The 288,358-nt window shown below is 45.5% G+C and overlaps 1 protein-coding gene across 1 annotated transcript; it reads right to left on the reverse strand.

Annotated features, from left to right (window-relative positions):
* Positions 1 to 4,301: 4,301 nt before the first annotated feature.
* ADCY1 (adenylate cyclase 1) lies at positions 4,302 to 231,657 on the reverse strand. Its single transcript, XM_056857493.1, has 20 exons — positions 230,956 to 231,657; positions 152,423 to 152,572; positions 122,525 to 122,643; positions 107,027 to 107,138; positions 75,396 to 75,523; positions 64,967 to 65,125; positions 62,085 to 62,226; positions 45,503 to 45,658; positions 40,528 to 40,722; positions 35,235 to 35,332; positions 31,087 to 31,171; positions 28,773 to 28,862; positions 27,202 to 27,458; positions 25,942 to 26,068; positions 20,514 to 20,630; positions 18,774 to 18,920; positions 17,801 to 17,899; positions 8,817 to 8,931; positions 7,113 to 7,237; positions 4,302 to 4,640 (listed from the first exon to the last, which is right to left on the reverse strand). Exons 1-20 carry the CDS (start codon positions 231,655 to 231,657, stop codon positions 4,302 to 4,304), a joined length of 3,462 nt encoding a protein of 1,153 aa, XP_056713471.1.
* Positions 231,658 to 288,358: the final 56,701 nt, after the last annotated feature.

The raw sequence follows: 288,358 nt of genomic DNA on the forward strand, positions 1-288,358 counted from the left end.
ACAGACATATGCTAGTCTGTGGCAGCAGAAATGAAAAGGAGTGTTGTGGCACCTTAAAGAATAACAGGTGTCTTGTGGTGTAAGTTCTCATGATAAAACAAATGCCCAGTGGCACTTCAAAGGATAGCAACACCTATTTCCACAAGAGCTTTCATCAGTCAGAGTTCACTTTTTCAGGGAAGCTGTCATGGATGAGAATCTGTTTCCTTAAGAAACAGTGTGGTGTAGTGGTTAAGAGCGGTGGTTTGGAACAGTGGACTCTGGTCTGGGGAACTGGGTTTGATTCCCCACTCCTCCACATCAGAGGCGGACTCTAATCTGGTGAATTGGGTTGGTTTCCCCACTCCTCCACATGAAGCCAGCTGGGTGACCTTGGGCTGGTCACACTCTCTCAGCCCCACCTACCTCACAGGGTAGCGGAGTTGAAGGGAAGGCAATTGTGAGCCAGTTTGATTCTTCCTTAAGAGATAAAGTCGGCATATAAAAACCAACTCTTCTTCTGAAGATGACTGGCGTGCTAGTCCAAGGCAACTGACTGCAGGCTGAGACCAGCCTCAGTTTCTCCACACCTTTTTTGTGCTTGAGTTCTACTCTGGCACACCTTCTCAAATGCCGACGACATCGAACCCCATGACCTGGAGGCAGGACAGGCACGCCCGATGGATGGAAGAGGAGGCATAAGCGATTTCATTCCCTCACCTCGCATAGGGTCTGCATGGAGCTTGATCCAAAGTGGCCCCTACGATACGCTTAGAAGCAAGCGATAAAATGACTGACAGCAAAGCTGGGCTAGATTCTTGCTCAGTTCCTTAGGGTCAGTTCACACATTCATCTGGCCAAGGATCTTCTTTGTGCAGTGGTGGAGCAGGCGCACAGAAGTCCCCGTTTTCCACATGCCGGCATTATGCAGATATATAGTTGGGTTTTATGTAACTTCCATTTTTCTGTGTTTTATAAATGGTGGTTCTGGAAAATATGATAGACTTGCTGACATTTAATTTTTATGGCAGACTAAATTTGGTTACGCAGGATGTTTCTGTCTGAGCACAGGTATATGCTAGCTGTTTGCAGCATAGTGGCTCCTGGCTCAATAACAGTAAAGACTGGTATGTGGTGGTAGAAAGTGCCATCAAATTGCAACCAATTGACAGTGACCCCTCAAGGGGTTTTCAAAGCAAGAGACATTCAGAGGTGGTGTGCTATTGCCTGCCTCTGCATAGCAACCTTGGACTTCGTTGGCGGTCTCCCATCCAAGTATTAACCAGGGCCAAGCCCTGCAGAGTTTCCGAGATCTGACAAGATTGGGGTACCTGGGCCATCCAGGCAGGGCATGGGCATTCTATAGCTAGGTACTATTGGTGCAGTTATTCCCCTGCTCAGGGTGAAGGAGAAAGATCGTACAGAATGATTAGTCATGTGGATGGGTCTGATGGCCAGCTGGCATGCCGTAGTTATTTGGTTTGTACCCAAAGTGGGAGAGATGTGAATGCCTGCTCTTCTACCACATGGAGAAGATGTTTGGCTGGAAGAATGTGTGAACTGGTCTCAAGAGCACTGAATGGCACAGAGCATACACTGGTTTTGCAGGACATTATTCACAGAATCACAGAGTTGGAGTGAACCACCAGGGCCGTCTAGTCCAACCCCCTGCACAATGCAGGAAACCCACAACTACCCCCCCACACCCCCAGTGACCACTACTCCATGCCCAGAAGATGGGGGGGGGGAACCCTTCAGGATCCCTGGCCAATCTGGCCTGGAGGAAAATTGCTTCCTGACCCCGAAGTGGTGATCGGCATTACTCTGGACATGTAAGAAAGGGCCACAAGAGCCGAACACTAATGCAACCCTTCCTGCCCTCCCTCTCATGATCTGCCTAAGTTCCTGTACGTCTTCTTTGCCTCATCACTACAATAAAGGCAGAATTGGACCAAAATCTGCTGTAACTACGTATTGCCACAACTCAAGTGTAATGAAGATTTATTCCAATATGATGCTTAGCAGATTTTGGCACTCAGTGGATCTCAAACCTGAACCCCTCGATTGCCCAGCATTTTAAAGAACGCTTGTGCAAATCTGAAAATGGTTGAAATTAGTTAACTAATAATTCAACTGAACTCTATTCATGATCACAAAAATAAATAATAATAATAAAAAAATGCAAAGCAATTTTCAAAACAAAAAGGTACTGAAGTAACATTATGCCATTAGTCCCCCCAGAGTCCTCTGATATCTTGTCTGCTCCAGCGGAAAGTGAAGGACTTTTAATTATTACTGTTACCTTATTAAGAGAAAATTGTGCAAACTTCATGTGAAATATTGTGCTTGCTATTGACAGACCCCCCCTAACAACATCCTGCCAAATTGACAGGACTCCTCTGCGATTTGCATTTAACAACTGCAGCTTACGCAAGATCCCATATTAAAGGAAGCTGGCTGATCTTTCTTAAGGGAAATGGGAATCCCATACTTATTAGTAGGAGAGGACTGGGTCCTCTCTGGCGCTATAGCAAGTTCACCCTTACTGCTTGACTTTGGGAAAACATCCATGCAAAATAATTGTTTAGGAATGAGCTGAAAGAGGGGGAGGGGAGCTATTTATGTATTATTTTCATGTACCTCCCAACACACCACTTTTCATAACAGTCTTAGCTCTTGCTGTTTTTAGGAAACAGCTGACAATTCCCCCAACAGACTAAATTTGCAGTATTTTTTTTAAAAAATACTGCTTCCATTTGAGATGCTGAAATGGCCGTTGTGCAAAAAGATGCATCAATACCTTATTAATTTGCCCTACCAAAAATCGTGAGAAGCTTAAACTGCTGAAAATTAACAAGAAAATTAAATGTGGCTCTATTGATCAGCTAGCCAAGGAGAATCTCCAAATGGAAGCCGAGCACGAATCTGCCACAGAAATCACGATCTGTGAAAGACTGGCATCAGACAATGACGTCTTGGCAAGTGCTGATAATAAAAGCCCGGATAGACGGTCAGCCAGTTGACCTGTTGAACAAGGCATAACTCTCAACACCTTACAGGTCCCCTTTTGGCATGTGCACACTTGCTACTCTTGTGTGGCATCTTCCCAGAGGCAAACTGGATTTACCTCAGATTACTAGCAGGAGGCCCATTTACACACGTCCCCTCTAGCTGCATAGGAATTGCTTCTCTATGATGTCAACCCCATGCCAATGCAGGACAGACCTCAAAGCTGGAGCTGCACATCCATTCCCAGCCGGACGCAGGAATCCTTCCCAACCGATTATCATCACTGCCCCTCCGTCTCAGGCAGGGGACAATCAGATGTTGGAATCATTCACGCAGTTTGTCCCACCAATAGGATTTTGGTACTCATGCAGCGATCTGGGATACAACTCTAACATAGCTAGAGGCCTGTGTGAACGGGACCACTCATGATAGATTCCAACTTATCTTGAGTGAACTACCTGCAGCCCAACCTTATGACGTTGATGTGAAAAGATAACAATTTGTTTTTTAAAAAAGCGACATCCTACATTAAAATAAGTGCCGACTATTTCTTGGTTTCTTTTTTAAAAACGTGCTGTGGGAAAGGACTCCACCATTCTTTCTACAGCCTTAGCTGTGTCTCATTTTGCCTGTACTTCTCACCTAATCAGCAGTTAAATTTTTTTTTAGATCAACCCTTGCTGGATATGATAGGAGAATTCTCTCCCTTTGCCACTGCAGGATGTAATTAAATAAATGTACTATACATATAAATTTCTGTCATTTCTATATATGGAATACAGAAATATGTATATATGTGCATATATATATATATATATAAAGACAAATAGATTGGCACTGTGAATGTAAGAAATTGAAGATTTCCAACATTCATTGAAAAAGAAACACAATATTGACAAACACCAATGCAAAGGTTGTTAAAATTCACTGGTGAGTGTCAACCATTTCCCACATACACACACACACACACACACACACACACACACACACACACACACACGTACATATATATATATGCACATATTTAATCTCACTTGCATGACTTTCCCACATCCCATTTACCCTTTATAATTGCCAAGAAAATATTCCTTATCTTCAGAAAATCAGCAGTAGACTTTTCTAACAGAATTGCTAGCCCTTTTTTTGATCCATTCCAAGAGTTCGTACATGTGGTTCCCAAGTTCTCTTTGGTTGGGTTGTAGACATCCTTGGTTGGTACCAAATCCTGTCGCCTTATGCTTCTTGATGAGAATTCAGGTGACCTCTGCTCTCCATGTTCAGTGCCAACGGCACAACCATCATTTCCGTTGCTCTCATGCCTCTTTTATGGCTGGCACAGAGGGAAGGTAATGGAGCGTCAGATTTGTGTGGGTTGACGGTGGTTGGAGCGTTGCAGTCCCAGCAATTGCTGGAAGGTTGGGGGAAGAGGACATCGACGGGCAACTCGTGCCCAGTTTAGTCTGAATGTTGGCTCGTCCGTAGGGGTACATTTTACGTTCTAAGTTCAAAGACCGCGTTTGTGAGTTACTCCCATTAGACTTCCCTTCGAGAAAGTAAGTCAACATTTCGCCTTTCCCTTTGACGCTGACTTTGCCCCGACACACAAACTCATAATTGCACCTTTTCAGTATTCGCTGCACTTCTTCTGTAACCTGTGAGAAAAAACAAATCCAAATTACTGTTTGATTTATTAGACACCTTAGGACCTATGGACAGTTTATCTATTAATAAGCTTTCCAACCTCCAGGTACTAGCTGGAGATCTCCTGCTATTACAACTGATCTCCAGCCAGTAGAGATCAGTTCACCTGGAGAAATGGCCACCTTGGCAATTGGACTCTTTGGCATTGAAGTCCCTCCCCTTCCCAAACCCCACCCTCCTCAGGCTCTGCCCCCAAAACCTCCTGCCGGTGGAAAAGAGGGACCAGGCAACCCACTCTATTAAGGCCAGTTGCCAGCACAGGCTTTGGTCCTAAACACATCTTCCACAGGAGGAAAGCATTCCAACCCTGGAAAAGGGGAGGTCAGTGTTTGGCAATTTGTCGCCAACCTGCAGGTGGTAGCTGGAGATCTCCCGCTATTACAACTGATCTCCAGGCGATAGAAATCAGTTCCCCTGGAGAATATGGTCGCTTTGGCAGTTGGACTCGATGGTATTGAAGTCCCTCCCCTCTCCGTACTCCTCAGACTCCACCCCCAAAATCTCCAGGTATTTCCCAACCCGGAGCTGGCAACCCTACTCCCAAAGCAGAACCTCACATCATTCCATCTTCCAAACTTTTTCCAGGAGTCCTAAAGGACTCTTGGGTGCAGGATTTAGGAGCATGGTAGGCTATGGAGGCATTGGGGAGAGGAGGAGGAGAAGGAGAAGGAGAAGAGTTGGTTCTTATTTGCTGACTTTCTTTACCAGTTAAGGCAGAATCAAACCGGCTTACAATCACCTTCCCTTCCCCTCCCGCAACAGACACCCTGTGAGGTAGGTGGGGATGAGAGAGCTCATAATAGAACGGTGACTAGCCCAAAGTCATCCAGCAGGCTTCATGTATAGGAGTGGGGAAATCAACCCGGTTCAACAGATTAGAGTCCGCCACTCATGTGGAGGAGTGGGGAATCGAACCCGGTTCTCCAGATCAGAGTCCATCGCTCCAAACCACTGCTCCTAACCACTACACCACGCTGGCTTAGAAGCTCTCTATTATAAGAATGCTTATAACAGCATTCAAGCCAAAGTTACCGATTAATGTGTCCAGATAAAGAACTCTGCATGGGGCCACGCACAGCGTAATAGCTTTAATGTTCAATCGGAAAAGCAAAAGTGCTGTATTTGGGATTTGAATTTGGGGGCAAAGTTACCCTTTCCCAATGGTGACTGGTATCACAGTTCCTGTAAGAGTACTTTCAGAGGGCAGCCGTGGTGGTCTGCAGTAGAACAGCTAGATTTGAGTTTAGTAGCTCCTGAAAGACCAACACGATTTCTAGGGTATAAGCTTCTGAGTCAAAGGGGAGCACTGACTCTCGAAAGCTTATGCCCCAAAAATCATGTTGGTCTCTAAGGTGTTATGGAACTCGAATCGACCTGTAAGAAAATGTTTGGCACACTGGGGAAGACATCCCCCTTTCTTAAGAAGGAAAACAGTGAGCAAAGCAGATGTTCAGAAGTCACCTGAAAAGCAAGCCACACATTGGCTCCTTGAAAACAAACTGCCATGATTATGGGCTTTAACAGCTTGGATATATATGCACGATGCTGCTCTAGAAAGGCAAGTCACATCAGTAGGGTTGCCAGATCCGGTTTGGGAAAAACCTAGAGGTTTTTGGAGTGGAGTCTGAGGAGGGCGGGGTTTGGAGAGGGGAGGGACTTCAATGTCGTAGAGTCCAATTGCCAAAGCAGCTATTTTCTCCAGGTAAACTGATCTCTATCGGCTGGAGATCAGTTGTAATAGCGGGAGGTCTCCAGCTAGTACCTGGAGGCTGGCAACCCTACATATCAGCAACCAAATTTTCCTCCTGGTACAAACTAATTAAACTGGGCCATTCTAGGGCACATTACTTGTCCAAGATCTCCTTCTTTAAACTACGTTCAGCTTTTACATCCAGCTGCTTTAAAACAATGCAAACTGCCATGCTTGAAGGACGTTACACCCAAATACCATTTGCTCAGCGCCTCTGTACATGTGGAGGTTTAGAACCAGAAAACCTGTGTCATTATTTGTTGGTTTGCCCAATTTATTCAGTTCCAAGGTAAAAAAAAAAAAATTAGGCACAATCTTGGCCAGTTCGGGCCTAAGCACCATGGTGGAGAAAGTCTTATTTCTCTTTGGCAGACATGGAACCAGAGGTTTCTCACAAAGTTGCCTTTTGCCTCTAGCTGCAAAGAAAATCTGGCCATGCTAGTGCCTGCACAGGTCAGTTAAAGATGCAATTTCTATTAGACATCTGATAGACATATATGGGACCCCCTTTCTCTTTAATGCAATGAGTTTTAAACTGTTTTTTTTTTAATGTAACTTTTAACAGTGCCTTAATCCAGTTTTATAGTATTTTACTTTTTATTGTCGATTCTTTGTAATGGCCTTTAGCCTCATGCAATAAAATTGGACTGAGATGAACTATGAAAACACTCACCTGAATTTTACCTTGCACTCCCGTACTATCCATCCTGCTAGCGACATTTACAGTGTTACCCCAGATGTCATATTGGGGTCTTCTGGCACCAATAACGCCAGCCACTACAGGGCCCACGTTAATACCTAGAACAAAAAGTGTGGCCCATAATTTTTTTGGTTTTTGCTACAGTATCTGTTTCATGTTATGAAAATGAAAGCAGATCCTTGAAAAGTTAGCAAGTTAAGATTGATAGAATGTGTACAAAACACTTTCGCTGATTTATTTTTGTGTCTTTCCCCGAATGTTACAGAATTGTGACAGGTTAACGTATTTCTTTATTTAATCTTCACAGTTTACTTTGGGGACATTCTGGTGCCATCTTTCTGGTAAAAGGTGACCCACCACATCTTTTGAAAAGTGAACTTCACTACGCTTCATGGGACATATTAATTAGATCTAAACTTTGTCAAATTGGAATTGATTTAGATAACCTTACTCTAGCCAATGAATCTTATATTTTTAAAAGAATTAAACAATGTCTCCTGGATGTAGAACTGCAGAATCTTAACCCAGTTCTACCTTCCGTCTGTTCTCCTGCGGCTTTAGGCCTTCATAACGACGTGGGTAAAATGGCTAGGTATTTGGATAATCTAGAGGTACCTTCTCAACGCCACATTTTTTTATTAGCTAGGGTTAACACATTCCCATCTAGGATGCTCTCAGGCCGATATCTTCAGATCCCCAGGCATGAACGATTATGCCCATGTGGCTTAAATTTGCTTGATACAATTGATCACATCCTCTTAGCTTGCCCTCTTTATGTGACTCTGCGGGATAAACTGTTATTTACTTTGCTCCAGCCCATGAGATACAGGAGCAATGAAGTGAAATGTAAATTTTTATTGAGTGATCAGGATCCTAAAATTATGGCTACTGTGGCTGAATTTCTTACAAGAGTTCTTAAAGAACAAGAAAAGTTTTATTAACCCAAACTGTGAATTATATGTATTGTCCTTTGGAGGTATATTGTTTTATTTTTGTTCTCTGGCATGCCAATAACGGTTAATGATGATGATGAGGTGACCCACTAGTACCCAGTAAGACATCTGCAGATTGGCAAATTGGTTAACAACTGTTAACTTAAAAAGCCTGCCCTGACCTGGATGGCCCAGGTTTGCTGGATCTCGTCAGATCTTGGAGCTCAGCAGGGTTGGGCCCTAGTTAGCACTTGGATGGGAGACCACCAAGGAAGTCACTACACAGAGGCAGGAAGTGGCAAACCACCTTTGACTGGTTCTTGCTTTGAAAATCCGATGGGGTCGCCACAAATCACCTGTGACTTGATGGCATTTCCCACAACTAACATAAAAAAACAAGCCCCCAAAGAACTGGATGGGGGAACTTCTGGTGTATGTCCTCTTTTTCCTGCTTGTGGGCATCTCCCCATCTGTGAATCTGTCCAAGCACATGGGGAAGTATGGTATACCCATTCCTCAAACAATGATTTTGTACTTATCTGTCTTCCCTTCTTTGATTGCACATATTTTCTTTGTATTTAAATTAGCAGTAGTTGTCTAGACATGTAGAAGAAAATCATTTAGACTGTCCTCCCAATTGTTGGATGTTATTTATATTTTGGTTAGACGAGGAAACACCTTTATGAGGAATTATGGTAGAAACCCAGACAACTATACAGAACTAAGTCTTGAAAATGTGACTTACCAACTCGGAGAACAAAGTCATTATAAGACTGATAGTTGATTTCATCAAGAACATCAAACATTTCTATTGCAAAATCAGCAAGTGTACTGAGGTGGGCATAAATTGATTTCTTTGCCTAGATTAAAAAAAGGGGGTTACATTATTTATTCATTCATTTGTCCCACCTGTCCTTCCTTGAACTAAAATCAAGGTGGCTTCAAGAATATTAAAAAAAAAAAAGCACATCTTAAACAATGCAATTATAGGGATGCCAGCCTCCAGATGCGACCTTGGGATCCCCTGAAATTACAGCTCATCTCCAGACTACAGAGATCAGTTCCCCTAGAGAAAACGGCTGCTTTGGAGGGTGGACTCTATGGCATTGTACCCCGCTGAGGTCCCTGTCCTCCCCAGGCTCCACCTCCAAATCTCCAGGAGTTTCCCAACCTGCAGCTGGCAACCCTAGTTTAACTTTAAAATAACAATGCCGTTCAGATTTTTAAAATGATCCACAAGGCCTGCCATGAAATTTATAGTAAAGAAATAACAGTACGATGAGGCCACCAAGTATATAGAAGATCCTAAATAACAATTTTATAATGCAATCCCAAAATATCAGTGCACAACTCTATACAAATTCTACTAAGGTTAACATTACAGATGCCATTCAAAACCACATAGATTACTCCATGAATTCTTCATGTATATAATCTGTCTCATTCTAGTCCAATGTACATGAAAAGACACTGGTTGAAACGATCTGGATTGAAAATGGGAGATAGAATTGAAGATGAAGGTCACAAGCTGAAGATGACGCCCTGGTATTCAGTCGTTTCACATAGCTTCCTTGTTTCTGACTGTATCCACTAGAAATGAGATGTGTCTGCACCTCTAAAGCTGTTAATTTGTGCTGTGAATTCCAGGGAAGGTGTTTTATGCCTACACATCTCCTTTCTAGTGGATACAGTTGGAACCAAGGAAGCTATGTGAAATCGTTTCAACCAGTGTCTTTTCATGCACATTGGACTTGAATTAGACTGATTATATACATGAAGAATTCATGGAGTATTCTATGTGGTTTTGAATGGCATCTGTAATGTTAGCCTTGGAAGAATTTTTATAGAGCTGTGCACTGATATTTTGGGATTGTATTATAAAATTGTTATTTAGGGTCTTCTATATACCTGGTGGCCTCGTGGTGCTGTTATTTCTTTACCACAAGGCCTGCCTACAGACATTTTGAAAACCTGCCTCTAGGAACACTGGTGCACTTCTATAAAGGGAAAGTCCTAAAAGATCAAGGCTTCTGCAACTGTTATTCGGTATATGGGGGTGGGGGAGGAGAGACAGGTCTCCCTTTGGAGACCAAAGAGGATGAGCAAGTTTGCTCAAAGAGGGGAATTTCCTGAGCTATGCTAGATGTCCAGGGCTTTACAGATTTACAGGCACCGTAAAATGGTCCTGATAGTAACTGGGTTGCCAGTGTAGGTCACATATTTTTATAGCACCAAGGGACTAAATAAAACAGTATCTATGACAACAGTACCTATGACAACAAGAATGGTATAAAAAAACAAAAATGGTGCAGAGTCGTCCCCCCACCCTCCGAACCTTTATACCCTTTTTGGAAAAGAACATGTTATTTCAGTTAACCTGGAAGTGACTGAGAACCAAACAGGCTGGTTTAAAGCAGCTCTACTGGAAAGCAGGGCAAAAAAAACCTGCCTCCCTGAGAACAGATGGGCAAGCTGCCTTGAACTGAATTAGACCACTAAGTATTGTTGACTCTGACAGGCAGCAGCTCTCCATAGTCTCACACCAAGGTCTTTCACATCACCAAATACTTTAACAAAACAAGTTTATCATCACTTTTGAAGTAGGGTAAAAGCTTAAAGGGTTGTCAATTATAACTTAAATGTGTCTTTGCTAAGTTGGATGGCGTTTTCTTTTACAGTGTTACCATGTCACAATACACACTTCCAGACATTTGGGTCGCCAACCTCCAGGTAGCACCTGGAGATCTCCCGTTATTACAATCCATCTCCTGACCAAGATCAGTTCCCCAGGAGAAAATGGCTCCTTTGGAGGGGAGCCTCTAAGGCATTGTACCCCTCTAAGGCATTGTACTGAGGTCCCTGTCCTCCCCAAACCCCGCTCTCCCCCGGCCCCACCCCCAACATCTCCAGGTATTTTCCAACCTAGAGCTGGCAACCCTACCAGACACACACCCAAATGACAGGCCACTTTACCCTCATGTGAGAAGATTTCGCTTTTAAGGCCCAATAAGATTTGTTCCATTTACTGCTGCCTGCAACCCAAAAGATGAATGCCAGAAGTGCGGAGTTTCTCTCTTCAGTCCCCACACTTCCCCAGTCCAACTGTCCTTAGGACTCAGCCAGGTTAGCTTACTTCTGGTCCTACCCTGATCCAGTACCCAAAGCTTAATCTCTTATGTCCCTGCGATGGGGCCCTAACAAAACCAGTCAAAAGATAGAAAAACGAGAGAAAGCACGGAGTCGTGCATCTGAGCAAAGGTGAATAGCCGAACCTGAAAAAGCTGAATATCTATTTGGCTTTTTCAGGAATCGCCTATTCAGCTTCAGGCAGATTCCCAGCTTTTGGTATTTGGTCTAATTTTGGGTTTATTTTTGGTTCGGGTATATCGATATGCACAACCCCTGGTTGGGACCTAAAAGTGAGGCGCAAAGCCTCTGAAAATGGTTTGGGGGCCAGCCCCCCCCAGTGGCTGCCCCCTGCTCTTTCCGTTGCTCTCTCTTGTAGTTTGGAAACCAAGATCTGACCCTGGAAACAGTATCTTCTATGTCATGCAGTAGTTATTATTTTATTCTTCACTGTATATACATGTTGATCAAGTAAAATGTGTTCTGATGGTTACCACAGCGAGTTTCTTAGAATTTCATGGGGGCATTATAGGGAGTAATGGAGAAGGAGACGGTGGTCAAACGCTGGGGCGTAACCCCCATATGCAATTTTCCTCCAGGTCAGATTGGCCACGGATCCTGGAGGGTTTTTTTGGCCATATTCTGGGGGTGGACTAGGGGTCTGGATGATTCTGTGTTGGAATGCCATTTGCTTGAGGTTCATGGGGGGCAGCTTTGCCCTTTTGTTTGTTGTTTTATCAAAAAATATTTGATTAGCCACTGCAGAAAATAGAATGCCAAACTTTATGGGTGCCAAAGGCATAGATTGCCTAGGGCTCCAAAGACCCTTTGGCCTGCCCTGGATGAGCCCCAATACCAAGTAAACTTGGACTTGCGGGTCACCATACTGAAAAGGTTGGGCTCTCTCTTAGGGTTACCACCACCTCTTATTTCCTTTCAACCTTTCTCATAAGTTGTGTGATTGGGTCCTGAGTTGCGTTGTCTGATGCTAGAGAGTGTTTGAAATCAGAACTTCATTTAAAGGTGATACAAATTTAGAAATCAGTGAAAGAAGAAGAAGAGTTGGTTTTGATATGCTGACTTTCTCTACCACTTAAGGGACACTCAAACCGGCTTACAATCGCCTTCCCTTCCCCTCCCCACCACAGACACTCTGTGAGGTAGGTGGGGATGAGAGAGCTCTAAGAGAGCTGTGACTAGCCCAAGGTCACCCAGCTGGCTTCATGTGCAGGGGTGGGGAAACAAATTCGGTTCACCAGATTAGCGTCCGCCGCTCATGTGGAGGAGTGGGGAATCAAACCCGGTTCTCCAGATCAGACTCCACTGATCCAAACCACCGCTCTTAACCACTACACCATGCTGGCTCTCTTCACGCTGAAAAGCTGTGACGGTTTGGCAAAGGGATGCCTGCCCAGCAGTATTTTCAACAGCAGGCACTGCCAGTATGGAGTTAAATGTGGACTGCCCCTGCTTTGTAGCAAATATAAAATATGCTTGACAAAACATATTTAGCACCGAATCATTATTTGCCCTGAGTTACCCAATAACAAGTTGTTTTCAGAATTGTAGTTCAAAGAGCATTTATCCCAGACATAGCTGAACACCTCCGCCCCTCTAATTGGCTTGCTGCCTGAGAACATACCGATATAAAGCGTAAAGCATTCATTCAGCACAGGACTTAGTTGAAGGTTGTATCATCAAGGAAATTAAATATAAATACACATTTCTGTAAACGTCCACGAGGAACACAGAAAAGCTACACAAGGAAGGGCACAAGGGTATCAGTTAAATGACATTTTTGCAATCATAAGATTAAGTGGGATGTGTTCCAAGTGGTTATGGATAGCTAATTTTGCTGTCACATTACAGGAGGGATATGGATTGTTTTTTGTTTTTTTTTTGTGCTTCATTTAATGAGGTTAATAGCCTTATAGGGTTCATGGACAGTAATTCTGGCTTGCTGGCTTTTGCCCCCAGAGTCAATGTACACTTAACAGTAATACAATACAATTCTTTATTACGGTCAATGACCAGCACAGGTAAAACAGGTAAGATACCGATTTACATACGTCTAAAATATACATTTGAATAAAACATGCTGGTTCATTTGCTAAAATAGATAAACCACTTGACGAGAAAGGGGAGCACATATAATTAAACTGTATCCCTTTGTTTTCAAGACCGCTGAGTAGCACAGACCCTCCTCCGTCGTAAATCAATTGCAGCGGCACAGAATCTAGCAACTGAATACGTTGTATCAGAGTTTACATCTTGTAGTAGAGATGGAATATGTAATTGTCCCATATGGCTGGAAAATTTATGAATTAATGGTAGGATGAACCTTTCTCTGATAGCTGTATAATATTGGCAGTGGAGAAGAACACGTTCAAAGGTTTCTATGTATCCAGAAAGAACCACAGGGGCATTTTCTCTCCTCATACGGCATCTTCCTGTAGCGCCATCCTGGATGGCTTTGCATCTGGCCAAGGTGAAAGCTCTTCGATGGTTTGGAATTTCAAGTTTGGTTAGATAATCCATGGGAGTAGTAAGGTACCTGCAGGATTCGCTAATAATGAAATCTGATGTTTTGGCTAGATCTGTTTGATGCTCTGTGTCAATGATACGTTGTTTAATTGTTGCCTTAGCCGGATCATAGCCCATGTGAGTTAGTACCTGCGGTGTAAAGCCTAATGTTGACATTTTGTCCGTCACCGCTCGTTTCCGTGATGACTGAAAGTCATCCTTTACAATAAAGGGAGCAAGGCCTCGTGGTTGGCAGGATAGGTTAAGCCAGTGTAATTCGCCTAACACAAGGAGTATGAACAGTAATTAAGACCTGTGTGTGTGTGTGTGGGGGGGGGAATTCACATGTGAAAGGGGAGGAGAAATTGGCCTCAGGGAACTGTGCACCCTTCTTTCTGCTGAGAAGAGCTTTTTAAAAAGAGTCCTTATGGGGGAAACTGGGCTTAGAGGAAGAATGAGAGCAATTTCTCCTTCCCAGTAATCCTCTAAGAAACAGGTGTTAAACATAAGGCCCAAGGGGAGGATCCAGTCCCTTAAGAGCTCTTATCCGATCCATAAGCCAGCCGAGGCAGCCATCCCTCCACTCTCGATCTAGGCTGGCGAGGCATGGCCCAGGCTGACCAAGTGACATTTATGTCATATCCAGCCCTTGTAACAATTGACTTCCTGTCACCCCCGCACACAGCAGGAAAAGAGGAAGACCCAACAAGAGATGGATTGACTCAATAAAGGAAGCCACAGCCTTCAGTTTGCAAGATCTGAGCAAGGCTGTCAAAGATAGGACATTTTGGAGGACTTTCATTCATAGGGTCACCATGAGTCGGAAGCGACTTGACGGCACTTAACACCCCCCCCCCCCGCACACACACACCTTGGAACCCCAGGCTTGTTTCCCCTTGTCTTCATTGCCAGCAGCCCTGGAAACAGTATCTTCTATGTCATGCATTAGTTATTATTTTATTCTTCACTGCATATACATGTTGATCACGTAAAATATGTCCTGATTGAGAGCTTGATGGGCAAGTTGTGAGCTCATTCTGACCCCACATTTTTCTGCAAGCACAGGGGTCTTTATCCTGCCTCCTACTTTCCCTCCGCTCCCCAGCACGTCCACACATCCAGCACAATTTACTAAGAATTAGCATGCTATCTAATTTTGGACAATGGCCTCACAGCGTGAATCAAAAAATCTACACCGTGTGGCCGTGTACAGATGGGGGTATTTTTCTACAAGCCTGGGGGAAGCCCCAGATTTGCAGAAACAAAATGAACTATTACAGAAATACACTGCAGGCCTAAAAAAGACACTGAAGTAATAGAAGCAATCTCCGGTTTTTAAAGAAATGAACAGCACTGAGCACTTGTGAGAGACACTATGACATCTCAGTGGCCATTTTGGGGGTTGATAGGCAACTCCTAGCCACCATTGTGGAGGATTCCAGGCCTCTGTTAGAGTCAGTGCAGAAGAAGGGGAGGAGAGACAGACTAAAGAAGATGAAGCTAGGAGGGAGAGAAGGTGTAGCTGGAGAGGGTGGAGCATAAAAGATGATAACAAAAAGCTGACGATGGGTGAGGGGAACAGAAAAAAGATGGGTAGATAGGCGGAGAGAAGGAAAAAGGATAGGTTGCAGGCATTGCTGGGAGAAGGCAAAGAGGAAAAGCAAGAGGGAGAGAAGGAAATGGGAAACTCAGATCCTGCCCGAGTCCCTTCTCGTTATTTGTATCTGCATGGGAATAAGACTCAAAATCCATGGAAAATGGCAGTTGGGCTGTGAAGCCAGTGAGTGAAAGCAGAGCAGTTATCAGGCTTTTAAAAATAGATTATCCTAAACTGACAGGGAAAGGTTAAAGAAATCGCACAAATTCATAGTTATGTTTATGGAGAAGCTAGCCAATGACTGATACTTCACTGTTTCTGTTCAGTAACTGATGTTTTTTTTAACTGGCATTAAAAGGTGGCAAAAAAATTGGGGCTGAAAAAAGCGGACTTGAATAATGCCAAATAAATTTGGGTTGCTTTGCCCCTGCCACCATTTCCCACCCATTCCCTCCCCCATTACTTATCTGTGGAGCCCTGAGCTGGCAATCAGCTGAGATAGGAGGAAGGCAGGTGCGTTCCTTTTGCCGCCCCCTGCCCGCTCCGAGTGAAGCATGCAGGAGGCAGTGAAAGAACACCCCTGCCTTCCTATCCAAGCCAATTTTTTTCCGGCATTTTCCAGGTTCAGGTTTATTAACCCATTTTTTTTTTTAAAAAAAATCATGTATTCAGGATTTTTTGAAAAATTTCAAGTTTAATAAACCCAAACCCCCAAAATACAATACAAAACAAAACAAAAAAACCTCGGTGCACACTCCTAGTTCCTGATGTTGTTTGCAAAATGGAAGCAACTCTAGAAGGGGATATCCAGTTCAGGCCTTAAGGCCTCTTCACAGGCTAGTGTGTTATACATATGTCTAAGAGTTCGTTAAAGCATAATGTAAAGTACAGGTGGGACAACTAAGTGTTTGAAAATGCAAATCACAGAGGTTCATTATCAAGAAGCTGGGAGGGGCTGTGGCTCAGTGGTAGAGTGTCTCCTTTGCATGCATAAGGTCCTGGGTTCAATTCCTGGCATCTCCAATTCAAAGGACCTGTTATTAGGTGATGTGAAAGACTTCTACCTGAGACCCTGGAGAGCTGCTGCCAGTCTGAGTAGACAATATTGATTGAACTTGATGGACCAATGGTCTAGTTCAGTATAAGGCAGCTTCATGTATTCATGTATACCTACTAAGCAAACACAGTGCAATTCTTAGAATTATACCCCTTGTCTACTGAAACTTAGAAGAGTGTAACTGTACTTAGGATGCCACTGTTAGTAACTTATCCAGACTTAGGCCAACCTAGTATCTGCACTTGTGTCCTTTACCAATGGCAGAGCTTCAGGGTTGGGGTCATGCCTTGTCATCAGCCAGGAAGAAACTGACAAGTTATGAGTCTTAGGGTTCTTGCCTACTTGAACTAATGGCTTGCTCACTGTTCTACCTAAATCTAGGACAATACACTTGTAAAAAGTGGTCTGAATCAATATCAGACCCTCAAAAGGGGGGAAAACATGTTCATGTGGACAGGGATCACAAAGATCAATCCGCTGGTGTAATTTTTGACAATATGGGTAAACTGCCTAGTTCACCGTACTCCATCACTTTTAACACTGCAATATGCAACTAACCTATCAGACCTCCTTTATAATGAAAATGGTGTGTTAAGTGGTTTTCTAGAAACTCATGCAGGTTCTCTAGTGCACATGTCATGCAAAATAGCAAGGCTTTTTCACAAGTGACACTATGAATGCCTTTTCGAGTATAAAGCACCACTTCTGAATGTGCTGTACAGAGGCAGTCCACCTCTAAAGACCAAACACTGGGTACAAATAACAAGTGAAGGTTTTTTTGTTCTTCTGCTTTTGTGAAATTCCGGACTAGATGTAACCCTGGTCCAATCCAACAAGACTCTTCTTATGTCATGATTTACTGGTGTGATAGAAAGTGAATGACAGTCATTGTAATGCTGAATGGATGGTCTTATCAAGGGGCTTTCCCACATTCTCCTTTTTCTTGCTTGTAAGTTTCAGTTTCTTCCAGGGTTTTTTCCAGTCCCACAAGTGTTTTGCTCCCTCTAGTGGTCAATTTGATATCTCACAGGTTTACATCTAGAGTTATCTCTTCAGATTTAAACTATAGTTTTTTATGCTAGACTTAAACCTAAGAATATACGGAAAAGCCCTGCAGGATCAGACCAAGGCCCATCAAGTCCAGCAGTCTGTTCACACAGTGGCCAACCAGGTGTCTGTGTTATATTGAATCTGTGTTATATCAAAACCTGTGTTATATCGAATCGACCACTAGAGGGAGCAAAACACATGTGGACCCCCCCTTTCCTGAAGAAACAGGAACTTAGAAGAAAAGAAAATGAGAATGCAGAAAAGCCCAAGGTGGTGTTTATCTTTGATTTACAAGCACGGAGATTCGAACAGCATTCTTAGCATCTTTTGTCAAAATGCCCTGGGAAGAGACATTCCAAACAGAAGGCAATCATACCTTGGTGCCAGTAGTTGGCACAAGCCCCACTGCTGCCATGTATGTGCTGCCAATAGTCTTGATTTTTTCAATATCTTTATAACATTCTTTGTCCATAAGCTTTGTTTAAAACATAAAACTGTTAAACATTACATAATATTTTAGACAAGAAAGAAATCCATGCTTATTATATTTATTCCCCCTCCCAAATGACAGTCCTTTTTGGTTTTGCCAATATGCATCTTCACTGCGCCTAGAAGAAGGTATTTCTTTGGTGGGACATCATCCGCAAAAGCCAAGTTCAGCGTGGCAGAACTAAACTGGAAAAGCTGATCACTGCACTATTATTCTTGCCTCCCTCTGCCTCGTTTGTTTGGTACAAGCAATACCATGGAAATAATTTAACAAACTGAAAAGCAGAATCTCTGTCCTCTTATCCTATACAAAGCTTTCTTCGTTCATTACCGCAGTGCCGCAAGAGATGATGCTCCATCATATGAAGCGGTGTGGACAGTGGGGGAGATTATGTATGGAGTATGAAGTTGTAGTTGAAGCGCTGGAATCCAAAAAGTTGGAGGACTACAGCACATAGAGTGACATGGTATGATGAGGCCAAATAGTGAGTCAGTGGGTAGGCTTAATTGGTGGAAATAAAACTCTTCAGCTTGCCTGTTCAATCATAAAATGGGACTGTAAAGCTAATTCTCACAGAGTGGCCAATAACCAACCCAATTTTGGTGCAACGCAGAAAAATTAAATCTTCCCAGAACCAATGTAATCTCAACTTGCTGCCACGGATCATTTAATGGTATCAATTCAGTTGGAATGAATTGGGGGCAGGGATCATAAAGTCAGAACACTCTTAAGACCAAAGACGGCTGCATTATCAATATTACAATGACTTTACCAAGATTCTCGTGAAATGGCATGCTTAATAACAGAAACCTTCTGCTTAATAACCTTCTGCCTTAATAATAGAAACTTGTGCTCTTACCTCGTCGAAATCTGCAATGATTTCATTTAACAGGCGCAAACACTCCACTCCCATGTTGTTTCCATCCAGCTCAATGTAAAAATCGTTGAAATTTGGAATGGAAGCAAACATCACTCCCACTTGTGAGTACGACTGGTAATACAGGTCCTGAAATTGTTGGATTGCATTTGATGTTAAGCTTAAAAAGAAAAAAAATCAGCGCAAGAGAGCAAGCGAACAAACAAAATCCCTGTAAAATTATCAGGGAAACATTCCATGTTTAATCCACTCTTTATAATAGTGCTGGGAAAGCCATGAAATGTACAAAGAAAGCTGTCGCAGTGCTTTCCTGGGGCTGTTTCCCCATCTTCTTACCTCAGTTGTCTCAGGTATGGGATTCAGGGGGCCTACCAAGTTTTTAAAGGATGGACCTAGTTATTATTTTAGGATCTCATTTATCCCCCCCCCCTCACAAGTTCAACCATATTCAACCATTAAGGCTGCAATCCTGAAGGAGCCGGCATGACCCCACGCTGGTGTAAGTGACCCTTTAACCCGGGAAAAGGGGAACTTGGAATCATGGAGTTGGGACCACCAGGGTCATCTAGTCCAACCCCCTGCACAATGCAGGACAATTCACAACTACCTCCCTCCACACCCCAGTGACCCATACTCCATGCCCAGAAGATGGCCAAGATACCCTCCCTCTCTTGTTCTGCCTAAGGTTATAGAATCAGCATTGATGATAGATGGCCATCTAGCCTCTGCATAAAAAGCTCCAGGGAAGGAGAGCTTACCACCACTTACGCCATCCCGGAGGCAAACACGCCAAAGCCTGGGAGTTGCGGAGGCCCCCACCACTATCACAGCCACGCTGGCAGGGAATTCCCAGAAGGGAAAGCCCACACCAGCGTGGGGGGTGTTCCCAATGCATCCCCGGGGATGGAGCTGCCTTTAGGCAGCATCCAAAGCCTTTCGCCCCAGGTACGCCCCCTCGTGCTGTGGCGTTGCTACACCAACTATTTTGCTGGAGTAGCCTCGCTTAAGGCAATGGGGGCATTATACCTAGTTTATTTTGTATATGACTTTTATTTTCTTTGCGTTGGCTGGGAAGTCTCTGTGGAGGGGGCGCGGCTGCTCCACTCCCGGCCACTGTTTAACTGCCCCCTCTTCAGGAATGGGCTGCCCTTGTGTTAGAGTAACGAAAAACAACAGAAACATTTAGAAAATTATATTTTGGTTTATTGTTCTAATTTTGATGAAAACCTCTCTCTCACACACACATTTAACAATTATCGACTCTGCATGTTTCTACTTCTTGTTTTGAGCAGGTGGCTCTTTGTGCTAGTCTTGATTATAGTAGATCGTTAATGGTGACCTCACATGATCTGTGGGGGCCAACTTTCCTTTTCCGTTAGATTTCTACCCTGGTCTGTATTTTCTACTGATCTGTAAACTGTTGCTATTATTTTATTGGTATTGATCATGTCTGTGGCCTGTTCTTCCCCCAGTGGACTCAGGTCAGTGTACCCACGTTTCCGTCAACAATCTCGCAAGGTGATTTGCCCAAGGCTAATGGGTAAGCACTGTGGCTGAAGGGCGATCCCTACTCGATTCTCCCTATTCTAAATCCAACCCTTGACCCTGCCTTTCTTACCATCAAGTTCTGAGTGCCAAAGCAATGTATAAGTAATCATATTGAACATTCATGGACTCACTCCTAAAAATATGTCTTATCTATGTGCTGAGTTATCTTCTCACCATGTTCCTCGGGTTAGACATGAGAAAATGTTGTGCAACATGAGCTGGCAACAGATTGAAGAGAATTCTCTTGTTGTCCAGCTTCACTCTCTCCATATCATCTCTTTCTTCTTCTGCCTATGAAAAGAAATAGGTTTTTTTAAACAATAAAACAATATCAGACATTTTATCAAATGTCCATATCATTGTACCTTATAAGGCCTGGACTAAGAATTGAAATTTCATGTAACTCCTAAAAAAGATCCACATGGTATGACAAAATCCTGATATCCTAATTAAGCAGAAGTTTCCAGACCAGTTTCTGAGTGTATAGCCTATGCCAAGCTGTTCAAACATGAAATGGCTCAGTTTGAGAGAAAGGGGCTTTGGAATGTATTCGATCAGCAGCTCAGTGGATAATTTTGGGTAACTCTGGTAAAAGAAAAGTGACTTAATTCCCCAGAATTTGTCATGTTCAGACACTAGTCCACTTGAAATTTGACCCACCTGTCATTTTTCTAACATTAAGAGTGGAGACACATAATTTATTAAGAACACTTTTTAAAATAAGTGAAAATTTCACAGTTACATACCATCTGACTACCAGGTTGAGTGGTGACCAGCAGATTTTATCAATACGTGAACATAATATAAATTTGTGCTGAAGTTATGCCTTACGGAGGAATATGCCCATGTATAAAGGAATCCTATGTCACGACTACCAGTGTGGTGTTGTGATTAAGAGTGGTGGTTTGGAGCTCTAATCTGGAAAACTGGGTTTGATTCCCCACTCCTCCACATGAACAGTGGACGCTAATCTGGTGAACCGGGTTGGTTTCCCCACCCCTATGCATGAAGCCAGCTGGGTGACCTTGGGCTAGTCACAGCTCTCTTAGAGCTCTCTCAGCCTCACCTACCTCACAGGGTGTCTGTTGTGGGGAGGGGAAGGGAAGGTGATTGTAAGCCGGTTTGATTCTCCCTTAAGTGGTAGAGAAAGTCAGCATATAAAAACCAACTCTTTTTCTTCATCATCTCCTTCTTCAACAAAACAGGACATTCAATAACCAATGCATGAGGATTAGAAGTCTGGAACCACCAGAAAGAACTGAAGCATAGCCTAAGTATTCACATGACACATTAAGTGGCACAGAGATTACATAATAGGATCCTACTATAATAAACTATACACAGCCGTATAGACCATGGTCCCAATCATTTATCCAGGTAAGTTTGTGAATCATTTTGTACAGTGTGTGTGTGTTAAGTGCTGTCAAGTCGCTTCCGACTCATGGCGAACCTATGAATGAAAGTCCTCCAAAATGTCCTATCTTTGACAGCCTTGCTCAGATCTTGCAAACTGAAGGCTGTGGCTTCCTTTATTGAGTCAATCCATCTCTTGTTGGGTCTTCCTCTTTTCCTGCTGCCCTCAACTTTTCCTAACATGACGGTCTTTTCCAGTGACTCTTGTCGTCTTATGCCGTGACCAAAAAACGATAGCCTCAGTTTAGTCATTTTAGCTTCTAGGGTCAGTTCAGGCCTGATTTGATCTATAACCCACTGATTTGTCTTTTTGGCAGTCCACGGAATCTTTAACACTCTCCTCCAACAACACATTTCAAAGGAATCTATTTTCTTCCTATCAGCTTTCTTCACTGTCCAGCTTTCACACCCATACATAGTAATAGGGAATATGATGGCATGAATTAATCTAGTCTTGGTGGCCAGAGTCACATCCTTACACTTCAAAATCTTTTCTAGCTCCTTCATGGCTGCCCTTCCCAGTCTCAATCTCCTTCTAATTTCTTGGCTGCAGTCTCCCTTTTGGTTGATGGTGGAGCCAAGGAATAGAAAGTACAGTGTACAGTGCAACGCTAATATCTGCATAGAAAAGCCCTCTTGAATAGTTCAGTTTTGCATCGTTTGCAGAAAGTAAGGTTGCCAGGTCCCTCTTTGCCACCAGCGGGAGGTTTTTGGGGTGGAGTCTGAGGAGGACGGGGTTCGGGGAGGGACTTCAATGCCATAGAGTTCAATTGCCAAAGTGGCAATTTTCTCCAGGTGAACTGATCTCTATCGGCTGGAGATCATTGTAATAGCAGGAGATCTCCACCTAGTACCTGGAGGTTGGCAGCCCTAGCAGAAAGCTAGGAGAGTGGGAACCTTCCTGACCTCAGGCAGGCCGTTCCATAAGGCGGGAGCCACAACAGAGAAGCACGTGTATGTGCAATTGTTGATTTAGCCCATTTGCAGGTTGGCACCTGCAGAAGACCCCACTAACATGAATGAAGTTGTCATGGCAGAGCATAGGGAGAGAGGAGGTCCCACAAATAACGAGGGGCCAAGGCCATGAAAGAGGTTGGTATGTGACAGCCAGTTCCTTAAACTCAGCCCAGTAACAGATGGGCAGCCAATGGAGCATCTGCAGAATGGAAGTAATATACATGCTCCTTCTAACTCCCATTGATAGTCAAGCCATGACACTGTGGACCAGCTGGAGTTCCCAAGTTGATTTTGAAGGGAGGCCAATGTACAGTGCATTGTGTGTTAAGTACGGTCAAGTCGCTTCTGACTCATGGCGACCCTATGAATCAATGTCTTCCCAAACGTCCTATCTTTAACAGCCTTGCTTGGGTCTTGCAAAGTGAGGGCTGTGGCTTCCTTTATAGAATCAACCCATCTCTTGTTGGGTCTTCCTCTTTTCCTGCTGCCCTCAACTTTTCCTAGCATTATTGTGATTGTCTTTTCCAGCGACTCTTGTCTTCTCGTCCAAAGTACGACAGCCTCAGTTTAGTCATTTTAGCTTCTAGGGTCAGTGCATTATGGTAGTCTAATCTCAATGTCACTGTGGTGTGGATCCAGGTGTCCAAGTCAGGCATGTGAAAGGCACAGGGGGCTATCTTACAGGGCAGGCTGAGTCGGTAGAAAAACTTTTTTTTGCAGCTGCATTAACTTGCTTCTCCAATAATAAAGCTGGATCCAGGATGACCCCAAAGCTTTTAAAGGAGTCAGTGAATGCCATCAAAAGTGGGGAGCACGTGGTCCTTCAAGACCTCTGCCTTCCCAGAAATAAAATATTAGGAAGTGTCATAATAGTGATGGTTATAATTAGCAATTAATAACTAAGTAGCCTTGTATTAACCACATGTATACTCTGGTTTTTCTTCAGACTGTATAAGTCTTTCATCTTTTACATGTATCAACTATATATTTTTAGGAAATAAGATATTTGTTATAAGGATAAATCTTTTTATTGATTTTTTTTCTTAATATGCTGATATAATATGACTGTAAAATAATCTTAGATGTATGTGAACTGTTCCCATGTTAATTGATTAGTAGTAAGTATCTCCAGATGTAATAGCATAATTATTATGAGAACTATATGTGTAAAGGATATAAAACTAGTATGCTTACTTGATAACTGTTTATATAACCTGATTTTGTATAGTTATTTTTTGGTTCCAGAATAATTGAAGCCTGATCGACTGTAGTCTCACTTCACTTCGAAAGTAATGTCTTGTCTAAGAAATGGAGCTTTAAGTTTTTATGTTATGTTATGTATATTTTTGTGTGTTTTGTATTGTGTTGAAATAGAGAATAAATTTTTTAAAATATTTTTTAAAAGACCTCCGCCTTCCCAACCAGCATTACCTCTGTCTTTTCAGGGTTCAGTTTCCATTTGTTTGCTTTTAGCCAGTTAACCACCGAGGCCAGGAAGCGATTCAGAACCTCTACCACATCACCAGGAGGTTTGGGTCAACAGCTGGGTAATGTGAACCTTTAATGAACGTTAAAGAAAACAGGCAACCTTTCTCTGTGTGTAAGGAATCCTGGAGGTGCGTCGCAATGCCCAGATCTATTTTGTTCATCTGTCTAGAGCAGTGGTTCCCAACCTTTTTTTGACCAGGGACCACTAGGACTTTTTTGTTCGGTGCAGGGACCCCAAGGTTCAAAATAAAAATTCCGAGAATTTGAAAATAAACTTTAATCATAACTGTTAGTTAAACATTAAACTTAGAATAATATTTGAATATATATATTTTTATAATAGAGAACTTTTAATTGAAAATATTAATTTATTATGGGTTTATAACTTTGTTTCGCGGACCTTAATTTAGTTCTCGCGGACCCCTGGGGGTCCACGGACCCCTGGTTGGGAACCAGTGGTCTAGAGATATGTCTAAAATTGTAAACCTGGTGTGGCCATACCTAAAACCTCAAGAGGGCGCTAAAACCACAACGATGAAAGGAAAGCAAACCAGGCTGTCTCAGACAAATCTCTAATCAGGAGATGTGGAGTAAAGTGTTATCTGTTTGTCAATGACACCCAGCGCTCTCTCCCTCTCTCCCTCTAACCCTACTGGGCCGCCACAAGTCAGCTGCAATTTGACAGCACTTTCCACCACTACCACTCTTAGACATCTGCAAGCTTAGCAACCAAAGACCTTGCACCGTAAGGAAGTAGAGACAAAAATCTATTACTTTTTTTAGGCCTGGAAGCAGAGTGGTAAGAATAAATGTGGTCATAACAAGGGGCACATAGCTATTGTCTGGGAACACCACAGTGACAGTGCAGGATGTAAGGAAGAAGAAAAGTTGGTTTTTATATGCTGACTTTCTCTACCACTTAAGGGAGAATCAAACTGGCTTATCACCTTCCCTTCCTCTCCCCACAACAGACACCCTGTGAGGTAGGTGGGGCTGAGAGTGACTAGCCCAAGGTCACCCAGCTGGCTTCATGTGTAGGGGTGGGGAAATAAATCCAGTTCACCAGATTAGCCTCCGCCGTTCATGTGGAGGAGTGGGGAATCAAACCTGGTTCTCCAGATCAGAGTCCACAGCTCCAAACCACCGCTCTTAACCACTACACCACGCTGGCTGGGATATCTTATCTGGGGTTTGGGACAAACTAGAACCACCACCCCCTGCCCCCACTCGCTCTGCAAGGACTCGCTCATCTCCATGCCAAGTTTCCATCCATGGTCCAACCATCTTGCCAGAATAGCCACAGGGACAGGATACAGGTGAATCGGATTGAAGGGAAGAGGGGGTGGCAGCTGGAGGGGAGGAGTGTGGGTGAGGCAGCAGAGAGTGGTGAGGATAGCAAAGAAATGGAGAGAGAGAGAGAGAGAGAGAGAGAGAGAGAGAGAGAGAGAGAGAGAGAGAGAGAGAGAGAGAGAGAGAGAGAGAGAGAGAGGGAAAGCCCAAGGGGAAGAGGCAGGACAAAGCTACCAAGGAGAGGAAGCTGGGACCGGCACTCAACCACCCACTCAACTCAATGGCCATGGGCCAACACAAATTCCTGTCACCTAGTGGTCATCACATTAGTTTAAAGATCCCCTCAGCCTTGTATATAATGAGAGTCAACAGAAAAGGGAAACCCAATGGGGGGGGGGGAAGAGAGAGAGAGAGAGAGAGAGAGAGAGAGAGAGAGAGAGAAATTGTGTCTTGCCTGTGCAGCCCAGAGGTAGTCCAGACGTAGTTTCAAATCCACCTGCCTAGAATGAAGTGCTAAAGCACAGGAAAACAGCAAAATGGCTAATACGGGTTCACTGCCACGTATATAAAAGGAGCCACCCCTTCAAAAAAAAGAAAGAAAAGGGAAATTGTAAACATGCGTTATTTTATCCAACGTGGTCCACAAAAGGTATATGCAAATCAACCTCAGTTCTGGCCCTCTGAAATCACTGGGATTCAAGACTTGCATCGGGGATGACCAACAGGGCAGAATGCCCTGGAAGAATGGCATGTACAATGGACAAGACAGGAAGAAAAGGAGGCCAAGAGAGAATGTAACAACGGGGCTTTCCGGGGATGAGAGAGCTGCCTTCCCCTCTCTCGATGTCTCCTGTCTCTCCACTGTCATCCTTTTTCTTTCTGCTAGGACAAGCGAAAGAAATGATGCAAGAAAATGGGGAAAATCTCCGGCAGTGGTTGCAGCCTTGGTAACGGTTGAAGACCAGGCATACAAGGACATTGTGTTATGATTATATACACCACCGGGAGGGAAATTGGCATGGTACAGCCCAACTTCTTCAGATCTTGGAAGTTAAGGAGGGTCAGCACTCGGATGGGAGACCACTAAGGGCGACTCTGCAGAGGAACGTAATGGCAAACCACCTCTGAAGTTTCTTAATGTGAAGCCCATTGCTGGGGTCACCATAGATCAGTTGTGATTTGACAGCACTTATGTATGTATATACAGCATCGTCAGCATAACAATAATTCACATAATTCATGCAAAGAACAAACAGAACCTTGTTTTGGAAAGTGAGTAGGAAAGACCAAGCAGGGGAGAAGAGGATGGGAGAGGCAAAGGTAATGAAGGATGAATGCGTGCTAATGTATCGTCACAGGCTTAGGGCATTTTTGCATATGCTGGATAATGCACTTTCAATGCACTTTCAGTGCACTTTAATGATAGTTTGCAAGTCAATTTTGCCGTTTCACACAGTAAAATCCAGCTGCAAAGTGCATTGAAACCGGATTGAAAGTACATTATTCATCATGCGTGAAAGCACCCTAGACTTTGTTTTGCTTTGGAGGAGGGCTAAGGGACTATCTTCCAGTGAAACACAATAATGAACAGCATTGGTTCTGTACCCAAGAATCCCTCCCCAAGACTAGAATCCATACTCCACCCTCTCAAAAGAGAAAGGATAAGATATGGAAACCATTGCTAAACTCTTCTTTTAATACATACGACACTTACCCCTCTGCTTTTCGGTATCCGCTGAGTTCCAAAATGACTATGTACAAAATTGTCACACAAAGCAGGAGGATCATTTTTGGCAAGGAAGATACGCGTAAAAATATTGCCAGGGTCAGAGTCCCCACAATGCAAGAGAGGAACGCATAATGGGCCGAATCGCATGGAAGTTCGCTCATTGTCTCGTTCGTCCCACCGGGAGAAATGATAACTATTGAACTGCTGGAATTAGAACTCCAGACCCAAGGCATACAACCCACCTGGAAGAAAATGGGAAGTAGAGAGCTGAGTGTAAAAAAATAATCTATGGTTACTAGCAAAATAAGTCCGATAGGCTGAGTTTACACATCATGCCCATCATTTGAAGAATGCGGCATGCATGTGTCAACGAACGTTTCACAGATCAACACCAGAGAGAAAAACTTCATATAATCTCATAATTGCTCAAACACAGTGGTTTTGAATGGTGTCAGATCACAGGAGGCCTTTCCAGGGAGCCTACCAACCACGAGGAGATCCTCTAGATATGCATGGTTGCCATGTTGTGGGAAAGGGCAACCTGCATGTTTACCATGCATGATCAGCTCCAGTACGTGCAAACTGACCACTAGATTTTTTTCAATGTTCAGGCTCATGAATATATACTATAAACATGAGTGTTGTCCCTGGTTCACTCACACAACATGGAGGTCTGCCCATATCAAGGGGATTATAGGTAGCATAGGCATCGGCTATGCAGTTTGCAGGCTTGCAGTAGGCATTATTGTAAAGTCTTAAGAGGGTTAATTTTGGCTAGAAATTACAAATTGTTGCACCATCAGTCACTGAATTGTGTGAATTGTAGAACTACTGCATGTATAGACTGGTTCCCTGCAGCAGTGCAGTCAGAAGTGAAATGAAGAACAATTTGACTCTTTGGCCCTTTTAAGTTCCACAAATCAACATATACTCTAATCAACCATTTTTACATTCAAATTGTTATATATGATGTGGTTTAATCAGAGTTCACAAACAGGTTTACTGAACAAGAACATCTCTCCAATGTTTTATGTTTAGATATTCATTTGTTTAGATAGTTATACCCCACTTTTCCTCAATGAGGAGGCAAAGCACCTTACAACAGTGCCGTCTGTTCTTCCACTATTCCCACAGCAACGTCCTTGTGAAGTAAGTTAGGCTAAGGAAGCATGACTGGCCCAAAGTCAGCTCACAGGCTTCCATGACAGACGGGGGGTTTGAACCCGAGTCTCCCTGATCCTAGTCCAACAAAGTCTAACCACTGTACCACACTCTCTCAATGCATCTATCCACTTTTAGTCTATTCTTGCTCCAAGGCACTCGGGGCGGCAGGCAGGGTTCTCTTCTACTTGTGGTGTCCTTGCAATAACCCGGCAAGGTCAGTTGGGCTAAGAGAGTGTGTGGCTGGCCCAAGGTAACTCAGTGGCTATGTGGAGATTAGGACCCTCTCTGGCACTCTAACCACTGCACCACCCCACCCGTCTAGAGCACAACTGAAGCAAATGACACTGTACACGTCTCTACGAATGACGCAGCAACCGGTTTGCTGTACTCACCACACAGCTTTGTGCCACTGAGTAAATTAAGATCACAATAAAAACACACAAAACGGTTCGAATTTGTATTGTCAGGCACCCTGGAAAACACTGAAAGAGAGAGAGAGAGAGAAAATTATTTGAAATAAAGTGGTGCTAAAAGCCATTTTGAAAAAAATCCCCTAAGGTGGGCGTAACAGTCCTTCCAAGAAAGTCTACACAAATGGGAGGCGGACAGGTGAATTCCACCTCTGCTGTAATGCACGAAGTCAAGGGGAAGGCCATCACTGACAATTTAGAATAGTGATTAATGTTTCAGCAGATTCCTCTTTGTGATAAATTCAGCAAGCTAAACATCAGCAAGCCATTTCAGTCATGACCGACAGAGTCCTTTTCTCCCACTTGATGTGCAAAAAATTGCTACCAGACCAACAGCTTGACGTCTCTTCTAGGTTTTCACTGGAAGAGAAGTCACATTGTTGCCAATGGTGCCCCCCATGTCTAGGGTTGCCAGCTCTAGGTTGAGAATTACTGGGAGATTTTGGGGGTGGAACCTGAAGGGGGGGTTTGAAGAGGGGAGGGACTCCAATACCATAGAGTCCACTTGCCAAAGCGGCCATTTTCCCCAGGAGAACTGAGCTCTGTCACCTGGAGATCAGTTGTAATAGCAGGAGAACTCCAGCCACCACCTGGAGGCTGGCAACCCTACCCATGTCCCCAGGACTCCTGCTAGTTGCATGGCCTGGCAATCCTAGAAGGAAGGGAACTCAGCAGAGGTATAATTCCACCCTCTGAAGGTGCTATTTCCCCCACGGGAACTGAGCACTGCCATCTGGAGATCAGTTGTAATTCTGGGACAACTCCGGGACCCACCTAGAGACTGGCAAGCCTACAAAAAAACTCACATCCTTTATGTCAGACTCAGAGATTTGTCCTCAGTGTCCCTTCAAGCAAAACTAGCTCAAGCAAGACTCTGAAACAGGTTAGGCTTTATTAGGGGTCAAGATTAGACAAAGTCAGTAGTTGACGGCCAGCTTAGCGGAAGAAGGCGACTAATGGAGAATAGGATTACAATACAAGGTTAAAATACATTGCATGGTGTCACACAGTCCAGTAGAAACCATGATAAGCATTCTCAGGGTAGAAAGTCATAACAATGTATAACAAGGCGTAACAAGAGTGCAGCTGTGAGCTGTGGTAAACAGGATGGGCACATACCACACCAGTAGGCAGAGAGATAAACTGTACAGAGCATGAGAACCAAAGGACACATGACTGGGACCTTGTCAGACAGGCCTTGTCAGACAGGCCTGACATAAAGTCAGGCCAAGATGAAGACAGGCCTGACACTTTAGGGGGCTTTTGGGGCACCAGTTATTAGGTACCATACTGGGTTGCTCCAGCAGGCCAAAGTATCACCCAAAGTCCCATTTCCCCCCATGATATGACATACAGATATTTCAGATACCGTTGGGAGGATGGTTCCCCCCTTTTTTTCAAACGGGTTTGCAGAACCCATTTGCAGAACCCCCGGGGTTTGCAGAAACATATACCTTATCCCTGGATAGAACTGCACATCCTTTTTAAAATCTGTACAGGCATGCGGCATACATGGGTATTAGACACATACATTATATTGGCACTATCAACACACAGAAAAGGAGACTTGGCTACACGGATCCTGCATTAATTCATTAGGATGATTCAGTACAACAGCTTAATTAGCCTTCTGTAAGACATCAAAGAGGTGCAAATATTACCGTGGAGATGATACTATGAAACACAGAGTCCATAAACCGAGAGATCCTAGGACACAAGGGCCTGGATCTACCAAAAAGTCACAATTAGTTCCTCATGGCCAATGAAGCTTTGGGCTTTTGTGTCTCTGTGTGTGTTTTCTGATCAGGTTCACTTAAGATTGCCAGGTGGTGGCTGGAGATCTCCCACTATTACAACTGATCTCCAGGTGACAATCTGTTCCTCTGGAGAAAACGGATGCTTTGGCAAATGGACTCTATGGCATTGAAGTCCCTCCCCCTCCAAACCCTGCCCTCCTCAGGCTCCACCCCAAAAATCTCCAGGTATTTCCCAACCCGGAGCTGGCTACCCGACTGCAAGGAGCGGCGATCGCACGCATGTGTGGCCATGGACGCATGAGATGCAGTTGCATCACTTCTTGGTTTACCCCCAGAAGTGACATAATCATGTCCGTGTGGGATTGCCGCCCCAGACCCACCCCAAAAACCTCCCACCGGTGGAGCGGAGGGACCTGGCAACCCTAAGCTACCAAGGTCTCTATAAAGAAGAAGAGGTCACAGCATTTCAACTTACTTACTTGTACTCGAGTGACATGTAGGTACATGATACACGCCACCAGGAAGCATATGCAGAAGACCAGGAGGACAAGGACGACGGTACTCCTAGAAGGAACACACAGCAACTGAGTCATGGAGTCAAAGGCACTGGCTTTTCATTAGAGCTTGCTAAAGCGTATCAAGGATTGTTCCTTTATTCCCAGGTGTGTTTTTGTAGGGTTTCCCCACCCCCACCCCAAAATTGATCTCCAGGTACAGGACTGATTTTTTCTTTACCAACTTCTGTTGACTTCTAGCTATTTCTGATTTTATATATATGCTGGTTTATTGCCTTTATTATTACATTTTTATATCATTCTGCTCCCCATAGTTTTTTTTCCTTATTGTGTTATGATCATCTTATGTTAATGTACTGCTACCTGTACTGTTGCCCTGACCTGGATGGCCCAGGCTAGCCTGATCTCGTCAGATCTCAGAAGCTAAGCTGGGTCAGCCCTGGTTAGTATTTGGATGGGAGACCACCAAGGAATACCAGGGTTGCTGTGCAGAGGAAGGCACTGGCAAACCACCTCTGTTAGTTTCTTGCCATGAAAACCCCAAAAGGGGTCGCCATAAGTCAGCTGCGACTTGACAGCACTTTACACACACACACACCTGTACTGTTGAATTCATTACATTTATGCTTTTAAGCCATATTTTGTATGCTGGCTTGAGTTGGTAGCAAAATGAGATGAACATTTTCCAGATCAATCAATAAATAAAATCTTTTTGAAAAAAGGATTGTTCCTTGTACAATCCATGGACATGGTACATTTTTCAAAACTGCATTTCGAATTTCCCATTCTTTTGTGCATCGTTTACTGAATCATCCTTTACAACAATGCAATACTCATTCTTGTACTTAGTTAATGGATCTCATTGTTGCTCACTTGCATTCTCTCTCACTGTTTACCATAGGGTTGCCAAGTCCCTCTTCGCCACTGGCGGGAGGTTTTTGGGGCGGAGAAGGGCAGGGTTTGGGGAGGTGAGGGACTTTAATGCCATAGAGTTCAATTGCCAAAGCGGCCATTTTCTCCAGGTGAACTGATTTCTATCGGCTAGAGATCAGTTGTAATAGCAGGAGATCTCCAGCTAGTACCTGGAGGTTGGCAGCCCTAGTTTACCACTATTTCTTAATTGTAAGAGGGTATTTATTTGTAGACTTCATTTATACCCTGACTTACTCTCCAATGGAGGCCCAAATCTGGATACATCATTATCCTCTCCTCCAATTTTATCCTCACAACAACACTGTGAGGAAGGTTAATCTGAGAGCATGTGACTGGCCCAAGGTCACCCAGCAACCTTTCATGGCAAAGTGGCAGGATGGGGATTCGAATGTGGGTCTCCCAGTTCCTAGTCCAACACTCTAACCACTACACCACACCAGGAATGTGGTATATTCCGTTGGATGGGGAGATTTTAAAAAGTTTCACAGGCCGGCACTGGGTGTGATATAAATAACTACTAGAATTACAAGGTTTTGATAGGCAGCGTCAGACATGGGAGAAGTCACCCCACAATCAAGGATGGGAGAGGGACGTGGCCCTATTGCCACAGGATGGAGGAATGTGGCCCTACTTCCACAGAATGCCTTGCAGAAGATGTCCATCATGGAGGAGAGCCGAGAAAATGGGGTGGGTATCAGCTGGGGAATGGGAGGGGACTGGAAAGCAGGGGTTAGCAGCCAAGCTTGGAAGGGTTCCCTCAGAGCTTGGCTGGATGCCCAGAAGCTGAGCTGGGGAGAAGGAAAGCCAGGTCCCATTTAATACCCTGTCCTCAGTCTGAGACCTGAGCCTAGGGCCCAAAAGCTTGTGTTTCCAGCTGACTCCTGCCACAGCTCCATCAAAACACATACATAACTGGGCTATCAAAATTTCCTCTTTAGTGTTCCCCCCCCCCAAAGCTCTCTGTTTCCCATTTAGTCACTTAAAATGGATTTGACCTGATCCTGAGATTTTCAGATTATCTTCCAAAGAAAAATGATAAGATAAATGATATTTAGCCCCTAACATTGCCTTCTGCATCCAGAAAAAAATTCTGCTATCATTTCTATGCTCTAGAACAATGGTTCCCAACCTTTTTTTGACCAGGGACCACTAGGACTTTTTTGTTTGGTGCAGGGACCCCAAGGTTCAAAATAAAAATTCCGGGAATTTGAAAATAAACTTTAATCATAACTGTTAGTTAAACATTAAACTTAGAATTATATTTGAATATATATATTTTATAATAGAGAACTTTCAATTGAAAATATTAATTTATTATGGGTTTATAACTGTTTCGCGGACCTTAATTTAGTTCTCGAGGACCCCTGGGGGTCCATGGACCCCTGGTTGGGAACCAGTGCTCTAGAACAAGGGTCCCCAAGGTGGTGCTCGTGGGCACCATCGGGCCTGCCAACATCTTTCCTGCTACCTGCCAAATATTTTTATAGAAAATGGACAGGGCTAGGAGGAGCTTATGCCAAGCAGTGCTTCTGATTGGGAGGGCAGATTAAAAGGCATCCTGTTAAACAGAGCATCTGCCTTAAATGTTGGAGAGTTACTATGAAAGTCATGGGCTGTTAATGCATGGCGAGGTTTTCATTTTTTGTCCGTGTTTTGTCGCACACCTTTCAATCATGCATTAAAAAAATTGAACGCACGGGGCGACAAGGCGCGCTGGTAAAAGTCGCCGCCGCTCTGCCTCTGACGGGTGGAAGCGGGTGGAGACAAGTGGAAATGACAGTGACTGGGCTGCCAAGTGGACCGGGGGGGGGGGGGAGGCGCACGAGGGCGCAGGAGGAGGGAGGGGGGGAGAGAGAGATGCAGGATCCGGCACTCTGCCTCTGACGGGTGAAGGTGGCGGAGACTGGACGTGAACGATTTTGGTGCATGTGCGCTCTTGCTGGGCTGTCGAACGGAGAGGGGAGAGACAGAGGGCAAGGGAGCAGGGGGAGAGAGAGGCGCAGGGTCTGATGTTTTTCATGGCATGGAGGTAAAAACCCTGAATGCAAAATGACCCTCTTAAAAACATTATACAGGAAAAAAAATATTACTGGACGTAACTGAATGTAAATGTGAGATGACTAGGATTGCCAGGTCCCCCCGGCAACCAGCAGTGGTTGGGAGGAACATACCGGCAGCAAATGTAGGCCTAGTTATCTGATGTCAGCAATGCGGCAACATCACTTCTGGCATGCAGAAGAAGTGACATCATCGCATCGCCAATGACTGGGGGGACGCTCTGTTATGTGGGAAAAACTCTATGATAGAAGCTGTTTTTACCCCAGAGTTTTGCCCGAATACCAGAGCATCTCCGTGGTCATTGGCGATGTGAAGATGTCACTTCCAGTGCATGCCAGAAGTTACATCGCCATGTTGCTGAGAACAGAGAACTTGGCCTAGGTTTATTGCCGGTAAATTCCCCTGCCAGCTGGCTGAATGGCATCAGGGGGAGGGGCATCAAAGTGGGGGATCCCCTGATCTCAGCGGGCATCTGGGAACTCAAAAGGTGACCTCCCTCCTTTGATAGCACACCTGAAAAAAAATCCTAGTCTTCCATTTGAGTAAAGGTGGTAATATCACTGGGTAAACAACATAGGGATGCCAACCTCCAGGTAGTAGCTGGAGATCTCCAGCTATTACAACTGAACTCCACCCAATAGAGATCAGTTCACCTGGAGAAAATGGCTGCTTTGGCAATTGGACTCTATGGCAGTGAAGTCCCTCCCCTCCCCAAACCCCACCCTCCTCAAGCTCCGCCCCAAAAACATCCCTCTGGTGGCAAAGAGGGACCTGGCAACCCTAAAACAACATCATAGTAAACATTAAAGGGACAGAACATTCTTTCTCCAGGCAGTTGGCAACCCTACCTATTCCCAGATAATTGCACTAATTATATTCCCAGATTTTGAGATAAATGGATTTTCTTTGTAAACAGCCATTTGCAGTGGCCTAACTTTATTTCCAGTGACATTAGATGCAATCAATGGTATATATGCTTTCAAATAATTCTAGACTTGAATGTATTGTCATAGACGCTTTCGAATAACAAATTAAAAACTCTGTGCATCCCAAGCATAACAAAGGCACTCCTACCTGACTAAAAATACACATCACATTTACTCACAAGCAGAGAGACTTACTGTGGGATTATCAAAAGGTAGACAAGGCCGAATAAGGCAGCTAGAATTAGTGACAAGACTACAGCACTGGTGAAATATTCGTCCTGAAGCTGGTGATACTGGGAGGAGGGAGAACAGAAAAAAGACACAGTTATTTAGCAATGTGTACTACCCTTCCCGGTTCTAAAGAATCTTAAAAACTATGCTTGAAAATTTGGTCTGTGGTCCACAATGGTGCTAACCACTGGCAAGCCCATCTTCTGGCTGGCACCTTTTATTGCAAGGCTGTTTCCCTCATGGTCACCTCCCTGACTCCTTTGGGGCTTTGCTTTGATTATACTCTGTCGGCGTCTTGACTATATGTTTATATTTCCACACACTCCCGGTATTACAGATTTGTGAATGAACATGGTTTTAATCCATACACAAAATAACGTGGGGTTTTTTTTTTTGCTTGGGAAGAGGCAGCAACCGATGTACTGCATGCCACATTAAAAAAAGTAAATAAAACTACTTCTGTTTTTACTAATTCATAGCTTCCTCAAATTTCAGCCACGTTGGGTTTCTGCTAAGCAGTGAATTCTTTTGGAATTTTTTTGCTAAACAAGAGTTCCTACATTTTTTTACTCAGGCTGGAAGGAAAAAAACAACACATTCATTCAAAGCAGCTGAAAAGGAAGCCGAGCAGAAACACAAGAATCATTCTCATGAAGAAATATGAATAACTCATATGGGATTCACCAGAGCGCATACTTTAATGAAACGCTGTGCTCTGCAGGCAAAACCAGACAGGTCTGGAGAGCTGTAACCAGATTGTTCAAGATGATGGAATTTGCAGTAGCTCCATCCAAAACCAGGGGTATCCATCTCTTGGGGTGGGTGGGGGGACACTGGATTGCCCTTGTAAGAGATCATTGCAACAGACCTAAGTTAATACGTAGCCATGCTGAAGAAATTGTAATCATAAATGAATATATGCCAAGAATCTCTCTTCTTCAATCATAAGAATCATATTTTTTTTCTTTTAAAAAACTTGCATTGGTTCATAGTACATGAACCTAAGTACCATAAAAGCAGTTTCTGCTTGAGAAAACTGTCTTTCTATTTTACCCATTATTGGGTAAAATAATTTTAAACAAATAAATAAATAAATAAAATCACCAATCCAGTCAGAAGAAGGAAAAACACATCAGGTTGGATCCAACCAGCTTTCCTGACCAAATCTTCCACAATTCCCCTGCCTATTGCAACCTCTGTCCTATGTAGCTTTTATACATGCAGGTTCCCATAATCCTCAGAACAGGCATACCTCGGAGATATTGTGGATTCGGTTCCAGACTACTAGAATAAAGTGAGTCACACAAATGTTTTGGTTTCCCAGTGTACATAAAAGTTATGTTTACACTATATTGTAGTCCATTAAGAAGAAGAGGAGTTGGTTTTTAAATGCTGACTTTCTCTACCACTTAAGGGAGAATCAAACCAGCTTACAATCACCTTCCCTTCCTCACCCCACAACAGATACCCTGTGAGTAGGTGGGGCTGAGACATTGTGACTAGCCCAAGGTCATCCAACTGACATCATGTGTAGGAGTAGGGAAACCAACCCGGTTCACCAGATTAGCCTCCTCTGCTCATGTGGAGGAGTGGGGAATCAAATCTGGTTCTCCAGATTAGAATCCACCACTCCAAACCACTGCTCTTAACCATTTCACCAGTGTGAAATAGCATTATGTTTAAAAAATGTACTGTAATAATAATTGACAAGTTTGAAATATTGCGAGAATTGCCAAAAGGTGACACAGAGACATGAAGGGAGCACATGCTGTTGGGAAAATGGTGCCAATAGACTTGCTTAAAAACGCAATATCTGCAAAGTGCACTAAAGCGAGGCACAATAAAATGAGGTATGCCTTATAGCCTTTTTTGATGGTCAAAGAGGTCCTCTCCTTCCTTTTTCACCAGCAGAAAATCCATTTCCATCCAACCCATCAGCCATATTTTAAGATGCTGTAAGGCGAGCTTCTCTTGGCTAGGAGTTCCAAAGCGTTTGTGCAGGAAACCCTGCTCTGAGTTCCTTCCATTCCTTTACACCTTTCCTCTACTCAACACTACTGTCGTTCAGACGCGCAGTTACAAAACAACCTTGATGGAACTGTGGTGGTAGTGGAAAGTACTGCCAAGACATAACTCATGTATGGTGATTTTCAAGACAAGATATGTTCAGAGGTCGTTTGCCATTGTCTGCCTCTGCGTCATGACCCTGGACATCCTTGGTGGTTTCCCATCCAAGTACTAACCAGGGTCGACCTTCCTTAGCTTCTGAGATCAAACGCTGGATCTGTACATACGATGTATCAAGATTCTTTCTTCATAATGTTTTATCAATGCTCAGGAGTACATGCAGTAAAAAACACACACACACTCCCCTCACACAAATTGTACTTATTGCTTACACTTTATCTTCATACACCACTTTTCCATTGCAATGGTAAAGTGCTTCACAATCACTGAAATTGGTTGGTTAAGTGGATGCAATCATATGAATGATTCCTTCTTTGCAGTATCAGTCTGCATGTGCTCAGTGGTGTGTGAGTGCGTGTGCAAAGGAGATGAAAAGTAACTGGAAGCTGTAGCAAATGCTACACGTTCTAGTTTCAGAAGTGATTTCCAGTCAAATCAGAATTAAGGAAGAAGGGACCCAGGCCTTTTATGCATGGCTGTTTCCCTTGCGGTCACCCCCCCTCTGACTACTTCGGGGCATTGTTTTGATTATGCATGTATTTTCTGATTGTCAGAGGTCACCTTGCTCTCCCCGTGCATTTCCATACATTTTTTTCTGTGTTTTCTGGATGCTGGCTAAACAGCATTCAAAAATATCCGGGGGGAAACGCACAGGGATAGTGAGGCGATCTCTGATGGTTGGAAAACGCATGCATAATCAAAACAAAGCCCTGAAGTAGTTGGGGGGGGGGGTCAACACGAGGGAAACAGCCACGCATAAAAGGCCCCAAAGTGGAGTGAACTTCAAGAATGGCAAGGAACAGGATGGAGGAAATCTGCTCATGCCTGCCTGCAACGAGGGAAACTTTTCTTGGAATCTTGTACTTGTGTCCTACCATCTGTTTATGATCACACAAGGACACTTCTGTCGGAGGACTGGGGTAATTGCAGCTGATTCTGCAGCCCCCCCCCCCATATTTCCATCAGTATTCATGAGGGTCCACTAAGCCCTAGGATCAAGATTGAGGGGGGGGGCTCAGTGAGCTGCGATAGTAGGGGAGACAGAGTAAGTCCAAGCTCCGCTCTGCTTGTGGATCTGCGCAGGAAGCTCCTGAGAATTTGTTCTCCACTGCTCTTCTCTATTGCCCCAAACCCCTCCTACCTAGGAATTTCCCAAAGGTCTTTCTGATTATTACTTAGGAGGCACAAAATTATCTGGGAATGATACAAGTTTGGCACTTATTTGACTTGGGAAGAATGCATTAGGAAGATTTGTCCTTTCTTCCCCACTGAGGCACCATGGAAAGGGAATTGACTTTCTGCCCTAACACCTTAAGGGGACAGATTTCCTCCTAAGCCATTCCACTGTCACCAAAAGCTTGAAAAAAGCCAAGGCTTTTTTCTTTTAAAATGGGGCTTTTTGCCCTGTTGAGAATAGCGAGGCTGCACCTGATAACAAGCAGGCACAGCCTTGCTATTCTCCCCACTGGCGTACCAGGGGCAAAAGGGGACAGGAGGCTGCCTATGCCCCCGGAACGCTGGAACAGGCCTTTACGCCAGTGAGACGCCAGTGGAAGGCCCCATCGACATCCTGGGGTGGCCGTAGCAGCACCAGGAATCCGGCATCTGGGTCTCCCCCGCCAGTGGCGATGTAAGTCCCGGACGCCGGCGTGAGGGGCCCCAAAGCTGGCGCAGCCCCTTCCTGGCCTCCTGAGGACTTTTGTCCTCAGAAGTCAGGAACGTGCTGTTAGTTAGTCACCTTGCTGGCCCTTGTGAGGGCAGAAAAGCAGGATATACATTTTATAAAATAAAAATAAACCAGTTTTCCTCCATATTACAGTCCCCATCCATCCCATCCTGCCTTTGCACATGGAGGGTCCCGTGATTCCCACCACAGCCTTTTTTGAGCAATCAAAAGGGAACCCCTCCAAGGCTTTCCATCAGCAGAAAAGCTGGCTGGATCGAACACTGTGTCTTGATGAAGACCTTGTGCAGACTGGAACCTTCATTTAGAGTTAGGGTTGCCAACCTCCAGGTGGTTATACAATTCAAAAATCGTCCCTCGTGCTATAATAACAGAGTTGAAGGAAAATAACAAGCACTGATGGCTACTGGAAACACCAATAAGACTTTTTATAATTCAGTCATAAAAATCAAACCTTATACAGTGAAACAGAAGCAAACAAAGTCCCGTAGTGAAAATAAATTCCGCCGGGTGAGGTCTCCCGATCCGTTCACTGGGGCGGCACTAGCGGCATGCCAAGCCGCGGATGAAACAGGTACCGCAGGCAAAGGTGGTTGCAGATCGATGTTGGCTATATGTAGCCGAAGAATTTCAAGCCAAAACGTGGTTTAAAGTATATTATAACAAAAATTAGAGCTGAATTGCCCTTTTCTTTGAGGAGAATTTCCTTTGAATATTTTAAAATATTCAAAGGCTTAAAATATTCAAAGGAAATTCTCCTCAAAGAAAAGGGCAATTCAGCTCTAATTTTTGTTATAATATACTTTAAACCACGTTTTGGCTTGAAATTCTTCGGCTACATATAGCCAACATCGATCTGCAACCACCTTTGCCTGCGGTACCTGTTTCATCCGTGGCTCGGCATGCCGCTAGTGCCGCCCCAGTGAACGGATCGGGAGACCTCACCTGGCGGACTTTATTTTCACTACGGGACTTTGTTTGCTTTTGTTTCACTGTATAAGGTTTGATTTTTATGACTGAATTATAAAAAGTCTTATTGATGTTTCCAGTAGCCATCAGTGCTTGTTATTTTCCTTAACCTCCAGGTGGTGGCTGGAGATTTCCCACTATTACAACTGATCTCCAGGTGACAGAGATCAGTTCCCCTGGAGAAACTGGCCGCTTCGGCCATTGGACTCTATGGCATTGAACTCCCTCCCCTCTCCAAACCCCACCCTCCTCAGGCTCCGCCCCAAAAACCTCCAGGCATTTTCCAACCCAGACGTGGCAACCCAATTTAGAGTACAGAGAAAGTAATTCAAACTTCAGGTGGGGGGGGGGGACCTGAAAAGGATGCAGTTTCTCTTTTTCTATAACTGATGAGGTTAGTTTAAAAAAAAAATTTACCTTTTGCTCACGCTCAATCTGTTTATACTTCAGGGTAAAAAAATGTAGGTCTGCCATCTCCGACTCCGTTTGCCGGGCTTCGATTAAACGGCCAATGTATCGGTTCACTCGAGATCCGGGAGTGCTGTAGACCACGTTTGTAGAAAAAGAAGAACGATTCCTGAGCTTTTCAGAGGCCGTCCTTAATGCCCTCCTCTGTGGCAGAAACAAACAAATGCACAGGAGAATTAGTTCCTTCTGTCTTGACCGCCATAGCCATTAACCATCATAAGCATGGCATTGGGAAAGGTGGGTGCGACGGACAGGAGGCTGTGCTGCCCCTGAAGGGGAAAATCAGCTGCTCAGATGAGCCCATAGGAGTTCTGCTCCAGCATCTAATCACCTCGGAGGAGGAGGAGGAAAGTTGGTTTTTATATGCCGACTTTCTTTACCACTTAAGGAAAAATCAAACCGGCTTACAATCACCTTCCCTTCCCTTCCCCACAAAAGTCACCCTGTGAAGTAGGTGAGGCTGAGAGAGTGTGACTAGCCCAAGGTCACCCAGCTGGTGGAAGAGTGGGGAAACAAATCCAGTTCATCAGATTGGCGTCCGCCGTTCACGTAGAGGAGAAGGGGGATGAGATGTTGGTGGCAGCACAGGAGAAGAGGGAGTTCTGCCTCAGGGAGAGAGCAGGGACATCTAAGGCCTGGCTCAGGAAAAAGAGCAGGCAGAATCATAGAATCACAGAGCTGGAAGGGACCCTACAGGCCATCTAGTCCAACCCCCTGCTCAATTCAGCATCAGCCTAGAGCATCCCTGACAAGTGCTTGTCCAGCCTCTGCTTAAAGACTGCCAGTGAGGGGGAGCTCACCACCTCCACAAGTAGCTGATTCCACTGTCAAACAACTCTTACTGTAAAAAAAAAAAAATCCCCCTAATATCCATCCGCAATTTAAACCCATTATTGCCAGTCCTATCCTCTGCTGCTGACAGGACCAGCTCCCTGCCCTCCTCTAAGTGACAGCCCTTCGAATACTTCAAGAGAGCAATCATGTTCCCCCTAAACCTCCTGGTTGGGAGCCAGCTGGTTGGGAGCCAGCATGGCATAGCGGTTAAGAGTGGTGGTTTGGAGTGGTGGACTCTGATCTGGACAACCGGGTTTGAGTCCTCACTTCTCCACATGAGCAGCGGACGCTAATCTGGTGAACTGGATTTGTTTCCCCACTCCTACACAGGAAGCCAACTGGGTGACTTTGGGCTAGTCCCACTCTCTCAGCCCCACCTACCTCACAGGGTGTCTCTGTTGTGGGGAGGGGAAGGGAAGGTGACTGTAAGCCGGTTTGATTCTTCCTTAAGTGGTAGAGAAAGCCAGCATAGAAAAGCCAACTCTTCCTCTTCTCTTCACCAGACTAAGCATTCCCAACTCCCTCAGCCTTTCCTCATAGGGCTTGGTCTTCAGGCCTTGATCATCCTTGTTGCTCTCCTCTGCACCTGCTCCATTCTGTCCACATCCTTTTTGAAGTGAGGCCTCCAGAAGTGCACACAATACTCCAGGTGCAGCCTGACCTGAAAATAAGGAATGAAGGGTAGTTCTGCCTGGTAGTGTGGCAGAGCGGTTTAGCTCTATCTTTGGGAAAGAATAGAGTCCCCAGTCATTAGGCCTGTCTCTGGGGATGAGCAGATCTGGTACCATTGAGTCTGACTCTTAGGAAAGGGCAGGCTGGTGTAAGAGGAATCCTGTGTATGAGAGGATCCAACCTAGTGGCTAGTCAGCAAAAGCCTGTTTCCGCCTGAAAGAATTAAAGAAAATTCTAACTATCCTCTGAAGCTGTAACGTATGCGTCTCAGCCAAGTTTCTCCTTTGCCTGCCATGGAGACCTGTGCTGCTAATCTGTTCCTTGCAGCCAACCTGCAAATAAACAAATCTTCTTAGTTGTTCATATATTTAATCCAGCCTCAGCTATCTCCATAATCTCCTTGCGCACCACAAAACCTACCTCACAGCAGCGAACCCAAAGCTTGCTACCCCCACAACGCCTGGAAACTGAGGGGAAGGTTTCTAGTTGAAAATGAACCTGGATCCCAAAAATCTTAGGAGGCTGCGTGCATCCCCCTCAGTAGGGGGGAAAAAAACACACCAGGCTTGTCACAGCGGGCATGTAAACGTTATCCTGCCACCAAACAAGACAAAGCTCTGACGGCTTGAAAGCTACCTGAAAAGCATACTGGCTTGCCAAAAAGGAAAAAAAAGGATCTCAGAAGGGAGCCCTTTGCACTGATAAGCCTCAGGCCATTCTTCCCACATTCCTGTCGCGTGCCATCATCTCTGACAGCAAATGACTAAACGGGGAAAGACAGTGGCTGCCTTTCAGACTGAATTTCAGTAGCTATCTGGAACATTCTCAGCAATGGCTTTTGTGTGAAACACCTAGAAACATAGAGTTGGAAGGGACCACCAGAGTCATCTAGTCCAACCCCCTGCACAACGCAGGAAATTCACAACGACCTCCCCCACACACACCCCCAGTGACCCAGAAGACGGCCGAGAGGTGCCCTACCTCTCGTGATCGGCCTGAGTATGTGAAAGAGAGTGCTGGAGTGACAGTCCTCCAGCCAAGGAGGCTGTTATGACAGGCAGTGGTGGCAGGAATACCGAGGAAGTAGGGGGAGTACGGGTGATGCAGGACAGCCACAGAGCTTTTGAACTCCCAGTGGACAAAAACAGGGAGTTGTGAGGACTGTCGCTCCACAGCATGTATCCCTGGATGTACTTGCTTGCCCATTTTGGGAACTGCTGCCATTCTGGCTCTCAGGACAGCCAGCGAAAGCACAAATGTGCCCCCTCTGCAAGCATTGCTATGGGTTCATTTCTGAGGTAGCTCCACCTTCGATCTGACCATAATACACGCTTGGGCGGATCTTTTTTTCTCTTCACAGGCAATACATCGGCAAACCGCAGCCTTACAACCTGATTTAAATTTGGTCCTGCTCATTTGCAGGCAAGCATTGGTCCTCTCTCTTGCCCCACTCCTTGTGTTGAGAAGCACGGGGGGGGGGGGGAGAGGGAGGCGCCAGGTGTGCCGTTGCCCTGGCACCAAGCTGGGTTATTCCTTAATGTGCGCAGCCGACGTGAATCGCTCTGTTCTTCACCTGGGCCACTTTTTGTTTGTGATCTGTGGGCTGAAGGGTGGGGCTACAAGGTAGAGCAACTGGGCCCCTGGAAAGATAACTTCGACGACCACAACATACCTGGAGGCTTGAGCCGACATGATCAGCAGTGCAAAGAATGGAAATCAGGACAACGTGAGGTTGTCACAGATAATGTACTGATCTTGCTCAGCAAGGGACATGGCTGTGCATATCAGATTTACTGACCCAAAAACAAACCCGAAAAAAGGCATTTCAGCTTTTTCCATGTTTATTTGGGGCTGAATTTTAAATAGAGAATAAAGCCTAAGCCTGGTAGCCTATTGCCAAATCAGCCTAATAGGTATAGCCGGATTTCCCAAGGATTTTCTCTATAGGAATTTTTTTAAGGAGCTCTGGGGGCATTTTTAGAGGTAACCAAATTTTCAGGGTGGCTGCAAGGGACTCTCCTTGCATGAACCCTGAAGTTTGGTTAAGTTTGGGACAGGGCGTTCAGTTTTATGAGCCCCCGAAGGGGTCACCCCCTTCTCCATAGAAAAGCATTCACAATTAGACCTCCTGGGAGATGAAACGGGATGGCTGTTTCCAGTTTAAGCAGTTCCCGTCAGGCCTACCTCACACACTCCCTGTCAACAAAAGAAAGAGACAAAATTGCAACTTTATAAAAAAACTATGTATGCTAAGGAATGTTGTAGTTTTTCTTTTGTGGAACAGCTGAAAAACTAAGGAGCAAAGCCATGTAACATCACCACCTAGTGGCAAAAAAAATATCACACTTTTCTTAGGGTTCATGTTTAGTTTCATTTCACGGCCTGATTAATGGTGCTTATGGGTCTTTGGGGAGAACTATGTCAAAAAACTAATAAAGAGACTCTGCCCCCTTGAATCACCAAATGCCATCTCAGACTACTTTACGGACCATTCAAAATTTGCTTTTGGATTTCGACTTTCGCACCAGCTTCTTGGCTCCATCTAATCGGCACAAAGAAATGCTACAGCAGGTGCAAAAGGCACATATTCTGTCCACAGGCATTTTTCTGCTGGACTTCATGCCGGACTTTGTGGGGATGACATGTACAAACAGGCAACGGTGGGTATCTTTCAGCTCTGGATTCCTTTATACCACACCCTGGAAAGAAACTGCTTGAGTGTTTTACAACCTTGCCACGCCAAGACCAAAGACTCTGTGTGGTTGTTATGGAACAAGAGAACAAGACTGTCACCTTTACTTTGTGGCAGGTGACATTTAGCAGAGGCAGGAAATCTTCTTTACCATTTGCATTCTTCCAAAAATCTGTTATCTTAGAGGAAGGAACCAAATTCCATTGAGAGGGGGAAACTATAGAAGTCTTTCCCAGCACTTTAGTGGCACAGAAATGCAGAGTATGGGTTAGGACTGAGAAGGAAAGCGCACATCAATTGATGGCAGGCCCTGAAGCATGCTTTCCTTCTGGGCTGTGCCATGTGCCTCTCCAGCAGATTAATGTTTCTACTGTTTTCCTGAAATAAGAGCCTCTGTGCATATTTTGCTTCAGTCCCTGAGGCAGGTGACTCCAGTACTGTCATGTGCTGCAAGGACACTCTCCCACTTTCTACCCCTCCCAGCACCCTGCATGCTATTTCTCCCTGTTGGTCAGAGGCCTTCACTGGCCACACTCCTAATGGTGGAACAGACTAGTCAGTCCCCAGTTTTGTCCCTCCAACATGCAACGAGCACCGAAGCAGATCCTTCTCTTTTCAGATATGACCACTGAAGGCTTAGTTTGTGCCTCGACACTCTTTGCCCTGAGGTCGGCGGTGAAGGAAGCGAGAGCTTAGTATTCAAGTGCCAAATTAAAGATACGCTACCTTGTCGTCATCTTCGCAGGTCATGACGTTGGAGAAAGGTATCTCGGCTTTAAACATTTTACGGCAATGCATGAGTTGGACCAGCAGGTAACAGACAGTCTTGAACTTCATTCTTTTGGCAGGCTTTATGTCAGAGAGAATAAGCCCTGGAAATATCTGTAAGGATATATAAGAGATAGAACCATATTTTTATTATTATAGATACACATCGCTGTACATGATACATTACTGTCAGAATAAACCTGGGGCAGGATTAATGTATAAAAAAAGCAAATGATGGGTACACCACCAAATATTTCAGAAGTATAATGCTTCCATAAGTATGTGTGCAATAGGGGTACAGTCCATGAGGAAGTTCCTTTTCTGTAAACCCCTTTTGACTATTGCATTTTCATCCTTTCCTTCCTCCCAACAGCTTCTGATGGCATAGATGGGGGTTAGCCATTTTATCCACACAATGACCTAGTGATGGAGGTTCAGCTGAGAGACGGTGTTTGGCTCAAGGGTACCAGAAACCAAAGCTGATCCTAGAATCTCTCCCCAATTTTTAGACCACCCACGAGTATTCATCAGCGGCCTCTACTTTGTTTATTATGAGGTACTGGTGATGGAAAGTGCTGTCAAGTCACAACTGACTTATGGTGACCCTGTAGAGTTTTCAAGGCAGGAGATGAACAGTCCATTGCCTGCCTCTGCATATCAACCCTGGACTTCCTCGCTGGTCTCCAATCCCACTACTAACCAAGGCTGACCATGCTTAGCTTCCAAGACTAGTGAAATCAAGCCAGCCTGGGCCATTCAGATCAGGGTACTAGGAGATGTAAACCCCCTTATATACTCTTAGAGTGTTTTTTGCAATTTAAGATTGTATGGGAATATTGTGTGTGTGTGTGCATGAGAGAGATAAAGGTGTTTTTTTTGTCCGAGGCCATAACAACAACAACAACAAAGGCATAGCTTATGAAAATCTGTCAATATGACTATATGTCTGTTAGATCACGATGGGTAGCCATGTTAGTCTGTTTGTAGCAGTAGAAAAGAGCAAGAGTCCAGAAGCACCTGAAAGACTAACAAAACTTCTGGCAGGGTATGAACTTTCGTGAGTCACAGCTTACTCTTTCAGATACCCTGATACTCCAGATGTACTGGGTTTACTGCATACACTTTGACACATATGTCTGTTATGACTCATATATTAGCAAGGGACACAGTCAACAAAGTACTTAGTTGCCCTTACAGCAGTCAACCAACCATGCATTTCGAATCGGTCCTGGAAGCTTCCTGCAACCTGTTAGGTTCAATCTTGAAATGGCTTCCACCAGGGGTGCCAACAGACCAGAGCAACCCGCGAGCTACCTGCCTGGCTCAGCAACATTTCCACTATGCCAAAACACACATGAAAACAGGTGGAACTCATAGAAAGCAAGACAGAAAGCAGCTGTTTCCTGTTTGCAGAGAGTGAAGCACAGCACAGGAAAGGGACTCATTCAAAGAGACATTTGGCAAACTTGAGTTTGCATATTTGTACTGGGTATACTGAATAGACTTTGACACATACATTTATTGTGGCTCACCTAACCAGGACTTGAAAAGCAGCTCGAGAGACTGAGCCAGGGGTCTGCAGAGGAGCCTGGTGACAATGGAGTACACGGAGCACCAGAGAGTTGTGTGCTCTGCTTCCTCCCCTGGGCTCTGCTAGCTTCCCTGGGTGTTTCCCCAAATCAGGAAAGGGGATATCCTACTACAAAAAATGCTGGAAGGAGTGGAACCCCAACTCTCTGGGGCTCTTTTGAGACCCCCTGGCACCAGCATGGTGTAGTGGTTAAGAGCGCTGGTTTGGAGCGGTGGACTCAAATCTGGAGAACCGGGTGTGATTCCCCACTCCTCCACATGAGAGGCAGACAGTAATCTGGTGAACCGGGTTGGTTTCCCCACTCCTACACATGAAGCCTGCTGGGTGACCTTTGGCTAGTCACAGTTCTCTTCGAGCTCTCTCAGCCCCACCTACCTCACAGGGTGTCTGTTGTGGGGAGGGGAATTGTAAGCGATTGTAAGCCCGTTTGATTCTCCCTTAAGTGGTAGAGAAAGTCGGCATATAAAAAAGAAGAGCTGGTGTTTATATGCCAACTTTCTTTACCACTTAAGGAAGAATCAAACCGGCTTACAATCACCTTCCCTTCCCCTCCCCACAACAGACACCCTGTGAGGTAGGTGGGGCTGAGAGAGATAGGAGAGAACTGTGATCAGCCCATCTGGCTTCATGTGTCTTCTTCATAGTGGCTGAAAGGTATGCATGAGAATCATGCCCTGTCCCCTCTAGGCTTGTCGCTTCAATGGGGTGTGGCTGGGTGTGGCTGAGTATGCGGGGAAGGGAACTGTGTCCAGCCCTTAGTCCCTCATATACATTCTCACAGTAATTTAAAAAATAAGCCTCTGGTCCTGATTTGTTTCCACCCCATGAAAAGTTTCTCCACTGACTACTGTTTGTCTTTCTAACTTAGGGATGTCAAACATACGGCCCACGGGCCAGATCCGGCCCCTTAAGAGCTCTTACCCAGCCCGCGAGCCAGCCAAGCCAGCCACTTCCCCCAATCCCATACTGGGCTGGCAAGGCTTGGTTCGGCCCAACCAAGTGACATTTATGCCATATCTCATAACAAATTAGTTCAACCCCTGTGCTAACTTTTATCGTTTGCCAATAAAAGATGTGCTAACACTTTGGAAAAGTGGTCCTTATCAGAAGGTAAGTATCCCTCTCTTAATGATTTAAATTGCTCAAGAGACCCCACAGTTGATGTCTCTTCATCCTCCCACCCACCCACTAGTTAATACATTCAGATCTAGGCCAGTTCACATCAGTCCTAAGGTAGAGGTTGGGTGAGGAGGACCGGGCAATGGAGGTTGGGTGAGGAGGACCGGGCAGTGGAGGATGGTGACCCTCTCTTGTAGAGGATGTCTCATGTGAACTGGGCATTGATTCATATTTACAATCACCCCCCCACACACACCAAAGGGTTGTTTCCCCAATTATCCTGAAGAAATGTAGACATTTTTTTCTTATTTCCTCCCTTCCAGTAGAAAAAAACATCTCTCTCAAGAAATGCATCCTAAATGGGAATTTCGGCTTCTCAGTTCTAGCGCAATAGCCATAGAGCTACTAACACTAGACTCGTTCACACAATCCAAGGGCCTGTCCTTCAGAGCCAAAGGTAATGATTTTAACACTTTTTTAATAATGTACACGTTACAAAATCTGTTTAACTTTCCAGCCGTTTGGGTAATGACCAGAATGCAAATGGCAGGTGTTGAAAGCCACATCTGTTTATGTCAGATGACACAACAGGGTGACAGTGATGAGAGAGAGGCCACAGCCTCCAATGCAGCTGCTGCCAAGGAATTCTGAACAAATCCCCTATCAATTAAGGCTGGCCTTTTTGATCAAAAGCTGACATCAACTGCTCGCCATTTGTACTTACAATCACGTTTACCCGTTGTTCTCAAATCTTGCCTAGGTGTGGGCTTCCAAATGTCCCCTAAACATTTCTTAGCCAGATTTTTTTTATCACAGTTTAGCATGATTAGGGTTGCCAAGCCTAGACTCTGGTCTTTTGTGCATGGCTGTTTTACTCGTGGTCACCCCTCCAATGACTTCTGGTCTTTGTGTTGATTATGCATGCCGTTTCCAACCATCAGAGGTCACCTTGCTCTCCCCCTGCACTTCCCCACATTTTGCTTGCATTTCCAGGGACCTGTTTTATCTCAAATTTGAAAATGCAGGCAAAATGCAGGGAAAAGCGAGGGGACTTCTGCGGTCAGAAACGACATGCATAATCAAAACAAAGACCCGAAGTCGTGGGAGGGATTGCAGTGAGGGAAACAGCCTTTGTAAAAGGCCTTTGGAGGAAAAAAAATCCCTATATTCCCTCTCATTAAACTCCAGAGCTAATTCTAACACCTGGAACTACAGCATTATTCTGATACTTTAAAACCAACCTCTGAAAACCCTTTTACATTTATGGATGGCACATAAAGTCAACATTTTACTCGATGTCTTCTCTCCCTCCTATGCAGATGCAAGAAGCTGTACCCCAAAGAATTTCCCCATCTATATGACAAATCAAAGAGGTAAGCTGAGCAGATTCATTAAGAGTCATCCCAATTAGGATTTGTTCCATCTATAGCCCAGGAGCTTCACTTCAATGCTCTTCTGTCAAACGTGACAGAACAGAAGTGAAGAATTCAAAACAGGATTCTCCTTGCCATTTTCCCTGGTGATTCACGCATAGGAATTTTACCTGAGGTCTGTTGCTCGCTGGACCCACACTTTCCTGTTGGGAGTCTATGCACCAGAAGTCTCCAAACTAAAATCAAGTCCCCGCCCCTTTAAATGCTGCTTCATAATTGGCTGTAGTGAGAGAAAAGTTCCCTCCCCCCCCAGACCCAATAGCCGCATACGAAAGCATTTTAAGAACAAAAAACAAAAAATGGAGCAATCTAAAAAGAAGGGGGGGGGGAGAAATCAAAGCCTTGGTTTTAAAAAGCTTTTCTTCTGTTCAGAAAGAGCTCTGAGGAAGCAGGAAGTATTTGAATCCCCGCCTCTGGACACGCTGCTTTGCAATTGGCTGTAAGCTAAACTAAGCTTGCATGTCCCATGCTTTGCCTTATGCATGGAGATTTCACCCAGGCCAAGGGAAGAATTGGGTTAACAGAGGAACGGGAAGGTCCAGGATCTGTGAGTGCTGGCAGCGAGGTCATCTATAATGGAGGGAAAACTCATGCATAACGCCAAGGAACAACTGAGACAGATGGGGGCTGAACGTGAGTGAAAGTACCCATGCATAAATGACTCCTGAGTCCATGGACGCCACGAACAAAGAGGGAAATTGTTTGTCCTATGGATGCCCATTTCCATGACCCCAAGAACCGGTGATCCATAACAAAGTGAACTGACAACTTGCAATTTAGAACCTCCTCCCTAAAGCCCATTCAAACCTAGTTCGTCTGCCAGATCATTTATAAACTAAAAACAAAAGACTATTGGCTTGTGAAGGGCTAATTTTGAAGGGGTTTCTATTTTTTGTTGTTTAAGAGCCCAACTGTGCACTTCTGCAAGGATAATAATGATGCCCTGCCTTTTGTGCCTCTTCAATAAAAGATTTTAAGAAGTGTGAATATTTTAAAATCTGTCCTCGCCGAAAAGTGTAAATGGTACACGAAAAAGCTTTCCTACATTATTACTTTCTCTCCCAACTTAATGAGACTGTAGCAATGATGGAGCAGGCTGTCAGACCAGGTTTTGCGAAAGTGGAGTCTGTGCATAATCCTCCTTTAAATCCAGAACGGGACTGTTTTACCTTGGAAATGGAGCACATCCCTGACCATTTGTTGCCTCTCATTATTGATTTTGATTCTTGACGTCTTGCTCAAGCCACTTCATATTAATGTCAAAAAGAACAATACAGAGATAATACAAACTTGGAGCCCATGTTTTAGCTTTTTGAGATGGGGGAGGGGCACAGTATAATATTTAACCAGCAAGCAACCCCAGCGTTCAAATAAAGGCTCTTGCATGGTGGTCAAGACTATGGAAAAACAATTCATTTGCTTCTGCCCCATTCCGGTGCCATGAGAGTCTTCTGATTGGGGTGCGGTCTTTCCCTTTTGAGAGCCAACGTGGTATAGTGGTTAAGAGCAGCGGACTCTAATCTGGAGAACCGGGTTTGATCCCCCACTCCTCCACATGAGCAGCAGACGCTCATCTGGAGAATCAGGTTCGAACTCTCACTCCTCCACATGAGCGGCAGACTCTAATCCGGAGAACCAGGTTCAAACCCCCACTCTTCCACATGAGTGGCAGACTCTAATTTGGAGAACCAGGTTCCATCCCCCACCCCTCCATATGAAGGTGCTTGTTGTGGGGATAGGAAAGGATTGTGATTGTAAACTGCTTTGAGACTCCTTAAAGGTAGAGAAAAGCAAGGTGTAAAAGCCAAGTCTTCTTTTTCTTATGTTCTGTGCCCAAGAGCAAAGGAATCATCAAAACCAGGGCTGGCGTCAGCATACAGTGAAGTGGGGCAGCTGCCAGGGCCCAGGTTTTCTGCCGGGGCCCACTGCTGCTGATCCACCATGCCTCTCTCCTGTCACCGGTCCATGTGCCCTTCCCTGCCGGTTTGCTTGCAAGCGCTCCAGGGCCCATGCTTCCAGTTTCCAAGCATGGAGGGGGAATAGGGTTGCCAGGTTCCTCTTTGCCAGCAGAAGGTGGTTTCGGGGGTGGAGCCTCAGGAAGGCGGGGTTTGTGGAGGAAAGGGACTTCAATGCCATGGAGTCCAATTGCCAAAGAGGCCATTTTCTCCACGGGAACTGATCCCTATTGGCTGGAGATCAGTGTAATAGCAGGAGATCTCCAGCTAATATCTGGAGGTTGAGCAAACCCAAACCAGCAACGTGTTGCAAAGACAATGAATAATTCAAAATTAAATACTTGTAATAGTGTTATTCAAACTATCATATACACTATATACAATGAACTTGGTTTACAAACTGAACTGTATATACCAAAGAACACAAAATTAAACTACAGAACATAGGTACAATGTCCATTTTTTGCAGTCCTTTTAGCTGTATAGAACGTCTTGTCATTCAAGAGGTAAGAAGGTCAGTTCTTCATTTAAACAGAAGCCCGGTTGTCTTTCTGTTTCGGCTTAACAAAAAAGCCTTCCTCAGCGGCCACTACAAAAATACAGCAATATACACAATGCAAAATGGTCTATAAATAACAGGAATCAAAAGTAAGCATTATAGGAATAAACAAACAATTGATACTTACACGCGAGCTGTTACTAACTGGCTTTCGCGTTGGCAAAGTAGCCCTGAGTACGGAGAGCATTTAAAGAGTCTAGTCACCTGATACAAGGAGACCATGTGAGCAGAATGTTTTAAAGTGACAGAACCATATAGTGTAAGTGATGTACTTGCTCATAGGTAACATGCTAGATCTAGCGATGTGTTTAGTCCTTTAGGATGTAAGGAATCGAACATATGTATGTACTTAGATTCTTGACGTCTAAGTATCAATTCAATGTCAGTTTTCTCATATTTCTTAGTGTTAGTATAACGCCATAATACAAAGAAAGAAAGTTCCTCATCAGAGTGGTTTTTCTCCAGGAAATGTGAGGTAAGGGGAGCCTCCAGAACGTGATTTCTTACTCTGGACCTGTGCTCACTGATCCGGTATTTTATAGGTCTCTGGGTTTGTCCAATATACCAGAGAGGACATGCACATCTGATCACATAAATAAGGTGCCGTGAGTCACAATTATTAAAACTATCAATTTTGAATATGCGACCCGTTACTGGGTTCGTGATTTCACGAACTGTCAGCATGTATTTGCAGCTCTGACAAGAGCCACATTTGAAATTACCTGCAGGCAAATTGGATGAGGACATAGGGCGTGATATTGGATTTATTAGTATGTCTCTAAAAGACCTGGTGCGTTTGTATGCAATCCGTGGAGGTACTTGGCAACCGGGTAGATGTTGCACCAGGTGCCAGTGTTTACGGAGAATTTAAGTACATACATATGTTCGATTCCTTACATCCTAAAGGACTAAACACATCGCTAGATCTAGCATGTTACCTATGAGCAAGTACATCACTTACACTATATGGTTCTGTCACTTTAAAACATTCTGCTCACATGGTCTCCTTGTATCAGGTGACTAGACTCTTTAAATGCTCTCCGTACTCAGGGCTACTTTGCCAACGCGAAAGCCAGTTAGTAACAGCTCGCGTGTAAGTATCAATTGTTTGTTTATTCCTATAATGCTTACTTTTGATTCCTGTTATTTATAGACCATTTTGCATTGTGTATATTGCTGTATTTTTGTAGTGGCCGCTGAGGAAGGCTTTTTTGTTAAGCCGAAACAGAAAGACAACCGGGCTTCTGTTTAAATGAAGAACTGACCTTCTTACCTCTTGAATGACAAGACGTTCTATACAGCTAAAAGGACTGCAAAAAATGGACATTGTACCTATGTTCTGTAGTTTAATTTTGTGTTCTTTGGTATATACAGTTCAGTTTGTAAACCAAGTTCATTGTATATAGTGTATATGATAGTTTGAATAACACTATTACAAGTATTTAATTTTGAATTATTCATTGTCTTTGCAACACGTTGCTGGTTTGGGTTTGCTCAAGTAACTATACAGCACGCTAACGTTTGTTTGCTACAATATCTGGAGGTTGGCAACCCTAAGGGGGAAGTGCATGCGGGCAATGCACAGCCATGGCACTCTTGAGAGCCTCAGCAGGCTCACAGCAAGTGTGCTGTTGGGGGAAAGGCATGAAGGTGGTACAGGTAGTAGGAAGGTGGGGGGGGAGGAATGCACAGCCAGATCAGGGGCCTGTGGGTGAGTGGGAGACCTGAGGAGGACCTGGTGGGGGCACAAGGGGTAGGGTTGCCAGCTCTGGGTTGGAGATTTTGGGGGTGGAGCCTGGGGAGGGTGGGGTTTGGGGAGGGGAGGAGCCTCAGCAGGGTATAATACCATACAGTCCACCCTCCAAAGAAGCCATTTTCTCCAGGTAGGGTTGCCAGATATGAGTTGGGAAATACCTGGAGATTTTGGGGTGGAGCCTGAAGAGGGCAGGGTTTGGAGAGGGGAGGGTCTTCAGTGCCATAGAGTCCAATTGCCAAAGCAGCCATTTTCTCCAGGAGAACTGATTTCTGTCACCTGGAGATCAGTTGTAACAGCGGGAGATCTCCAGCCACCACCTGGAGGCTGGTAACCCTATCTCCAGATGGACTGCTCTTGCTTGTCTGGAGGTCAACTGTAATAGCGAGAGATCTCCAGGTTTCAGGATTTAGAGAGGAGGGACTTCAGTGCCATAGAGTCCAATTGCCAAAGCAGCCATTTTCTCCAGGGGAACTGATTTCTATCACCTGGAGATCAGTTGAAACAGAGGGAGATCCCCAGCTACCACCTGGAGGTTGGTAACCCTATCTCCAGGTGGACTGCTCTTGCTTGTCTGGAGGTCAACTGTAATAGCGAGAGATCTCCAGGTTCCACCTGGAGGTTGGCGACCCTAATAAACCTGGAACTGGCTTTGATCAAAACAAAGCGTTAAGGAAACGTGTGACCATCTGGCAATCAGTATGCAAGTGCACAGTGGCCCTGAAAAGCCTCACTATGCTGGAATGAGCCAGTAAGTGACACAATGACTGATCTGCAGGCCCAGCGGAAAAGCCAGTCGATATACCGGTAGAATTCGTGAAGCGTTTTCCCCTGCCAGCTTTGCGGACACTCGATTGATGCATACCAGAGATCTAATGCTGTTAGCCAAGTTGTACAGGAGCATCTGTCACTTCCATAAATCAATCACTGACACAAGGATGGAGAAGCGGCTGTTTGTTTTTACGCCGCACGGCGACAGGCGGTTGCAGTGGTTCCCCTCTGCGTGGGGCAGGCGTTTCTTGTAAATCCAAAGTTGCAATGGACTCACCCTCAGCCCGTGGCGGACCTACATTTTTGGGACCCTGAAGCTTGAACTGTTATGGGGCCCCCTTTGCAACCAGCAACAATAGGGAAACATCCAACAAGGTCTGAAGGGCCTTGCTGCCCTTGCAAGGACCTTGAGGCCCAAATGGCCAACAGGGTGGTGGGCAGAGTCCTTGAAAATGGGCTATACAATGAGCCCCTTCCCACCAGTAACGAGGTCTGGCAAACCACTGTTATCTTCTTCAGTGGGGTTGTTCTATGGCAGATGTATTGGTTAGAAGGTCATTAGAGGGGGCTCGTAGGATAAAGAGGTGAAAGTCTGATTTTTGGTGTTAAAATTTACAAGTGAGTCGAGTGCAGCCTGAATTGAGAATTCAGATGTCTTTTTATGGTTCTGATTGGCTCTAGCCTAAGGGCTGAGCTACAGAACTATTAAGCCGTGCACAGAGGAAGGATTTGAGGATCCAGCTGCCCAAATGTAGGCTATGAATAGATTCTGGCGAAATCAGCGAGCCCATACAGCTGGGGGCTTGGGCGCTGCAAGCCCCCAAGAAAATATTGAAATTTGACCAGTTACAGGGAAATTTTGAATCCATATTAAATGGGTATTAGAGCATATTCTAAGGTCAATATTAAGTACTTCAACCCATTGGCTTATGATTCTATCACTAAAATAGCCTTATTTTAATAAATTCTTAAACTCCATTGATTTTGTTGAAAATTTCACTCATTAAAAAAAAAGTTGCTTCAAGGCTCCTCTGGGATTAGGGGTATTTGGCCCACATCCTAAACTTCAGTGTTTAGGATGGAATGGGCTTCCATCTTACAATTTACTTAAAAAAATAAATAAGCTAGTGTCTTTACGGTCCACCGGTGTGTGTTAAAGTGATAAAGCAAAAGCAAATCTTCAGGCTTTCTTAAGGCATAAGTAATTAGTGATAACCGACCTTGCTTTAAGGACATGGGAGCATCTTGTGGGATAAAACTGAAGTCACACACATGAACATATGAAGCTGCCTTATACCGAATCAGATCCTTGGTCCATCAAAGTCAGTATTGTCTACTCAAACCAGCAGCGGCTCTCTGGGGTCTCAGGCAGAGGTCTTTCACATCACCTACTTGCCTAGTCCCTTTAACTGGAGATGCTGGGGATTGATCCTGGGACCTTCTGTATGCCAAGCGGATGCTCTACCTCTGAGCCACAACCCCTCCCCACTTATCCCAGCATTCTGAGCAATAATCCCAGGTATCAACAGGTGCCAGCCGGTCCACCAGAAACTACTGCTGGCCATGATCAACCCCCTCTCCCCATTAGACCTTAGATTATACCAATGGGCTATGTATGAGGAAACAGGAGGTGGTAGTTCTCAGCCAGTCGGCCGCAATTTGACAGCACTTACACACATACACACAAGGCACTTCTGGTCTCAGAAAAAAGGGCTTGCTTAGAATCATAGAATCATAGTGTTGGAAGGGATCATCTTGTCCAACCCCCTGAACAATGCAGGAATTTTACAACTACCTCCCCCCCACACCCCCAGTGACCCCTACTCCATGCCCTACTCCTTAATCACAACCATGCCTCTTTCTGCCTGTTTGAATCCTCAAATCACATTTTGCAATTGTTCACGTTTTATGGCTCTGCTTATTAATAAGTCATCAAGGTATGCTGCTGTACCTGATGAAGGGAGCTTTGACTCTCGAAGAAAGCTTGTACCCCCAAAATCTTGTTGATCTCTAAGGTGCTACTGGACTCAAATCTAGCTGTTCCACGGCACAAAGAATTTTTTGAACAAATCTCTCCATGCTCCTTTGAAAGAGAGAGGATGCAGGGGGCTCTCCAAAATAGTATTTACATAGTTTTTTTGTGTGTGTTGATCATAAGACACTGCTTAGAATCTTCATCTAATATGAGCAGCTGTTGATAAGCATTACTCATGCCTAATTCTGTCAATGCCACAAATGCCACATACTCTTGCAATAACATTACTGTAGCAAACATGGGATTGGAATACATGACTGCTAATGAAATGTAGTCCTCAGACATGTCCAGGACTGGGAGTTTGTCTACCCTAACTGGTGACTGCTCTGGAGGAAGGGGGAGATATTGTTGCCTGATTTGGTGACCAAACTGGTAGCACCTTCCTTTGTGACCCTACAGAATCAGGTGGACAGCACCAATCAGGAGGCAGAGGCAAGATGGCAAATGTGGCACTGCTGCTGCCCTACCCAGGATGACTCCTGATTAGGGCTGTGCAAAAACAAAAACAAAACAAAAAAACCACCCGGTATTTTCCGGGTTTGGGTTTATCAAACCTGAAAAATTTCAAAAAATCCAAAAAACCCGGATTTCCCAGAAATTTTCAAGTTTGATAAACCCCAACCCGAAAAATACTGAAAAAACACCCTGAATCTGTCATAGAAGCCTGGCGGGGTGGATCTCACTGCAATCCAGCCCCCACCACTTCTCCAGAGTCCAAAGAAATAGCGCAGGCTGGATTACAGTCAGATCCACCCCACCGATCTGATAGCTTCCATGGAGGCGGATCTCATAGATCACCAGATCGCAGCAAGGAGAGGAAAGCAGGAGCCTTCTGATTCTCACTGCAAGTGGCCTCCATCGACTCCACATGGCAGCAGGTAAGTAAGTGGGAAGACAGAAGAGAGGAGGGGGAGAAATGGCGGCGAGGCCAAAGCGGCCTGAAAAATACTGAAAAAAATCTGCATTATTTGGGAGCCACTTATTTGGCTACCTTTATTGCTGCCTGTTTTAATGATGCTATAAAAATACCCCCATATGCTGAAAAGGTATTTTTCGTAGGGTTTTTTTTTTAATTTTACCATATCGATATGCACATCCTACTTCTGATGTCTTGCAAGAGGCTGGGCGAAGGGAGGGGCATGTGTGGCTTGCCACATATCAGTCATTGTGGAGGTGTGACAAATCTGACTTCAACATGCAGCAACGAGCAGCAGTTTTATGTGGGGCCAAGAGTGGGGGAGGGTATCTTTGTGTATGTGTATCCTGACTCTTTTCTTCAAAATAGGATTTTTATTAAAAAGAATATTAGAAACAGTTACCTCAAATCCCAGCAAATATCTAAAATGAACAATACACAATAATTAGCCCTGGAAGTAAAGCAGCATCCGTACAGCTAGGAAGCATTTCCGGAATAACTGCTACTTAAAGAATCACCTTGCATTTCTTACAGGGGCATAAGAGGGAGGTGCATCAGTCACCTTCTCAGAGATCTTGTTGTATCTATCCGCAGGGCAACTGCTGTAAAAGCTCTATTTCAAGCTGTCCGCTCATTAACCATTACCCCTTGCAATATTTCCACTGTCCCAATCCCAGATGTGTGGGGCTCTACCCCTTCCCCGTGCTGGTCCGTCCGCAACTTGGTCAGCCAGCCTAGGAGATGCTTGTCTTGACATTCTATAACACTCACTCTTCAAGCAGAATGAACTGACACGTTGTGCATTACGAGGCAGACTTTTACCTCCCGCCTGTTAACCTGACCTAGATAGCTAAGCCTGCTTGCTGCTGCTCACGTGGTCACTTCTCCCAGACTACGGCAGTTCAATCATTAATGAGACCATTGCGCTTTATTGCTGGAGGCGACAAATCATCCTCGGTGCTATTTTTCTCCCTTGTTTACGTTCCCTGTTCTTAAAAATAGGCATTGTTATCAGAACGGGCTGCAAGAAACGAGAGAGATAATGCCTACATGCCGAAATTTACAAATACACTTTTGCATTTTTTACCATGTAGAGGGAATGTTTATAGGCACACCCTTGCCAGGAAGAGAGAATCCATGAGGCTGTCTTACACTGAGACAGACCATTGGTGTACCCAGGACAGAATCGCCTGTTCTGACAGGCAGCAGTTCTCCAGGGTCTCAGGTGGAGGTCTATCAAGTCCCCCGTTACCTGATCTTTTTAACTGGAGATACCGGGGGACTGAAACCGGGACCTTCTGCATACAAAACAGGTGCTCTGCCACTGAACTATAGCCTCTTGTCTGCACAAGGCACATTAAAATAAACAGGAATAGAGCAAAAGCAAGCATTAGAAGAAGAGTTGGTTTTTATATGCTGACTTTCTCTACCACTTAAGGGAGAATCAAACCAGCTTACAATCACCTTCTCTTCCTCTCCCCAAAACAGGCACCTGTGAGGTAGGTGGGACTGAGAGAGCTTTAAGAGAGCTGTGACTAGCCCAAGATCACCCAGCTGGCTTCATGTGGAGGAGTGGGGAAACCAACCCGGTTCACCAGATTAGTGTCCGCCACTCATGTGGAGGAGTGGGGAATCAAACCCGGTTCTTCAGATTAGAGTCCACTGCTCCAAATCATCGTTCTTAACCACTACACTATGCTGACTACAATTGCTTCCATTAATTTCCATAAAGCTTTCACAGAAGAACTTCTCAAAGCTGGTGCCCTACAATGCTTGTAGGAAAAAAGATGAATGAACGCTAGACTCCGGTGCCATATTTGCAACATTCTTTATTGGGAGGAAAAAAGCCCCATAAAACTTTAATATTCAAATGTTCCCATTCTCTAGCAGATCACAAGGAAAAGAAAGAGACTATCTGTACTTGAATGTGGTCTTGCAGTGCAAGCAGAGTTTTCCCACTCGATTCAGGTCATATCATTTAGGAACATACAATAGCTTAAAAATGCACATGACCTGCTTTGTTGTTTTAGAGTGTTATCTGAGATGGGCAAGCAAGTGCTAGTTATTCCACATAATTAATTGAAGCGTAGTTTTTTTTCAATTTTCCTTAGAGTACCGAGAAAGCCTCGGATCTTCCACTGAATCAGAAGGCATTAGGCAGTACCATTCTCTGGTAAAGGGTTGTCGCTCCAGGTTGGGAAATAACTGGAGATTTTGGGGGTGAAGTCTGGGGAGGGCAGGGTTTCAGGAGGGGAAGGACTTCAATGAGGTATTATTATTATAATTATTAGTTTGGTTTATTGCTCATTAACAATGTCATAAGCAAATACATATAAACATATAAAATACCTAAAATACATAAAATACATTAAAACATACTATAAAATTATACAAGTTCAGCAATATCTCTTGGAGCCGAATACCTGTATCATTTAGCGGGACAGTTTTAGAGCTATTACTTGAGTTAAATATTTTGCCACCTGATAAATTTTCTCAGTGTCTACCACTAGGTTTGATAAGAGAAAAAGTACGATCCAGCATTCCAAAGGAAGATTCTACTTTGTTAGAATGGGTGTGATCCACTTAGTTCTCTCCTTATTCCAGTTTTTGCAAAAAAGGAATAGGTGCCCTAGGGTTTCAATTTCACCAGCTCCGCAGTCACATAGGCGGTCACTGAAAGGGATTTTTAAAAAGCTGTGTAGGGAATGCATTTTGTCTTGCTAAGGTGAAAGCACGAGGTATAATGCCATGCAGTCCATTGTCCAAAGTGGCCGTTTTCTCTAGGTGAACTGATCTCTGGAGATCTGTTGTGACAGCGGGAGATCTCCAGTCACCGCCTGGAGGTTGGCAATCCTACTCATGAACCCAAGCTGTAACGGACACTTGTGAGCATGCAGTGAAGCATAGACGCCTCAAGGATGAGGCCTACAACTCTCTGCTGTTGCCTGTCAATGCTCCCCATACGAAGAAGACTGCTTAGGATGGAACCTCCAAATTCAAAGGCAGTAATCTAGTGCTAAGTGGCTACATCGGGGAAGGTCTTGGTCTCTTTGCTCTGGTTGTTGGCCATCCAGGGCTGCTGGTTGGCCATTGTGAGAAACAGAATGCTACTCAGATGGACCACTGGTAGGGGTGCCAGCTCTGGGTTGGGAAATACCTGGCGTTTTTTGGGGCGGAGCCTGAGGACGGTGGGGTTTGGGGAGGGGCTCCAAGGACATAGAGTCCAATTGCCAAAGCAGCCATTTTCTCCAGATGACCTGATCTCTATTGGTTGGAGATCAGTTGTAATAGCAAGAGATCTCCAGCTACTACCTGGAGGTTGGCAACCCTAACCACTGGTCTGATCCAGCAGGGCTATTCTTATATTATTATACTGAACATCAGTGAAAACTATTTGCTGTATCTGATGGAGTGAGCTGTGGCTCCCGAAAGCTCATACCCTGCCAGAAATTTTGTTCGTCTTTAAGGTGCTACTGGACTCTTGGGGCGATTTCACACATGTTGAATAATGCACTTTCATTCCACTTTCAATGCACTTTAACAATAGTTTGCAAGTGGATTTGGCCGTTTCACACAGTAAAATCCATCTGCAAAGTGCATTGAAAGTGGATTGAAAGTGCATTATTCAGCATGTGTGAAACCATCCTTGCTCTTTTCGACAGCTCTTGACAGACTAACACGGCTACCCATCATGCTCCAAACATCTTTTGAATTGTGGGCTGAGTCCATAAATGCAGGGGAGGGACACACTCACCAATTAACAAGCCCTTTCCCTGACTATCCATCCATTTTCATATTGCCCTTTCTCTGTTAGGGTCATATGAAGGCTTCTTCCCTCCTCCATTTTATCTTTACAAGAATCCTGTGATTGGAGCAAGGTCAACCATTGAGGTTCATGGCCAATTGGGTGTCTGAATCCAGGTCTCCCAAATTCCAAGTCCCACTTTCTAACAACTTCACCACAAATGGCTCCCCTATTGTGGACTTCTCCCCATTCTGAACCATCTCCATCACTATATGTCAAGTCCCCAACCTTTTATGGGCCTTTAGAGTTTTGAGAAGGATTGGTGAAGCCACATGGAATACCCCTCTCCTCACACCTCCTGGGAAGAAGGAAAGCCCGAAGGGGGAATGGAACCACACACTGACTAAGGGAAGCCCAACTGCTTACGAGTCCTCCCGATCCTCCAGCAGAAAACTCTTTCATTGGAATGAGGGTGGCCAATATCAAGCCCTACCTTACAATGGCCCCGCCTACTTTCTGAAAAACTCAGCAAGTGTCAAGGGCAGTATTGTCATCTGGCACCCACAGGCACCACACTGAGGATCCCCTGTGTTAAGTATTCAGTCAGTAAGCTCTAATGTGATTCCAGACCAAAAAAAAAACAAAAATGAAACAAAAACCTACCTTCCTCCGATGAGATGGCACAATGAAAAAGGTTTCAATGTTATGCTTCTTCAAGAAACTGTTCCTTTCATAGCCATACCCTGGTTCTACCTCATAGTCACCATTTAGGCACTCTAAGGTGGTCTTTGTTATATGCACCTTCCTGAGGAGGCAGGAGGAATAAACAGAAACAGGAAAGGTTTTTAATGCCATGGTACATTACAAGCTACGAAGATGTGGAAAGCGTAAAGAAGAATCCATCTCCCCAGAACTTATAACTGTGGGTGGCTGTTTCCCTCGCGGTCACCCCTCTGATGACTTTGGGTCTTTGCTTTGATTATGCATGCCGTTTCCGACTGTCAGGGGTTGCCTCACTCTCCCCCTGTGATTCCCCCGCGTTTTCCCCACGTTTTAAGGGACCTGTTTTATCTCAAATTTGAAAACGAGGCAAAAAACAGGGAAATGTAGGGGGAGAGCGAGGTGACTTCTGATGGTCGGAGATGGCATGCATAATCAGAACAAAGACCTGAAGTCGTTGGAGGGGTGACCGCGAGGAAACAGCCATGCATAAAAGGCCTGTGCAAAAAAACAACACCCTATATTCCCTCTCATTAAACTCCAGTGCTAATTCTAACACCTGGACCTACAACAGTATTCTGAATACTTTAAAACCAACCCTTTTCAATCTGGCTCCATGTGCTAGGATAGAGACAGCTGTGATTGTTTTGGTGGACAAATTCCATTTGAAGACTGACAGAATGCCTTTAGTGTTGCTTAATCTCTTGGTTGCCTTTAACATAGTTGACCATGTCCTACTGTTGAAGTGCCTGGAGAACAAGGGAATGGAGCTGATCCTCCCTCCTGTGTATGTGTTTTAACTGTATGGCCTTTTATGCAGGAACGTTTCCCTGCAGTCACCCCTGTGATTGCTTCGGGGTTTCCTTTTGATTATGCATGGCTTTTCCACCCGTCAGAGGTCACTTGAAGAAGAAGAGTTGGTTTTTATATGCCAACTTTCTCTACCACTTAAGGAAGAATCAAACTGGCTTACAAGCACCTTCCTTTTCCCTCCCCACAACAGATACCCTGTGAGGTAGGTGGGGCTGAGAGAGGTGTGACTAGCCCAAGCTCACCCAGCTGGCTTCATGTGTAGGAGTGGGGAAACAAATCCAGTTCACCAGATTAGCCTCCGCCACTCATGTGGAGGAGTGGGGAATCAAACCTGGTTCTCCAGATCAGAGTCCACCGCTCCAAACCACCGCTCTTAACCACTACACCATGCTGGCTCTCAAAGGCCTATGTGTTAAGAACATAAGAAAGGCCCTGCTGGAAGGCCCATCAAGTCCAGCAGTCTGTTCAATTGCTGTTTTTAATTGTTTTTATACTATGAGTCTCAAAAGCTAGTTTTAATGTTTGCCGCCTTGGGGACCCTAAACGAGGAGAAAAGGTAGCCTACAGATTTTTCAATGCAATAAATAAAATGGGAGTTAAGTGGTTGCAATCCCTGTTACTTATCCAAAGTCAGAGGGTTATCACTGTGGACTCAAAACCTGCTGCGTGAGCTTTGACCTGTGCAACTGTCTCAAGTTAGACTATCTCCCTCACTTTTTAATATGTACCAAAGGCCGCTGAATGAGATTTATCGGGCTGAAGCTTTGGAGAGTTGAATGGCATCGATATGTTTCTTTAAATAAGCCCCCAGAAATGGGGGGTCAAAAGGCTGAGGGAAAACCAGCTGAAACTGAAGCCTGAGTTGTCTCCCCTCTTGGACTCTATGGGCTCAGCCGCACTGATTCATGTTACAGTAACCTTGAGGCTAGACTACCTTAACATACTCTGTGTGGGGATGTGCATGAAGAAAACCTTGAAACTTCAACTGGTTCCAAAGACAGAATCTTGTTTACTTTGTGAGGCTAGCCACTGAAGAAGAAGAAGAAGAAGAAGAAGAAGAAGAAGAAGAAGAAGAAGAAAAAAAAAAGAAGAAGAAGAAGGAGGAGGAGGAGGAGGAAGAGGAGAAGGAGGAGGAGGTTTTTACATGCCGACTTTCTCTACCTTTTAAGGAGAATCAAACTGCCTTCCCTTCCTCTCCCCACAACAGGCACCTTGTGAAGTGGGTGGGGCTGGGAGAGTTCAGAGAGAACTGTGACTAGCCCAAGGTCACCCAGCTGGCTTCATGTGGAGAAGTTGGGGAATCAAACCCAGTTCTCCAGATTAGAGTCCACTGCTCTTAACCACTACAACACACTGGCTCACCTCTTTGGTTGTCTTTGACACTGGTTGCCTCGTTGTTTTCAAGCATCCTTTAAGGAGCTGGCGTTACCTTTAAAACATTTCATGATCTGAAACCCTCCCCACAACTGAAGGATTGTGTCCTCCAAGTTATGGCAATGTGGCAGCTCTCCTCAACCCAGGAGGGTCTTGAATCAGATTGTAGCTGCAGATAGGAAAGATCTGCCACTACCTGATCCCCCTTTTGTTTCGCTAGCAGCCCTCATGCCATGGAATGGCCTTCCAGCTGCGTTCATTTTTATTGCTTTTAGGAAAAGGTACAAGGCTGAATGATTTAAGAGGGTACTTGAACGGTTTCTGAGGTTGCTCTGTTTCTTTTTTTTCTTGTTTTGAGTGTTTCTAGTTTTGATATTTCATTAACTGGAGTTTTATTTACATCATTAGTCACTTTGGGTCCTTTATTAAGGAGACAAGTGTGATAAAAACTTTTAAAATGTGCTATTAAAAATAAATAAAATTTGGAAGAATATAGAAACAGGTTGAAAATGAATATAAGTCTATAATGTAGCGATGGCCTGTCTGACTGTCAAAGTCACTCAGTGCTTCAGAATGAGTTTAGTCCATCAAATGTGACAGAGAAAAGACACAGGGAGCCTGTTGCTCCTCAAACTTACCCAGGCAACCCCCCAGCCTCCATTACATTAGCAAGAGTCACATCGTTTGACCAAACATCGTATTGCCATTTGCGAAGACCCAAGACGCCGCAGAGCACCCTCCCGGTGTGCAGGCCGACTCTCATATTGAGATCTACTTCAGTGGCTTCAGCTACCGATCTAGAATATAGAGAAAATAATACTGACTGTTAGAAGGCAAGATACCGTATGATATTTCTACGTCTTTCCTCCAAAACTAAAAGTGTATATGTATGATTAGGGTCATAAATGTGAGGGTTCCCAACCTCCCTGTGCAAACTCCATAAAATCACTTGCTCAGACGATCATGCAGAAACAAGGAACTTTATTGGAAGCTTCAGGTTAGTATAGGCCCTACAATGGCAAAGTTGCAAGTGCTAGCAATTTCTCAAAGACAGAATTATAACCCCTACAGGGAAGCAGATGTCAAATACATGTTATGGGAATCTACGAGATAATTGTGCATGGTACAGGAACATCAAAGATCTCAGGAAGCTCGTTATTGCTATCTACACACCAAGGCCATAGCTGGTGGGAGGGAGTCGGAGAGAGCAAGGGAGGTGGATGGTGCGAAGAGACATTCCAACCTGGGGCCTGCTGGATGCAGCGCCTGAACCAAGGAAAGGCAAAAGGCCTGGACTGCTTTTATGAGCCCGGGGGGGGGGGGGGAGCACACAAAGCAAAAGCTTACAGACCCTTACAATAATATCTTCGCTTGTTCAATTACCTAATAATAAGGTTAACGTTATTGTGCCGATCACCCCCCCCCCAGCACCACCACAACTCAGCTCCCGCCGGTAGCGAGGAGGGACCTGGAGAGACGAAATCGATGCTCCTCCTACAGCCACTCTGCAGTTCCCTTGTTGAACTGTAGAAAAACAGGTTTCCATGATTGATGTATGTGCTAGAGCATCCCTGTCACTTCCAGGGTAAACCCGGAAGTGATGTTATTGTGCTGATCACCCCAGTTTCTCCAGTTGAAAAGGAGAAGCCCCAGGAACACTATAATTCATGCTTGGAATAAGCAAGCCACCATGTTAGGCTTCCTGTTTACATACTCCCAGCCCCAATTTCACGCCCCAAGGAACTGAGTAGCAGGAGAAAAAAATGCCCTCCACATAGTGATGTGTAAGGAATTTCCCCTAGACTTTATGGTAAAGACCACAGAAACTAGAAGAGGCAGCCTAGAGAGTCGCCTGAAAGTAACATCACGTCATCCTCAAACTCTGCCCTCCCCAGACACTGCTCCTCAAATCTTCCACAGTTTCATGAGGCATGGTTGGCAACCCTACACTGTGTCGGTGTTCCTCTTAAATCCAGGGGCATTCTGCATTGCATGCGGGGAATAAATTCCCATTTGGAAGAACCCTTACATAGCATGTTTACCTTGTAAGCTAAGATTAGCTCAGTCCAGCAGTTACGAGATAAACTAAAGAGGGAAGGCAAAACCATCAAGAGGGAGATCTGACAATCTACAGAGATCATCAGATTAAAGGATACTAATTTATTTTATGGTATTTTTAAGAGGACTTCCAGGCAGTGATCCCACAGAACTGACTGAAGGACAGGTCTACAGCTGACGCTTTTAGCTCTATAAGTTGCCCGGGGCCTTAAAAATAAGCTTTGCATAGTGCTGTCTGAGCTATGATTAGCGTCCAGGACGTGGACCAAAAGTAGGGAAATATTTTTCATGGTGATGACATTTCCCTGGCTGTGCAATGAAAGGCTCCAACCAAATGCTGACAGAAAGGAAATTGAGAATCATGACAGTTCTGCTCAGCTCTAAAGACAATGTCCATAACTTCAGTTTATCCAGGACTGCATTACAGCAGACATTTGTTATATTTGTTACACCACATTCTGCAGTCCCTGACTCTGATTTCCTCTGCTTAGAGATGAAAAGACTCGCCGGGGGGGTGGGGGGAGAGACCCAAAAAATGGCGGGGGGGGAGCTTAATTCCTCCCCCCCAAATGGAAAAATTAGAAATTTCAGGGAGTTCTGAAAATAACTCACTTGAAACATTTTCTCTTTTAGAATGAATGAAATGCTTTTAAAGACAAAGTGGGCATGCTGTAGACATTTACAGATGCATTAAAACCAAGATGCATTACTGCACCTTAGAAGGATACCTAATCTTCATGAGCAGAGCACGTGGGGCTATCATTATTCTTCAACTGTTACATAAGAACATAAAAAAGCCCTGTTGGATCAGACCAAGGTCCATCAAGTCCAGCAGTCTGTTCACACAGTGGCCAACCAGGTGCCTCTAGGAAGCCCACAGACAAGATGACAGCAACAGCATTATCCTGCCTGTGTTCCACAGCACCTAATATAATAGGCCTGCTCCTCTGATCCTGGAGGGAACAGGTATGCATCATGACTAGTATTCATTTTGACTAGTAGCCATGAATACCCCTCCCCTCCAATAACATGTCCACTCCCCTCTTAAAGCCTTCCCAGTTGGCAGCCATCACCACCTCCTGGGGCAGGAAGTTCCACAATTTAACTGTTGTGTATAAGGTGGCCAATCTCCAGGTAGTAGCTGGAGATCTCCTGCTATTACAACTGATCTCCCGCCGATAGAGATCAGTTCACCTGGAGAAAATGGCTACTTTGGCAATTGGACTCTATGGCATTGAAATCCCTCCCCTCTCCAAACCCTGCCCTCCTCAAGCTCTGTCCCCAAATCCTCCCACTGGTGGCGAAGAGGGACCTGACAACCCTCGTTGTATACCTTCTGTTGGTCTTTTGTACTGATTTCCCTTGTGGTTGATCTTTGTGACACATATATCCACAGTCTGAGTAACAAGTAGTTTATTGCCCTATCTTGCTGGAGGGGAAAAAAGATCAGAAGGAGGTGGGGCAAAACCTGCATCTAATCCTCAGGGGAAAACTCTCATTGAGAACTTCTCTCTCTCTACCAATAGTCCCAAGGGAATAAGTAAAATCCATAAATCAGAAAACGACAGCTGTTGGTACTGTGATAGAAAACAAGCAGATTTTATACACATGTGGTGGAAATGTGAGAGAGCTATATCATTTTCGTCTGAAATAGTGAAATGTCTAACTGTTGGAATAGAGGTGGATATTCCATGTAAACCCGAGATATTCTTGTCCAATCTGGTACCTCATCTAGCTAAAGATCAACTTTGTATGGTGTTACTTATGATAACTGCGGCTAGAACGACCTTTGCCAGTCACTGGAAACAAAAATCAACTCCAAAGATAGAGGAATGGCTGGTTAAAGTTAAAGAAATATATGTTCTAATTAAGCTAACAGCATTTCAGAGAAATAGAGATACAATAAGTTTGGATACGGTATGGTCACATACAATAAGTAAAATAGAGAATATCATAAATAAGGGCGGGAAAGAGGAATGCAGTGCGCTCAGTCAGGACAAAATGATGAATATGAAGACTTAGGAATAAGCTATAACATGGGAGACTTTATTTTATTTTATTATGTGTGTATGTGTGTGTGTGTGTGTGTGTATATATATATATATATATATATATATATATATATATATACACACACACACACACACACACAAAATATATATATATACACACACATAAAATATATATACACACACATAATAAAATAAAGTCTCCCATGTTATAGCTTATTCCTAAGTCTTCATATTCATCAAATTTTAAATTATGAAGACTGTCAGTAATTCTGCTTTTTTTAGTTGCTATTATTGTCATTGTTTCCCCCCAATAAAATTTAAAAAAAAATAGTCCCAAGGGAAGAAGACTGCAACTATATGGAACTACATCTAGCTGTGCAGATACTATTAGCGAAAGCTAAGAGTTTCCATTTATCATAAATTCAATATACAACTGTGCTCAGTTTACTCCCTGTAGTTTAATAAGATATTTTACATTATTTACCAGAAGGCTTGTGTTTTCTGTTTTAACTCCTATTTTTAGATAACAAAAATTAAACTACATGTGCCAAAGTAGCATAGAATGCACCAGCTTGCAGTTTTCTCTCACCTATTGGGTATATTTGCGGTTTTGCTTGTAGAAAACTAAGGCATTTATAACTTTTTAATTCCATAAATAAATCAAATATTGCTATTTTATATGCTAAGTTATAAATGATGCACTTTATGTTGTTAAAGCAGTAAAATTAGTTTAGGTGTGATGGGACATACATCGCAATTTTCCCCCCAAATTTCTATTTCCCCCCCCAGAATAAACAAACAAATGTTTTCTTTTATGTGGCTTCAACATTTCTGGAAATTTTATAGAAAGTGGTGTTGTTGATGTAAAGATTTTTTATCTCTCTATAAGTAAACTTTGAGTTAAGCTTCAGGACGGAATTAACCCATGCTCTTGCAAACCAGTACAACCACGATGAGCAATTTTAGATATAAAATTTCTGGCTGGGCCAGAAATTCAGCCAATCTGTGTTGGGAGAAGAAGAGAAAGTCGGAGCATTCCCTCATAACCTCAGCCTGGGCCCAGCACATGAGACACTGATGTGAGTTCGAGTTGGGAGCCACTTTAGAAAGTGCTCCATTGCTTGTTGTGGCTTGGAAGCACAACAAGGGAGTGGGGGAAGAGGGGTTTCTTCCTTCCTCCTCCACCATTTTATGTAGTAGAAGTGGCTGTGGGGTGGGGTGGGGAGGCTACTTGCCCTGCTGTCAGTCTCTTCATGTCCTTATTAATCACATGATTCCAGGACACGTGGAGCCAGAGAAAGGGGCAAAAAGACCTCCCCTGGTAGCCAGTTCCACTAGTGAAAATGGCACGGGATGGAAGGCAGAAGCCTCTCCTTCACCCTCACATAGGGTTGCCAACCTCCAGGTGGTTAGCAAAAAGACTCAAACCCACTGTTAATACAATATTGTAGAAACCAAACAGGGCAGGCTCACAAATACAAGAATATCAAAACGTGTATTAAATTTCACAACAAATGCAAAACATCAATCAGCAATACAGTGTGATAAAAATGTATAAAGTGCTATACAATATGTACAAATTCTTTAACAAATAAACACACTGGCTATTTCTTAAGACAGACGTGAAGCAGAGTCCACTTCATCAGGTGAGTAAACAACAAGGAAACGCTTTTCCGGATATTTTGGCGTTTTCACCATTAAAGCTTCATCAGCCTGAAATAACTGAAAATAAAACAATTGCAAACTCGAAAAAACATTGTAAAAATTCATAACTTGCATTGCAAAATCTCACCTCGACCTTAGAAAAGAAGGCGACTCCCCGTGGAACACATCCAAAATTCTGGGGAAGATTGCATGTTCGTTCTAGGTGGTTAACTAGCCAACCTAGTTTCCAAATACTATTTGCTATTTTTGCTATTTTTATATAGGTTTTTTTAGTGTATGCTCCCCTTTGCAACGGGGCTGATGAAGCTTTAATGGTGAAAACGCCAAAATATCCGGAAAAGCGTTTCCTTGTTGTTTTGTTGCTTTCTGGCCGCGTCAGCGGCAACATTCTTCACTTGAAAGTGACTTTACTCACCTGATGAAGTGGACTCTGCTTCACGTCTGTCTTAAGAAATAGCCAGTGTGTTTATTTGTTAAAGAATTTGTACATATCGTATAGCACTGTATATATTTTTATCACACTGTATTGCTGATTGATGTTTTGCATTTGTTGTGAAATTTAATACACGTTTTGATATTCTTGTATTTGTGAGCCTGCCCTGTTTGGTTTCTACAACCTCCAGGTGGTGGCTGGAGATCTCTCGCTATTACAACTGATCTCCAGCTGATAGATATCAGTTCACCTGGAGAAAATGGCTGCTTGGATTCTATGCCATTGAAGCTCCTCCCCTCCCTAAACCCCCTTCTCCTCAGTCTCCACCCCCAAAATCTCCAAGTATTTCCCAGCTGGACCTGGCAACCCTACCCTCACACCCTCCCGTGCCACACCAAGAGATGGAGCGGTGGTAGGGTTCCCAATTGCCCGCTTATGGCGGGCAATCTCCTGCCCGTTGCTCCTGTTGCCTGCCGACTCCCAGGAAGTAGGTAGGGGAAGGGAGGGGGAGCCATCTGGCATGATGAGGTCATTAGTCCAACTGGGGCACCAGAGGAAAAAAAACAGCCCCAGACGACCACCAGAATGGGGGACGCAATGAAGGCAAAACAGGATGCAAGCAGTGCCCCGTCCTCCTGCCTCGCACCAAACAGCTGATTGGGAAAACAGCTAATTAGCGGTGAGGCTCTGGGAGGCACGGGGAAGGTAGTTGGAGGGGGGAAATAAGGCTGTTTTGCCTTTGTTGCTTCCCTCGTTCTAGTTGAGGCCACCCTGACAAACCAGAGGGGACGTCATCACCTAGATGATGCTGATCTCCGCCCCCATCCCCGCCTCCCTAAACCTCTCGCTGGTTGCAAGGAGGGACCTGGCAACCCTAAGTGGGGTTGAGTCCTCTGACTGTACACAGACTGCAAGTCGGGCTAAGGATCTCCGACCTGACTCGCATCACATTGCTCATGAACATTCCTCCAGTTTTCTCTCGCTGACAATCATACGGCGAAATTCAAGAACGATTATTCATGTAGAATGATTCCGAACTGCACTGAACGGCTTGAGCAGCCTTGGTTCAGATCTTGCTAGATTGCCCGTCTTCTCAAAGACCGCATCCAGTTTACATCCAACCAACACATCGGCAAGCAGTCAAACTGTATCACTTGCTCGTTTATCTTCTGGCTGACACCGATTTGCTTGTATTTTCTCCTCCTATAAATCTCCCGGTTTGCTTAATGCGTATTTACCTTAGGCAGCAACGACATCTGACAGCAAACTGAGTGCTGGTATCAAAAGGCAAAATTGATGAAACCATCCCATTGGGTTTAATTTTAACCTGTCATGCAACCAAGCAAACATGTCTCAACAGTGCAATGTTGCAAAAGGTGATTTCTTGAATAAATATTTAAAAATGTAAATGGACACTGCTTTTAGAATGGCCTTAATTTCAGAGGATTCCTATTCATATCAATTCGCTCTCCTCTCTGCTGCAAAAATAAACAAATAACACTATTGTTTACAAGTGGAATTAGTCTTATTTGACAGTTCCTACAGAGCTCTTTACAGCACATTTAACTCTTAAGAAGATGGCAAACTCAAGTTAACACGAGTCCTCTTCTGCTATTTGTTTGTTCAAGTTTACGCTATCATTGTTTTTTAAAAAGGTAAAGGTCCCCTGTGCAAGCACCGGGTCATTCCTGACCCATGGGGTGACGTCACATCCCCAAGTTTTCTGGGCGGACTTTGTTTACGGGGTGGTTTGCCAGTGCCTTCCCCAGTCATCTTCCCTTTACCCCCAGCAAGCTGGGTACTCATTTGACCGACCTCGGAAGGATGGAAGGCTGAGTCAACCTTGAGCCGGCTACCTGAAACCAACTTCCGTCAGGATCGAACTCAGGTCGTGAACAGAGCTTGGACTGCAGTACTGCAGCTTACCACTCTGTGCCATAGGGCTCTTCTATTTTAAGAATAGATATACCTCTTTATCTCAACCTTTTTTGGGGGAGGGGCTTTTTTCATCCTGACCACTACTCCATGCTGTATAGCTAGATTTGAGTCCACTAGTGCCTTGGAGATCAACAAGATTTTCAGAGTATAAACATTTGAGAGTCAAAGCTCCCTTCATCTGATATCTGGTATATGATGACGAAGAAGAAGAGTTGGTTTTTATATGCCAATTTTTTCTACTTCCTTTTTAATGAGAATCAAATCTTATTACAATCTCCTTCCCTTCCTCTCTGCACAACAGACACCCTGTGAGGTAGGTGGGGCTGAGAGAGCTCTAAGAGAACTGTGACCAGCCCAAGGTCACCAAGCAGGCTTCATGTGGAGGAGTGGGAAAACCAACCCGATTTTAACCTCTACACCATGCTGAAGGGAGATTTGACTCTCAGAAGATTACACTCTGAAAATTTTGTTGGTCTCTAAGGTGCCACTGGACTTTAATCTAGCTGTTCTACTGTAGACCAACAGGGCTACCCTCTGGCCATGCTGCAGCCTTGCTTCTAGACTGCCAATAGCATTATTCACCATGGTTCACATTGGTGGGCGATCTGACAGCATTTTAACCGTGGAACAAACAGAGAAGCACTCTCTTCTCCCTCGCTCAACGTCCATCGCTATGGCAAATAATAATGCAGGTTTGCATAACTTTAAGACCCTTTAAAGACAGAGACAGCCCACTGGCCAAGCCTCGTGCGCTGCCAGATATTATTTCCCAGCCTAATGTTGTAGTCTGAGGCAGGCAGCAAAATCAGGAGGTTTTACTGAGAATGTTGGGTGATGGCTGCCAACTTGGAAGGCTTTAAGAGGGCAGTGAACATGTTCATGGAGGAGGAGGATATCCATGGCTACTGGTCAAAATGGATACAAGTCATGATGCATGCCCATTCCCTCCAGTGTCAGAGGAGCATGCCTATTATATTAGCTGCTGTGGAACACATGCAGGATAATGCTGCTGCAGGCATCTTGTTTGTGGGCTTCCTGGAGGCACCTGGTTGGCCACTGCGTGAACAGACCACTGAATTTGATGGACCTTGGTCTGATCCAGCATGGCCTTTTCTTATGTTCTTATGTTGTGGAGAATCTTTCATGGCATTTGAGCTGCATTTAGATTGTCAAGTCACAAAATGGGCAGGCTGATGAATACGGAGGGAGCCCAAAAAGTTCTCTCCTGCTTGCTGTCATTCACTGCCTTGTCAAAGAAAGATCACTGAATGGAAAAGGTCTGCCCAAAATCCACTGTGGGAGGGGGAAAAAATAATGTCTCACTAGCATAAACAAAGTAAGAGAAAAAGCTGAAATGAGAACAATGCCATAGACACTGGAGAATGTTACCACTGCAAAACAAGGGTTGATGCTGACTGAAACCAGAGTCCAGCAGCACCTCAAAGACCAGCAATTCATTCCAACATAAGCTTTCATAAATCAACCAAGTCAATTTATACAGACAGTGGAAAGGTGTGTGGATGTGGGAGGGAATGTTACCCAGAGAGGTTAGTTTGAAACAAAGATCCAATCTATATGCATTTACACATCTTTACTGGTTACAATGCTTAGATACAGATAACAGACAGTGTGTGTGTGTGTGCTAAGTGCCGTCAAGTCGCTTCTGACTCATGGCGACCCTATAAATGAAAGTCCTCCAAAATGTCCTCTTTGACAGCCTTGCTCAGATCTTGCAAATTGAAGGCTGTGGCTTCCTTTATTGAGTCAACCCGTCTCTTGTTGGGTCTTCCTCTTTTCCTGCTGCCCTCCACTTTTCCTAGCATGACGGTCTTTTCCAGTGACTCTTGTTGTCTCATGACGTGACCAAAATACGATAGCCTCAGTTTAGTCATTTTAGCTTCTAGGGTCAGTTCAGGCTTGATTTGATCTATAACCCACTGATTTGTTTTTTTGGCAATCCATGAAATCCGTAACTCCTCCAACACCACATTTCAAAGGAATCTACTTTCTTCCTATCAGCTTTCTTCACTGTCCAGCTTTCACACCCATACATAGTAATAGGGAATACGATGGCATGAATTAATCTAGTCGGTGGCCAATGACACATCCTTACACTTCAAAATATTTTCTAGCTCCTTCATGGCTGCCCTTCCCAGTCTCAATTTCCTTCCAATTTCTTGGCTGCAGTCTCCCTTTTGGTTGATGGTGGAGCCAAGGAATAGAAAGTCTTGAACAATTTCAATTTCCTCATTTTCAACCTTAAAGTTGTGTAATTCTCCTGTAGTCATTACTTTTGTTTTCTTGACAGTAGGTTGGTTATAAAGAATTATTTGGTTTTAATGGCAGCATAGAAACGCTGTTTGTTGGGCTCAGTAAGGGGTATCAATGTTTTCATACAATATAATTTGAAATAAGATAAATAATATAGATCACATATAGGTTAAAGAATAAATGTTTATATTTTTGTCTAACTATAGAATTAGATAGATCACGATGGGTAGCCATGTTAGTCTGTTACTAGCAGTAGAAAAGAGAAAGAGTCCGAGTAGCACCTTAAAGACTAACACAATTTCATGCAGGGTATGAGCTTTCATGAGCCACAGCTCACTTCTCCAGATCTGAAGAAGGTGCTACTGGACTCTTGCTCTTTTATAGAATTAGATCTTTGTGTAGACCACCCAGACTACACAGAATGTATTAGTTCCGTTCTCCTGGATTATGGTGAGGATCTTGTTGTTGACATGCATTATGAGGAGTGTATGAAGTATGTGAGCTGTATGTGCTTTATTAAAAATAATAAAAAGTTAATTAAAAAAAGGGAATTGGTTCAGTCGGAAGGGATATGAGATGCTCCCAACTGTTGTTAGCTAGGAAAATGCAGGATGAAATGAGAACAAGCAGATATTATGCGAGGCATCGCATCTGTTTCCTATGAAGCATGCGAGCAGCTGAAGAACTTACGTGATGGTGTCAATCATATCCAATCCCATTTCGACACAGCAGTGGGCATGATCCGTTTTGGGCTGTGTCAGTCCTGATACACAGTAGTAACAGTCACCTAGGATTTTTATCCTTCTGCAGTGGTTTTCCTTTAATGAAAAAAAGAGGATACATATAAAACAAAAATATGTTTTACTGTGGGCAACGTATGTGTCTATACTTGTGCATAGCATCTGATCGATATCTGTGTTCACAGTTGTACAAAAATCAACCTCTCTTGTGAAGCTTTTGGCTTAATGATTCCAAACTCTACATCTCCTATAGGAATGAACAACCGAAACTTAAATATATCACAATGGGTAGCCGTGTTAATCTGTCTGTAGCAGTAGAAAAGAGCAAGAGTCCAGTAGCACTTTAAAGACTAGCACAATTTCTGGCAGGGAACGAGCTTTCGTGAGTCATATGACATTTATGCATGGTCAATTTTGATGCTTGTTCAAAGCCTTCTTTAAAAATGCGACTTTAAAAATGCCTATTCACGGTCCTGACGCAAAAGGAGAAATTCAACCCCCCCCCCCACTCGCCTACTCCTTCGTTCGTTTGCATAGCCATTAGCATGTGTATAGCTAACACACCGCTGTTGTTTTGCATGGTTCCCTCTGGTTATTCTTTGCAGCAGCGGAGCTAACGCAAAAGGTCGCGTTAAGTGGGCTCTTTTCTAATGCGAAGCAGGTCTGCGCCAGCTTCGCAGTCACTTCCGGAATGATAGTTCACCATGCAAAATTCAAAAAAAATCTGCGGGGCAATTCAGCCTGGAATGCGCTGCTAATTACCATGCAAAAATGGCCATAGCTCACTCCTTCTACAGATGCCTGAAGAGGTATCTGATGAACTGAAGAAGTTATGACTTACAAAAGAAGTGAAGAAGTGAGCTGTAACTTACAAAAGCTCATACTCTGCCAGAATTTTTGTTAGTCTTTAAGGTGCTACTGGACTCTTGCTCTTTTCTACATTCTTAAATATGTTCACTCAAAAGCAGAAAGACACAGTATTGCAGTATAAAGCATTTTGCACCTATTCATTCCCTGCTATCTTTGCTTCCCTGTTGTTTCCTTGTTTTAGTCATGTCAAATGTAAGCTCCGTGGGCTAGAGACCTGTCTTCTTGACTTGGGATACTTAGTAAAGCCTACTTATGCATTACCATGATGCATTACTTCTTTGTGTGCGAGACAAACAAGTTGGGACCTATGAAAATGTCTTGGACAGGTGATGCTCGAAAACAAATGGAAAATAATTTATTCACGTTATTTAAAATCCAGTCTCTGCTTCTTCAATGCCACATTCTCAAGTAGGCAATCAAAAGGATAAAAACCAAGACTAGACCAGTAGCTTCAAAATAGGTTGCAGCAGCAGTAAAACCAATTTAGACAGGCAATTAATGGACAAAAATATTAAAACCCGAAAGCAGCAGAACTCCACTTAGAAGCCAGCAATAAACTCTAAAAATGAAAGAAACAGATTTTTTTTTAAAAAAACCTCTTCAAGACAGCTGAGGCAGGGGTTGGGGAAGAGCAGATTCATGCCAAAGCTTGGGTGAATAAAAGTGTTTTGACCTGGTGCAAAACAAGGAATATTTTAAGCATTGAAACATGGAGCTGTTGTCTATTTTGTGCAACTGCACAAAACTTCCTCTGCTAAAAAATTAGGTGAATTCAGAAGTCGCATATGTGCATGTGTGCCTGTTTTAGGAATTTTTTACCAATGAATTGGTTCAGTTCAAGCCGGTAAATCTTTTATTCAGTGCTTCTGGGAATAAAAAGAGAGGGGTTCAGTACACGGTCAACAAGGCTCTCCAGATTTCTGTTGCTGTTCCCTTGGAGAGGGTCAGATTGGCGAGCTTTCTTTGTGAATTTACATCCTTTTGAGGGAGGCTGTTTCGCAAGACCCTCCCATGCAACTGCTGAGTATCAGAGAGTCTGAAAGCTTGTGGATGGCCCTTTAAGGAGGAAGTTGTATGACAAACCTTGGGTCAGTCATCGTCTAATCCTATACTGAGGGGCCGTGGCTCAGTGGTAGAGCATCTGCTTGGCATGCAGAAGGTCCCAGATTCAATCCCCGGCATCTCCAGTTAAAGGGACTATGCAAGTAGGTGCTGTGAATAGACCTCTGCCTGAGATCCTGGAGAGCCGCTGCCGGTCTGAGTAGACAATACTGACTTTGATGGACCAAGGATCTGATTCGGGTATAAGGCAGCTTCATGTGTGTTCACCCTGCCCACTGATTTAGAACAGCCTAACGCGACTGCCCGTCTCACAGCCTGTCTTTGGCTTTTTTGCCAACTCAAAGCCTGGCATTCTGAAGTGAGCCATGAGGTCAGCACAGTCTCTGGGTAACAAATGAAGAGAACTCAGCACATCTGAGCAGCTTCAGTTGCTTTCTCCTAGGTTGGTGTAAGACGCTGTATGGATGATGGAAATTAGGAAGACATCCGAGCATTCTCAGTCAATTGAAAGGAACAGAACTTCCGCAGGAGCCTGGAGAGGTAAGAGTTCCTAACAATACTATGCTATTATTCATTATACCTTGCCTTTCTCCCCCAGTGGGGAACCAAAGCAGGCTATGTTGTTTTCCTCTCCTCCATTTTCCTATCACGACCCTGTCAGTTAGTTTAGACTGAGAGATCGAAGAAGAAGAGTTGGTTTTTATATGCCGACTTTCTCTACCTTTTAAGGAGAATCAATCCCTTCCTCTCCCCACAGCAAACACCTTGTGAGGTGAGGTGGGGCTGAGAGAGTTCTGAGCGAACTGTGACTAGCCCAAGGTCACCCAGCAGGCTTCATATGTAGGAGTGGAGAAACCAACCCAGTTCACCAGATTAGAGTCTGCCGCTCATGTGGAGGGGTGGGGAATCAAATCCAGTTCTCCAGATTAGAGTCCACTGCTCTTAACCATGTTGACTCTTATGTAGGAGTGGAGAAACCAACCCAACTCAACAGATTAGAGTCTGACACTCATGTGGAGGGGTGGGGAATCGAACCCGGTTCTCCAGATTAGAGTCCACCACTCATGTGGAGGAGTGGGGAATCAAACCCAGTTCAACAGATTAGAGTCTGGCGCTCAAGTGGAGGGGTGGGGAATCAAATCCAGTTCTCCAGATTAGAATCCACTGCTCTTAACCATGTTGACTCTTATGTAGGAGTGGAGAAACCAACCCAGCTCAACAGATTAGAGTCTGACACTCATGTGGAGGGGTGGGGAATCGAACCCGGTTCTCCAGATTAGAGTCCACCACTCATGTGGAGGAGTGGGGAATCAAACCCAGTTCACCAGATTAGAGTCTGGCGCTCAAGTGGAGGGGTGGGGAATCAAATCCAGTTCTCCAGATTAGAGTCCACTGCTCTTAACCATGTTGACTCTTACCAAGGTCATCCAGAAAGCTTGCATGGCAGAGGGGGAATTCAGTCCTGGGTATCCCAGATCCTAGCCCGACATTCTAACCAGTACATCATTTTGGGTCTACATCTATTTATACTGAAGTCTTAGTGTACAAAATACTACCCACACATGGTTTTACTGTATTCTTTAAAACCACCCTATGTGGTAGGCCAGCACTCTCATTCCCATATTGCAGATAGGTGGAACAGAATGTTTTCACACATGCTAAATAATACACATTCAATCTACTTTCAATGCATTTCGCAAATAGATTTTACTCCATGAAACAGCAAAATCTACTAAATCACTAATCTACTAAATCAACAATCACTAAAGTGCATTGAATGTGATTGAAACTACAGTATTCATAGAGTTGCCAACCTCCAGGTACTAGCTGGTGATCTCCAGCTATTACAACTGATCTCCAGCCGACAGAGATCAGTTCACCTGGAGAAAATGGCCACTTTGGCAATTGGACTCTGTGGCATTGAAGTCCCTCCCCTCCCAAAAACCCGCCATCCTCAGGCTCCACCCCCACAACCTCCCACCAGTGCAGAAGAGGGACCTGGCAACCCTAAGTATTCACCCTCTAGCAAATACATACTAGCAGGTTACTATATGGCAAGGAAGAAAATATATCTATTAACTCAATGGAAAATGGCCAGGAAGTGACTCCACTATGCTGCAAAAGGTGTCAAGTCTTTTGATCCAAAGTTTTTAGTAGAAAGGATATAAAAGATTACTAAAGATGCCATGGCTCTTAATGGTCCCTCTCAATAGTTCCCAATTTTTTTAAAAACCTTGTTTTGTTCCTACAGGCTGCACTACAAATTACAAGCATCATTAAAGATCTCTCCCTTCTCTGTTAGTCTCACAAAAGGCAAGGTCCAGAAAAGGCCCCCGCCCCCAATGCCTGGCTTACTGAATATGGAATCCTCATGGGAAGAAATGTCATCTGAGATATATATCCTGGATGGCACAAGGTGGTAGCAACACACAGTGGATTACTCCTTTCACTAATCAAGCTTCTACTGATCAATGAGATCTGTGCACCTTTCCATCTCCACACTGAGGCAGAGATTACATTCACAGATAGGGTTGCCAACCTCCAGGTAGAAGCTGGGGATCTCCTGCTATTACAACTGATCTCCAGCTGATAGAGATCAGTTCACCTGGAGAAAATGGCTGCTTTGGCAATTGGACTCTATGGCATTGAAGTCCCTCCCCTCCCCAAACCCCATTCTCCTCAGGCTCCGCCCCAATACCCGCCCATCGATGGTGAAGAAGGACCTGGCAACCCTATTCACAGAGGTCTAATCTTACCGACTGGAACATATCCTCCTCCTAGTGTTGCCAATCTCCTGGTGGTAGCTGGAGATCTCCCGCTTTTACAACTGATCTCTAGGCAACAGAAATCAGTTCCCCTGGAGAAAATGGCCACTTTGGAGGGTGGCCTCTATGGCATTATACCCCACTGAAGTCTCTTCCCTCCCAAAACCCTGCCCTCCTCAGGCTCCACCCCCAAAATCTCCAGGTATTTCCCAACTCGCAACCCTACCTCTTCCCCTTCCATGAATTTCCACAGATGGGGCAAAGGAGCTGGTTCCACCAAGTATGTCCTTCATTTAGGGCACCTTCACACATGCCGAATAATCCATTCAATCCACTTTGAATGCACTTTGCAGCTGGTTTTTACTGTGTGAAATGGCAAAATTCACTTGCAAACTATTGTTAAAGTGCATTGAAAGTGGAATGGAAGTGCATTATTCGGCACATGTGAAAGTGCCCATAGAGAAGACTGCGTTTTGAAAATATATAAAATAGGTTCTCTGCCCCCTGTGAGCTCTGGTGTGGGTTACTGAATAAGTCAGATTTCATCGCAACACAAGAATGCAACATGGCTAATGATGTGTGAAACCTGTCTCTTTATTTTCCTGGGTATTTCTGCTCTCCTGATGTTGCATGTTCAGGATACTTATCTGCAAAAGCTGATGTATTGTGAGGCATGGCATGTGCATTATTAGCTGCATGGCGCTTCAACAAAAAGAACAAGCCTATTTCCAGAGAGTATAATTCTGAGATGAATCACTGAATGTTGTGCATGATACTGAAAATTAAATAGCATCCTATGCATCTAGTTGATGTTTTTTTCCCTTGCAGATCTGATGGTAATATTGCAATTTCTGCTGCTTGTTTGGGACGCTTATCCACAAAAACAAAAGTAGTTTGTGTGGAAAATCAATATTTATCGAGTTTCTGAACATAACACTTCACAATATTTTTTGCCGCTGCTGTCAATTTCAGATGTATTTTGCAAACGATCTCCTGACGGGTGCCTGTTCTAAACCTTCTCAAGACAATATGAAATTAGCCTTTGATTTCAGTAGATTTCACCCTACATGACTCAATAGGGAAATCTCCACTTTCCATAGTCAGCTATTTTCTTCATCCATAGCTATTTATAGCAGCTGATGCGTTAACATTTTGTTTGATTGTGTTCTTGTTTCTTTTCCTCTGTGCGGCTGATTATCAGTCCTGAGCTGACTAACAATAAAATCTTTGTAAGGAGGGGGAAAAATTCTTATTTGTTATGCAAATTAACAATTTGTTTTCTGAATGGTTCTTACTTATAATGCCCAGAAAACATATGAATAAACAAAAAAAATCACCCAAACAATGGCAGTAGTAAATTCAAATCACACTTGATGAGAACAGCTCCTTTTGGGAAAAGAAATGTTTATTATCTCATCATAGAATGTCGCGCCCCTGCCCGCCTGCCGGCGCCCCGGGGCCGCCACACTCGTGTCAGGGGGCCCCTGGGCACTTCCTTGGCCTCAAGAGCGCAGAGTAGAGGAGGATTTGCTCTCCCTCTGCTCCTGGGATGTCTGAGCCTAGAGTGGTGGCTGCAGGCAATCCCCAATCCTCCTCCCTGGCCTCCGCCCTCCCAAGGGTTTAAATCCCCTTTCTTCACTTCCTACCCCACCCCCTCATCCCAGGCTCCGCCTCTTGTCCCTCCCCCCGAGTCCTCAAATGCTTCCCCGCTGGGGTTGGGGCTCTTCCTCTGGCCCCGCCCATTCCAGCCGCTCCACATCTGTTACCTGGGCAGCACCAGCCAGTTCCGCGCCTGCGCAGCCCTCTCGCGCTCCTCCTGGCCCGCCTGCCAGCTGGGCTGCGGGGACGTGCCACCTGTGCTTTCCTCCTCCCCGCCCGTCTCCGGTCGATCCGCGGCGGCCTCAGGCGGATGCAGGATCCCTGGAGAGCCGGTGCCTGCCTTCTCCTTGGGGCTCCATCAGAAGGGAGGCTCCCCGTCTCCTCTGCCCAGGAGCCTGGCCACGGGGCCTCCCGCAGCCGTGACTTGGTCGCGGCTGCACTTCCCAGCTTCCCATGAGTGGGGCCGACCGCGTTTGAGGTAAGTGGGGCTGTTTGGGGAAGTCCTCGAGCCGGGGTCAGCCCGGGCTCGGGACATAGAAATTGTGCAGGTATATTAAAAGGGAACATGGCTTTCTAAGCACCATATTCACAGACTCTCAGGAAAGAAGGTTCATCATCTGATATAGATCGTGAAGTAACAGTAACAAAATAAATCACAAAGGTTTGGGGCCTGTGGATCCATTTCGCTTAGGGTTGCTAGGTTCCCCTTTGCCTCCAGTGGGAGCTTCGTTGTGGGGGGGCTGGGGGGGGAGTTGATCCACATGCATGCAGTGTGCGTGCTGTAATATCATCACTTCCAGGTTTACCCCGGAAGTGAGAGACGCTCTAGAATGTTTCACAAAAAACTCTATGAAAACCATAGAGTATTTTTGAGGACTGTGCTAGAGCGTCCTGTAGTTTCTGGGGTAAACCCAGAAGTGACGGAAACGCTCTAGCACATTCCTCCAAAGACTCTATAGTTTCCATAGAGTTTTTTTGGAAAATGTGCTAGAGCGTCCCCATTGCTTTCGGGGTAAACCCGGACTTGATGCTATCGTGACGCTTGCCCCATACACATGCGGGGATTGCCCCCCTTCAGCTTGCCTGCTTTGACCCATCGGCCAGCCGAGGGGTGGCCGGCAGGACCATTAATTGGCGGGAAGAACATCTGGGAACCCTAATTTTGCTAGCAGAGGCAATTCCTTCTGGCAGAAGAAGCCATCCCCTAATGGCAGACTCTCAGATCCAACCCTAAGGCTTCTGGCAAAAAAGTAGTATCAAGCATCTCCATGGTTGGGTGTTTTCTTTGGGGGGGGGCACCTTGGCACTGAGACCAGCTTTTTTAAAAATTAGGTCTTATGGTTGCCAGGTCCCTCCTGGCAACTGGTGGGCAGGATTTACTGGTGATGGGGGGAGGCCTAGGCTGGCAACACAGTGATATCACCAGTGACATCACTTCCGCTGCACACCAGATGTACGTCAGCCTGTCACCAAACACTCTGTTATTGCTCAAATAACAGAGCATTCAGTGCATGCCAACAACACTGACCTCACTTTTAGTGAGTGCCAGAAGTGAATCCCTGCATTGTGGATGACACTCCTGCATAGGGTTGCCAACCTCCAGGTAGTACCTGGAGATCCCCTGCTATTACAGCAGATCTCCAGCTGATAAAGATCAGTTCCCCTGGAGAAAATGGCTGCTTTGGCAATTGGAATCTATAGCATTGAAGTCCCTCCTCCCCAAAACCTGCCCTCCTCAGGCTGTGCCCCAAAAACCTCCCGCCAGTGGCGAGGAGGGTTAGGGTTTGAGGAGGGGAGGGACCTCAGGAAACCAACAGACAGGGGAGCATTATTGCATTTTCAATCTTGCAATTTTCAATTTTCAATCCTGAACATCTTAAGAGGAACCTCCCGTTTGGTCACTTTCTCCGTTTAAAATGTAATTCTACGTGTATGGAGGATTAACACTGAGAAGCGGGCATTCTGAGAAACACTTTGAGGACCAGAGGGTTTCCTGATCATGTAATCCACAAATCTAAAAGAAGGGCTGTTGAAACACAGAGAGCTGATTTATTAGTAGAACAAAGGATGAGTAGAACCATGAATGGTTTGACAGCTGCGCTCCAATTTTCGCCTCTCACTAAAGAAATACAAAAAATCATAACAAAACACTCGCATTTAGTACGTGACATACCGGGCTGCTCACAACCACTGAACTTTGGACTCAGAAGGACCGGGTCCCTTAAGGATCGTTTAGTCCATTCAGATACCTTATTGCCACAGTATAGAGATCAGCTGGTCAGACACTTCCACTGTGGTGACTGTGTTGCTTGTGCGCAGGCGCTACCGGTGAAGGAATTCAGGGACACACACACAGGCTTTAACTTTAAACTAAAATACTTCAGCAATTGCAATAGCAAATATGTTATTTACGTGATACGATGCCCCTGTGGATTGCTTTACGTGGGCAACACCAAATGCCAGGTAAAACTTAGAATAGGAGAGCACAGGTCACGTGTGAAGAATAATGTTATAGAGGCGCTACAAGCAGATGAAACACCAAGACCATGAGATGCAACTCTTTGTGGTATGGCAATATTTGGGCAGACCATTTCAGATCCAAAATATTGATCGCATTCTGAGTCAACAAGAGGCTAGATTTACATTTCTTTTTGACGCTTTATCTCTGAATTGATTAAACACTAATTATGATTTATCTAGTTTTTTATAAACATGTTGGAAAATATGTTGGATTATATTACTGATAGGTATTGTAAATAGCTGAGGTTCTTGTAAGTAGAAACACCTGGTAGGAATGGGAAAAGGGTTATTTTAAATTAAGGGTGGGTACATACAGACAGCAGATGACGCATACAGCCATTCGCTTTCAGAGAGAGGGTATACGCCTAACTTCGGGTATAATTTATCACATATTCTGTAAATTCTTGTAATTTTCTGGAGCTTTTAATGTATTGTTAAGGAAATGTATAGTGTATTTTGGTGTGTATGAGACATTGAATGCATGTATTTTTCAGAACATATGTTCCGTGGAGTGCTTTTTCATTCCGGGATTGCCATTATTGATGAAGCCTGAGCAAAATGGGACTTTTTTACTGGAAACTCATCCTTGTTATTGGCATCCATGGACTTTGAAATAATTATATTGTGAACTGATTGTGAACTTTTTGTACCATCAACTAGCTGTTGCTAGAGTGTCTGTAATTTTGTAAAGAGAACTTTATTAGCAATTTTGTAAGTATAACTCTTATATGGTTAGCCATAAGTGCTGTTTGTTTGGATATACCTTATTGTTGGCACGAGTTTTTTTCATTTTGGTTGAAACTCCTGGAGGTGGCTGGAGATCTCCCACTATTACAACTGATCTCCAGGCAATAGAGATCATAGAATCATAGAGTTGGAAGGGACCACCAGGGTCATCAAGTCCAACTCCCTGCACAATGCAGGAAATTCACAACTACCTCTCCCAGTTCACCTGGAGAAAATGGCCGCTTTGGCAATTGGACTCTATGGCATTGAAGTCCGTCCCCTCCCCAAAACCCACCCTCCTCAGGCTCTACCCCAAAAACCTCCCGCAGATGGAGAAGAGGGACCTGGCAACCCTAAGAAAATGGCTGCTTTGAAAGGTGGACTCTATGGCATTACACCTCACTGAAGCCCTTCCCCTCTCCAAACCATGCCCTCCTCAAGCTCCACCTCCAAAATCTCCAGATATTTCCCAACCTGGAGCTGGCAACCCTACCACAGAGTCCACCCTCTGAAGCAGCCATTTTCTCCAGGAGGAACCAGTCATTGTTGTCTGGAAATCAGTTGCAATTCCAGAAGAGCTCCAGGCCCCACCTGTAGGGTTGCAAAGTGCCAGGTGGTGGCAGGCAAACCCCCACCAATCCACCTGGCTGCCCCCTGACCAGCTGAGGGTCGGCGGGCAACACGTGCATGCACGCCTGCCTGCTGCACCACGTCACGAACCCATTGCGATGCACCACTTCTGGGTGTAAACACATCACAAGGGGCCTTTTGCCACTCAAACTCCCAGTTTGAGTGGAAATGGCCCCTTGCAATGTGTTTATACCCAGAAGTGCCGCATCACAAGAGGCCTTTTACCACTCAAACTGGGAGTCTGAGTGGTAAAAGGCCCCTTGCGATGCGGCACTTCCAGGTGTAAATCAGAAGTAATGTGATCGCATCGGCGTGGCTGCGTGTGTGATCTCTCCCTCACCTCCACCCTAAGAAACTCCCGCCGGAGGAGAGGGGGGACCTGGCAACCCTACCCACCTGGAGGTTGGCAACTCTATGAGTGTACCTCTGAGGTTTTGGAGGTCAAATGTTCACTGTATAAACCTTAGGTTATGCGTGCCACAGGAATCTGCCCTGCCACCCAAGAATGTACCATTTACAGGAACATTTTTTTCTTTGTTTTTAAATAATGTAAGACTAGTTTTCTTTTGTGTTATATTTTCCATACATATAAAAAGCTTCCGGCTGAACTCCCTGCAAAAACCCACCAAGTTCAATTTAGCTGTGTAATGGAGGCACGATTGTTGCCATATTCTAGAGTATAGGCTTCAAGAGAGGAAGAAGCTCTTACGGAAATGAAAAGAGTAATTGAAAAAGAATGCCAATTTCATTGCAGTATAAAATATTCCACTGCCAAAGGTCAAGAATCCAACAGTTCTGCTGCCTACAAAGGTACCTAGCCAAGGATATGAAAATATGCCTGGACAGATTAGGAAGTCAAATCCTTTATAAGAACTGTAACAGAATTAGTTTAGCTAAATTCAAGTCCAGTAGCACCTTAGAGACTAACAAGATTTTCGAGATATGAGCTTTCGAGAGTATGACGAAGAGAACTTTGACTCTCAAAAAGCTTATACCCTAAAATTCTTGTTGGTCTCTATGGTTCTATGGGACTCAAATGTAACTGCAGACCAACATAGCTATGCCCGGCCTAAAATTACCTTAGAGAATTAAAAAAATCTGACTATTTTCTTGCAATATTATGCCAAGCAAATACAAAAGCTGTCCTGAAGCCTAATATATTTCAGAATTTACCTGTGCAGGCATAATATACATACATTCATGTGATTTAAAGAGCAGACCTTTTGAAGTATAACAGTCAAAGTATAATCAGTGGAAAATATTATGCATATAATCCATGGGCTCAAGGATTTCAAGAATAGATTCTCTGCCCTCCCAAAAGCCCTTCAATTCTCTCCAAGGGTACTTGAGATAATAAAATAAAACCTCTTGCCTGGTGGAATATCCCTATCTTGGTACTTGTGAAAAGAAAAGCAGATTGTGGGCAATTGTGATGAGTTTGTGAAACATTTGACTGCAGTACTGCAGCTTACCACTCTGCGCCAGGGGGCTCCTTACCCCCTGAACCTTTACAGATCTCATTTTTATCTCTGCAAACGTCCTTGATTCTGTTTGCTCAGTAAATTTTCTCTCTCCCTCCGCCCCATGGCTTTGCAGTGGATTTGCAAAGACCATCCTGCAAGGGGTGGGGGGAGAGGAATCAAACAACTGAGAAGTTTGCATGAAATACTGCAATTTAGCATGGGAAGCGTTCCTACTTTGGGATTGTGCTCTGGCTTTATCTCACAGCGCAGCTTTCCCCTGGAGTGTTTTTAAACAGCCAAGTGAACTACTTACCACCTTCCCCTCGTGGCTCAGGCAGGCAGCAGGGAATCTGACCCAGAAAATGCTGCCTGCAACCCAGAGGGAAAGAGACCACTGCAAGGTCAGAGATCTGCAGCTTGCGCTGGAGGTCAGAAGTCAACCCCGCTGCTTTCTGCTGACAGCTAGGGCAAGCGACAGAGGCTATGGATCAATCATGGCTACCTCTTCACTGCACCCAAAGATGGGGAGCAAGCCATTTTCAGGACAAAGATTCCCCCCCACACACACACACACACACATTGTGTTTTTTGGCTGACAGGGAAAGAAAAACGGGAAACCTCTGAGCTGTGCAGAGGGAGAAAAGGTGTGTGCGTGTACTCATCTGGCCCGTCTCCTGAGAGTAGGAGTAGGTTTGCCAACTTCCAGGTATTGTGTGATGTAACAACTACTCACAGTACTAGGAGCAAAAAGCTGAAGAAGAAAGAACTAGCACAACTCAATTATAAATCAACAATTCATTAACAAGTGCTACAATACGTTCAATCTGTTTGAACGAATTGAAATGAAAAAATAGAAGCAAAGGTTCCAGACTCACCTGGAGCCAGCTTTGGTGTCCGGGGCGGGGGCAGAGAGCGGCAGAGTTGCTTCGCTCTCCCGGTATCGCCCCTTCCCTCCCTTCACGGGGGCGCATCTGATTGGGCCAGGGAGCCGATTGCTCCCGACCAATCGGGCGGGGCCGGGAGGCTGTTGCGAGGCAGGGGAGGCTTGGCTCGGCCCCCTCCCCCACTGCGCATGTCCGGCAGTTACCGACCGTTGCTTCAGTCTGTCTCCGGCTTTGGAGACAGATAAGCGGGCCGAGGGCGGCGGAGGTGCGGCGGCGCAGCGAGCTGGCCTAACAGTGAGGCGGCGGTGAAGAGCTGGTGGCGACGGGCAGGGGGCGGCGGCACAATTCATCTGGTGGCCCCGAGGAGGGGAGGCAGCCGGCCGAGACCAGCGTTTTGCCGCAGAGCCGCCCGCGCGTCACAGGAGGGAGCTGCGCCACCGGGCCCGTGCGTGAGGAGACCGTTGCCGCCGCTTTTAGGCAGTTGTGCCTCCAGGCGTTTGGGCTGTGCCGTTGTGAGCGGCCAACAGCCCCTAATTAAAAAAAAAAAAAAAACCAGCAAGCAAGCAAGCAAAAAAAAAAAATTAAATTAACTTCACATCTGGGCATTGCTGGTCAGTAGGGAAAAAAGATGCCGCCCAAGCCCAAGCCGGCAGCAAAATCGTCGCACCCTTCCCCCCCAAGCACGAGGGGCCAGGCAGGAGCGGAGAGGAGATCTTGGGCCCCTTCTACTGCCAGGGCTGTGAGGAGGGGCAATGGCTCGGGCGCACGAGGCACATTCCAGCAGGCAACCAGCCAGGCCTCTGCAACTTGCAGGCCTAGGCAGGCCCCAACACCAGTGGTCTCCAGGGGGCAGCCCCCTTCACCTGTTGCCTCTAGGGGGCGAGCTACCACTAGGGGGCGAGCTATCACTGGACGATCTAACACTAGTTGTATGTACCCTCCAACTGTAGCCTCTAGGGGGCGTTCTAATTCTAGGAGGCTGTCCTTTGGGGCAGGAGCTCAGTCCCCTCAAGACTGTACGAGTGGGCAGGCGACTCTTGAGGGGCTGTCAGTGGTGATACAGTGGCTGTCAGATGAAGTTGGGCAGCTTCACTCCAACCAGGCCATAGCTAGCGAAGAGCGGATGGACACCTTCGCTGAGGAGCCCAGCACCAGCGGCACACAATCTACAACTAGGCGGCGCCACCGGGGGGAATCCTCAACTTCTGATTCTTCTGATTCAAGTAGGCATTCATCACACCACAGACAGAGGCCATCCGGGAGAGGTCGCAAAGGGAAGAAGTACAGACGGCGGCCAGATACATCTGAAAGCACCAGCTCATCGGGTGAGAATTCTTCAGGGTCCGAGTCCGTGAGACAGCTGCCAATGTACCAGGCTTGCCCTCCTGGGCGTTGCGTAGAAGAAGGAGGTCCAGGGAGGTTGGGATCAGGTCATCCAGAAAGCATGTGTGGGAGGGGGACAGGGGTGAGGAGTTCCTCACATTGCCACCCACCTTCAATGATGAGGAGGACGCTCCAGGTATCCACCTCCCTCGGAGAATCAGGGAGGATGCTTTGGATGGTTATTACATCGACGTCTTCTCCCTTGCTAAACCTGAGGTCGATGAGAGCCACAGGTCCAAATCTTCCAGGAGGGAGAAGCGGAAAGAAAAAGGGGCAGGCAATGACAAGTCCTTTGACAAATGGTTGGTTGGCTATAGTATTTACATGGGGGTCATTGCATCAGCTTACCCAGAAAGAGGGTGGCATTTGGGTAATCATTTGGGGAATGTTTTAAAAGCCCGCTCTCTTGCCGGGGACCAGGCAGCGATTGAGTACGATGAGGCCTTCCGTAAGCGTGCATCGCAGAGTGAGCGCGCAAGATGGGACCTCATCAACGATAAACTGTGGTTGGTGACAGTGGCTTCCCACGTTAAGGTTAAGCAAGATGGGGGGCGCCTAGGTCAAAGTAAACCTATCCGGAGGGATAGCTCTAGACGCATCCGCTGGGATTACGGGCAAGGTCGATGCCAACAGCAAAAATGCAGGTATGAGCATTGCTGTGATTCGTGCTATGGCCCTCATCCAAGATCTAATTGCCCACGAGCCGGTACCAGCTCCCAGCCCTTTCGAGGGAGCCGCCCCTCGACAAAAAAGGAGGGGGGATCAACCAATATCAATGCAGGGGGAAAGTGAAGGGGTCAGTGGGCTAGGCCTGGCTTCAACGCCCATAATTTTGGAGCCTTTGGCCAGGCTTCTTGCCCTGTATCCTGCCAGGAATGAAGCCTTGTACCTATGGGAAGGTTTTGCTCATGGCTTTCACATCCCATTTAATGGTCCTCGGGTCCCCATGCACTCAGGCAACCTTAAGTCAGCACAAGACATGCCTGAGATAGTGGCTGATAAAATAGCAAAAGAATGTGTGGCTGGACGTGTCGCTGGCCCATTCAATGCCCCTCCATTTCCGAATTTACGAGTATCTCCCCTTGGGGTGGTACCCAAGAAGGCACCAGGTCAATATCGCCTTATCCACCACCTGTCGCACCCAAAAGGAGCATCAGTGAATGAAGCAATTCCAGCTGAGTTATGCTCAGTTAGGTACGCTTCTTTTGATGACGCCGTAAAAATTGTAAGATCTTGCGGCAGAGGTGCGCTTATGGCTAAGTGTGATATTCAATCGGCCTTCCGGCTTCTCCCAGTCCACCCGCAGGATTTCTGTTTACTAGGGTTTTATTTTAACGGCTGCTGGTATGTCGATAAAGCAATGCCTATGGGCTGCTCCATTGCCTGTGCAGCGTTTGAAATGCTTAGCACGTTTTTAGAATGGGCGGTGGTTCAGCGTTCTGGACTGGCAAGCGTAACACACTATTTGGATGATTTTTTGTTTGTGGGGCCAGCTTCTACTAACTCCTGCATCCAGCTCTTGGCAGCATTCACTTCCTTGGCTGCTGAGCTGGGTGTCCCACTTGCAAAAGAAAAAACTGAGGGCCCAGAAGTAAAATTAGTTTACCTGGGGATAGAAATAGACTCCACTGCGGGCACTTCCAGGCTTCCTGGTGTGAAGTTGACAGCATTAAGGGAACTCTTGACAGCGTTGTTGGCCAAGAAAAAATGCACCCTGCGGGAGATGCAGTCGGTAGTTGGGCATTTAAATTTCGCCTGTAGGGTCATTTCACCTGGACGGGCTTTCTGTGCTCGGCTGTCGCGAGCCACAGCCGGAGTCAGGGCCCCTCACCACAAAATTCGGCTTACCCGGGGGATAAAAGACGACATCACCACTTGGCTTAGCTTTCTCTCCAACTTCAATGGTGTAGCCATTTGGCAAGACCCGCTTGAAATCAGGGCCGACTTGCAGGTTCAGTCCGATGCGTCGGGCAGCATCGGTTTCAGGGTAGTCTTTGCAGGCAAGTGGTGCGCACAACCTTGGCCTAGCCATTGGTCGGCATCCAACTTAGTCAGGGATCTGACTTTCTTGGAGTTTTTTCCACTGGTGGTGGCTGTAACGATTTGGGCTGACCAGTTCCAAAATAAAAAAGTTATATTTTGGTGTGATAACCAGGCAGTGGTGAGAATAGTGAATAGACAAACGTCCAAATCGCCAAGAGTCATGCGGCTTGTCAGGCAATTCGTACTGACTTGCCTTTATAATAACATTGGGTTCACGGCCAGACATGTCCCGGGAGTGGACAATTCAGTGGCTGATGCGTTGTCTCGATCACAGTGGGACAGATTCCGGAGTTTGGCCCCGGGGGCAGACATCCTCCCCCAGAAGTTTCCTCAGGAGCTATGGGCCCTTGGCAGCGTGTGATACTGCAAGCAGTTTTCGATTCCATCTCGCAATCTACGTTCCAGTCCTACTCGGCGGCAGTCAAAAAATTTCTGGCTTTCACTGCAGCGGTAGGAGGCTCAAGTGGCTGGCCTGTCTCTGAAGTCATGGCCCTTCGCTACTTAGCCCACATGAAGGAGGGTGGTTTTGCGGCAAGGACCATTGGGGTCCATATGGCTGCCATAACTTTTTCAGCCGGGCCTATAGGTTTGCTGACCCATATGGGTCATTCGTGGTTCGCCGGGCAGCCGCCGGATGGCGGAGGGCAGTACCCAGTAAACCTGACCGGCGCAGGCCAGTTACCATAGGCATTTTAAAACGGCTGTTTAGGGCCACCGAGTCAGTATGCCGGTCCAGTTTTGAGGCGGTGTTATTTAAAGCCGTTTTTGCTATTGCATTTTTCGGAGCTCTTAGGGCCAGTGAGTTGGTCGCAGCATCATCGCATGATAGAAGCGATAGGGCTTTGGGAATTCAGGATGTTACCACCTCTGGGAGCAAATTGAGCTTAAGGGTCAGACGGTCAAAAACGGACCAGAGAGCAAAAGGGGAGATTATACGCTTGTATAAGGGGTTTGGGCATGGGCCATGCCCGGTCAGGGCACTAAAGCACTTCCTTCATGTTCGCCCTCCCAGGCCTGGTTGGCTATTCATGCATACGGATGGTTCACCTGTGACAAGGTTCCAGTTTGTGCGTGTGTTCAAGTTATGTTTGTGTTCCTCTGGTTTACCGGCGGACGAATTTGGTTCACATTCATTTAGGATCGGGGTCGCCACAACGGTAGCCGGCTTGGGGTTGCCTGTCACGCACATCCAGGTGCTTGGCAGGTGGAAATAAGCTTCTTATAGGGCTTATATTCGCCCACACCTCGAACTGAACTAATACAAGCTTTGTTTCTTCCATTCTTTGAGTTCCAGCGTGCCGATCAACAAAAGTTTGGATTTTGGGACACAGCATGGTATACTGGGCCGGACGGTATGCTGAGACATCCGGATGGGGGCGCCACCTGGGGATTGGACAGATATCGATCCAGTGGCTGGGCCAACGCGGAATGAGATGGTCTTCTTTCCTTCCTGCAATACAGCGCTATTCCCAAAGGCTTGGAATCCCGGATGTTTTAATTATTCAGCTTGGGGAGAATGACCTGGGTTTCCCAAAGGGAAGAATCTGTCAGAAACAGCACAACTAAACCTACGAGCGCTGGCCAAGCACTGGCCCAAGACGACCATTGGGTGAGCCCGGCCTTTGGATGTTGCCAGGCGTAAGGTCACAAACACGGTGGGGAAGACTGTGGTTTCCCTCGGGGGATTTATAATACGGCATTGGGATATCTCCCACCGGATGGCGGCATTATTCAGACCAGATGGGGTCCACTTACCAGAGTGGGGGTCTGATATATGGCTACATGGCATTCGAGATGCCCTAAAAAAACTGGCTGCAGTGCTAAGGCGCGTTGGCGGTAGCTGGGCGGGGTAATGCCCAGCTAGTTGGCGGTTTATGAATGGGGCTGGATGGGTTTTGATGGGGGGAAGCGGCCTGTGTGCCCCTTCCTCCAACTGGGGGACCCCAATAAGGGGTTTTGGGGGAGGCCAAGGAGTTGAGTTGCCGCATAGGGGGCGGCAGGTTTGGCCTCTACCTGAGTGACGGGGGAACACCAAGTGGCGCAACCCCATGTGTATCCCACATACCGTCATCCTCTACTACTCCCAGCGGGACCGCTGGGAGTTCAGGCCTGCATCAGTTCGCAACGGGACGGCTGATGCCCCCATCCAGCCTTCCCATGCTTCGCCAATGCGTCAATAACACTGTTGCCATTAATTTTAGTTGTGGCCATAATTTTTCCAATATTAAAATGTTTCCAATAAAAATACTGTTCTTTGTTAATAAAATTGTTTTATGTTTATTAAAGATGAGTAGTAGTATGTTATATAGTCAGTTCTCAGCCCAATAGCCCTTGGACAGCAATGGATTATATATCTCCCTATTGGTATGCTTCTAACACACTGAGAGGTAAGCTATTGTTGTCCAACCTTTTAATGAATTTTTGTAATGTGTTATAAATTTATAATGGAGGCTATACGATATTATAATATTGTATAAAAAATCTTTATAGGCTGATAAAGCTTGTGCTTTGGTGAAAGCACTAAAAAATATCCGGAATAGCGTTTCCTCCTTCTTTGGAATTGTTTGGACTTCGTGCCAACTATATTGAAACTACTGATCAACTTTGGGTCAGAAGAATTGCCCCGGATAAGACTTTTGGACTTTTCTATCCAGCTCTTTGTACCTTTATTGTACTTCCATTGTAAATAATTGTATATATTGTACACCCAGTGGTGGTTTTGTTTCATTTGTAGCACTTGTTAATGAATTGTTGATTTATAATTGAGTTGTGCTAGTTCTTTCTTCTTCAACTTCCAGGTATCAGCTGGAGATCTCCTGCTATTAAAACTGATCTCCAGCCGACAGAGATCAGTTCACTTGGAAGGCCGCTTTGGCAATTGGACTATATGGCATTGAAGTCCCTCCCCTCCCCAAACCCCACCCTCTTCAGGCTCCGCCCTCAAAATCCTAGCCAGTGGCAAAGAGGGACCTGGCAACCCTACCTGAGAGCCAGCATGGTGTAGTGGTTAAGAGCGGAGGACTCTAATCTGGAGAACTGGGTTTGATTCCCCACTGAATACTAGTTAATGCAAGAGAGCCAGTGTGGTGTAGTTGTTACGAGCGGTGGTGTGGAGCAGTGGACTCTGATCTGGAGAACTGAGTTTGATTCCCCACTCCTCCACATGAGCGGCGGACTCTAATCTGGTGAACCAGGTTGGTTTCCCCACTCCTCCACGTGAAGCCAGCTGGGTGACCTTGGGCTAGTCACAGTTCTCTCTGAACTCTCTCAGCCCCATCTACCTCACAGGATGTCTGTTGTGGGGAGGGGAAGGGAAGGCGATTGTAAGCCGGTTCTAGTCTCCATAGAAGGTAGAGAAAATTGGCATATAAAAACCAACTCTTCTTCCTGCCAGTTGTGAATGAGAGCGGGAGCTGGACATCACCCTTTCTCTCCTACATGTGGGAGGGACCATGGCTCAGGAGTAGAGCACCTACTCAGTATGCAGAAGGTCCCAGGGTTCAATCCCCTACCTCTCCAGTTGGAATCACATCGTAGGTGGACCTCTGCCTGAGACCCTAGAGAGCCGCTGCCAGTCCGAGTAGTCAATACTGATCTCAATGGACCAAGGGTCTGATTCAGTATAAGGCAGCTTCATGTGGTCTTATGTCCGTAGGGTAGAAACCCCTTTGCAAAGGAGGAAAAGTCTCCTGCAGCCCTGTTCAGAAGGACACTTGTAAAATTCTCCCCGTCTGAATTTTGTGCCACATTTGGGGGCTGCAAATTATCTGAACTTGTTCACAGAGTAACACTGGTGCTTTGGCAATCCATTATTTTTACTTCGGTACTTTGTCCAGACTGTGACACAGACTGTTCAGTTCGCCACGGTTGTCAGTTCATTCCCCCCTCTCCCCTCAATTCATATCTTGTTCTCCCATCCAGGTGACAGAAGCAGACTAGGATTTATATTTATTGTAACCAGTGTGGGAGAGATGAACGAACAGAAGGAACTGAGCTGTGACAAACTATATCTGCACCAGTTCCAGAATTAATTTTAGAAATTCTTTGTGTTATATTAGAAGAAAGGTGGGATGGAACACAGGGCAGAACCAACCCTCAGAACAATATTGGAACAGAACTGGGGACACCTACTCATTCTTGCTTAATAGCTGTACGGAAAGGGAAAATGTGAAGGAAGAAGAAGAAGAAGAAGAAGAAGAAGAAGAAGAAGAAGAAGAAGAAGAAGAAGAATTAGTTTTTATATCCGACTTTCTCGACCATTTCAGGAAGAATCAAACCGGCTCACCCTCACCTTCCCCTCCCCACAACAGACACCCTGTGAGGTAGGTGGGGCTGAGAGAGCTCTAAGAGCTGTGACTGGCCCAAGGTCAACCAGCTGGCTTCATGTGGAGAAGTGGGGAATCAAACTCGGTTCTCCAGACCCGAGTCCACCGCTCCAAGTGACATTGATGTCACATCTGGCCCTTGTAACAATTGAATTTGACACCCCTGAGATAGGAGTAGGGTTGCCAAATCCAGGTTGAGAAATACCTGGGGATTTTGGAAGAGGAGCCTGAAGGTGGGGTTTGGGGAGGGAAGGGTCTTCAATGGGATAAAGTTCAGTTTCCAAATGCCATAAAGTTCAGTTTCCAAAGCTATCTTGTACTGAATGAGATTTTGGATTTATTTTTTTAATTATATGTTATATAATTATAAATATAGTAAGTCGCCTTGAGCCTGGCCCAGCTGGGAAAGGCAGGGTATAAAGCAAATCAAGTGTAAAAAAAAATCTTCCTTTTGGGTAACTATGGTAATATTTAAAGGAAAGTGTTTGCCCTGGGTGACATTACTGCATTTCCATCACATTAAGGTACAGGGCTGCACACAAATTGTAATTAACAGCAAAATTACAAGCAGGATTTGTCCTTTGGAATGAAATAAGACTCTGGAAATGGGGCACCAATGGTTAAAAGTTGAAAACAGTTCGTACTGAACTCTATATTTAAAGTGTGCTAGCAGGCAACCAGAAATGTTGCTTAGTAGTTTTTGTTCTCTCATTCATGAAACAGTAAGCACAGAACTGGTAAATTTTGCCATGGCAAAGCTCTAGCGCAGATTCCAGCTGTACCTCTCTTGTGCCTCACCAAGCTGAACGTAGCCCATCAGCCACGTATTGCTTCTGCACACACATCCACAAACAAAGCAACAATTGTGCTAGATCTTTCAACGACCTTTGATATTATTGACCATAGTGTGTTACTGAGCTGCCTCTTGGCACTGGGACTGGGGGGCACTGTCTTACGGTGGTTCAAGTACTATCTGGGGGGGGGGGGCAGTCTCAGAAGGTGGTGCTGGGAGATTCCTGCCCTGCCCCATGGCCGTTGACCTGTATTTACAATGTGGATACTACATACCAACACCTTGAATTGGGCTCAGGAGCTGATCAGTAGTCAGTGTAATTTGGGTAATAGGGCCCCCTAGGTAATCCTTCCACCCCCACCCCCAGGGGGTGGTACTACCAACTTTGGGAACCACTGTAGTAAAGTTGGTAGTACCACCCCCTGGGGGGTGGGAGGTTTACCGGGGGGGGGGGCTATTACCCAAATTACACTGATTACAGATCTGCCCCAGAGCCCAATTCAAGGTGTTGGTTTTGACTGTTAAAGCCTTACATGGCTTGGCTCCAGGGTATCTGAAGGACTGTCTTCTCCCATTTGTTCCTGCTTGGGAATAAAAATCACAGGCAGAGGCCCTCCTGACTGTCCCGAGAGAGGGCCTTTTCCGTGGCAGCCCCACGATTATGGAACAATCTCCCCAGGGACATGCGCCTGGCCCCCTCACTTTTGAGGCAGATTACTGTTTTACTTAGGACTGCATTTTATTAAGAAGAAGAAGAGTTGGTTTTTATATGGCGACTTTCTCTACCACTCAAACTGGCTTACAATCACCTTCCTTTCCCCACAACAGACACCCTGTGAGGTAGGTGGGGCTGAGAGAATTCAGAGAGAACTGTGACTAGCCTAAGGTCACCCAGATGGCTTTGTGTGTAGGAATGGGGAAACAAATCCAGTTTACCAGATTAGACTCCACCGCTGATGTGGAGGAGTAGGGAATCAAACCCGGTTCTCCAGATCAGAGTTCACCGCTCCAAACCACTGCTCTTAACCACTATATCACACTGGCCTAAAATAACAGTCCTAAACTGTTCTTTTAAATTTTGGTTTTTTGAAAAAAAACATTTTTATGTATTTTTTTTAATATTGTAAACCGCCTTCAGCTCCGTAGGAGGAAAGGTGGCTAGTAAACATTTTAAATGGTAATAATAATAACAATAACAACAACCGCTGTACAAAAGCCCTATCAGAATGTGATCAACACAGCATAAGAGAGGAGTGGCATTCAATCTAAAGATATAAACAGTAAAGGATTTCAGAGGAGATGAAATGTTGCCAGCAGGCAGCATCATAGAAGCATTCCAAAAAGACAGCCTAGTGATTTATAAACTATAATGCATTTCCCAGATCCCAAATCAAGTGTGATAAAAGTGGGGGAACGAGAGAGTCTGAGCCAAACCCTTGCAAGTTATCTGCATGGAATTACATGATACATTCAGAACGGGGGAAAGTATTTTATAAGGAGGTGTGTGTGTAGGGGGGTGAAGCATCATTCTCAATGGACCTTTGCTTCTGAGCTCAGCTAGGCTATGCAGAACACACACAAGTGCTGGTTTTAATTCATGGCGCCTGTAAAATACACCCAGTCTAATTATTCCTTCCATTTTGTTCTCACTCCTTCTGACTTCTGAGATGCACGTGCCTAATTTACCCCACACGGCCTATGTTCTGGACTAATAAAATATATCCCAAGTAGCTGTTCTAATCATCAAATTAGACACCTTGTGAAGAAACTGTGCATTTTTCATCGACGTCCCAGAGACTTGATTACACCATTGTTCTTTTCGCAGCCAGAGACAAGAAGGGACAAAGAGACACAGAGAGACAGCAACTCTCCTCCCTCTTCTATTTCTGCAACACAGAAGTGATGTCTACAGTATAGAAAAGGAGAAGAGGTCCTGTTTCATACTCTGTAGGTGCTTCTGCATAAGTTTTGTTTTAAAACTCTAATGAGGGGACAGAAGCAGGACATTACACACCCAGCTAATTCACAGATCCTGCAGACAAGCAGATGGCTCAACTCAGAACAAAAGCCTATGGAGACACTGTGAGTTTCATGTTTTATGTTGGAAGTGAAGGAATTTGCACTGTCTCTTAACCTCAGACTCCAGAAGGGGGCAAGACTAGTGATAGAGGGGATAAGACACCGGGGCATCCTTTCTCTGCTGCTCTGAACTAGCCCTTTGATGTGTAGATTGCTACTCTTAGAGAAACTTCCTTCCTTCCTGCTTCTTCCTCACCTCTGCCCACACACTGGCACTCTTCTCCATCTTGCCACCGTGAGGGAAGGACGAAGGTCCTGGATCTCCCTCCATCCTAGTTGGTTAGAATAGATAGGGAACTATACTTTACTCCATCCTACCCAGAAATTGATTTCCTAAAATAAATGCAGTATATTAGTTAAATAGACAAAAGGCTCCTAGCAATTTTGTTCCTGGCACACACAGAAGTTTGGATGAGCTTCTCTGTGCACAATAGCCTTTGTGCACTCTGCTAATTTAACAAGGATTTGGGCATAACAAAACCCTCATAATCCAGCAAAGTTTCGTTTAAAAACTCCAATTCAGGGACGGAAGCAGGACATTACACACCCAGCTGAGTTCATTCGCAGATGCTGCAGATGAGCAGATGGCTCAACTCAGAACAAAAGCCTATGGAGACACTGTGAGTTCCATGTTTGATACACCCAGCAATTACAAAAAAAATAATAATTTACCAGGTGTACATGGACTGATTCAGACTGGGGTCACAGAATAAAGGATGAGGGGATCTAAGCTGCAGGGAGAAGTTAGGAGGGAAAGTTATAGACAGGGGGACAGATAAAAGTAGGCTGGCTGGTAGGTGGAAGGAGAGAAGGAACAGGAAAAGGGGAGTGACTGAAGGCCTGACAGGGAAGGGGGAAAGGAAATAGTGGGGTAGGAGAAAGGAGATGTCTCCCTCCAATCTTTGTGGGTCCACTGGTTGTACTATGTTCACAATTTTGTTTGAGGAAAACGAAAGCATTTATACTTGTAAATTCTATAAAATGTCAAATAGTACAATGTTAAATGCTAAATCAGGGGTGTCAAACATAAGACCCAAAGGCCAGATTTGACCCCTTGGGAGCTCTTATCCGGCCCATGAGCCAGCCAAGGCAGCCTCACACACACCCCACTCTCAATCTGGGCTGGCGAGGCATGGCCCAGCCCAACCAAGTGAAATTTATCTCATATCCAGCCCTCTTTAACAACTGAGTTCAACACCCCTGCGCTAAATGACACACTGGATCCACTCAGCTTTGTCACTCAGTCTGACCTGAGTTTCCTCCAGATTACAGCCCCTGCTCTATATGGCTTTTGCACATGCAGGTCTGATGATTCTCAACAAAGCCTTTCTGGTGGTCCAGGAGGACCCATCCTTCCTACTTCACTAACAGAAAATCTGTTTATGTTCAACCCAATGCATTTTATATTAAAGTGGTACAATAAGGTCAGATTTGAGAAGAAAAAGGGAGTATTGCATATATTTAATTTTCTCTCCATTTCCAGTTTTTTCAACCACCACCCTAAAAAAAATCATTAGAAATTTTACATCTCTTCCTGTACATTCAGAATTGTTAACAAACTATTCTTTAACAGCTGATAATCAATAAAAGAAACAGAATGTAAAAATTTAACAGAGCATTCCTGACTGGAATGCCTGTGCCGGGCTTAGGAGGCAACACAGTAGTGCTGCCTCCTAAGGAGGTTTCAGCCCGGCCGAAACCTCCGCCCAGCGCCAAAAATCCATGCAATCCTCATAGGGTTGCACGGGAGATACGCCACCTAAAAGGCGTAATGCCCCGGGAACGCCTCCTGGGTTGCCACCACGGGTTTGGCACTGTTGCGGCAGCGGCCGGAGACAGGTGTCCGGCCCTGCACGCCGGTGCTGGGGCCACAAACGCTGGTGTGTGCTGCCCAGACGCCAGCACTGTGGGCTCTTGTGCCAGAGGAGGCCTTCACCTGCCTCCAAAGGCCTATGGGTCGGGCTGCCAGCGCATGTCAGAAATACGCTGTAAGTAATAAAAATATTAGATTTCCAAATATAATTAGAAAGTAGAAAAGTGTAAGTCAAAGAAAGTGAGAACTGGATAGTAACCATAAAGTAAGTTCCAATATAATGTAACAGTATGTAGGTTTATGTTTGTATGTTAAGTTTGAAAAAATAAAAAAAAATGCAGAAATGTTAACAAGGGAATGGCCCACTTTTAACCACACGACTGCAAACTGTAAGTGGGAGATGGTTAGGGTTGCCAGCTCCAGGTTCGGAAATACCTGGAGAGTTTGGGGGAGGACCTTGAGAAGGGTGGGGTTTAGAGAGGGGAGGGACTTCAATGCCATAGAGTCCAATTGCCAAAGCAGCCATTTTCACCAGGGGAACTGATCTCTGTTGCCTAAAGATCAGTTGTAATAGCGGGAGATCTCCAGCCACCATCTGAAGGTTGGCAATGCTAGATATGGTGCTTGAGTGTGCCCCACATAAAAGCAACCCAAATCACACCTACATGAGGGCATACTTATTTAGGCTGTGGTGGGGTATGGCCATCTTTCCCTCCCCACTAGGGTTGCCAGGTCCCTCTTCGCTACCAGTGGGAGGTTTTGGGGGTGGAGCCTGAGGAGGGCGGGGTTTGGGAAGGGACTTCAATGCCATAGAGTCCAATTGCCAAAGCGGCCATTTCCTCCAGGTGAACTGATCTCTATCGGCTGGAGAGCAGTTGTAATAGCGGGATAGCTCCAGCTAGTACCTGGAGGTTGGCAACCTCCCTCCCCTCCTTAAAGCCCAGCCTCCTCAGGCTTTGCCCTCTAAATATCCAGGTATTTTTCAACCCACAGCTGGCAACCCTAGTCCTGGATGTCTTACACAGATTACAAACTTCCTGGGAAGGAACTGTGTTTCGTATAGTGTATTCACTAATATGTCCCATGCTCATATTTCCCTATGTGCCATATTTAAAAAAAAAAAACAGTTGGAAAGGTACATTTCCGCTCTGAAGTAGAAGGGCATCTTCATCTTTGGGTGTTTCTCGCCCATTGCTAGGGGTAGGCAGGACTAAACTAACAACTTCCTGTCTCCTGGCGAGGAAGACCTCCCCTTCCAGTTATCTACAGCAAGAGACAGGAAAAAGCACTCACAAACAAGGAGTACAAACAACAATAAACTGAACGATAAACTTAGAACCAATCCATATGTATTGCTACAATATTATTAGGCCAATCGAATCCATAGGCAAGTTTGGTGTGCTTCAGTCCACCCTTATAAGATGATGTTGCCGTCTCCGAGGGGCAAGATGCCCTTCTACTTCAGAGCGGAAAGGACCTTCTTGGTGAGTAAACAATGTACCTTTCCCGCTCTGAAGGAAGGGCATCTTGATCTCTGGAATCTCCAAGAGCAATGATATAACAGGAGGGAACTCAGTCCTCATCATCTTCCACCACGTGCTGTAAAATACGTCTGCCGAATGCTGCTTCAGCAGATGCCATAGTATTGATTCGATAATGTCTAATGAAAGTAGTCACGTTGGACCAAGTAGCCGCTTTAAAGATGTCTTAGTTGAGGCTTGTTTGAAAAATGCGGCCGACGTGGCTGCGCTTTGTAGTGAATGGGCTGTGATCCCATTCGGAACTTGGAGACCACTGGCTAGATAGGCTTCTCTGATGCATTGTCTAATGGATATGCTGATAGACGGTTGGGACATGTGAAGTCCCTTGTTGGATGCAGAAATGGAGATAAACATAATTCCATTTTCCTAATGGATTCAGTTCTAGATATATAAATATGAATAGCTCTACGCAAGTCCAAGGTGTGCCAACTCCGCTCTCTGGGAGTAGAAGGATTAGGACAAAAGGAAGGGAGGTGAAGCCCCTGAGACTGGTGAAACCGGGAACCCACTTTGGGGGTGAACGAGGGATCAGTACATAGAATGACTTCATCTTTGTGAAAGATACGTAAGTCCTTGTGGCACCCAATTCCAAAACCCTCCTGGCAGAGGTTATGGCAACTAAAAATAAGGTCTTCGTCCTTACTAATCGTAAGGGAACTTCCCTCATAGGTTCGAAGGGACTTTTGGTTAGAGCAGAAAGTACAGTGTTCAGTCTCCAGGTAGGGAAACGGTGAGTCACCGGAGGGGTAGATTAAGCTACTCCTTTAATAAAAGCCTTAACCTGAGGATGCGACGACAGAGGAATCCCATCAATATCCAGTCAGACTTTCGTAAGGTTGCCGCTCTAAGGCCCTGCTGCGCACCGTTCTGTAAAAGGTCCAGTAACTGAGGTAGCTTAGGAGAGATAGGGTTGATTGTCTTCTGGTGACACCACCTGGAGAAGGCTTTCCAGGTGTATTGATATATCCTTGTAGTAGAAGGACGTCTGGCTTTAAGGATGGTCCCCACCACCTCCCCGGAAAGCCCAAGGGCTAAGAGTCTTGCCTTTCCACATCCAAGCGGTCAATTGAAACCACCCTGGATCTGGATGAATCATTGGTCCCTACTGAAGGAGATCCGAGGATGTCGGAATCTGCCAAGGTGCCCTGGTGGAGAGCCCCATGAGTGCTGGAAACCACGGTCGGTGTGGCCAATTGGGAGTGATCAGGAAGACTTCCGCTCTCTCCGCCCTTATCTTCCTGATGACCTTTGGAAGGATAGGCAGTGGTGGAAAGGCATATAGGAGACCCGGAGGTCACTGAGTCAGAGGAGCATCCACTTGCTGTGCTTTCGGATGGTAGAACCGGGAGAATAACCTATCCACCTGACGATTCTGGACTGAGGCGAACAGATCCACCGTGGGCGTTCCAAACCAGCTGGTGATGGCTTGAAAGACCTCCCCGGAAAGCCCAAGGGCTAAGAGTCTTGCCTTTCCACATCCAAGCGGTCAATTGTTTCTGACAAGGTCGTGGAATTTGATGAGGGCTAGGCGTACTGACCTGAGTTCGAGGAGATTGATGTGGAGAGTTGTTTCTCACTGGCTCCATACGCCCTGAGCCAAAGAGTCTGCCACCATGGCTCCCCGTCCCTCAAGGCTGGCGTCTGTAAACACCTGGACCGGCTGTTTGTGTAGATACGGTTGTCTGACTGTTAGACTGTTGACTTTGGTCCACCATAAGAGGCTCGGCCTGGCCACAGGACTGAGGGATAGGGTCTTGTCTATCTTGTGTGTGATGAACAGCTGGAATGGACGCAGTGCTGCTTGAAGTGGTCGGGAGTGGAAGTGAGCCCAAGGAATCAGGCCTAGACAGGATACCATGAGGCCTAGGAGCCTTGTCAGAGCCATCAGTCGATGTCGTGGCAACTTTACCATGGACTTGGCCACCGCCGCAATTTTGAGGGCCTTGTCTGTTGGGAGGAAAATACTGATTTGGTGGTGGAATCTATGACCACTCCCAGATATAGGATCCTCTGTGACGGGCTTAGAAAGCTTTTGGCTTTGATTATAAGATAGCCGTGCGTTTCGAGTGCCGTGATGACTCGAGTGGAGTGCTGAAGTGCCAGGTTGTATGAGGTGGTGCATATGAGTAGGTCGTCTAGGTAGGGATGTACTTGGATTCCTTCCTTCCTTAACATCGCCACAATAGCATCACTTTGGAAAAAAGAAAAAAAACTCAGGGGGCAGATGTCAACCCAAATGGTAGTGCCCTGAACTGTAAATGAAGGTTCATATAGTTGAATCTCAGAAGGCACCAGTGGGACTGATGGATGGGAATATGCATATAAGCCTCTGTGAGATCTATGGATGTCATGAAGGTGTTTGGACGCAGTGCCTCTATGATGGTTCACAGTGTCTCCATGCGAAAATGTTTGACCTGGATGAATCAATTGGGAAATTTGAGATCCAGGATAGCCCTCCAGTCCCCATTCTTTTGGGGACTGTGAAAAATATGGAGTAAACTCCCTGGAGACGTTCCTAAATAGGTACTTCCTCTATGGCCCCAATCTGGATCAAGTGAGGAATGGCTTCCATCGTTCTCTGATGTTTTACAGAACTGCGGTAGCATGGCGATGCGACAAAGCGATCTGGAGGCTTGTGATGAAATTCTATTAGACATCCCTGCTGAATTAGTTGTAGTACCCAGGCATCTGTCTGGGAGTAGCGCCACTGTGGAAGGAAAAGTTGTAATCTTTCCCCCACCACTGGATCCCTGGCATCACTGCTTATTTCCTTTGAAGAATTTGTCAGGTTTGTCCACCCTAAAGGACTGTGGTTGTGAGGGGCGGTTGAATCTGTTGAAACGTCAAAAGGACCCTCTCTGAGGAGCCCTGTGTGGACGTCTCTGATCCTGTCTGAACCTAGATAAGGTATGGTAGAACTGAAGGACTGAAAGTATTGGCCAGGATGGGGTTCCTTTTTATGGGATTTAAGGATCACCTTATTTTATCCTTAATTTCGGAGAGCATCCTATCTAGTCTCTCTCCAATAACTTTCCACCCTTTTATGGATGACCCATTAACATGGTCTTGGACCTGGACTCAGCTGACCATGGCCTTACCCATAGGGCCCTGCGAATGGCCGTATTGGAGGCGACCGCTCTAGCAGCGAAGATCACTATGTCCAAGGAGGCATCTGCCATAAAGGAGGACACCTGTAGCACTTGAGACAGGCCCTTGGCTTTTTTTTTTTAATCTGTGGTGGGTAGAAGCTGAGTGAGCTTCTTTATCCAGGCATTTGAAGCCCTAGCCATGAGTGCTATAGTGGTATTGGCCTGAATAGACAGTGCAGCTGCCTCATGCACCTTTCTGGAAATTCCATTTTCCTATTGAGCTGATCTTTAATAAAGCCCACTCCATCTTCCGCCAGGAAGTCAGAGGATTGAAGGGCAGAGATAGGAGCATCTACCACAGGCAATTCCAACATAGCCATTGCATATGAGGCCATATCATATAGTTTCTTGGCATTGCCAGAGAACTGTTTATTATGTAGGGGTTTGTCCCATTCAGCTCTAATAACTTTCTCAAAGTATTCTGGTAAGGGGACCTTAATAGTCTGGGCCTCCATTGTGGGAAATATTCCTTGGAACCTTTACATCTGGATTTAGACTTAGACTTCCTCAGGTGCTTCAGCATCATCAGATAGGTCTAAAGCAAAAAGTGCCTTGGCCAAAAGAGGCTGGAACTCATCAGAACAGCTGAGGCTGCTGTTCCTGAACAATGGGGAGTTCTTCGTCTGAAACGAACTCTCCCTCCTTATTGTCAGTCCCAGAATCCCTATCCACAGGGTAGGTTTCATTTCTCTGCTCTTGGTAGGTTTCATTTCTCTGCTCTTGGATATTTGGCACTGCTTTCATAGCTGCCTTAGTGGGCCACTGCCTAGAGAAGGTGCTTTGACTGTAGCCAGGCTCCTCCTGCATGGGTTCAAATATGGCTGAGGACCCTTGAAGAAGTGGCTGAAGGAGTCTTTGAGGAGGGTAACCGTGCTGGAAGGGTAGGATAAGAGATTGGAGCCTCTGAAAATGTCTTTCCAAGGAGCCCTCTATCATATTATATACCTGTTAAAATGTGGGGTTCTTGGGGATACCCCTTCCTCAGAAGGGGGGGTTACTTTACCCTCTGTAGGTATCCTGGGCTCCACATCCAAAGGAGCAGCAGAGGATCTGGCGGGGACCTTAGAGGTTGAAGCGGAACACTGCTTAAGCTGGCGCTTGCGGCTGCTGCCTTTCCCCCCGCCATTAGACTTGTTTTTCTTCAGCAATTTTCCAGTTGAAGTAGATGGCGGCGGCGACTTTACGGTCTCCCTCTCCGATAGTCTGCCAGGGCAGCTAACGTCGGGATCCGATTTTAAGGCCAGTTCTTGATCTGCATTGGAAAGGAGCTCGGTGTCCTCCGATGCAGCTTCTCCAGTAGCCATTTCGTTTGCAGTCTCTTTCCCACGGCTTAGCTGTTCTCCCGCGGCTCAGTTGATAGTCGGCAGAGCCGGGAGCTTAAATTGAAAAAGCGATTGGATACGAGAAGGTAAGGAAAATGATCTATTCTAACCTAATTTCACTAGACCTAGGCAGCAGCTATGGCTGCAACGCTCTCACCTCAGCGAAGGCAGGAGAAGAACTGGAAGGGGAGGTGTTCCTCGCCAGGAGACAGGAAGTTGTTAGTTTAGTCCTGCCTACCCCTAGCAATGGGCGAGCAACACCCAAAGATCAAGATGCCCTTCCTTAAGAGCGGGAATAGATGTTCTATTAGGACCAAAAATTGTTCAACTGAGACAACTGATGATGGATTATTTCTGAAATGCCAATCTTGTCTTCCCACTTGTATATCACCATTCCGATGGATTGCTTAACCCGAAGCAATCATTTAGCCAAAGCTTTAGAAATGAGGGATGATTTATGGATCTTCTCGTGGGAAACAGATTAGCAATCAGGCTAGTTCATGTCTCAACTCTGTAAAATTCCGCCCGACATCCCCTCTCCCCCACCCAAGACATCATCATTCAAAAACCAATTCAAATTACATTTAAAAATGGGAAAGCAGAGCTATGCTTACTGTAGCCAATTCATCAAACTTCCCAAAGAGTTCGTTCAGAAGCTTCACCAGTTCTTGAGCGGTACACTGCGACGCCAAGCTGGTGAACCCAACAATGTCCGCAAACAATATGCTGCAAAGAGAAGGAAGGAGATGAAGAAGCATTGAAGAAGGCTGTTCTCGAGCGCGAGTTAGGGATGAAATCCAACCCATTGTGTGTAACTTGCTGGGAAAGGTGCAGGGTAGCAATCAAATCAAATAAAAATAAATAAATAAACATGAAAAGAATCTTTCTACAAAGTTGATAGGAAAATAATGAACTGGAGTCAACACCATCACAAAAAGCAGATATAGCTGTTACGTGAACCTTAACTGAAGAATTAGATAAACCTGCATCTTTTAATGGCAAAAATAGTCAAACAGCAAAGATAAAAAGTATTGCTCAAGGTGAACTCCCTTGCCAGTGTGATGTAGTGGTTAAAAGTGGTGGTTTGGAGCGGTGGACTCTGATCTGGAGAACCAGGTTTGATTCCCCACTCCTCCACATGAGTGGCGGAGGCTAATCTGGTGAACTGGATTTGTTTCCCCACTCCTCCACATGATGCCAGCTGGGTGACCTTGGCTAGTCATAGTTCTCTCAGCCCCACCTACCTAACAGGTTGTCTGTAGTGGGGAGGGGAAGGGAAGGTGACTGTAAACCGGTTTGATTCTTCCTTAAGTGGTAGAGAAAGTCGGCATATAAAAACCAACTCTTCTTCTTCATCATCCCTTGCCCAAAGGGAAAACCGAAACCATTTTGAATTTTATGATTTCCTAGTGGCCAGTTTGTGGGATGCCAACCAGACATCAGCCACTATATCAGACCAGGGGGTTACAACTGAATCTTCCATGCTGTAAGGCGCAGTGATTTCAGGTTGTGGCGGAGAACTGGACCTACAGATATGAGGTTTGGAACTAATGGAAGGGTGAGAAACCTCCCTCTGGCCATAGACCAAAGGGCCGGGAACCTCACCTACTTACACAGGAGCCACCTAATGAAAGGACAGGAATACCCTCCTGTTTCAGGAGGGCAACCAAGTTTCAAATAGCTACATTCAGAAAAAACACACAGGCCATTTATGCTTGGTAATTAACAGCATGTTCCAGGCTGAAGTGCCCCACATTTTTTTTTTTAGTTTTTCAAGCTGAACCATCATTCAGGAAGTGACTGCGAAGCCGGCGCATACCTGCTTCGCATTTCTTAAGAGCCCCTTTAATGTGACCTTTTTTGTTTGCTTCCCCTCAAGGAAGCATGCAAAATCACAGCCGCACGTTAGCTATGCAAATGGTGGTTGTTAATGGAAGGAACAAAGGAGCAGGCGAGTGGGGGCGTGGAATTGCTCCCTTTGCGTGGGGACCATGAATAGGCATTTTAAAGGTCGCATTTAAAAAAAGAGCTTTGAGTGAGCATCAAAATTGACCCGGCATAAATGGCCACATACATATATAGTTAATCCACAATAAGGAAACGATTCAGATCAAATCCCTAGAAAGCTTTGACAAACCAGAATCTGAACCAAAACACAATACAGTTTTGCAAATCTGTTCATTTTTTAAAAGGACCACACCATCTATAATTTGAGGAGTATATGAAAATATGTTTGATGTGATCAGATGTAGACTTTTAGTCATAGAAATACAGGAGCTTACAAGCCATGCAAGTAGTAGATGTTCCCCCTTGAGTTGGGAGCCTTGGCCAAATAGACAATATATAGCACTATACTTTACTTGTCTAACTGCACTGCAACAACATAGAGCATATATGCTTACCAGGCTAAATGCACTACCCTCCACCTTGTTAAACGGAAGATTTCATAAAATCCCATTTATGAACAGAGTTTTCCCGTGTGGGAATAGTGACATAGAATCACTTGTGCATGTCCTTTTTAATTGTTCCTTCTATGCTTGTAGCCGATCCCAATTCATTGGCCCGCTGTTTATAAACAGGGAATGGCTTTCTGATGAAATGAGGATAGGGTTGCCAAGTCCCTCTCCACCACCAGCAGGAGATTTTTGGGGTGGATCCTGAGAAGGGCAGGGTTCAGGGAGGGGAGGGACTTCAATGCCATAGAGTCCAATTGTCAAAGCGGCCATTTTCTCCAGATGAACTGATCTCTGTCAGCTGGACATCAGTTGTAATAGCAGGAGATCTCCAGCTAGTACCTGGAGGTTGGCAACCCTAAATGAGGATGTCCTATCTTATGACCATACAACCCCACCCCACCCCTAAAATTGAATCCGTTGCAAGGCTTTTGCAGTTAGCAATCAGGTATCATGAATGGGATGTATGGCTGATTTGGGATTGTTTTATCCAATTTTATTTATTTGTACTCGGATTTATCCTAATGTATGTTCCACTTTTTTATATGTCAATAAAGGTGTGTGTTTGTGTTTGGGAATATGAAAATATGGAATGTCTACATTTTCTCAGAACATAAAAACAATCTTCCTTACCTTATGACTGTACTGCAAGCAAATGTTTTGCTGCACCTTGATTTCAATTTGCTAAGTTACCCGAGGGCGGACAAAATTGCTTTGGTGGATCAAGGACAAGGGTAGCCAGGAACCCCAGTTGATATTTACAAGCAGCACTTTGTGCAGTCCAATCCTAGATGCGTGTACTCAGAAGCAAGTTACACTGAGTTCAATGAGACTTCTCCTCTAGTACGTGCATGCAGTCTTGAAAACGTAATCACAAATATCGTGTCAACACTTTTCTCTCTTAACATCCCACCCTCCTCTAAGTCTTGCCAGGTTCGCGTGAACTGGGCTTTACCAATGCCAAAGGGGGCGAAGTGACAAAGACACCTTTGACTCCTTCGGGGTCCCAGCATTTGTGGAGGCCTGTTCCCCCAATAAACAAATCTCAGCCTCTCTTGCACTGTTCCCTTTCCAAGTCCTCATCTGTTCCAAGTGCTCCCTCCCCAGCGGCCTCTTCCCACTTCATGTCCTCCGGGGACTTCAGCGAGCCACATCTGCCCCAATTAATCAGCAAAGCCTCAACAGTTCGGTCCAGGGCCCTGAGCACCTGAGAGCAGCGTGTATCAGCACGAGGGTTGGCCTGTAATGCTGAGTGTTTCAGATCCTCGTAGCGGGAAAAGGATTGGTATACCTCATAAGGAAGGGCAGGATGAAAAAGTACAATTGAGGTTGCTGACTAAGGCACGGGTGTCAAACATACGGCCCGCCTAGGGTTGCCAACCTCCAGGTGGTGGATGGAGATCTTCCGCTATTACAACTGATCTCCAGCCAATAGAGATCTGTTCCCCTGGAGCAAATGGCCGCTTTGGCAATTGGACTCTATGGCATTGAAGTCCTTCCCTCCCCAAACCCCGCCCTCCTCAGCCTCCGCCCCAAAAATCTCTAGGTATTTCCCAACCCGGAGCTGGTAACCCTACCCTTAAGAGATTCTACCTCTTTGCTGCTTAGCATAAGTCCTCTGATAGGGAGCAAAGCAGAGATGGAACACATTTTAAAACCTCCACAAAAAACACAGTGTCTTCCCAGCGGTGCACAGCACAGACAAAGAAACCCTGTGGAGAAGTTAATAAAGTTCACATTGCACACGTTCTGAAACCCATCACATCTTTCTAGTCTAATCCTGTCACCTATTGAGATTCCATTTTGTGTAATCTATCATTTATACTTTATTGTAGCCCCTGCTTAAATCTCTGCCGCATACCTCCTACGTGTCAATGCTGAAGAGTGCCCTGGAGTGATTTGCAAAAAAAAAAAATTTTTGGGGGGGGGGGAATATCACATCATGTTCAACTAATTTTTTTTCCAGAGCATTGTCTTTCCCCCTATTATCTAGAAAAATCCCTCTTTACGTTCTGCAGAGAAAACCTTTAGTTGTGTACGTTTGGGACTTTATGGTTGCAGAGAGGAACTGGCTTCTGTTACCATTTTGGATCTCTGGGAAAACCCAAGAGTCATTTCTAGTAGGAAAGACAGCTACAGCCAGACAGAACACTTACCAAGAACTCCCAGCAGCCTCATCCTGATCATGTAACTAAAGGGGCAGATTTCAAGAGGACTAACTTTTTAAGTTTTTCCCCCCAATTGGCCTTTTCCTGCCTTTAATACACCCTGAAAATAAGAACTAAGCGGGAGATGTTGACATATGAAGCTACCTAATACAAAGCCAGCGTGGTTGTAGTGGTTAAGAGCAGTGGACTCTGATCTGGAGAACCAGGTTCCATTCCCCACTCCTCCACATGAAGCCTGCTGGGTGACCTTGGGCTAGTCACAGTTCTCTCTGAACTCTCTCAGCCCATGCAGAGGCAGGCAATGGCAAAACACCTTCCAATGCCTCTTGCCTTGAAAACCCTACTGGGTCGCCGTAAGTCAGCGGCAACTTGACGACACACACACGCAATACTGAGTCAGACATTGGTCTGTCTAGTCCAGAATTGTCTACTCTGATTGGAAGCAGTCTTCCCAGATTTCCAGGCAAAAGTCTTTCTCAATACGTGTCTTCCCAAGATCTTTTCATTGGAGATTGAACCTAGGACCGCTGACCACTGTACTTTTCCCCAAGCTCTGCTCTAGACTAGGTAGCTCCAGTTGCTACCTAGCCACTATGCTTAAAATAGCACCTACTGCCAGTGGCAGTAGCTTAAGTTTCAGGACCACTAATCCCACAGGGGCCCGGAAGCAACATTTTTTTTTTAATGAGTGGATTTTTCAACAAAATCAATGGAGTTTATTTAAGTGTTTGTTATTAAAGTAAGGCTATTTTAGTGATAGAATCATAAGCCAATGGGTTTAAGTACTTAATATTGACCTTAGAGTATGTTTGAATACCCATTTCATATGGCCTCAAAATGTCCCTGTAATTGGTCAAATTTCAATATTTTCTCGGGGGCTTGCAGCGCCCAAACCCCCAGCTGTATGGGCTCGCTGAGCTCACCAGAATGTGTTCATAGCCTACATTCTGGCAGCTGGATCCTCAAATCCTTTGTTGGTGCACAGCTTAATAGTTCTGTAGCTCAGCCCTTAGGCTAGAGCCAGTCGGAACCATAAAAAGACATTTAAATTCTCAATTCAGGCTGCACCCATCTTGCGTGTCCATTTTAACACCCAAAATCAGATTTATACCTCTTTATCCTAATGAGCCCCCTCTGATGACCTTCTACCTCTCTGTTAGAGAATGAACCAATACATCTGCTATAGAACAACCCCACTGAAGAAGATAACAGCAGTTACCAAGACCTCTTTGCTGGTGGGAAGGGGCTCACTGTATGGCCCATTTTCCAGGACTCCAACCCACCACCCCTCCACCATTTGGGCCTCGAGGTCCTTGCAAGGGCAGCAAGGCCCTTTGGACCTTGTTGGATGTTGCCCTATTGTTGCTGGTTGTGAAGGGGCCGCCATAACAGTTCAAGCTTCAGGGTCCCAAAAATGTAGGTCCACCACTGCCTACTGCTGGCAACTCCCTCCCCCCCCAATGGTTCCCATGCTTTTAGCACCTGAATAACTAACAAAAATCCAGCCAGCAAAGCTCTCCAGATCACTGTATCTCCAGGCCAGGAAAAGAAATATTACTATTATGAAACCCATATATTATTTGGCTTTCTACCTTTCTTTCCGAAGTTTTCATCGGCCATTCAAGAAGGGAATCAGGCATCCTAAAAGGAGCATCTCTGCGTAGTTAGGAGCAGGAGAGGACTGTTTAGGGTTGCCAGCCTCCAGGTGGTATATATCAAAATAGACACTTCTGCGTACTGACTAGTTAAACCCAAAAGCGCACAGAAAATCGCTCTCATGAAATTAACCCAAAATATAATGGGAAACATGTGAACTGAAAAACATTGAATCAATTTGGCATATCCTTTTTCACTGCCCATTTTATCCAGATATACGGCTTAAATATATTGATTCCATCTTCACAAATCTGATGGGCCTGTCTGATCAAGCTAAAGAACATCATATATTGAAAGATACTTTTCCTGATATAACTGAGGAGGTTGCCAAATTTCTTAATAATGCTATAAGGATTCGCCAAAAAGGGAACTGGGGATAAATTGCTGTTCCTAATTTTGCCTGTATTTGATGTTCAATATTTTAATCGCTATACTGTGTTGGTTGATATTATATGCCATTAGAGGTTTTGAATTTTAATTTGATTTAATGGGAAACAAATTACTTTTGTTTGGTACTTTTGTATTTTGTAATTTGTTTCCCATTATATTTTGGGTTAATTTCATGAGAGAGATTTTCTGTGCGCTTTTGGCCACCGGCAGGTAGGGTTGCCAACCTCCAGGTGGTGGCTGGAGTTCTCCTGATCTCCAGCTGATAAAGATCAGTTCATCTGGAGAAAATGGCCACTTTGGCAATTGGTCTCTATGGCATTGAAGTCCCTCCCCTCCCTAAACCCCACCCTCTTCAGGCTTCACCCCAAAAACCTCCCGCCAGTGGCGAAGAGGGACCTAGCAACCCTAGGACTGTCCCAAGCAATTATCTCAAGTGCCAGCCCATATGATAAGGGGGGCGGGGGGGGGCAGCAATCTAACGCACAGAAATAATACCGGCCTCTGCATCCTTTTGCAAAACCAGGGCTTTGTAAAGTTTTGTTTCATTTAGCACTCCCTCAATGATTGTTCCTTCCTAACCAACATTTTAATGTTTTTGTGTGTATTTTAACTGTGTTTTGTATGCTTTCAACTCTTTCTTAAATTGTTTTAACAGTCTGTGTTTGGGAGGCAGGGGTTGATTTTAATGGTTTTAAAATGTGATTTTATCATGTATGTTTTACATTGCCAGCCGCTTTCTAAAGGCAGAAAGGCAGGATTACAAATTTTGAAAATGAGTAAATAAATAAAGTTATTTTAACAGCGCCTCTAGGCATATGCAGAGAGGCATTTCTTCACTAATGAGTAACCTCAAATTTCAGATAATAGAGCAGGATTTCTAAGCCAAGATTATTTGAATGGAGATCTCAGAAGCTAACCAGGGTTGGCCCTAGTTAGTACTTGGATGGGAGACCACCAAGGAAATCCAGAGTCGCTACACAGAGTAGGGTTGCCAACTGCCAGGTAGTAGCAGGAGATCTCCTGCTAATTCAACTGATCTCCAGCCAATAGAAATCAGATCACCTAGAGAAAAATGGCTGCTTTGGCAATTAAACTCTATGGCACTGAAGTACCTCCCCTCCCCATACCTTGTCCACTTCAGGCTCCGCCCCCAAAATCTCCCGCCGGTTGAGAAGAGGGACCTGGCAACCCTAACACAGAGGCAGGCAACTGCAAATCATCTCCGAATGTCTCTTGCCTTGAAAACCCTATGCGTAGGGTTGCCAACCTCCAGGTACTAGCTGGAGATCTCCTGCTATTGCAACTGATCTCCAGCCGATAAAGAAGCAGTGCACCTGGAGAAAATGGCTGCTTGGGCAATTGGACTCTATGGCATTGAAGTCCCTCCCCTCCCCAAACCCCGCCTTCCTCAGGCTCTGCCCCCAAAATCTCCCACCAGTGGCGAAGAGGGACCTGGCAACCCTACCTCCAGTATGTAGTCACCAGGGGTCGGCTGCGACTTGACGGCACTTTACAAATACTGTTACTCCATTCAGACATGCTGAGGCCCTAACTCGCTATGTCAAGTTTAAGAGGCATTATCCCCCCCCAGGTGGTAATTTTGTCATTCTTTTTGTATTGAGAGGCCTTTTATAGTCTGAGGCCTTAAATTACAGCCCAGTTAGCGTATGAATAAATATTAGGGTTACCAGGTCCCTCTTCGCCAGAGGAGGGTGGGGTTTGGGGAGAGCCTGAGGAGGGTGGGGTTTGGGGAGGGGAGAGACTTCAGTGCCACAGAGTCCACTTGCCAAAGCAGCCGTTTTTTCCAGGTGAACTGATCTCTACCGGCTGGAGATCAGCTGTAATAGCAGGAGAACTCCAGCTAGTACCTGGAGGTTGGCAACAGTAATAAATCTGGTTATCTCTCTTTTGAAAGATGAAGCACCCGTGTGATCTTTTCACACCCAGCCTTTCAAAGACGGATGTTTTAAATCCGTTTTGTTTTAATGCACATCACTGTATAGATAACAGAATCTGTGAAAGCTAATTACCCCCCACATTCTGAGTTGCCCTGAAATATAAAAATGCTTCAGCCTAAGAAAACATAATTTCTTCTTGGGCAATTATCTCCCTTCCAGGCTTCACGTCAGCTTTGCGCTTCTTGATCTTTCTCTTTTGATACGGCGCTTAGAGGCTTTCATGCGCCTCACGGTTTTGCCGTTGGGACTGGAGCAGAGACGATTATAAGAGTTCTTCAGTCTGTGCCTTTTGCTATATAGTAAAGCCTTTGATAAAGTCCCCCATGATCTTCTTGAAACAAAGCTAGTAAAATGTGGGCTGGACACTGCTACTGTTAGGTGGATTGGGAATTGGTTGACCAACCGAACCCAAAGGGTGCTCATTAATGGCACAACTTCATCCTGGAGAGGAGTGATCAGTGGGGTGCCACAGGGGTCTGTCCTGGGACCGGTACTATTTAATATTTTTATAAATATTGGATGATAGAATAGAGAGCATGCTAATCAAATTTGCAGATAACACCAAGTTAGGAGGGGTAGTTAATACCCCCGAGGATAGAGTCAGAGTTCAGAATGACCTTGATAGACTGGAGAGCTGGGCCATAAGTAATAAAATGGATTTCAATAGGGAGAAGTGTAAGGTACTTCACCTAGGCAGACACAACATAAGGCACAGGTACAGGATGGGAGGTAGTTGGCTTGACAACAGTACATGTGAAAGAGATCTGGGAGTCTTAGTGGACCACAAACTGAACATGAGTCAACAGTGTGATATGGCGGCTAAGAAGGCCAATGCAACTCTGGGCTGCATCAACAGAAGTATTGTGTCTAGATCAAGGGAAGTAATACTACCACTGTATTCTGCATTGGTCAAACCTCACTTGGAATACTGTGTCCAGTTTTGGGCTCCACAATTTAAGAAGGATGTTGACAAGTTGGAGCGTGTCCAGAGGAGGGCAACCAGAATGATCAACAGTCTGGAACACATGCCCTATGAGGAGAGACTTAGGGAGTTGGGTTTGTTTAGTTTGGAGAAGAGAAGGTTGAGGGGAGACATGATAGCCATGTTTAAATATTTGAAGGGATGTCATGTTGATGAGGGAACTAGCTTGTTCTTTGTTGCTCCAGAGACTAGGACACGGAGTAATGGATTTAAACTAATAAAAAAGCGATTCCACCTAAACATTAGGAAGAACTTTCTGACAGTGAAGGCTGTTCGATGGTGGAATGCGCTGCCTCGGAGGGTGGTGGAGTCCCCGTCTTTGGAGGTCTTTAAGCAGAGGCTGGATGGCCATCTGTCGGGAGTGCTTTGATTGTGGGATCCTGCATTGCAGGGGGAGGGTTGGGGTCACTGGGGATGTGGGGGTGAGGTAGTTGTTAATTTCCTGCATTGTACAGGGGGTTGGACTAGATGACCCTGGTGGTCCCTTCCAACTCTTTGATTCTATGATTCTATATGCAGAGGTGCCCTGAACACAAAAAAAAACACCGCTCAGGGTTCAAAGATGTTAAGCTGCCAAGCCACCAAGAGAGATCACAGCCCGAGAAAGAAACAAATGCTGCAAATAACTCTGATAGGGAATCCCATTTATTCAGAAAGTTCAGATAAAAGGCCCTGTGACAGATTTGGGGAGAAAGAGCTTAATAATATTAAAAAGGTAAAGGTCCCCTGTGCAAGCACCGGGTCATTCCTGACCCATGGGGTGACGTCACATCCCGACGTTTTCTAGACAGACTATGTTTACGGGGTGGTTTGCCAGTGCCTTCCCCAGTCATCTTCCCTTTACCCCCAGCAAGCTGGGTACTCATTTTACCGACCTCGGAAGGATGGAAGGCTGAGTCAACCTTGAGCCGTCTACCTGAAACCAACTTCCGTTGGGATCGAACTCAGGTCATGAGCAGAGCTTTTGACTGCAGTACTGCAGCTTAACACTCTGCACCACGGGGCTATTAATATAAAAAAAACAACAGAAGAAGTACCGATACACGAGAATCAAAGGATATTTAAAATCAGTTCAGAATCTGATTAAGTACTATATCAAGAGCAACGCTAAACCCATAAATAGACTTGAGTGATGTGCATCATGATCGGTACTCGCACTAATGGAATTAGAACAAGTGTCATTTCAGTAGGTCTTTTTTTGCAGAACACATAAATAATTTCCCCAGACTGCATTTATGAACTGTGTCGGCACAGTTCTGGCCCGTGAACGCACCAGCATCTTACCTCGCTATTTATATGTGTCGAGTACAAAAGAATCGAAAACGAAATAAAAATTCTTTTCCCACCGTGCTGCAAGTTCGAGGGGAAAGCGAAACTTGCCGCTGGGACTTTCCGCCATCCTACCCTCTCGCATCTAAGCACGCAAATTAAAGGGGGGGCTCGTTTTTCAAGCCTCGATTCCGCCCCCTCCCCCCTCTGCTCCCTCCCCCCCACTCATGCCGCCCCACTCCGGTTGACTTGGGAGTTTGTGCCGGAATCCAGCAGGTGACGCTTGCAATCCCACCCCCCAATTTCCCCCCTTCCTCCTTTGCAAAGCCGAAAAGGGAGGGGAACGAGTGGGGGGCGGGGCAGTGGGCTTTCAGCGGGGTTTCATGTTCCCACTTCATTGCTCCGCGTGAGGAACACGTTTTATTTTTATAATCCGCCATATAAGCGGATCCTCTTACCGTGGAGAAATTGCGCTCTGGAGACGTCCTCGGAATCCTTTGGGTGAGATGAAGTGGGAACATGCAAGGAAACCCCGCAGAAATCGGAGCGGCAAACGTGCAGTGCGGACACGACCCTGGTTTACCAAATGACCAGGACATTTAGAACTGTAAAACAGGCTCTAAATTATACAGAGCTAATGTTAGCAGTAGTGTTTGGTCTTTTTAAAAATTAACCCAGGAATCTATATTTTCAGATAGAGAATATATATGCAAAACAATCTAACAATGGGATTTAAATTCTCTGAGAATAGCTAGAATAAAAAAAAAATCTAATTGTTTTTGGTTTTGTGGGAAAGATGAAGCCAGTTTTTGTACACATGTTGTTGAATGTAGGGCTGCTAACTCTGGGTTGGAAAGTTAACAAAAATAGAAACTTCAAGAATTGATGTGTGATGGAACATGATTCTTTTTACGTCTTTTGTTGTAGATATAACTTCAGACTGAATTTACTGTATTTACTGTTTTGGAATTTTCTCTTTGATTTTCTTTTTTGTACAATTTCATTGTATCTTTGGTTTATAATTTTTTAATTAAATATGCAAAGCTGAAGAGACCCCATGGCTGCTAAAGGTCCAGAAATCTAATGAACACTGAATTGTGTCACTGGTTGCCACTCATAGGTAGGGTTGCCAGGTGCCGGTTAATGTGGGCAATTTCCCGCCAATTAACAGGCATGCCCAGCACCTCTCAAATGATTGGTGGGGGAAACAGGCCAGCTAATGGGTGACACAATAATGTCCCTTCCAAGATAAACCTGAATGTGACGGGGACGCTCTAGCATGTCCCTAAAAAAACTCTATGCAAAACATAGAGGTTTTTTTTTTTGAGGAATATGCTACAGCGTCCCCATCACTTCAGGGTTTATTGGGGATACTCTAGCACATTTCCATAGAGTTTTTTAGGGACATGCTAGAGTGACTCCATCACTTTCGGGTATACCTCAGAAGGGATGTTATTGCATGCATGTGCTGCGCACTTGCAAATCACTCCCCCCTCCCCAAAGCTCCCACTGATGGCAAGGCAACTCTACTCATAGTTATTTGGCATAGGGATTTTTGCACCATGTGGTACTTGGGGTTCAGCTGAGGCATCAGCCTCTCTGGAATGGAACTCAGGCCCATTAACAGCAGGTTTCTGGGCCCATTCTAGAATTAGCCTGTGAAAAGCAAACCCCACAAAGGTTCTGCTTGTAAGATCTCCCACTCAGTAATGGATTCACTGCCTAATTATTCTGGCTGGTAAGCTGAAGCAGTTTCTGTAAATCTGTAAATTCCCTAGATGTCTAGCCCTTGAAAGAAAAACAGAGTTTCACTTACCTGTAACTGTTGTTCATCTGGTGGATCTTCTATGCAGTAACACATTGGGACTGCGCAGGCGCAGGCCAGCCACGGATAAGATTTGTCAGCTTCTAGCAAAATCGAAAGTGAGAGTGCTCCCCCTCCCCTCGGGGCATGCAGCCTTCCCGCCCAGCGGTCACATGACCCAGGGGGAGGGAGCACTCTCCCCTCCAGTTCTCCAACCTGCCGCCACGGAACCAATAACCACATGATTGCGGAGAGGTCCCACAGCGGGGAAGGAGGGAGGGATGTGTTACTGCATAGAAGATCCACCAGATGAACAACAGTTACAGGTAAGTGAAACTCTGTTTTCATCTGCGTGGCTTCTATGCAGTCCCACATTGGGAGAGTAGCGAGCTCGGTTACCCGGATGGCGGGTGTGGGACAGACACCGAAACAATGACCGCAAGACGGCACGTCCCACTGCTGCCTCTCTAGATGAATCCACGTCGACCGCATAGTGCTTAATGAACGTAGAAGGGGTCGACGACAACGACACTGAGCAGATGTCTCAGAGGTCAATTTTAGACGAAAAGACGATGGAGGCAGCGTAAGCTCTTGTGGAGTGTGCCTAGATCATGTCCAGGCCATCCACGCATGCTCTCTCTTACAGAAAGCATGTTAAGAGCCTATAAGTTTTGTTTAATGCCAACCTCCAGGTGGTTAGCAAAAAGACTCAAACCCACTATTAATACAATATTGTAGAAACCAAACAGGGCAGGCTCACAAATACAAGAATATCAAAACGTGTATTAAATTTCACAACAAATGCAAAACATCAATCAGCAATACAGTGTGATAAAAATATATACAGTGCTATACGATATGTACAAATTCTTTAACAAATAAACACACTGGCTATTTCTTAAGACAGACGTGAAGCAGAGTCCACTTCATCAGGTGAGTAAAGTCACTTTCAAGTGAAGAATGTGAAAAACACCAAGGAGGAGGCGTGGCCTGGGTGCCAAGCAGAGAGAGACTCGCTAGCCGCCGCACAGACTCAACTTTAAACTTTAAAACTTTAAAAGCAGTACACACACTCCCGCAGAGGTGAGCAGTCACCCCACCCTTGGCAGAATGGGCAAAAGCCTCCTTTGGCTTCCCCCCCCCCCCACAGAAACTGCCCCCCACACACAGACTCTGCTCCCCCCCAACTAAACTAAAAAAAATTATAGATTAAGGTCCCAAAAGGGGTCTTATTGTGGATGTCTTCTGTTCCATCAGGAGGGACTGGAAGGACTGGGTAATCCAATACAATTCCATTTAAGCACGGGAGGATTTGCCTTGGATTTGCCACTCTCGAGATGCACACAGGATCGGCTGATCCCATTCATCCCAATAGGGAAAAGGGGGGGACATGCAGATATACAGAGGCATCGGACTCAGAATGGACCATATCCTTTAATGTAGAAGGAGAACTTGGTTGGAAGAGTCTCCAGGGGGAGTCTTTGCCTCAGCAACATACGGTTCCGAGAAGGCTCTCGGGGCCGAGGGTCATCGCGCTGTCATTGACAATGCTGATGCCAAGGGTGATGGCGAGAGTCATCGCAGTGCCTATGTCAGAGGCAGCAAGGTGGCCGACTATGATGATTGCGGGACCATGTAGAGGACGAGTTGCTACGACGGATCTCTCTACGCCGCCTGGACCCATAGTAAGAGGTCGACAAGTGACGAACTGGATTGGTGAGAATGTTGACGCCAAGAACGTAGGCTCCGAGAATGTAGGCGCCGAGAGGCCGAGGGCGCCAAGAAGCCGTGGGCTCCAGGAGGCTGTGGGCGCCGAGAAGGTCGTCGAGAGGCCGTAGGCACCGAGAAGCCGTGGGCACCGAGACGCCGTAGGCTCCGAGAGGCTGTGGGCGCCGAGAAGGTCGCTGAGAGGCCGAGAAGATCGGCGAGAGGCCATGGGTGACGAGAGGCCGTGGGCGCCGAGGGGCCGTAGGCTCTGAGAAGGACGCCAAGAGGCCATAGGTGCGAGGGGCCGTAGGCTCCGGGAATGTAGGCGCCGAGACCATAGGCGCCGAGGGCGTAGGCATCGAAATGACTTGGACGTCTGAATCCAAGCCGACACCTCCGCCTGCAGGCTGGGAGGATTTGGCGTAATGACGCCGACAGCGACCTTCGGGCTCGGCAACAGCAAAGGCTTATCACTGTACAGTTGCGTCAGGAACTGCGTGCGGAACCGCTGGTCATCCTGGGATCCGCCCTGAATTATAATATACCAGGGAATCACGAGGAGGCGAGTCCTCATGAACAATCGTTGGAGTCAGTTGACTCAAGGAGACGTCGACGACCACTGACGAACGGCGCCGAGGTGATGATGACCCCGATCGGCACCAAGGAGACTTCAAGGAAGACCGACGCCGAGGTGCTCTGCGCCGAGAGAAGTTCAACGTCCAAAGGCATCAAGGCTCTGACTGATGGAGTTAAATGGTGCTCTGCGCCAAGGGAAGTTCAACGCCCGAAGGCATCGAGGCCCTCTCTGCCGAGGAGGTGGAAGGCGCTCCTCGCCAAGGGGAGTTTGACGCTCCCTGGGTCATGTGACCGCTGGGCAGGAAGGCTGCATGCCCCGAGGGGAGGGGGAGCACTCTCACTTTCGATTTTGCTAGAAGCTGACAAATCTTATCCGTGGCTGGCCTGCGCCTGCGCAGTCCCAATGTGGGACTGCATAGAAGCCACGCAGATGAATAGATGGTTAGGGATGTTCTTTGTGTCCCCACCTTAATAAGTGAGGCAGGTGGCAATCCAAGACAGGGCGGTTTCAATGGTGGCCCCTCATCTGTGGAATGCCCTTTCCACAGAAACTCACCTGACGCCCAACTCAGCTTTCTTTTAGGCACTAAGGCAAACTGTTTCTTTGAACCCAGGGATTTAATTGATGGTGTGATCTTTTAACATAATTTCTATGGCCTGAGAATGGTTCTATGAGACTCATTTTAAGCTGCTCAGTATTTTATGCTCTGGTTGGGTCTTGAATTAACACTTTTTTTAGTGGTTTATATTTTTTGTTTTATTTTGAACACTGCCTTAAGCAAGTAACATACATACATACATAAGGATGCTTACAAAACATATTTCTTCCTGAGTTTTGAGGTTCCATATTTCCAGAAATGTTTACCAAAGCTGAACTCCAAATTGTCAGAATGTGATTTTTTTCTGGGGTTGTATAGCCAAAATGTATGATTTTGGGGGCAGAGCCTGAGGAGGGTTGGGTTTGAGGAGGGACTTCAATGCTGTAGAGTCCAATTGGCAAAGTGGCCATTTTTTCCAGGTGAACTGATCTCTGTTGGCTGGAGATCAGTTGTAACAGCAGGAGATCTCCAGCTAGTACCTGGAGGCTGGCAACCCTACCCGCCGGTGGCGAAGAGAAACTCGGCAACCCTAAGTGTGCATCAGTCTCACCTGACATTGTCGTGCCTCTGAATGTAAATCTTGTGGAAAATCCTTTCAGGCGGCTTCAGGAAGTCCTCTTTCATTTCCATGGCAACATTCCTGGGCAAAAGGCTCATCAAGAGTCTCTCCTACAAGGGGAAAAACACGATAATTATAGGACAGATCTGTGAGGGAGACCTTTCTCTTTTCAAGGCTGAAAAATAAAGTGAAGCAGTTCACTTGTTGGGAATGTTTAATCCATAGAGTGGAGCAAAGGATCACGACTGGGAAAGTACCAGGGACTTGCTTGCCCAGCTCCAAAAGCATTGACGCTGCCATTTAAGCACACTGGGATGGACCCAACCAGCTCCGCTTCCTGGTGAGAAAGGGAGGAGAGGGGTCCCTTTGGAACACGGGGAAAGGCTGTGCTGGGGATCATGGGACACCACAGCCAAAAGGCATGTGCAGTGGGGACTTCTAATGAGGAAGGAAATTGGGTGAGTCAGAAAGAAAGGTTTGGTGGGCCCTCAGCTGCATTCATAGGTTGTTTTGATTAAATATCTTATTCTGCCTTCTAGGAATGTGATGCTGTCTTCTATAGGGTTGCCAGCTCCAGGTTGGGGAATACCAGATTTTGAGGGTGGAGCTTGAGGAGGGGGGGTGAGGATGGGAGGGACTTCAATGAGGTATAATGCCATAGGGTCCACCTTTGAAAGTGGCCATTTTCTCCAGGTAAATGGATCTCTGTCACCTGGAGAGCAGTTGTAAAAGCAGGAAATCCCTAGACACCACCTGGAGGTTGGGAACTCTAATCTTCTAGGAACTTAAAAGTTTCCCAGCTGTGGCTAACATTCTTCTCCTTCCATTTGTGTATGTAATAGGGTTGTCAGGCATGGCCTGGCAAACGGCAGGAGGTGGGGGAGACAAGGACTTCCATATTGCAGGGAGGGGGAGGTGATTGGCACCCCCAGTGCAATGATATCACTTCTGACATGGCCAGGAGGTGATGTTATTGTACCGAAGAGTTGTTCTAGCATTCACCCAAAACTCTATAGTTTAACCATAGATTTTGTGGCAAATGCTAGAGCATAGCCTGGTGCATCTGGGTTGTGCTGGAAGCAACATCACCATGCTAGAAATGCTAATTGCACCCCTCCATTTCCCCCAGGCATTTCCTCTTGCTGCTGAGCTGAGCAGTAGCAGGCAACAGGAGTTGGGGTCAGGAAATCCCCTGTCCCCAGCAGGAAGTTGGCAACACAAGAATATCATAACGAATTTCCAAAATCTGGTGCATGTGAACTTTCAAAAACTTAGGCATATACCAAGAAATGCTGGTTCAGCTAAATGTGATTGGCAACAATCATTAGCTTCTTAAAAGTTATTTATCATATATAGAATCATAAAATGTATCTGGGATTGTCAACATTCATATCTTAATGTTAACATGCATCAAATGCTGGTAATGTATGTTGCATGTCAGAGATCCGGTGAATGTTAGTATTTTTCTGGTAATTCCTATAATTTGCAGAGACCCTAAGGAAAATGTGAGAAATCAGACATTTACCAATGCATTCCAAAAAACAATGACTTGGGTACCATCAGGAAATATCCAAAGGAAAATGACACATACCATACCAGGAGTCCATATGCCAAAAACAAGCATCGTGACACAAACGTTCCTGACATTTCCCACCGAACCTCCAAAATCTTAACATAAACATTCACTAGCAGTGCAATCCAAAGCAGAGTTATGCCTAGGGCTGCCAGGTCCCCCCCTGGCCATCAGCAGGGGATGGGGGGGGGAGGGTTGCCAGCTCCAGGTTGGGAAACTCCTGGAGATTTGGGGATGGAGCCTGGGGAGGACAGTAGGGTTGCCAACTCTGGGTTGGGAAATATCTGAAGATTTGGTGGGTGGAGCCTGGGGAAGGCATGGTTCAAGAAGGGGAGGGACCTCAGCAGAGTATAATGCCATAGAGTCCACCCTCCAAGGCATCTGCAATGTATTTAGTTGGTGCAAGGACTATGCTGAACTACTGAACTGCTGAACTGTTGAACTCAGCTGGGCTGAACTGTGATGAGCTTGAGGCTCTACTCCAGGCTCCATCGTCTGTTTCTCCTATTGGACAGTGGACTTCACTGTCCAACCATGGACTGGGGTGCGTGGGTGGGTGGCGGTTGGGAACTGTGTATAAGTTGGGGTGTTTTGCAGTTAAGTTAGTTCTCTCTTCCCTGTTAGCTGAATAAGGTGGTTGCTGTTGGAACTCTGACTCCGGCCTTGTGTGTAACCTATGCATACATAATAGCATCCATTTTCTCCAAGAGAACTGATCTTGGTTATCTGGAGATCAACTGTAATAGCAGGCGATTTCCAGGCTCCACCTGGAAGGTAGGGTTGCCAGCTCCAGGATGGGAAAAACCTGGAGATTTTGGGGGGTGCAGCTAGAGGTAGGTGGGGTTTGGAGAGGGGAGGGACTTCAATGCTACACAGTCCAATTACCAAAGCAGCCATTTTCTCCAGGGGAACTGATCTCTGTTGCCTGGAGATCAGTTGTAATAGCGGGAGATCTCCAGACACCACCTGGAGACTGGCAATCCTAAAGGACAGGGACCTCAGTGGGGTACAATGCCACAGAGTCCGCTCTCCAAAGCATCCATTTTTTCCAGGGAAATTTATCTTTGTAGTCTGGAGATGAGCTGTAATTCCGGGGGATCCCCAGGTCCCACCTGGAGGCTGGCATCCCAAGTTATGCCTTCTAAAACCCCTGAATGACAATGAATTTAGAAGAGTGTAACTTTGCTTAGAATTGCACTGTAAATGTCTGACATTTTCCAAACACATATACCCCCACACACCAGCAAAGAAATAACACAAGCAGTGCAAATTGTGTTATGATGTTACTTTCATGTTGCTTGTCTTTCAGAACCAATAGTGGTCAGGGCCCAACTGTCCTTATGTGTCTCTGATTTATGGCCATACTCTAAACCAGGGGTGTCTCGTAACATACGAGGCCGGATATGACATAAATGTCACTTGGTCAGGCCGGGCCATGCCTCCCCAGCCCAGATTGAGAGGGTTGGGGTGGCTGCCTCAGCTGGCTCGTGGGCTGGATAAGAGCTGTCAAGGGGCCAGATCCGGACCACGGGCCTTATGTTCGACACTCCTGCTCTAAACTCTTCCATCTAGCAGAAATCATTTTGCAGTAAGGCAAGAGAGAGCTCCAAGAACAGGTAATTGTCCCTAATTACCATCACTATCATCATGATCTTAATACCTCATTGTAGTACCTGTAACATTTATATCATATATCTAGCATATGCTGGATCGTATATATATGCTGGATCGTATATATATGTTAAATCGTTTGCTACCTTTTGTGTCTGCTGCTTGCAAACTTCATCAGGGTGTTCTTTTGTTGTGCCTAGCACAATGGATCTCGAATAGATTTATTTACCCATCCTTAAATCACCCGAGCATTAATGAAGTCTATCCCAGGGTGGTAAGACAGAGAAGTCACAAATCCTGCGCTGTCAGGGCAACATGCAAGACAAGGCTGCTGTTTAAAAACATGGGTCTACAGAGCTCCTTTGTTGTGCTTTCATTCATCTGACAAAGAACCTCATGATGTTAAGATTTTGGGATTTCTCTAAGATCAGTGAAATCCACAAGATTTAATTTATCTGCGCAAGTATTTAAAGTGAAACCCAAGAAGACAACTTGAGTTTTGCAAATTGTGTGCTGTCTGAAATGCTCAGGGTGGTATTTGCCTGAATCAATCTCGGGTAGAGTTGCTAACCAGGTACTAGCTGGAGATCTCCTAGTACTAGCTGGCGAAGAGGAATCTGGCAACCCTACTCAAGAAGCCCACTGGCTCTTCCTGACCAGGCATAGCTGCAAATGTTTCCCATCAGGCCTGCGTCTCTGCCCGGGACCAGCCAGCAAATGACCTTGTTTTGTACAACTCCTTTTGGCATGTTGCCTAAGGTTCTCGGACCAGTGGCTCCCAAAGCTCCTGGCAATCTTGACCTTTATCTGCAAGGATGCTGCTTTTAGGGTTGCCAACCTGCAGGTAGTAGCTGGAGATCTCCTGCTATTACAACTGATCTGCAGCCAATAGAGACCAGTTCTCCTGGAGAAAATGGACGCTTTGGCAATTGGACTCTATATCATTTCAGTCCCTCCCCTCCCTAAACCCTGCCCTCCTCAGGCTCCACCCTGAAAACCTCCCGCTGGTGGCGAAGAGGGACCTGGCAACCCTATGCTTCACATCTGGCTTGGCCCTGTGACCCACTGCTTACAGCAAAGCCCTGTGGTGTCTTTTGTGGCTTCTAAGATTATATGTTGCTTGTTTAAACAAAAAACACTTCAGCACCTAACTGCTTTTATGTGAAAAGCTTGTATGTCGAACAACCAGAGCTGTCCAAGGATTTTTGGTGCCTTAGGCAGACAATGACTTTAGTGCCTCTTCCCCACCCCCACCCCCAATTCAATAAACATACACAAATCATCACTGCCATCCTAAGTGGATCTACTCTGGATCCGAGTCATGTCTATTCAATGGATCTTATTCTCAGAAAAGTGCTCTTAGGACTGCACTGTATGACATAGTAATATAATATTTTTAGGTCCACGGTTAAAGATTACCAGAATGAGAACTGGCTTAAAACAACTTTAATATGAAGAACTAAAACATCTTAGTAACTTCATAGTAAAACAGGGTTGCCAACCTCCAGGAAATAGTTGGAGATCTCCTGCTATTACAACTAATCTCCAGCCGACAGAGATCAGTTCACCTGGAGAAAATGGCCACTTTGGCAATTGGACTCTATGGCATTAAAGTCCCTCCCCTCCCTAAACCCCACCCTCCTCAGGCTCCACCCCAAAAATCTCCAGGTATTTCCCAACCCAGAGCTGGAACCCCAACCTCTTGTCCACTGACAAACAGTTACACTCCACGGAGTAGTGTTCCCGACTGCCCGGTGTTGGTGGGCAATTCCCTGCCAATCATCGGGCTGCCTGCCGCCCTTCAGCAGGTTGGAGGGCGGGAGTAGGCCTGCTGGGGGAGGGGCTATGTGCAATGCTGAGGGGGGTGATCCAGGTTCGCCCCAGAAGTGCCGGCAAAGCTCTATCACACACACACACCCAAACTCTATGGTTTCCATAGAGTTTTTGGAGGAATGCACTAGAGTGTCCTGCGTGATGCTGCGATGCCGAGGTAAACCTGGAAATGACCTTCACCCCCCAACCACAACCTGACAAAGCTCCCACCAGTGGTGTTGGGGGACCTGGCAACCCTACTGCAGAACTGGGTTTTCCAGAAAGTCTGACATTTCTCCTTCTCCCATTTGTTTTCCTTAATGTCCTGCTTGAACCAGAATTCTGTGAAACTCAGAAGCTTGCTCACTACTTCTAATAAAGGGTTGGATCCTGCCAGCTTTTCTACTCAGTCTTACACAGCTGCACTCCCTAATACAGCCCCTGTGCCACATGGCTTTTGTTAATACAGGTCCCATGATTCTCACCACACCCTCCTTCCCTTTTTACCAGCTGAAAAGATGGTGGGATCCAACCCAAAGGTTTTACCATATTGTTTTCAGAGTCACAGCATACAGAGATGACAGCATTTACTTCAGTGCCCGCAATATGGCAGTATATCAGGACTTGACCGTACATTTCTAGACAACGTTAAAAAAAGCACCCTTCACATGGCCATATGTAGGACTGCACCAAGAGCCTTTTTGTCCAGTGTTTTAATGATGCCCTAATACCAGCGTAGTGTCATGGTTCTGAGCAGCAGACTCTAATGTGGTGAACCGGGTTTGTTTCCCCACTCCTACACATGAATCCAGCTGGGTGACCTTGGGCTAGTCACAGTTCTCTCTGACCTCTCTCAGCCCCACCTACCGCATAAGGTGTCAGTTGTGGGGAGAGGAAGGGAAGGCGATTGTAAGTCAGTTTGAGACCCCTTAAAGGTAGAGAAAAGCAGGGTATAAAAACAACACTTCTTTTTCTTCCTGCCCTGATAGCCCAGGCTAGCCTGATCTCATTAGATCTCAGAAGTTAAGCAGGGTCAGTCCTGGCTAGTACTTGGATGGGAGACCAACAAGGAAGCCCAGGGTCAGCATGTAGAGGCAGGCAACGGCAAACCAACTCTGAACATCTCTTGCCTTGAAAACCCTACAGGACTGGGATAAGTCGGCTGCGACTTGACAGCAATTTCTACCACTAGTGGACTCTGGAATGCTGGTAAAGCAAACAAATAAGCAAACTTGGCACAACTCCACATACAAGCACACCAAGGCTGCTTTTTTTTTTTTTTGCAGTTTTATTAAAGTGTATGTATACATTGTTAACTTAATTGGGAACAACAGTCCAAAGGTTCTGAAGGTCCTGAAAGCCACCCCACATTCACAACATTCTGTGTAAAAAATTCAGATTTTTTAAAAAAATGAAACAATAGAGAATTCCTCATGCATTAGACCCATTCCTGAAGTTGTGCCTACAAAAACCAGGGCAGGTTTTAGAAGCATGCTTATTTCAGGTGTAAAAGACTGAATTAAAAAAAAAAGGGGGGGTTGGAGGGAGCTGGTTTTGGCTACAAACAGCTGTGATCAGCCCCTTGGTTAATCTCAGGATGAGGTAAGGTTGCCAGGTCCCTCTTTGCCATCAGCGGGAGGTTTTTGGGGCGTAGCCTGATGAGGGTGGGGTTTGGAGAGGGGAGGGACTTCAATGCCATAGAGTCAAATTGCCAAAGCGGCCATTTTCTCCAGGTAAACTGATCTTTCTTCAGCTGGAGGCTGGAGCTCAGCTGTAATAGCAGGAGATCTCCAGCTAGTACCTGGAGGCTGGCAACCCCAGGACGGGGCCTCAATAGGGGGTAGGGTTGCCAGTTCCTACCTGGCCTCCGGCGGGAGCCTTTTTCGCTTGGGTCTGCAGAGGAGAGATTCTGTCACTTCTGGGTTTACCCTGGAAGTGCCAGAATCACATGGGGCGCTCTAGTAATTCCCTCCAAAAACTCTATGGAAACCATACAGTTTTTTGGGGGGGGAGTGATAGAATGTCAGCGGCACTTCCGGGTTTAACCCAGAAGTGATGAAATCACGGTGCATGCATGGTTCCCTGCCCCCCCTCAGCTGGCCTACTTCCACCCGCTGACCAGCTGAGGGGCAGCGGGCAGCCGAGTGAATTGGCAGGCAATTGCCTGCCATCACCGGGCAGCTGGGACCTTCCCCACATATATTCATGCTTCCTTCCCTGATGCTTAATATGCTAGAGCAGTGGTGGGGCTTCCAAGTGAGCATGTACATGCAACAAAAGCACCACATATAGGCAAACAAAGCCAATACAGAATAAGGACCACATGGGACGCCGCACGGAATAGTATGCAGGCAGAGTCCTGGAACAACAGTTGTAAGAAGAGAAGGCACAGCAAGATGAGGCAGTGGGGTTGAAGTGTAGCATGCCCTGCCCTGTCAGTAGGAACTGGAATACGCCACTTGCACCTACTGAAAAGGAACTTCAGGGCAACCCAGCACCAGGAGAATGACCTTAAGTTTTTAAGTTATTCCACCCACTCAAGTTCCTCGCATCAGAACACAAAACAGTCTTGATGGATACATCAAGAGCAGGCCTGTGTTTCCAGATCACGCGAAGTGATGGTATCGCTTTGCTCTGGTTAGACCTCCCCTAGAGTATTGTGTTCAGTTTTGGGCACCACAATTTAAGAAGGATGTAGACAAGGTGGAACGTGTCTAGAGAGCAACGAAGATGGTGAGGGGTCTGGAGACCAGGTCCTATAAGGAAAGGCTGAAGGAGCTCGGTAGGTTTAGCCTGAAGAGGAGAAGACTGAGAGGTGATATGATAACCATCTTCAAGTACTTGAAGGACTGTCATATAGAGGATGGTGCCAAGTTGTTTTCTATTGCCCAGAAGGTCGAACCAGAATCAATGGGTTGAAATTAAATTTAAAAAAATTCTGTCTAGACAATAGGAAGAATTTTCTAACAATTAGAGCGGTTCTTCAGTGGAAAAGGCTTCCTTGGGAGGTAGTAAGCTCTCCTTCCCTGGAGGTCTTTAAGCAGAGTGTCAGGCCTGCTCGTTGCTGAGACATCCAGACTATGCATGTTTTGATTTCGCCAGGTGCGTCCCAAGGTCGGGCCTGTTAACTGTCAAATTCCTCTCACTAACTCTATGGGAACTGCTCTCGTAGGGGGGGGGGGGTTGCCATAGCTGCCACCGCTATCTGATATGACCAATGCTCTTCCATATAGGCCTTAGGCCGTGCCTTTAGTTCTCATTCGTGCCAACTTACTTTTTGCTGCTGCAAACCTGTAGACTTTTCCTAATAAATCAACTCTATTTTGGACTCCTTGTCTGTGGATGTTGTTTCAGGGATTGTCATGGGACAAGTGCTCACATTTTGGCACAAATCCCTCTCTATTTTTTACCTGCCTGGATGGAGCCCTGGAGGGATCGCCGGGATCTCGGATTGGAGCAGGGGATGTGCTCTCCGAGTGAGTTGCCTGTGGCTGGAGCCCCGGAGGGTTCGCCTGGGTCCCGGGTAGGAGCAAGGAAAGTGCTCCCCGGGGAGAGGGTTCCTGGTTGGAGCCCTGGAAGGTCCTGAACATTGGTACCTTCCGTTGGGACCGTCGGACGAGTTCCCAGATGACCCTACCCTGCTGCGTGACATTCTTGCTGAGGCGCTGTGGACTGATGCGGAGATCAATCGCCTAGTTGTACTTGTTTGAGTTCAGTGGCGTCGCCTTCCTGAAACAACCCCCTGGATGACCCATGATGCTGATCAGAGTGCCCAGCACGACCTCCGGACACTGTACAGGTTGTTGGAGGAGGTTCGGCTGGCGCAGGAGGATTTAGCAACGTTGACCCGCTTGTTAGCGGGATTAACAGTACGTGAGGCGCAACAGGAACAGGTGGCAGCCCCGATCCGCCTTGTATGTGACTCTCCCATGGAGGGATTACGGGAGGAGGAGGTCCCGATGTTAACAAGTTACCGATCCCAATGTGTGCCTGAAGGAGGCACAGGATGTGGCGGCCCGGACGACTTTACAATTTGTGGGACTGACCTCGGCCACGGCCACGGTGGCCGAGATCGCAAAATGACTAACCCCGGAGTTTGGACCGGACGCAGCTGCTCTGGCAGTCCAGGTTCAACCGTTGTTGGACCAAAATTCCTCTGAGCTCCTTCTGCTTCTGGAGCAAGAGGCCCTCCCGATCGTCACAACAGCGAACGCCGTTAAGCTCGAGGCCGACCAAGCGCTCGCCGATCGGAAGCCAGCCGAGGAACAGTTGCGGGCCGCAGATGCGGCTGCAGCTCAGACGCTGGCCGATCTGAACAAGGCTGAGGAGCTACGTTTGGCTCAAGTGGCCGCCGCTCGAAGCAGCGCGACGATGGCAGCGGATGTGCGTCCCAAAGAAAGCACAGAGTTCGGATTGTTTCCCTCGTTTTCCCCGACCTATGGCCCGCCTCGAGACGTGCAACGCGCACGTCGGCTCGCTGGTCGCTTGATCGAACTGGATTACTTGGATGAGTAGGACTTGTACTGTGAGGAGTCTCACTGGGATACTGGCCTCCGAACCAGCCAAGCCCGACGCACTGGGGGAACTGGCGACGAAATGCGTCTCTTACGGGGCCAGAACCGGGATTTGACTGATTGTGTGGCCCGTCTGCAGGACCAAATGGAGCTCCTAATGCAAGAAAACGAACGTTTACAGTGAGCTCAAATGCCCAGTTCAACCGATGCCAGGGCATCCAACTCAGCTGGCTCCACAACCACAGTTTCTGCTGCTGAGACCGCCAATTCTGCCCCCTCCGGGCCAACCAGGCCAACTGCCTCTGGGACGTCCAGCCCAGCTGGTCCCGGGAGCACCGGTTCTGCCGCCCCCAGGGCAACCAGTTCTGCTGCCCCAGGGCAATCAGTTCTGCCAGCCCCAGGGCAACCCCCAGCGCTACCCCCAGCGCCCCCTCTTATGCAGTGGAAGAAACCACGGTTAAGGGTGACTTACGACGGCTCAGTTGAGGCTCTGCCCTGTTTCCTACACCAAGTGGACAGTTACATGAGAGAACAGGGACAGCACTTCCCCACTGAAGTCAGCTGGGTATGTTTTGTTGCCTCACTATTAATCAGAAAAGCCGCCGACTAGATGGTCCTCCAGTTCGACACTCGGGCCCGATCCATACGCTCGCTCAACGATTTTATGCGAGCATTGCAGCGACATTTTGAGGACCTCTTCCTGGGCAAGAAGGCCAAAGCAGCTCTTCTGCAGCTCCAACAAGGCTCTACACCTGTGCGAGAGTTCGCACAGTTCGCAGAGAGTTCGCTGGCCCGACGTCGAGCCAAGGAAGGGGGCCACCACAAACCCCCATCTAAGGCTGCAGCTCCTACTCCGCGGAGACCGGCTCAACCCCCCCAAGACCGAGAGTCTCGATTCCAAAGGGGAGCCTGTCTTGTTTGCGGTGCCATGGGCCATTTTGCTGCCGCCTGTCCGCTTCGACCGGATCAGTTAATCCCCTCTCGACCTGATGGGCCACCCCGTAATCGGGGGCAAACTCAGCGAAGAGGCACCGCGGCCAACTGTAGCACTGCACCGGGATGGACTGCGCCATCAGCGCTTCACATCGAAGATGCACCCAACAAGCCTGCACCAACGGACCCATCGGGGTCCCGGATTACAAGTGCCCTGGGAAGGGACAGCTCACCTTCTTCGGATAAGGACAGAAGCTGGGACCCCCCAGCTTTAAATCTAGAGTCTCCTTTGGATCTGTCAAAAAACGGGCAGGGTCTGCGGTGAGTGGAGCGACACTGCGGACCCTCGCAGCTGTTTCTGCAAAACCCAAGGCTCCTGTAATGGTGAGTGAGATCGAAGATACTGTGTATGTGGACGTAGTGTTACAACACTACAAAAAGGGCCCCCAATTACAAGTCAAAGCACTAATAGATTCCGGGTGTGCCCGCTCCCTAATCAACGAGGCCACTTTCAAAGTGCTCAAAGTCAAGTCAGAGACTCTGTCAGCTCCCATTCAATTTGCCCAAATGGATGGCAGTGACTTTAAGCGTGGGCCAGTAGATCGTCGTACTCGTGGGGTAGCGATGGGCATTGGCCACCATTGGGAGCAAATAAACTTCACCATAGCCTCAATCAAATACGAAGTGGTGTTAGGAATAAACTGGCTCAAGGGACACAGCCCGTATATTGACTGGGGGGCTGGGACTATAAAGTTCTCTGATCCTGATTGCGACCAACACCGTCACGAGGTAGCTCTTGTACCTCCATCAACCCCGGCTTTGGTCTCAGACACCCCCTCTTCCTCTCCACTGCCTGCTGAATATCAGGTCTTTGCAGATGTTTTTGATGTACGGGAATGTGATGTACTACCCCCCCACACCGCAAAACCGACTGTGCTATTGAGGTGGTGGGGGATGGGAAAATGCCCAAGAGTAAGATCTACCCCATGAGCACTTCCGAACGTACAGTGTTACGTGAATTCTTGGACAAGAACTTGGCTCGAGGTTTCATCCAACCATCTACTGCCCCTTCTTCAGCCCCTGCTTTCTTTGTGCGCAAGAAGACGGGTGACTTGCGGTTATGCATCGACTTTCGAAAACTCAATGCAGTCACCCAGTCCAATGCTTATCCCATTCCTCTGATCTCAGATCTCTTGGGGCAACTAAAGGAGGGGCGTATCTTTACTAAATTAGACTTGGTAGAAGCTTATTACAGAATCAGGATCCGGGATGGGGATGTACCCCTAACAGCCTTTTCCAGTTGCTTTGGCATATATGAATTCTTAGTGATGCCGTTTGGATTAAAAGGGGCCCCGGGGGTCTTCATGCAATTCATTAATGAGATCCTACATGGCTTGTTATATAAAGGAGTGGTGGTTTATTTGGATGATATTCTCATTTACTCTAAAACTATGGATGAACACATTGCCCTGGTGAGGGAAGTATTGCAATGTCTCAGAGACAATCAGCTCTATGCTAAGGTGTCCAAGTGCGAATTTCACCAAAAACAGTTGACTTTCTTGGGCTATATAATTTCACACCACGGTCTCACTATGGACCCTGAGAAGGTGCAGTCTGTAACCAGTTGGGAGCCACCCTCAACCCGCAAACAGGTTCAACAATTTCTTGGGTTCGTGAACTTCTACAGAGGTTTCATCCCCAACTTCGCTCAAGTCGCACTCCCCATCACTGATCTCCTTAAGACTAAGGGAAAGGGAAGTGCAGCCGCATTGCCTTCGACTAAAATCAATTGGACCCCCCAAAACCAAACCGCTTTTGATACTCTCAAGCGACTATTTACCTCAGAACCGGTGTTGAAACACCCTGATCCTGAGCAAATGTTTATAGTCCAGGTTGACGCCTCGGACGTGGCAATGGGGGGTGTACTTCTACAGAGAGGGAGGGACGGTCTTCTGCATCCATGCACTTACTTCTCTAAGAAGTTAGCGCAGTCTCAGCTCAACTGGCCGATGTGGGAAAAAGAAGCGGCCGCCGTCCACCATGTCCTCACGGTATGGAGACAATTTTTGGAAGGTTCTAAAATCCCTTTTGAGGTGTGGAGCGATCACAAAAACCTGGAGGTGCTCACGGGAGCCCGTAAACTGTATGCGAAACAGGTACGCTGGGCGGACTTCTTTGCTCAATTCCGCTTCGTATTAAAACATGTACCAGGGAAGCAGAATGTCCTGGCGGATGCTCTATCCAGACTACCCCAATACTCTACCAAGGTTGAACGCCCCACAGAGTCCCTGTTCACTCCTGCTCAGAGAGGTCTCCTGCCCACTCTAGCAGTTCAAACCCAATCACAAGCCCGGCTCCTGCCACAGTCGTCACATGGGGGGGAACTCCAAGCCGCACCACGTCGGTCGGCCCGACCACTCCACCCCCCTCGCCTCCTTCGCCAGCTTTGCCTACGCCCGGCCGCCCGGGTGATCCAGAGGCGCCAGCTTCCCCTCCCGCAGTGGAGCCTGCCAACACGGTACCCACGACACCAGATGGGGTGGGTCTAACAGACTCCTTTATGAACTCACTTCGTTCCGGGTGCCAAGCCGAACTCTCTGCGCAAACCCTCCCCGCTTCTCTGATTGAACATGGGGGTTCCTGGTATAAAGACTTTAAGCTGTATGTGCCTAAGGGACTGCGAAGGGAGGTTCTGCAGCTAGTCCATGGAGCCAAGACCGCGGGGCACTTTGGATTTGTAAAAACGTTGCATTTGTTACGGAGACAGTTTTGGTGGGCGGGCATGCGAACCGACGTGGATTCGTTCATCCGCAGTTGCCCAGTATGTGCTACTGTCAAAAGATCCCAGGGTAAATCTCCCGGGCTTTTACGACCATTAGAGACCCCCACTAGACCCTGGGAAGTAATTGCAATGGATTTGATGACTGACCTCCCCCTCAGTGAAGGGAAAACTGTACTTTGGGTAATCACTGACCTGTTCTCTAAATAGGTGCATCTCGTCCCTTGCGCAGGTATCCCGTCCGCCCCAAAACTGGCCCGCCTCTTCGTGTCACATGTCTTCCGACTCCATAGCTTCCCGTGCAAGGTGGTCAGCGACCGCGGAAGTAGCTATGTAGCCAAGTTCTGGAAAGCTTTCCTAAAACTGGTGGGGGTGGAACAAGGTATTTCAAGTGCTTTCCATCCCCAAACCGACGGCCAAACAGAACGGGTAAATGCTGTCTTAGAGTGCTACTTGCGTTGTTATGTTAACTATCATCAGGATGATTGGGTTGAATTGTCACCCTTTGCTGAATATGCATACAATAATGCTGTACATCAGTCCACAGGGTATAGCCCCTTCCGGGCCGTGTATGGTCAGGACTTCGGCCCCATTGGCCATACTGAGGGAGGTGAAGATATTGCTGACTGGGCACACACAATTCAAACAACCTAGCCTTGGCTGGTAAAGAACTTGGAATGAGCCAAACGTAAATACAAGGCTCAAGCCGACAAGCATCGTTCACCTGGGAAGGACTATACAGTGGGAGACATGGTTTATTTGTCCACCAATAATTTACGTTCCAACCGCCCGTGTAACAAACTCAGTGCCAAATACGTGGGGCCCTTTCCCATTTCTCGAATAATCAACCCAGTAACTGTGGAAATCTCGCTCCCGAAATCATTAAGACGTATCCACCCCGTATTTCATATCAGTTTGCTGAAACCACATGTTCCTTCCCCGGAATGGCATCCTGAGCCTCTCCCTGAACCACCGGTGATGGTAGGGGGGGGGAGAACATTTTAAATTGCAAAAATCTTGGACTCGCGTATCCATCATGGTTCTCTCCAGTATCTTGTTCGTTGGGAACACTTCAGTTCTGCACATGATGAGTGCGTACGCGCACGTGATGTTTCTGCACCTCGTTTAGTCCGTCAATTCCATACGGCTTACCCTCACAAACCAGCGCCCATGCACAGGACAGTGGGAGGGGCGCTCTGCATGCGGAGGGCATGAAAAATGTGGATTGACGATGTCTCTCGCTCGGGAGAACACCTGTTACTGGGCACACTCCCACAGCCACCTTGGCAAGAACTCCCCAAACAGACCCTTTCTTAGTACACTGAGCCAGGGATCAGTCTCATGCTGTTGCCATACTTTCCATAATTCTGTCGTACAAGCTCACTGCCCCTCCCCAAAAAACAACAATACCTGCTGCAGCGGAAACCAGGAGGAAAAAAGGGGGGAAAGCTCCAAGATGCATACACAAAAGTTATAAATCTATTATCTAAAACCAGACTGAATCTAAGTCTGACGACCTTTATGACCACTATATCGAAAAGGGACTCTATTATAACATATTCCTATTTATTTTCAATCTAACTTGTGAATCGAATAAACCACATTCCAAAGTATTAAATAAATATATTCGGTGAAAGGCAGAGCAAGAGTCAAAAGTAGGAGAGCTTGGAAAGGGATGCAGGAAGGACCATTTCAGCAAACAGAACAGTGGTGGTGGAAAGTGCCATCAAGTCATACGCAACTTATGGCCACCCTGCAAGAGATGTTCAGAGGTATTTTGTCATTGCCTGCCTCTGTATAGCAACACTGGAATTCCTTGGTGGTCTCCCATCCAAGTACTAACCAGGGCTGACCCTGCTTAGCTTCTGAGATCTGACAAGATCAGACTAGCCGGGGCCACCCAGGTCAGGGTTATACAGAACTTTAGTCAAGAGCAAACGATCATGGGCAACAAAGCCAGCTATGCCCTCCTTCCAGTTGGAAAGGACCAATGCGAAAGTATTTTCTCTTGCCTGTGCCTGCTTTTGGATTCCATAGGTACCAAAAGACATCAATCACAGACTTCTCATCCCAGTCCCCTCCCACTCCTATGGCAACACCAATCAGGAGATAGTCACCTCCCTGCCCCACCACCCTTGCTGACTGGTGGACTCTAATCGGGTGAACCAGGTTTGATTCCCCACTCCTTCACAAGAAGCCTGCCTGGTGACCTTGGGCTAGTCACAGTTCTTTCAGTACTCTCTCAGCCCCACCTATCTCACAAGGTGCCTGTTGTGGAGAGGGGAAGGCAATTGTAAGCCGCTTTGAGACTCCTTAAAGGTTGACAAAAGCAGAGTATAAAAACCAACTCTTCTTTTTCTTCTTCTTTTTCTGAGAGAACTGTGATCATTTATGCATGGGTACTTTCACTCACGTTTGCCCCCGGTCTGTCTCGGTTGTTCCTTGGAGTTATGCATGAGTTTTCCCTCCATTAGAGATGACCTTGCTGCCAGACCTCACAGATCCCAGACCTTCCCGTTCCTCAGTTAACCCGATTTTTCTGTCTCTTTCCATCTCAGTCTGGGTGAAATCCCCATGCATAGGGCAAACTTGGTTACGCTCACAGCCCAATTACAAAGCGGCATGAAAAGAGGCAGGCATTCGAATGCTTCCTGCTTCCTCAGAGCTCTTTCTGAGCAGAAGAAAGGCTTTTTAAAACCAAGGCTTGGACTTCTCCCTCCCCCTTCTTTTCAGATTGCTCCGACTTATTGTTTTTTGTTCTTAAAATGCTTTTTTATGCAGCAATTGGGTTTGGGGAGGAACTTTTCGCTCACCACAGCCAATTACGAAGCAGCACTTAAAGGGGCGGGGACTTGATTTGAGCTTGGAGACTGCTGGTGCATAGACTCCTGACAGGAAAGTGTGGGTCCAGCACGCAACAAACCTCAGGTAAAACACTCATGCATAAGTGACCTGTGACTGGCCCAAGGTCACCCAGCAGGCTTCATGTGGAGTGGGGAATCGAACCCAGTTCTCCAGATTAGAGTCCACCACTCTTAACCATGATACCATGCTCTTCATGACTTAGGACCCACATATATCCAAAAGACCACAGCTCCCATTACGAACACCTGTACCAGTTAGGATGCGCTGGTCACCTCCGTGCCCTCTCATAGATTGGTGCGTTCCTCCTCTTGCCTGTTCCAGGGTAATTTTAGTCATCAGACTGATTTTGTGGAATAATTTACCAGAGGAGGTTCAAATGGGCACTTACAAATCAATCTTGTTCCAGAGGCTCTTAAGCTTGGGGGCAACTGTGACTCAGTGGGAAAGCTTAATAGAGTGTTGTTGTTTTTTTAACTGTAGTTATTTGCATGCTGGCTTTCTGTATTTACCGTTGCTAGTTTTTTGGTTTTATGTGTGCGGTGTCTGTTGGCATCTTGTTAGCCACCTCGAATCCCCAGGGAAAGGTGGCATGGAAACAGTCAAATAAATAAACAAATGCCCAGCCGTTCTTTGCTTTTTTTGGCCCCAATGTCCTGAAAGCATTCGTTGCATTCACGCACTAGTAGGTAATTGACTAGGATGCAGTTTTTTGTTCCATGTTGAGGGAAATCTGGCAAAAGCAGAAATTAACCACAAAAGCGCTGCTGTTAGAAAACCGCTGCTGAGGGGAGGGGCTGTGGCTCAGTGGTAGAGCACCTGCTTGGCATGCAGAAGGTCCCAGGTTCAATCCCCGGTATCTCCAGTTATAGGGACTAGGCACGTAGGCGATGTGAAAGACTTCTGCCTGAGACCCTGGAGAGCCGCTGCCAGTCTGATTAGACAATATTGACTTTGATGGACCAAGTTTGATTCTGTATATGGGGAGGGGCTGTGGCTCAGTAGTAGAGCATCTGTTTGGCATGCAGTAGGTTCCAGGTTCAATCCCCGGCATCTCCAGTTAAAGGGACGAGGCAAGTAGGAGGGGGTGTGAAAGACCTCTGCCTGAGACCCTGGAGAGCTGCTGCCAGTCTGATTAGACAATACTGACTTTGATGGACCAAGGGTCTGATTCTGTATAAGGCAGCTTCATAGGTTCATGTGTGAGATGGACTTTGCAGCTGAATGGAAAAGAAGAGCACTTCCGCCTTCCATCGCAAACATTCTGGTGCCTTGCCAACTTTATTATGTGTTTGCCCAGAGGGGTTCTAGCTACTCTGCACAACGCTGTTTGTCAATAGACGCATTAGAGGTCAGTTGACACAAGCACAAGAATCTTTCTTCCCGCCATAGATCGCGACAGAAAAGCAAACAATTCTTCATTCTTTTCATGTAACATATGGTCACCCTTACCCAGGCTGGCTCATTCCTATCTGATCTTGGAAGCTAAGCTAGGTGGGTTCTGGTTAGTACTTGGATGGGAGACCAGCAAGGAAGTCCGGGATAGCTATGCAGAGGCAGGCAATGACAAACCACCTCTGAATGCCTCTTGCCCTGAAAACCCTATGGGGTCACCATACGTCTGCAGCAACTTGACAACATTTTCCACCAACAACATATTGTCACCCTACAGTGCAGTCTTAAACAGAGTTATGCCCCTCTAAGCTACCCCCCCCCAAAAAAAAATCATTCTCCTCAGCATTCTTCTCAGAGAGCCAGCATGATGTAGAGACTCAGCATGGTGTAGTGGTTAAGAATGGTGAACTCTAACCTGGAGAACCAGGCTCGATTCCCCACTCCTCCACATGCAGCCTGCTGGGTAACTTTGGGCTAGTCACAGTTCTCTCTGAATTCTCTCAGCCCCACCTACCTCACAAGGTGCCTGTTGGGGGGGGGGAAGCGATTGTAAGCCGGTTTGAGACTCCTTAAAGGTAGAGAAAATCAGGGTATAAAAACTAACTCTTCTTCTTCTTCACAATGATATACTGAGTTAACTACCGGTAATCTATTTCTAAAATACTAGGATAGTTTTCTTGAAATAGGTTGGCCTTACTTGCTATGTCAGGATCCAATTTCCATATGCAGAGGTGATAAGGAGGCTTTAGGGGACAATTCTTTACATTTTGCACTTGGGAATGGATCCCCAAGTATTTAAAAAAAAAAACCATGCACCAACTCCCATGTAAAATATCAGCGCATAACCCCTTGAAATGATTGCCAATGTCAAGTATTCTAAAGAGGCATATGCTGAACTGTTGTGTTTATGCTCCCTACATTCACTCATCCTTCTGATTATATGAGCGGCACACTTATTTTGTATTCAGATGTTTGGGAGTGACTAGGGTGACCTGGTTTTTCTTGTGTTTGCGTGGGGTGTGGGGTGTTTATTTGTTAACATTATGAAGAGAGAAGAGTTGCTGGAAAAGACAACAATGCCAGGAAAAGTGGAAGGCAGCAAGACAAGAGGAAAACACAACACGAGATGGACTGACAAACAAGGAAGCTGCGGCACTCAGCTTGCAAGATAGGGTTGTCAGGTCCCTCTTCGTTACTGGTGGGAGGTTTTTGGGGTGGAGCCTGAGGAGGGAGGGGTTTGGGGAAGGGAGGGACTTCAAATCCATAGAGTTCAATTGCCAAAGCGGCCATTTTCTCCAGGTGAACTGATTTCTACAGGCTGGAGATCAGTTGTAATAGCAGGATATCTCCAGCTACTACCTGGAGGTTGGCAACCTTATAAGAGGACAAAATGGAGACCATGAATACCTTATAGGGTTGGCAGGCAACGTAGAAGAAGAAGAAGAAGAAGAAGAAGAAGAAGAAGAAGAAGAAGAAGAGGAGGAGGAGGAGGAGGAGGAGGAGGAGGAGGAGGAGGAGGAGGAGGAGGAGGAGGCCATTTTCTCCAGGTGAACTGATTTCTACTGGCTGGAGATCAGTTGTAATAGCAGGAGATCTCCAGCTACTACCTAGAAGTTGGCAAACCTACTGCTTAACCTCCAAGATCTGATGAAATTGGGTTAGCCTGGGCCACCCTGATCGGGGCATTTTATTTTCTATAAATGGATCCTATTAGGAGGGTAAGAGCCCCATGGTGCAGAGTGGTAAGCTGCAGTACTGCAGTCCAAGCTCTGCTCACGACCTGAGTTTGATCCCAACGGAAGTCGGTTTCAGGTAGCCGGGCTCAAGGTTGACTCAGCCTTCCATCTTTCTGAGGTTGGTAAAATGAGGACCCAGCTTGCTGGGGGTAAAGGGAAGTTGACTGGGGAAGGCACTGGCAAACCATCCCACAAACAAAGTCTGCCTGGTAAACGTCACGATGTGACATAACCCCATGGGTCAGGAATGACCCAGTGCTTGCACAGGGGACCTTTACCTTTTTATTAGGAGGATGGGGCAAATTGAACTCCACGTAGCCCAGCTTTTCAGAACAACTTGTCTTTGGGAAGCTGCTCCTGGTTTAATGGACCCTGCTGCAGACTAAGAACAAGTTCTGATGATGCACCAGGAACCAATGTGTAAAAACTAAAAGTGCTCACAGGAAGATGTCAGATCACATTTCAAATTTCATTTTTTTATTAATACGGTCAATTGACCGATCACTTGTTAATACAACAGAGTATCTAGACTTGATAGTTTTGTACCATAGGATCACAGGCTGTTTGTATAAATAAAGGTGTAAGATCAATAAAAAACAACCCCAGGTGAACTAATCTCTATTGGCTGGTGTGACGGATAAGGGGTTAGCCAGCAGCAAGAGCTGACAGGCGAAGAGTGGCCGGAGCCAGAGAACTGACACTCTGAGCGAGAGAGACAGAGGAAGCATTCGAAGTTTGGGACCCAGCCTGACAGGAGGGCTGTGAGAGGATTCGAAGCGTGGAACCAGCCTGAGAGGAGGCTGAGAAAGTAGTGGAAGCTTGAGACCAGTCAGAGAGGAGGCTGTGATAGATTCAGAGCTTGGTAGCAAGACCGAGCGGAAGACAGACTATACTCTGTGAACCTGAAAGCCAAAGCTATTGACACACACACAACCTGTGGGAGCGACAGGAGTGAGAACTGGGTTAGAGACTGAGGGCCCATTCTCAGGTCACAAAGGGGAATTAGTCTCTGAGGTAGAGCTATTCCGGTAGCAGGGAGGTGTGGAGGATTACAGCCACTGAGGTGGGGTAGTCAGGGAGAGAGCTAGGCTGGGGACAGTTTTGAGAGTCTGAAGCTGAATGACAGACTGAGGGTCTGAACGTCCGAATAATAGTTCTGTGAGGTAGAACTAAGCTTGAGAACTGAAAGTAACTGGAGTAAAGGGAACATCTAAGCTGTTTCTCTAAAGCAATCTTGCTTGTGTCAATCTAACTGAGTTTTCCCTCCAAAATATTCTGCCTTTTCCTTGAAAACCTATTTCTGTGACTTCTGTTAAATAAACTTCCCTCTTTTGTCTGTTTTAAGTTGAAAAGCCTCTTGTCTCCTATTTCTCACTGAGGTAAATACGCGTGTGGGACTGGAGGAGAAGAAAGAAATAATTCTCCTCACAAATATACTCAGGCCAACGCCTTTTCCCCTCAGCATATACGGCCGGGCTGAGTGAGTGGGATATTGACGTGGTTGGAAGGGGTGTGTGTCATAGCTGGATATCAGTTGTAATAGCAGAAGATCTCCAGCTACGGTTGCCAGGTATTAGCTGGAGATCTCCTGCTATTACAACTGATCTGCAGCCGATCAGCTGTAATAGCAGGATCCAACTGATCTCCAGCGAGCAAAAGACAGCCAGGGGGAGGGGGAGCCATGCAATGCATGTGTGACCCACAAGACACAGACACTCTAGTAACTTCTGCCAAAACTCTGAAAACAGAGAGTGCTACAGCATCCGCGTCACTTCTGGGTAAACCTGGAAGTGACGTTGGTGCGGCATGAGGGGTATGCACCCCCAGTCATGCCCCCCCAAAGCTCTTGTTGGTGGAGCAAAGGGACATGGCAACCCTAGGTATAATGCCACAGAGTCCACCTTTCAAGGTGGCCATTTTCTCCAGGTGAAATGATCTCTGTCAGTTGCAATCCCAGGAGATCTCCAGTCACCACCTGAAGGTTGGCAACCCTACGCGCAACCTCCAAGTTCAAACACTGCTTACTCTGTCTGCTGTCTAGGGTCACCTAAAAGCAGTCAGGCCACATCCATCCCAATATTGGCATTAAGCATCTTCCTCTGGAAAGAACAATGTTGTGATTTACAGGATTTTTAAGCAACAATTTCTGAGCAAAGGATACTGAGCAAAGTCACTTGCTGTCATAAGCACCGCTCTCCCTTGGCCCTCAGCTTCCTTTCAGGCAAAATAAAAAATGGCTGTCAGGGCTACTCTGGCCATTTGTCTTACTGAGGCAGGCTAAGAAAAAAAGAAATGCAAGTAACTACTAAAATGAATGTTTAAAACCTTCACAGATTTAAATGCCTTGCCCTTGGCCTATAATACAGTATAATTTATCTATCTGGATTAGGATTGCCAGGTCCCTCTTCGCCACTGATGGGAGGTTTTTGGGGCAGAGCCTGAGGAGGGTAGGTTTGGGGAGGGGAGGGACTTCAATGCTATAGAGTCCAACGGCCAAAGTGGCCATTTTCACCAGGGGAACTGATCTCTATCAGCTAGAGAACAGTTGTAATAGCAGGAGATCTCCAACTAGTACCTGGAGGTTGGCAACCCTAATCTTAGGGTTGCCAGGTCCCTCTTCACCATCGGTGGGAGGTTTTGGGGGCAGAACCTGAGGAGGGTGGGGTTTGGGGAGGGAGGGACTTGTAAGCCAGTATGAGTCTCCCAATGCAGGAGTTTCACTACTACCTCCCCCCACAGAATCATAGGGTTGGAAGGGACCACAAGAAATGCCAGGTGCTTTGCTGCGTGTTCACCTGGGTGCTGGGAGCCTCGCTTTGAATGAGCCAATCAGGCTCGAGGCTCCCAGGGGGCACACATGGAGGCCTCGCCTGCTTCTGCCCTCATTCGGCTTCCGTCAAGTCGCAGCCAACCTATGGTGACCCTGTAGGCTTTTCAAGGCAAGAGATGAACAGATGTGGTTTGCCATTCATTCTTACGGGCAAAGGCTGTAGATGCAAGGGTAGGGGAAGAAAAGGAAGCCGGGGAGGCATTGGTGGAAGAAAGAGAACCAGGATCATAGAGCCACAGCCTGGAGAGAGGGAAAACAGAAAGTAAGCCAAGGGCCATAGACGACCAGTTCCAGAAGATCTTATCTTTCTTTTGCCATGAAGTCACAGCTAATTTATGGTGATACTTTGGGGTTTTCAAGGCAAGAGAGGTTCAGAGGTGGTTCACCATTGCCTGCCTCTGCATCCCGACCCTGATACTCCTTGGTGGTCTCCCATCCAAATACTGACCAGGGCTGACCCTGCTTAGCTTCCAAGATCTGATGAGATCAGATTAGCCTAGGAAGGAGGAAGAGAGGAGAAGGAGGAGGAGGAGGAGAAGAAGAGTTGGCTTTTATATGCTAACTTTCTCTACCTCTTAAGGGAGACTCATACTGGCTTACAATCACCTTCCCCTCCCCTCCCCACAACAGACACCCTGTGAGGTAGGTGGGGCTGAGAGAGTGTGACTAGCTCAAGGTCACCCAGCTGGCTTCCTGTGTAGGAGTGGGGAAACAAATCCAATTCACCAGATTAGCATCCACTGCTCATGTAGAGGAGTGGGGAATCAAATCCAGTTCTCTACATCACAGCCCACTGCTCCAAACCACTGCTCTTAACCACTACACCATGCTGGCTCTCTAGTCAGAGAGCTGAAGTGAAGGGGTAAAGTGATGGAAAGGGACAGGGCAAGGCACTATATTCCTCCGATCTTCCTGGAATTTTTTTGGAGAATAGGCTGAATAAAAATGTGTCTGAGGACATCGTACAGTGGGCAATGCGCCAATACATGTCCTAGTGTTTCAATTTCTTCAGAAGCACAGGGGCAGTTCAGTTCAGATACCTTTATTGGCATATCCAACATTCATCCGAGTACAGTAAAAACGTAACATAACTTATTAAAAAGAAGAGCAAATTGCCATCACACCAACAAAAAAACTAGCCACAATTTCTATGATTTTAGGGTCCTGGTTAAGAAGGGTGAGAACCTTTGAACAGTTAGAAAGTCCCTCCATCTGACTCAAACTAGGATTTAAGAGTAGAAAAGGGCAAGAGTCCATTAGCACCTTAAAGACTAACAAAAATATTTTCTGGTAGGGTATGAGCTTTCGTGAGCCACAGCTCACTTAATCTTTGATACAAGGGGCACCGAGGGAGAACATGTTGTATGGTTTCCATCTCTTCCATAGAGCAAGGGCACAGTCTATCGGGAAGGGGGACACCAGTATAACGGCCAGTTAGTAAGGCTGATGGTAATACATTAAGTCTGGCTAAAGAAAAGGCCCTGCACACTTCTGGAAAGTACAGTTGATATAAATACATGGCAGTTTCACCAGATTTAGGAAATATTCCATGGTGAAGAGGTGAGCATGTCTTAGTAGCAGACTCATATAATGAATGGAGCTCATGTTGAAATAATTTGGCTCTTAGAAGGCCGCAGATTCAGTAAGTAGAAAAAGGGAATCTATAGTGATGCCGAGGGAACTTATTTTTAGTTCTATGTGAGAGATCCAATTCAAGTCGTTAGAGTCTAAGAGGAATTGAAACACATAGCTAGAAGGATTTGAGTGGAACAGAAGGCGAAGCCAATACTTGATAGTAATAAGCCACAATTTAGTTATTATTAGATTCTGTCCACATTCAAGGCAAAGAGCCGCATAGGGAACACATGGTTGTACTCCAAAAACTTTTCTCAAAAAATATGATTGGGGTTGTTTTATGGATTTATCAGATGCTTGGATCCATATAGGGGCACCATAAAGTAATTGTGTCCCTATTTTGGCATTAAATACTTTTAAAGCTGCCGGAATATACTGATTTCCTCTTCTAGAAAAATAAAATTTGGAGATTGCTGTACTATTTACCTTGGTGGTGTTAATAGCCCTTTTCCTGTGATGAGCCCAGGTAGCGTTATATTGGTAGTGAACCCCAAGATATTTAAAGAATTTAACCTGTTCCAAGGAGTGACCCCTAATTTTCCACAGGGGCATAAACACTCGTGAAATGGGATGTTATGGTATTTCCCTTCTGGCAAATGGGAGAACATTGAGATGAGCCAGGGTGAAAGCTATCCTGGGTTTGGGGATCAATAAATTAGCCAAATAATTTGCCAACTCCAACTTCTTGTTCCTAAGATGATGGTATTTTACAGTGGAACTTAAATGGTGTTGGAGTTTGATGTCCTAGATTTTTTGCTTAATTTCTGGTTTAATGTTTATATCCCCCAAGGCTATTAGACTGCTGGGGGAATAGCCAATCGATCGTAATTTATCTGAGAGAGATCTTTTCCATTTTGACTGCTCTTCTAGAGCAGAGATATTTCTCTGGGCATTCCCAACCAACCATGTTCGTTATTTGAGTGTGCCAAGACCCAGAAGAGTGAAAAACTACATCTAAATATTTAAAGCATGTCACCTGTTCAATCCCATTAATCGACCATCTGTGCTTGGATCTTCTATTAAATACAACTTACTGTAGTTAATAGTCAGATGCTCATTATCACAATGGCTAAATTTTCTGAGATGTTTTGGGCAAGGAAGTTTTGTAAAAGGTTCTTGGAAGTCCAAGTTTAAAATGTCTACTAGTTCACCCTTCTCCCTGCATTTAGTAACCTTCTTAAATATCTCTTAAATATAGTGAGACAGGACTTCCCTTTACAGATGTCATGCCGATTCTTCCTCAGCAGGGCTTTTTTCTCTGTGTACTAAATTATTTCCATGATTTCCTCTGGTTCTCTCTCTTTTTTTAAACCTTTTATACCTTCCAATTCTCTGTAAGGAAGGCAAGGTTTTAGCAACAAGGGGCATATTTTTTATATGAGATGGAACAATTTTGGATTTGATTTCTTTAAGAAACCTCTGGTGTATGCTGCTTGAAAACCAGTGACTTCTTACTTTTGATTTGCCCATTAGCCTTAGAACTTCATCTTTAGTCACCTCAATTTGATCCAGTTCTTCTCCCACCTACCTTTCTTGAAACCAGAAACTCCAGAGTGGGTACCCGCACCATTCACGTACACATATATAAGAATACAGTTATCAAAATTAACTGCACACTATCTGCTATTAGAAATATATCTTTGAGGAGCAAAAGAAATGGACAAAAAAATAACCATATTTGCTCCGGGAGAGAGGGAATATCTTTTGGCAAAAAAGCTGCGCTTGGTAAGGCAACATTTTACATCTTAAAGGGTATGTTTGTTCAAATGTCAACTGGGGTCCTTCCCCCCACCCTGATTTAATTAAGGACATTCTCAAAACCATCAGGGAAAGGTTTTCAAGCGTGTTGCTGTTTCAGCCCTACTGTAATCTGGAACATGGTGTTTGAATACTGGTTGACAGATCGTACCCAAAGAGTGCTAGTTAATGGTTCCTCGTCCACTTGGAGAGAAGTGACTAGTGGAGTTCCTCAGGGATCTTTCCTGGGCCCTTTGTTGTTCAACATCTTTATAAATGATTTGGATGAAGGAATAGAGGGGATGCTTATTAAATCTGTAGATGATACTAAAGTGGGAGGGGTAGCAAATACGGTAGAAGACAGAGCCAAGATGCAGGATGATCTTGACAGGATGGAGAAGTGGGCTAGAACTAATAAAATGCACTTCAACAAAGACAAATGTAAAGTTCTGCATTTAGGTAGGAAAAATCAAATGCATAATTATAGGATGGGGGAGACTTGTTTGAGCAGTAGTGTGTGTGAAAAGGATCTTGGGGTCTTAGTAGACCAAACACTGAACATGAGTCAGCAGTGTGATGCTGTAACTAAAAAGGCAAATGCAGTCTTGGGCTGCATCAACAGAAGTATAGTGTCCAGATCACGCGAAGTGATGGTATCGCTTTACTCTGCTCTGGTTAGACCTCAACTAGAGGACTGTGTTCAGTTTTGGGCACCACAATTTAAGAAAGATGTAGACAAGCTGGAACGTGTCCAGAGAAGGGCAACAAAGATGGTGAGGGGTCTGGAGACCAAGTCCTATGAGGAAAGGTTGAAGGAGCTGGGTATGTTTAGCCTAAAGAGGAGAAGACTGAGAGGGGATATGATAACCATGTTAAAGTACTTGAAGGGCTGTCATATAGAGGAGGGTGCCGAGTTGTTTTCTGTTGCTCAAGAAGGTCGGACCAGAACCAACGGGTTGAAATTAAATCAAAAGAGTTTCAGTCTAGATATTAGGAAGAATTTTCTAACAGTTAGAGCGGTTCTTCAGCGGAACAGGCTTCTTCGGGAGGTGATAAGCTCTCCTTCCCTGGAGGTTTTTAAGAAGAGGTTCGATGGCCATCTGTCAGCAATGCTGATTCTGTGACCTTAGGCAGATGATGAGAGCATCTTGGCCAACTTCTGGTCACTAGGGGTGTGGAGAGGGGAGGTAGTTGTGAATTTCCTGCTTTGTGCAGGGGGTTGGACTTGATGGCCCTGGTGGTCCCTTCCAACTCTATGATTCTATGATTCTATGAATAAGAAGCTACAAAACTCCCCCTCATACGGACTTCCCTTTTGTTGCGTACATCTTGGCCTTGGCCTGCATAGCTTATTCATTACTTATCCTTATATTTTTGGGGTTGGTTGGTGGGGGAAGCAATTTCTGTTCAGTAACTCACATGTATGTGTTCAACTGACATTTAGCGAGGGCTAAAATATGCATGGGTTCTCAGCATCAAGATGTTAGCAGTCCTATAATCACTGACAAGTATTCACTGCATGTAGCTATTGAGACTGTACATTTGATTGATTGTATGGCAAGGGGGAAAAAGATGCACAACCATCGTGAGTACAAAGGGAAGCACCTTTTGTCCTCCACGTAGATCATGTTAAGAAAGGAACGTGTTCTCCAATTTAGGCGCATGGGATCATTTATTGTGTGTGAGTGTGTTTTGTATCCCTGATACCCTGAATAAAATAAATGGAAACAGACCACATCTACTGGGGCTACGTCTTATGTTTCTTTAAGATAAAGGTAGTCCCCTGTGCAAGCACCTGATCATTAGTCACATCCCGATGTTTACTAGGCAGATGGTATTTACAGGGTGGTTTTTAGGGTTAATGCCAGTTCCCTCTTCGCCACCGGCTGGAGGTTTTTGGGACAGAGCCTGAGGAGGGCAGGGTTTGGGATGGGGAGGGACTTCAATGCCATAGAGTCCAATTGCCAAAGAGGCCATTTTCTCCAGGGGAATTGATCACTATCGGCTGGAGATCAGTTGTAACAGCAGGAGATCTCCAGCTAGTACCTGGAGGCTGGCAACCCTAGTGGCTTTGCCATTGCCTTCTGTGACAAACAAAGAGTTAATCTTTGAGAGAAGCTCAGAGAAAGGGAGAGGGCAAAGCTAAGGAACCCACTCTCTCTGTTCTGAAGATAGATTCAGAATTAGATTCTGATATTGGTAACCTGCATGATCAGTAACTGTGTATGACTCTGGGAACCAGAGGGTTCAGATTTACCTAAGCTGGTATAAAACAAATCCTGTGGAGTGACAGGCAGAGACTGGGAGGAAAAGGGCCCTTTCTCAGGTCACTGGAAGGGGGTAGGCTCTGGGAAGGAGATATTTCAAATACTGAATGTTGTTTAGGGATCACTGCCACAAAAGTGGGGTATATCTATAGTGAGAACTGGAAGAGAGATCTGAGGAGAAATCTCCATACTTCTGTGTTTATCTGGGGAACAGAGATTGTATGGTCTCCACCTTCCCTGATAGCTAGGCAGCAGAGTCTGGATGGAAACATCCATAAGAAGTTCAGGGAACTGAAGTTGTGAACTTAATCTAAGAAGTGTAATTCTGTACCATCTAAGACTTTTGCCTTCTCTGAAGTAAAACTTATAAAAGAGCTCTGGTTCTATGCTGCTCCTACATACAGGCCATTTATGTGTGGGAGGTTTTGCCTTGAATTTGCCGCTCTCTAGCTGCACATTTCCCCCATCCAAATTCTCAAAACTCTGCATGGAGGCTTATTTTTTTAGTTTTGAGCATTTGGATGGCGAAAATGTGCAGCTAGAGAGAGGCAAACCCAAGGCTAAACCTCCCATGCATAAATGGCTACAGTTTCCCCTCCAAAACTATCCCTTGTACCATGTTTAATAAATCTCTGTTTCTTGTTTGTTAACTTGAAAAAAGCCTCTGGTGTCTCATTTCTACTGAGGTAAAATAAGGAAAGGGGACTAAGGATAAAAAATTAAAACTCCAATCAAACATTTTGACAAGCAGTCTCTCTCTCGCTCAGCACACACGAGGAATTGTGGTACCTTCCCCAGTCATCTACACTTTATCTATAGTAAGCTGGGCACTCATTTTACTGACCTCGGAAGGATGGATGGCCAAGTCAACCTTGAGCTATATATTTAGTGGAGTAGAAAATAAAAAGGACAAGGGTCCAGTGGCCAGGGATAATGAAGCCTTCCATTCTTCTGGCTAGAAGTTTTATTATTATTATTATTATTATTATTATTGCCGTCAAGTCACAGCTGACTTATGGCAACCCTGCAGGGATTCCAAGGCAAGAGACATTCAGAGGTGGTTTGCCACTGCTTCACTCTGCCTAGGGACTCTGAGCTATCTTTGTGGTCTCCCATCCAAATACTAACCAGGGATGACCCTGCTTCGCTTCTGAGATATGATGAGATCAGGCTAGCCTGGGGCTATCCAGGTCAAGGCTTTATTGTTTTCAGAGGCCTTTTGCCAAGGATCTAATAATATACTTTTACTAAGCTTGCTTCCTTCCATAGTTTTCCAGATTCTGGCTAAAACAGCATCTGGAAAACATGGGCAAAACATGTGGGTAGAGCGAGGCAACCGCTGACAGGCGAAAAAGGAATGCAATATCAAAAGGAAGCCCTGAAGTGATTGGCAGGGGGGTGACCATGGGGGAACGTCCCTGCATAAAAGGACTGAGATTCTTAGGACAGGGGTCTCTCCTCTTTGTGCAATAAGCAGAGCTCTAAATCAAATAATCATGATCCTCCAGAAGGAGGAGGAAAAACTTCACAACACACACCCTCTCAAATCAAGTTATCTTTCTGAAATTGAACTGTGATAGACTCCAGGATAACTTGCCCACAACTTACACAGGCTGTCCAACTTCCCCTCAAATAAGAGATCTGTTCTGAAAGGTAATCTTCTCCATGGCTTCACTGGAAATTATTTTGTTGCAAATTAACAGGCTTCAAGACTATTCACACCTAATAGCATCAGTTTGGTGTCTCACTATAGGAACGTGCTCACTGGCTTCAAATTTGTTTCAGTATTAACAGCGTAGTTCATTCTTTAAAGTGTGTGTGTGTGTCTTTCCCCCCCTGTACTAAAGCATGACTCTGAAATCCAATTTACAAATTAAAATATAATTTGCATTTTTGGGTAGTGTGACGCCTTATTCCTGGCCTGCTACCACAAAAAATACCCTGCAATTCTCTGTGCTTTTCTGCTTTATCTGGAGCTTACACTGAATATGGAAATAGCCCCATATGCTGAGGTTTTTTTCTTGTTGTGGTTGTTCACAAGTGAACAGCAAGGCAACTGTGTGCTCTGAAAGCCAAGATACACTTTGCAATTAGGTATCTTCCTTACAGATTGGTCTCTTGTCCTGCAGGATGTATTGCCACTGTGACACCAAAGAAAGACGAGATTAAAAATAAAATGAAAAAATGAGAGCTCATGTCACTGACCTGTTTTTCATTTTCATCCTCCAGCTTCAGCCTGTCCTCTATGCAGTTCCTGGCCTGAAGGAAAGCCTTCCTCTGTGCCCTCTCTGTCAAAATCCTCACAAAGACCCCATACAAATTTACACTGACAAAAAGGATAGCATTGGCCACAAGCTGTAAGGGGAGAAAGAAGGGGACAAAAGAGAAATATTATAATACACACATTCTCACACAACTCTCAAGTTGTTATCATGTCTACAACCCAGGCGCGTCCATGATATTCTTTCAGCGCAAAAAGAAATGTGTCTTGCTCATTAGAGGTCATGGGAACATGCCATGTACCCCTGACCACTACTGTCTGACTGGCAGCCGCTCCCCCAACCCTGCTAGTTGCCATCCTTTAAGCTGGAGATGCTAGCAAGGGGACTTGGGATCTTTCCAAGCAAAGCATGCACTCTACCACTGAGCTGCAGCCCTTCTTCTTATAACTGTCTCCAGTGGCTGTGAATCTTGAAGCTGGCACCTTGTGGCCAGGCATGAGGACCAAGCCACCTGATACTGAATTGATACTAACAGTGGCACTTTCACACATACTGAATAATGCACTTTCAATCCACTTTCAATCCACTTTAACAATAGTTTGTAAATGGATTTTTTTCACACAGTAAAATCCAATTACAAAGTGCATTGAAAGTGGATTGAAAGTGCATTATTTGGCATGTGTGAAAGAGCCCAACAAGTCTTGAAATAGCATAATCATCAAGACCAGCCAGCAACCAGTCAAGAGGGGCAGTGGGTTTGGAGCACTGGGTCATTTATGGATAGGGTTGCAAGGTCCCTCTTTGCCACTGGAGTGAGGTTTGGGGGCGGAGCCTGAGGTTTGGGGACGGATCCTGAGGAGGGTGGGGTTTGGGGAGGGGAGGGACTTCAATGCCATAGAGTCCAATGGCCAAAGCAGCCATTTTCTCCAGGTGAACTGATCTCTATTGGCTGGGGGTCAGTTATAATAGCAGGAGATCTCCTGCTATTATCTTGTGGTTCAGTACAGGAGCGAAGAATACTTATAAGTGCAAACAAATATTTATATGCTACCGTGTCTAATATAATACACACTTCATAAATATACAAAAAGAACCATTCATACAGTTGTAACACACATACACAAAATCATCTCTAGGATGGTGGTGAATGGAAAAAGTTCAATAAAAGGTGCAGTTTCTCTCAAGATATGCTCAACAGTCTTCTGTATTCATTCCATGCAGGTAAGTAGAGGTAATAAATATTAATTCAGGAGGAATAACTTCATGGAGGATACGGCCGTTTCAAATTCTTGACAATTTGAATTCTTCATCAGTCCTTCAAGCATTTTCCTCTTATATTGCACATCTTGATAATAAATTACAAAGTGCTGGATATAGTTCAATTCCCACGAAGGGTAACATTCACTTGTGAACTATATCCAGCACTTTGTAATTTATTATCAAGATGTGCAATATAAGAGGAAAATGCTTGAAGGACTGATGAAGAATTCAAATTGTCAAGAATTTGAAACGGCCGTATCCTCCATGAAGTTATTCCTCCTGAATTAATATTTATTACCTCTACTTACCTGCATGGAATGAATACAGAAGACTGTTGAGCATATCTTGAGAGAAACTGCACCTTTTATTGAACTTTTTCCATTCACCACCATCCTAGAGATGATTTTGTGTATGTGTGTTACAACTGTATGAATGGTTCTTTTTGTATATTTATGAAGTGTGTATTGTATTAGACACGGTAGCATATAAATATTTGTTTGCACTTATAAGTATTCTTCGCTCCTGTACTGAATTTCTTATCCTTTGATACTAGTACAGTGGTGTCTATTTTCTCCTCCATTATCTTGTGGTTGGCAACCCTAACCTTACCACTTGTTGTAAGGAAACACTGACTTCAGAGAACAGGGGAGGAAAGGTAAGCAAGGAGACCAGAAAAGCAACAGGACAGGAGATGCCTTGTTGGTAACCTTTCTGCTGTTAAAGCTGGGTTGCCAGCTCTGGGTTGAAAAATACCTGGAGAATTTGGGGGTGGAGCCTGAGGAGAGCGGGGTTTGGATAGGGGAGGGACTTCAATGCCATAGAGTCCAATTGCCAAAGCAGCCATTTTCTCCAGGGGAACTGATCTCTATCAGCTGAAGATCAGTTGTAACAGCGGGAGATCTCCAGCCACCACCTGGAGGTTGGCAACCCTATGTTAAAGCTAAAGGACACTTGAGACTGATCACCACAGCCAAGCAGTGGGTGTGGGCAGCTGCATTCTGACCCATGTATAGGGTTGGCAACCTCCAGGTACTAGCTGGAGATCTCCTGCTATTACAACTGATCCCAGCCAATAGAGATCAGTTCACCTGGAGAAAATGGCCACTTTGGCAGTTGGACTCTATGGCATTGAAGTCCCTCTCCTCCCCAAACCCTGCCCTTCTCAGGCTCTACCCCAAAAACCTCCCACTGGTGGCGAAGAGGGACTTGGCAACCCTAACCATCCACCAAGATGGCCATATGCATAGTTTAGTCCTGCTGTTGCACTGGCACGAACAGTGAACTGGAAGGTTTCAAGCAGGGGCTTACATTTCTAGCTCTTGCGGCTGGAGGAAGAAGCGTGGAAATCAGAATGAAATGAAATCAGGACAAAGGATGCATGCTCCAGTTTCAAACAAGGGCTCTGAGTGCTGAAAGCTGCTTCGCCCACAACAAAGGTCTAAGAAACACAATTTCTGTTGCAAATTCTTAACCTGAAGATCACCATTCTTAGAAACCTTAGATAATCTGACCCCACCCCACCCCTCGTACCACTAAATAGGATGGATCCCCATAAACATACCATTCAAATCCCTGGGCCTTTTGAATGACAAAGCTGATTCCTTTGAATTAACTGCACCATAGAACTGCTTCAAGTGTTGGTTTCAGAAATAAAATAGGAATGTTTCTTTCAAGATTCGTTAAGACAGTATACATGGAATGGCTTTGTGGGTGGAAATAAACAAGAGTGCAGCAGCACCTTGAGTAATAACAAATGTTTTATTCCCACATAGACTTTTTTATTTATTTATTTATTTATTTGATGTAATATTTCCAGAAATTTTGAAACCATGGGGGGGAAACATTTTTTTCTGGTGGTTTTGCTGAGGGGAAACAGAAACTTTTGGGAGGATGGAAATATATGTAATACTTGCCCTGACCTGGCTAGCTTGATCTCAGAAGACATCAGAAGCTAAGAAGGGTTGGTTGGAACTAGTTAGGAGTTGGATGGGAGACCACCAAGGAAATTCAGGGTTGCTATGCAGAACCAGTCAACGGCAAACAGGATTGCCAGCTCTGGGTTGGGAAATACCTGGACATTTTGGGGGTTGAGCCTGGGGAGGGTGGGGTTTGAGGCAGGGAGGGACCTCAGCAGGATATAATGCCATAGGCCACACTCCAAAGCAGCCATTTTCTCCAAGATAATTTATCCTGGTCGTCTGGTCATTGTTCGTAATAGCAGGAGGTCACCAGGGGACACCTGGAGGTTGGCAACCATAACGGTAGGGTAATAGCTGGATATCTCCTGCTATTACAACAGATCTCCAGCCAACAGAAATCAGTTCACCTGGAGAAAATGGCCGCTTTGGCCTTTGGACACTATGGCATTGAAGTCCCTCCCCTCTCCAAACATCACCCTCCTCAGGCTCCACCCCCAAAACCTCCCACCTGTGGCGAAGAGGGACCTGGCAACCCTACCTAATGGCAACCACCTCTGAATGTCTCTTGCCTTGAAAACCCAATGGGGTCTCCATAAGTGGGCTGTAACTTGATGGCAAGAAGAAGAAGAGTTGGTTTTGATACCCTGATTTTCTCTACCTAGAAGGAGTCTCAAAGCGGCTTACAATCACCTTTCCTTCCTCCCCCCACAACAGACACCTTGTGAGGTAGGTGGGGCTGAGAGAGTTTGAAGAGAACTGTGACTAGTCCATGGTTCACTCAACAGGCTTCATGTGGAGGAGTGGTAGGATTGCCAGGTCCCTCTTCACCATTGGCAGGAGGTTTTTGGGGAGAAGCCTGAGGAGGCGAGGTTTGGGGAGGGGAGGGACTTCAGTGCCATAGAGTCCAATTGCCAAAGCAGCCATTTTCTCCAGGTGAGCTGATCTCTATTGGCTGGAGGTCAGTTGTAATAGCAGGAGATCTCCAGCTAGTACCTGGCTGTTGTCAGAAAATAACACAACCCCAAGGAATGGTTGGCAACCCTAAGGAACGGTGAAACCAACCTGGGTCACCAGATTAGAGTCAACTTTTCCTAACCATTACACCATGCAGGAGAGAACTTCCCATGCACCCGGACAGCTCTTGGCTCATGAAATCAACCACAGTTCTGACATGCATGATTCTTGATGACTGTGGACACCCCCTTATATTTTTGTCATCTAGGGCAGGCGTTTTAGAGACCTCTGATGGACAGCTACGAATGTCTGGTGGGATAAATTTGGTTTGGTGGATCATAAGCTGCATAGGCCCATCCTTGATTTATAGGAGGGGATGAACACCATGGCGGGTCTGCGAATCTCAGTCTTTTGAGTTGTTAAGAGGAAACTTATTTATATAACAGAATGCCAGAATTTCACAAAGAAACACTGCTTTCTGCCTTGTTTCCTTCTGGGGCTCTGTAATCTGATTGGCTGCTACTGAACTAAGAAGGCTTCACAAACATCCTTTCAGAATCACATGGGGAAAAAGTCCCAGAGATTTCTGCAATCAGTCCTTTTGTCATGAGCAGCATGCTGATGCACAGTAGACCCAAGTAGCACATTTCAAAAACGGAGGAGCCAGATAGAAGAACCAAAGAGTTCTACTCCAGAAAAGAAACAGCTATTCTTTATACTCAGAGCTCAGCTTACCTAGCGGTCTTATCACACGTTGCATAAAGGTTCTTTTCCACACTTTATAATTCACAGTTACCCTCACAGTTCTGACCTGAACCTAGGGTTTCCAACCTCCAGGTGGTGGCTGGAGATCTCCCACTATTACACATGATATAACAGTGACAGAGATCAGTTCCCCTGGAGAAAATGGCCGCTTTGGCAATTGGGCTGTATGGCATGGAAGTCCCTTCTCTCTCCAAACCCTCAGGCTCCACCCCACAAATCTCCTCGTATTTCACAATCCGGAGCTGGCAACCCTACCTGAAGCTAACTACACATGAAAATAATTTCATTAATTGAATACTGTATTATCCTAGCCTTCCTCCAAGCTCAAAGTAGCATACATTGTTCTCCTCTCCATTTTTATCCTCACAACAACCCTGTGAGGTAGGCTAGGCTGAGTGTGTGTCAGGTCACCGAGTGAGCAGTGAGGATTTGAACCTGGCTCATGCAGATCCGAATCCAACACTTCAACCCCTACATTGCTTTTTATTTTATTTTTAGAAAATTGGTACACCACCCATCCAAGCCTGCTTGAGGCAGCTCACGACTGAAACGATAAAACAAAACTAAGCAAGACCACAAAGCAAAGCCAATGAAAAATTATACTGGTAAAACAAATCAATAAAACAAGCCCAGTAAACAAAATAAATTAAAACCAAGTCAATTAAAACCACCAATAAAAACAAGCCGTGACATATGAGCACTGTACAAATAAACAGAGCAGTGTAAAATGATATTGATAGAACAGTCCATAAATCAGCTAAAAAAACATGGACCCTCTTAATGATCTATGCTGGTCTGAGGACTACACATTAACTGTTACCGCTGTTTCAGACACAGGATTGTAGCCTGTTCAGTGTTAAGGGTAATATATGTATTTGCCTCCCCTCACCCAAAATAAAACTAGGTGGTTGCTGACAAATTACTGAAGCCACAAGCTAGTACTTTCATCACAATGGAGCATTATTGAAGAAGAGGAAGAGGAAGAACAGTTGGTTTTGATACCCTGATTTTTTCTGCCTCGAAGGAGTCTCAAAGTGGCTTACAATCTCCTTCCCTTGCTCTCCCCACAACAGACACCTTGTGAGGTAGGTGGGGCTGAGAGAGTTCAAAGAGAACTGTGACTAGCCTAGGGTTGCCAACCTCCGGGTACTAGCTGGAGATCTCCTGCTATTAGAGCTGATCTCCAGCCGACAGAGATCAGTTCACCTGGAGAAAACGGCTGCTTGGGCATTTGGACTCTGTGGCATGGAAGTCCCTCCCCTCGCCAAACTCCACCCTCCTCAGGTGCCGCCCCAAAAACCTCCCACCGGTGGCGAAGAGGGACCTGGCAACCCTAGACTGGAAGCTGGCAACCCTATTCATTACAACATCTGACACTTACTTACACTGAAGTTTCATCACAGACAACACAAGGGATGTGATTCCTCTGGTAGCCAGTATCCTCCTTTCAGAGAGAAAAAAATAGCTAATTGCACTCTGAACAGGCTGCCTATTTGGGGATACAGTGCTGTAGAGTCATTTGTTCATTTCATTCCTTCTATTTTCTCTTTTGCTATAAAATGGGATTCTGGGACCGTTTGAAATTCTTGCAAGCTGGAGATGATGGCTACAAATCGTACTGTCCTGATTAAGCTAAGATCATTCAGCCAGGAAACGGCCCATAGAATTATTCCTTGCTCCAATGCAGAGAGAAGAGACTCCCAGGAAAACATTCTGTATCACATCTATGGCTTGCTCTAACTTTGTTTAAAATAATTTACCTCCATTTTTAGTGCTATGATGCACACTCCAAGCAGTTTATTATGGGTTGGATCCGGCCAGCTTTTTCACTCAGGGCACTTTCACCCATGCTGAATAATGCATTTTCAATCCACTTTCAATGCACTTTGCAGCTGGATTTTACTGTGTGAAATGGCAAAGTCCACTTGCAAATGCTCATTTGAAAGTGGATTGAAAGTGCATTATTCAGGATGGGTGAAAGCACCCACAATGTCACCCTATTTCCCTCCATATTACAGCCCCCGCCCCACATGGTTTTCGTACATTCAGGCCCCATGATTCTTAGCGTAAGCCTTTTGTTGGTCAAAGAGGTCATCTTCTTCCTTCCAGAAAAGCTGTCTGGATCCAGTCCAATATCAACAAAATTCAAAAAAATCTACATCACAATAAATTGACAGACGGCAGATAAGAAAACCAGTACAATAAGATAAGAAGCAGGTGCCCAAGTATCAGTGGAGCCATCAAAAACATTAATTACTTTAAGCCCATCAAAAGAAAATGATTTAATCAATTTTCTGAAAACCAGAACCGAAATGTGCCTCCTATGTCCCTAACTCCCCACAGGTTACTTAGCCCAAATCACCAGAGAAAAACAGGAAATAGATGGTGGCCACTTGGCTTGACTTACAAGAAATATACCCTTAGTTCAAATCTTCACTCCTATTTACTTCAATCCTATTTGGCAGCTGAGGGAGAGGTAGTAGCAGAGACTCTGAAGGAAGGTAATGGCCCCCGTGGCTTGCTCTCTTCCCCTGGGGTAAGTAGTCAGCCTAGCTGCCCGCCAGGGAACAAAAGCAAGGGTTTTGCTTGCCTATGCTGGCAGGCAGGGCTGAAGAGAGTTGAGGGAGGGGAACAGATAGATGCAGTCCAACTGATATCTTTGAAGACTGGGGGTGGGCGTAGAATAAATGCTTAAGACTTCTTCCCGACACGCACACACCCCGACAGTAAGGAGCACATATACACTGGGGAGATGTAAGAGATATCAACAACGATGAAGGAATCAGATCATGTCTGTGTGAGAGAGAACAGCCGATTCAGTGACTGAGATCTCTTATTGGTTTTTAAAATCCTCTGGGGAGAGGACACACGACACGGGAGTCCAGCTGTTCACATGAAAAGCAAGGGCATGCCTAAGTTAAAAAAAAAAAAAAACTGGAGTGTGCAGGCAATAAGATCTAACCCTCCTCCTGCAACATAATGTTAAATCATTGCATTCTGATGATTAGAAGCATTTTTCTTTTTCTGGCCAAGTTCCAAATTCAGAAGTCAGATGGGCCCGGAAAAAAATGCTGACATTGAAGGAGCACTGTGAGATAAGATGGGGAGAAACAGGGCTTTGTTTCTCCTTTTCGTACACTCTATTTTTGTGAAATTGTGAGATGTACAGTTTGGTGCTCCCCCCTCCCCCCGGGGCAATTCTCTGCTTGAGGATCCATGCCAGTACAAGGCTTCCCTGCGTATGGTGTGTAAATGACCATTTTAATTATCTGCAGAACAAAAAGGCTTTCTCCCATCTGCCTTAAATTTGGGTGACTGGTACAACTAGGGTTACCAACTCTGGGTTGGGAAATACCTGGAGATTTTGAGGATGGAGTCTGAGGAGGGCAGGGCTTGGGGAGGGGAGGGACTTCAATGTCATAGAGTCCAATTGCCAATACAGCCATTTTCTCCAGGGGAACTGATCTCTATTGGCTGGAGATCAGTTGTAACAGCAGGAGATCTCCAGCTAGTACCTGGAGGTTGGCAACCCTAACCTGGAGATTGGCAACCCTAGGTACAACTCCTGTAAATTTTCATCCTTATAGTAGACATCCACTGAATTTACTTTCTAGCTTTACTTTCCATATTTAAAAATCCAAATAAGTTTTCAAAATGCACTTTCACACATGCCGAATAATGCACTTTCAATGCACTTTGCAGCTGGATTTTACTGTGTGAAACGGCAAAATCCACTTGCAGTATTGTTAAAGTGCATTGAAAGTACACCGAAAGTGCATTATTCAGGATGTGTGAAAGGATGCTAAATAATGTCTGTTTTGTTCGTACAAGATGTGAAAATGTAAACTGAACTCAAATCCAGCCAAAGCATTAAAGTTGCTTTGTAGTACATGGTTACTCTTTTGTAAAATACCCCAAATATTTAGATTAACCAAGTACCATTTTAAGGTTGTCATCTAGAAGAGGCGGCAGTTGTCTTGGAGTTATGGTGCACTCTCCAAAGAAGACCTGCTTGCTTCCTTCTAGGGTTTTTTATTATTATTATTTTAAAGCTCTTTTAGAAGAGTTGGTCATTTTTAAAACTTTTACTATGTAAGCTGCCCTTGGCAAGCCATAAATGTTGCAAATAAATAAACAAACACAAAAACCGTTCATTAAAAAAAACAACTCGACACCATCTTATTTATCTTTTCAGGACGAAGAACAGCCCTCCCCCACCCCTGCTTTGGCACAATACAGCCATCATCACGCATGGTTTACATGCCAATTATGAAAGCCCTATAGCTAATACACATGCAGTTATATAGAGACATCAAACAAAACTTATAGGCTCTTACAGAAAGCATGTTAAGAGCCTATAAGTTTTGTTTGATGTCTCTGTATAACTGCATGTGTATTAGCTATAGGGCTATAGGGCTTTCATTATGTTTAGAACTCTGTATCTTTAAATTGTTAAAGTCGAGCCGTACTCTTTACCCACGTGACCGTACTCTATTTAACTGGGGCGGTAACATGGCAACTTTGCCAACGCAGAAGCATTGTAAGTTACAGCTAGCATGTAAGTACTTTGATAATCTTCTTTCTGATTAAGCATGCTTTTGATTATTGTTTATGCCGATGTACTGCATATTGTTATTTTGTTTATATAGTGGCCCCTGAGGAAGGCTGTCATTTTAAGCCGAAACAGAAAGGAAACCGGACTTCTGTAGGATTGTTCCATCACCTAACCTCCAGGTAATGGCGGCACGTGGGCTCACAGTTAAAAAGCTAACATTAGTCAAAATTATGAACCTTGAGAAGGAAATCAAAGAAAATTCTTAATTATAGAAATTCACTTTATATAGTAGATGAAATGGCTGTGCACTGTAAACAATATAACTGTTACTTCACAGTCATGAAATTTACAAAAGAATGTAGCAAGCAGACTTAAGTATCCAGTCTTCCAATTGACCAAATTTACATAGAAGTACATATAACAAAAATTAATTTTCTTAAATTATCAATTTTTAAGTGGAGCTTTGCATCTTAGGTAAAAATTGATAATTTAAGAAAATAATTAAACAGTCACATATGTTTATTATACAAAATGTTTATTACAGAAACAAAAATCGGCCAACTTTAACAAAATTGGAACATGAGCCGCTTTAGAAGTCCCACAATACACAGCTGACGAAGTCACCGAAATGTGTGGTGACCGGTTACACGTCCTGTTCCTTCCGTTCTGGACACTTCTGAAATTTTCACAGGACGCTTTACAATTCGCAGGCTTCACCTGGAAAAAGAAAAATAATTCCTAGAAGGGTCCTTTATCTTTTATTTCGAGTTTTCCTTATCTTTTATTTTGAGTTTTTCTTATTTTGTGTTTCCCTCGCCTGGGAATTTATGCTGACCTAATTGGTCATTTATAGACTGAATATATAAGTCTGTTGTTTTTCTTATGGACTGGAAATATAGTCTGTTTATACCATTAATTTTTGTTATATGTACTTCTATGTAAATTTGGTCAATTGGAAGACTGGATACTTAAGTCTGCTTGCTACATTCTTTTGTAAATTTCATGACTGTGAAGTAACAGTTATATTGTTTACAGTGCATAGCCACTTCATCTACTATATAAAGTGAATTTCTATAATTAAGAATTGTCTTTGATTTCCTTCTCAAGGTTCATAATTTTGACTAATGTTAGCTTTTTAATTGTGAGCCCACGTGCTGCCATTTCCTTCAGTTTTACTAATTACGGCATAGGTTCTTATCTCCAATCAACCTCCAGGTAATAGCAGAAGATTTCCTGCTATAACAACTGATCTCCAGCCGGTAGAGATCAGTTCACCTGGAGAAAATGGCCGCATTGACAATGGACTCTAAGGCATTGAAGTCCCTCCCAAACTCTGCCCTCCTTAGGCTCTGCCTCAAAAACCTCCCGCTGATGGCAAAGAGGGACCTGGCAACCCTACTGGAGCTCCACAGTCAAGTGGCGAGGCAGTAAAGTGGTGAAGCGGCAGCGGCTCCTTCTGGAGCCAACGCCGCACACTTCCAGCTAGGGTTGCCAGGTCCCTCTTTGCCAACAGTGGGAGGTTTTTGGGGTGGAGCCTGAGGAAGGCGGAGTTTGGGGAGGGACTTGAATGCCATAGAGTCCAATTGCCTAAGCGTCGATTTTCTCCAGGGGAACTGACCTCTATCGGCTGGAGATCAATTGTAATAGCAGGAGATCTCCAGCTACTACCTGGAAGTTAAGCAACCCAAATTAACACCACTGTACCTATACACAAGGTTAGTAAAATAGTACAGACAATAGCATACCAATTGTATATAACAACAAGTGTATTAAAGTAAACAATTAGCAACAAGCCAATCAAATAGCATAAGCACAACCAATGTACAGAATATACAGTCACAATCACTCCAAAGTAGAAGTCTTCAGATGCAGAAAGATAAACAGGGATACAATTGTTTCAATTCTTTCCGATCTTCATCAGTCCCGTTTCTGTACAATAAGTGAATAATTATATATCAAAATATCCAATAACATTCCTATCCAACGTACACAAAACATTCTAAGTAAAATTTTACTTACAATCATCCGTTTCAGTTTTGCTACTACTCAATCTCAGCTCACATAGCTTCAGTTGATTTCTACTTAGCACAGAATATTCAATCCCTTCATAGGGTACAAAGAGCAACCATATCCTTTTCCAGCCGGTATGCATCGGCTGGAAGTGTGCGACGTTGGCACCAGAGGGAGCCGTTGCTGCTTCACCTCCTCACCACTTTGCCACCTCGGCGCTTGACTGTGGGGCTCTGGGCTGCAGGCTGCGAGGTGGGCTAAGACCCCGGCTGGTGTTGGGGGAAGGCCGAGGAGGGCACTGGGGAGAGGGGGAGAGAGAGGCAGGGTGGGGGGAAGGAGCCCCCGCTGCCGCTGCCCTTCTTCATTTGTTTGTCCCCATCCCCTCTCCCTGCGTGTTCAATTTTTGGAACGTGGGATTGGAAGGTGTGAGATAGGACAGGGACAAACAAATGAGAAAACAGCCATGCGTTAATGGCCAGCGAAGCAGAAGAGCACTGCAGAGGGAAGGACCTGAATTTGCGTGCTTGCAAATAACAGGAAATCTTTTCTTAAAAGATGCAACTCAGATAAGCTGACATCACAGGGAATATTTTTCCCCACATGGTTTTCAGATGAGAACAAAAACAGCAGAAAAGAACAGGTATTATATTTCTTGTTTTGTTTTTGTTAAAATCTCAAGTGGGTTTTTATATCAGAAGAGATAGGTGCTTCCTATATGATGTTATTTTTTCTATTACTTCCAAGACAGACTCTCAAAGTGTTTATAATCTCCTCTGGCTTGAATATCAGTTAGCATAATGGTTCTATTTCTTCAGATGCATTTACCTGAAGAGAACAACATAAGGATCCACTTGTGAGCACAGGCTACGATTAGAGCTAAGCAAACATGCCAAAATGTTGTTTTGGGGAGGAAAAAACAAAATTCAGAATACAAATTTAGGTTCGGTTTCTAAACAGCCTCCTAGTTCTGCACTCTGATATGCAGCAACAGAAATGCCCAGGGCTCGAACCAGGCTCCCAGAGTGAAAGCAAAGCAGCGTCTCTTGCAGGTAGGGTTGCCAACCTCCAGGTGGTGACTGGAGATCTCCTGCTATTACAACAGATCTCCAGGTGCCAGAGATCAGTTCCCTTGGAGAAAATGGCCGCTTTGGAAGGTAGACTCTATGGCATTGAAGTCCCTCCCCTCCCCAAACCCTGCCCTTCTCAGGCTCTATCCCCAAAATCTCCAGGTATTTCCCAACCTAGACCTGGCAACCTACTTGCTGACTCATTTCTGCCTTGAAGGGAAGATATACTTTTTTTTGGGGGGGGGGGCATAAGAATAGTAACCAACTCTTGGATATATTGAAGATTTAAAAAAATTAGAGTGTGTCTTGGAAGAGAATTTGTTATGGATACAATTTTATCTTGCAATAATTTTACTCATGAGGAATAACCACATGTGGTCTGAAACAGATTCTATGCCAAGATACTACCAAGACAAGAAAAGAAAAGGAGATTCATGTTATATTTCTACAGCTGTGGTTCGCTGGCCTCACATGTAAAATATAATTTCAAACAAGCTTCTGTTTCTGCCATAACAGCTGGGACACGATTAGGCAGTACGTGCTTTATTTTTCTACCTGCATATCCCATTCAATACTACTTAATTAGGGATTCTGTGAAACAGCTGCCCTAGTAGGGTTGCCAGCTCCCCCCTCTGCGTTGGCAGGAGCTTTTGAGGGGCAGGGCAGAAGGCGGTGATCCTTTTTGAGTGGCCGCAATGACATCACTCCCAGGGTAAACCTAGAAATGCAGCATTGTGCAGGACATCCTTTGGGGGCAAGTGCAAGAGCATCCCACATGATGCTGTGCCCCAAGTTTACCCCAGAAGTGGTGCTGTCGCAGCCGCGCACACAGGATTGCCACCGGAGGGGAAGCAGGAGCGCTTCTGCATGCAGCCTAGGGCTGTCGATTCGGTTCGTCCTGAACCAAAAAACAGCCAAATTTCCCCCGATATGGCAATTTTTAGTTCGGATGGAATTGAACTCAAAAAAGGCGGGAAAACGGGGAGCCGAATTTGGCGGGTTCGGGGTGTTTGGCGAATAAATTTGGCAAATTCAGGGTTCGGCACAGCAGCATAACCGTCAGTTAGTAAGCAGCATTCTCCCGCGGCCAATCGGTGACCAAGCAGGGTCTTCTTCTGGCCAATCAGTCGCGATTGAGTGCATGAGCCCAGCTGCTGCGCGGCCCGGGGAGAGAAAGAGAGAATTTCTGTTTGTGTGAGAGAGAAATCCCCGTGGGGGGGTGCATGTACACATTCGCTCCTTTCCGTGGCTTTAGGGGGCACATTTTTGGGGTAGAGTCCCCATACTTTCAGCATAGCTTCAAAGGACCCTTCTTGCAAGAACCCCCAAGTTTTGTAAAGCTGGGATAGGGGGGGCCGAAATATGGGCCCCGAAAGAGGTCTCCCCCTTAATGTGCATTTTATTCCATTTACAGCACATATTCGAGCCATTCCGTGGCTGCAGGGGGCGCATTTTTGGGGGTACAGCCCCCAAACTTTCAATGTAGCTTCAGAGGAGCCTTCTTGCAAGAACCCCCAAGTTTTGTAAAGATGGGATCGGGGGGGCGAAATATGGGCCCCAAAAGGGGTCTCCCCCTTAATGTGCATTTTTATTCCATTTACAGCACACATTCGAGCCATTCCGTGGCTGCAGGGGGTGCATTTTTGGGGGTGCAGCCCCCAAACTTTCAGCGTAGCTTCAGAGAAGCCTTCTTGCAAGAACCCCCAAGTTTTGTAAAGATGGGATCGGGGCGAAATATGGGGTCCCCCCCTTTTCCCTATTGGGATGAATGGGATCAGCCGATCCTGTGTGCATCTCGAGAGCGGCAAATCCAAGGCAAAACCTCCCGTGCTTAAATGGAATCGTACTGGATTACCCAGTCCTTCCAGTCCCTCCTGATGGAACAGAAGACATCCACAGTAAGACCCCTTTTGGGACTTTAATCTATATTTTTTTTCCAGGTTTAATTGGGGAGGGGAAGCAGAGTCTGTGGGGGGGCAGTTTCTGTGGGGGGGAAGCCAAAGGAGGCTTTTGCCCATTCTGCCAAGGGGGGGGGGTGACCGCTCACATCTGCGGGAGTGTGTGTACTGCTTTTAAAGTTTTAAAGTTTAAAGTTGAGTCTGTGCGGCGGCTAGCAAGTCTCTCTCCGCTCGGCACCTTTGATGTCGAGCCTCCTCCTTGGTGTTTTTCACTGTTTTTGCCTCTAGCCTGGGGTTGAGTGCAACGGGGCGGTTTGCGTGAGATCCCCTGCGTCTTGGATTTGGGTGCACCGCGGCGCCGTATTGGTTGGAGAGGTGGGGGGTGGTGCTGGTGAGACTTGCTTGAGTTTGGTGGGGTCATTTGCATAAGGGGGAGCATCCCTCCACCATGAGAAGAAGGAGCAGGGCAGAAAATACAAACTCGGGGGGGGGGTTGCACGGTCTGTTTTGCTGCTCACTCAAAAATGTTTTTGCAAAATCTGACTTTCACAATACATTTGCACGGTCCAAGTCAACTGCTCCTTTTTTCCTTTTTGCTGAGTTAATTAATAGCATGCAATGCACAGCTAGATTGCCTCTCTGGCTTGGAGTTTGCAAATTTCAATTGCACACTCCAAAAGTCGCGTATTTCTCCTATAGCTAGCCTGGTGCGCCTCTGTCCTTTCCATGGTCGCTCACGTGTTGCTTTGCATTGCAATAGTTAGCACGGGAGGTTTTGCCTTGGATTTGCCACCCTCTAGATGCATAGGATCGGCTGATCCCATTCATCCCAATAGGGAAAAGGGGGGACCCCATATTTCGCCCCCCCAATCCCATCTTTACAAAACTTGGGGGTTCTCGCAAGAAGGCTCCTCTGAAGCTACGCTGAAAGTTTGGGGACTGTACCCCCAAAAATGTGCCCCCTGCAGCCATGGAATGGCTCGAATGTGTGCTGTAAATTGAATAAAAATGCACATTAAGGGGGGACCCCTTTCGGGGCCCATATTTCGCCCCCCCTGATCCCATCTTTACAAAACTTGGGGGTTATTGCAAGTAGGGTCCCTCCCAGCTACCCTAAAAGTTTGAGACCTCTACCCCAAAAAATGCCCCCCGGGATCACGGAAAAGGGCCAATAAGTGGCTTTATTTCGGTGGGCGATTTTTTGGGGGGGTGACCCCTTCTGGGCCCCAAATCATGGGACCCCCTGACCCAATCTTTACACAACTTGGGAGTTCTTGCAAGAAGCATCCCCTCAGGCTACCCTGAAAGTTTGGGACCTCTACCCCCCAAAATGCTCTCCCGGAACCACGGAAAGGCGCGAATGCGTTTTTAATGGCTTTATTTGGCCGAATTTTTCCCCAAACTTGGAACTTGGTGCTGAATTCCATGGATCCGAATCGGGGGAGTTTGGACTTCGGCATTTCCTGAATAAAAACAGGCTGAATTTTGCCGAATCTGAATTTTACCGAATTTTTTTTTCAACAGCCCTAATGCAGCCTGGTGGGAGGGCTGTTGATTCGGTTCATCCTGAACCAAAAAACAGCTGAATTTCCCCGGATTCAACGGTTTTTAGTTCAAATGCAACCGAACTCAAAAAAGGCTGGAAAACGGGGAGCCAAATTCGGCGAGTTCGGGGTGTTCAGAGAATAAATTCAGCAAATTCGGGGTTCGGCACAGTAGCATAACCATCAGTTAGTAAGCAGCATTCTCCCACGGCCAATTTGTGGCCAAGCAGGGTCTTCTTCTGGCTAATCAGTCGCGATTGAGCACGTGAGCCCAGCTGCTGCGTGGCCCGGGGAGAAAAAGAGAGAGTATCTGTTTGTGTGAGAGAGAAATCCCCATGGGGGGTGCGTGTGCACATTCGCTCCTTTCCGTGGCTGCAGGGGGCGCATTTTTGGGGTGCAGCCCCCAAACTTTCAGCGTAGCTTCAGATGAGCCTTCTTGCAAGAACCCCCAAGTTTTGTAAAGATTGGGTCAGGGGGTCACGAGATATGGGGCCCGAAAGGGGTCCCCCCTTAATGTGCATTTTTATTCCATTTACAGCACACATTCGAGCCATTCCGTGGCTGCAGGGGGCGCATTTTTGGGGGTGCAGCCCCTAAACTTTCAGCATAGCTTCAGATGAGCCTTCTTGTAAGAACCCCCAAGTTTTGTAAAGATGGGATCAGAGGGTCCAGAGATATGGGTTCCCCACCTTTTCCCTATTGGGATGAATGGGATCAGCCGATCCTATGCATCTAGAGAGCGGCAAATCCAAGGAAAAACCTCCCGTGCTTAAATGGAATCATATTGGATTACCCAGTCCCTCCTGATGGAACAGAAGACATCCACAGTAAGACCCCTTTTGGGGCTTTAATCTATAATTTTTTTCCGTGTGTATGTGGGGGGGGGGAAGCAGAGTCTGTGGGGGGGGGCAGTTTCTGTGGGGGGGGAAGCCAAAGGAGGCTCACCTCTGTGGGTGTGTGTGTACTGCTTTTAAAGTTAAGTTTAAAGTTGAGTCTGTGCGGCGGCTAGCAAGTCTCTCTCCGCTCGGCACCCTTGGTGTCGAGCCTCCTCCTTGGTGTTTTTCACTGTTTTTGCCTCTAGCCTGGGTTTGAGTGCAACGGGGCGGCTTGCGTGAGATCCCCTGCGTCTTGGATTTTTTTCCCATTTGGGGGGTGCACCGCGGCGCCGTATTGGTTGGAGAGGTGGGGGTGGTGCTGGTGAGACTTGCTTGAGTTTGGTGGGGTCGTTTGCATAAGGGGGAACATCCCCCCACCATGAGAAGAAGGAGCAGGGCAGAAAATACAAACTCTGTTTTTGTTTTTTTTGTTTTGCATGGTCTGTTTTGCTGCTCACTCAAAAATGTTTTTGCAAAATCTGACTTTCACAATACATTTGCACGGTCCAAGTCACCTGCCCCTTTTTTCCTTTTTGCTATAGCTAGCCTAGTGCGCCTCTTTTCCTTTCCATGGTCACTCGCGTGTTGCTTTGCATTGCAGTGGTTAGCACGGGAGGTTTTGCCTTGGATTTGCCGCTCTCTAGATGCATAGGATCGGCTGATCCCATTCATCCCAATAGGGAAAAGGGGGGGAACCCATATCTCTGGACCCCCTGATCCCATCTTTACAAAACTTGGGGGTTCTTGCAAGAAGCCTCATCTGAAGCTACGCTGAAAGTTTGGGGGCTGCACCCCCAAAAATGCGCCCCCTGCAGCAACGGAGTGGCTTGAATGTGTGCTGTAAATAGAATAAAGATGCATATTAAGGGGGGACCCCTTTCAGGCCCCATATCTCAGGTCCCCTTGACCCAATCTTTACAAATCTTTGGGGTTCTTGCAAGAAGCGTCCCCTCAAGCTACCCTGAAAGTTTGAGACCTCTACCCCCAAAAATCCCCCCCAGAGCCGCGGAAAGGCACGAGTGCATTTTTAATGACTTTATTCGGACGAATTTCCCCCCGAACTCAAACTAGGCGCCGAATTCCACGGATCCGAATTGGGGGAGTTTGGACTTTGGCATTTCCCATATTAAAACAGGCCGAATTCTGCCGAATCCGAACCATACCCAAAAAAATTTCAACAGCCCTACCTGGTGGATTGGCAGGCAATTGCCCACCAGAACCAGGCATATGGCCACCCTATGCCCTAGTCCAACTTGGACCAGAGCAGGGCTTCACCAGCATGTGCAGAACCCTCCCTAATCCGCTTGGTGCCAAACCTGGAGGCCTATATGACCAGGCACTTTGGAAGGTGGACTCTATGGCATTATACCCTATTGATGTCCCTCCCCTCCCCACACCCCATCTTCCTCAGGCTCCACCCCCAAAATCTCTAGGTATTTCACAACCTGGAGCTGGCAATCCTAATAACTGTCTGACATAACAACGAATAAAATGCTGGCTCAGTTGTTAGTCTTGCCACTCTTTTCACACTATAATGTACATGTGCATTACAGAAGCTAGGATCTTAATATTTGTGTTAAGTGCTGTCAAGTCACTTCTGACTCATGGCTACAGGGCTCTTGTTATGTTCTTAAGAGGGGGGATGCCTCTTCTAAGAGGGGTGTTTGCAATCTATAAGTATTTTTATTTTACTTTAATGATTCTGCTCAAACAACCACTAGGTAGGTTTGCCAACCTCCAGGTGGTGGCTGGAGATCTCCCGCTATTACAACTGATCTCCAGGTGATAGACACCAGTTCCCATGGGGAAAATGGCCACTTTGGCAATTGGACTCTATAGCAATGAAGTCCATCCCCTCTCCAAACTCTGCCCTCCGCAAGCTCCACCCCCAAAATCTCCAGGTATTTCCCAACCCAGAGCTGGCAACCCTACCACTAGGTCTTAAGTAGGGTTGCCACCTCCAGGTACTAGCTTGACATCTCCTGCTATTACAACTGATCTCCAGCCGATAGAGATCAGTTCACCCAGAGAAAATGGCCGCTTTGGCCATTGGACTCTATGGCATTGAAATCCCTCCTCAAACCCTGCCCTCCTTAGGCTCTGTCCCAAAAACCTCCCGCTGGTGGTGAAGAGGGACTTGGCAACCCTAGTCTTAAGCGGGACCACACTAAAGCACAATGGGCAAAATATTTAATGTCTAATATATTCCCCTCATCCTTTAAAATAGGCAGCCAATAAATATATAAATTTTGAAATCTTCATCATCTTCGATTTATTTGTTATTTAAAAAATTTCAGGAAGGATGAGTGCCTTCTTTCCATTCCCAAATGACTCTTGTCTATCAACCTTGAATAATGGACAATGAAAAAAACAAATGGCTTATTGTGCCTTTAATGCCAGATCCACAAGGGCAGAGCCTATTGGAAAATGGAATTTTACTAAATCTGCCCTTCATCTCAGGTGATGGCAGAGCATTCAAATGGGCCGTCCTATAGGCTCTCCCATACTTGGGAAAGGTTAACAGATTTGAGTATTTTTATTAAAAGCAAATCAACAATTCAAACATCTGTTGCCTGGTTATTCATTTATTCATTATAGTATTCCACACCACCTTTCCTCTTGGCTAAATATGGCTCACAACAATAGCTAAAACATTACAAAAATTACAAGTTAAAACCAAAGTAAAATACCCCCCCCCCCAAGGCTCCTTCTCTGAAGGATTAATTAGAGGCACCCATTTGTCGGCAATTTAAAGGATGTAACAAATTAATGTAATGGACCCATTCACTAACTGTTGTATTCTTATTGTATTACACTCACATTATTATTATTTTTAAATAATAATTATTATATCCCACGTTATCAGCAAAATGCTCCAAGGCAGCTTCCAGCAATTTAAAAAACACAAATCCTGAATCAACATAACTGAAGAAAGGCCCACAAAAAGCCAACTGGATAAAATGTTACAAGATGATCAATGTACAGCCAGCAGGGATTGGTAAAAACTCAACTAATCGAAATCAATAAAACCACATGCAAGGTTTTTTGTTTTTTTGCTGCTGGCAGCAACACTGATCAACATCACTGATCAACCGGGCTTCCCAGTCTGCAATAGTAACTAATATATAAATTCTGGAGAAAAGAGTTTGTGTGCTTGTAAGGGTTTTTACAGGACCACAAGTTCTCTTGAAAACAACCCTGTGTCTGTCTTAAATGGGAGGGGCTGTGGCCCAGTGGTAGAGCATCTACTTGCCATGCAGAAGGTCGCAGGTTCAATCCCCGGCATCTCCAGTTAAAGGGACTAGACAAGTAAGTGATGTGAAAGACCTCTGCCTGACACCCTGGAGAGCCACTGAAGGTCTGAGTAGACAATACTGACTTTGATGGACCAAGGGTCTGATTCAGTATAAGGCAGCTTCATGTGTTCATGTGTAAATCTCATTCCTGTTGCATGTTGATGTACCTTCACAATGAAGCAGAAATAGGCGGGGGTGAAGGGGTAAAACTTAGCCAGCCCAACAACTAAGGTTGCCAGCTCCAGGCTGGGAAATACCATTTCGGGGTTGGAGCCTGAGGAAGGTTGGGTTTGGGGAGGGGAGGGACTTCAGTGGGATATAATGCCAAGAGTCCACCTTCCAAAGGGGCCATTTTCTCCAGGGGAACTGATCTCTGTCACCTGGAGATCAATTGTAATCCCAGGAGATCACCAGCCACCATCAGGAGGTTGGTGACCCTACCAACAACTACGGTTGCCATGTCCCTCTTCGCCACCAGCAGGAGGTTTTTGGGGTGGAGTCTGAGGAAGGCAGGGTTTGGGGAGGGATTTCAATGCTATAGAGTCCAACGGCCAAAGCGGCCATTTCCTCCTGGTGAACTGATCTCTATGGGCTGGAGATCAGTTGTAATAGCAGGAGATCTCCAGCTAGCAGGAGATCTCCAGCTGGAGGTTGGCAACCCTACCAACAACCCATATCAGATTCTGCTGCAACAACGCAAAGTCCAAAAAGCCTTTCCAAAAGTAAACTGAGGACCAGGTTGACTCAAATCTATAGTACTTGCATTCTTATTAAGAATAGGGAATAAGCTAGGTCTGGTCAGAATCTAGAAAAAGGCTCAACAGAATCCTATCTACTGCAATCTATCAAGTTACCTAGCTAGTCAAAGCAAAACACTGTGGGTCAGAAAATTACATGACTTGTGCCATGGTTACATTAATCAGCAGGAAAGATGACACACTGGCTCAACTGTATTCCCTCTACTTCCTTTATTTCATGGTGCACACAGGTCTCATAATAATCTTGCAAGTGTAAATAGAGGAGCAATAATCTGTGTAAATAGAGGAGCAATAACCTGGATGGCCCAGGCTAGCCTGATCTCGTCAGATCTCAGAAGCTAAGCAGGGTCATCCCTGGTTAGTATTTGGATGGGAGACCACCAAGAAATACCTGGGTTGCTGTGCAGAGGAAGGCACTGGCAAACCACCTCTGTTAGTCTCTTGCCATGAAAAGCCCCAAAAGGGGTCGCCATAAATTGGCTGCAACTTGACGGTGCTTTACACACACACACACACACACACACACACAACTGTGTAGCCTGTTTCCTGGAGAAGAGTTTGCCACACTTCAGAAAGGGAACAGCATAGCCCTCTTCTTCAAAAGGTAACTTCAGAAGCCCTCTCAATGCTTCACTTTATCCATCAGGAGTAGGGTTGCCAGCTCCGGGTTGGGAAATACCTGAAGATTTTGGGGGCAGAGCCTGAGGACAACGGGGATTGGGGAGGGGAGGGACTTCAATGTCATGGAGTCCAATTGCCAACGTGGCCATTTTGTCCAGGTGAGCTGATCTCTATCGGCTGGAGATCAGTTGTAATAGCAGGAGATCTCTAGCTAGTACATGGAGGTTGGCAACCCTAATCAGGAGGTTTCTCATTTTTCCAAGCAAAGGAAGAAACCTTCTCAAAACGGTTACGGCTCATGTACTGATGACAGATGCAAACTGAACATGACCAACATTGCTCAACTGTAAGGCTGGTCCAAAAACAGCTAAGCAAGGAGCACCAGGGAGGTTTTAAAATCACTCCAGAAAGAATTACTTGGCAACCAATAAAACCTTCATTCCAGAGTGACCTTTCTTTGAGGATATCTACACTACTGTTTTGTCCAAAGACATTTCAAGAAGCTGTCGGTTCCTCTGAGAAAGCAGGTTACTCACTTTGCATTCTTATTTGACACATTTGCTAGTATCTTGCCCGGGGGGGGGGTAAAATGGGGGGATTTATGTTTCTGTTTATCCCTGAATAACTGCAGAATAAATGTGTGTTAAAAACGCACATGCACACACCAAAAATGGTGATCATATTATAGCTAATTCTCTTTTAAATACTAAACAATGCCAAACTAGTTTTCAAATAAAATGAGCCACAAGATTATGAACGATTTTTTAAAAAAAGCAGGACTCAACTACATAGCTCTTTTCATTAGGGAAAAGACTTGGAAGGGGGTTGTTGTTTTTCATCTGAAGGAAGGAATGTGTAGATACTCTTGCTGAATGACAAACATAACCATATTAGGACTACACCGGTTCCTCTTTTCATTTCTTTCTTCACCCTCACTTGACAAACGTTCCCCATTTGCCCTACTCCTACAGTGGACATGAAAGAAAGAAAGAAAGAAAGAAAGAAAGAAAGAAAGAAAGAAAGAAAGAAAGAAAGAAAGAAAGAAAGAAAGAAAGAAAGAAAGAAAGAAAGAAAGAAAGAGTTTGCTTGGGATTTTTTTTTTACCAAAGTTGATTTCCGTTTTCTGTTATCCACAGCCCATTTGCTTTCCCCCAATTTGTACAATACGCCTGGTGAGAGCCGTCTCCAAAGATAATAAGATTTTGTCTCTGCAGGGTCATTTAAGCTCTGGCATCTTCTGTCTGTGCTGCCACTTGAGAACTTCAGCACTGACTTAGTTTGCTGTGGGGTAATTTATAAACAGGGGAAACAAATGAGGATCCTGTAAAAGCAGTTTAGCTTTTCCTGTTTTATTATTTATCAAAATAACACTCCAGTTTATCTTCCCCAGAGTTTGTGTTTACATTATGGCTGTATACAGATGTAGCATTCCTGGAGGTCCACGCAAGGCTCCTGTTCTTTCTTTTCTTTATTATGAACACTGAGCCAGAAAGCACTTTGGGATCCAAGCCTGAAATAATTTCATTAGTCATTTGGACAAAACCAAACCTGTCAAATATGAAGGCGGGGGGGGGGGGGGGCTTATCAGGCCATGCAGCAGCATTTGTACTACACACAATTTAATAAAGATTTCAAAGCTAAGCAATAACCTAAGCCAGCATGGTGTAGTGGTTAGAGCAGGGGTATCAAATCATTTGTTACGAGGGCCGGATATGACATAAATGTCACTTGGTCGGGCTGGGCCATGCCTCGCCAGCCCAGATTGAGAGTGGGGGGGGGCTGCCTCGTGGGCCAGATAAGAGCTCTCAAGGGGCTCGATCCAGCCCATGGGCCATATGTTTGACACCCCTGGGTGTCTCTGGGAGACCTTGGTTCAAATCCTCACTCTGCCATGGAAGTTCACTGCATGACCATGGGACAGTCACGCAGTCTAACTGTCAAGAACCATGCCAAGCGCCATGCTTAGTTCTGTTCAAGTGTATTCAATGTTTGCTGTTCATGTGTCTCTAGGCTTTGTTTCTCTGAGATGTTCACACCGCCGGGAGTCTGGCTGTCCGGACAGGCTCTTGACGTGAGTTAGGCCCATCTCTGTTCCTGTATTGTTTTGGGATTGTTTCATTATGCTGTACCCGCTCCTTTCCTCCCCCCTGCTCTGACCTTGAGTCTCTAGCAGGCACTTCAGTATTATGGCTTGCTCACTCCCTGCTTCCTTCCAGGCACACTGTTATCTCTAAACTCCCAGGCCACTTGGTTTTGCACCTGGGATGACTCTATGCTTAAAACTAGGCTTTGTAGTTTGGTTCGCCATTAGCAGCTTTGAACTTGTGGATCGCTCATGCTGTACCTGTGTGTTCCTGAATAAATGTTTACCTGCTTAAGATTTACCTGTCTGAGCAAGTGACTTATTGGGATTGCTGAGGGCAGCTGAAGAACCTCACACTAACCTACCTCACAGTAGGGCTGTCGATTCAGTTTGTCCCGAACTGAAAAACAGCCGAATTTCACCTGATTCGGCGGTTTTTAGTTCAGATGGAACCGAACTCAAAAAAGGCGGGAAAACGGGGAGCCAAATTCAGCGAGTTCGGGGTGTTTGGCAAATAAATTTGGCAAATTCAGGGTTCGGCGCAGCAGCATAACCGTCAGTTAGTAAGCAGCATTCTCCTGCAGCCAATCGGTGGCCAAGCTGGGTCTTCTTCCCCACCCTTAATGTGCAACTCTGACAATGGGGGTTTGCAATTAGCAGAGCTTGCAGTCCACGCCCAAAGCTCCCAGCCCTGACAAACAGCTGAGCTGTGGGGAGCAAGGGCGGGGCAGGTGCGAAGAAGATGGAACAGAAGACATCCACAGTAAGACCCATTTTGGGGCTTTTCTCTATAATTTTTCTCCTGTGTGTGTGTGTGGGGGGGAAGCAGAGTCTGTGTGTGTGGGGGGAGGGAGCAATTTCTGTGGGTGGGGGGGAAGCCAAAGGGGGCTTTTGCCTGTTCTGCAGGGGGGTGCCCCCTGAGTCTCTCTCTCCCTGGTTTGAGGGGGGGGAGGCTTCAGTTGTATGTCCTCAGGTTTTCCCTCATTCATAAGATCGGTTAGGTCTGTTTTGATGCTTGCTCAAAACTGGTTTTCAAATGGTGACTTAAAGAATGCATTTGCCTGGTCCTGAGTCCGATGCAAAAGGGGAAATTCCACCCCCTCCTGCTCCTTATGCATAGCTAGCTGCCTCTGTCCCTTTCCATGGTTTGCAAACTCCCAGGTGTCAGGTGTTGCTTTGCATGGTTGCAAACGTGTTGCTTTGCATGGTTTGCATGGTTGCAAACATGTTGCTTTGCATGGTTTGCATGGCTGCAAACATGTTGCTTTGCATGGTTTGCATGGCTGCAAATGTGTTGCTTTGCATGGTTTGCAAACTTCTTCGCACATGCCCCGCTCTTGCTCCCCGCAGATCAGCTGTTTGTCGGGGCTGGGAGCTTCAGGAGTGGGCGGCAAGCTCTGCTAATTGCAAACCCCCATTGTCAGGGATGATCATTAAGGAGGGGGGACCCCTTTCGGGGCCCATATCTCAGCCCCCCCTGACCCAAACTTTACAAAACTTGGGGGTTCTTGCAAGAAGGGTCCCCTCAAGCTACAATAAAGGTTTGGGACCTCTACCCCCAAAAATGCCCCCCGGAGCCACGGAAAGGAGCGATTGTGTTTTTAATGGCTTTATTTGGCCGAATTTTCCCCCGAACTCCGGATCTCATGCCGAATTGCACGGACCCGAAGCGGGGGGGTTCGGACTTCAACATTTCCCGAATAAAAACGTGCCAAATTTTGCTGAATCCGAATTTTACAGAATTTTTTTTTCAAGAGCCCTACCTCACAGGGTTATTGTGAGGATAGAATGGAGGCTAAGAGGACAACATAAGTTGTTTTGGGGTCCAACAATGGGGTGAAAGACCGGGTATAAAGGAAGGAAATAAATAAATAGGAAGGGCAAAAGTTCTAACCTAACAATCAGGAAAACTGGGGATCTAAATCACCAAGAATAAAAAAGGTTTATTTAAACTACTAATTTAAATTAAATTTAAATGGGACTCATGGGAGGGAGGGATCCCTCAAGACCAAGGGTCCAACTTGCACCCACTCCACTTTATTGTGGGGCTTTTGCAGGAGATCTTCCCAGAATGTGGATTCCTGGGTATGGGTTGCCAATGGGAAACTAAGAAGAAGAAGAGTTGGTTTTTATACCCCACTTTCCTCTACCAAAAGGAGTCTCAAAGCAGCTTACAAATTCCTTCCCTTCCCCCCCCCAACAGGCACCTTGTCAGATACTAGAGATACAAACCCCTGCTGTTCCACCCACAGGTGGTAATGATTTAGCCACCCTTGAAGTGTTAAATCTCTCATACTACTACCTCTGACACGCAATTCGCAAGATAGCATTCAGTGCAGCAATTCATCCGGATTTCTCAGCGCGGCAATATGCCCACCAGTTATTCCTTCCTGCTGGACTGGGTAAGTCCCGTTGTGCACGAAACGTGTTCTGACCGGTTACACGTCTTCCTTTCTCTTTTCCCGACCTCCCCTGACAGCCTCCGCCCACGCTTAAACTCGGCGGTAACATCTTCCAGGGCTCCTCTCCGGCTTGCCCGTGGTGGTGCAACTGCCGCTATTGTCCATTGAATCGGGATTCCAATCTCTGTGCGGTTCTTCAGTTGTAAATTCACACTTTTTATGAACATGTAGCAACACTTAGGTGCATGGTTATATTTGTGAAGCCAACAAAGCCTGTGTTTCTGTTACATTGTGAACATTCAGCAGGACTTTGGTGCATGGTTATATTTGTGAAGTCAACATATTAGCTTGTGTTTTTGCTACATTGTTATGTTAACATATTTGTTTTTGACTCTGAAGTCTGTATCTTTAAATTGATTTGTAAATTGTTTACATTACACTGACTATGAATTATTGAGAAGTCATCAATGAATATAGAATTTAAGACCTTGGTTGTATTTTTTGTCATTTTTCAGGCAAAAGCTGCATATTACAACACTTGGTAGACAATGTTAAGTTTCATAAGTAAATGATTCATTTCTAGTATGTTTTGCTGCACAGCTCTTTGAGACCCCAAATACATTTCTTTGAGCCCTCGTGCTGTTTATTATCTTCGTACCTGGAGGTTGGCAACCCTACCCAGCAGGCTACATGTGGAGGAGTTGGGAAACAAACCCAGTTCACCAGATTAGAGTCCGCCATTACACCACGCTGGCTCTCTAACTGGCTCCCCATCCCTGCCGCCTCATGCTCCCCTTCAACCTACTCCCACCTGTGTGAGTCAGGGGGCTGCCACTTGAACTGCCACCCATGGCTCGCATCTGCATAGCACCTGGAACACGGCAGGAGCTCAGCCTGGCTAGAGCCCTTCCCTTGGCCCTGCTCAGTCCCTGGCGGTTTGGATTGGCAGCTGTCACCGTCAAAAGTGCACTCGGAGTTGGCCCAAGCAGCCTCCACCGGGACATGCCAGCTAGCTACTGCCCTGCGCTGCCAGTTGAAGTGCGGAGCAGCTGGCCGGTGGAACTCAGCAGAGGAGGATAGCCGCTGCTACTATGCATGCAAAGCAGCCCTGGGGCAAAGGTAACAGGTAGAAGGCACAGCAAGGGACACCAGGGAGCAATACAGCCTGCTGATTGGGCTGCCGCCTCTAGCCAGGACTCTCATCCTGCCTTTGTCCCCGGAAGAAGCCCCCTCCCCTCCTGACCAAAGGTGGGGTATAACACTAGACAGGCAGACGGACGGACGGAGGGAGGGAGAGAGAGGATGGTCAGGGGTACTTTTAAAAGCTAACCAGTGGCTGTACTATTGGCACCCTCCTCCCAATTAAAATGGGATGGCCCAGGCTAGCCCAATCTCATCAGAGCTTGGAAGCTAAGCAGGACTAGCCCTGGTCATTACTTGGATGGGAGACCACCAAGGCAGGGTTGCTATGCAGAGGCAGGCAATGGCAAACCCCCTCTGAATGTGTCTTCCCTGGAAAACCCTCTGGGGTGGCTACAAGTTGGCTGTGACCTGAAGGCATTTCAACCCACCACAAGGTTGCAAAAGCAGGCTTCTGCTAAACATGGAGTTGGGCTCTCCAGCCTATTTGAAGTTGATGGCCTTGTGCTGAAGAAGAAAAAGAAGAAGCAGAAGAGTTGGTTTTCATATGCTGACTTTCTCTACCTTTTAAGGAGAATCAAATCGGCTTATAATCACCTTCCCTTCCTCTCCCCACAACAGACACCTTGTGAGATAGGTGAGGCTTAGAGAGGTCGGAGAGAACTTTGACTAGCTCAAGGTCAACCAGCTGGCTTCATGTGTAGGAGTGGGGAATCAAACCCAGTTCTCCAGTTCACTGCTTTTAACAACTACACCATGCTGGTTTACACTCTTTCCCCCCAATGTAGAAACAAATAACACATAGCATCACTACGGCAACTTCTACAGATTTACACTTACATCATTGGTCTGTCTTCAGACGCCTTTTGAAAGGAGCTGTTTTCTGCGAAGTCTATACAGAGCTGAACTGACAGCAAAAGCTGCAACCTAGCTTTGTGGGACCAGTGTAAGATAAAGAAGGAGGACTCAGGATATGTGGAAATGGCTCCAGTAACCAAAACATCCGAGAGGTCATGACCATGTCCATAACATGCTTACTATGTTCCATTCCAGATGACTTGCTTCGACCCACAGGGAGCAGCTTAGAACTGAGGAGATGGGTCTACAAAGAAGACGCTATAACTGATACCTATTTAATTTCCCACACAAAATTTGCCCCATGGTTCAAAATGATAAAAAGACCATTTTAGAGCCTCCTGTTTGGCAGATATTACAACCTATAGCCTTAGAGCAGACTTTACATTGCTGCGCTTCCAAACTATGCCCATGGAACTTTTTGCAGGTTGCTTTTAAAAAACAACAACAATCCCGGGTCAACGCATTTGCCTATGTGGTGGGGCAGTAGAAGATCTCCCCCATTATGTCTTGGCCTGTCCTTTATACACTGAACCCCGAAACAAGTTTTTGGCAAATATTCTATCTGCATTGCAATTATCATCTGATGCTGGTAGACTAATTTATCTGCTATCAGATAGGGATCCCTATATTTCCCAAAAAATGGCACTCTATGTCCTGGTGCACAAGAAAATCAGAGAGAAGCAAATATGAATTGTGGCAAGCTGGTTAGAACTGAATAGGTGTATTTTAATGTATTCCTGTTAATTATGTTTTTTCCTGGTATATTTTTAAATTGTTGTTTTATTGTTTTTACACTGTAATGGCCTATGGTCTTATACAAGAAAGTTCACTTGCTTGTTTGCTTACTATGTTCCAGCAGCTTGCTATCAGAATCTGCCCAAATTAGGGAACTGTTTACGAAATCTTTCTTCCAGATAGGATTTGTCAATTGCTGTTGTAGTGGAAGGAGAAATAGCTCAGGGGGGTAGTGACCTCTTCTTCCAAACGAACAGGACAGTGTTAGACCTGCTGAATTTTCCATTTGCACCAGTTTTCTGAGGACAATGCATGAACCAACCAATTGCTTCAGAGAGTCCCCACCACCTACCAGTGAGAGAAAATCACTAGCTTCATTACCTTGAATGCTTCTAAGCTTTCTTAATAAATCAGTGTAATTAATCTAGCAGTTATGTAGGTCTCCGTGTAGATTAATCCCCCCTTCTTCTTCATCCTCCTCACTGAAAACAGTTACGATCATGTTTTCTAATACTGAGGATGTTTGCACTTGCCTTTCCAATCAGCAATAGTTTACTCTTAAAGAGCCTCACTTGTTCAGTAACCTCACCGCTATAGTGTTTGCATACTTCTGTGGCAATAAATGACTCCTGTTCCCCTGAGTTTTTTCCTCAGGCTGAGAAAAAGTTGCCAACCCATATACACTTCCTTTGAGTAGAGAAGGCTACTGAGGGATGCTGCTTTCTAAAAGAATATTCTACCCAACAATTTGTTCCCACAAGGTCAGAAGCATTTACATGCTAATCTCAAACTGTTCATGCTGTTTTTTCAAGTAGTCCTTGTGGGGAAGCAGCAGGTCAATTCCTGCTGGATCTCCCAACTCATCTGCTGAGGAACAACTGCAAATTCTTCCGTGATAGCAGTGCACCCAGCAGCACTTCCAGCAAAACTGGGGGGGGGGGGAGAGACATCATACTTATTTATATACTCTTTGTATATAATTTATATACCTTGCTTTCATATAATTTATTTATATACCTTGCTTGTATATAATTTATATACCTTGCTTTTTCGCCAGATTGTCTTCTAACCTGGGTGCTCGAGTGTGGATCAAAAATCCATATAATGGGGCTAGGAATGGAGTGGATTTTTTGTACACACCTGAGAAAAGCTCTAGGTTTTCAGGGAGGGAAACTGAAATCTAAAGAAAATACACTGGGGGTTAAAAAGCCCAAATAATAGAAACAATATCTATAGCTTTAAGAGACGAACAGCCACTGAGATTATGCTCAACATCTATTTTATGAGATTATGCTGTGAGATTTTGCAGGCCACTTTGGACGTTACTAGGTAACCAAAACAATACTGCCCAGCCTTCCAAACCTTGGTTTCTGTCAGTCAAAGGGGGGAGGGGGGTGACGGAAAAAGATCAAAGATGGTAGGGAGGGAAGGAAGGAAGAAGAGAAAGGGTAGGGAAGAAAAAGAAGCTGGAAGAGAAGAACAAAAAATGTGGTTAGATGTATGGAAGATAAGAAAAGGGAGAGACCACCAAGGAAGGGAAGGAGAGAAAATTGTACTGGGGCCCAGGTTCCCCACTAGTAATATACCAAATGTGTGTGTAAATGATAGAGGATGTGGGAGATGTCTGTTAGTCTTCTAGCTTAATCTCAACCCTCCTTTCTTGCATTTTGAGGTCAGCTTTATTCCTTTTATTTCTTTTTAATTAAAATCAGTTACTGAGGTACAAAGTTCCATTTTTTCCCCACAGTGATAAAAAGCTTCACCGAATACTGCAGCATCTGTTGCAGCCTGGCAGAATGTGGACAAGCTGTAATTGTCATTTGCCTCAAATGATACTGAGGGTGTGTCCCAGATGTTAGCCTTCCACTCACATTCCCATCTTCTAGCTACTGGTGGCTTCCGACAGCTGGGTCCTTCTGGAAGTATGCCCAACACACCGGGCAGAACAGATGACCTTCCTCGGGAGAGATCCACAATTTGCTAAGTCCCGGCAGAAAACCAGCAGATACTTGGTTAAAATACTTCAGTGTGAATGTACCCTGGGATACACCGAGGTTTAGAAATGCTGCACACTTTGGTGGTGGGGGGGAGGAATGCAATCGATATTCAAACTTATTTTGTTCACAATCCCAGTTATGTGTCGCATCAAACATGCATATGATCAGCTGAATGACATTACTTGCTTGCAGTTTGAAACCAGCTAAATTCCAAGGAGTATTGCATCTGCGCAGTGGCAGCGTTCAGCATGCTGCTGGCTGAATGGCCACTGTGGATGCACTCCCAATTTACTAGCTTGTTTGGCTGGAGACAGTGCAGGCAGGGTATGAAGAGGCAAATAACTGAGCTATGACAAAAGAGACACAACAAACCTCAGCTGCCATGTTTACTTATGCAAACTCCATTAAGACCAAAATGGTTAAGTTCCTAGTCGATAAAATATGTTTTAAGACTCATTATTTATAAACTGAATGCCTTGTTTATCTAAGAAGGCTGAAAACCTCAAATGGCAGATGGATACCTGTCACAAGCCTCCCCGCATGTTCACTGAAACACTTCCCGATGAGATCATTAAAATATGCAAAATGACTTTGATTCATTATAAATTTCCAAAAAGGTTCTGCCATTCCGAATAAGCTTCCCACCCATGTTTTTTATCTGCACACCAAAAAAAGCCAAAGGAAAAAATGCAAGGAAAGAATGGGAGATGTAAATGGCTTTATCTTCTGAAGTTCTGAAGATGTGAGTTGAGCAGGAATACAGGAAGGTGAGCAAGAAGAGTTGAAGAAGAGTTGGTTTTTATACCCTGCTTTACTCTATCATAAGAAGACTCAAAGCGGCATACAATCACTTTCTCTCCCACCCCCACAGCAGGCACCTTGTGAGGTTGGTGGGGCTAAGAGAGTTCTGAGAGAACTGTGACTAGCCCAAGGCTTCATGTGGAGGAGCGGGGAATCAAACCCAGTTCTCCAGAGTAGAGTCCGCTGCTTTTAACTACTACACCATGCTGGTTCTTGGATACCATTACCAGAGATGTAACTGCAGGTCTGCTACCTACTGCTAACTAAAATGGCAAATGAAATGGCCATATTGGTCACAGAGAAATAAAAGACCTTTAGATCAGTAAAACAATAGTCAAAGGATATAACAGTGGTAGAAGTGCTAATCTTTCCCTAAAAACAACCAAAATGCAATTGAGATATTAAGAATGTACACCACCTTTTCAGACTGAATACTCACTCTGAATTCAGAAGAGTACAGTGAAACTCATAAAATTGCAACACCTTTGAACTACTGGTTAGTCAACGTGTGAAGTCCTGCACACTGGTGGGTTGTTGACTTCAACTTGATCTTAGAGGTCTCTCCAAATGATAAAAAGATGACTGTTTTTAGAACTATACTATATATGGTTGCCAGGTCCCTCTTCGCCACAGGAGGGAGATTTTGGGCGTGGAGCCTGAGGAGGGCGGGGTTTGGGGAGGGGAGGGACTTCAATGCCGTAGAGTCCAATTGCCAAAGTGGCCATTTTCTCCAGGTGAACTGATCTCTATCGGCTGGAGATCAGTTGTAATTGCAGGAGATCTCCAGTTACTACTTGGAGGTTGGCAACCCTACATTTATGTCATATCTGGCCCTCATAAATTGAGTTTGACAACCCTGGTCTAGTACCTTTGAAATTCCATAGGATGTAGGTTTGACCTTATTTATATAGTAAGGAACATTTTTACTGCATGAGGCAAAAGATTTTGTGGTAAAAAGTGCTATCAAATCACAGCTGATTTATGGTGACTCTGTAGGGTTTTCAAAGCAAGAGACGGACCAAGGTGGTGTCCCATCAACGTACTAACCAGGGCCAACCCCACTTAGCTGTCTGAGATCTGACAAGTTTGTGTTAGGCATCATTCTCAATAAATGAGGTCACTTGGTCATAAGTTGACAGAGGTTGGATTTGCCTTCAGTCTGACGAGTTTCCTCGGTCCATCCTTTCACATAGGCCAACAACTGCCATTCGTTTCTGTATGGCAAAGTGAAGCATCACACTTGTAAACAGCCCTACAGGGAAGGCAAACTCTGACTCTGCTCTTCTATCCTTGGCACTGAGGGTGGCCTGATCTCCTGCTGGAATGGATACCACTGGTATCTACACACAGGCGGCGATCAGCATTCCTGGAGATCTGACCATGCAAGCCCTTCTTCCACCTGCAGCCAGCCAAGAATAACGACAGGCATTCTGCAGATTCTGACCTCTTAATGCTGTTTCCTGTTCACTGAAGTTCTGACAAGGATGCTGCCGTATTTCAGCATTGACAGAGTGCTTTCTGAGCATTCAGCACTGTCCACATACCATTTATGCTGATGACACCTGGCTATGCTTCTCTGTATTCCAACTCTCTCCCTCCATCCTGTCTTCTGGACCTGTCTAGTATGTCCACTTGTCTGCCATCACCACCTCAACCTCAGTATATCCAAGTAGGAGCTCCTCCTCTTTCCTCCCAAACTTTACTCTCCTCAGTTACTCTCCATATTGATCAAGAACAATAAAATTACCCATGGCCCAGTTGACCCCATAGCCGGCCACTGCTTTTATCACCCTTCTGTATCCCTCACATTGAATATGTTGCCAAGTTGTGTGTTTCCTTCCTGTACGTCACTGTAAAAATCCACCCATCCACCTATGGTCCTTTATGCATGGGTACTTTGACTCACATTCACCCCTGGACTGACTCAGTTGTTCCTTGGAGTTATGCATGAGTTTTCCGTCCCCTGGAGAGGACCTTGTGCCCAGCCCTCACAATGTCTGGGTCTTCCCGATGCTGTTAAAACCTGATTCTTTGATCTCCCCTGAGATCAGCCCAGCTCAAATCGTCCTCATCTCCATGCATAAGCCAAAGTGCAAGACTGGGGAGCTGGGAGCTGGGGTGGAGGGGGAAATGTTTTTCTCACAGTAAGCACTACAGTCAATTACAAAGCAGTGTTTCAAGGGGCGAGGACTCAAATGTTTCCTGATTTTGTCTGCCACCTGGAGTTCTTTCTGAGCTGACATTTGTCACATAAAAATGAGTTTTAAAACGACGCTTGGGTTTCTTCCCCACCCGGTTCCTTTTAAAGAGCTCCATGTTGTGAAATGCTTTTTAACACAACCCTTGGGTTTCTGCCAGGGAGAGAGGGGAACTGGACGTTTTTCTCACAGCAAGCACTACAGCCAATTACAAAGCAGCATTTCCAAGGGGCGGGGACTCAGATGCTTCCAGATTTGAGCTGGTGATTTTGCTGGTGAATAGCATTTTTAGGATTCGCAACAGAAAAGTGTGGGTCGAGCGAACATCAAACCTCACATAAAACTCCCATGCATAAAAGACCTACGTCCCCTCAGCTAAAATTCTGATTCAAGAATTGGTCACCTCTCACCTTGACTACAGTAGCCTTGTTCTCTCTGAATTTCTTTGACTTCTCAATCTTCTCACCTCTGGTCAGGACTCTCCTGCCAAAATCAATCGCAACTTTTCAGACCGCACAACTATTCTCATCCTTGTCTATACCCGGCAGAAATGTTGTGACCTATAAATCCTTCCATGGCCTTACCCCGCCTATCTTTCAGCCCTTGTTTCCTGTTATAGCTTTGCGCTTGATTTCCACTCGTCAGCCATTATGTGGGTCACTGACCGGATTGGAGGCGTTCCTTTACAGTAGGCTTAGAACTTTAGCCAGCCGTTCCTTTTGCAGTGAGAGTGGAGATAGCTTCCTTGTGCTCAGGCTATTTTAGTGTGGCTTGAATTGGAAAGTGGGCCGCGTTCATGCTGCCCAGTGCCCACACAGATTAACGCCGTGATCCCACGTTCCATCCTATGGAATCGCAATTTACAGGGACGTTATCCAGCACTGCATAATGTAAAGCAACTAGCAATACTGTTGTTTTCCAGTTGGCACCAATTGTGTGGACTAAGAGACAATGCAATTTTTGCTGTATTCTGGGGCCTTATCTTTCAGATTTAGCTGTTCATTTATTCATGTCTGTACTTAAGAGAATGGTATTCGTACTGTGCTAAGAATCTGGACCTGGATTGACCCTTGCTAGTCTGATCCGTTTAGATCTTGGAAACTAAGCAGGGTCAGTCAGTCATTTATTAATATGGCACATAGCTAGTCATGTACAGAAGAAGCCCCGGTTAATATTTGGATGGGAAACCACTAACAAATAGGGTTGCCAATGTCCAGGTACCAGCAGGAGATCTCCTGCTATTACAACCAATAGAGATTAGTTCACCTGGAGAAAGTGGCCACTTTGGCAATTGGACTCTATGGTATTGAAGTCCTGCCCCTCCCCAAACCCCACCCTCCTCAGGCTGCACCCAAAAGTTTCCCGCCGGTGGCGAAGGGGGACCTGGCAACCCTACTAATAAAGTCCAGGGTGGCTATGCAGAGGCAGGCAATGGCAAACCACCTCCGTTAGTCTCTTGCCTTGAAAACCCTATAGGGTTGTCATAAATTGGCTGCAACTTGCCAGCACTTTCCTCCATCACCATCAAGAATCTGGAACTATGCTTGTGACCCTACTGCTTTGTTGGGGGCTCCGTTCATTGACTTGAAGTGACCTGTTGCTCATATTCTGTAGCAGGGAACCTGGTCCCGTACAGAAATGGTACAGAGTGACCTCGTAAAATGTCCCCATGAGAATCAGGAAAGTAAAGCAGAGCAGATCAAAATATTGTCGAAGGCTTTCACGGTCAGAGTTCATTGGTTCTTGTAGGTTATCCGGGCTGTGTGACCGTGGTCTTGGTGTTTTCTTTCCTGACGTTTCGCCAGCAGCTGTGGCAGGCATCTTCAGAGGAGTAACACTGAAGGACAGTGTCTCTCAGTGTCAAGTGTGTAGGAAGAGTAACATATAGTCAGAAAGGGGTTGGGTTTGAGCTGAATCATTGTCCTACAAAAAGTATCAAAGGTAATGTGCTAATCATTGTCCTGTAAGTATCAAGATAATGTGCTAATGAGGGTGTGGTATGTTAATATGGAACCATTGTATCCTGAAGTGATCTGTTAATGTGTGAAAGACACTGAGAGACTGGACAATTCTACCAACTATTTTGTCAGATTATACAGAGAAGCCATTGAAATTCATAAACATCAGCACAACTTTAACAGAAGAGAGTTTAAGAATGAATAAGGCTTGGCTTCCTGTCCTGAAAACCTCCAGACTAACAAAGACTACAGTCCACAATAGCCATGCAGATTAGCTTTGGATTTCACACATTAACAGATCACTTCAGGATACAATGGTTCCATATTAACATACCACACCCTCATTAGCACATTATCTTGATACTTATGGGACAATGATTAGCACATTACCTTTGACACTTTTTGCAGGACAATGATTCAGCTCAACCCCCCCTTTCTGACTATATATTACTCTTCCTACACACTTGACACTGAGAGACACTCCTTCAGTGTTACTCCTCTGAAGATGCCTGCCACAGCTGGCGAAATGTCAGGAAAGAAAATACCAAGACCACGGTCACACAGCCCAGATAACCTACAAGAACCAGAGCAGATCAGTTTCTTTGGAGCGTTTCCTTGCTCAAGGGTCAGTATATTTGTTCAAGGAGTACTTTTAAGAAGCAGCCAAAGGAAAGGGGAAACAAAGTTCCGAACCCTCATCTGATGTTTCTGACTAGAAAAAGAGTCTAGAGACTAGAAAAAGAGTCAAAGGTTTTCATTGTGTGCTCTGAGGACTCAAAGGGGTTGCTTAGAAATTTCTCAGGAGCTCTTCAACAAGAAGGACTTTAATAGAACACAAACATCCTTCAACAACTTTGCCACCATGAGTGATCTTCAAAACTAATGCCAGGAAGTTTGGAGACCATTTGATGGTGTGTTCTCAGCCTATGGGGGAGCGACAGCCCAGAAGTCAATGGCCATTTTCATAATTTACAAGGGCCCTTTAGAACATGTATCAGAATCTTCACTGACCCATCAGGATACCAAAATGGCTAATGCACAGGGATTCCTCAGCAGATAAATCAGCATGGAAAGGGCTCCCTATGGCTCTAAGCCATGTCAACATCAGAAGCTCATTTGCGCCCTGTCTCTGAAGGGGTGTTGACGTTGTATTGATTACAGCAAATTTACCTCTGGTTCTATGTCCTTTCAGCACTTCACATGAGATCAACCTAGAGATGAACGGATGGTCATTTGGTTTGCATCACTCTCCAAGATTCTCTTGTTCTCCAAAAGAAATCACTGAAGAAACTGCTGGTGCATGCTTGCAAATAAATACCATTTGAATTATTCTATGCAATGAATAGCACCAGAGGTCACCTAAGTTGGAAAGGCAAGGGTCAATGAAGGCAAGGAGGGCAAAATAGAGCCTTCTTGCAGAGGACCATTATGGTATCCACTTTTATTAGATAGAATCATAGAATCATAGAGTTGGAAGGGACCACCAGGGCCATCAAGTCCAACCCCCTGCACAAAGCAGGGAATTCACAACTACCTCCCCCCTCCACACCCCTAGTGACCAGAAGATGGCCAAGATGCCCTCCCTCTCATCATCTGCCTAAGGTCACAGAATCAGCATTGCTGACAGATGGCCATCTAACCTCTTCTTAAAAACCTCCAAGGAAGGAGAACTTACCACCTCCCGAGGAAGCCTGTTCCACTGAGGAACCGCTCTGTTAGAAAATTCTTCCTAATGTCTAGACCGAAACTCTTTTGATTTAATTTCAACCCGTTGGTTCTGGTCCGACCTTCTTGAGCAACAGAAAACAACTCGGCACCCTCCTGTATATGACAGCCCTTCAAGTACTTGAACATGGTTATCATATCCCCTCTCAGTCTTCTCCTCTTCAGGCTAAACATACCCAGCTCCTTCAACCTTTCCTCATAGGACTTGGTCTCCAGACCCCTCACCATCTTTGTTGCCCTTCTCTGGACACGTTCCAGCTTGTCTACATCTTTCTTAAATTGTGGTGCCCAAAACTGAACACAGTAGCTGAGGTCTAACCAGAGCAAAGCGATACCATCACTTCGCGTGATCTGGACACTATACTTCTGCTGATGCAGCCCAAGACTGCATTTGACTTTTTAGTTACAGCATCACACTGCTGACTCATGTTCAGTGTTTGGTCTACTAAGACCCCAAGATCCTTTTCACACACACTACTGCTCAAACAAGTCTCCCCCATCCTATAATTATGCATTTGATTTTTCCTACCTAAATGCAGAACTTTACATTTGTCTTTGTTGAAGTGCATTTTATTAGTTCTAGCCCATTTCTCCAGCCTGTCAAGATCATCCTGCATCTTGGCTCTGTCTTCTACCGTATTTGCTACCCCTCCCAATTTAGTATCATCAGCAAATTTAATAAGCATCCCCTCTATTCCTTCATCCAAATCATTTATAAAGATGTTGAACAACACAGGGCCCAGCACAGATCCCTGAGGAACTCCACTAGTCACTTCTCTCCAAGTGGACGAGGAACCATTAACTAGCACTCTTTGGGTACGATCTGTCAACCAGTTGCTGATCCACCTAACAATAATAGGCTCTAACCGACATTTCCCCAATTTGTCAACTAGAATACTATGTGGAACCTTATCAAAAGCCTTACTGAAATCTATATAAACGATGTCTACAGCATTCCCCTGATCCAGCAAGGTAGTAACTTTCTCAAAAAAGGAGATAAGATTAGTCTGACATGACTTATTCTTGAGAAACCCATGCTGGCTCTTAGTGATCAGATCCATCCTTTCTAAATACTCAAGGACGGATTGTTTGATGATTTGTTCGAACACTTTTCCTGGTATAGAAGTCAAGCTGATGGGTCGGTAGTTACCTGGATCCTCCTTTTTCCCCTTCTTGAAGATGGGGACAACATTTGCCCGCCTCCAGTCTTCCGGCACCTCACCTGTTTGCCAAGACTTTTCAAAACTAATGGACAGAGGTTCCGAAATTACATCTGCAAGTTCTTTGAGTACCCTTGGGTGCAATTCATCTGGCCCAGAGGATTTTGTTTCATTTAAAGAAACCAGGTGTTTGTGCACTACCCCAATGCCAATTCTAGGCTGCAAATCCCTTCCCTCATCACATGTTCTGTTTATGCCATGTTGAGCACCACTTCCCTCACGAGAAAAAACTGAAGAAAAGTAGGAATTGAGGAGTTCTGCCCTCTCTTCATCTCCTGTTACAATTTCACTTTCCGGTCCACGCAATGGGCTTATCTTTTCCTTGCTCTTACTCCTACTCTGTACATAGGAAAAGAACCCTTTTTTGTTGCGTTTAGCATCTCTCGCTAGCCTAAGCTCATACTGAGCTTTAGCTTTCCTAACACTCTCCCTACAAGCACTAGTTATTTGTTTATATTCCTCTTTGGTTATAAGGCCCTCCTTCCACTTTCTAAATGAGTCTTTTTTATTTCTCAACTCTTTAAAAATCTGTTTATGGAGCCACCCTGGCCTCTTTAGGCTCCTCCCATTTTTCCTTCTCATAGGAATGGTTTGGGATTGCGCCTTCATCCAGAGTTGCAGCAGGGGAAATCCCTTTGAGATGTGGGACACAACTCGGTGGCACAGCACATGCTTTGCAAGCAGGTCACAGGTTTAGTCCTCAGCATCTCCAATTGAAAATATCTTATGCAGCAAACATTGAGAAAGAAGTTTCATTGTCTGAGAGTTGCTATTAGCCAGAGAAGACAATACCAAGGGAGATGGACAATCATATATGTTCACATACACGTAGAAGTAGGAAAGTATTGTCTTTCTTTAAATCAGTGCATTATGAAACATGGTGGAAATTTGGCCTAATTCAGAGGTCCCCAACCTTTTTGAGCCTGTGGGCACATTTGGAATTTGGCTGCCACAATATCGCTGCCGCAGGAGGTGGAGGCGGCCACAAAACAATTGCCAAAGCTTAACTGCAGTAACACAGTGTAGATCCTTGTTCTGTGGTAGCAGTTGCTGCTAAAGAAACATTTTTAAAAATCTGCACAGCCAATCAAATCTCCAATAATCACTCAGAAGCCTTGCTGGGCAAAAGCCCTACCTGACTCCACCCACTTCCTAAAAACACTTTGCGGACAGCAGAAAAGGTGTCGGCGGGAGCCATGGCGCTTACCAGCACTACGTTGGGGAAGCCTGGTCTAATTCTTAAGACATTTTCCAATGCACACACAGATCACAGATCATGTGCACTAAAGGATAAGGTTATGCTTTCCTCAGAAGTGTCTATTGGTTGAGAACAGAGAATTACTGTATAAATAGGGTTGCCAGGTCCCTCTTCGCCACTGGTGGGAAATTTTAGGGGCGAAGCCTGAGGTGGGTGGGGTTTGGGGAGGGGAGAGACTTCAATGCCATAGAGTCCAATTGCCAAAGCAGCCATTTTCTCCAGGTGAACTGATCTCTATTGGCTAGAGATCAGTTGTAATAGCAGCAGATCTCCAGCTAGTACCTGGAGGTTGGCAACCCTATGTATAAATTACAGGTAACACTTCTTAGCATCCGGAGATGCAAGCTAGATCAGTTTGGTGTGGTCCACAGGCACTGTAGTTTACAAACAGTATGTAGATTATACTAATCCTGCAAGCATCAACTTTAGAAATGTGCATTTTGGAGTTATCAGACCCTAGCATATGCTCCAGTGCTGGCCAGACTTAAGACCACCACATGAAAAGTTCAGGATGGAAGAAATTTGCTGTCTTTTTCAAGTGCTGTTTGGGCTTTGGCCAAACTCAGGTTTTTTTTTAACTCAGTAATAATATGGACATGAAAACTTGGATTTGTATATTTAAGACTGACTCACAGACTGTGGTACTCAAGAAAGGGGGTGAAGCACGCCTTCAAAAAACAAAATGAGCATGCAGCACAACCTTAAAAGACTTCATTTACTTAAGATTTGTTGTGGCAGAAACCTCTGTAGACTAGCTGGATTTGAGTCCACTAGCGCCTGAGTGTGCATTCCTGGGGTGGGGGGGGGATGAAACTCCTTTGGAGGCGGTGTGACCCCTACGCCAGCGTCCCTGCCACTTGTGCCGTGCAAACTAGCACAGACACTGCCATGGGGCCACTTACGCCTGCCCCCTGGACTGCAACAGCAGTGTGGCCCTCGGACACTGGTGCAGTCTCCCACCGGTGTTCTTCTGGCGCAAGTCCCTGTGCCGGCATCCCAGGAGGAGTTCCCAGGGCGTTCTTGGGGAGGGGGCAGAACTGCCATTAGGCAGTTTTCTAACCCCTTTCGCATTGTGAACGCCCCTAATGCAACAGTGTTGCTGCAACACCATTTTGATGGTGCAGCATCGCTGTTTGCAATGGGGCCTTTCCCCCCATTTTCGGGTTTTTAAAAATAAAACCCCCTTTTTCCCACCGTAGCAGCTGCAAAACTTCATCGGAGGTGCCACAGCAGCATCGTGGCCACGCCATCCCTGGCCGCTGTGGCTCTCAAGAATGGGCTGTTAGAGAGCAACCAGATTTGGGGGGGGGGGGTAATAAGCTTTCAAGAGTCAAAGCTCCCTTCATCAGATACAAGTTGGAATGGAGATTCCTAAGACCTTATGTCCCAGTAAGAAGGTATTGCAAAGAAGGGACTCAGGATGCCATGACTGAAGGATCTCCATTCTGACTAAGGGAGCTTTGACGTTCGTGACCTTACACCCTGAAAATCTTGTTGGTCTCTAAAAGGCTACTGGACTCAAACCTAACTCTTCTGCTGAAGACCAGCTCAGCTACCCTCTGAAACTATCTTCTGTAGGCTAAGGTCCACTTCATCAAATGCATAAGAAACTAAGCCGCTTTGCACCCATGACTCTATGATACATAGAATGGGGATGGCCTCATACAGTATGGACCTCTATTCTCTGTGTGGGAAGGGAGGGACATACCTGGGGTTTGCAGACACATAGGGTTGCAACCCTACTGACACAGACCTAGTTACAGTAGACCTGCAGAGGAGGGTGCATCTCAGAAACATCAATATGGCACAGAAAGAGCACCTGCCTCATAAACTGTGGTTGTAAGTGCAAGCTATAAATATTTTAAATAATAATACATTGTTCCCTCTCTCAGTCTGACAAAAGAGTTAGTGAGATGCCAAGGTACAATCTTAGCCAGCCTTTTCAACAATCACAAGGACGCTGCTTTCTCTTTGTTCTGGGAGCCAATCAAGGAAATAAAAATGTATCTGTTTTTAGTGAAGCAAAGCGGTGTGAGTCCCCACGTGAAGACCCTGAAATTGAAATACTGAAGGTTTAAGAAACCCTCCTTTAAAAGATTTCAATAGTCAATGCAGGCAAGGCATAGATGTAGCTAAATGGAGCTGAATTCTGCCCAGGAAATTGATGACAATGTTGAAATGGTATGAAGAATATGTATTTTGACTTGTGTCTTCAGTCACATGAGCACATGAAGCTGCCTTGTGTGTGTGTGTTAAGTGCCGTCAAGTCGCTTCCGACTCATAGCAACACTATGAATTAATGTCCTCCAAAGTGTCCTATCCTTAACAGCCTTGCTAAGATCTTGCAAATTGAGGGCCATGGCTTCCTTTATAGAGTCAATCCATCTTTTGTTGGGTCTTCCTCTTTTCCTGCTGCCTTCAGATTTTCCTAGAATGATTGTCTTTTCCAGTGACACTTGTCTTCTCATAATGTGTCTAAAGTATGACAGCCTGAGTTTAGTCGTTTTAGCTTCTAGGGTCAGTTCAGGCTTGATTTGATCTAAACCCTACTGATTTGTTTTTTGGGCAGTCCAAGGTATCCGTAACACTCTCTTCCAACACCACATTTCAAAGGAATCTACTTTCTACTGAAGGCTTCTACTGAAGAAAGCAGAAACTGCCTTAGGCTAAATCAAACAGGTATCAAGGTCAATGTTGTCTACTCAGATTGCCCTTGGTTCTCCAGAATTTTGGGTCTTTCACATTGCCTAATACCTGATTCTTTAACCAGAGATTGAGCCTGTGACCTTCCGAATACAAGTATACCTCAGAGATATTGCAGGTTTGGTTCATAATAAAATGAATATCGCAATAAAGCAAGTCACGTGACTTTTTTGGTTTTCCAATGCGTATAAAAGTTATGTTTACAATATACTGTAGTCTATTAAGTGTGTAATAGCATTTTGTTTAAAAAAATGTACTGTAATAATAATGAAAAAGTTTGAAAGATTGCGAGAATTACCACAATGTGACACCAAAACACGAAGGGAACACATGGTGTTGGAAACATGGTGCCGATAAATTTGCTCAAAAATGCAATATCTGCGAAGGGCAATAAAGCGAAGTGCAATAAAATGAGGTGTGCCTGTACCAAGGAAATTCTCTACCACTGAGCCCTGGCACCTCCCATGATAAATCTACACTGGTGGAGGGGCGAGTTGGGGGACTATGGTGGTGGTGGGGAAAAAGCCTTCCGTACATTAACAGGAATTTACTGTGGGATCTGAGCCTAAGATAAAAACATCCCAGTTTTAAAGGTGCTTCATAAACGAGAGCTCATAAAGATTGGAGGAAATAACTTCTGGGAGAACGGAAAGTTCCCACACAGAATTAGGAGCGTAACAAACTTGAGATCACTTAGGAACCTCTCAGCAAGCCCACATAGAAGCCCAAATTAGGGTACCTTAAAAGTCTATAATTACTCTCACAGAAATAAGCTGTGACCCATAAGGCACTGGTACATCACTCCACAGTGCCTGGTGACTGCTGGGGAGCTGGCGAGACATATGGTCTTCACAGTCCTCTTTGTTCTGAGTTGAGAAGCGGAACAGATGGGAAGAGGTGGGGGTAGAAGGAGCACAAAAAAAGAGGAAGAATAAATGGAAAGAGGATTCATGCCTCATTCATGGAAGAGTGCTCTGTTATCTTGTGAAGAGGGTTGGACCCAGAGGAAACTGAGTGAAGGGGCCCCGAATTGCAGGGGCCCTGTCAGCCATATGAGATGCTAAGGTGTGTGACGGAAAGTCCCTCAGTCTATTTATTGAGGGAAATGGAGGGGGGGGGGAGTGTGACCTTGGTCCAGTCGCTATCTCTCAGCCTAACCCTGAGTGTTGTTGTGAGGATAAAGGAGGGTGTATACTAGGGTTGCCAACCTCCAGGTGGTGGCTGGGAATCTCCTGCTATTACAACTGGCCTCCAGGCGCCAGAGATCAGTCCCCCTGGAGAAAAATGGCCGCTTTGGCAATTGGACTCTATGGCATTGAAGTCCCTCCCCTCTCCAAACCCCACACCCCAAAAATTTTCCAACCCAGAGCTGGCAACCCTAGTGTACACTGCCCTGAGTTCTTTGGAGGGAGGTTGGGATATCAGGTGTGGATTGGAAAATAATGGTGCATACAAACAATATCTATCTAGGAATCTTGGGGAGTTCTCAGCAGCCATACAAACTAGATGAGACCACGGGAGAACCAGTCAAGGATCTCCAACCATCTCATTTAGTTTGTGTGGTGTAGTGGTTAGAGTCACACTAGGATCTGGGAGACCCAGGTTCGAATCCCCAGTCTGCCATGGAAGCTTGCTGGGTGACCTTGGGCCAGTCACAGACTCTCAGCCTAACCTACCGTACCTCAGATTCAGATTTATTGATACAGCATAATCCAGTAAAATACATGTATTGTTTATACAAAAGGTAAAAAATTATAGCAGTTCAACCAAAAACATGCCTACATAAAATTTCCAAATAATTTGTGATAGACTAAAATTGACCAAATTATGATTTAATCTAATTGCAATTGCCCAACATTAGGCGTCAAACTTTATATGCAATTGCCCAATTTCGTTGCTTTACACCAGTTCCAGCAATGCATTGACAATACTTTTTTAATCCAATTATTGCATATCCTCTTTGATTGACTTCCCAAATTGCATCCATCCGTTCTTGAATGGAAAGCAACATCCCTCCACAGATATTCAGCAGTTACCACTGAAAATGGGGAAAACAGCAACCAGTAAAATCCTAATTCTCTGTTGTAATCTGGGGAGGGGCTATTCCATCCAAATCACACAGTAAAATGATTGCAGGATTTGCAGTCCTTCCAAAACAGTAATCTGTTTTGCAGGACATCTGTCCAAGACGTTTGAATTTTTAGCTGTGGCCACATACGGCACCAATTTGTCAGTTCCTTTATAACCCATCCAATGGAGATTATTAGCTGTTCAGACTCATCTTTAATGGAGTCAGGCCAATTTACAGCCTCAACAGAGAGATGGGACATGCTCAGGAATACAAGGGGATACCTGCGGAGCTTTTTCCTGACTGCAGGAAGCCATCTCTAGGGACAGCCTTTGCAGTCCCTCTGCCTGAGTAGGGCAGCACCTGATACAGGGTTGCCAACCTCCAGGTGGTGCCTGGTGATCCCCTGCTATTACAACTGATCTCCAGGCGACCGAGATCAGTTCACCTGGAGAAAATGGCCACTTTGGAAGGTGGACTCTCTGGCGTTATACCCCATTGAAGTCCCTCACCTCACCAAACCCCGCCCTCCACAGGCTCCACTCTCCCAAAACCCCAGGTATTTCCAAGCCCAGAGCTAAAAACCTTAACCTGACAGATAGTATAGGTGAGTTTGGGAGAGAGAAGGTAAAAGGAAGGGGGGGTCCTGGGTTTCCCTCTCTCTTCCCTGAAAAACTGTTTTGCAGGTTCTTCTGATGTAAATATCGGTTGCTCTTTAAAAAAAAATTGATTATTTCAAAGTCATGCAGCTTTTCCCACCTTCCCTCTTGGGTCATTCTTGCGGAGAGAGTTTCAAAGAGGAAAAATGAAACACCAGGTAAAATTGAGAATCGTAGAGCATAGGTCGAGAATTAGGAATAACAATTTAGATGCTCCCTTAACAGCACATTATAAGGAAATGAAGCATGCTGACCACGAAATGCAATTCTTCGTGGTATGGCAATACAAGGCCAACCCTATCAGACTCAGAATATGTCTCAACAGGAGGCTCGTTTTATATTCCTCTTTGACTCTTTACATCCAAATGGTTTAAACACCAGCTTTTAATTGTCCAGTTTCTTATAAGATGTTTTGTTTAAATGTGAAATACCACTCCTTTTTGCTTAAATTACCGCTGTTATCAATTAGGCTTTTACCACCTTAAATGTGAAAGGGAGGGAGCGCTTGGTAGATGACGTAGCATCGCCATCTGCTTGCAAAATGGGGCTACACGCCAGCGTTCTTTGGTATGTATGTACTTCCTTTACTGACAAATATTGTATTTTATTTGCTTGTTTATTCTCTGGGTGATCCTTAACCTGGAACTATGTATTATAGAACAAATGTTCTGAACGGCTCAAGCTGAACTTCGTGGGACTGCCGAAATTGACAAAGCCTATGCGAAATAGGACTACCTGTGGAAACCTATTTTTTGGCATCCGTGGAAAAAATATTTCTCCTGCTACTGCAGAACTTTGAAAAAATATTACAACTTTCTAGAAAAATGTTCTATACCATGGAATTTTGTACTGCTATATTGTTTCTCACAATGATTTAGTGTTCAAAGAGCTATGTTCAGAAGTTGTTTTGTTGTTTGTTGTTGTGAACATAAGAATCGAAAGTTGCTACTGTTTGAGATATTTCTTTAATTTATGCCATAAGTGCTGGTTATTTCCATAACTATTCCTATTGTAGTACCTGGAGGTTGGCAACCCTAATAACAGGGAAGACAGCCAACTGAGAGGGGTGATGGAGGAAGGCAACAAGAGCGGGGAGAGGGAGGAGAGGGAAAGAATACAGATGCAGGAAGAGAAGGAGGCAAGTTTGGAAGAAGAGGAAGCAGAGGAGGAAACAGAGGGTGAGTCGCCTTCAGAGCAACCTAATCCTGGATTAAGGATGGGATGAGGAAGCAGATGTTGTACCATGTAACTTCCACCACTCCACTAAAAATAAAGACAAAATTCCAGGGTGCTGTCTGACTATGATCCGTCTTGATTCAAAGGATGGTGGAATGGTTTGACGTACCCTTCCTTACTGACCTACCCACTGATGGCCAGGGCTTTCCTTTTTAAGTATTTTCTTGCATGCCTTGGGAAGCCCCACCTGTAGAGACCCACTCCATCCCACCCCCTTCTCCTGTTTGTGTGTCCAGTGTGACTGCCACTGCTAACAGCACACTTGTTTCACTGATACAGAGTTACAATATGGATCATCTCTTCCCAGTATTGCCTAGAGCTTCCTGCATCAAATAATGGTCCTACAGAGTCCAGTTATGTTATCCACAAAACTAAAACCACCTGGAATAGCCGCTTAACCCAGCCTATTCTTGAGTGGTGGAAAGTGCCATCAAGTCACAGCTGAATTATGGCGACCACGTAGGGCTTTCATGGCAAATGAACACAGTTGGTTTGCCATTGCCTGCCTCTGTATAGCAACCCCGGTAGTCTTTGGAGGATGCCCATCCAAATACAAACCAAGGCCAACCCTGTTGAGCTTCCATGAGCTGATGAGATTGGGCTAACCTGGGCCAACCAGGCCAGGGAGCCTCTTCTTAGAAACCTCCAAAAAGGAAGAATTACCAGACAGCCAGAACTCTAAGAGGAATTGAGAAGAGAGCCAGCGTGATGTAGTGGTTAAGAGCGGTGGTTTAGACACGTCTGGTAGAGATGGCTGACCCGAGCACATCGTCTCTCAAGAGCTCTTGAGAGACCCTAGAGAAGAGTGGTGGTTTGAAGCGGTGAACTCTAATCTGGAGAACAGGGTTTGATTCTCCACTCCTCCCCATGAGCGGAGGAGGCTAATCTGGTGAACTGGATTTGTTTCTCCACTCCTACACATGAAGCCAGCTGGGTGACCTTGGGCTAGTCACACTCTCTCAGTCCCACCAACCTCACAGGGTGTCTGTTGTGGGGAGGGGGAGGGAAGGTGATTGTAAGCCGGTTTGATTCTCCCTTAAGCGGTAGAGAAAGTCGGCATATAAAAACCAACTCTTCTTCTTATTTCCTAGATTCAGTACTTTTCACATGATGAATATAACTATGACCTATCACCTGTCCCTCCCTCAGCTTGAAGGTCATTATGGCAATCAAAGAGAATGGGATATAGCGCGGTCAGTGGTGGACCACTCCTGAAATCCATTGCTTGATAATGGCCTGTATATGGAAGCTTCCCTTCTTCTCCCAAGTGTCATGGGCCCTTCCTTACTTGAGTAACCCAATAATATAGTTTTCAAAACAGAGCTAACAATATCTCTCTAAAATGTCAATCCATTGGTTAATTCTTTTTTTTATTTTAAAAAAACTATTTATACAAAAAACAATAGTACAACAATTTATACAACCATACACACAGCATATCAAACCTTCTAAAAAGTGACATATTACAACTACATACAATAACATCTTGATTATTGCGAATTTAATGGATTGGGTATGAAATATCTTTTGACACATATTGATTTTTAGGTCATACATGCCAACTTATTATGCTAGTCCTTATTATCTGATCTGCGGACTTCTTTTAATAGCTACCTATTAATCTATCTAATATATTTGACTTATCCGCTAGACTACTACAAGCTTTTACTAAATAACAACTTTATAATAACCTACAACCAAATAAATTCTAAATTACTGTTTTCCACTTAAAATAACACATTCCTAAGGTCAGCACTTTTTTATTCTTAGCTAATTGGTCTATAGTCAATACTTCTTACTTATTTGCTCTAATTATTCTGATATAAAATTCAAAATTACAAAATTGCAAATTTAAAATTGTGCGTCCATTGGTTATTTCTTGAAACAGCTGCATTGTTATACCTGCTGATCTCTTGTCAGTCTTTAGAACCTACTCACTAATTTAGCTTCTTAGGATGAGAACAGAACAAATGTTTCTCACATTCACTCTTATCTCCAGCGATTGCTCGGGGTCTGAAAATCCCCAGCCTTCATGCTGTACTGGCTTGTGCTTATCAGCATGATTAAAAACAAAACAAAAACCTAAACGACCCAAAAACAAAATGTTGAGACCCTTCTGGGGGAAGCAGAAATCATCCTCTCTTGTGACTCTATATGGAATTTTGTCCTTTTCTCTTTTTATCTGTGTGTGTGGTATCAGTATGTCAATATTTTTTCATACAGAGAACAACAGCCTCTAGCCAAACATCCTGAGTCACGTCCAAAAACATTCAGATATTTGGCAGTTTGGATGAATGACTGTGAGATTTATGCAGGGGTACACTGCCTGCCGATGGGTAGTTCCAAGAACAACTCAGTAATCAGTATTTTCAGGTATGTGAGCATTATTTAACAGTCATTTTTTTTAGCTGTCTTCAAGTTACTTTTCTATGGGGCTCCAGCTTTCTCATGTCATCCCTGGACCATGAAGACTTCCGCACAGGTTTCTAGTGTCATAGAAGTATTTCAACAGCCAACAAAGCCGGCCTAACAACTCAGCATGCAAGCTCTTCACAACAGGGTCACCTAACCCAAAGCTTCTTAAACTGTGGGTCGCGACCCCATATGGGGTCAAGTAATTGAATGTGGCGGTTGCGAAAAATTTGACAACAGTAAAAGGTTTCTAAATTTTTTTATGATTTATTATCAGTAAATGTTTGATTTGTATACCTATGTTATATACCTATATACCTGGGGTCACGTAAAAATTTCTTGGGGGAAAAGGGGTCGCGAATGGAAAAAGTTTAAGCAACCCCGATCTAGGCTTAACAGGCCCCTCTTCTCCTTGGGCGAGAGGTTTTTGGAGTGGAAGTAGATCTCCTGGAATTACAAATGATCTCCAGAGGACAGAGACCAGTTCCTCTGGAGAAAATGGCTGTTTTGGAAGGTGGGGTTCATGGCATTATACCCCTCTGAGGTCTCTCCCCTCGTCAAACCTCCCCCTCCCCAGGTTCCGCCCCCAAATCTCTGAAATTTCCTAACCCAGAGTTGGCAATGGCAACCCTAAGTCAAGACCCACAAAGACCTTTCATTGGTATTTAGGCACCTTAATAGGACCATGTGCTTGATGGATAGGGTTACCAACTCTGAGTTGGGAAATACATGGAGATTTTGGGGATAGATTCCTGGGAATAGGGTTGCCAACCTCCAGGTACTAGCTGGAGATCTCCTGCTATTACAACTGATCTCCAACTGACAGAGATCAGTTCCCCTGGAGAAAATGGCCACTTTGGCAATTGGACACTAAGGCATGGAAGTCCCTCCCCTCCCCAAACCCCACCTTCCTCAGGCTCCTCCCCAAAAACCTCCCACCGGTGGCGAAGAAGGACCTGGCAACCCTACCTGGGAAGGGCAGGGTTTGGGGAGGGAAGGGGGCATAATGCCATAGAGTCCACCCTCCCAAACAGCTGTTTTCTCCAAGGGAACTGATCTCTGTAGTCTGATCAGTTGTAATTAGGGTTGTAAGGTCTCCTCTTGCCAACTTCGTTGTGCTTTGTTGTGGTGGGGCTGGTGTGTGTGTGTGATCAGCACAATAAAGTCACTTCTGGGTTTACCCAGGAAGTGATAGGGACGCTCTACCACACTCCTCTAAAAACTCTATGGAAACCATAGAATGTGCTACAGCATCCCCGTCATACATATTCCTCCAAAAACTCTACAGTTTCCTGTCAAATCCCGGATGTGACGTTAATCACCCCCCCTTCAGCTGGCCTGCTTCAGCCTGCTGGCCAGCTGAGGGACAATGGGCAGCCCCCTTAATTGGCCATTACCTGGTATCTGGCAGCCCTAATTGTAATTCCAGTAGATGTCTAGGACCCACTTAGGGGTTGTCAACCATATTAATAGGGTTGCCAACCTCCAGGAGATGGCTGGAGATCTCCCTCCATTAGAACTGATCTCCAGGAAACAGAGATCAGTTCACCTGGAGAAAATGACCATTTTGGAAGGTGAACTCTATGGCATTATACCCATTGAAGTCCCTCCCCTCTCCAAACCCCACCCTCCTCAGGCTCCACCTCCAAATCTCCTGGTATTTCTAAAACCAGAGCTCGCAACCTTCCCTACTAATGGAGGATGTCTCTCTATTGGGAGGAATAACTAATCCTTCTCCTCCTGCCTAAAGCTCCCAAATTCAGGACTCAGAATTGGCCCTTGCCCCTTATGGAGGGAAAATAGTAACCAATTCTGAGGAAGGGGACAAGAACTGCATTGTGCAGGGTTTTTTACTAGATGACCCTTGTGATCCCTTCCAACTCTATGATTCTGAGATTCTATGACTGCAAGCTATTAATGAATGTCTGCACTTTCCTCTCTTTCCTATTAAATCTCCAGGTAATTCCCAACCCAGAGCTGGCAACCCTAGTACGTCCCCTTACCATAGGGTTGCTATGCCATAATGACGTGGTGTAGTGGTAGCCAGCATGGTGTAGTGGTTAAGAGCGGCAGTTTGGAGTGGTGGACTCTAATCTGGAGAACCGGGTTTGATTCCCCACTCCTCCACATGTGCAGCGGACTCTAATCTGGTGAACCGTGCTGGTTTCTCCACTCCTCCACACGAGGCCAGCTGGCTGACCTTGGGCTAATCACAGCTCTCTTAGAGCTCTCTCAGCTCCACCTACCTCACAGGGTGTCTATTGTGGGGAAGGGAAGGTGATTGTAAGCCAGTCTGATTCTTCCTTAAGTGGCAGAGAAAGTTGGCATATAAAAACAAACTCTTCTTCTTTTTCCTCTTTTTCATAATCTGCAACCCCTGGGGAAATTTGGGTCCTGAGAGATTCAGGAAGTCAGAACATCAGGGGGATGCTCTAGGATTAGCAGAAATTCTATGGGTAAACCACAGAGTTTTTGTGCCAGCATGGTGTAGGTAGACAGCCTCATTTCCCCTCACTTTCCTCCCACTGACATTCCATGTGCTGGCAGACAAAGACTGAGTTTGTCTGGACAGCTCCTTACAAAGCAGGAGACCTGGCAACCCTACTTAGCCTTAATGAGGACCAGTTCCTAAAATGATACTCAGCTTCTGTGCTTGTTAGTAATAATGAGACAAGAGTAAAGATAGAGCCATTTCCAGATGACTTCATAGTGATTTCACCTATCTGATCTCAGTTGAAGCATTTTATCATGACATATAAATCCTGACACTTATTTTACATAGTTTCCACACAGTTTCCAAAAAAAAAAAAAAAAAAAAGGAAGAAAAGAAAAGAAAAGAAAAGAAAAGGAGAAAGTCAAGTAAGGTGATATGCTCTAGTCACCTCCCCTTGATCTTACATAACCTGGGAATATCTGTAAATAATTAATTATTTTGTTACATCAGCTATATAAACAGAGAACAAACAGCATTCCAGTAAAATCTGGATAAATATAGACTGTGAAAGAGATTTTTGCATTTACTGTTGTGGTAAAACAAAGCACCTTCCTGCATCCAAGCTGAAAAATCGAACTACCGAAACGACACATGTGTTTAAAGATCCTAAATCATTTATACCACTGCTCCATTTAAATGTAATGTGAAGACCTCAGTTCCTTAATGCCAGGGTAAATTATGCAAAGCAACGATTTAATAAATAATCATAATGGTATGCTGTTGATTTGCAGACCAGGAGGCTTATGAGTTGTAAGTGTTATTTATGCATTCTCCTGAAAGGACAATGACAATTTGGAGAATATAATTTTTAGCAAATTGCAGGAAGGGGACGAGAGAAGCAGCACCCTTCCCCCACTCTTCCCACTCCCTTCTGCAGCCACTGAGGTTGCTTTCATTGAAGAAGAAACCCAGGGAAAGGAAAGACCCGCACAACTGAGCATCATGTGTAGCTTAAGTCTGAGGCCTTTTATGCATGGCTATTTCCTCTTAGTCCCCCCCCAGGGTTGCCAACCTCCAGGTACTAGCTGGAGATCTCCAGCTGTTACAACTGATCTCCAACTGATAGAGATCAGTTCACCTGGAGAAAATGGCCACTTTGCCAATTGGACTCTATGGCATTGAAGTGCCTTCCCTCCCCAAACCCCGCCCTCCTTAGGCTCCACCCTAAAAACCTCCCACCAGTGGCAAAGGAGGACCTGGCAACCCTACCCCCCACACACTGCTTCGGGGTTTCGCTTTGATTATGCATGCCTTTTCCGACGATCACAGGTCACCTCGCTCTTCCCACCATTTCTGCACGTTTCCCCAGAGTTTATTTGGATGCAGCGCGAGCAAAATGCGCGGAAACTCGTGGGGAGAGTGAGGTGACCTCTGACAGTCGGAAAAGTCATGCATAGTCAAAGCAAAACCCTGAAGCAGTCACAGGGGTGACCGTGAGGAAACAGACATGCATAAAAGGCCATAGAAGGCTCTGGGTCAAAGGCAGAAACTTGGGCATTGTTTAATAATCTGGACAAAGAGAATAGTCCATCTCTGTGTGTGTTTTCAGGAGGTACTGAACATAAAATTACCCCCAGCCTTATCTAGCTACTCCATGCAGAATCGGATCTCTGGTCTATCTAGCCCAGCATGGCCTACTCTGACTCAGCAGATCTGCAGCAGGGGTTCCCATCCCTTCTTCAGAACATCTTGTCAAATTAAAATGCAAGGAATTTTCTGCATTCAAGTCATGAGTTTTGATCCACGGCCCCTACCCCAAAGCTAGGGAAATAGGGTTGCTAGCTCTGGATTGGGAAATACCATGAGATTTAGGGGGTGGAGATTTAGGGGGTGGAGCCTGAGGAGGGGAGGGTTTGGAGAGGGGAGGGACTTCAATGCCATAGAGGCCAATTGCCAAACTGGCTATTTTCACCAGGTGAACTGATCTCTATCACCTGGAGATCAGTTGTAATAGCGGGAGATCTCCAGCCACCGGTTGGCAACCCTATAGTGAGAGCATAAGGCCATCAACAGAGTCACTGGCCATCAGTGCTGCAAAATTTTGTAAAAAAAAAATCAGATTTGGAGGTTTCTCTTTGAGCAAACTATCACAGGAACTGATGAATGCCTAAAGAATGTAGACAAGACTTCTTAAGACTAGGAGAAAATAAATATGTTTAGCAGGTAGTATTTTATGTTCCCTTTACTGAAGAAATTAGCTTAACAATGGCACGCAACACACCTGTGGAACTCTCTGCTGATAGAGATGTAACCATTTCACAACACCCTGTTGCAGGGTCTGGGGGGGGGGAGGAACATAGGGTTGCCAACCTCCAAATTGTGGCTGGAGATCTCCCGCTATTACATCTGATCTCCGGGCAACAGAGATCAGTTCACCTGGAGAAAATGGCCGCTTTGGAAGGTGGACACTCCATGGCCTCCTAAGCCCATTCGGCCCCCAATCTCAGGAATGGGCTGTGTGAATGTTCTATTCTACTCCAGTTCAGGAGAAGGAAATCATTTTGTCCTCCTGTGAGTAAGCTTTTGTTTTCATACTTTAGCTTTCAATAACTCATACGCACATTTATTAATCACTGCCTGGACAGTATTTATGAAGATGCTCCCTTGTGTTTGTAGACAGGACAGAGAACAAAACAAATAAACTGCTAATTCCCATTGATTTTTCCATACCAAAATACAATGGGAAGTATTTTTAGTATCCAGTGACACCATTTGCTGCATACCTGCTTAAGTAATATAGACTCCAGATTAAATAATGGACTGTTTTAATCTGTTGAATCAACCATAAAATAGCATATTATAGAAACGGAACACTGTAGCCTGAGGGGTACGTTGAAGAAGATTTTGAGTTAATTCATCCTTTACAAAGCTTTCACTTTCTGATACAGCATTTCTGTGTACATCTGTGCATCTATAACTGGACATGAAGAACATGCTGCATTCTGCACTCCAGCTGATACATTATGAATTATTAGTCCATGTCCTGACTCACCTAGAAGAAACTGTTATTCATCCAGCACACCGCTAATGAAACAACTAACATTTTAACCGCAGGAGTAACAACTTCTCAGCTTTATCTTTTTGTTGAAGGGATATTTGATCACTTACTTCAAAGGCAACACAGGGAGAACAGCTTGAGATGCCTTTGCCTAGCAACTCCCACAAAAATCTCTCTGAAATGTACTTTCATTGCAACTGTGGTCTTCAAGCTTTCCAGATACACAACCCCCACCCCCCAGGGTTGCTAGGTCCCTCTTTGCCACTGGTGGGAAGTTTTGAGGGCAGAGCCTGAGGGCAGGGTTTGGGGAGGTGAGGGACTTCAGTGCCATAGAGTCCAATGGCCAAAGCAGCCATTTTCTCCAGGGGAACTGATCTCTATCGGCTAGAAATCTGTTGTAATAGCAGGAGATCTCCAGCTAGTACCTGAAGGTTGGCAACCCTTTCCCCGCAAGTGGCGATATGGAACCCACTGACATGACACAAAGTCAGGTGACAGGAAGAGAAGCAGTTAGACATACTATCGCGCTAGTGAGAAGGAAGCACCATGCCAATAAGAAAGTGGAGAACAACTGGCAAGGGTAGAGGCTGGTCAGGCCACAATGCAGTAGGGTTGCCAGCTCCGGGTTGGGAAATACCTGGCAGCTTGGTCATAATGCATACCTATTCTCTCCAGGATCAGAGGAGCAGGCCTATTGTATTAGGTGCTGTGGAACACAGGCAGGATGCTGCTGCAGTTGTCTTGTTAGTGGCTTCCTAGAGGCACCTGATTGGCCGCTGTGTGAGCAGACTGCTGGACTTGATGGACCTTGGTCTGATCCAGCATGGCCTTTCTTATGTTCTTGTTAAGCTCTGACTCTGAAGTAAGACATCCACAGCAAAGGAAACAAGCTAAATAAATGAGACAAATTTGTGTGTGTCGCAGTACTAGGACTGAACTCTTCTACTGCTGACGGTTGAAGTCCATTAGGCGACCCATGCAAGAAGAGTGAAACCATAGTGTCTGGCATTATAGATGTGATTTTTTTTTCACTTCAGTTTAATAAATGCTAAATCCATCCATAAAACAAGGAGTTGGATCAAGCCCTTAGCATTTACTAATTGCAATCAGATGATTGCCTTTACGTTTTATATACATAATGCCCCACTAGGGATTTTTAAAGCATCTAATAATGTCTCCCTTTTAGGAGGGAATTGGTTAGAAAAATTACTGTGTGCTTTCTATGTAATGCCAGAATAATCTTGTTATGCTGCTGAGGGCTCTATAACAAACCAGGTTAGGCTGCAATTAAGTTACAGCTGTAGAAGACCCCTGGGGTAATATCAGTTTGGTATACAAACAACATGTGTTTAGAGATCATTACTGTTAAAATGTTAACTCACAAAAGGCCGTGCTAATTTGACCTATAAACATTACGCTCACGCATACACAATGCCCAAAACGCATACACTTTAGCAGCACTCTTGATATTAAACCACTCTTCTCACACAATCTGCGCAGCAGATGATGGCTTTTCAAGCATCAAATGCTTGTAAAAGCTTTTCCGTACAGTGTTTAAAATGCAACATGCTTCACTTTGCATATGTGATACAGAGAGCTGATTACACAGGTAACCATTTTGCACATATGCCTGTTATTAAGGCTATTGTCTTTGCTATCCTGACCTGCATAGCCCCAGGCTAGCCTGATATCGTCGGATCTCAGAAGCTAAGCAGGGTTGACCCTGGTTAGTATTTGGATGGGAGACCTCCAAGGAATACCAGGTTCATGACCCAGAGGCAGGCAATGGCATACCACCTCTGAACGTCTCTTGCCTTGAAAACTCTACAGCAAGGGTGTCCAACTCAATTGTTACGAGGGCCTGATGTTACATAAATGTCACTTGCCAATTGGGACACCACCACAATTTTTAATTATTATTTCTCTGTATGCATCAATTTAGCATAGTTTTATTATGTATATTTATTATCAATCCAGCATTTTATTAACCTCATATTTCCTTTTATTACGTATCTGTGGTATCCTTGACATGTTTGTAATGGCCTATGGCTAAATGCAAATAAAACTATTCATTCATTCATATTTTAAATCCCTCTTCCCACTGAAATGATCTTCTCCAACTGGCTGCCTAGAGATTGTGCTTACTTTGGCCAGGTCAATGGCTATTTACAAGCCTACTTATAGGTGATCGCTCCTAGTTTGTGTTACCCTATATCCACAAAACAATCCATAGCATTTTACATACATGTGAGAAGCTGTCTTGTACTGAATCAGTCCATTGGTTCATCAGTCAGTGTGGTCTACTCAGACTGGCAGCGGCTCTCCAGGGTCTCAGGGCAGAGGTCTTTCACATCAACTACTGTGTGGAGGTGAAAAGTAGAGGCTCTTCCACTGAGCCACAGCCCCACTCCAAGGAAGCAGACTCCAGGGAGAGATGCAAAGGAGGGGGAATCTCCTGCCTTGCACTTGGACTGCTGCAAAGGTCCTTCCCACCTGCTCCGCAATATTATCTGTCTATTGGCACAACAACTCTTAACAGCTGTTGGTAGGGTCTCTAACACAGGGAGCATAGATCACGATGGGTAGGAGCATAGGTTCAGTATGCACCTAGCATCCCCTGGAGGTATGCTGACAGAACATCACCGTGATGCCTGTGTAACCCGTGCCAATATCGCGAACTTTAGAACCTAGGAAGCTCACTGAGCATGAGCATTAGGTATGTTGCTAACTGCAAGGGCCCCAGCCCTCAGTCAGTCATGCCTGCAATGAAGAGGGAAGCCCAGAGTTCGACTGAGGGGATTAATAATTTTCCTTTGCAGGTCAGACTGGAGAGAGAAGGTCTGCAGAAGCCTCAGCATCAGGATTCACCAACAGCATAAAGGGAAGAAACAGCCTGCATTTTGAATTAAAGTTGTAGACTTTACTTTCTTTCCCTTTTGTATTACTGAAAATTGTGTGTTGTTCACCAATGTTCTGAGTGCCCTTCCTGAAAGGCACTGAAGATTTTGTATATTTTAGTGTGGCTATGTTTACAGTCATCATGATTTAGTTACTTCAAGTTGCGTACTGTATATACTCGGGTATAAGTCGACCCGAGTATAAGCCGACCCCCCAAATTTAAGGCCAGAAAAGGGAATTTCTTATTGACCCGCGTATGCCGAGGGTCAATAAGAAATTCCCTTTACCGGCAATGCTGCACTCTAAAATGGCGGCCCGCCATTTTACAGCGCAGGGCCCCTGCCCCAGGTCGCCCTCCCGCCGGCCTCCCGGGCCCTCCCGACCCACCCCGACCCACCCCAACCCACCCCGACCCCAGTGCCATCCAAGGGGGGAGGGGGAAGAGCCCCTGAACCCCCTACTTACCGGGAGACGCGGCGAATCAGCGGCAGCGGCGCGGCCTTCCTGGGCCGGCAGGAGGCCCCTCCAGGCCCCTGCCGGCCGGAGGAAGGCGCCTGGGCGCGTGGGTGGCGGCGGCGCGGCTGCAGGGGCTTCCTGCCGGCCCAGGAAGGCCCCTGCCGGCAGGAGGAAGGCGCCCGAGCGCCTGAGAGCCAGCGGCGCGGCCAGCAGGGACCTCCTGCCGGCCCAGGAAGGCCCCTGCCGCGAAGCCAGTGTTTAATGGTGGTGAGCCACACTTTTCCCTCAAAAAAAATTATTGAGGCTGTTCTAGAGACTTGTCAGCTGCCTGAATCCAGATAGGGGCACCATAAAATAGTTGGGACCCTACTTTGGCATTGAAGACTTTTAGAGCTGCCGGGATGAATTGATTTCCTCTTCCAGAAAAATAAAATTTAGAGATTGCTGTTAAATTTACTTTGGCGGTATTGATGACTTTTTCCGATGGTGGGTCCAAGACGCATTAAACTGAAAATGAACCCCAAGGTATTGAATGGGATGTCTTTTAATTGTTAATTTTATTTAGAATGGGGTGCTAAAAATGGGCTAATCCTAGCTGAAATGCTACATGGTACATTATTTTCTCTTGTAATATGTAGCCACAGAAATCTGTTAGGTGTATTCTAGTTAGCGCTTTCAGTTCACATAGGGTTGCCAACTTCCAGGTACTAGCTGGAGACCTCCTGCTATTACAACTGATCTTCAGCCGATAGACATCAGTTCCCCTGGAGAAAATGGCCGCTTTGGCAATTGGACTCTATGGCATTGAAATCTCTCCCCTCCCCAAACCCCGCCCTCCTCAGGGTCTGCCCCAACAACCTCCCGCCGGTGGGACCTGGAAACGCTAATTTCACATGATGCATGTGCCATAGAATGTGCCCCAGAACTCTCTGCAACACACTTGCATTCTGTGGGCTGGATCTCACCAATTTTTCAATTCCAATTGGTCTCATTCCCCTCCTTAACCATGGTCTCATTAAAGCCCCATGATCCCCAGCATATTCTTTTTTGGTTGTTCAAAGGGGATGACTGCTTTTTCATCAGCAGAAAAGCTGGTTGGATCCAACTCCATAGCAGATGTATAGGAATCCTTTAGCAAGTGTCAATGCAGAAGATATTCCTTCAAGCGAAACAGTTTTCAAATGATTATTTCAAGTACAGAACAGGATATATTACACATATATGTATTTGGGAAAATTCCCATTGTGTTGGAAATAATATATAACTGATAAGCACAGCAGAATGCATGATGATCTTCACATGGATTATGTTTAATTTCCTATGAAGCCATACATTTACTTGAAAGGCCTTTTATAAAATGCAAGTCAGCATGAAGGAATAAACAATTTTAAAAGTCAAGAAGTGTTTCACAGGAATTAGCATAAAACACAAACCTTAGCAGTAAATGAAAATGGAATCCATGAACTATTTTTAATAGAGGTTTATCAACTTGAATCAAGAAACAAACACAAAATTAGCTACGACCTAATAGAAGCTTGGAAAGCTCTTCAGTCCAAACCAATTGATGCTGCAGTAAAATATAATTAAACATGAAATGAATCCTCTTTCTTTTTTAAAATAAATAAAATTATCAACAGCAGTGCCTTTTGGGTTTAGTTGTCTCTACCACCTTATCAAAAAGGAATCAGCAAGTTTTCACGCTGAGAATAGGAAGAAGAATAAAACATGCTCAGGAGATGTTCAGATAATCCATGCCTTTGGTGAAATTTGGCAGGAGACATTTGCGCTGTGTTTTCTGTTCACATGTGTAAAAATCCTCTCCGCTTTTAAGGGTCTCAAGATATTTGTCAATGATGTGAATAAGCGTTCAAAAACAAGCCCAGCTCTCCAGTATCTACATGAATCATTAATCCTTATTTGCCACAGGCAACCCAATGAATATTTATTGCAAGGATTAATTTAGATATTCCCACACTTCTTATACTGAAATATATGTTGAACAACCTTTAGTTGCAAACAGCTTGATCCACAATGTCATGCAAAGCTCCATTAGATCTCTCTTCCAGCAAGGCTGCCTGGTGTTGTCCACATACCTACATTCTTTACCTGATTGATAGGGTTGCCAGCTCCAGGTTGGAAAATACCTGGACATTTTGGGGGGTGGGGCCTGAGGAGGGCAAGGTTTTGAGAGGGACTTCAATGGGGTATAATACCATAGAGGCCATCTTCCAAAGGGGCCATTTTCTTTCTTTTTATATATATATATAATATTTTTATAACGTAAAACAAAACAAACAAATACAATAATAATAATAAAATGAAAATTAAAAAAAGAAAATACAAAAGAGTATCTATATATACTTATTAATACATTCATGGTTACAAAATTATAAAGTTCAAAAAGAAACCAAAATACCCTTCGACCCTCCACCCACCTTACAAAGTGACCCATCACCCGACTTCCAAAGAAGTGTCTAACAGTTTTAAAAATATCTATTAACAGTAAAATATAACAGTATTAAAACTAGTTTCTATAACTCACTAATTAAAATAGTAAAATCCATTTTTGCCAGTTTATCCCAATATGTGACAGCCTTTGCCCAAGTTTTTTTAAATTCTTCCATATCTTTTCCATTTAGGAATTCCGTCAATTTGGCCATCCTCATATGCATCCATAGTTTCTCTCTCCAGTCACGAATTGAAGGTTTATTCACTTGCTTCCAAACTTTAGCTATTACAATTCTTGCAGCATCAAAACTATATTGACAAATGACCCTATCATTATTACTCATATTTTTTTGTGGAATCCCCAATAAACAAAATGCAGGTTCTCTTTTTACTCTCACATTAATCAAATTATTAGTTTCCTTAATAACTTTTTTCCAAAAGCTTTTAATTTTTTTACATATCCACCATACATGCATAAAAGTGCCTCTTTCCTTTCCGCATTTCCAACATAAGTCCATATTCTATATGTGAACTGATTTCTGTCACCTGGAGATCAGCCATTTTCTCCAAGCGAACTGATAACTGTCACCTGGAGATCAGTTGTAATAGCAGGAGATCTCCACCCACCACCTTAGGGTTGACAGCTCCGGGTTGGGAATTACCTGGAGATTTTGGGGGTGGAGCCTGAGGAGGGCAGGGTTTGGAGAGGGGGAAGGACTTCAATGCCACAAAGTACAATGGCCAAAGTGGCCATTTTCTCCAGGGGAACTGATCTCTGTCGCCTGGAGAGCAGCTGTAATAGCAGGAGATCTCTACCCACCACCTGGAGGTTGGCAACCCTACTAATGGGGGACGGGAAGGCAGCATTCTTACCAGAAGGGATGGCAACAGTGCCAATGGAGTGCCAATGGAGTTTCCACAGCCATGGCTGCAGCATCATGAAGGCACAACGCTCTTGAGTGACTGGTGGAGCCCACTTAGGGTTGCCAACCTTCAGGTACTAGCTGGAGATCTCCTGCTATTACAACGGATCTCCAGGTAACACAGATCAGATCATCTGGAGAAAATGGCCGCTTTGGCAATTGGACTATGGAATTGAAGTCCCTGCCCTCCCCAAACCCCGCCCTCCTCAGGCTCTGCCCCAAAAACCTCCCGCCGGTAGCGAAGAGGGACCTGGCAGCCCTAAGCCCACCAGGAGTGCAGGGTGATGACATCACTTGCTTGTGCCTTGTTTCACTACCCACTACGCAGTTGTGTGCCCGCCAGGTGCTGTAACTATGTCCCTGCAGCTCCAGCACTCCCTTACCCTTCCCCCTCAGCAGTGCAAAACAGCAGAGGCTGAGATCTTCCCTCCGTCCACCCCGTGAGTCGCTGATGGCAGGCAGGCAAAGCAAAAACGACAGATAGATAAAGACTAGCATCTGAATGTCAACAATGCGCATGTAACTAAAATAGAAAGCATAAATGGCATGAAAGACAAGTCATGATATCCCCACTTGAGCAAATTTCTGGGCCTTGCAGCTGCAGAGAAAGATTTGAAAATGTTCAGACAGTTGCCTGATGAAATTTCAAAGGCGAAGTCAATAAGGAACTAAGAAAAAAAAACTAGCATAACTTCTAAAGGTTTTTTTTTTAATCTGTAGAATGAAGCACATGATCCGCTTCCTCAGTAATTATCATTAAGGGACACTTCACACCCAAATGATTTTCCTACACAACCGTCGCTTTCAAATAGGGCACATGCAGCATGTTACCTATTAGTCATGCATGATGAATATACATGTGGTGGGAACTCACGTTTGCCATGGCTTTACAGTACATATGCCTACATCAAAAGGGATGTGAGTTTCCATTACATATGATGGTACACAGACTCTTTCCAACACTGATGCGATATGCATGCAGGAAGGTGGACATGCACAAGGGAGCCCTAAAGGAAGATGTGTATGGTCACTAACTGCCCACTCAAGGCAGCTTTTCTCAACTGAGTTCCTTGTGCAGCATAGGCCAGTTTTGTGATTGGTTGTAACATATGCTGGGTTCCTCCAGCCTCCATATATCAAGCGTGTCCCGAATCTGCTGTTGCCAAGCACAGAATGAGAAAGATGTCAGATAGCATCCATAGGGTTGCCAACCTCCAGGTACTTAGCAAAACAAGAAAAGAGCACCTCCGTGCTAATACCGTCAGGTTTGGAAACTGGCACGGGAAGAAATCAGTACAATAATACAAAATGTGTATATTGTGTTTCAAAACATTTCAACAAGTACAATGGACTACAACTAGTGACAATAAACGATATATACAAAATATACAAAATGTGTTTGATGCAGTCTATGAATAGTACAGTCTATAAATAGTAGAATCTTCTTAGTATATAGAAAAGTATTTTAAAAAGTCCATCAGGTACATGTATAAATGATCACAAAATCTTCATTAAGCATGATGGGTGGGGGACGGCCGTTTCAAGAAGATTTCTTCAGCCCCATTTCCAATCAAGTATCCAAGCTTAATTAAATTCTATATATCATCATGAAGTCAGTTCACCAGTTCCCGCAGGATACTCCCAAGTGTAGGCATTTAATTATTTAATTAAGCTTGGATACTTGATGGACTTTTTAAAATACTTTTCTATATACTAAGAAGATTCTACTATTTATAGACTGTACTATTCATAGACTGCATCAAACAAGTTTTGTATATTTTGTATATATCGTTTATTGTCACTTGTTGTAGTCCATTGTACTTGTTGAAATGTTTTGAAACACAATATACACATTTTGTATTATTGTACTGATTTCTTCCCGTGCCAACCTCCAGGTACTAGCTGGAGATCTCCTGCTATTACAACTGATCTCCAGCCAACAGAGATCAGTTCACCTGGAAAAAAATGGCCACTTTGGCAATTGGACTCTATGGCATTGAAGTCCCTCCCCTCACCAAACCCTGCCCTCCTTAGGCTGTGCCCCAAAAACCCACTGCCAGTTGCGAAGAGGGACCTAGCAACAATAAGCATCCGGTACCAATTGCCCAATTTCCTTACAAAATGATTTCATCATAATGTAATTGTAAAAATTGCATCATGAGAGGGAAGAAACACTCTTTGAAGGCGTTTTTGCCTCAGACCTCAAGGTATTGGGTTTACCACAGAAAAAAGCCTGAGTAATTGCAAAGTTCTTTCTTATTAATGCTGCTGCAAAAAAAGGGGGGCGAGAAATGCAAGGTTAGGTTTCAGCTTTACGGAGAAAAGAAACCTGGGGAAACCTAACTGCTGTTCAAACACAATATTCTCCTCTGACATGACGACACGTCTTAAATTTATATGTTTGAAACATAACTTTTTACATGTTTATTAATATTACCTTTATTTCCTAATCTTGTGTGGGTGGATAATTACTTTAGTCTTTTTAGAAAGCTTCGTTAAGTGGGATTACAGAAGCTTGGAAAATGTCTTTGCCATTACAGAACGTGAATGAATCAAATTAATTCAGTCAGGAGAGAGAGAGAGAGGTATTATATTTTGCTATAAAATCACTACCAGCTACCTCGTGCAAACAATTAATTATACACCTCAGGCCAATTTCAGAGGCTTGTTGCTGGGAAAATCTTATACTGTATATTGGAAGCCAGCTTTTTGAAACAGGATGTTATTTTCCAGAAAATATTTTGAGGCAAATGTTTAAGATGCTGCATTTTTTTTTCATTCCTCCCACCCCTTTAAATGTTGCATTCCTGAAGTTCCTAAAAGAAATGTTATGGGTCAAATCATCATGCAGTTGATTTTGGAAGAATGTAGCAGAAGATGCCCACAGTGGTAACTATAGTGGAAACAGTATAGCAACTTCTATCTTAGGGACTATTATTTATTTATGTACCTTATAAATATATAAACCACATTCTCTACTTAAAGTGCCTGGTGTGGCATATGTTAAAAAAAAAAAAAGACAATGAACAGCGCCAGCAACTACAATATAAAAAAACCAAACACAGATCAAATGAATAATCTAAAATCCAAATAACATCAGCAAAAATGCTAACCATATAGAAACAACTTTAAAAATGGAAGCAGTAGACCACTGAGTCTATCAGGAAATACTTTTCTAAACAGGCAAAATTAAAATATATTGAGAAGCAAAAAGCTTATTTTGAAGTTCCAAAATCTAGGTACCCTCACACAGCATCTTCTACAGCATCCCAACTGATCTTACGTCAGTAAAAGAAGCTAGGTAGAGCAAGACTAGGGTTACCAATCTCCAGGTGGTGGCTAGAGATCTCCAGCTATAACAACTGATCTCCAGGTGACAGAGATCAGTTCCCCTGAAGAAAATGGCCGCTTTGGCAATTGGACTCTATGGCATTGAAAGTCCCTCCCCTCTCCAAACCCCACCCTCCTCAGGCTCCACCCCCAAAATCTCCAGGTAATTTCCAACTCAGAGCTGACAACCCTAGATCAGATGGGGGGAGGAATTATATGGGAGAAGGCAAGAGATATTCTTTGCTGTATACAGGAAATCCTGATTTTCAAAAATGACTGTATTTTTAAAAATCTGTTTATCTTGATTTCGCTTCAAGTTTGCCATTCTTAATAAAATATTTTGGTAGCACTGCTATCTATAAGTGCACGTCTGACTTATGAGATCTACATTGGACTGATCATCCAAACTATTCATTAAATCAGATGCAGCAATGCTATATTTTCAGTCACTTCATTCCTGTTAAAGACAAGCAATCATTTATTTCTACTGCTTTAGCCTAACTCCCTACTAAGGAGAACCCAAAGTTTTTTGCTGCTCTGGGTGAATTAAAAATTTTACGCTTTACCGCCTGTCTTATTGAAACATCTCATTAATTGACTAAAGACTGACCACGACACTTTCTTTTCACATCACTAACTTAATTATTACACTATTGTGCTCTACATTAGTTAATATGGAATATCCCTGTTGGTCTCCTGGCTACATGCTTTGGAACAAAGACAATATCACCTGTCCCAATTAACTGAAAATATAAAATAAAGGTAATGGATCGTCTGGTCAAACCTCTTGTGAATCACAACAAGCCTCTGAAATCCTTACACTGGTTTGAGGTAAACCACAGTTTGTTGTAGCATCCAAACCAAGCACAAAAACAGACTATGTTTTGTTTCTTGCCCAGGTTTAGTAGTTTGTGAATTGTGTACTTCCGCCATGGAGAATCCAATCTCTTATCACTGCTTACTTACTTTCTTTGAGTGTGAAACAGTTGGCCCAATGCTTTGTAGAGAATAAGGCCAGAGAAAGGATGCTTATTATCCTCTTACAACAACTATATGTAACTGCCATGAACTGATACATCAACCAGTAAGTGATAAACCTGGTGACTATGTCTGGCTTCCTTAGTTAATGCACAGGCCCCAATCACTGGTTTATGATTCATTGGGATGGATCCGTCAGCAGATTCCTGCTAATGGAAGGGTTGCAATTTTTGCCAGTTCCTCCCTTCAATAGCACACCTCCCAGTCACCCCTTATGATGTTTCTGGGGGTCTCCTGTCCCCCAGGAGTAGCAGTTCAAGCATTATTCGTGGCTACAGCAGGATGGTGGAAGTGAGATTCCTTCCAGCAGTGGAAATTATTATTCTGTGATCCTCATCTATATATACGTTATTATTCTGTGATCCTCATCTATATATATATGTTATGGGCATAAAATATAAGGTCTGAAGAGGTCTGGTTTCAACCTAAAAAAGGGTATTGGCAGAGAGGTCTTTCCCATCACATACAGCCAGGTTCTTTAAATGGAGATGCTGGGGATTGAACCTGGAACCTTCTGCATGCCAAGCAGATGCTCTACCACTGAGCCACAGCCTCCCCCACAGACAACAGGGGTGAGGAGAACCACCTACAGAGCCCTTAAGAAGCCAAACACAAAAGAATCAGACGTTCTGTTCCTGCCAGCTGGGCTTATCAAACATCTAATGGACCACAACATTTGGCAGACATGCCAAGGCCTGAGATATGTGGGTTGGGCAAAGTTTGGTTATGGAAACCCCAACCGTTTAAAGCTGTTGCAACTAGAGCCACCATCTCTTCTATACACAGAATTCAAATGCATGGGGTTTACATTTTTACAGCACAAAGCATAATAATATTTATTATGTATTAAGTCCCTGTTAACAACTAGGAATTGTACGGAAATGTTTTTTTAAAGGCTTGGTCAGAAAGCCTGCAACTGACATTAAATAGAAAGAGGTGGGTGGATGAGAAGGAGCATGGAAACAAAAAAGGGAAGAGAATGATAATAAAATGAAGTATCTAAAAATTGTGAGTTTCTCCATTTTGAACGTCATCCAGCAATATTCCATGAAATAATATCAAGATTAGTATGGTCCCTATCATTTAGTCATTGAAGTGTTTCAATTCCAATAAGAGCTTCATGCTGACTATTGAGCACACAAGCGTTTGATTTGATAGGAACTATCGGAGTCTTCAGTTTTTGGTGAGGACTATCTCTCCTGATTCATGAAGTTTCAAATTACCTAGTCAAACATCCAAGGCTCTACTAGGTTCATGTAGCTCAATTAATGGAATATCATAAGCAGCTGGAGTTGCACAATTCTTTTTTGCTCCGGGTTCAATATCAATTCTTATTACATTGGCTGGAGGTAAGATAATAGCAAATCCTTTTTATCTAACTCCCTGCTACCAGCACCTGCTACCTCAGCTACTGAAACCAAGTTTACTTTCCGGCCAGCTGTTGTTACCCTATGTCTGAGGAGCGATTTTTAATGTTGGAGATTGATAGTAGTTTATATTTCAGGGATAGGATCAGGGTAGTGCATATTGATCTTCCCAAACAGAAAATAAACCTGAAATTAGCCGTTGCAATAATTTTTGTGTCTTGGGTTTACCTAGGGTTGCCAACCTCCAGGTACTAGCTGGAGATCTCCTGCTATTACAGCTGATCTCCAGCCGATAGAGATCAGTTCACCTGGAGAAAATGGCCGCTTTGCCAATTAGACTCCATGGCATTGAAGTCCCTCCCCTCCCCAAACCCCACCCTCCTCATGCTCCACCCCAAAATCCTCCCGCTGGTGGTGAAGAGGGAGCTGGCAACCCTCGGTTTAAGGTAAAGGTCCCCTGTGCAAGCACCAGGTCATTCCTGACCCATGGGGTAATGTCACATCCCGACATTTGCTAGGCAGACTTTTGTTTACGGAGTGGCTTGCCAGTGCCTTCCCCAGTCAGCTTCCCTTTACCCCCAGCAAGCTGGGTACTCATTTTACTGACCTTGGAAGGATGGAAGGCTGAGTCAACCTTAAGCTAGCTATCAGAAACCAACTTCCGTCGGGATCAAACACAGGTCGTGAGCAGAGCTTGGACTGCAGTACTGCAGCTTACCACTCTGCGCCACAGGGCTCCTTACAACCCTTGGTTTACTGAATGCCAAAACCTGGGGATCTGCCCAAAGTCCAATAGGCGATTCCTGAAAAAGCTGAATAATTTCTTGAAAGCTAGAAGGGGTGAAATGTCAACAGGGAGAGCATTCCAAAGAAACTAATTAATGTGAAATATAACAGAAGTGGAAACCTGAAGTTTGGAAGGAAAGAGTGAGAAAAAAAACCCCAAGAAATCACAGTGAAAGCAAAGGATAATCATATGAGGGACCCATGGAAGGGATACACTTAAAAGCAAATAACTAAATCTTGAGCTGAAAACAAATAAAGTAAGGAAACCAATTAACACAAAACTGAAAAGGGATGACTAGATCACAGGTACAGACCGCCCTGCCCCCCAAATTTTAAATAGAGGAGCAGAAAACTAAATGGAAGAAATAGGACAAGCAAAGAATTATAATAATCTGACCACGATAAAGTAGAAATACAGAGAAATTTATCATGTCTAGAACACTATGTTTCCAAGACAGTTGGAAAGTGCATATTTTTTGTTAAGAGGGACATTATGCCGCTTGCTATTTGCTCCAATGGAATGCCACTATCCCACATCACATTGAAAAAGAGTACACATTTTCATTTGAGGAACGCTGAAACACAAACAAGCTTAATAGGATTTCATTACATTTTTACCCTGGTTACTTCATGAATCTGGGCATGTTTTATGTTCCTTGCTATTAATTCCTTTTAATGTTAAAAAGTACTACTCCTTCCATTATATAAATCAAGGTTCTTTATTAGCTAAAGTGAATTGCTACCTTATTTTACAGCTAGCTGTGTTAATGGAAATACCTGAAATACAAACCACTAAAGGAATTCATATTTCTGGAAATATGAAATATTAAATCAGAGGCATTTACATATTAATGAACAAAGAACAAAACTCATAGTAGCAACTCATCATCACAACTAAGACAGGAGGACACAAATGGCTGGTATTGTGCAACAAGCATTTGACCAAGAACTGGCACGAAACTGGTTTTAAAATGAGCTCATTTAGCAATAGAAACATTTAGCAGTAGAAGCAGTAGACAGTTGATGTGAAAATGCCAAAATCATCACAAACATAAGAAAGGAAGGTCACCAGAATCCTAAATGTTAGGGTTGCCAACCTCCAAGTGGGGCTGGAGAGCTCCCAGAATTACAACTGATCTCCAGACTACATAAATCACTTATCCATTTATTTAAAAAAAAACTTATTTCACTTCTGGAGAAAAATGTCTGCTTTGGAAGGTGGACTGCATGGCATTATATCCTACCAAGTTCACTCCCTTACCTAAACCCCTCTCTCCCAGGCTCCACCCTCAAATCTCCAGGTATTTCTAAACCTGGATTTTGCAACCGTAAATATGATGGGCATACCTGCTTACAAGCATGCAAGCTACTCAAGGAGGCATGAATTCCTTTCAAATATACACCACCACTACTTCCACCATTCTGTTCTCCTCCGTACTGTGTTTTTGGAGTATACCTACCAAAATGGAGTATGATTTTGTGCAAATGTATATGTTTGATTTAAAAATAGATTAAGCTAGTATTTCATGGTCTTTGGCTCATGATGATGATATGTCTTGCCTCACACTCGGGTGGATCTAGGTAGAAAGGTAAAGCACTGGGTCATTACTGACCCATGGGGTGAACTCACATCCCGATGTTTACTTGGCAGACTATGTATACAGGGTGGTTTGCCATTGCCTTCCCCAGTCATCTACACTTTACCCCCAGCAAGCTGGGTACTCATTTTACCGACCTCGGAAGGATGGAAGGCTGAGTCAACATTGAGCTGGCTACTTGAAACCGACTTCCGTCGGGATTGAACTCAGGTCATGAGCAAAGTTTTTGACTGTAGTACTGCAGCTTACGACTCTGCGCCACGGAGTCGATCTAGCCACCTTTTCCCCTCCATCTTATGTAATTTCCTTTCCAACTACCTACCACCCATGTCCCACATGGCTTACCCATAATTCTCAGCATAACTCTTTTTGGTAATCAAAGGGGACCCCCTCTTTATTTCATCAGCAGAGAAGGGGCTGGATCCCACCCATTGCAGTTTACTGTAACTACAAAGGTTTCTACTTTTAGGTGGTACATGGAAGCTTTGTGTAGCGGTTAAGGTGTCAGACTAGGACCTGGAATACCCAGGTTCAAATCCCCACTCATACCATGGAAGCTTGCTGGGTGACCTTGGGCCAGTCACACACTCTCAGCCTCAACCCTGGCAAGTATTTGGATGAGAGACCTCCAAGGAATACCAGGGTCATGCCGGGGAGGCAGGCAATTGCAAACCACCTCCGAACCTCTCTTGCCTTGAAAACCCTACGGGGTCGCCAAAGTCAGCTGAGACTTGATAGCAAAAAAAATAATGGCTCTTTGGCGGAGACAATAAAAAATCTAATCTAGAGTCTGAAGTAGACAGTGGATTCAGTTTCCAACAATTTCCCCCCTTCTTGCTACAGATGCCCCCCCATGCCATTCCTGAGGGTTGCCTAGCCCCATTTCGTAGAGAACGGTGGGCTTCAGAGGTCAGGAGGCAGGACAGTGCTGCTGATGGAAAATTTAGTCTGGATCCAACCCAGCAGGTACAGACAATATATTTGTTTGTTTTGTTAAAAAATTATATGATGCTTCTCCAAAGACCTGCTCGAGCTTGCCACTAATAACAGTATTTTAAAAAATCCAAATAAAATATCTGAGTTAAAACTAGTCCCACCAGCAACAAAAACGTAACAATCATAAAACCAATAGCCACAAACCCACCATGTCTCAGCAGCATAAATCACACATGACCCCATGAGCCTGCCTTATTGTGAATCAGACCCTTGGTCCAACAAAGTCAATATTGTCTGCTCAGTCTGGAAGCAGCTCTCCATGGTCTCAGGCAGAGGTTTTTCACATCACCTACTGCCAGCTCTTTTAAATGGAGATGCCAGGGATTGAATCTGGTACCTTCTGCATGCCAAGCAGATGCTCTACCACTGAACCATGGCCCTTCCCCAAACATAACCACTATGCATCAAACAGGCTCATAAGAGCAGAGGGAAAAAGACCTAAAACAGGCCATTAAAAGCTGGAATAAAGCTTCAGCTAAAAGCCTAGAAAGACCGAAATGCCTTAGCCTAGGGCTTCAATGCCAGCACAGTATGAACCGGGTGGGCATCAAAAGGAAAGGCATTACAAAGATAATGCTACCACTGAGCAAGCCCTGCCTCTAAATATATCCAATGACATGAACTTTAATATAGTGAGGGCTGGCTTGAGTGTACCCTGACAGTATTAGATTCACACCCAGCTTTCCTAAATTCCAGGGATGAGCTTTGGGGAAAAAATATTCTGCAAATTTGCAGCAAGTGCCAGCAGTGGGTATTGCTGATTTGCTAATGCCTGAGATATCACCAAGAAACATCTTTTCTCATCTTCTGAGCTGTTTTGCACTTTAAAAAAAGTTCAATTAATCAAGTGAATGAATGGATTATGATGTTAAGCACACAAGCAGCACTTTCAAAAAATTAAAAAGATAAAGAATGGGAGGGCTGGGGTTATAACAGGGTTAAGGAGTCCTGTGTGTGAGTCTTTTATGTTTATAAATATGCACTTTCCTCCTATTTAAAATATAAACACACTTTCACACATGCTGAATAATGCACTTTCAATCCACTTTCAATGTACGTTGCATCTGGAAACAGCAAAATCCAACTGCAAATGATTGCTAAAGTGCACTGAAAGTGGATTGAAAGTGCATTATTCAGCAAGTGCATTATTCAGCATTGGGGAGGGGCTGTGGCTCAGTGACAGAGCATCTGCTTGGCACGCAGAAGGTCCCAGGTTCAATCCCTGGCATCTCCAGTTAAAGGGACTAAACAAGTAGGTAATGTGAAAGACCTCTGCCTGAGATCCTGGAGAGCCGCTGCCAGTCAGAAAGACAATACTGAATTTGATGGACCAAGGGTCTGATTCAGGATAAGGCAGCTTCATGTGTTCATGTGTGAAAGTGACATAAGTCTCTTTCTTATCTTTCACTGTTCCTAGGTCTTATGTTATGCAAAAGGCAGACTTCATAACCACTGTGGTATCCAGATGACAGAAGCATGCAGAGCCAAGTTTCCTACAATGTTAGAAAATAATACATACATACATGCCTCTTCTAGAACTATATGATGAATCTAAGGATGCAAAGTAGTCTGCATGGAAAAAGCTGTTACATGGCTTGCAAAGCCCTCAACCACCTGGTTTAGGGATGCTGTTTGTGCAGAACTTTATGTCTCCAAGTGGGAGGCTTGGCCTACACACTGGATTTGAGATGCCAGTCAATTTACCAGTGAGGCAAATATTGTCAATCTGCCTGTTATCTGACTGTACTCAAATATTACCAAAATACAACTTGAAGCCAAGGACGCCCTTGTGTAGGTGTCAGCCTCTCTCTTTTCCTATCTGCATCATGCGTCAAATGCAGGAATGAGGGCTACTACTGTACCTGATAGTCAAAATGACAAAATTATTTCTCCTAAATCGAGGGATTCCAAAGCCCATCAGTAGCCCCTCTAAGCCAAGGTGGGTAGAATAGGACACATTCTCCAAATTTAACATTTCCTTTCTCAAAGCCATGCAGTCTGTAGCTGCCAGTGAAAAGGAAATCAAACCATGAGGGTCAAGGCAACAAATAAGACACTCTTTTGGCTAACGTAACATGCTGCATGACATTAAGATGCCACTGAATGTCCAGTCCCACCTGACGGGAACATACAGTTGAAACAGCTGGTAAAAATAAAGGAATATTATCAAAGGTTCTCTAAGCAAAAAGAGGGAACAATAATATTGTTGGGGAAAGCTAGAACAGTTGGTCATCCTTTCATTAGAAAAGGGCTTCACACCCTAGCTCACTGTCATGCATACTCACTGACACCAACCCTTCGTGTCCTACAATTTTCTGTGTATTCTTCCATTAAGACAAATATCATCCCTGACTGCTCCTCCTTCCAGCCCCTGAGAGCTCTCTTTAAAAAGATTATGGGACAGAGACAACTGCTTTCCACAGAAAGATATTCCTACAGGAGCAAATACGGAGGCTGTACTGGTGAATGGTAAAAATGATAATATAAAACTATAAAACTGAAGCAGAAGCAAACTGGAGGACCAGTATAAAATAATGGGTGTTATTGCAGCACTAGGTTAAAACTCTTCCCAGTTATAAGAACAGACAGTGATTTCAATCAGGGTTAGAAAATCGCTTATTGGACAATACATAATCATGGTAAGGTAGAATGATCTTCCACTGCTAAGCAGAAAGATAGAAAAAATAACACACTGCTCCTTAAATGACCCAAATCTCTAAGAGTACCTGTAAGTAACCCCTTTTTAAAATGTGTTCACCTTTTCATTAGGTTTTTGCCGAAGAACGAACCTTAGGCTTTAACTGTTAGCAAGAAACAAGCAAGCAAAAAAACATGCTTGATATATGGTCAAATAAAAAGAACCAACTCTTTCTGTTCAACTGTTATATCAAATACAAGACATGTTTTTGTCCATTTTAGAATGGCACCTGAAATTCTGTTTTTCATGATGTAATATCCTGGCAAGGTGCTCATCTATCTAGTCAGTCCTCAAAGTCCTAGAATATGAAGAACTGAGGGCCTCCAAAGAATTCTGAAACTGTTCTTTACATAGAACATATGCTTCCTACAGCTACTTCACCCATCTGTCCTTCCTCAACAGCTCTAGACATTCCTTAAATGCCACCCAAAAAATATCTGAACCACAAACACACATATCCTTAGTAGAAAAGAGTAAGAGTCCAGTAGCACCTTAAAGACTAACAAAAATATTTTCTGGCAGGGTATGAGCTTTCGTGAGCCACAGCTCACTTCTTCAGATACAGCTAGAATGTCTTTAAGTAGAGGAGAGTGAATTCAGACAAGCATTAGCATGTAAATGTTAACAGTATGTAAATGTGAATAGCAGGCGTGATGGGATTAGGTGTGGTATGCAGAAGAGTCTGTGATGTCCAGGGAAGAAATGGGTGTGGAGAAATCAGCATTGGTAATGAGCCATGAATGCAAGGTCTTTATTCAGCTCAGGTAAATGCATTATCTTTAGTTTGAATATCAACTGTAATTCAGCAGTTTCTCTTTCCAATCTCCCTTTGAAATTCCTTTGTAAAATAACTGCTACTCTTAAATCTGCAACAGAATGTCCTGGAAGGTTGAAATGTTCTCCCACTGGTTTTTGAATATTGTGGTTTCTGATGTCAGACCTATGTCCATTTAATCTTTGTCTAAGAGACTGACCTGTTTGTCCAATGTAGATTGTGGAAGGGCATTGTTGGCATGTGATGGCATAAATCAAATTAGAAGATGAGCAGGAGTATGAACCTGAGATAGTATGGCTGACATTGGTGGGTCCAGAGATGATGTTCCTAGAATCTATATGAGGGCAAAGTTGGCACCTTGGTTTGTTGCAGGCCTTGGTGCCTGAGTCCATGTTCCTGTTATCCTTGGCGCAATTCAACGTTCCACTCCAGCCACCTGTCTTTGCTCCCTAGTTCTCACCCACTTTCCTGCTGGTGCTGTTCAAAGATCTTTGCTATAAATATCTGAGTCACCTTCACAACCATACTTCTCAATGTGTGCTGCCAATGAATGATGCCGGCCATGTATCTCCAACCTGCTTCTACAGTCACACCCAGGCTGGCTAAGAGCCTGGTGACACTGGGCATTTCCTGGGACCACAAGACCAGCAAAGACCCCAATTCACCAAGGATGTCATTCTCAGTTAGAGCCCCCAATGATCAGAGGTGGCACAAGTTGAGCCATCAGTTGACTCTTCCAGTTGACTCTTCCAGTTGAACAGAGTCCATAAGGATGACTTGTTCGAGGAACTCCAAATCCTGGAGACTGCACTGATAGTTTTACTTTTCTCAGTTCAGCTTCCTCTAACACAGGGGTGTGGAACATCAGGCCTGAGGGCCGTTTAAGGCCCGCAAGATCATTTGGTCTGGCCCTTCATGGGTCCTGGCAGATCTCTAACTCAGAAGGATCTAAGACTGCCGATCCGCCCCCCTCCTGCAGACAGGAATAGCCTCTATTCAAGGCGGATGTGAGTTTGTTTTGCTGAGAAAAAGAACCTTTTCCCCCCCTTGCAGAAAAGTTGTTAGCTATGGAGCTGCTACGACTGCCCAAAAAACTATATTAACCCTTTCCCAACCAGGCCGTGGAGAAACGTATTCCCTCTGTACTATAAGAGGGTTGGGGGGGGAGTGGTAACAATGGAGGGGTTAAAGGGGGCAGGGCCAGACTGCGCGCGGGGGGGGGTGCGAGTTCTTAGCCAGTGTGTCCTCATTTTATCCCTGCAGGCGGAGGTAGCAGGAGCCGGCTGTAGAATCCGGCCCTGACCATGCGGAGCAGGAGCAGCTCCAGTGTGTGGCTGGATGGCTACGCCTGGCTGGTGTAACAGACCATCCTGTGCCACCAGGTGGGCGAGTGCGCCACCGGTTGGATGCCTGCCTGCTTGCCCACACTGGGGGGGGGTGCCATCTGGGGCAGCTGCCTGCTTGGGGCTTGGTCGGCTAATTTTTAAGTTGATAATTTTGTATGGCCCGTGAATGATGTTATAAATATCCAAATGGCCCTTGAAAAAAGGTTCCCCGCCCCTGCCCTAACACATGCATTACGTACAACTTTCTATTGCATCAGAGATTATATGTGGATGTCTTTGCCCTGTTGTGGGTGCTAAGACAGATAAAGCACAGCTCCATTAAATAGTCCCTGTGGCTGCCTCTTTGATTTGCTTACATGTAAGAAAAACATTCCAATTTTTTTATACACACACACACTTCAAATTTCTGTTCCATCCCCCCAGCACACATGCAATACTTGCTTAAAACTCTGGAAAAGAAAGATTATATAACAGATACTACTGATTCTGTATTGTTCAAACCTTTCGTCAAATAGGTTATTCTACACAAATGTGGCATTTGCTTTGGTTATTAAGCTAGCTAGCATGCGAGACCGCAATCCTGCATAGAACAAAACAGTAAGTAAGTGAATGCCGAATGGGAATACTGTCAAAGTGGATTGAATGGAAGCATCGCATTCACCTGGCATTTGTTTTTTTCGGAATCTGCCTTTTCACACTTTTGTTCCGCCTTACGGTATGTATACAGAAAAGCAATCTACATTTCAAGTTACCTAGCCAGCTGAATTTCTAAAGGCTTATGGGAGGCTGAGGAATGTGAACATCCCAGCCGCCCACTGGAATTTACTTTGTGAAGAAGCAGAATATTTATCTTTGAAACACTAGCATCTGGTGAGCACTTACTCAGTAGTAAGTCACATTGGTTTAAATAGGATTTACTTGCATGCAAGTCTGTTGGGGTTTGAAGCGTAAAACTGCTATTCTGCATACAATTAGGCAGCTTCAATCCCATTGAAGTCAATGGGATTTCATTGCTAACAAAATCTATTTTAAGGAAATTGCATTTTACTCCTGAATAAGCAGAACAGAGGCCGTTGCATGGGCCAAAAGGAAATGCTTGTCAAAATGGCACCTCTTACCTTATGTGAGAGATTATATCTATTTGTAAAAACAGTACGGAAAGTTGGCTTCTTTATACATTTGGGGGAGGGGAATAGGGACAGCTAAAGGCAATACGCTCACACCACATTAAGAGTGAAGACTGCTCACGCTCTGTTAGAAATGAAATGTTGATGGATTTCTTCAATGCGTAAATCTTAACCTCAGAGAAACCTGGTCATTCAGAGTGGGCTTTGGCATCCAGTCGGATATCTTCGTTATTCTTTAGATTTCAGCTGTTCATATATTCTCTTTCTCACTGAACCTCTAAAGCATGTACTTAAAAATAGACTACCAGCAAGCTGAGCTTTATGATTTACTCAGATAATCTCTCTCTCTCCTCTCCTAAAACACACACAATTTATTTTGTCCACCAGCTGAGTAGCAGTGAGCCAAGAATAATCCTGTGTGTCCCTCTAAACCCACCTCTTGCCTAGCTGTCTCTCTCCCTCTGTAGCTACTGTGTGTGTATGCCTGGTAGGTGAGCCTGTGTTTGAAAATCCAGAAGGGGATACAGACCTAAGAACGAGCAGGCGTGACTTCGTGCCTTCGCCTGTGGGTTGTATTCAGAGCCGGGGCTGACAGTGTTTGTGTGCCACGACACATTGTTATGCTGCTAGGGAAAACAACGTTGGAAAGCAGAAACAACTGTTTGTTTCCCCCTGGTATTATTTTTCTCCGTTCTGAAGTAGATTTCTCCCAAACACACCACCACTTCCTCTGAAACAATGCTTTTAAAGTAACCACCGTATGCACAGCACAACAGAACAAGCAAGCCCCCAAACCCACTGGGTTTCTAGGCTAGCAATCAACTCGAATTCACCAGAAAAGAATCCAGAACGGTCTTAAGGAGGTCTTTTTCAGCGATTGTGGATTCCCTTACTTATTCTTGGTACAAGCCCGGAAGGCTATGGAGGAAGCCCTGCAGGGCTATAAATAGACACTGTGCATTGGGGGAGGAGGAGAATTTTCAGTAGCACATTCCTAAAGATGCTGCAGAGAAGCTCTTCCACAGGATTAATTCAGGGGGAAAAGATGGTTAGGAAGCTCAATGACATACTAAATACTGTGTCTGAAGACAGTGGTGGAAAAGAGCTGCTTCTTCTGGGAAGGTGGGTGAGGAATGCCGTGGAGAGGAGATTGGGTAGGGGGGATTTCCCCTTGAGGTTCAGGAACAGGAGGTCAGGAAGGGCTGGAGAAAGCATCCGTTCAGTTATGAAATTAGGATGGAGGGGTGGGGATTCTCATAATTGTAAACAGAGGAGCGGTTTGCATGGTTGAAATATATAACCTGACCTTGACTTTAGGTTTGCCTGATTAAGGAACACATTACAGGTGTACGGATTTGCAGATAATCTCACAGGGGAGGAAAAGAAAGAGAGGCTTTTCTCCTTCACTTGTCAGCCTGCACTTCGACTCTGCGGTATTATTCAAACTTTGCGATATATAGGGGCTTGATCAGGATAAAGAGATCTGCGTATTATTTGGCATGCAGGTCTCCCTTAGTCATCACCGTCAATTTAAAACAACCTCACCGCAAGCATCCGATAGACCATCAACAGATACTGACAAAATAGTTTCTTCCACCAATGCAGACACATTAAACACGTGCTGTCTTCAGTGTGCCCCATCAGATATTCTAAGCCATGCTTCCTTACACGGAAGTCTACTTCTGGATCCTGTGCTAAGACTTGCATCGGGACCCTTCAACAAACACCACAAGAGTCCTAAGCATCTCTGCTCAGAGGCCATCCCGGGTCTACTTAATGGGGCTGACTCCTAGGAAAGGATTGTTCTACAGGTTGCCCACATCAAGCATTACACTCCAACATGCAAGGCAAGCTCCACCACACCGGTCCCCTCCCCTCCTGGCTGCATGCGGCTACAATCCACCCTCCGAATGCCACTTGAGGTTGTGGGGATGACAGCTCTTGCAAAGTGATCCCAGTTGGCCTCATGCCCCCCCTCCCGTTCCAAGAGTTTCCTTGGAATAAAAGTTTACAACTTCTATGGACACAGAACGGTTGAGGGTGACTAGGTCAGTCTGTTCACAGGGAGGCCATGGAGAAGAAATCCACCTGTGTCAATCTATATTTTTAAGAATCTCATGACTGCCTGAGCCAATGTAGTAATTAAAAAAAAAAAAAAAGCCAACAACACATTTTAAGCAAGCAGATGCTCTTTGGGAATGATGGGTCCATCTCTCTTCCTTGGGGTCAGGGGGGGCACGCTAGGCGGCGGGGGCCCACTCACCGTCCTCCAGAGGGGCTGCCTCTTGGCCCGGACCGAGGTGGCGGCGACGATGAGATGGGAGACGGTCACCACCAAGCCGAAGAGGACGGCCAGGAGGGTGCGGACGGGCAGGAGGGCGTAGGAGATGAAGGTGACCAGCATGAGCTGCCACATGCCCTGCTCCGGGGCGCTGGGGGGCTCCAGGCCGTAGGCGCCCAGGGAGAAGGGGCAGCAGAGGAAGGCGAAGGTGAAGGCGAAGAGCAAGGTGAGCTTGACGATCTGCTGGAGCTGGGTGACCTGCAGGTACTTGACGTTGGTGACGATGAAGAGGGAGAGGAAGATGATGCAGTGCACCGGGTGGGAGCCCTTGCTGATGGTCAGGCTGGGGCCGGCCAGGAGCTCCAGCAGGGCCAGGCTGCCCGTCAGCACGATGAGCACGGCCAGCGCCTTGAGGGTGGACGTCTGCTCCAGCTTCAGGTTGTAGTTCTGGAAGAGGGACTCCAGCTCCTTGCAGTCGAACTGGCCCTCGCACGCCGCGGCGTCCAGCAGCGCCGGCGGCCCGGGACCCCCCACGCCGCCCCCTGACGCCGCTCCGGGGGGCCCGCCGGCGGCCGGCGGAGGCGGCCCGGCCGCGGCGGAGCAGCAGCACGCGCGGCAGCGCTGCTTCTTGCTCGCCTTCTCGGCGGTGGGGGCGGCCCTCGCCTCCATGCCCGGGCCATTCATAAAGCCCCCGGGCAGGGAAGCGCTCCGCTCATGCGAGGGGCGGCAAGGCGAGCAGGGGCCGGGCGGGGAGACCGGGCGGCGGCGGCGGCCACCCCCTGCAGCCGCCCGCCAGCCCCGCCGCCGCCGCCGGACAGACCCCCGGGACGCCCCGAGGGTCGCCTCAGTCACGCCGCCCGAGGGGAGGGGAGGGGAGGGGGGCCTCCGGCCGCCCTGCCCGGACGGACAGCTCCCCGCGCGCTGCAGGACCCCCTCGCGCCTCCCCAACCCTGCCGGAGCAGGGCGCACGGAGCGCGCGCGCGCGACGCGGGCGGGAGCCTCTCCACAGGCTGGGGCGGGGGGCTCCCTAGGGCATGTCCCCCCGCCGCCAAAACACAGCCAGCCTCCCCGCCACAACAACAACAACGCCGCGGAGGGGTTTCCGAGAGGGCAGGGAGGAGGAGGAGGCGGGAGGAGGGCGGGAAAGACAGGGCGAGCCCCTGCCGACGTCCGAAAGCATTTCGCGCGGCTGGGCTGGGCTGGGTGGGTGGGGGGCGGCCCGCGCCTGCGCACTGGAGGAGCCAGACGCGTCTCCCCGGTGGGAGCGCCTCGATAAGCGCCTACCCAAAAAGAAGAAAAGGGTTGGGAAGGTGCATTTTGCTGACAGACCCGCCTCGGAGTTGGCGCCCGCCCTCTCCCTCTCTCTCGACGCCCCCGCCCCTCGGCGAGCCGCGCGCGCCGCCGAGGCGCCCTTCCCCGCGCGCGCGCGCGCTTCGGAGGGCTTTCGTCGCCTCCCCCCCCCCAAAAAAAACCCCCGCCAACTTTGTGCCCCGCTTCCCTGCGAGCCGATTAGAAGGGGTCCCCGCGACTGCGTGGAGCGCAAGGGACTGCGGGCCCGGCGGCGGGGGATGGGGCGGGAGTTGGGGGAGGAAGGGAGATCGGCTCTTCTTTTGGACTCTCTGAAGTCGATCACGCGAGGCTGAGTGGGAGGGGAGGGAGAGGGAGGGAGATCGAAGCCCCTTTTGGATGGAGGGGGGGCGCCTTGGCCTCGAACCGGCCCCCGGCCACGCGCAGACACGCAACTGTCTAGGGAAACGGCATGCCCTCGATGCTTTAGAGTCGAAAGAGATCCCAGGAAAGAAACCCGTCCTCAAAAAGAGCCTCCACCCCCCTCCCCCACTCCCAATCCTGCCAGATCCTTTCTCTCAACAGGATCTGACCCGTGGCCCTTCCCCTTATTCCATAAGACGTCTCAAGTGCCAGGTAAAAAAGGGCAGGTTTGCAGCCGAATAACATAACAGGTCGTAGATCCCTAACCTGGTGTCTCCTGGAGTGGCAGACACCCTTTCAAGCAGTTTTTTGGCACATCTGAACCTGAAGTAAGCAGGCAGGCCCTGCTGGGTCTCTTGTTTTGAAGCCCTAAAGGAGGCATGGCCAGTTATCAAAATTGGGCCCCAAATGCTTGCCGGTTACCTCCCTACAGACCTTATCTCACTGCGGATGCTAATTTTCACTCCCACTTTCAGCATTTCCCCTCTGCTCTTATCAAGCTGATGAGAATCTGCAGGGTACCTTTGCATCCTTTACAAGCATCCTTTACAACACCCCTCACATCTTCTGACTGGGATAAAAGGACTCGGGTCTCCATTTCTACTCTACTCCTGTCTGATGAAGAGAACTTTGACTCACGAAAGCTCCTACCCTGAAACCCTTGTTGGTCTCTAAGGCACTACTGGATTCAAGTCTAGTTGTTTTACTGCAGACCAACAGGTCTACCCCCTGAAACTCTGCCAGTTCTTCCTCTGCCTCTGCCCCTACTGGGCCTCCCCCAGAGCTGCTTGCCAGAGGGCAGCATTTTTTGCCTTGCCCCAGCTTCGGCCCTGAGCCCACCCCGCCCTTGGAAATTGGCGATAAAGGCATGTTTAAGTGTGTAGCTGCTCCCATCGCAATAATCTTTCAGAAACATATTGATTTATTTTGTCAGCCCGCTTTACAAGCTCCATCCTCTAAAGGATAACCATCAGCCACAAGGCAAGTCTTTCCTCTTTCTCCAAATGTCAAGTACCTGCCTTTACTGTATGTTTCCAATCTGCTTTGCTACACGAAACGGCTGCTCAATCTATGCATCAGACTGCAGTGCAAAAATTATCCAAAATGTTATCCTAGTGTTTTTTCCCCCACATGGATGCACATATGCAATTTTGAGGAGCACATTATTCTGGTTTTTTCCCTGTTCCATAAAACCCAACATTAATGAAAACAAAATGCAACATTTTTTCCATATTCGATAGTGGTTGGAAGGGAAAATTTAGCTATATCACCAAATATTCTGGGATAAGAAAGCTGGCTGCTGGGTGGGGCTGTGACCCAGTGGTAGAGCATCTGCTTGGTATGTAGAAGGTCATAAATTTAATCCGCAGCATCTCCAGCTGAAGGGTCAGGTAGCAGATGATGTAGAAGACCTCCCCTTGAGACTCTGAAGACGCTCTTCCAGTCAGAGTAGAGAATATTAACCTTAACATTGAGAAACACAGAAAAACATAGAAACATGGAGCTGGAAGGGACCTCAAGGATCGTCTAGTCCAACCCATGCACAATGCAGGAAATTCCAACTACCTACACCCCCCCCTCAAATCCCCCAGTGAAGGCAAAAACCTCCAGGATCCCTGGCCAATCTGGTCTGGAGGAAAATTGCTTCCTGACCCCAAAGTGGTGATCAGCATTACCCTGGGCATGTAAGAAAGGGCCACGAGAGCCAAGCACTGACACAACCCTTCCTGCCTTCCCTCTCATAATCTGCCTTTTTGCTTTAATTTCAATCCATTGGCTCTTGTCCAAACTTCTGGGATCAAGGGTATTATCCACTATAAGGCAGCTTCGTGTGTATGTGTGGAATTACATACACATGTAACCTATGGGCTTGGCCCTCTGTTGGAGTTGGGGGGGGGCGAAAGATATTTTGTCCCTGTGGGGGACTCCTAGGAGGTGTGTGAAAAGACAGATTTCTGGGGAGAAAGGGACAATGAAACCGGAAACCGCCCGAGGAGAAGGAGCGTCCCATGCAGAGAACAGCGTCATTTGGGGAAGAGCCTAAAGTAGGGCTTCTGCCTCTGGAGGTCTGCAGCAGGCCCAAAACCCCCGCAAACAGAGCCAGCCAAGCAGTGGGGAACTTGAAGAGGGGCTTGCAGAAGTACGGGCTTGCAGAAGTATTCAGCTAAAGCCAAACCGAAAAAATCCCTGATATTTTTCAGAGGGGGGGTGACTGTAAAAAATGGTTGCAATTAAAGGGAGCCGAAAAGGGGATCCCAAATAATGCCGAATTTTCTGGCATTATTTGGGGCCACTTCGGCCCCGCCGCCATTTCCCCCACCTCCCTTACTCCCTCCCTCTCCCCCTCACTTACCAGCTGGCTGAGTCCTCACTGCCACTGTCTCCAAAGTCCAGAACCGCAGGCAGCACAGAACTGAACACTGGATTTGGCCAAGCTCAGCGTTCAGTTCTGCATCACATATTTTTCAGGTTTGGGTTTAATAAACTTGAAAATTTTAGTTTATCCGGGAAAAAAGCCAATATAAGGATTTGGCTTTTTCAGCTTTTTTTTAAAGTTCCGGGTTTATCAAACCTGAACCCGAAAAATACCAAGGGGAAAGGGTGTACAGCACTATGCAGAAGGCCTCAAGAGAGGTAGGAAAATAATATCTCACCAATCTTGTTCCAGCTTTAAACTGTATCGCCTAAGTCTGAGTTTTGCTCTGACTTGGATGGCCCAGCCTCACCCGATCTTGTAAGATCTGGTAAGCTAAACAGAGTGAGCCCTGGTTGGGACTTGTATGGGTGACCACCAAGAAAACCCTGGGTTGCTACACAGAGACATACCATGGCAAACCACGGCCGAAAATGCATGGCTGTTTTTTCCTACGCTGATCCCACAAATGAAGCGAATTTCCCTTGTGAACATGTATGGCCATCTCCTGCCAGCATGTTCAACCCACCAACCTCCGGAATTTAACCAGGTTATTTCAATCCTGGTTTCTCCTGATTTTAATTACAGACACGCTGCAACTGCGAGGAGCTTGCCAGTGCATGTACACTTCCGGGTCGACTCCCCGCCCGAGAAGGGGATGGCCATTGCCGAAGCAAAGGGGATGGCCATTGCTGCTGCAGAAAGCCTGGGGCTGATCCAGGCTTTAAGGTAAGTAGGTTGGGGGAGGGGAAATGGGATTCCCTCCATGAGTTTCGTGGGCCCCCACTTGTCTCCTTCTGATTTTTTGGTTGCAGTCTTGGTTGATGATGGAGCCAAGGAATAGAAGAGCTTTTAACAATTTCAGTTTCTTCATTGCCAGCCTTAGAGTTGTGTAATTCTTCATTAGCCATTACTTTTGTCTTCTTGATGTTCAGCTGTAATCCTGCTTTGGCACTTTCTGATTTAACCCTCATGAGTAGTCATTTCAAGTCTATACTGTTTTCTGCTAGTAATGTGGTGTCATCTGCATATCTCAAATAGTTAATGTTCCTTCCTCCAGTTTTCACTCCACCTTCATCTAAATCTAATCCGTCTTTCCTTATGATGTGTTCTGAATATAGATTGAGCAGATAGGGAAATAAACTACATCCTTGCCTAATACCCTTGTTAATTGAAAAGCATTCTGTTTCTCTATGTTAGGGCCTCACAGTAGCCACTTGTCCAGAGTACAGATTGTGCATCAAAACAATCAGATGCTGTGGCACACCGATTTCCATTAAAACCAGCAATAGTTTTGCATGATCCACACAGTCAAAAGCTTTGCTATATTCTATGAAACACAAGCTGATTTTCTTCTGAAATTCTCTCGTATGCTCCACTAACCAACGTAAATTTGCAATATTTGCAAATATTGCAATATCTCTAGTGCCTCTTCCTTTTCTGAATTCAGCTTTAACATCACACATTTCTCATTCCATGTATGGTAACAGTCTTTGTTGTAAGATTTGGAACATCCCTTTACTCAGGTCTACTCAGAAGTAAGTCCATTAAGTAAGTTACTCAGAAGTAAGCCCATTTTATTCAATGGGGCTTACTCCTCGGAAAGTAATCTTAGGATTGCAGCTGAAATATTTCTAGGATTTCACGGTTTACTTTGGTACATCCCCAGGTACGTCCTCAGGGACTCCAGTGTCCAGTGAAGTGGAGCAAAGGATACTAAAAGGCTGACCTGATTCATGGAGATTGAGAAGCACGCATGTCTTCATCAGAGAATGACAAACTGCGGTTAAGTTAGCACTTGGTGAAGGATTGTCATATTCACCCATAGTTTGTGCTGGGAAACATAACCCCCGCTCACAAAACCATGATATAGAAGCAAGATGAATTTTTGTAGGACTCGTTGAAAATGAAACAATTCAACAGGGAAAAATGAAGAATCAGTGAGAGCCATCTGTTGGTTTGCTTGCCAATATAACAACAGAGAAGGATGTAGCAACATCACAAATGCTTTGGGACTAAAGCGTTGGCACACTCAGCTTGGGAGAAATGCAGTTTCTGGAACCTTTGGTGTTTGATGATAGAAATCTACCTTTTTTGAGGGGAATATATCATTCATTTTTATGGACAAATTTGAGGGAATGGGTCCAGTACCCTTGAATTCTCAAAACAAAATTAGCTTTTTATCGAATGCTCAAAATATTTCTATATTGTGCTGCAAGTTTTTTTTGGATGCACATTTTCACACTGCTTTCCCATGGCAATCCCTTCCCCCCCCTTTGCCCCCAGTCCACCCAAGAGACAAAAAATGTTAGCTTACAAAAGAGAGCCTTTCCTTCATTGTCTGAATCCTTCAGGGCTCTTTATTGTGGGTAAAGCTGTGTGACTTGTCTCTCTAGTATTTTAACCTTGTTGAAGTAGCCTGCCTAATTCTTAAAGCTTAGTTTCATGAGAACTGAATGTTCAATACTGGACTGCATATTCGTTATGCTGCCCTGACCTGGATGGCCCAGGTTAGCCTGATCTCCTTAGATCCTAGAAGCTAAGCAGGGTTGGCCCTGGTCAGTATTTGAAAGTCCAGGGTTGCTGTGCAGAGGCAGGCAATGACAAACAGCTTCTGACCGCCTCTTGCCTTGAAAATCCAATGGGGTCACCATAAGTCAGCTGCAACTTGATAGCACTTTCCACCACTAGCACCATTCCTCATGTTGGCTGGGAACTGTTGTTCTGCACTTCTGAGCATGTGCCAACATGAAGAATGCTGGTAGCCACACAGGCAGAAAAGAAGCGCATGCACTCAAAATGTATCTGATTTTCAGTGTTGCATGGTGGTGCTGGGCATATACAATCTAAGGAAGCTACCATTGTGAGCAGCTGCCAAACTAAATAAAGTTTGCAGAGGCAAAACGACTTGAAATGTAGCTCATTTTCAGTTGAGAACAACATTGTCTATGCAATTTAGGGTTGTTCATATCGATATACCCGAACCGAAAATAAACCCAAAATTAGCCATTTTGGCAATATTCGGTTTTCGGTTTGACTAAATTCCAAAAACCTGGGAATCTGCCCGAAGCTGAATAGGCAATTCCCAAAAAAGCTGAACAATTATTCAGCTTTTTCGGGTTCAGCTATTTGCCTTTGCTCAGATGCACGACTCTGTGCTTTCTCCCATGTTTCTATCTTTTTTTTACTGGTTTTGATAGAGCCCCATAGTTGGGGCCCTTTTGAGGTAGAGGTCATGTAATCAGAGCCATTCAGTGGATTAATCTGGATAAAGCAAAGGGTATTTTAAAAGACGGGGCTCACCAAGTCCTGTCCGGAGGGATATACCCTCAAACTAAAAAGAACTGGCTTCAATAGCTGCTCACACCACCAGTCTTCCAAGGAAGACTCCCTCACCTGCGCAGATGAGCAGTCTCTTTCAGAACAGCCCCCGTGGTCAAGACTTCGGCTGGCTCCAATATCACCACCAGCTTGAAAATCTGATGTCAAACGGAAGGTCGTCCTGAGTAGAGGCTTCGTTTCAGATTTTATGACTATAATAAAGGACTGTTCACAAGATGTCATTTGCCACCAAAAGAAATGTTTCTGTGCCTTATATTCTTGCATTTAAGACTTTTTCTTCAGTTTGGAAGCTAATTTACATGGACATCATGCTATGTGCCCCAGATACAAAGGGAGCCCCAGATTTTGAGGTGCGAGCCTGCCAATTGGCTCTTTCCACCAGTCCTGAACTTCTGAACCTGAAAACTGATGGACAGCTTGGCTTGCAAATACCTGGAGGTTGGTGGCGACCCCTTTGTGGGCCCATAAAATTGGACCCCCTATCCCAAAATTCACCAAACTTTGGTGACCGTCTAAGGAGAGTCCCTTTCAGCCATGCTGCAAATTTGGTGACTCTACCTCCAAAAATGCCCCCACAGGAGCTTCAGAAATAATCCCCATAGACTACAATGGACCCAAATTTTTCAGCAAACTCAGAAATAAAGCTGAAATACCTTTTTACTGGCATGGGCTTATTCCAGGTTTACAAAAAAAAAAACAGGCCCAATAAATCCATACCCGAAATTTACCAGGGGGGGGGTTGTTTGTTTTTTGCACAACTGTAATACAATTGTATGGGGTTCTCAAGCCAGTGTAATTGTGAGCTCTAGCCTGCGATAAACCCATAAAGGGATTCCAGCAGACGGCAAGTCCACAAAAGCAGTTTTATTGGTTAACATCGGCAGGTTGCAGAAGCCATATTCAGAATGGCACTAGTAAGGGGCTAAGGCAAGGTACACGGCATATAAGGAAAAGCAAAAGGAGATAACCGGTAGTCCAGGCAACTCTCCCTCTCCCAGAGGCAGGAAGGAGTACTTGGCAATTCCCACACTAAAGGAATCTATGAAGGACTCTATGAAGTCTAAACACGGGGCACGGGCTGGCTTTGGAGAGAACTGCAAAACAGCACCTGGAAGCACAACCATGAACAGTCTTCATGGCCTGCTCCTGACAGTAATGTAGAATAATGGTTTGACTGATGGACTAGAATATGGGAGACTGAGGTTAGAATCCCCACTATGCCATTTGCTGAGTGGCTTTCAACCAGCCACACACTCTCAGCCTAACCCACCTCACAGTATCGTTGAGAGGGTAAAATGGAAGAGAGGAGAATGATGAAAGTAATTTTGGGAACCCCTTTCCTTGTTCAAAAATCAACACATTGGTAATTGGAGAGGCTGCAAAGTTTTGTGTGAATGAACCCAAGCAAGTCTTCTGCACTCTAAGGAATCTGGTCCAAGTATACTTTGTAATCTGGTCTCAGGCAGACTGCAAAAACTAGAGATTGGGCACATGCCTGAATTTTGTAACGACTCTGGTACTGTTCAAAAGTTCAGTTTCCCTTTATGGATTCTCCATATGTGGGGTAATTCTGACAATATTACTAACATTCACTAGAAAGATCAACATTAATATGGGAAACAGAAATGGGAAATTTGCCAAAACAAATAGGCAGGACGAAAAGTGTCTTTTGCAAATGTTTCATTTTCTCCTCAGCAAGTGACGTTGAATAACGCCATTTGTGACTTGTCTGGGTTTATGTAAAATTCCCTTCAAAGTCTGCAGCTCCCTCCCCGGACCAGACCTTTTGATCCCATCAAAAGACCTCCCTGACCTCCAGGGCAACTTTTGTTATAGGCTAGACTACTAGGGCAGACCTACTGGGGTGCCAGTTTCTGTGTGCCATGGTTGAATACCATCAGCAAAATGTTAAACTCCTATTTAGAATTCTCTTTGGAATTAATGTTCTTTTTTTCAAAAACCTGATGATATGAAAAGGGTTATTTCCCCCCTCTCCAGAATTGCAAAGCCAGTAACAAAATACTTAGCATTGACTTCACTTAGGTCTGCAACATATAACCCAATCCACTGCCCAGTTACGATAAAGGATTGAGCCTCGGCAGTCAATGGAACTACAGTCAGCTTTTAACGCATAATATCTTCACTAAAATGGGTTGCGCATCAGGCTGACTCACCCCTTTGGGCTTAGTAGGAAGACCAATAAATATGTACACATCCCCCCACAGACAATAAGACATGCTTAGTCTTTTACAAAGGAAAGCAGTTTTCTGTAGCTTTATCATCCATTATCCATAGGACCCATTTCTCATTAAATATTCAGCATGAGAAGAAAGCGGCAGTACAAACTTGATACATAATATAGTGGGTTGGCCAACTGTTCGGTATTTCTAGGCTGCTCCCTGGCCCAGCTTGCACAGTTAAACAGGGACTAAAATTGCACTGTTATTAATCTAAGGGATCATAGGAATTTTTGCTTGTTATATTTTTTGAAGGATTCTTATTTTTTATTTATATCCCACTTTTCTCCCTAATGAGGACCCAAAGTGGCACATCACATTGTTCTCCCTGCCTACATCTTATACAGGGTTGCCAGCTCTGGGCTGAGAAATACCTGGAGATTTTGGGGTGGAGCCTGAGGTGGGTGGAGTTTGGAGAGGGGAGGAACTTCAAATGCATAGAGTCCAGTTGCCAAAGTGGCCATTTTCTCCAGGGGAACTGATCTCTTTCACCTGAAGATCAGTTGTAATAGCAGGAGATCTTGAGGTTGGCAATCCTAATCTTATGTAACACAACCTTGTGAGGATGGTTAGGCTGAGCAATTGCGACGGGCCCAGGTCAACTGGTGAGCTTTTATGGTGGAGCAGAGATTCAAACCCAATTGTCCCAAATCCCAGTTTGACACTCTAACCACTAAACTTCGCTCGCTCTCTGGTCATTGTATGAATAAGCCTTTACAAAGTGCATTTTATATATATCGCCATAATTCCAACAGCTGCGTAAAATGGGCCAATACTATTCTGTCCCTGCTGCAGATAAGGGACCAGAACAAAACATGAGGCTGGTCATAGGGTCGCCACAGAAAATGGCAGCCCCAGGTTGAGTTTCCCCTTCTCTCTCAATAAAGTGTAATTAAGGAAATGCATTCTGACATCATCAAGATGAGCATTTCCATGCCTGAACATGATCGGCTGTTAGCAGGGAGTGGGGAAAATAGGGGGATTGCTTTATATCATAGTAGAAAAGGGCAAGAGTCCAGTAGCACCTTAAAGACTAACAAAAATATTTTCTGACATTAAACCCCACTGGGGTCCCTCCCCAAACCCCACCCTCCTCAGACTCCCCCACCCCAAATCTTCAGGTATTTCCCAACCTGGATCTGGCAACCCTAAGACAGGTTATAGATGCAGTTATGCAGTTTATGCTGATATGGTGCTTCTGACCAATACTGATATAGTTGTCCAATGTCAGCACATCAAAGTATACTCTGGCAACCACATCCCAGCATCTGCCATCCTCTGATGCAGTTTGAGGACTGTCTTATTTTAAAACCAGTACATCCTTTTATTTTCCCCATTTTATACATGTGTTCGAGCAATTCTGTACAAAACATTGTGAAGGCCTTTTGGCCTTCCAATGTCTTCTTAATCGTTGTTTAATAGTTTTCGATGCAATTCTAATGTTAATGACTACTTTGCATGATTTTTAAGTACCGCCAATTGTCCACATACGGGTCTAGCCCGTAACGATGGGTTACACAGATATAAGGAGCGCTGAAAAGATAAGTTTGTGCAACAGAGAATGTATCTTAACATTTATATTAATGTTTAGCATAACCTCACAAAGCAGTTGGGTATCAAGATAACCTTACAGGCCTTGCCTGGCTGAACCAAGCGAGATAAATAAATGCCAGCAATTGTAATCTCAATTCACAGAGGGACAGTGGCAATTAAGCCTCAATCAAAAGATGATTTTTTAAAAATCCTTTGTCCTTTAAGAATCAATTAATTGTACAGAGCAATTGACAGAAAGCTCTTAGCTGTCATTAGCTACTAATTCTACAGTTCTGCTCATCTAAAATGGGTTTTGATTTATTGCCATCGTGGCTTTGAGTGACATCTTTTGAACAGAGGCAAGAGATGGGAGACCAGGCCGCATCTTCTTCCTTGCCCTAAGGTTGCCAACTCCAGGTTGGAAACCTTTTGGAGATTTGGGGGTGGAGCCTGGAGAGGGTGGGCTTTGGGGAGGGGAGGGACCTCAGTGCTGTAGAATGTCATAGAATCTACCCTCCTAATCTGCTATTTCCTCCAGGAGAACTGATCTCTGTGGTCTGGAGATCAGTTGTAATTCTGGGAGATCTCCAAGTGCCACCTGGATGTTGGCAACTCGACCTGTATATCACACTGCCTTCTAGAAAGATCAGGGCATGGCCTCCAGATGGAGGACGTGCAAGCTCTTTCCCTGACACTACATTTGATCTCCACCAAAGGCTAAGGTTCCCTCTATCCTATATCTAGCCCCACATAATTAGATTCTTTAGTGTAATTCCTGGAAATAGTAACAACTAATTAGGTCAAATTAGCTGCACATATGTTGCTGTGAGTTCTATTTTGAGCTTAAATCACAGGATGGAGAAGCCCTTTCCTTTTAAGGCTCCAGTTGGCTTTCTTTTCCTCCCATAGATTAGCGCACTGGGTTTTATTCAGCGCGTGGTTCCCCATCTCCAAGAAGATCCTGTTGAATCCCGAGTAACCTGTTTTGTTTTGAGGTGTTTCAGTTGGTCTCTGACCCCGTAAGCCATTTGCCCCCCAAAACACCCATAATGCTCTTTTCTTTTTCTCCCCATCATTACTCTCAATGAAACAGCCGGGGATACAGTTTAGGAGCAGGCAACTTAATTCTTATCTCTGCTCCTACTGCCCTGCCTTCCTTGGCACCGTGGGTGTACGATAGAGCCAGATTAAAAAAAAACCCAGTAACTGTCATTAGGCTCGTGAGAGATGAAAGGAGGAAAATACATGGGGGGAACTGAGAAGGGTCCTCTTTAAGCTGATGCGCACAAAGGGCTATATCTTAAAACCCGTTGCTATTATATCAGTTTTCTCCCTCATTATACACTATATGCTTTTAAACTTTAAAAACAGTGGGGAAATTTTAATTTCTACTTAGAACAGTGGTTCCCAAAGTGGGCAGTACCACCCCCTGTGGGGCAGTGGGATTACTTAGGGGGGCGAGAGGGCAGCAGGGGGGTGCTAGAGGTGGGCCCCTTCAACTGTGTTGTCCACTAATATACAATAGCTCAAGCTATGGCACCATGCTGGCAAATTTGGTGGAAACGATCAGAATTTTTTTCCTGACTTTGAAGAGCTGGTACCACTGGATCAAGTTCATCAGTTTTGTTGAATAAATTTCAACTAAAAGGTTTTAATTTGATTTTGAATAGATGTGCAATTAATTGTTACTGTTTTGAAATTTTATTGTTAATATCTTCTTTAGTGAGTCATGCAAACCCCTATTTTGAATAATGCTTTTTTATAGGATAGGGTAGGCGGCGCTGGGGTTGAGTTTGTGGAACCAAGGGGGCTGTGGCCTGAATAGTTTGGGAACCACTGACTTAGAATATGAAAAGGCTGCAGTTTGGAAGCTGCTGCATAGGTGAGGAGGCATTTGTACCCTCCTGTGTTCCCTTTCTAATCAAAAAACTAGCATATTTGATCTCCTCTCTGCCTGTTTTGTTGTCCTGAAGAAACAAAGGCCATTTATGCAGGGTCGATTCTGCTCCTCGCTCAATGCTGATTTTTTAAATCTGACCTTTAAAATTACTATTCACAATCCCAATGCAAGAGGAGAAAGTCAAACAAATTCCACCCCCACTCGCCTGTTCCTTTGTTCCTTCATTTGCATAGCCATTAGCAATAGTCGTTTGCATAGCTAAACTGGGGCTGGGATTCTGCATGCTTCCTTCAGTGAATGCTTCGATGCGGGGGTGGAGCAAATACAAAAGGTCTCGTTAAAGGGGCTCTTAAGAAATGTGAAGCAGGTGTGTGCCAGCTTCGCAGTGACGTCTGGAATGACGGTTCAGTGTGAAGAAATTAAAAAAAAAATGTGGGGCACTTCAACCTGGAACACGCTGCTAATTACCAAGCATAATTGGCCAAAGACTTCCTTCCCCCCGCAACAAGAATTTAGATTGGCAAGCACTCAGGAGGTGGAGCATGGGAGCTAAGGGGTGGTCCCTTATAAGCCAGGTAGGTGGTGTAGCAGGGATGGGGAATTGCACCCGGTGGCTCTGGGGATGGAGTTTTATTGTCTGTACTCTGATGGGGGTGGAGCTAAAGGCAAAAACTCTCCAATCAAAAGCAACTGAATGGCCTCGGTTCTGGTCCTGTATCCTAAATTCATATTTCATCCACCGGGTACCTTGGGAAGGAGGCATTACACCGAACTGAAGTCCCTCCCCTTCCCAAACCCCGCCCTCTTCAGGCTCCACCCTCCCAAATCTCCAAGTATTTCCCAACCTGGAGCTGGCAACCCTATGAATGAAGGATGGTGGCAGCTTCTCCTCCTCTTTGCTACTGTCACAGGATCGGGTCCAAAGGCAAAAGACATGAAGAACATAGGTGGCAGAGATCAGAGGTCCAGCAGCTGCCACCCTCCAGCAGCAATTTCAAGAGATTGTTTGGGATGGTCGGCCCCTTGCTGGGGTGTGGGCCCTGGTAGACACCTAATAACACCACCCTCCCGCACCCATTCTGGAGAAGGAGCATACTTAGGGTTGCCAACCTCTAGGTACTAGCTGGAGATCTCCTGTTATTACAGCTTATCTCCAGCCGGTAGTGATCAGTTCACCTGGAGACAATGGTCGCTTTGGCCATTTATGGCATTGAAGTCCCTCCCCTCCCCAAACCCCGTCCTCCTCAGCCTCCGTCCCAAAAACATCCTGCCAGCAACCCTAAGCATACTTAAGAATTCTTTAGAAATGGCTGCATTAATCACTCTGTCTCCGGTCCTAAACTCCTTCTGCCACAGAGATTTCAGTCTGTTCTTTTTACCGATCTATTTTCAAGGTTGGCCTGAAGGTCTGTTGCTCAAAGACGCTGTCTTATCCCTCAGACAGAAACTCACCTCGTAGTACTCTAAGGCTAAGTGCTATTTTTCCTCCTCTTCTAATCCTGATTAGCTGGGCAGACCTGGAGACCCTGGATGCTTTAAATATTCTAAGTGAGGGGGGAAAGGGCATCTGTCAGCTTCATTTCAAAGGCATTCTGTGTCACCAAAGGGTGATTTCCTTCCCGAAGGGATTTTGTCTCGAGAAAATGGAAACATGAGATCAAACCCAGAGAGGAGGAAGCAGAAAGAGCGTAATATTAATGAAGTATTCATGGATTTAATATTGATCTAGAATTAAATCTAATTCTTGACTGCTTAATTGTGGGTCTATCTTATTTTTTTGATACAATTGGCTGCCTACTTCTAAAAACTACTGCTCTGGTGTAGTAATTATTAGAAAAGGGCTAACCAATTACTATTTGGGGACACCTTATTCGACGGGGAAGGAGTATTTCGAGGAAAGGGTGCACCCATACATACATGCAACATTTCCAGCAAGGCTCAAAGGCTAGCTAGATGAAGAATAAAACTGTAAGGTTAAAAAAATCACCCCAAGGGAACTGTGAGAACATTTGAGACACAGATTTTAAGCTGAAGATAATTCCCACAATCAGGTGGATGCTTAGAACTGGATCCCTGTACACCCAGGGTTGCCAGCTCTGGGTTGAAAATCCCTGAAGTTTTGGGGTTGGAGTATAAGAATGGCAGGGTTTGAGGAGGGAAGGGATACAATGCGATACAGTCCACCGTCCACAATAGCCATTTTCTCCAGGGCAACTGATTCCTGTAATCAGTTGTAATTCCAGGAGATCTCCAGGCCCTGTGCATTCTATCAGTGCCCACATAAATGGAGTGGGGGGCAAGTGGTAGGGATGCCAGCCTCCAGGTGGGACCTGGGGATCCCCTGGAATTACCCCTCTTCTTCAAACTGCAGAGATCAGCTGCCCTGGAGAAAATGGATGCTTTGGAGGGTGGACTCAGTGGCACTGTACCCCACTGAGGTTAGGGTTGCCAGGTCCTTCTTTGCTACCAGTGGGATATTTTTGGGGCAGAGCCTGAGGAGGGCAGGGTGTGGGGAGGGAAGGGACTTCAATGCCATAGAGTCCAATTGCCACAGCAACCATTTTCTCCAGGTAAACTGATCTCTATTGGCTGGAGATCAGTTGTAATAGCAGGAGATCTCCAGCTAGTACCTGGAGGTTGGCAACCCTAACTGAGGTCCTGGCTGCACCCCCATCTACCCACTATTGTCAACTTGCAAGCAAGGTACCTGTTAGGGCCGTCAACCTCCAGGTGGTGGCTGGAGATCTCCCACTATTACAACTGATCTTCAGACGACAGAGATCAGTTCACCTGCAGAAAATGGCCGCTTTGGAAAGTGGACTCCATAGCATTAGACCCCATTGAAGTTCCTCCCCTCCCCTATCCCCGCCCTCCTCAGGCTCTACCCCCAAAATCTCCAGGTATTTCCCAACCCAGACCTGGCAACCCTAGCACCTTAACATGGGGGAAAAGTACCATCCCTGTGGTTGGGAACACTGGTTTTCAAACATGCCTACTTGGGCAGAAGAGAGCCTATGTGCATAGATTTTGTCAGCATGTAGACGCCATGCTCAAGAGGTAGTGAACACATGGAGCCAATGCTCTCATCCCCACTCCCATTCTACGTTTATGAATTGAATACAGAAATGGATTGTGTGTAGAGGGCTACGGTGTGCATTCATCACTCAATGATTGCATGATCAGGTGATGAGGTGCATGTGGGTTTGTACAGATCTAACAGCCTTCAATCCACACATTCACCTATTAGTTATCTGTCAGGAGCGGGCCTGTTCGGCTCCTCGGCTCCTCTGAGGTGTTATGACTTTCTCGCGGCTTCTCGCAGCTGCCTCGCTTTGCTGTTCTAACGGACACTTTATCTCGTGCATTCCTCTCCCGTGGGAAACTGAGTTACTATGCCAACCTGCCATATCAGCTATGCTAATATATATTACTGATTTGCGCCAGCCAGCCATTCTTGGCTTAGTTAGTTTGCAAGCACTGTTAACCCGTTTGATTTTCCAATAAAGTCAACTTGCCTTAGGACTACCTGTCTGGGTTGTTGCTTTTGGGGATTCTTCGGGCCAAGTGTATATATTAATGAAGTGGAGAGGAATCAGCAGGTGTGGGTCAGCATGAACCAACAAAAAAAGGGGGGGGGACAAACTTAACTGAGGTCATTTATGCATGGGAGCTTTACCTGAGGTTCATTGCTCACTGGACCCACACTTTCCTGTTGGGAGTCTTTGCATTAGCAGTCTCCAAGCTCAAATCAGGAGGTGTGTGAATCCCCGCCCCTTGACATACTGCTTTGTAATTGGCTGTGTGTATGCTGTGAGAGAAACCAAGCTTCTGTGTCCTGCACTTTGCCTCATGCAAGGGGATTTCAAGTAGGCTGAGCTCAGGGAAGAGGGAAGAATCGGGTTAACAGAGGAACGGGAAGTCCCGGGATTTGTAAGGGCTGGCAGCAAGGTCATCTCTAATGGACGGAAAACTCTTGTGTAACTCCAAGAACAACCGAGACAGATAGGGGGCAAATGTGAGTGAAAGTACCTGTGCATATACGACCTGAGAATCAACTGAAAATTCTAAGAGGTTGAGCTAAAGACAACAAAAATGGAAAGTACAAGAAATATTTATTCCGTGTGCACTAATTATTAATGAAAAACAAAGGGCCTGAAAACAGGCTTCATTAAAATAACTGCAGACCCAAGTCTTGCTGAGATAAACACCATATCATACAAAGTTGATGAGGCATACACCATTGTGGGTTTTAAGTTTGTACATTTGTGACCACTGAAGAAAGCCCAGGTGACTGAAATGTAACTGGTCTTTTGTGGTTTATTGTGAAGTGTATGTTTCATCAACTTTGTAAGATATGGGGTTTTTTTTAAAAAAAAAAAAATCTCAGTAAGATTTGGGTCTGAAGTTATTTTAATGAAGTTCAGGCCCTTTGTTTCTCATTAATAATTGGTGCACACAGAATAAATATTTTTTATTTTTGTTGTCTTTAGCTCAACCTCTTAGGCTTTTCAGTTGGATCATGTATGAACCATATACACCCATATATGTGTGAATCAACTTTTTTTTGCTGCTGACTTATGGTGACCCTGTACGGTTTACAATGCAAGAGACATTCTCAAGTGTTTTGCCATCTCCTGCCTCTGCATAGCAACAGATTTTTCCTTGGAGATCTCTCATCCAAGTACTAACCAGTGACAACCTTGTTTAGCTTCTGAGATTTGACAAGATTGGGCTAGCCTGGGCCAGCCAGGTTAGGGCAACTCCTAGCTGTATGAAATTGTTCCAGATATGTTTGTAATAGGTTGTTAGCTGAAACGTTAACTCACCGTTTGCCCAGAGTGACTGATGACAGACACTTGATCTGAATCCACAGAACAGAACATTGTGGATAAATCAGGGTTTAAACTGGTTTGTTATATTTTTGTTGTTGTTGTAAAATTGACTGTGTGAGTCTTATTGTTTTAATTTTTGTCTATTGCTTTTATTTTCATTTGCACTTTGGGTTTTTTTTTCCTGTTTATTTAATAGCTGATGTGTCAATTGGTTTGACCGAAGGGTAGGAAGAAAAACATTTTAAATCAACAGATTGTTGTGTACATACAGTGAAACATCCCTTTGCCAATATTTTGCTATACCCAGTCTACTATTTAATTAAACACAGAAGGGCACCCACTCCATAATTCTTTGAAATGAACTGGCTTGATTTTAATTAGATTTTTAAAGTGTCCCATCAAGGGCTGTTTCTTTAAACCTCAGCAAGACTATGTATGCATTCATGCCAAAATGTAGAATGCTTGTCATAGCAAGGCTGAATTAAGCTGTTCGCTGGCATTCTGTTCATGTGGAAAGATGAAAGCAATGGCGTTAAGATCGAGTTAATTACTGAAAGCCACCATACCTCCAAAAAGTCTAAATGCAGTCATGTGACAGGGGCCAGGGGTTGGGGATATGTGTTCTGATCTGGACTGAAATGTAGAGACCAGCATTGTCCATATGTGCTAGAGCCGCATCAACTGCCAGTGCCTTATAGCCAAGTGCCCACTGGTGGTTCAAGTGAGCCTACAGACTCACATCTAAGGCTATGTCAAAATGGCAATGATTCCTTACTGTGCAGTCATCGCCACTGTGATGCAGAGGCATTCACAGCAACAATGGAACGTCCACATACTCTCCGCAGCCATCCCCTCCTGCCAGTCATTCCCAGGCTTTGAAAAAATCTGTGATTGCTATTTCACTATAGCGTCATAATGCTATAGCAATCATAATCATCGAGACATAGTCTCTGCCACTAAATCTTTGGACTATTAAGCAACATTAATCATCGAGCTGAAGAAGGCTTCTACGAAATGCAGCCAAGATCTAGAGGGCGCATACTCTCTTTCTGGAATACTTCTGTGACTTATTTATGTTGCCTATATTGTATACAACAGGACCTGTGCTTCCTGTAGTGGTTTTGGTCAATGTACACCTGATTGAACAATGACAAATGGAATATGAATTGTATATAGTAGACTAGTATAGATTAGTATTAGTATTGAGTTTCATATACATTGTTTATGAATTAATAAACAATATTTAGATATATTGAATTGTTTTTGAGCCTACGTGCTGTTTTGGGATTACTATTTTATACTATCACAGCATAGGGTATATATTTGTATCGAATTTAGCCTCCAGGTGGTGGCTGGAAATATCCTGGGATTAAAACTGATCAGTTCACCCGGAGAAAATGGCCACTTTGGAAGGTGGACTCTATGTCATCATACCCCATTGATGTCCCTCCCCTCCCCAAACCCCGCACTCCTTAGGCTTCACCCCCAAAATCTCCAAGCATTTTCCAATCCAGAGCTGGCAACTCTTATCTATAATCCTGTCATTTATGATCTGCTTGGTTTCTGTATCTATGCCTAGCATTATAGAATGTATACCTTATTGTGCCATAATAGTCTTAAAATCATCTTTAATGTTAGCCATCTTTTTTGTTGTCGTTATTTCTTATTTAGGCAAAGATTTGTTTCTTCCATTTGCATAAACATATTCCCATGATGTACAAAATCTGTCAGTACAGCATTAAAGCTTGCTTAAACATGAAAAACACCTAGATTTGCTTTGCTAGCCGCTCTTTGAAACAAATCCATTGCCATCTTTAAAAAGCGAACAAAAATATTTTCCAGGGCAAGTTAAGATGAAGCATTCCATACTCCAAATGATCTGATGAAAAGTTTGCCACTGACCTTTACAGTGAAAAATCCAGTTAATTGGATCTCTCTCTAGGTTTTAATTTGAAGGCAGTTCACCCACACCAGTGAATATAAAGCATCTATTAACATGTGTCTCAGTGCGTAGCAGATTGTATTGGAAAGATATAATGTTAGAGTAACCTGAAAAACAAAGGCATGTTGTTTATAAACACAATATCATTTTATTTGTCTGAAGTATTTAAAGCAGAGATTGGGCCCCTAACAGCCTGTTCCTGAGCCAGAGGGCCGCATGGGCTTAGGAGGTGACCAGCCCCCTATGCTAGCAATCCATGCCACTTGCGCCATGCAAACTGGCATGGACGCCAGCGTAGTGTCACTTGTGCTGGCTTTACAGAACTGCTGCAGCAGCACTGCTCCTGGACACCGGCTTGGCCTCCCACCAGCATCGTGCCGGTGCAAGTGTTTGCGCTAGTGTCCTGGGAGACATTCCCAGGGTGTTCCAGGGAACGGGGCTGCTGGTAGATGTAGTGATTAAGAGCAGTGGTTTGGAGCAGTGGAGTCTGATCTGGAGCGGAGCTGAGGCAGGGATCACGTGCACGCAGTCATGCCAATGCAATCGCATCACGTCTGGTTTGCACTCTGAAGCGCCACATCACAACGGGCCTTTTACCACATCACAACGGGCCCATTGCGATGCGGCACTTGTGGGTGTAAACCCAAAGTGACACGATCACATCAGCATGGCTGCACATGCACGTGATCCCGGCTTCCAAGTTGGACACTGGATTGGCGGGCAATCTAAGCAACCTGGCAACCCTATTTATGAGGTGACAAACAGACTGTCAGTATAGCTCATCATGCAAATTCTTGGGTCAGACCTAGTGCCTGTCATGCAGTAGCCCATGAAACAACTGCTACCTCACGGCCCAATTCCATGTGGCCTCAATAATATATTGGAAGGCATAGACACTTTTCTTCTGATATGGCTTTCCTCACATCTTGTTGCTCTAACACTTTTTGGATTGGATTTTTTTTTTTTAGATTTCCTCTGCTTTTGTCTGGATTTGCTATTCAAGTGTGGTATTATTTCATATGTCACTTTGAGTGTAATATTATAGAGAAATAATGCACAGTTCACTCCTTGGTATGTTTACATAGAAATAAATACCATTGTGTTCAGTAGGCTTAATACCAAGTAGAAGTCTATAGTATTGAGTCAGGAGAGGTCTTATAGTTTGGGAGAAAGCTATCACTAAGTGGTTTAATAATAATGAAAATAAACCTGAAAAAGGGCCCATTGCAAGCATGCATGGGAAACTGAGTTTTCCCATGACTCTTTGGAGAGGAAACAGCCATTACAAACTGTGAAAAGTAAGTCTTTTTAAAATTATCCCAGGGGGGGGGGCCTTTTTTATTTTTGAGGTAGAGTCACCAAATTCACAGCATAGTTTCAAGGAACTCTCCATGCATGAACCCCAAAGTTTGGTAATGTTTAGGAGAGGAGGTCTGATTTTATGGGGTCTGGAAGGGGTAACCATCCCTTCTCTATAGAGAAATATGGTAAAAATAATCGGATCCCTTGACCCAATCTTCACCAAATTTCGGGGTTCATGCAAGGAGAGTCCCTTGAAGCTAACCCGAAAATTTGGGAACTCTGCCTCCAAAAATGCCCCCCATGGGAGCTTTGAAAAAAAATCCCCATAGACTATAATGGACCCAAATTTTTTTTGGTAAACCCGGAAATAAACTTGAAATACAAATTTACCGATTGGGGTATTTGGCTTATTCTGGGTTGACCGAAAAAAAATCAGGCCCAATAAACCCGAACCCGAAATTTTCCTCTTTTTTTTTTTTTTTTGCGCAACTTTACTTGGCAAACAGATGATCCTTTGCTAAAATGCCAAAGAGCCAATCCCAGTTAGGCAAAGGTGCTGAGAGATACTGGTATGTGTGTGTGTTTCCCAACTGAGACAGCCACATTAACCTTTGTTGGATATTCACCCATTCAAGTTTCCCCAGAACCAACCAAATTATTGTGGGATAAGCTGTCTCATACTTGGGGGGGGGGGAGCATGTCCATTAATATCATTTTGCTACCCATAAGGAGTATTCTGTTACTCTTTAATTGCAAATCAGAGTCAAAGTGCTTGTCTGTATCCATCTGAGATTCCTTCCATTTCCCTCCCAATCTTCTTGCTGTTCTTCCAGTAAAATGCAATGCTGCCTTTGATATCAATAAATTGACCTTTCTGCTAGCAGTCTTCAATTTCTATTGAGCTTTTCTTAAAAAGAAAAAATCAAAGGCTTCTGATGTTAGAATCAGCACCTTGCCAACAGATATGCAGGCATTCAATGTAATTTCTGGAACTCCACTATAGGGTGCTCACGTCTGGCTAAGACAAATGGTAGCCTTTTGAATAAATGGTATTGAATGAGGCACTTCTGGGTGTAAACCCAAAGTGACACGATCACGTCGGCATGGCTGCACATGCACGTATTGAATGAAAATACCCTCCAGCCACAGCCAATTTATGGCAAGTCTGTAGGGTCTTCAAGGGAAGAGATGAACAGAAGTGATTTGTCATTGCCTGTCTCTGCACAGTGAACCTGCACTTCCTTGGTGGTCTCCCATCCAAGGATTAACCAGGGCTGCCCCTGCTTAGCTTCCGAGATCTGATGAGATTGGGCTAGCCTGGGCCAGGTTAGGGCTAAGGGCACATTACAACCACCTAAACAGAAAGTCATCCAGGCAAGGGCAACTGTGGTAGTATCCTTGTATTTTAGCAGGAGGTGTAATTCCCCCAAAAGAAGAAGAGTTGGTTTTGATACCACACTTTTTCTCTACCTTTAACGCATCTCAAAGTGGTTTCCAATTGCCTTCCCTTCCCCTCACAACAGACACCTTTGTGAGCTAGGTGGGGCTGAGAGAGTTCGGAGAGAACAGTGACTAGCCCAATGTCACCCAACAGGCTTTCATGTGGAGGAGTTGGGAAACAAACCTGGTTCACTAGATTAGACTCTGCTGCTTTGAAATCATGAAAAATATCCATGAAATCATGAAAAAAAAATATTTTCAACAAGTTCCTTATTCAGATTCTTTCCTAAGTTTCCTTCCTTTTTGCGCATGTAGCCACTTGGAAAACATGTAACTGGAAAAAGTCATTCTTCAAAGAGAAATATAAAAATTTTTACACTGCTCGTTTGGGATATATGGAGAGGATTATTTTTCCTTCTGCTCACAAGAAGTAATTTGTTTTGTTCACAAGCTGTGTGCAACTCAAGACCGGGGGAAAGGGCTGCAGCAGATTTTGTCGTGTCTTCCTTGGAAATCTCAAGATCTGAGGTGTAGGAGTGCCTCAAAGGCCAAGATGCTTAGGCTGAATGCAGCGGATCATCTGAGACATCATTTCAAAGGAAGCAAGCTGTTCCTTTGGGGAAGGTAATCTCCAGCTACCTCCAAATTTGCACTCGTTTTTCATGGAGAAATCTATGTTGTGAGGCAGCGGCTTGCAAGAGGGAGGCAAAAAAAGCAAGTCCTTAGGCTTTACATCCTGAAAGAAAAAAACAACCCGCTGTACTGCTGAAAACCCTTTACTTAAGACACACCACCCTTGAGCCTCCAAGGAATTGAAAAAAAACAATACATGAAGCAATTTTATACCGAGTCGGATCTTTGGACTATCAAGGTCAGTTTTGTCTTCTCTGATTGACAGCAGCTCTCCGAGGTCTCAGACAAGATCGTTTGCATCATCTACTGCCCAGCCATTTTCACTGAGGATGCCAGGGATTGAACCTGGGACCTTCTGCATGCAAAGCAGATGCAATAATGCTGAGCCACAACCCAGATGCCTTTTCCAATTCAAATTCCTGAAATCCGCCCTGGACACAGCAGCGGTGGTGGAACGTGCTGTCAAGACGCAGCTGATTAATGGGGACCCCTGTAGAGTTTTCAAGGCCACAGACTTTCAGAGGTGGTTTGCCATTCCCTCCCTCTGTGCGGCAACTCCAGACTTCCTTGGTGGTCTCCCATCCAAGTACCAATGAGGGCTAACCCTGCTTAGCTTCCAAAATCGGATGAGATCGGGCTAGCCTGGGCCATCCAAGTCAGGGTGAACACAGTATAAGTCCACAAGAAGTCTTTAGCTTTTGTTCTCTAAACATGAATTTACTCATCTATGCACAGAAGGGTTAGAGCAGGGGTGTCAAACTCAATTGTTTCGAGGGCTGGATATGACATAAATGTCACTTGGTCAGGCTGGGCCATGCCTCGCCGGCCCAGATCAAGAGTGGGTGTGTGTGGCTGCCTTGGCTGGCTTGCAGGCCGGATCAGAGCTCTCAGGGGGGCAGATCCAGCCTGCAGGTAGAATTGCCAGGTCCCGCTTTGCCAATGGAAAAAGGTTTTTGGGCAGAGCCTGAGGAGGGCAGGGTTTGGGGAGGAGAGGGACCAATACCATAGAGTCCAATGGCCAAAGCGGCCATTTTCTCCAGGTGAACTGATCTCTATTGGCTGGAGATCAGTTGTAATAGCAGGAGATCTCCAGCTAGTACTTGGAGGTTGGCAACCCTACCTGCAGGCCTTATGTTTGACACCCCGGGGTTAGAGGCTGTGTGAACATAAAGTTTCACACTTTGAAATTATGCCGTGGTTTGCAAGTTTCATATCCTCAAGGAAACTTTTCCACATCCTGTTATCTGCTGAGTAACCCCTACCTGTTTGCTAAATATCTTCTCTGTGTTGCAGAGGTGTCTTGGACAAGATATTATTGCTTTCTGTTGCCCCAGAAGGTCAGACCAGAACCAATGGATTGAAATTAAATCAAAGGATTTTTCGGCTAAACTTTAGGAAGAACTTCCAGACAGTTACAACAGTTCCTCGGTGGAACAGGCTTCCTCGGGAGGTGGTGGGCTCTCCTTCCCTGGAGGTTTTTAAGCAGAGGCTAGATGGCCATCTGTCAGCAATGCTGATTCTGTGATTCACTATGAATTTAGGCAACTCGTGAGAGGGAGGGCGGGAAGGAACGAGTCAGTGCTCAGCTCTCCTGGCCCTTTCTTACATGCCCAGGGTATTGCCAATTGCCACTTTGGGATCAGGAAGAAATTTTCCTCCAGGCCAGTTTGGCCAGGGATCCTGGAGGTGTTTTGCCTTCCTCTGGGCAAAGAGCAGGGGTCACTGATGAAGCGGGGGGTGGGGGGTGGGGGGAGGTAGATATGAATTTCCTGTATTGTGCCAGGGGTTGGACTAGCTGACCCTTGAGGTCTCTTCCAGGTCTGGGTAGTGGTTAAGAGCAGCGGACTCTCATCTGGAGAACTGGGTTTGATTCCCTGCTCCTCCACATGAAGCCTGCTGGGTGACAAGATGGGGCTATACCATGCTGCTTTCCCTCCATAAAAACTGGTACAAGCTTGCCATGTAGGCTCATGTAGGTTCACAAGAACCAGCATCGTTCGCAAGCAACCATGGCACATTAATCTACAAAGTTACTATGCACCAAGACTGACAAAATTTACACATTCTATATACCCTAATGGCTGCCTGTACCATTTTGCATTTCTTTATTTATATCTGTCAGGATCAGATGCCCATCTCTGGTTCTTTCCAAAGGATTCACTCGGACAGCTTGAAGTCTGAAGTAAAAACACTTTATTGGAAGACTAGCAGGTACAGACCAAAGACATGACAGCTCAAAGGCTTGGAAAGTTGGCAATACTCTACAGGGGAAGCTGTAAGGTTTAAAAGCACCAGTACCAAGATACTAGCCTGACGTTGCCAGGCGACCCTGATAAGGCTCTCAGGGGCAAAGACACAACAAGTGCCAGGTGCCGGAGGAGACCAAACTGAAAGCAAAAACACCCTGGGAAACGGAATCAGGCCAGGACCTGACAATATCCCACTTTCCCTCCCCTGTTGAAACTCCAAGTGGCTTAGAACATTATTATCTCTTCCTCCATTTTTTTCACAACGAGCCAATGAGGTAGGCCAGGCTGAGAGGTTGTGCCAAGCCCAAGGTCATCCAGCGAGCTTCCATGTTAGAAGTGGGGATTCGAACCCGGGATGCCCAAAGTCCTAGTTTGCCACTCTATCCACTGCACCAAAATGGCCCAAGCAGGAAGGCCGAGGGACTCAGAAACCCTCGTGAGAAGATGATCACAGATCTGCCGACCTATCAGACCGCAGCATCTCTTCCTGCCACGACAGAAAACCCGAATCCCGTTTTCCCAGCGAGAAAATGACTGCGAACGAATCTGCCTCCAAGCTGGCACCACTAACACTCTTCCCTTCCTTCCACCCCCAGATCATTTGCTTTAAAATACCACCAGGTGTCTGGAAACCTTCCTCTGGATATCATACAAGGCTTGTTGACAGAAATCGATGACAGATGGCATACAATTAAAAGAGATGATGAGCAAAAGTTTCCAAGAGAACAACTAGTTAAAAGAAAGCAACAAACGGGCAACTCAGAGGAGCTTTGCCTGCCAAATCACATGCACACATACGCACTCGCTCCCAAAGGGATCTTTAAAAATCTCAACATGAAAGTAAAAGCCCATCCACTGGTATGGTTAGTGCATAAGGATGCCAACCTCCAGGTAGAGGCTGGAGATCTCCTGCTATTACAACTGATCTCCAGCAGATAGAGGTCAGTTCACCTGGAGAAAATGGCTGCTTTGGCCATTGGACTCTATGGCATTGAAGTCCCTCCCCTCCACAAACCCCGCCCTCCTCAGGCTCCACCCCAAAAACCTCCCACCAATGGCAAAGAGGGAGCTGGCAACCCTATTAGTGTACCTAAGGTAGTGGAGGTTGGAGAGAATCTGTTAAGTTGTGCCTTCCAAAGGAAACTTTGAAAATGATATCTACATTTTACAACGGAAGCCTGGCAGATCAAATCTGCCAGCAGCCTGCATGTGCAAACCCCCCCCCCCAAGTCTTCCCATAGGGACCTCCAACTATATCCTGGGGCCTAGAATGTGACAGTAGACTAGAGCGCACTGCAGGGGGGGAGCATATTTAAATGCTCCGATGTGTTAAAGAAACATAGAAAACCAGCACAGAGAGGAGCTGCGGTGCAACAGTCATTCTCCCCGATGTCCTACTTTCCTATTTTCAGGGGGATTTTCTAGATGGGGAAGAATTCCCCACATGTAGCCTGAAGTGTTACAGCCTATTCTGCCACCTCAGCATTCCCTCGATTTATTCTGCTGCCTGTGTCGACTCAGCCTTTTTACAGGCCTGTTGTATAGTTTGGTGCAGGCCAGGACAAGGCAGGATTGTTCTTCTGTCCTTCTTACAGCCCCTGCTCTACTTTCCCCTACATCTTTCTTCACTCCCTCCTTTTCTTGCCCTTTTCCTTTCAGTATCAAGGGCTCTAGTCTTCCCAGCAACAGGCTACAGTCTCCCTAATGGGACAAGCTTCAAAACTAGGCTTGCCAGGTCCCCCCTAGCTACTGGCGGGAACTTTGTGGAGGTGGGGTGGTAGTGGCAATCCCTGCGTGTGGCGCAATGACATCACTTCCAGGTTTACCCCAGAAGCACGTGGATGCTCTAGCACTGTCCTCCAAAAAGTCTTAACCACTATGCCACGCTGGATAACCTGTGTGAAACTCCCTGGCAGCTGAAAGTCACTTCGAGTTTGATGTAGCCATTCCTTTAACCTTTCCCAAAGAGATCAGCAATAAAATCGACCAGAAAGACCTGGCCTGCGTCAGCCCAGCTGAGAACTCACCAGAAGTCTTTCAAACTGGGCTCGGCCGGAGCTGGACCTCTTCAGCAGCTCCAGCCACCCGGCATCTGGCAACAGATCCCAAATCCCAAAGAGCTGGATACACATAGCCGGGAAAGGCAGAGCTCTTCAGGACCTGGGAGAGCGCTCCTGCAGGACCAATATTGCTTTAAGAGGATTTTGTGCTCTCATCTGAGCAACGTATTAAACAGCAAATCAAGATGGGACACAGGCAACCATTTAAGGAGAAAGAAGCTGGGCCCTCTAGATGGTCAACAGATCTTTGTTCCAAGGATTGTTCAGGGCAGTGAAGGGGCACGGTTGGTTATACAGGACAGCCATGGGTTCTGGAACTTCGTTGAAGTGTTTACATTTGTGGCATCGGGGAGCTGGCAGGCATCAATTCCTCTCCCTCTGTGTGTCCGGCAGAAGGCTGTTCCTCAGACTGGGTCTCAGATGGGACCGGTGTCCATGAGGCAGATTCCTGATAACCCCATCCACAGAAGCTCCTTATAGCTCACGATGGAGGGACGTGAGCAGTGGAGTCCCTCAGGGATCTGTTTTGAGACTGGTGCATTTCAACCTGTTCATCAATGACCTGGAGCTGGGGGTGAACAGCAAGGTGGCCAGGTTTGCAGAGGACAACAAAAATGGATTGTGAAGAGCTCCAAAAGATCTCTCCAAACTGGAGGAATGGGCATTCAAATAGCAAATGAGATTCAATTTGAGCAAGTGTAAAGTGATGTGTATTGGTGCAAAAAAAAAAAAACCACTTCACATATACACTGATGGGTTCTGTGCTGGCAGAAACAGATCAAGAAAGGGATCTTGGGGTGGTAGTGGATAGCTTGATGAAAATGTCAACCCAGTATGCAGCTGTTGTGAAAAAGGCAAATTCCATTCTGGCCATAATTAGACAATAAATTAGACAATTACAGAATAAAACTTTTGCTATCATACTGTCCTTGTACCAATCTATGGTGAGACCACACTTGGAATACTGTGTATAGTTCTGGTTACCACACCTAAAAAAGGATATTGCAGAGTTTGAGAAGGTGCAGAGAAGAGCAACCAAAATGATCATGGGACTAGAGCAACGGCCCTATGAGGAGCAGTTGAAACACTTAGAACTATTTAGCTGAGAAAAAGGGAGGGTAAGGGAAGACATGATAGAGGTTTATAAAATAATTCATGGTATGGAGAGGGTGGACAGGGAGAAGCTTTTCTCCCTCTCTCATAATACTCGAACACAGAGTCATCTGCTGAAGCTGAAAAGTGGGAGTTTTGAAACAGACAAAAGGAAGTATTTCTTCACACAAAACATGGTTAAATTGTGGAACTCCCTGCCCCTGGAACTTGGAAGCCAGCTTGAAAGGCTTTAAGAGGGGAGTGGACATGTTCATGGAGGATAGGGCTATACATGGATACTGGTCAAAATGGATACTAGTCATGATGCATACCCATTCCCTCCAGTATCAGAGGTGCTGTGGAACACATGCAAGATAATGCTGCTGCAGTCATCTTGTTTGGGGGCTTCCTGGAGGCACATGGTTGGCCACTGCTGGACTTGATGGGCCTTGGTCTAATCCAGCAGGGCTTTTCCTTTGTTCTTATAAGCATGCCTATTATATTAGGTACTTTGGAACACTTCTACGGTCTTCTTGTTTGGGGGCTTCCTAGAGGCACCTGGTTGGCCACTGTGGGAGCAGACTGCTGGACTTATTGGGTCTAATCCAGCTTTTCTTATGTTCTTATGTACTTTGCAATTAGTTAACTGTATACCAGTTGCGACTTCTAGGTAGCATGAAGACACTCTGGCATCTACTACAGAAGTCAGGTGGGGTTTTTTTTTGTGTGTTTTTTGTCAAACACTTGAATTCATGCCTAGTCACATTAAAGTCACCCTTTTTATTGGGGCTATTGTATTTGGGGCTATTGTATTTGTTTTTGTGATGGTACTCACTTAGTACTGAGTATTGGCCCCTTTTCTGAGGGTCTCCCGAGGAGGCAATTTGTAGAAATCAGTTCAACCTTATATATGAGTACCTGCATCATTTATGGTGTTGTTTTTATGGGGGGGAAAGCACTAGGCACAGATATTGATTCTGCTTAAGGGTCACCAAATCTGACCCTAAAATTCTTGAGAGCAATATTTACAAGTCTGAAAATAAACTGAATTTTAGCCCAATGCATGGTTTTTGCTGGCTTAGCCTATCACCACAACCATTGCAGGAATATTTATGGTCAGGGGCTGGTTGCATTGCATAATATTAGCCAACCATGGGATGCATGGGTCTTTTAAAAAACACCATTGAAGAAGAAGAAGAAGAGTTTATTTTTATACCCAGCTTTTCTCTACCGAAAAGAGTCTCAAAGCAGCCTACAATTGCCTTCCCTTTGCCTCCTACAATAGCCACCTTGTGAGGTAGGAGGGCTGAGAGAGTTCAGAGAGAACTGTGACTAGCCCAAGGTCACCCAGCAGGTTTAAATAAAACCAGGGTCTCCAGATTAGAGTCCACCACTCATGTGGAGGAGCAGGGAATCTTTCTTTACTTCCTTGCTCTTATGACCCATAGGTCCTGAGCAGTTATTTCTTAGAGGAAAATATGATGGAGAGATATTTGGCCACAGCCAATGTTATAGTTGGGTCTCTCTCCATCAGCAAAAGGGAACTATGTTATCTCTTGTTATGGTGGCAGGAATTCTCATCAATATGGAGGTAATCCATTTATATTGGTGGTGTTTAAAGAGGGGGCATTCCATCATCTTATGAGATAATGTGTCAATTTTATTTGTATTGCATGAACAAAGTCTGTCAGAATATGGTAGATTTCTATATCTTCCATTTAATAGTGCTGAGGGTGCAGCATTTATACGGGTGAGCATAAAGACTATTCGGAAGGATGGGACTGTCAGGCTGTAAAAGTATAGTGGAGTTAGCAAAGGGAGAGGAATGCCAAAGAACTGAGTTCAACATACTCTCTGGGAGGAGCAGGGAATCAAACCCGGTTCTTCAGATTAGAGGAGTGGGGAATCATACCCAGTTCTTCAGATTAGAGTCCACCGCTCATGTGGAAGAATGGGGAATCAAACCCGGCTCTCCGGATTAGAGTCCACCACTATTAACCACTACACCATGCTGGCTCTCACAAATTAGCAACTCACGTGATCATTCTGTAATGCTAATGAAATTTAACTCTAGAGACCCTCATCACCTTTGTTCCCTTAGCCATTTTGTCCACTCAGATGTAGTCTTTCCAACTTTTTAATTCCCACCCAGCCAGCCAGCCAGCCAGCCAAACAAACAAAAGAGAGGCATGTCTTATCAAAAGCACTGGAGAGCAGCTGTAAGCGATATGAAAAAGCACATGGTGTCGTTCCTATTCTACAACCGATTAGCAATTAGTCAGCTTACATTCAGCAGAGTGGGTTGCTCCCATCACGTTTGCTCGCAAGAGGCATTTTGTTCCGTAAAACTCCTGCTTGAATTAATATTTTGACAATGGCACCATTATCAGAGAAACTGCAAGCAACTGTGTGTTTGGTGGTGGTGGTGGGGGAGCTGAGCTAAAAGTAGATAATTATAGCAAGAATCCTAGTTACTGAAACCTCTATCAGAAAATCCTAGTTACCGAAACCTCTATCAGAAACAGCTGGATCAGAGGCAATCAGGTGGGTAGGCGTTTGGATGAGCAGTTATCTGCCAATGCTGAGATGGTCAAAACTGCCATTAACATCAGCTGCCAAGAGGGCAATCCATCAGCTCCCCTCCTGTGTGGAATACAACTACCATGGAACCAAAGGAAGGTGGGAAGGAGTATGTGGGTGTTGCGCACCTGATCTCCAGATGTTGTTATCTGCTTTTCTCACTGATTAGTTCAGTGGATCGAGTGCTTCCAGGAAGTGCAGGAAGCTATTAACCAGGATCAACTCTGCTTGTGTGTTGTTAAGTGCTGTCAAGCCACTTCTGACTCATGGGTACCCTATGAATCAATGTCTTCCAAAACATCCTATCTATAACAGCCTTTGGAGCAGTGGGGTCTGATCTGGAGAACTGGGTTTGATTCCCCACTCCTCCACATGAGTGGCAGACACTAATCTGGTGAACCGGGTTGGTTTCCCTACTCCTACACATGAAGCCAGCTGGGTGACCCTGGGCTAGTCACAGCTTTCTTGGAGCTCTCTCAGCCTCACCTACTTCACAGGGTGTTTGTTGTGGGGAGGGGAGGGGAGGGGAAGGGAAGGTGATTGTAAGCTGGTTTGAGTTTCCCTTAAGTGGTAGAGAAAGTTGGCTTATAAAAACCAACTCTTCTTCTTCTTGCTCAGATATTGCAAATTGAGGGCTGTGGCTTCCTTTATTTACTCAATCCATCTCTTGTTGGGTCTTCCTCTTCTCATGCTGCCTTCAACTTTTCCTAGCATGATTGCCTTTTCCAGTGACTCTTGTCTTCTCATAATGTGACCAAAGTACGATAACTTCAGTTTAGTCATTTTAGCTTCAAGGATCAGCTTCAAGGAGAGCCAGCGTGGTATAGTGGTTAAGAGCAGTGGTTTGGAGCGGTGGACTCTGATCTGGAGAACCGGGTTTGATTCCCCACTCCTCCCCATGAGCAGCGGAGGCTAATCTGCTGAACCAGGTTGGTTTCCCCACTCCTACACATGAAGCCAGCTGGGTGACCTTGGGCTAGTCACACTCTCTCAGCCCCACCTACCTCACAGGGTGTTTGTTGTGGGGAGGGGAAGGGAAGGTGATTGTAAGCCGGTTTGATTATCCCTTAAGTGGCAGAGAAAGTCAGCATATAAAAACCAACTCCTTCCTTCCGTCCTTCTGGCTTGATTTGATCTAGAACCCACTGATTTGTTGTGGGGAATCAAACCCGGTTCTTCAGATCAGAGTCCACCACTCCAAACCACTGCTCTTAACCACTACACCATGCTGACTTTGGGCACATCCATAGTTCCTCTGATCACCAGGGCAGTTTGAAATGTAAGTTAATCAAGTTCCTGCCTTGAAACGAGATCCAACAAATGTACAACGAAAGATAAATGCAGGTTCTGTGGAAAGTTGAAAATCCTCATACATATAGGCCAAGATATACTTATCAGCAGGTGGGGAATTTACACTCCCCCCCACCGCCCCGCACGATTGCTGTGATAGAAATTGCCCTCTCCAGATGCTAGGAGTCAGGGCAGGGGAAAAGACAGGTATAATGCAATCAGCTGGTGTGAGGGGTGGTTCCCAATAGAGAAATGGCCCGGGGAAGAAGAGGGAAATTTTACCTGACCCACTATGGCTGCTGGAATTAGGGTTGCCATTCTGGCTTGGGAAATACCTGGAGAGTTTGGGAGTGGAGCCTGAGGAGGGTGGGGTTTGGGGAAGGGAGGGACTTCAGCATGGTATAGTCAGTGAGAACTAGCGTGGTTAAGTGGTTAAGAGCGGTGGTTTGGAGTGGTGAAGTCTGATCTGGAGAACCGGGTTTGATTCCCCACTCCTCCACATGAGCGGCAGAGGCTAATCTGGTGAACCACTGCTGAAGGGCAATGAGGAGTGTGGGTTAGAGTGTCAGACTAGGATCTGGGAGCCACAGTTTTGATCACCTGCTCTGCCATTAGGGTTGCCAGCTCCAGGTTGGGAATTACCTAGAGATTTTGGGGGCGGAGCCTGAGGAAGGCAGGGTTTGGAGAGGGGAGGGACTTTAATGCCATAGAGTCCAATGGCCAAAGCGGCCATTTTTTCCAGGGGAACTCTATCGGCTGGAGATCAGTTGTAATAGCGGGAGATCTCCAGCCACCACCTGGAGGTTGGCAGCCCTATCTTCCATGGAGTTTGCTGGATGACATTGAACCTGTCCTTCTTTCAGCTTAATCTACCTCGCAGGATTGTTGTTGGATTCCACTTGTATCCCGCTTAGAAGATGCTGTGGTAAAACCAGGAAGGGACTATGTCACTCTTTGATAAAATGCAATCTGGAATATCCAGGTTTATATTCTGAGGAAGACAAAGAGTTGAAACAGGAACATATGTACCAGAAACCTGTAAAGAGAATAAAGAAAAGACATTAAGAACAAGAGAACAAGTAAAAGAATAATCACAATATGATGAAGACATTCTCTTTGGCCATTTATTTGCATATACAATTGTAACTCCTATGGTGGAAAATACAAATGGAACTATCTTTAATAAGGATGTGTTATAACCACCTGCAGTGGCATTTGTCATGCTTACATGCATTGAATAGAATTATTTCCATGAATGGATATTTGTAACTCTGTATGGAATATTGTTGTTGGTTTCATGTGAATCTTAGTTGCAAGCACTGTGAATAACTTTGGAGAATTGGTAACTTTTGTAATATAAGTTCATGTATGTTTAAACACAGCCTGAGTTGCCCTTTTGGTTGGTTGTAATTACAAGTAGTGCAACTATAGTTCCACCCATTTATTTTTGTGAATAACCACCTGGAAGTTGGCAACCCTATCTGCCACGGAGTTTGCTGGATGACATTGGACCTGTCCTTCTTTCAGCTTAATCTACCTCGCAGGATTGTTGTTGTGAAGCAGCAGGTCTGCAGATGATGAGTGGCCTGGAATCCAAGGGGTAGGGGGAGACTCCATTTCCTCTCTCGCTGTGGGCTTCCTGGCATAATCCCTGTCCGTTTCGTGCTTCGGTTCTTAAAGAACGCCTTTCTATCAGTAACCAGACAGGAACATGCCATAACGAACAACTCCCTTCTCCTTCTAAAAAAGACTCTGTTTTGCAAAGTATATTTTTCAGCAGGCAGCTGCCAGATTCGCTCTGGCAGCTGTGAGGCTGCCTATTCACACATTTTAAGAGTGTTACAGCTGTTCATCTTAACTTCATGACTCTCTCACCAGGAGGAAGTGTGAAGGAGACACTCAAAAAACCAACGTGCTTTCAAGCATACTTACATGCAAATACATCTTTTGGAAATACACCCACCACTATCACTAGGAAGTCAAAACTCCGATGATTACTGTCCTAGGCAAGTTTCTGCTGGAAAGGATCTGGTTAAGCAGATCTCTCTCCCCCCACCCCCCCTTAATAAGTGTGCATAATTTTGCTAGCTTGGAAGTAAACTCTGAATCTTCTAGGCAAACAAGCATGGTGTAGTGGTTAAGAGCAGTGGACTCTAATCTGGAGAACCGGGTTTGATTCCCCACTCCTCCACATGAAGTCTGTTGGGTGACCTTGGGCCAGTCACAGTTCTCTCAGAACTCTCTCAGCCCCACCTATCTCACAAGGGGTCTGTTTTGGGGGGAGGAAGGGAAAGTGATTGTAAGTTGCTTTGAGCCTCCTTAAAGGTAGAGAAAAGTGGTGTATAAAAACCAACTCTTCATCATCATCATCATCTTCATCTTCTGCAGGTTAGGTGTGTTTCAGTTCTCTGTGCCTCCACCTGCTTTCAGATACTTGCCAACCTCCAGGTGGTGTCTGGAGATCTTCTGGGATTACAACTGATCTCCAGGCCACAGAAATCAGTTCACCTGGAGAAAATGGCAATTTTGAAAGGTGGGCTCTATGGCATTCTACCCCATTGAAGTCCCTCCCCTCCCCAAACCCCATCATCCTTGGGCTCCACCTAGGGTTGCCAACCTCCAGGTACTACAGAAAAATATGTTAGCTCGATGCACAGTATATTTGTAAAAAATAAACAGCAAGATTGCCAATAGAATTGTATATTAACCATCAAAAATATAACAAATGGTGTACAATGTGATACATATAATCATTAAGTGCAAATTAACTCATATTATAAATTCTTAACAACTCTATATGCTATACTTAGGGCTGTCGATTCGGTTCGGCCCGAACTGAAAATCAACCGAATTTTCCTCGATTTGGCGCTTTTCTGTTCGGACGGATCCGAACTCCAAAATGGGAGAAATCCGGGAGGCCGAACTCTTCATGTTCGGCGAGTTCGGCGAGTAAATTCAGTGAATTCGGTGGTTCGGCAGAGATGCATGCGCAGGAGCTGATCCGCCTGTTTGCAATCTGCTTTCTCCCGCGGCCAATGGTAGCTCAGCAGATTCTTCTCATGGCCAATCAGAGCATTGATTTGAAGTTTTGAACTGGCCAAGAGAAAGTTTAAAAACGCCCGCCCATCCCTCCCTTCCCCACTGTCTTCCATTTTGGTGGCGAGAGATCCAGCGATTCCAGCCAGCAGAATTGGTGCGGTTGAGAGATCCACCCGAGTTCATCAGTTGGAACTGGTTTGAGGGTGTTTTGTGGTGTTTGTGTTGTGCGGGTGGTTGCTTTGCTTGGGGTTCCATGGTCCGGCCTAGCCTCCCCCCCCCAGGTTGGCTTGAGAAGGGCGAGTGGTCTCCGTGCGGAGGTGCGAGGAGGACCCTCTCGCCACCGGGGCTCCCGCGTTCCCATCCCACCCCCCACCCCCCGGTGCTTGGGTGCCCCTTGAGTTAATCCAGCGCTTTTGGCTTTGGTTGTCTTGTGGTCTTTGAGTTGTGCGGGTGGTTGCTTTGCTTGGGGTTCCACGGTCCGACCTAGCCTCCCCCCCCCAGGTTGGCTTGAGAAGGGCGAGCGGTCTCTGTGCGGAGGTGCGAGGAGGAGCCTCTCGCCGCCGGGGCTCCCGCGTTCCCATCCCACCCCCCACCCCCCAGTGCTTGGGTGCCCTCTAATCTTTGCAACCGGGGATTGCCAAAAGCCGCTGGGCAGCCACACCTCAAAGTGGAAGATATACATTACACAGGAAAAGACTCTCTGAGAAAAAGAAGGGAGGCGTATGTCTTTCCCTTCCTCCAGCCACTTTTTGTAAGAGAGTTGGGTGGTCAATTAATTACTTCCTCCAGCCCGCGGAGCTGCCATGGGTGCAATGCTTATATTTCGCGCTTCACCCCGGCATGCAGTTTGTGAATTGCGTGGGCTCTCTCAGTCCAATGTATTGCATTGCATCATTTGCTTGAATGTGCAAGTGCAGCCGAGCCGAGTCACGGACGGTCTATGCTTTGCGATGGGCAATTGGGGGAGGGCTTCCGGGATCCATATCTTGCCTCCCTAGGACCCCATCGTCACCAAAATTGGCGGTCCTTTCAATAAGAGTCACAAGAAGCAATGATGAAAGTTTTGAACGTCCAGCTCTAACCCCCCCTCCCCCGCAGCCGCGGGAGGCCAAGAGTGATTGTTTAAAATTTAAATGGCAATATTCGGCCGAATATTTTGCCGAACTTTAATTTCTCGCCGAATTTAACGGATCCGAATCGGGGAAGTTCGGACTTCAGCGTGTACCGAATCCAGACGGGCCGAATTCGGCCGAATCCGAACTATACCGAATTTTTTTATTTTCAACAGCCCTATACTATACATAAGTGATCCTATACTAATCAAATTAAATATACAAATACTTTATTTGGGCGCAAAGTCCTCTGTGAGGAATGTTTTTATCCTCTATGGCAGATTAAGGCTGTATAGTCCTCAATCATTTGCCTCAGGATTCCTCAGTAGATATGTAAATTGAGGTGTGTCTGAAGAAGTTCCAGCCGCTGTAAATGCATGGCGCTGGAGAAACGAAATCAGCTTTCCTTTGAAGGGTGGCAAAGCGTCAAACCACCTATCCACAGGATCCATTAATCGGTTCCACTTTTGTAGCAGTAATCCCTAAACAACAACCTGTATTTGGAATATCTCCTTCCCAGAGCCTATTCCCTTCCAGTGATTTGAGAAACGGCCCTTTTTCTCCCAGTCTCTGCCTGTCACTCCACAGGATTTGTTTCATTCCAGGTTTCCAGAGTCATACACAGTTACTGAACATGCAGGTTACCAATATCAGAATCAATCCCTTTCTTCAGAACAGAGAGAGTGAGCTTCTTAGCTTCACCCTCTCCCTTTCTCTGAGCTTCTCTCAAAGATTAACTCTTTGTTCATCACATATAGGTTTTGGGGGGAAACTTCCAAAGTAATCTGCAGTGTTGATCAAATCACCCACTCAAGTTATAATGATAAAAGACGTCAACATGTTTAACAAAACACAAGCTTAGTCAACGAGGCAGCATAGACCAGAAACTGCCATGGAGGTCACTGAGTCACATTGTCAATATCAGCCAGTCTCACTTGTCTTTGGTTGTTGAGGATATAGAATCATAGAATCATGGAGTTGGCGGGGACCACCAGGGTCATCTAGTCCAACCCTATGCACAATGCAGGAAATTCACCTCCCCACCCCCACACACACACCCAATGACTCCTACTCCATGCCCAGAAGACTGGCAAAAAAAGCCCTCCAGGACCCCTGGCCAATCTGGCCTGGAGGAAAATTGCTTCCTGACCCCAAAGTGGCAATCGACATTACCCTGGGCATATAAGAAAGGGACAAGAGCCAAGCACTAATTGGTAAAATGTGATTTGGATCCTATTACTGTTAGGTGGATCTGTAACTGGGTGTGATCTGTCAACCAGTTACAGATCCACCTAACAGTAATAGGATCCAAATCACATTTTACCAATTTGTCAACAATTTGTCAACAAGAATATCATATGGAACTTATCGAAGGCATTACTGAAATCAAGATAAACTATGTCTACAGCATTCTTCTAATCTAGCAGGGTAGTAACTTTCTAAATAAAAAAGGTAAGATTAATCTGACATGATTTGTTCCTGAGAAACCCATGCTGGCTCTTAGTATGTCAAGCTCAGGTGTCCACCTCTCGATCTATGCAAAGGACTCACTGGGGCATTTTTCACAGTAGATTTTGTTTCTGTTTTGCCACGGACTAAAAAAACACACGATTTAAATGTTTTTTTCATGGCCACGATTTATCCCTGTCAATCTCGATGTAGTTTTGGTTTTTCATGGGAACAAAGCACGCTGTATTTGACAACGGTTTGGTCTGTCCCTTTTGCAGGAGGCCTCCCCTTCCAACAGGCTCATTGTTTATGCCTGCCCCCAGCTCCGCCCCAACTCCGCCCAGCAGATTACCTTGTGCGGTTCACCAGCCCCAGCGCAAAAAACAAGCACCAGTCCCTCTGGCCTCCTCCATTTTTCTTCCACCCTTGCTCTGTTCTGCTTTTGGTACAGTCAGATTCCAAATTCGGGAGGGGGGGGCAAGGCAGCGCTTTCCTCAAAGCTTCCCTCTATTTTCTATAGGTGTGGAACCCATTGCCCTTTAATGATAGACAGGATGGGGGGGGGCAGGAATTGCATCCATGTGCCCAGAGAAGGGTTTAGCTAAAAGTGGGAATGGCGGGGGGGGGGGAGAGGAAAGAAGGCCCCTGGTTTGCGCGCCAGCCATGATCCGGCCACAGTGCATCGAGAGAGAGGAGGGAGATAAGAGCAGGCTGGCCGCTCCTCTTCAGAAGAGTGATGGGAGGGAGTTTTGCCTTGGGGTTTCCGCTCTCAGGACGCACATTTTTCCCATCCGAATTCTCAAAAATCCCCTCTCCCTGCTGGGGTAGAGGGGCATGGCGGGGGAGGAGAAAAAAGAAGCCCCCTGGCTTGCACGAATGCCATGATCCGGCCACAGTGTATCGAGAGAGAGGAGGGAGACCCAGAGCAGGCTGGCTGCCCCTCTTTAGAAGAGTGATGGGAGGGGGTTTTGCCTTGGGTTCCGCTCTCAGGATGCACATTTTTCCCATCCGATTTCTCAAAAATCCCCCCTCCCCGCTGGGGTATAGGGGCCAACAGCCCCTTCCCTTGAACATCCCCCCATGGGTCCAGCTGCCCTAGACCGAGCTGCCACCACCGCCACCCCCAGCGCACGAGGAGCACATGGCGTGGCCCTGCCGGTCTCCCCCTGGAGCTGTCCGTCCGACGTTCCCCTGGGCTTGGAGGTGTGGGCCCAGCTCCAAGGCCCATCCTGGGTGAGGGGTGGGGAAGGCGTGACGCCTGCCCGCCCACCAGCCTCCGGGACGGAGGGAGAGACGTGCCAGGATTCTAGGCAGGCAGGCAGGCAGCAAAAGGGGCGGTATTCTTGTCCGAGCGCGAAACTCCCCCAGCCAATCACCGTTCTTAGGGGAGGAGAAAGGAGACGTCCCGGGGAGGGACAGCGGAACCGAAGCAAACATTTTTTCATGGGCATCCGAGCAACAAAACGCGCTTCTACTGGAAAGTACGGCTCAGAAGTGGTTTGGTTTGCCGCTGACATAATGCGGCTTTTATACCTCTATCAGGGAAAAGCCGGTAGTGAATAACCAAAATTTGACTCCGACGCAAATCAGCGTCGAAACAGCAGCAAATCTCCGTGAAAAATTCCCCACTCAGACAGGTGTGGTCTGAAGTGAAAATGCTTTATTCAAAGACAAGCAGGCTAAGACTAAAGACATGACCACCCACAGGTGCAGCAAAGCAGGTGTCCGGCCTGCTTTCCACTGCTCTCAGCAGCCTGTCAGACTGAGAATGTTTTGGTTTCGGTTCCACCAGGTGCCTCTCAAGGTCGAGCCTGCTAACTGTTGAATTCCTGACCACCACGGGGACAAGTGCTTAAAGCAGGCAATACTTTCCTAAGAAAGTTACTAGACTAAAAGCACTTCTTCTGGGGTCCCAGCCCGGTATTGCTCAGTAACCTGAAGATAAGGATTCCCATGGCTGAAGACTCAACACAGTCCAGGTGCTTGGCCTGGCTAAACTGAAAGCACAAACACTAAAGAATCCCTGGGAAGCGAGAACAGGCCAGAGCCGTGACATAGTAATCACAGAAATAATTCCCGTGAATGCCTCCCAGAATTCCTTGGAGCAAGGGTGGGGTATAATTGTGACAGAAGTCAATAAAATGCTGCCACCTGGTCTCGAAAAGCTGTTCTTGCATCAGTGTCCAAAAAACATCAATCAAGCTTAGGCATTTCCTGCACATCTGGGAGAGTGTGAAAGAATTAAAACAATTTTGATGGCTGTCTTCTTCGATCTAGAACATGTAACAGGCTATAAAATCACTGTGGCCCCATCTGTATACTGTATTTTCCGCTACAGTATAATGTGGAATTACTTCCAAGAAGTGGCTGGAGATACTAATCTTGAAATAGTAATAAATGTATTAACTGCTGGAAGGAAGACAGTTGACTACAGGGTGGGGGTGGGGATTCTGTTCCTCCATCATCCCCAAACTGAATGTTTTTTAAACAGAAACGAAGATATCTACACTCTGTCAAAAGCAACCATCTATATACATGCCTGAAGAATAAATTGTTTATATCAACACCTCCATGGTTACAATCTATTGCAATGTGTGTGTGTGTGTGTGTGTGTGTGTGTGTGTGTGTGTGTGTGTGTGTAAAGTTCCATCAAGTCGCAGCTGACTTATGGCAACCCCTTTTGGGGTTTTCATGGCAAGAGACTAACAGAGGTGGTTTAGAATGAGTTAAGTGTTTTCACAAACAGGGTGGGCATGTTGTATACAGCTCTTAAATCCAAGATGCATGTTTGTACCTAGACGAATACCTAATCTTATGAGGGGAGCATGCAAGGGCTTTCATTACTTCTCAACGGTTGCACACCTTCTGTCATCCTTTTGACCTGATGTGGTTGACCTCGTGGTTGATCTTTTCACAGTGTCACATACACCCACAGGTTGGGTAACAAGTAGCTTATTGACCTACCTTGCTGGAGGGGGAAAAAAGATCAGAAGGAGGTAGGGCAGAAAATGTACCAAGGTCTCAGGGAGAAACTCTGACAGTTCTGTTGAGCTCTTGCTAACCAGATAGCAAAAATTAAGGTATATGGGTTAAAATAGAATAGGATGCATCAGCTTGCAGTTTTCTCTAAAGTACTGGGTATATTCTATTTTGCTTATAGAAAACTAAGGCATTTATACTGCTTGAAGTCCATAAATGTGAAATGTTGCAGTTTTATATGCTCAATAAGTTATAAACAATACATTTTATGTTGTTTAAGCAATACAATTAGTTTAGGTTTGATAGGAAATGTGTGTGTGTGTTAAGTGCCATCAAGTCGCTTCCGACTCATGGTGACCCTATGAATTAATGTCCTCCAAAACTGAGGTAACAGCTGAGACACCAGACAAAGATGCATCCACCCACTTCAGGGATCGATGGCCACATCACCAGAAGAGAACAGGCAGTTCCAGCGGTGATGGGGACAGAGGAATCCTTGAAGGTTAGCTACTGGGCAGCAGCAGTAGTGGAAGGTGACACTGGGGGAGGATCTTTCGTAGACAACGTCAGCACCACTACAGCTAACTCTGGTTAGTACTGCGTAGAAGAAAGCAATGGTAAACCACTTCTGACCATCCCTTACCTTGAAAACCCTATGATGAGACAATCCAAAATTGATAGGAAATAAGTATTGCATATATTCTATTTCCCCCAAAATTTCCATTATTTTTAAAAACAACAAATGGGGGGGGGGCTTTTGTTTTTCCTGCGGCTTCAAAATTTTTGAAAATTTTACATTTGTATTCTTGACATCCCAGATGGAATTTTGTTTTATGTATTTATTGAAAATGTATATCCCCCTCTTCCACGTGTGCAGGGCAGTTTCCAATACAATAAAAATGAAATAAATCATGGGTTTAAACATAAAGCCCTTAAGTTGGGTTTAAATGTAAGCCATTAAACTGGGGTTAAGGATAAACAAGAGAATTATAAATGTGCAGTCCTTATTGGCTGAGGAAAAAGCAGAAGTCTTCTGATATTGGTTGATTGTCTCCCTTTCTGCAGATGGGTTGGTTTTATTGGCTCAAAGCTTGGTTAGTGTTCTGTGGCTGGGTGTCGTGGTACAGGCGAGGAGCGAGGGCTGTAAGCATAGTCGGGGGAACAGTCCAAGGTCATTCACAGTGAAGGCAGAGTCCGAGATATCAATACAGGCAAGGGAAGTCCGAAGCGTTAGTCAGAGCCAGTCCAAGAAGTCAGGATACCAGGAATCCAAAGGATAGCAGGGAAACAAGGCAGGTACTCAAGGAGGTTGGTGACAAGTTGCTTGCACAACAGCCAAGCCTAACTGATGGCTTAAATCCCTTCCCCTGCTGCTGTAGCAGCCAGCTGATGCTGATGAGGCTGAGTTCACAGGTGGTGCTTCAGCCCTGCTCTTCCTCATCACTGCTACTGGGGAGGTTCCTCTGTAAAGCCTTCAGCCTAGCACTTTGCCGTCTCTGCTGCATTGCCAGACGGACCTGTTTTCTCCTCTGCTCCAGTGGCCCTGGCGAGGCCTCTGGAGACACTGCATGTTGCAAGGTGTCAGGTCCAACTGGAGTCCTTGAGCTGGCTGGCTGCAGACATGGTGAGTCATCCCCTGACCTTCGCTGATCCTCCACTCCAGCAGGCTGTAGGCCCTGTGGTTGTTCCTGTGGGACTTCTGCCTGAGGATGTCCCTCTTCGTCAGAGGAGGTCTCTGCAGGCTGACTCATAACACTGGGGAACATTTAATGAAACTTTGCACAGTTGGAAAAACCAGAGAAGCCTAGTGGAAAGAAATAGCCAAAAGGACACCTGTGGGTACACTTACAAATTATCAGTTTGCTATCCTGGGCCAGATACATTAAGCTTAAATTTATTGCAGAAAAGAGTCGGAGACTGCCATTTTAAAAATAACTTTCTTACCTTCTTTAGCTGACTCCCCCCCCCCCCATGAAATGATTAAAAACCATGTATGGCTTGTTTCAGTAACAAACAAAATGCTATGTCTTATAAAATTCCTGTGCCTCCTGCGAGTTGATATAATATCTAACTATACTTAAGGGCTCAGTAGGCAACTCAATTAGTAATTTGAGTGGTGGCAGAGATCCTTAAAATAACATAACAGATGTCTTGGGTGTCACACACATTCAGCAATGCTGTTAGGCCACAAGAATGCTCTGTTTTTTCCTGGTCCTGACAATGATGTGTTATTTTTATGAAACCGTAGGTGTGCTTATATAATGCTGCACTGCACCATGCCACATATACACTATGTTTATAGATTCAAAATAAAAATATTTTTTTAAAAAGCAAGCCGGTGCAGAATTAGGCCTTCACAAAGGACATTCTAAACAGCTTAGATATAAGATCTTCTAGTATGCATTTACACCAGAGGTGGAATTCTCACTCAACAGACGATATGAGGCAACTGTTAGCAATCAGCCTTTTTTTGCAGACTAGAACATGGTGATGCAAGTAGGGCTGTTGATTCGGTTCGGCCCGAACTGAAAAACAGCCGAATTTCCCCTGATTCGGTGGTTTTTAGTTCGGGACGAACCGAACTCAAAAGTGGAGGGCAGCCGGGGGAGCCGAATTCAGCGAGTTCGGGAGTTCACGAATAAATCCGGCCAATTCGGGGCGTCAGTAAGCAGCATTACCGTCAGTAAGCAGCATTCTCCTTCCCTGGCCAATCGGTGGCCAAGCTGAGTCTTCTTCTGGCCAATCAGTCAGGATTGAGTACTGGAGGAATCAGCTGATGTGCGGCCCGGCCGGGGAGAGAGAGAGAGAGAGAGAGAGAGAGAGAGAGAGAGAGGAAAATCCTCTTGAGTGTGTGTGGGGGGGAGGGTGCTTGTGCACATTCGTTCCTTTCTGTGGCTGCAGGGGGCGTATTTTTTGGGTTACAGACCCCAAACTTTCAGCAGAGATTCAGACAAGCCTTCTTAAGAGACCACCCAAGTTTTGTAAACATTGGGTCAGGGGGTCCCGAGATATGGGCTCCCCCCTTTTTTCTTTCCATGGCTGCAGGGGGCACATTTTGGGGGGTACAGACCCCAAACTTTCAGTGGAGCTTCAGATGAGCCTTCTTAAGATACCCCCAAGTTTTGTAAACATTGGGTCAGGGGGTCTTGAGATATGGGCTCCACCCCTTTTCCCTTCCCCCATTTTCCATTTACGTGGCTGCAGGGGGTGCTTTTTTGGGGATACAGCCCCAAACTTTCAGCATAGCTTCAGACAATCCTTCTTAAGATACCACCCAAGTTTTGTAAAGATGGGTTCAGTGGGGGCAGAAATATTGGCTCCCCCCTTTTCTCTTTCCGTGGCTGCAGGGGGCGCATTTTTGGGGGTGCAGATCCCAAACTTTGAGCAGAGCTTCAGACAAGCCTTCTTAAGAGACCACCCAAGTTTTGTAAATATTGGGTCAGGGGGTCCCGAGATATGGGCTTTCCCCTTTCTCCTTTTCCCTATTGGGATGAATGGATCAGCTGATCCTGTGCATCTCCAGAGCAAAACGTTCCTGCCTAATTGGAATCGTCTTGGATTACAAGTCCTCCCCAGCCCCTCCTGATGGAACAGAAGACAGCCACAGTAAGACCCCTTTGGGGGCTTTAATCTATAATTTTTCTCCTGTGTGTGTATGTGGGGGGGAAGCAGAGTCTGTGTGTGTGTGGGGAGGGAGCAGTTTCTGTGGGTGGGGGGGAAGCCAAAGGGGGCTTTTGCCGGTTCTGCCTGGGGGTGTGTTCCCCCTCGAGTCTCTCTCTCCCTGGTTTGAGGGGGGGTTTCAGTTGTGTGTCTTCAGGTTTTCCCTCATTCATAAGAGCGGTTAGGTCTATTTGTATGCTTGCTCAAAACTGGTTTTCAAATGGTGACTTAAAGAATGCATTTGGAGTCCCATGCAACAGGGGAAATTCCACCCCTCCTGCTCATTATGCATAGCTAGCTGCCTCTGTCCCTTTCCATGGTTTGCAAACTCCCAGGTGTCAGGTGTTGCTTTGCACAGTTGCAAAGGTGTTGCTTACAAGGTTGTGTAGTTTTGCAGTCGTGTTGCAATGCTTTGCAAACTTCTCAGCTGTTTGTCGGGGCTGGAAGCTTTGTGCGTGGGCGGCAAGCTCTGCTCAGACATGCACATTAAGGGTGGGGGGACCCCTTTCGGGGCCCATATCTCAGCCCCCCCGACCCAATCTTTACAAAACTTGGGGAGTCTTTCAAGAAACATCCTTTGAAGCTCCGCTGAAAGTTTGGGACCTCTACCCCCAAAAATGCCCTCCCAGAGCTGCGGAAAGGCGCGGTTGTGTTTTTAATGGCTTTGTTCGGCCGAATTTTTTTCCCGAACTTTGAATTCCCGCCAAATTGCACGGACCCGAAGTGGGGGAGTTCGGACTTCGGCATATGCCGAATCTAAATGGGCTGAATTCAGCCGAATCCGAACTATACCGAATTTTTTTTAATTCAACAGCCCTAGATGCAAGCACTAAATAAAAACTAGATTCAAGTCCAGTAGCACTTTAGAGATTAACAAGGTTTTCGGGGTATAAGCTTAATTAACATTTTTAAAAGTAATTAATTCAAATAAATTGAAATGTAATCTTCTACTTATTTCTATTTTTTTGTTAACACCCTGAACTCTATCCCTGACACTGCACACCAGCTGCTGAAGGACTTCATATCAGTCCCATCCTTTCAAAGGTTCTAGAGGCAGCATGGTGTAGTGGTTAAGGTGTCAGATAAGGACCTGGGAAACCCAGGTTTGAATCCCCACTCGCGCCATGGAGGCTTGGTGGGTGACCTTGGGCCAGTCACACACTCTCAGCCCTGACCCTGGCTAATATTTTGATGGGAGACCTCCAAGGAATACCAGGGTTGTGATGCAGAGGCAGGCAACGGCAAACCACCTCCAAACGTCTCTTGTCTTGAAAACCCTATGGGCTCACCATTAGTCAGCTGTAACTTGACAACAACAACAGCAAAAAGGAACAATAGGTACTGTAGACCATCTCTAAACCTTACACAACTCCTGTAAACCTTGAACAACCAGTGTGGTATAGTGGTTAAGAGCAGTGCATCTTAATATGAAGAACAGGGTTCGATTCTCCACTCCTCTACATGAGTGGCAGACTCTAATCTGGTGAGCCGGTTTCCCCACTCCTAGATATGAAGCCAGTTGGGTGACCTTGGGCTAGTTACAGTTCTCTCAGAACTTTCTCAGCCCCACCAACCTCCTAAGGTGTCTGTTGTGGGGAGAGGAAGGGAAGGAGGTTGTAAACCAGCTTGATTCTCCTTAAAAGGTAGCAAAAGCTGACATATAAAAACCAACTCCTCTTCTTCTTCTTCTGACTTCTGCATGGCCAGATGTCATAGCTTGGCCATATTTCCATCTCCCATCATTCCTTGGGGCAGGCCAAGCCATCTGCTCTACTGTTTCACATCTTCATTCTACAAGATGACCTTCAGCCTCATCCTTCTGTTTATTTCCCTGCTTTTTCATGCAGAGCAAAACAGGCAGTTTTCTGTGCTTTGCTACTCAAGCCTTTAATTTCTGTTCCATCTTTGTGACATGTGCCCTTGGTTCTTAACTCCATAAACTGGGGACAGAAGAACAGAAGGAGAAAGAAAAATGGGAACAAAAGCTATTGTTCAAGCTAGGCTTGGCTTTTGGCTCCCCCCTCCATTCTTTCTATTTAAATATGGTGTCAATGTCAATGTCCAAAAGAGGATGTCGCAATTAGTGCCAATTCCATTTGAAAAGTCAATCACACCCATTGAGGCCAGAATGTAATTAGAGTTGTTTTTTTCCTTAAAGGAGCTTAAAACTTTCCAATGACAATTTAGGATGAAAAATTACTTTTTTTAGTAAGCAATAAGAGTTGGAGATGGTCCAGCTGGCCTCATTATGCAATAGAGTAGGGTAGAGGGTCCCTTTAGACCCTAAACGTCCATGGAAACGTGCTAATCTGTGGAGTTGCATTTACAAAGGTCCTAAGTACTCCAGGCCCCCTCTGATTTCCCTGTGAAGTGCCCAGTGTCTCTAATCTATACTCTGGGGAAATATTTATGAAAATCCAATCAGCTCCAAATGATCAGAGGACAAAAGTGACCATTTGACAACACATTCATTGCTTCCTTCTTTTGAAATCTACAGTGGGCTTAATGCTTTGTTTTTTAATCATCCTTCTTACATATTTAATCATTTGTTTTGCATTTCGGTAGAGCTCATTCTCCAAGGACTTCCACTTTGCCTGCGCTGAATGAGCAAAGCATCACAAAGATGGGGCGGGAAGTGCTGTCAAGTTGCAGCTGACTTATGGCAGCCCCATACAGGGCCACTGAAAGGGTTTGACTGGGGAGGAGAAATTCGAGGGCGGGGGCCAAGTCAGCTGGGAAGCCCCTGAAGGCAGCATCATACTCATACCCTGCCAGAAATTTTGTTAGTCTTTAAGGTGCTACTGGACTCTTGCTCTTCTCTAATGCTGTATTCCTGTCATGTATTCAATGTTTTTCTTGCAGTTCTGATTGCAGTCACTAAAGGTGCAGGGAAGGCAGAGTACACTGAATAGGAGTTCTGACTCTGCTGTCTGGGTAGGCTTGCCAAGTGGGTGGTATTGGAGGGCAATTGCCCACCAATCCACCCAACCGCTCTGGAGCGGTGGCTGCATGCGTGTGCGGGCATGCTTATGCGATGACGGCACTTCTGGTTATAATTCTGGAAGTAAAACCAGAAGTGTCGTCATTGCATAATTGTGCCCACAAGCACCCATGCCCCAGGAACAGCTCCTGGGACTCCAGCATGGAAACCTGAGTCAGGAGAATGCGTCCTCCCGCAAGCATCCAAGGGCCGTGCTGCTGCTGCAGCCCAGCTCTCTCAGCCTCACCTACCTCACAGGGTGTCTGTTTTGGGGAGGGGAAGGGAAGGTTATTGTAAGCTAGTTTGATTCTTCCTTAAGTGGTAGAGAAAGTTGGCATATAAAAACCAACTCTTCTTCTTGTTTTGTTATGATAATGATCAGGGTCATATGGTGGGGCAGATGGAATCTTCATCTGGGGCCCCAAGGTGGCTCTCAGCAGCCCTGACCCCATACAGGTAAGAGACAGACAGAAGAGGTTTGCCATTGCCAGCCTCTGCATAGCAGACCTGGACTTCATTCATACTAACCAGGTCCTATCCAGGTACTAACCAGGGCCAACCCCTGCTTAGCTTCTGACAAAATTGGGCTAGCCTGGGCCATCCAGGTCAGAGCACTGTGAAGATAGCCCAGTTTCATTTCATTTATTATGATCTAAAGTCAGCCAAAGGCACAAGCTAAATACAAATAAACATACAAAAAAAAACAATTAAAAATTCTTAACTTAGTTAAGTGCTAATTTTAGTAATAGAAGGCAGTTAATAAAAGAATCGGTGCATCTGCTTCCTTATCAGCTGAGCCAAAATTGGCTGCCTTAAGAATAGGGCTGTCGATTCGGTTCATCCCAAACCGAAAAACAGCCGAATTTCCCCTGATTTGGCAGTTTTTAGTTCGGATGGAACTGAACTCAAAACAGGCGGGGAAACAGGGAGCCGAATTCAGCGAGTTCAGGGTGTTCGGTGAATAAATTCGGCAAATTCGGGGTTCAGCATAGCAGCAGAACCATCATTTAGTAAGCAGCAATCTATAATTTTTCTCCTGTGTGTGTGTGTGTGTGGGGGGGAAGCAGAGTCTGTGTGTGTGGGGGGAGGGAGCAGTTTCTGTGGGTGGGGGGGGAAGCCAAAGGGGGCTTTTGCCCATTCTGGCTGGGGTGTGTGTGCCCCCTCGAGTCTCTCTCTCCCTGGTTTGAGGCGGGGGGGCTTCAGTTGTGTGTCCTCAGGTTTTCCCTCATTCATAAGATCTGTTAGGTCTATTTTGATGCTTGCTCAAAAACTGTTTTCAAATTGTGACTTAAAGAATGCATTTTCCTGGTCCCGAGTCCAATGCAAAAGGGGAAATTCCACCCCCTCCTGCTCCTGATGCTTAGCTAGCATGCCTCTGTCCCTTTCCATGGTTTGCAAACTCCCAGGCGCCAGGTGTTGCTTTGCATGGTTGCAAACGTGATGGTTTGCATGGTTGTGTTGCTTTTCATGGTTTGCAAACTTCTTCGCCTGCCCCGCCCTTGTTCCCCACAGCTCAGCTGTTTGTCGGGGCTGGGAGCTTTGAGTGGGCGGCAAGCTCTGCTAATTGCAAATGCACATTAAGGTGGGGGACCCCTTTCGGGGCCCATATCTCAGCCCCCACTGATCCAATCTTTACAAAACTTGGGGGTTATTGCAAGAAGGGTCCTTTGAAGCTACGCTGAAAGTTTGGGACCTCTACCCCCAAAAATGCCCCCCCGGAGCCACGGAAAGGTGCAGTTGAGACTTTAATGGCTTTATTCGGCCGAATTTTTCCCCGAACTCCGGACCTCATGCCGAATTGCACGGACCCGAAGTGGGGGATTTCAGACTTCGGCATTTCCCGAATAAAAACGGGCCCAATTTTTCCGAATCCGAATTTTACCAATTTTTTTATTTTTCAACAGCCCTACTTAAGAATGATTTCATTAAAGCACTCTGCAAGGAGAACAGATATATAAAATTTATCAGAGCATTTTGGAAACTTGATAAAATAGGGATAATGTACATGGAACAAATATCCTTATAAAATGAACAGTGAAGTAACACATGTTCAACTGTCTCCACAACGTTCAGCCGGCAAAAGCACAAATGGCGGGAATAAGGGTTGCCTAGATATTTGCCTTGCAGCAGAACTGAAGGTAGAACATTGAAATGAGCCAAAGTAAATGCTCTGTGGTATTTAGGAAAATAAATGCAGTATTTAGAAAACTGCTAGTAAACTGTCCGAGGCAGGCCTGCACATGCGCAGTCCCAGTGTGGGACTGCCCAGAAGATCAATGATGAACAAAATGTTGACCATGATTCGTTACTGCAGGATAAGAGAGAACTTGGGGCTCTATCAGCTTGAAGAACTGTATCCCAGATTCTTTGATTATTTCTTTAGCTCCCAGGAACCCAAGATGGCATAAAGCTGGAGGATCAATCTCATAAAATATTAATTTCTTCTCAGTGGCTTCCTTCTAGCGAAAAAAAAGTCATCTAAGAGAATCTCCATTAGAAAGCTGAGAATCGTTTGAAGCACAAACTTGACAAATGTATTCCTCCCATTCTTGGCAGAGTATCATGTATAGGGGTGATGGAATAACAGTGAACAAGGTGTACTTCAATGGGGCAAGTGTAGTGTGAGGGCTTGGAAATAATGTGACAACAAAGAATCGCAGCTTCGGTTTGCACAAAAGAGAAATAAAAGCAAAACAGAAATTTTCAAGAGCAAGGATATGAAATTCAAACTCCTTAGCTGGCAAGTAAGCAGGGCTGCAGAGATCAGGGGAGATTAGAGGCAGAAACCCAGGATTTGCCTCCATGAGAACAGACAGCCTACCTTCCCTACAGACTAGCCAGTTGAGATAGTGACAAAGGCTTAAGGCTCCTTAGGCAGTAGTCAAAAGCAAAAGCAACCCCCCAAACCCAAAAAACTAAAACAAAAAAGCAAAACACCCCCCCCCCCAAAAAACACACACACACACAAATAGGATATATGACAATCACGGGCGATTCTATCAGCTCTCTTTGGGAGAAAGAACCATTAATTCAGGATATTTTAAAGAAATGCAGCTTTGGTGGGACTTGATACTGATATGTACAAGTCTTCACCTTCATATGCCGTGTTTTTGTATACCAAGCGAAGCCTTCTGATAATTGGCAGTGGCATGGGATGTTTTTTTCCCCCAGAACTGGGGTTTACTAGTTTTACTTGTCCCTCTCTTCTTAGCCCCACTACCACTATTTGGAAACTGTCTAATTTTGATCCTTCTGGTCTATGTAAATATGAGAGACTCACTGAAACCCCTCCCTTGGTAATAGTCATTAGGCATTAACTCCATTGCTTGGCAGGCTGTCCAAAGGCCTATATACTCCATAGTTTTCTCCCCCCCCCAAATAAAATAAGCCATTTCTCCATAGAGGCTAACCTTACTCTCCCCCCCACACACACACACACTCACATGAACTCGCTCTGTCTGAATGTTTTCTCTTAGCAGCTGATACAGGAAGTCAGCTGAGCAGGAAGAAAATCACTAAAAAGAGTGCAGCAAGGTAAGTCAGGGGAGGGGGGCACTGATTAGCCCCTCCTCACCTGGGACCTTCATTTTTGTAAAATATAACATATCCCATTCCATCCCCCAGGAAAGGAAGGAAAAGTTGAGACTAGGGTTGCCAACCTCCAGGCAGTAGCTGAAGATCTCCCGCTATTACAACTGATCTCCAGGTGGCAGAGATCAGCTCATCTGGAGAAAATGGCCACTTTGGCAAGTGGACTCTATGGCATTGAAGTCCCTCCCCTCTCCAAACCCCGCCCTCCTCAGGCTCCACCCCCAAAATCTCCAGGTATTCCCCAGACTGGAGCTGGTAACCTTAGTTGAGACCCCATTACTTTGCACATGAGGTTTCTATGGGGGTTAACGCACCAAGTGTCCAAAACGTTTTCCAGGCTCTTGAAAAGCCATATTTTCAGGACTCAACACACCTTTTTTCCCCATTTGGTTGTGGAGCCATTCCCAGAGCACAAAAAAGTCGTACTTTCCGGAAACGCTTTTCCCTCGATTTTTTTTCTCCTACTCCATTACATCTTCTCCGAAGGTGCAAAGGGTTCAGAGCTTTACTGCAAATCCCAACCTCAACACAGACTTTTCCCATGTTACCCCTCACTGACTCCACCCCCCCTTTCCAGTTTGTGTTTCCCAGTGGCCATTTCACTCCTTCCACTTCCTCTTTTTTTTTAAACCCAGTTATTTGGGTCTAGCATTGGGAGGAAAAAACGTTGGGACAAAAGAACAAAAGGACATAGGGCCTTTGGTACAAACAGTCCAGCTCCCCGCATCCAACAAGAAGCCGAAAAAAAGGTAAGTGTTTCACTTATATACATATATATATACATCATATACACTGATGGGATCTGTGCCGGCAGCGACAGACCAAGTAAGTGAAACGTGTTTCACTTATAAACATGTTTCATTTATATACATATATATACATCATATACACTGATGGGATCTGTGCTGGCAGCGACAGACCAAGAAAGGGATCTTGGGGTGGTAGTGGATAGCTCAATGAAGATGTCAACCCAGTGTGCGGCTGCTGTAAAAAAGGCAAATCCCATGCTGGCTATAATTAGACGAGGAATAGAGAATAAAAGTGCTGATATCATACTGCCCTTGTACAAATCTATGGTGAGACCACACTTGGAATACTGTGTACAGTTCTGGTCACCACACCTAAAAAAGGATATTACAGAGCTTGAGAAGGTGCAGAAAAGAGCAACCAAAATGATTAGGGGACTAGAGCAACTGTCCTATGGGGAGCGGTTAAGACGCTTAGGGCTGTTTAGCTTGGAAAGAAGATGGCTGAGGGGAGACATGATAGAGGTCTATAAAATTATGCATGGTTTGGAGAGAGTGGACAGGGAGATGTTTTTCTCCCTCTCCCATAATACTAGAACACGGGGTCATCTGCTAAAGCTGGAGAGCTAGGGATTCAAAACAGATAAAGGAAGTATTTTTTCCCAAAACACATAGTTAAATTGTGGAACTCCCTGCCCCAGGATGTGGTGATGGCTGCCAGCTTGGAGGGCTTTAAGAGGGGAGTGGACATATTCATGGAGGAGAGGGGTATTCATGGCTGTTAGTTAGAATGGATACTGGTCATGCTGCATACCTATCCTCTCTAGTATCAGAGGAGCATGCCTATTATTTTGGGTGCGGTGGAACACAGGCAGGATGGTGCTGCTGCACTCGTCTTGTTAGTGGCTTCCTAGAGGCCCCTGGTTGGCCACTGTGTGAACAAACTGCTGGACTTGATGGGCCTTGGTCTGATCCAGCAGGGCCTTTCTTATGTTCTTATGTGTTTTGCTTTTTAAACCCCCCCCCCCTTTGAGGCCGGTGGAGGATAGCACAGCGGGAGCCCTGGTAAGCCCCTTGTCTGTTGGAGTGTCCCTTGTCTGTTGGAGTGTTTTCTTCCTCGGTTACACTTGCGCTTTTAAACCTGTGGTTTGTTAGCATTCCAAGTGCGTCCTCTGGGATATCCTCTGCTTCTTGTGGCTGCTGGTTGAATAACATGTTAAGGTGCTGGCCTCCCTGACCCTGCATAACCCCCAGGCAGCACCACCCTTGAAGAATACTGCTCTTTGCGCTGGGCTCAGAAGGTGGTGGGTTGACTGCAACACCGGACTAGAAAGGGGGGGGCTGGATGAGCATAACGGGGGGCGCTGAAATGTTTAGTATTCCAGAGCAGCCACGTGGAAAATGAACAAAGAAATTTTTACTGCATTTTTTGTTGGTACATTGAAATGACCGTTCCTAACCACACACAATTCCAATTTGATCTAATATGAATATTAAGATACATTAAGAGAGGAGGGAGTTGATTTGTGCCTACTCTGAGGGCCGCCAGGATTGGATATCGTCCTTTAAGAAAGATTTATTAGTTTGCCCCACTTAAAGTGGGCGCTGGGACGAGGGTGAAGATAAGCACCGGGAAATCACCATTGTGAACGGGTGCCTTCCATTGTGGGGGGACTCATTGTGTGACCTTTTTCCCCCTACGCTCGACAACGGTTATATGTGCAAAACACCCACTTGTGCCACCCAAGGAGCGTGTGTGACACGGACGTTCTGTAGCCACTGCTCGGGTCCCCACAGCCCTAGGACATAATTGTCCCACCAGTCAGAGGTCTTCGGGTACACCCAGTAGCGAGGGGAAACTGGGGTGGCAGCAAGGGCATACCAATGCATACGCATGGCGAGATCAGAGTTTGAAACAAAGGAAGGCTTACAGCGTTATGCTGTCCCTTCTGCCTTGTCTTGCTCGCGCTGCTCTTCTCCTGTAGGTGAAGTAAGCCGATCTGAGAGCCCGTTGTCTGTTAATCATCCTCCGCCGGTATGAAGACAGGAGCATTTCTATATTAGCAATTAGTAGAAGCACAGCATTAATTGTGGATAATAAGAAAACATGCTGTGGATCCATGGCCGTGTTAATTGCAAGCAAGCTCTGGAATGCTGAAAGCCCTGTGAATCCAGAAAAATGGTGTTCAAAATGGAGAATCCAGTCCAGCGACAAATGATAATTCAAATTAAGACGCACAGGGTAGCCAGCCAATCACTTTGGCCCAACGGGTCTTTGGCCCAAAAGCTCTTCGGACCAATGGCTTTTCAATGACGCAGCGCTCTCCCGCTCCTCCCCCTTTGAAAAACACGTTATACAAGACCTGGTGCGTAGGGACAATGTTACGTCCTGGACCCAGTGTAGAAAGCGTCAGCAGGGGAAAGTGCGGGGAGGAATTAATTTACCAGTGGTGAGAACGCACAATTTGCCTTCGTGCGATAACAGCCAAGATGTGTATAAACAGAACTGATGTAATTTTGGAGTTTGGAATGAAGGCTCCCTTGGGTGATGGCTACAGTCCTAACCGGAGGAAGGGGGAAAGCGAAGAGGGAACATTGTTTTTGCCCCCTGATTTCTGGCAGCAAGCCAGAAAACTTAGCCAACGCACTTTGCAGCATTGGTGTTTCTCTTCATTCAGAAAACTTAGCCAGGCATATTTTCCTGGTCAGTTGGCAACCTTTGCTACAGGAGGGTACTGGGGTCTGCTTTTTGCCAGGCTTCAGTGCCTGTTACACCACTGGCAGGTCTAGAACTGCCATCTCAAGAAGAGTCAGGCGCCCACTGTCTTGTGCTTTGAGCGCTAACGCTTCTGAGTGTAGCCTGGCTCTTTAGTCTGAAGCATTTGGTTGCCTAGAGATGGTTATTACTTCGCTTAGCATACTGCCCAAAAATGATTCCTTTCACGGTATTTTCCAGCGGAGCACCTACAGAGAGACAAGAATGTTTTCTCAAGGGTCAAGCAGTTTATTGTGAACTGCTCCATACCGAATCGCAAGTGTCAAACTGTCTGTTTGGATTTTTAAAATAATAAATACCTTTGGCTGTTTCACCCAAAAAAAGCCTTTGTCTTTCACCTGAACTCGTCAGAGTCTATTGAATATTACACATCTCACTCTCTGGAGTTCTTCACAACGCCTGGTGAAAAGTTTCACGCAGTTGCCGGTCAATTTCATGCTGGGCTGCTCAAAAAGGAGGGGATGTACAGAGAGCTGTTGTTCCTCTGAAAGGACAGGGTTTTTTTTAAAAAAAAAAACCTGCCATTTTGTTCAATGTGAGAGCCCACTGAGGCAGGCAGGATCCTCTGTGTGTAGATGAGGCAGTGGGATAATTAAGATTCGAGCTGTCAGTGAATTTTGTCTACAGCAAAATGCCAGGAATGCAGAGGTTCCTGCACTTGAAACCACACCAGAAATGTTGAGCAATGACATTTGGATGTCTTCTTGGGAAAAAAGGGGGGACCTGAATAAACAGGTCCCACCCTTGTGGACTTACCGGGCAGGGGAAAAGGGGAAGAGGAGTCGGTCTCTCCAGGTGGGGCTGCCGTCATCTCGCGAGGCCAGGCTTGCCTCTCGGTTCTCCCCCTCCCTTCCCAATGGGGGGGGGGAGGGCGTCCTGACGTCACCCCCCAGCGCCTATTTAAGACGGCGCAGCCCAGCCGCCGTCCTCTTTGCAGCGGGACGGAGATGCCCGTCCTGGTGGGGCCTCATAAGTGCTTCTCCGGTGTGGTGCCCACTGGTGGTTGGGCTGTTTATCGATGCTTTCGATATGTGTATCAAGTTACAGGGTGGTGACTTGATATCTTGGATCCGCCCCCATGTTTTTCCGCCAATGCTCCATTCTGTTGTGATCAATAAAAAACTGTGGCCATTTACACCCAAGGAACATGTGTATGTGTGTTTACTTAAAGTATTTCTCCTTCCCTTGGAGCCGCTGGCCCGTGGGTCCACAAAAAGGGGGGACCTGAATAAACAGGTCCCACCCTTGTGGACTTACCGGGCAGGGGAAAAGGGGAAGAGGAGTCGGTCTCTCCAGGTGGGGCTGCCGTCATCTCGCGAGGCCAGGCTTGCCTCTCGGTTCTCCCCCTCCCTTCCCAATGGGGGGGGAGGGTGTCCTGACGTCACCCCCCAGCGCCTATTTAAGACGGCGCAGCCCAGCTGCCGTCCTCTTTGCAGCGGGACGGCGAGGTCACCCACCCACCCTCCCTGTTTGTGGTTATGTTGTTCGCTTTCGTCACAGTTTGTTCTGGCGGTTTTTTCCATGGGGTCTGATCCAAGAAGGGAAGATGTCCTTTTCCTTCCCGTTTATGGGGACCCCCATGAGGGGTCTTGGGATGGAGACAGCAACGAGGCCCAGCTAGGGGGCCTGCAGTAGGTGCTCCAATCCCAGGTGGCACTGGCTCCACACAGAGATGCCCGTCCTGGTGGGGCCTCATAAGTGCTTCTCCGGTGTGGTGCCCACTGGTGGTTGGGCTGTTTATCGATGCTTTCGATATGTGTATCAAGTTACAGGGTGGTGACTTGATATCTTGGATCCGCCCCCATGTTTTTCCGCCAATGCTCCATTCTGTTGTGATCAATAAAAAACTGTGGCCATTTACACCCAAGGAACATGTGTATGTGTGTTTACTTAAAGTATTTCTCCTTCCCTTGGAGCCGCTGGCCCGTGGGTCCACAAATCTCCACCCACAGGCAAAACTGGGTAAAACTTGTGATCGAATTTCATCCCATGTAATATTTAGGGTTGCCAAGCACCAAGGTACTAGCTGGAGATCTCCTGCTATTACAAATGGCCTCTTTGGCAATTGGACTCCATGGCATTGAGTGCCCTCTCCTCCCCAAACCCTGCCCTCTTCTGGCTCTGCCCCAAAAATCTCCCATAGTGAAGAGGGACCTGGCAACCCTAGTAATACTTGAAGGTGAACTTCAGAGAGATTCCTGCATGGAAGAAAAAGTTGGGGACTTTTTCAAATAAACATTGGGGACTTTTTCAAATAACAGATAGCAGGAGGGGGAGGGCAAAGGGGAGAATGCCCATTGTAGCAGCCAATAATAATTTAGAGGATATGTCCCCATCCCTGAACCCATCTATATTTCATCCCCAAATCTGACTCTTAATAAAAGCAGCTGTTTCTGTTGGCAGGGATTGCTGAAGGCCTGGAACAAGCCAAGATTGACTCTGTTTCAATTTTTTAGCACATTGTTCTAAGGAACCGGTAAGCAAGTCTTAATTCCAGC

This window comes from Euleptes europaea, chromosome 11 (assembly GCF_029931775.1).
Source record: "Euleptes europaea isolate rEulEur1 chromosome 11, rEulEur1.hap1, whole genome shotgun sequence".
NCBI classification, from domain to species: domain Eukaryota; kingdom Metazoa; phylum Chordata; class Lepidosauria; order Squamata; family Sphaerodactylidae; genus Euleptes; species Euleptes europaea.

Coding starts and splice junctions, on each gene's coding strand:
- ADCY1 (XM_056857493.1), bottom strand. CDS start 231,657: ATGAATGGCCCGGGCATGGAGGCGAGGGCCGCCCCCACCGCCGAGAAG. Junction 62,227..64,966: donor GAGGCTGGGGGGTTGCCTGG/GTAAGTTTGAGG, acceptor CTGCCTCCTCAG/GAAGGTGCATATAACAAAGA. Junction 28,863..31,086: donor TACATGTCACTCGAGTACAA/GTAAGTAAGTTG, acceptor TCTCTCTTTCAG/TGTTTTCCAGGGTGCCTGAC.